Below are 288,358 nucleotides of genomic sequence, written 5' to 3'. Positions count from 1 at the left end.
AGTCTGTATCTCCTTATTTCTAAAATAATGAGTATTGAAGTTCAAGTAATATTTTAGTTTTAATAATATAGTTATTATCAAGTATTGTACCTTTCATTTCTAGGAGTTCATTTTTGCATTGATTGTTTTGTGATGTAACCAATATTGAAAGCATGGTTTGGAGTTTGTTTGCAGAAGTTTGTTCTTTTGTTAATGATTGAATGTGGGTAAAAGTAATATACTTTTAGAGGACATATAAAGTATTGTTTTCTCTTGTAGATATAGCTGATATTTGATGTATTCAATGACATGAGAGTGCTATATATATGTTGTGCATGCACTGTACACAATATTACTGAATATGCAAAAGGCATGTCAGTGTATATTCCAACACACTTACATCAACATGTGTTTCTTAGTGAAATTACCACTATAGAAACATGTTAATCATGATAGTGAATAACTTCTTCCACATTGGAGAATTAAATGGGCATGCCTCCATACCCACATTTTGAATTTGCTTTCAGTTTAATCTTTTTAAAAGGTGAAATGGAATTATTTCAAAGATTGCTGGTTATATCAGAGAGCTGCAAACTTGTCTCTGATCTTTAATGATTGTGCTTAGAACAACAGGGTCTCACAAATAAAATGTTGCATACTTTCACTGTACAGTTCATAGTAGCTTCTCCATTTCTGTACAATATGCTTGACTGTCAAGTACAGAAATGGTGAAGCTAAATCAATGCATGTTTTAAAAAGTGAATTGCAATTTCTTCTGACCATTTATACCATACTGTTATTTTTCTGATATCAGTTTTAAACCTGACAGAAGAATTGGCTGTTGATGCTGTTATTTGAAAATTATGGGATGAGACCAGGAGACATTCTTTGAGTTGAATTGTGAATATAAATTAATTGAAGGGGCACCTATGAGATTTCTGTTTTCCAGTTATGTCCTTTAAGATACTGTTATGGCAATGTACCTTGATATAATGTATTATAAGAGTATCCATGAACAGAATTTGCAATGTAGATTTAATTGGAGAAAAAATAAGATGTGGTCCTTAATTACAAGAACAAAATTGTACTACTACTATGCACTGTACTCGATTTGTCGTGAGCACACAGCTTTTTATCATTGTTTTTGAGTGATTTTAATGGATTTTGTTAGTTTTTTAGCTCACAAAAGTGGGACAAACTTACAATTAATTCAAAATAAATTATTCTGATGCATCATACAATGTATATTGAATGTCCGATCATGTTTTGTAATAATCACCTTTCTTTATTTGTAGTTAAAACAGAGCCAATGAGCAGCAGCGAAATTGCCACATCTGCAGCAGACGGGTCTTTAGACAATTTCTCAGGATCAGGTGAGTGAGGATACTGAGCTCTCTGGTATAGCTGGTATATGCATAGCTACAGCACGAATTTCCTAAGATCCTAAAGATATCTGCACGTTATCCTGATAAGCATAGCCTCAGGCAGTAACCCTGTTGCTAAATCACTAATATGTAAAGAAATGTTCAGTCCATATTAGAGATTTGTCTGTGAAATGTTCATATAACTGAAGGTTACAGCTTGTATTTGATGTATTTGTGAATAAAGTAAAATTATACGGAATTGGGATCTAAGTGAAAGTAGCATGTAAGTACGCTATGTTCACCTGATTAGTTGTTTGTGGTGCAAAAATTGAGTTCAAATGTGCATTTCTGTAATGGTCTCATAATATTATGAGCCTTCTAAGAAAAGACCCAGAGAGTCTATAAACTGCGGGTTCTTCAAATGAAAACAGATTTCCCGAAAATACCAATGACCAAGACCGATTCCTTTCTCCTAAGGAAAGTAAAGCAGTAAAATACAAATGATCTTATTTAAATGTTGAATTTTAATCATTGCTTCTTGGTTGCTATTTTGCTTAATGTAATTTTGTTGTTGCCAAGCATTGGAGGATTTATTGCATCTCCAGGCAGGGCCATCTCGGCCATATTGTAAGCCTTAAAATGTGCAAAACCCTTTCTCAAGAAATCACTGTGGTCTTCGCACTTCATGTTTTGTGATATTAGATCTTTAACTGAAAAGAGGGAAATTGAGACTTCCTGAGAAAAAACACAAAATATTGAAGAGATTCCACAGAACATCTCTGGGAAATGTACAATGACATACAAAAGCTTCCAGCTGTCATATTTTATTGTTCTTTGCAGCTCAACATACAAATGCTGTTTTGTTTGTTTGTCTGTTTGTTTTTACCAAGCAAACAAACATCCTGAATATGTACTAGATGACAAATAATAAATAAGGTAGATTTTAAACAATTACAAAACCTCTCTAATACTCCATGAAACCATATCTTTAATGTTGCATTTCTCTATTTTTTCATTAAATTGGGGAAACTTAATTGGGAATTGGAAGCAGATCAATCAGTACTATTACATTAGCTTCTTCAGTGTTTAGTAGAATGAGCAATTTTTAAACTACTTTTATACTATAAAGGGGACTTTCTTCTGTGGAAAGCTGGATATTGAGGTGCAACAATAGGGTTTCCATTTTAACATTAAGTGTTGGGGTCAACAGTGCACCATGTTCTTTCAAAGGAACAAAATCCTTTTTAAGAACACAGTTAGGAGCAGATGAACTAGTATAAGTTCACATTACTTCATTGATTCAGTCTTTTCAAGTTGGAATGAATAAATCAACTCCTGTATTATGAGAGTGATGTAAATTTTCACATTACAACCTTTTCCTTATAAAAAATAATCCATAGATGATGTCCCACAGGATACCTATAACAATTATAAGGTGATGTTTTTACATTTCCTTTATTATTTCCAAAGAAAGACCTTTTGTTTTGTGGCTTTCATCAGCACTTAGGTCATCAACCCCTAGGTCACTATTTGTATTAACACTCTAGCAAGACGTGAGGAATGCCTGTTAGCTACCTATTTGTTTCTAGTTATCTTCTGATGTATTATTATTATTATTATTATTATTATTATTATTATTATTATTATTATTATCATGAGTATTATTATTCCATTGCATTTCTAAACACAATATCGATTTCATTAAGTGTCTGCAATGTTTTTACTTTCTTGTCACGATGCCCTTTTGTTCTGCTTTTAAAAATGTTCAATAAATTAAAACCGCTGCAGGCTTAGAAGCAAAATGCACTCACTTATAAAATGTAATGCATTTTGCAATTGCTTAAGATGTCATAATAACCATATTTCTTACTAACATGTAATAAAATAGATTCAGTTTAAGTTGTGCAATCACCGCTAATCAGATTATGTTTTCTGTTTAGGCTCTCGCATGAAATGGTTGGCTTTACAGCAGATTAATCGCAATAATCGTTTGCAACTAAGCAGTTATAGTAGTGATATCTCATTAAGAAGAACTGTGTTTATGGCATAGAGATGAGATTGAGTGGTTTGTTTGTTGGCCAGTAACAGTAATTTTCTAAGTCTCTTACTGTAGTTTATACGTTATGTTTGGAAGACTAAAACCACACCAGCTCAACTCAGTTCATAAGACTCTTGAGTGAAAACAGGCTCTTCACAATAGTTTTATTTTCCAGGCCAAGCTATCTAAGAAACCAAAAGTTTCACACTGATGTTAAAAATGATCAAACAATTCCAGCATTTTGTTAGCCACAGTAATAGAAAAAGACACATAAAATATTGCAGAAGACCAGACTTATAAGTGTATTTAATTTAATTTAACTTCAGATTCCTAAAATCTATAAATCTATGTAAACTTAAGCTAACCTGTCTACTTAGTTCTAAGCAGTTTGTAGCCGGATCCCTGTCTGTGTGAGTTTCAAATTAGAGTGGATTTCCAGTGTGTTATTACTGATAGGAATCACAGAAATTATATTTTGTGTTTTATGTTATATAAATAATTATCTGAAGCTGATACCTTTAATTACTGTTGTCACTTTCTTTTGTTTATCTGTAATATCTGAAGCAGATTAAATTTAATCATTTTTGCTGTATTTTCATAGTATGTTTGCTTTTATGAAGGGTTTCCATGGCAGTTTTAAAAATTACAGAATGGTATGTTTGATAGTTACAAAGTCAGCAGAAAAATGAAAGTATTACCTGATTATTTTACTTCATTATTACTCTTCATTTTTTAACCTAAAGTAAGGTTACAGAAATAAATAGAGAAATGCAACATAATTACTGTTTCCTTGGAATCCAGAAGTTCTGTTGGCAAAAAATAATATTTACCTTATTTTTTAATGTTTAAATATGTGCTTGCTTTTTTTTCTTTTTAACTCTCTTCAGCTATTGGAACCAGTGGCTTCAGCCCAAGACAAACTCACCAGTTCTCTCCACAGATTTATCCTTCCAAGTAAGGCTTCTTTTATTTTTCTTTGAAAAAATAAGCATCATCCAACTTAATTTAGAGCTCTAATTAGATCCTTCTGTTATATCTGGATTTTCAACTGGCTTTGTTTGTATGGATGTCTGAGACTTGCCTATTCCGAAATCTGTTGTAATTATTATCTTGCAAAAATTTCCTTTGTGATTTATTATTCTTTTGCAGTGTATATTAGATCTTTGATTGCTTTTTTTTTTTAATTCAGCTCTGTGTTTATAATCAAGTAGCAGTATTACAATATATTTGTCAGTTAGCAAACTGAGTTACATAGTTTTGATCTAATAGATGGTATTTATTTTCCTCTCTCTTTTTGACAAATAGCAGACCATATCCACATATTCTTCCTACCCCTTCATCACAAACTATGGCTGCATATGGGCAGACGCAATACACCACAGGAATGCAACAAGCCGCAGCTTATGCTACCTATCCTCAGCCAGGGCAACCCTATGGAATTCCAGCTTATGGTAATTATAAAAGAAGGAATATAATCATATACATGTACCATTTATTTATATATATAAATATGTGTGTGTGTGTGTGTGTGTGTGTGTGTGTGTGGCACTGGGTTAAATGCATAGCTCTGATAGTGAAACAATTTAGAACTATTAGATAAAGTACTTAGAGAACTGACAGGTCCTACTGATATCACCTTTACAGCCTTTTAGGACAGACAGGTGCAAATTCCTGTACAGCTCTGTAAAGTAATGTATGTCCAGTATCAGGAAGATACTTCATTATTTGATATATAGAGCTATATTTGAATATTAGCTTAGGTAAAACATGTGCTTCAAACATTGAAATGTGTTAGGAGTTTTCCTTTACCACTAACAGCAATGCTTTAGAAAAACAGACTGGTAGCAGCAGTAGCAATAATAGTAGTGACGATCTTAGAAAAGTATTAGCCATGCCATATACAATATGAATATGAAACTACATGTACAATGTGAATTATTTGTTTTGGGGGTTTATAATTTGTTATCATTTATATTTGAACTTGGTCTGCAAAAAAAATGTGTATGGAAAAACTTACAGCCTGCTTAAATATGCACCAAAAAATCTTAGTATATGCCCAAAACCCGAACACACTGATCTTATTGCATAGTCACAATGTTAATACTTGACTTTCCTTTTTGACATTCTTCATGGTTGGACATAAGTAAACATAACTTAACAGTGTAATTGTGTAAATTACTCATTGCCAATCATGTGTATATCACAGTGACGTATATTTTGAAATACTTTGTGCAAATGTTTTTTTTTTGGAGTATAACACAAAAGATGCAGATTAGTAGAATTGATTCAATACCTGAATAACTGTAGAATATCTGCCATTATTTTTGTTTCACACCAGCACTGATGCATTGATTGATTATATTCTGTGCTCCTCTTTTTAACCACTAAGAGTGGCTCAGGGAAGAAGGCCTGCATCTTCTATTTCATAACCCGACATCTCTGAGGAATTATATTGTTCCTAAAAATCAGGAAAACAAATAGCCCCAGTGAATAGTAAACTGTCTTTATTTGTTTCAGCACTTCTTCACAGCTGAGCCTTTGGGGTTTTCAGAATAGCCACACATTGTACTATAATTACCTGCCTTATTAACATATAACATGAAAAATAAATCTGACATTTTGTTTTTCTGGAAAGGAAAAGACTGTAAACATCATACAGATCTGGTATCACTAACTGATTTAGGTACATTATGGGCAGGCATCAAGACAGAAGGTGGACTGACCCAAACACAGTCTCCTGGACAGACAGGATTTCTAAGCTATGGATCCAGCTTCACGACACCCCAAACAGGACAAGCTCCCTACAGCTACCAGATGCAAGGTCAGTATCACTTCTCTCTGTTGCAAGTGGTGAAACAGAAAATTGTTCATAGAAATACAATTAATGCCTGCGCAAACCCACTCTGCGAAATCGTCAACCAGATGTTGACAGTGACCAGCAGTTATTAAAGAAATAATTAATAAAAGAAAGCAGACCAAAGTTGATTTAGCTTTCTATCGAGGATAATCATTGAGAATTTCTGTATAAGGTTCTATATCCGTATCCTATTTCCCATCTTATCTAAAATGTCTTAATTATAATTAATTGTATATATGTTTGTTTGTTTTTTGTGGAGCAGTTCAGATACAGTGTTCAGTATATGTGATATGTGGTTGTGTTTTTTCTTCGGAAGCTGTAGTTTGTGTTTTTGTGTCTGTACTGTTTTGGCTACAAATGGGTGACCACCAAAACAAAAAGATACTGCTGAAAATGTTAAGAGCTAATTAGCTAATTAATGTGTGATGAAGAATATTTGCATTGAACTTCATTGCCCCTGTGCCTTACTTTATGCTAGCTTCTACAATATATTTTAGTTTCCCCCAGTGTGATACTAATGTGAAAGTGAGGAATCCCCAGGCTATGGTGGTTTAAGTAATGGTGACAGTAATATGTGTGCATTCGTCTCCAGTGTGTGGGTTTTTTGGTATCATTATCCTTGGAGACAGTTGCCACTTCTAATACTGTTGTTTGAATTCCTCACATCACAATTAACACATTAAAATCAGCTTAAAACCAGATGACCATCAGTGAATTAACCAGACCAGATAATGTGCCCATTATGTAGCTTTTACAGTGTATTGATTTGGTCTTCTTAAGAGCGCCAAAGAGACATGGCACAAGGCTGAGGTGCAGGGGCACAGCAGGCCTCACACCATCTGATACTGTTTCCAGTTTGAAGCAGAGCAATTATTGCCAATCTGTTCCCAGCTGCCAAAATGAAATACAATTAGATTAATGTTTTTACACTTTACTTACATGTGTGATGATACGGGGCTCTGGTGGGGGACTAAACTAATGATATAGAAATGTACTTAAGAGCCAGACAAAGCTGTTTCTGTAAAAGTAGCTTTCTTTACTTTTTTCCCAGCAGAATATGTTTTTCTGTATAAATGGAACTTCACGTATCCAAGTGTTAGGAATTTATAGAAAACGTGACCGATTTTCTGGTCTAACTGGAATATTGTTCCTAATATTTTTCTACTGTCTTTGTCAAATAGAATGGCATTTTATTTTTAACAATGATATAAAAAACATAATTTTTAACCTATCAAGTTCTTCATACAACAATCTGATCTCCATATATTGGGGGATTTCAAATAGATAAACCCAACAAAATCAGTTACTGAATGTTTTTAGTTTACTACTTTCAATCAAAAATGTTAGTCAAAAAACAAAACTCATTAACACAATCCAAATATAATCTATTAAAGGTGTATTTCATTATACACCTTCCAAGAGGAATTTTATATAATTGCTTGTATGTTAGAATTTTGGTTTTGGTTATAAAATAATTCAAATACAAACCAGGAATTTCACTTTTTTATAATGTATTTTTAGTTTTTTTGTTTTTGTTTCTTTCTTTTAGTGGGGGCGGACTAAATAATTTAATTATAGAGCAATACAAATATAGTTTAGTTCACCCAAAGAAAATAATTGGGTTTGCCCAAGCTTTGCACTGACAGAATCCCAAATCCGACTTTTAAAAAGCCCATCTGGACTTCATAGGGTATTCCCTAGTGAGTTTTGCTAACTTCTGTCACAAATATTGTGCACTGATGATAGACATAGCCCATGGCAAGGAGACTGATCAAGCAAAGCAAATGGACTCCCAATTGGAAAGCCATAAGGCAGGCTAGTGTCTTGCTTTGAGTGTACAACCTGGAAAAAAAAGAAAGAATCTGCCCCTGGGAACTGCAAACTCTTCACAGTGGGGGTTCATTCTCCAAATGCTGGCAGAGGTTGTTTTTTTTTATTTTATATGGGTCCTTGTTCACTGCTGAGTGGACCTTTGCCCTGCAAGTTATAGCTTTTATCACTTTTTGAACTGCATATTAGGCTAATTTGTTGTACAAAGAGGGTTTATACTTGTACTTGGCATGCTGCAGCTTTAATGCTCTGGAGTAAAGATTCACCACTTTGGAACTAGACCCTTACAAAGACAGGCACGTTTCCTCCATCGGTAACTGCTGAATAAAAGAGAATAATTTTAATAAATAAGAAACCACTTTAATCTCTTGGCATCTCGTTTAATCAAACGGCTTAGCTAGAGCCACCATCCCCTGGCAAGCCCACACAGCAGCTCATAATAAACCTGTTTCACGTTTGTTACGGTCTGGAAGACCTCCCCTGGTGGAAGTGATGACCAAAGGATGAAAGGCCTTTGCTCTTTTTGCTTCCCTGAACAAAGCTGTAATTACGCTTTCCTTTAAGCACGGTAAATTAATCTCCTGTGTATTTTCACAAAAGGCAGTGATAACTGAAGAAGGACTTTCAAATTATCAAGCAGGTTACATTTCTCTTGAGCAGTTGTTTTTGGCAGCCATGCAAAAGCTATACATGCAGTAGGAGTAGGGTAGAGCGATTTATGGGGTTTAGAAAAGTATAAATCATTGTTGTGTAAAAGTAAAGTATGAGTTTTAAAGTGTTCCTGTCCATGGGAAATTGAAACTTTGTTCATGTGATCTTCATAACATGCAGAATAAGGGATATTACATTTTTTTATTAAGCAACTTTGGGTCATTTTTGAATTGATGATTTCCTCAGGTTGATTTGCAAATGTGTGTATTGTGATAGAGATCTCCAGCTGCTGGCAATCCTGCAACTAAAATACTTGAACAGTTGACATGGATGTAAAACACTTTCAATGTGTATTATTCGTCAGAAAACAAATATGGAAAAGAATCAAATGGCTTTTAGACGTCTTTCAAGAGAAACCGATAAAAACATTTAAAAAGCTTTTTAGTGGTGGTTGACTAAAGCCTGTCAGAAAGCTTTTGCCAAGTTTTAACATATAGCTTCTCAGATGTTAATTAATGTCAGTATACAGGTGGATTTTAAGGATTTATTAAAAAGGCAGAAGTAATTTAAACTCACAGGGACTTTACTACCCTCAAGGCACTTCCCTCGTAGACATTATAATTCATGTCATGTATATTATTAAGTCATTAGATGGTATCTCGGGTTTGATTGATTTAATTACCTGAAGGTGCTTCTTCAAGCCGACCAGTTCAGTGAAGGGTAGACAGACATGCATCGGGCAGTATGTTAGGGGGAGAGTCTTCCCTCGTGTTCCCCTGTGCCCTGCATACAACAGCTGTACTGTTCCTCACATTGTCCTTTGCCTCAGAGCTCGGGGCCGGCCCCTCACCCACCTCCCTCCATTGAGAAGAACTGGGCTATGAAAGCCACGATCAGATCATTGATAGGAAAGATCTAAGGTTCAGGAAGGAAAGAAAAGATAAGAGCTGTGTGTCAGTTTCTTTCCTTTTCGCCAAGTTGCAGTATAAAGGCAATTGTTGTTTTAATCAGAGCCAAGAAACCATTGTAATAGCAATGTTTCTAATCATAAATGTAATTTAATTTAATCTTGACAATTGTGGACTTTCATTTTGCATGTGCTAATATCCATGTGAGAGTATTTATGTATTTATTTGTTTATTTTTGTCTGTATGTTTATTTTCATTTGAGAAAGATTTAAAGTTTCATTTGAAAATATAGCGAAGTATAGCAGTCAGAAGAATTGTTACAAACAGAAAATAAAAAGCAATAACAGTATATTGCTACTGATGCATGTTTTTGGTATACAAAACTTTATTTCTGTGATGTCTGTTTTTCTTAGTGTTGTGGAAGTTGTCTGTTGTGTATTATATTCACACAATGTATATAATTTCTGCCCAAACAGGAGGCAGTTTTACAACAACGTCAGGACTGTATGCAGGAAGCAGTTCTCTCACAAATTCGACTGGATTTAATAGCTCACAACAGGTACCTTTGTGTCTCCTTTACGTATTTCTTTATTTCAATCCAGGCATGACTTCATAAACAACATTTTAATGAAATCATTGTTTTTTAATATATATTTTTGTAATTTCATAATTTTGTAAGTATTCTTAAAATTGATGGATACATTTTGTATTACAACTGGATATGTAATCATTTTCAAAAACTGTTTAAAAAAATGTCAACATGCATTATCTAAATCGTGTCGGACATCTGCCTCCGTGCATCCAAAAAAAAGGAAAAGACAGAGTCCAGATGCAAAATGTAACAGACATATGTTTGCATTTATGTTTTGGAATCCGTACTGTAAAGTAGCAACATTTTAACAGGGTAATCTCATGTTACTTTTCTCATATGTTGTAGGACTATCCTTCTTACCCAGCTTTCGGCCAAGGTCAATATACACAGTATTACAACACCCCACCGTACACTTCCCCATATATGACAAGTAATAACACCAGCCCTACGACCCCATCTACCACGGCAACATACCAGCTGCAGGAGCCCCCGTCTCTCATTACAAGCCAAGCAGTTACAGACCCCACTACAGGTAAGGGTTTGAGCTCTTTAACTTTGACTTTCTCTGGATTGTGAAACTCAGTGTGTGCATAAAAATATTTTAAGAACATTGTAACATTATGTTAATATTGGTCTTCCGAGAAGTTTTGTGCTGTGTGCTGTGGGCACAGGAAAGTTTGGTTTGTGGATTTCAGCAGTGGGTCTGGTGAATTGCTATATTTGACTCTTCAGAGACATATTTCTGGAGCTGTTTATCCATAAAGATCTTATGGCTACCCCCATGTAATTTTGAATAGTTTGCTAACATTGTAACAATAATGTCATATTGCACAATTTAGTTTATTACAATTTGTGGATGTCAAGACAGGAAAATTGTTATTTTCTTCCGTGTCTTATGCTGTTTAGTTAAGGTTATTTGATTTTGTGTTTTAATTGCTTTTAAAAGTAGTTAATCTTATGACAGTGCAGGTCAGTCAAGCTAAGCTGAGGTATCTAAGTGCAGTGAAGTCAGTGGTGGTGAGAGATTTATGATGGATTTAAGACATATTTGGGACTGATGTAACATGCAAAGCAATCTGTGATTATTTTATATTATTATTTGATATAGGGTGGATTTGTGTGCTAAATTGTAAGAATAACTTTATATAGCTATTGTTTGTGTGTTTGTTTGTTTGTTGTCTCTTCTTTCAGTAGGTTCAATTATTTTTCACTAGTATTATGATTGTTTTCTTAATATCATTTTAACCACTCAACAGAATCTTGAAATATCAAAATGAACAGCTTTGATATAAAGATAATGCAAAATAAATAAAACACCAAGGGCAAGATGGCGCAGTTCTCCGGAAACTTGGCCTTATGTACAATGCAGAGTTATAATGCTTATTAAAAAATACTCTCCTTGTCTAATACTTTTATTTCTGTAGCCATTATTATGTAAATTCATGATCATGAATTATATAAACAACAACAGCAAACAAACAACTGCGTTGCAAGGAGTACTTAACTTGTACTTTCTTTTATAAGTATGGGACAAATAAAGCAATAATTCCACACTGCAATTTGCTGCAAAATATAAATATGTATAAATGTAACTATTAATATAGACAAAGTTTTGATAAATCTCTGTGGAACTTAATACAACCCGACAACACAGACATGTCCTCAGAGACATCGGCATCGGCAAGCCATTTACTCGTATTGGGATCTAGGAATAAATAACAGAGCTCAAGTGCCAACAACAGGATGGGCACAGCTGCTACTGATAAAGTCACAGGTCCTGCAGATGCCAAGCCCGCAACAGAGGTCACTGGTGCTCAACAGGCCGGGGATGCCCCAGCCAACTCCATCCCACGAGTTGCAGGGAATAGTCTTGGATTCAGATCAGCACCCTCGTCTAGACTGTAACACTCATCCAGCACACTGAGACTGAAAGAGACATTCAGGAGCCTCTTAAAACAAGCACATTTTAACATGCTGCTAGCAGGGATTTAAAACCACTGCTCCAAACGTAGTTTCAACAGCTACCATTTTTTAATGATTTTATATTTAGCTTTTCATCACCTTAGTATAGACTGCAAGGGTCAGAAAACCATTCACTTTGTACTTTAGATAATCTACTATCCAGTATACTGGAAATGTTCACTTTATTCACATTATCACATTTCTTTCAGTCAAAGCGAAGTTAAAGATCAAATACTATAAGAATTTCAAATTCAATAAAAGCATATGAACTGGTACATATTCAGATTATAGTTGCATTGTTCTCGTTGATAAACTAAACAAACCCACCAATCTGTTGATAATAGACAATAAAATCTTTCATGATGTCATCCATTTTTTTCGTGATTTCACGTAACCGACTGGAAACCAGACAACCGTAAGAAACACGGAAAAGAACAACTCATACAACCGTTCCTAGAAGTGCTGTAGGTGGCAGCACTAGTAGCAAGCATTAGAAAAAACGATACGCACCTTGTACAAGGCATGTCATATGATGGGAGCAATAATGTTGGAGTCAACTTAACACTGCTTTACAACCAACAAACAAGCACATTAGAATATAATGGAACTAATATATAATAATATATAATGGCAATATACACAACAGAACTTATTAAAGTGTGGATGATGTATAATAATATACACATTTTTATTAAATAAATTGAAGAGTAAGACTCAGTTCCAACAACTTGGTGTGATTGTAGAGAGTAAACCCAGTAGGCTTGACTGTGTATTTCCTTTCAGTATGTGGCTTTGACAATGATCCCACCTAACATAATACATAGCTTAGGTGTTAGTTTCAGGTTGTGATGATTTCGTTTTCATATTAAAAGCGTAATTTTGCAAGAGACAGTTATACACTCCTTAGCATAGGAAAGTTAAATTATTGCATATTTTGTATCATTGTCTTTTTGTTTTTTATTTTTAGAATCTGTGTCATAATGATCGGAATCAAAGCAACAATAACGATAGTACCTACCCACCTTTTAATGTTACATGCAATTTTTGTGGATATCTAAGTTGAGAACGTTGCGTTTTGTGATATAGATATTTCCATTTTGCAGAGGATTTGACATGAACAAAAGGCATTATGCTAGTTAATTTATTCAACATCAATCAGAGCTATAGTAAAGGGGAGTGTTTGTTACAGTATGTCCCAATCATACAGTAAGCCTTACATTTTGTTTTACTTAAGATGGCATCAGGAATGTACTGGGTTTCGCCTCAGCTTGCTATTAATTCTATTAAGGAATAGTGATTATGCTTTATCATGGCAAAATCAAAACTAAGAACCACATGTTATACATCCTGGTCAAAACAAAGTTCATAGCCAAATGCAGAACAAACAAACAAACAAGGCCTGTCTGGTATCACATCATCATTATATGACTGTGACGAGAAACAATGACACATTACACAACATACACATTGTTGTGCAAGGTAGAACCAGTATTGAATCAGGGTAGACTGGAGCTACTGATGCAGGGGGTTGCAGCTTTGATCATGTGTAGATTTCACCATGCTGAGAGCTTCAATGAGTCAGAACTCATCATGACCAATGTCATATTAAAATGAAGTCCTGCAGGTTGATTTTGCAGTGTGACTATTTGGTGATTTATTTAGAAAGCCGTATATATCTAAGAACACATTCAAGAACATTTTAGATGAGCTCAGGATCATTTTAGGTTAAACCTCAACGATGGGATGCCAGTTTTCTTCAATAATGCATCCAGATTTTGAGCTAGATTACTCGAACAGGCTTGGCAGGGGCTGGCAACATGCTAATGAAAACAGCAACAGAAAACAGCAATCTGTGTCCTGGAATTCACATACAAGGAAATGCCAGCTTCAGTGATATCCATTATAATACCTTCATTGCTATCCATCTGTTATCCTGGTGCAACCACTGGAATCCAGTACGCACATACCATCAGCGCTCACAGCAAATAAGTGCTTTAAATTGCATTCATGACCATCTTCCGTTGGTCTGACTAAATTAATCCACAAGGTGACAATTTACCCTATCTGAATTCCCTACTGTCTTGGTTAGCAAGAAGACATATGGCATTGAGCACTTGGTAAACACAGCACAGTCACTGAATCAAAATCAGGGTGGTTGAGTTTGTTTGGGTGACACCTGCACTTTGATCTAAATCCTAATTCTGGGATCCTAGGATCTGAACCTGGGTTATTTGGTCTTTAGCACACATGCTACTTGTACCACTACACCAAAAAAACAATAAATGCCACACTATGAGAATCACTTTGTCAAGCATGTTGATCCCTAGGAAACAGAAACTTGGATAGATAGACTGATAGACTGATATGCACTTCTCAATGCTAACTTAAATAAAAAACTCCATATAAAAGGTGTCAAAGTTTTCTTGTAACAATGATTGTAAAGACACAGAAGAGAGGATCTTTCACGCACTGAATTGGACACTTCCTATGCCTACCATACTTATATGTGCCAAAAAACCTCAGGTGTTTTCATAAAAGCATTCCAATATACCACATAAAACACCCGTAAACCTGCAGCATGCATTACTTTACCTTTTCATCAAAGTTGTTCTGATATTACAAGCCCATTGAAATTGAGCAGTTTCATTAGGTGTCAAAGGATAATGTCTTTCAATACTCAGCTTTTTGCAACTTCTTTTTTTTGTGTGTCACTCCAGAGTCCAGACAGAAGACAAAAGCCTGATTCATTAAGTTTATTTTCTAAAACATTTCTTGTCTTTATATTTTATCTTCAATGGCAAACACTTGGGCCTATATATTTACTAAAGTATTCCCTTGTATTCCAACTATATCTAATGTCTGAAAAAGCCATAAAATAGTTTCATTTTTTAATAATATTATCCTTCTCTGAGCTGCATTATTTTACATACATTTGAAGACACATTATTAGTTATTCTCATAATGACTGTTGAAAATGTGTTGAATGGTTTATGATGTACATCTTAGTGTCACTGATATTATGCTACTCATTGCTATATATTATATTCTGACAAGCGCAATATTTTATGCTGGGAGGCAAGCATTAACTGCTGCTTATTTCCTTTGAAGGATGAGCTTGAATAAGTCTTTTGCATGTCAACTTGTTCACTTTATCAAATAATGCTTCCGGGATTGCATTACTAATTTAAATGTAATAAAATGTATTATTGCAAATCCTTAATGAGTGAACATGTAATGTTTTGGGGGGGTTTCTGTGAGGGTTTCTGTGTACCATAGTGATATATTATATTAAAATACATGTTATGCTTTATTATAGTACAATTATTATATATAGTGCAGTAACCTTATTATACTAATAATATTAGTATTAGTAATATAGTAATATAATAATAATAATAATGGCTAATTCCATATATATATATATATATATATATATATATATATATGCCAGACATACTTATATAAACATGTAAATATGGTTACTTAACTGCTTAATATATTAAGTAAGTAACCATTATTTACATGTTTCTTCAGTATAACTATTTTGTTTTATGTATGTAAGTGTATTTTCTCTATACTTGGTCTTGTACACATGGTCTTTTTTCCAATCATTTTAAAATGCTTTTTCTCTTATTTTGAGAAATGCAAGCAATTTTTGTGACTACCTGTACTTCTTGTAAAACTTGAAGATGTTTCTTTAACATATCTTACTGAAAACAACATATGTAATGTGAAAACCACTTCACACCAGACAGTTTTGGCAAAATATTTGCAAAACCATGACATCATTTTTAGCCTATCCCACTTAGTCACTAGGTTAGATCTTATCAAGGGGGGTAGCTTTCAACATTGAGCAGTATAATTGGCAAAAGCACAGACAGAATTTAATGTCAAGGGTAATATATTATTATTTGATCACAGGACCTGAAAGTCATTATTTATTTTTCTCTGTAATTACAGTCAGTTTTTGGCAACTGAAGTGTTGTTGAAGCTCTCTTCAATGTTTAGAATGATATATATAATATATATAGAAAGAGAGAGAGAGAGAGAGAGAGAGAGAGAGAGAGAGAGAGAGAGAGAGAGAGAGAGAGAGAGAGAGATGTGTACACTTATAGCAACAACATTTCAGTTTTTAATATAGTTTTAATTTATTCAGAAATCAGACATCCCTCATAAAATGAATTTAAAATGAAAAATACAGTTTAACATTTTTAAAGTGGATTAGTTTCTTCTTCGAAAATTCCCAGATTGTGTTTTTTCCAGGTAAAATAGCGTGATGTACTAAGACACTGTTGTAATTATGCTGAGCCATAATTCAGTTTTATTTTGTGAAGGTGATGTTAAAGGCATTTCTAAAATAGGACCATTAATAACCAATAATTAGTTCTGACATTTTTCCAACATTTAATTCCAATTGGTTAATTTCATATACAGAACAAATCAGAATTACAGTTTAGTACTTTTGGAAGTGATTTAGCAATAGGTCCACATGGGAAAATTAGAACTAACCTTAAAAGCACTTAAGCAGCATTAGGGATAGACTTTTTATTTTATTTTATTTTATTTTCATTTTATTCCTATTCAATTCATTTTTTCCCCTCTTGAATAAAAACCCTTATCATTACCAGGGACCAGATTTAAAATACAGCACTAAATACATATTCAATTTTGCTGTTATTTATTAATAATATGTGTATGATAATAGCAATGTCATAATTGTCTTATAACACAAAACATGATATACTTTTTCATGGTGTCCAATATGATTTGCAAAGCTCGTTAAATGGATTAGTAATAAAGATTGGTAATAAAGATAAGGCAAACTAAATGTGTTGTACAAACAATATCCATAAACTACAGTCTGTGGATCACTGTCATGGAGGTCTGTGAATGCAAATAATATGTTAGAGGAGTATCAAATACAGAAGTGTTTGTAGAAGCGAGGGCACAGAGCTGGCCAAAAAGGAAAGAGATCCTGCCACAATATTCAGAGGGGAAGGTGAAAGTATTTTTTGTTTTTGCTGTTCTGTTTTTCAGGGGACTACAGTACAATCCACAGTCCATCAACTCCCATTAAAGATTCAGATTCGGATCGATTGCGCCGAGCTTCAGATGGAAAATCACGTGGCCGGGGCAGAAGGAACAATAACCCATCACCGCCTCCAGACTCTGACCTTGAGGTAGGATTGATGGCTCAGGCCTTTCTGTCACTTGCTGTGGCACTTTCAGAATTTGCTGCACTTGGGTGTGAAGTCAAACTTTTGTCATACTCCACATTGGAGCGACACTTTGTAAATGCTTGACTTAAGAATGACACACATATACATGGGCATGCTCACCCACACACATGATTAGTTATGCATACATCTGTATGTGTATGTACATAGATATATAGATAGATATTTGTATTTTAAATACAGTGTATGAGCTCGTTATGGTGACGTAATCCCACTATGAACATAGAACAGTGTAAAAATCCCCCATGTCAGGGGACCGGCCTCTTGGCGTAGCTGGTTTGTCACTCTGCTTGTGAGACTATGCAGAGCGGGATGCTAGCAGGTGTGCCTGAGAGATAACAGTTCGAATCCAAGCAAGGGCTCTGGCCACACACGCTACATGTACAGAATATATTTATTTATGTGGGGTAATTTGGGAGCCTTGTGTAAATAGAAATAACTTTCACTCAATTATTTTGTGAAACAATATTACTGGTACTAGAAAAAATAACAGTTATGAGCAGTCAGGTATTTTGCTAGCATAGCTATGATGTCCTCTATGTATACAAAATGCATGTATGTCAGAAAAACAAGTTGTGTAAAACAGTAAAATTGTGAACATTTCAAATATTTAATTTATTCAAAAGAACGTTCTTGATGTAGCTTCCTGTTGAGTTAATAAGTTGCTGTGACTCGTAATTCTACTGTAACCCACAGTGCAGTCTAGTTAATATATCTAGTTAATTGGTCAGTTTCTATTGATTATTTAATGCAGAGGACAGAAATGGATTGTGCGGAGCTATGGCTTTGACTGAAAGTCCTCTGGTGGGTAACGAAAGCAAATGGAGCTGCAGCCCATGCCACTTAAATACAACCTCTCCTGGTTTATTGACGAGGGTATCGCGTTCCAGGGTACAGAGTGCATTATTGATTTTCTTCTTTCTTTCACAGCGCGTTTTCATATGGGATTTGGATGAAACAATCATCGTTTTCCATTCCTTGCTTACTGGGTCTTATGCTAACAGATATGGCAGGGTAAGTGATATCAGACCATAGGAGCAAAATGTATGAGTAAACAAGAATATTAATACGGGACTCATGATTTTATAAGACAAATGTGAAGTGTAGAAACCCTGGATAGTATTTAAGTATAAGTAAGTGTCAGCTAAACAGAACACAGATAATTATCTTTTTTTTTTAATGTGTCCAATGAGGCTTCTCAAGTATTTGAATTCAATTGCAGCTGTTTGAAATATGTGGATAGTTGTGGCAGGGGGTACAAACAGTTGCCTGTGAATTGTATAGGAATATCTCATGACAAATTTGAAGTGGGCTGTTCTGACAAAATATAAAACATTCTGTAGTATGGGACTATATTCCTATCCTGCAGTAACTTTACAGCTTTTCTTAAATCAAGCCATGTTAGAAAATTCATATTTGACTGAGAAAATTATGCCAGAGCACTTAGTAAAATCTTTGGAAAGACTATATCTATAAAAGATAGATATGATGGAATGGACACACACAGATAGTTATACTCCAATCACTTGGATCACTGTTAGGATCGATTCTACACATATTTGAATTATGTGTGAGTGAATTATGTCTACAGCATAAGGGTTGTGAGGGATAAGGACATCTGCTAATAAGTAATTAAGAATAATATAATAATTCTGATTGTTTATATTTATATAAATATATGAGAGAGAAAGAGAGAGAGATGTTTATATTTGAGTTTTGCTTATATGTATTTAACATTATGTGAGTATTTAACAGCAGAGAAGGAGGGGGTTGGTTTTCGTCTTTTTGCTGATTATTCTGTTGCCATTTCGATTCTTAGCCTCTAATGGGTTTTCAGTATGGCCTTAAGGTTTCTCTTTGTTCTTTAATGAAAAATGTGTGATGGGAGCGAAGTCATTCATCGACTTTGTTTTGTTTTAGGGGAGAAAAGTGGTGTGCTCCTTTGGCCCTCTGGTGTTTATTTACTCTGTCTTAGCCATGCTTGCTGAATAAATAAAGGTGCAGAGAGTTGCAGTGCAGACGCTTCATCTTTCCAAGTTTTTCACTCAACCAAAACAGATTGGGAAGTTTCTGTCAATCACTGGCCTCTACAGCTATCCTGTTAATACATTATAAAATGCAGGATGGATGTGTGTGTGTGTGTGTGTGTATATGTGTGTATATATATATATATATATATATATATATATATATATATATATATAAAAATCTAATAGAAACATTGTGATATGAACTGAATATATATAAATGTGTGTAACTAATTATAATGAATATATTATTGACAGTATGCTATTGATTCTTATACAATTTTTAATTTCTGATATATATGTATTGAAAAATACAGTGTAAACCTGCTAAAATTGTGATTTTAATATACACTTCATCAACGGTCTGAATAAATATGGAAGCTACTGTGTCTAAATATGTGTATCAGTCCATGTAAATTGATACAAACATTCACACATGTGTCTAATAACATTATTTCAAAGACAAAAAGTTGCAAACGACTATATTTGTTAGCTGTGAGCATGAACTATAAATAGAGCTCCATTTGAGAGCACTGCTGTGGTTATCAGTTATCTTAACTGGCATCAGGGCAGCTTGGTCCCATAAAGCTGATGGTTGAGGCCAGCTGTGTGGCGATTGGGCTGGAGAAGATGGGGAAAAAGTTGGCGTCCCATAGATGGCACTGATGGCTGGAGGCAGGTGCAGACGCAAATATGACAGCGGCAGTCTCTGGCCTTCTGGCCTGTTTGTAATTTCAGCTTACTGGCTGAATTGTTGTTTATATTTGATTGGGGTTTAGCTCCAGATTCACACAATCCACATTAATGCAAGCAATCTTGTTTGCTTTGTTTTAGATTTTGATGTAAAGCTCTGAGTTATATCATATATTGAAAATAAATAGAAAGACCCTGAGCTACAGAGCTAAAAGCCAAAGAAAAGGAAGCTGTTTGTCTTTATATCCTTTGTGTCGTGCAAAATGTTAATGTTTTATTAGCTTAAATCTAGCATATGGGAAATGTTAACATATAGAATTGAATGTAGTCAGTCTTTTGACTTGATACTGGGAAGACAGCAATTATCTCTGTTTCTCTTGGAGCTTGCAGGTGTTTTTTCCTCCTTTGGTTCAATTTTGCATGTGTAATTGTTCCTTGGGTTAATTACAACAGACTCCATTGTCCTGCACGATTAGCAATCAGTGAAAAGGTGGGAAATTTCATCGTTGTCTTCAAAAGCCTTACCTCCCTCAAAGCTTCTTACCAGTCAGATTGAAGAAGCCACAAATCCTTTCAGATATCCCTGCATTGTTAGGGCTTTCTCCTCGGTGTGCTGTTACAGTTCAGACTGATTAGTTTTGGGGGAAATTCAACACACAAGCAAATTGCAGAGTGTGAATTAAAGAAAAATAAATAAATAAATAATATATATAATTGTAATGTCTGAATGTGCAATGCCGGTTTTCAGGTCATTATTATTGGAAAATATTCTTACATTTCTGAAAACTGAAGAATATAAATGCATAAAACTAAAACATGGGTGTCTTAAAAATATAAACATATAATAAAGTAAATCTCATCCCATGAATGCACATATACATAATTTTTTACATTCATTTTTATTGAACTGTGAAGAGCATTTGTTATGATATCCAAATATATGTTTGGCCATGTCTATTCTGAAGTACTTGATATTAATCTGAGACTATTTAGTATTCATCTATTTAATTTTAACCACATAAAAAAAGACCATTGGTGTATACTATAATACATTTTTATATATTATTCTCAACTTTTTTGGCGTGCCTGAGTTATTTTCTCTCTCAGAAACTATTCTCTTTGTTTTGCATAATTCATTCGCAGCATTTATAATATGAGAGTTGACATTGACTGCAGTTCTGCTCAGCTTAAAAGATAAGACAATTGTGTTCAGCTAACTCACCAGCTATGCTTCACAAAGCGTAACTGAGTTCAAAAGGAAGAAGGTAAAGGTAGAATCAAAAGCGCACACACACAGTCACACACACACACACACACATAGACATATATAGACATGTTACACATATTGCAATTCAGTGCCTTTGAGTTCAGTGCCTTCCCAAAGCAGACTTAGATTGAAAAAAATAATTGGCAGTGGTTCATTAACTATTTAAAACAGTGGTGCACAGTGCTCCTGGTATTAGATTTCAGTCAAGCAATACATTTCATACTTACAGCCAATGTATTTTGTTTTTCTAATAAGCTTTTAATGGGGAAATATATGATGACAATATTAAAAGCAGTACAATTTCAATCTGTGTACTTTATAATCACTGAATTGCTAACTTGTTTTATTGGATTTTGTGCTCATGCATTTTGTTATGGTCCCCCAGAACACAAATGACACATTCGACCCTGTAGCAAAAATGTAATAATAATTTTTAAATGCAGTAGATTTGAGTACAAAAAGTAAATTGATACACGTTATATTCAGAAGCAAAAGTAGGGTTTGAGCAACTGTAATAAATCAGCATGGTTGAGAATCATTATTTTACTTGATATTTAATTAAAACATTGATATAATTGTTTCATTGAACTTTCATCCCCTATAACAAAGTCAGAAGGAAATAACGTGGATGGAAAGGAATGTAGTCCTCTAGAGATGTGCATGACCTTGTATATAATGTGTGAAAAGTAGAAAAACATTTGAGACCTGTTTGTGCAGGTAACATTTAGATTTTCTTCTGTATTAAAAACTAACATATTGTTTTTATGACATAATCTAATTGTAAACTGCAAAATTCTATGCCTCGAGTTTGAATAATTCCGAAGTCCTGTGAGTGTCCAACTAAATTATTTTGTAGGAATACGGCAATGTTATGGAATTAGCTGTATGCATTTCATTTTTGAAATCTTGAAAGGCAGTAGAATATGAATGTTGAAGAAAAAAGGAGATTGTAGTGGTTGTTTCAGATTGCCCACTTTTGTTATGTTTTTTTGTTTTAAGTCTATGAGTTGAAATTGGTGCAGTCAAATTACTCGCTGTTTCCATAGAAGTCATTTATTGTTCGTAAATTTGAAGAATCCAGGAGAAAACAACAGGAGTTAAACCACCACTGTGTATTGCTCAGAGCTCGTTCTCCAATAAAAGATTAAGGATTATATATTCTATGACGAATTGTGTTGATTTGAAAAGGATACCTGACAAGGTTACAGAAAAACTTTGAGCTTCTGCCCCTAAAACAATTTGAAAATGGTTCAATTCAATGTTGGTATTGTTTTAAACCTCCATTACTATACACTTAAGTTAGCCATTTTAATGGGCAATATTTTATGGTATGACAATGCACCAATTACACAGAGGTTTTCTACTCAATTGAGCGTTAACTCCTTAATGTGCTTCATTTAAAGAAGATTATGAAGAATGTGAGTCCACTTGAATGACATTTTAATCTTTTGGATCTTGTTATAAATGACTGTTTACATTCTAAAGCACACCAAAAAGGCTATTAATATAAATTACTAACTGAAAAACAAAATGGAATTTCCCACAGGAGCAAATGGATATATATATTGAAATTGAGATTCACTTATTTTTCTTCATGTGTCTTTGGGTTTTATTTCCTTAACTGATGTTCTTTGTTTTTACTTAAGGATCCTCCAACTTCTGTGTCACTAGGACTTCGGATGGAAGAAATGATCTTCAACTTGGCAGATACGCATCTTTTCTTCAATGATTTAGAAGTAAGTGTTTGTTTGTTTAGTTTATTTATATGTGCAGTGCAGGATTGTTTGGGTTTCCTTTTCTTTGTTTTATTACACAGCCATCTGATCCACTATGAGGTGCGAGTAATAAAACATACAATTTATTTGTACCGTATGCACAAATTTCTCCTGTACCATAATTACTTTAGCAGTATGTTTGCTTAGCTATAATATTTAAGACCCAGCTTGAGATGTAGATAAGTCACAATAGAGTGTATACATTACATTACTAGCAAGAACAGACCATTAAATATTTAGCTTCAGCATCAACAACCATTTAATAGCAGGGTGCCTATTTCTCAGTTACGTCCCACTGTGGTAAAGTATTACCTTGGAGCCCATGGGACATCATGAATTTTACATGTGCTGTCAGTCTCTGAGCTTAGTGACTAGAGCCAGCGTCTTTCCCCCAGTGGCAGGTACAATTTGTCAGGTTCTAGTGTTTCTGCACTGGCACTCTCTGTCTGTGTGTCATGCTGTGCGTTCTCGGTGTCACTGTGCGTAAGAGGCAGTGTTTCTCAGTCACGGTATGAAATTATGCCCTGGCCTTGTGGTTCACGTAAGATGGTGTAAAATCTGTTCAGTGGCAACAAGAGGTTTTGTATCTTTGAGTGTCTGCCTATTTCTGGCAAGGTTTAGCCTCAAAACCTTTTGGTCACCTACCCACATACTCACATTCTACACAACCATCACTCTCCTGCTATAGCTGGTATCAGAGCAAAACAGTGGGTTCACTGAAAATACAAAATTACAGCCAAGCCGATTTTACCTGACATCCCAGTTTTGCTGCCTTCAGAACAGAAGATGTGTGTTGTGTGATACTGAAGTGTGAATAGTCATGCCAAGACATATTAGTCACAATGATGTTCTGCTTTCTAAAATGAAAGAAAAGTGTGCTACTTCAGACAGCAGAATGACTCTGAAAGATTCAAATACCAGTTGTGCTGATCAAAGTTAATTTGCAACAATTGCCTGTTAAATATTTCCTGATGTTTCCCTATTCTGAATGGAGTAAAATGCACCTTATTTAACAGATGAGCCGCCAATCATTTGAAAAATGCCAGTTTGTGACAAAGCTTAAATGTGGTTTGTTCAACATCTGTCCTGTATTTTGATTTCTTTTCATCTGTGTTGAAACTACTCACAGATGAATTGGCAGCTCACACTGCTAAAAGATTATTTAAATGTGCCTTGCATATTTTTCTTTTGCTTTATCTCAATAACAGAATTAGCCTATTACATTTGGTTCACTCTGTTTAAAGCCAAGTATTTCCAAGTATTAAAATAGCATTAAAACACAACAAAACATTAAAGTATGCTCACAGTATGACATTGTCTATGTACATCATCACTTAAGTCCTGTGAAAACAGTTCTATTTCTATTTTCATGTTTTTCTATGACATTATATTTATCGTATTTAATCATAAGTTACATATACAACATGAAATGTGTTTTGAATTGATTTGATTAAACATCAGAAAATGCATTGAAAGTTGTACTACTGAAAATGCAAGCTGTGGAATTTGTGATGATTAAAGTCAAGCATTGTTATTGGTTCAGTATTTTAAAAATAAACCTACCCTCTTTTAAGCTTGCATCATTTCTTTTGAAATGGGTTACTTCTGATGAGATGTGCCATTCCTTCTAAAGGAATTCCCAATGGGAAATCCAAATTACATAGTGTATGCATTTTCTTCCCTTGGATGGAATAACATTATCTCATAAGACTGGTATGATATGGCACTCCATACTATAAAGTATACTGTAGAGGGGGGAAAAGTAGCACATTGTCGTTCTTTTATTAAACTTATGAGAACAACTTAAGGAAAACTTTCATTATCTCAGTGTATTGATTTATATCTTCAAATGTAGAAGTTATTTTACAGATGTTTTATTTATTCAGTATTTATATATGTATATATAATTTCTTTCCTTTTTCTTTATGTGCTTACTTTAAGTAGATAAATAGTTACCCAGTTTTGTATTCCTAAGTAAATCTGTGTTTTGTTTTTAGCTTGTTTTCTTACATTTACTTGCCCAAGCAGTTAGGTTTTACAATCTGAGCAGAAGTATATCTAAATGCTGTCATTCCTTACTCTCTGAGTCCCAACAGTGTTTTCCCTCAGGGTGATTTATAGGCCTCATGTTATCACAACTAAATACAGTACAAATATGAAGGGATACCCCCATGGGTTTTAAAGTTAAGCATGCATAAATTTAGATCCAATGTAGTTTAAGTCATTAAAGCAGACCCCCTGGCTTTACAGTTATACAAAGCGTTCATTTTAGTTCTTGTTAGGCTCTGAATAGATTTGCTTTGCATCACAGCTGTTTAGTTGTATTTGTGTGAGCTTCCTTTATATGAGCACATACTCAAACATAATGGGAAGGAGACAATGTAATTTGCTGAATAGTGATTATGCATGATGATTAAAAATAAACGTGAAATTGATTGGTACCATGCTTAATACATGGTTTATGAAAAATAAATAATAAGAATAAGAAGAAAAATGTAAACGAAACATAATTATTTAAAATGTTTATGATTCACAATAATAATACAAAATCATAGATATTATTTTACTACTTCATTGTCAGTAGCATTCAAATAATCATCACACCCCCCTTGATGGTCAGTTCTATCCCTGTGGTGGTGATACTGTTATCCACCTGCATGTTTCTGCCTCCAGGTCTGCTCATGGCACCGTGGCAGCAGTTGCTGGCATCGCCCAGTCTGTATTCTCCTGTGCATTGCAGTTGTGCTAAATGCTTTTTAGAGACAAAAGCATTCATATTATTCCCTAAAAACATGCTTGAACTACAAGCATTACAAATAAATGTATTTAGGTTTTTCCGTTTCCCCAACGAGTAGGGAGCAATAGACTCTACAGATGTGCCTTTAAAACATCCCACTTTTTCTGAGCAGATTTATAGAAATAGAAAACACCCCCAGTCTATGAATTCCCAGGTGATTTGTGATTTTAACTTAATCATCACAAGTGTCACACTGTCATTTCAGCCTTTAACTCTTCAACTGCTGCTGTTTATTTCTTAAAATGTCCCAAAGCTCATGCATTGCTTCTCACATAAAGATGTCTTTAAATGTATCGAATTCAGTTTTTTTAAGCTGTCCTCATGAATGTATTTGTTCTTAGTTTCTTTTAATTGCAATTCAGTGCAAAAAAAAGACACTAATTGCTGTACATTTGCGCTGCAACTGGCTTTTCTTAAAACATCACTATGTGATAGTTGTATTGTAAGCATAAGCATGTAAGATGTCATGTTTTCTTTGGCATGATCCATAACTCTTGCATTGATACATTTTCATACATTGATGAAGTTTCCTAAACCATGTCTAAAATACATGAATTAATTTAAACATTGCATTGCACAAGGGATAGGCATCAATTTTATACTTATAATATACTGTAATAATACAAATTTCACACTACAAATAAAGTGCTGTTTTATTTAGTTTAATTGAACAAAATCTTGATTTGTTGAGATATTTTAAGATCCGAAGGAGTACTCTACACTGATCAATCCACTAACTCCATAACTTCAGTTGACATAAAACAGATATTAAGTTGAAAATGTTTCTTGGCACCACTTTGACCCAGTTTTCTGGTGTTTTCATTGGTTTATACATTAAAGTATCCTTTCAAAAAGTCTCAACATAAAATAACAGATGGATTTTAAAATAGTTTGGTTGGAGCAGTGTCAGTTATTTCACTTTTTTGGGACACTTGTAGTGTCATCTTTAACTGAGTCTTGCCTTTTGAAGAATTTGTCCATCAGTGACACCCAACCTTTTGTGTCAGGCTGTTTGGTTTTTTAGCAAAGATATAAATTTGAAGTACCTGAATGCATCAAAAGTATAGGATGAAAGCATTCCTGACCCTTCCATCATGCCTGGGCTCTGGCAGCAGCTTAGCAATAAAAGCAGTGACTTGTATGTGGGAATGTGGCTCCTCTCAGCAAGGCAGCGATCCTGCACAGTGGGGAAGAGATTCTTCATCTGGGGGAACCAGGGGCAGCTCAGCAGGGCCCAGCAGATCTTAAGAGAGAAGTGCTTGAAGTCTGGAGGACAAAGGGCGGTGGCAATGACAAAATAGGGCTTCCTGGGGAGATAACACAAAGAGATGGGAAAGGTTTAAATTAGTGTTGCAATATTTCAAAACACACATACCTGAAGGCAACCTTGTGGCACTTTTTGTTATCATGTTGAGTCTCCTGTTTAGTTAAGTGCTATTGTGGACATGTACAGTGCTTATTGAATGCAAATATTAAATATTAAACTTACACAGGGAACTGTTCTTTTTGACAAAACCATTGATAAAATGTCAGTGCATTTTTGGATTACCTTATACATTTAGATAGTAAGGAATGGACAAACATTAAAAATGAATTTTCATAACCAAGAACTTAATGTTCATTGCAAATCAGTGATCTTGTTTTTTTTTTTTCCTAGTCATCTCTTTTTAAGTGCACTCCATTTCCACTAACAACAAATTACTTATTAGTTCCTTTCCTCTGAAATGGTTCTCCTGTCAGCTGTGTGTGCCAGTGCCTTCACAGCATGACAAAATAGTCAAATGGGCAAAAGATCCTTGGGAGGGTTAATAGCCTCAGTGTACTGAAGTATACAATATGAAAAGTGCCTATTTAAGCTGTAAGTCATGTAACTGTACCTGTGATTTCTTCTCAATCCATGCTGCTTGTGATGACTTTCAGCTGGAGTGGATATATGATTTAAATAACTCTCATGCCTGAGGGGATATGAAGAAACTCACTTCTCCTTGGCTGTTGAATTTGACTCTTCACAGAGGAATAGTGATGTGTGTCAGCATTAATGATAAGATTGCAAGAGTTTAGGACCGTGCCCTTTACACTTACGTTGTTGGTTTGATATATGTTTTCCTAGCTTGTCTATGGGTACCGATAGAAACATTAAGTCCTCAGTAACTGGTTATATATAGCATATGATGTATTTGTCTCGTAATAAATACTTGAATGCAACCTTGCTGCCAGTCTTCTTCAGTATGATTAATACAGTCTGTCTAGACCAATCTAATACCATTTCTGCCATTCTGATTCTTGGTACAGGTGTCACTCTGGATTTCAAATGTAGGCTATGTATTTATTTATTTATGTTTAATCAGTCTTCAATATTGAATTTGCATATGAAGTTTAATACAACAAATTAAGGCAAAGACAGTAAGTAAATGCATGCAGCCAGGCACTTATTTCCTTACCTAACCAAGGAATCTAAGCCTTAGTTAATAAAATTGAATTTAAGTGTAATATGTAAATACTTTTTTCAGTAAGGTAATGCTTTCCCACTCCTCAGTTTCTTAGTCTTTCTACAGTGTGTGTCTGTGTGTCTGTATTTGTATATTTCTGGAGCTCTTTGTTTGTGGACTGTTTTAATTCCTGTGCTGTTCAAGCACAAATTGTAGATTGGAATGAAGTGGGTTTCAAGAACTCCCTTTGTTCTCTATATCCTGTGCCCGACCCTCAGGTAATCTGCACCCTTTTCTTCAGTGCAAGGTAATTGTGGTGGGAAAGCAGAGAAAATGTGAGGGTCACGAACCACAGGCCAGACAGGGATGACAGCTTCTGCCAATTGAGTGCCAGCATTGAGAACCTGCGAACCATAGATTCGGCTTTTTCACATGGAATTAGCTTGTATGCTGTGAGGAATGCTGTGATGATGGCTGTAATCGTTCATTGCAGCATTGTTAGCTTCAGGCTCACCTGGTAGGGGAGCAAGTTCTGCAGCGCAAATAGACAGGCTGATTAGGCAAAGAGAGGGAGAAGAAAAATTGTACCTCCTGGAAAAAGGGGGGAAAAAAAAGCGAGGGAGTGAAATGTAATACCGATGTTTCCAGATACAGCAGCATTATGGTCAGAGGAAGGTTTATAGTTTTAAATAATCATTTTCTTTTTGACGTTATGCAGCTCTCGGCCGAGCAGTCAGGGTAACCTTTTCCTCTGCCTAACAGGAAGAATCAGGCAGTCTGTGCTGATTGCTTAATGACAGATATATGGTGAACAAAGGAAGCACTGATAACTTCCTATAAAGTGAATAGGTTTCAACGAGCCTCAATGGACAGGGGAAATGTAAAATAGAAATGAAAACAGGCTGACTTGAAAGTGTTTATTTTTCAGTTTCTCGTTCTGTTTTTTTTCTTTCCTGACCCGTGCAGTTATCGATTTTATTCTGCTGCAATTGTCTTTTCCTCTGCTGACATTTCTGAAGATGGTAACAATGAAACAAAGAGCTATAAAAATAATGACGGATCGAGCAGTGAGATAAAAAAGTATTTTGCATTAAAAATAAGTAGGTATGGATTCCTTTAAGAGCCCAGAGTGAAGTAGTCACATCTGGTGTAAATTACTGGTGATTTTCAGGTTTGTAAGCTGTCATGATTACATACACTGAGGACTACTGCTTGTTTGAGGGAAAAAACCCTGAACTGAATATAGCTGTGTTTGTATCTGCTTGATTGGGAGAGAGTAATAAATGTGTAACTAAGCTTCTTATGCTGTCTGTTTCTGTGGGCACCGGGGGATTTATGTGTGGCTGTCTATCATCCTTCAGCAAACCTCTCAGAAATAGGCCTCCTTGTTAATGATAAAAAATGTCTGTCTATATCTAATCACATGCAATTTTTCATTAATATATGTTGCTCATGAAGAACTTTTAATGTTGTATTTATTAATGCTTAAATGTTGTTTCTCATAGGAGTACGACTACATTTAGCATATGACAGTAAACTTAGTCATTTTCATTAGAGGGACTTTATAACTGCAAGTGAGGTAGTGAAGTGGTTTATTTGAATGCCAGCTGTGCTCAGTAATTGTTAGAGGTTGCACATTCTTTTTCATAGTTTAACCTTCATCTTGGAGGTCCAACATCCCGCAGATCTCAAATGTGGTGTTATTTGTATACTGTTGTAACACTGAATAAAAAGATACTTTGAAAGGCATGTAAACACAGTGCACTAAAGCTCAGTACTGAATAATGTAGTCATGATATGAGGAAATGTTATCAGCTGTAGATGATATTCCAAGATCAGATAAAGCCCCTGATTCAAACCAGTAAAGTATTAAAAGTAGTTTTACTTATCAGAAAAGATGTACCATGTCATCATACAATTTATTTTTATTGGACCAAAACTTAAAGGACTTTTCACTACTGACCTTAAATTCTGAAATGTACTTGTTTTAAAATGCTTATGTACTACAGCTCTCTGGGTTACTAGCATTTTTGTGGTTTTATTAATATTTGCTGTCTTTTGGAAAGATGCGTTTTTGTATTTTAATGACTCATATGTGATTATATGTAAAAGTACTCAGTGTTCGTTATTTATTGAGTAACAATAAAACTAAGACAATGAACATACACAACGTGCCAAATTGTAGCCCTCAGGCCTAGCACTCAGGCTGAAGAAATACCAGTTAAACAAACCCACAGAACAGTACATGTTGACAATAAGAACAATAAGCTTTAAGCCACTATTCTTAAAATCAGGTGACAAAGAGTGAGGGAAGACAGAGTGCTTTTTATGAGATAAGCAGGTGTGGAAAAGCAGCAAACAATTATCTGTGGGCCAAGACTTTCCTTCAAATGCCTCTCATTGAAGCTAAGAATCTGACATTAAACAAATAGGGCATGCCACAGGTTTTAAGACATGTGATTGTATTAGATTCATTACCAGTCAATTAGTAGATAATTGGGCCATTCCAAAGATTTACAGCTGAATGGATTTGGTGGGGGTGGGGGGAGGAGATCTGTCTCAATCTATGTTAACTGTGTAATTTTAGGTTTTGGCGCGTCTCTGCATACAAACACACCCTCATCGATTCATAGGATTAGGCTTCTTTGTGGAAGATCAGCAGAAAATTCCTCTCCTTAGCCCCAATCTTTTTATTTTCCTCAGAGTGAAAAGTGTAGAACCAAGGGGAGGGGGAGTGAAACCGTTAATGTGATCCCAATTTGACAACCAAATGCAGGACCATCCAGCAATCACTGGCCATGACAAATTGGCGGTCCATTCAAATTAATGTTCATGGCTTTGTCACAGTACAGATTACGCAAAGAACCTGAGGAGTTCCTGAAGCATGTCTTCAATTGGCAGCCTATCTTTTAAAATGTGATGTTCAGAGCCCTCCTTGTGAGGCCACATTGACTTTCTTTTTCCCCTTATCTGAAGTTGTTGACCTCTGGAGAGGAGGAGAAGGTTACGAGGTCAAAGTCTTTTCCTCTTTGGATCTTGCGGCTTGCTGGGAGAGGCTTGGCTAGAGAATGGCTGCATTAGAGCAGGGGTTGGGGGTCAAGATTTTAATTCTGTTAAGGAACAGCTGGTTTGAGTTTCTCCTCACTTCTCTCTCCCCTCCCTTCCCCACAAATCCAGGGAGATGAAAAATTTGTTCAGAGGGGAACCAGTAAAATAAAAAAGGTTTATGGTCTAAAGCCCTTACTCTTACCCTGATGTAGCATTAGACAGGAATGCAATAACGTCAGCATTTGGCCAGGTTCAGATGAAGTTAAAACAAGGAAGTCATTTTTGTGTTTTGGTATCTTAACAGTTTGTTTGAAACTTAATTGAAGACTAAATCTTACGAAGGGGAAAATGTCACTTGTGAATATCATATACATATATATATATATATATATAGATATATATAGATATATAGATATATATATATAGATATATATAGATATATAGATATATATATATAAAAATTATATATGTTTTTAACAAGGAGACTTATTTAAATTGTATTGTCCTTTTTAGCACCCTAGCTGTTGAAAACAAAATACATATATACACAAAAAACTTAAAATGTAAGTATTCCATTAGCATTAATAGAACAACATATAGCGGGCAGAAGTGACTTGTCTTGGTTATGCCCCACTTAGTACAAGTCAGTAAGTAAGTATAATGCTAGCAGCATTTATGTATGGTTGGTTTTGAAAAAAAGAGAGATTTCCATCTCTCTCCAAGCAAACATTGTTGATTTGGATGTTCTAGCAAGGCTTTCTAACATTTTGTACTTCTGAGGAGGGAAAAAAATGTGCCTCCTATAAATGGTAAACTAATAACAGATTTTCAGTCTGCTCTCTCCAGAAAGCTGGCCTCAGGCTGTGTTGGTGTGTGGCTCAGCAGCAATCAGAGGTCATAATTTCATTGGCGGTTAGCATCAGGTTCAATTTTTCTAGTACGTTACATTTAACAGAAAGTCTGGTTTGTGTTACTGTGTGCACTGACTGAATCAGCTCAGAGCAGCAGGATGTTTCAGGGACTTTTTAAGAAGAGGGGACCGTGTACAGAACATAGATACTATGGTCGTTTAAGTTGTTTCTTCTTGTGCATATATTAAATTATATTAATTGAAAATCTCATATACCTTGAATTAAATGCATTTAAGGTTGCTGGTAATAACCAATTCTATGTACAGCCTAGGCTGGCATGTCAAGAGAGACACCTAGTGGTAGGAAATCAATAGTAAGGATCAGTTCTCTACCATTTCAGTGGGTTGGGGGTTGGGGGGTTGGGTGTTCATATTGCTTTTTTGCTGTATATAAACTCACAAAATTAATTGAGGAATGCACCAAAGCATTTGTTGCATTTAGAAAGGAAAAAGAACAGCTTTTGTCTTCTTTATTATGAAGTATTTATTCAAGCTTCCCGAACAGACATGTAATAAGATCAAGGTAACTGTTTGATTTTTATTTCTGTCTTCAGGAATGTGATCAGGTACATATCGATGATGTCTCTTCAGATGACAACGGCCAGGACTTAAGGTACATTTCTTCTCCTTCTTTCTCTCCTTGAGTGCTAATTATTTTGGAAGGGAGGAGAAGAACACTTTGGCAAAGTGGTAAAATATGAATCTCTTCTCTTCGTTGACAGCACATACAACTTCGCCACAGACGGCTTCCATGCAGCAGCAACCAGTGCAAATCTGTGTCTGGCTACCGGTGTGCGAGGAGGAGTGGACTGGATGCGAAAACTCGCCTTCCGTTACAGACGAGTAAAAGAAATTTACACCACTTACAAAAATAATGTTGGAGGTAATTCCCAATACATTGTAAAGTTGTATTGCTGAAAGGGGAAGGGTATCTCATAGAACTGCATGCATTAAAAACAAATCTATTTTAAGTTCTAGTAGGTAAGTTCAGTTTTTTAAATGTTGAAATTTTTGGAGGACGTTCCAAATCATACAATGTTTTCATGCGTTTCAGGTCTTCTTGGTCCGGCCAAGAGGGAAGCCTGGTTGCAATTGCGTGCAGAAATTGAAGCCTTGACAGACTCCTGGTTAACACTGGCACTCAAAGCACTCACATTAATTCACTCGAGGTAAAAATAAGCTTCACAGTGAAAGGAAAAAAATATATATATGTGTATACATTTTTTACTTCATTCTTTAAAACTTTGTATTACAAAATGTGTTGTCGTTGTTCTGTGTCAGTAGAAGCAGGCTTTTCAAAACTGTTTTTAAACTGTGTTCATATTATAAATTGTATAGTTTATTCAATAAAAGTTTATAGTTATAGTTAGTTTCAGTTTACAGCATGTCTTGATTCTCTTTTCTTTTAATACATGTTAAACCTCATGCAATATATGCAGCTTATATGATAATTGAAGGAAGGCTAGACTATTTACTGATTTTTGTAATTTGTCCTCCCTTGCAGGTCAAACTGTGTGAATATTTTAGTTACGACAACGCAGCTCATACCTGCCCTTGCGAAAGTCTTGCTCTATGGACTAGGCATAGTATTTCCAATTGAAAATATTTATAGTGCAACAAAAATTGGTAAGTATCTCCTACTCTCTTTCTATGTATGTATGTATGTATGTATGTATATCTATATATATTCATACACACAAAACAGTAGAATCATATATATGTGAAATGCCTGTGTGTTTATGTCTGTGGGGTGAAAATAACATTCCACGAGTGTAGTGCATTAATTTTAAGCCGTTGCACTTTGCCGTAATCAGTTTAATATGAAGTATAAACAGCAGTGTGTAATCTGCAGAACGCAGACTGAACAAAATTTTGTGTGATTTTGTTGTACTGGAAAGAGCGGACATACGAGAGGTTTGATGTTTACTTCTAAGGAAGAGGTCTAATCAGACTGGGATTATTTTCTTGGACTCAAGCCTGAACAGGGCCTCCCTTCTTAGCCGTGCATATGAAACCACTTCGGCAAATTTATGTCATTCCACATGCACATTTTTGTAGTGTTTTACATGCAAAATAATCACAAATCTTTACATTTTCATTATATTGTGATCTACTACATCTGCACCCTTTCGCCTTTTATTAATATCAATCATTAACAAATAAGGTTTATGATTATGGTCTTAACACAGAATCCTCTTCTCTTCAGGGAAGGAAAGTTGTTTCGAAAGAATAATCCAGAGGTTTGGGAGAAAAGTCGTCTATGTTGTTGTAGGAGATGGAGTGGAAGAGGAGCAGGGCTCTAAAAAGGTAACCCATTTTCAGCAGACTTTAAATTGGACTAAAAATAAAACTCTTGATCTGTTTAATAAAACTAATTATTATTATTATTATTATTATTATTATTATTAGATCCTAGAAGGGAATTAATTCTTATTGTGCTGAGAACCACCTGGATTGAATCAGTGCCATTCTCAAGGACAGACAAAGCCATTCCAAGTGGACAGCAAGTTATAATTATATAGAATTTCTGTCCAGAGCATTATGGTACAGAAATGTAATGCTAGACAAGCCCTTTCAGGTATGTTTGAGAGGAGCTTACTCATAAATAGAACATGCATTTAAGAGGCTTATATCTTTGTTGTTGAAATTAGGATATTTACGCAAATGACAAGAGTGTTATAGCAAGAACAAGGTCATGTGACAGACCCAGGCCTTTGATGTACACCAACACGAGGTTTGATTGCAGCGTAGACGGGTCACAATCTGAAGGCATTTGTTTGTCTTTTGTTGTTTGAATCGGGAGCTTTATGTTACCTGCTGCTTGGTGACAAGAATTGTGTATTCAGCTTTTTCTAAGAAGCTTTGATGTAAAGCAAATTCCCTCACAATAACCACATCCTTGAAAATGTTAATTAGCTAGCAGGTAGAGACCTGACCTATTTACCTGACAGGTAGGTTTATTATCGGTGCTGAGTTGAAGTGAAAGGTAATGAGGAGTGAAAGAGTATTTAAATTACGAGGTGTGAAGTAAAAAAAAAAAGAAAAAGCTGTTTTTTGACGCGTCCAAACTGCCATTTCTCAATAGACATAGTATACAGGTTGGACTTGCCCATACAGGCCTTTTTGTTGCATAAGTAAATTACGTGGACAATGGAAGTTTGCTAATGAAAAGAAAAGAAAGTCAGTTTTCTTGGCTGGATTGTCTTTCTTTGTGCCTTCAACTAATGAACTTGCCAATAATGAAAGTGACAGGACGCTCCGTGTGATTGACAGTTGTGCTTAAGAATGAAGGCTATAAAAATGGCATCTATTTTGAAGCCAAGTCTTTGTACAGATCTCTGAGCTTGACTGATGAAAGCAAAAGTGATTAATTAATGTCTGTGCAGCGCAAGTTAAAGTGACATGTAATGTGACAAGGTAATGACTTTCTGTTTTACCCTGAGGGAAGCCATAAACTGAAGGGTTTGGTTTGCAGTCTACCTGCAATAGTGGACGCCATATTAGAAGTGACATTGTGTGCAGCATTAGACAGCCATAATGTAAGAGTACATGGAAAAGTGGTCTAAATGAAGCATACCTTCGCCCCCGAGTTATTTATTTTATGAATGTGAAATGAGATAACGTCTTTAGCTTTTAAACTTTAAAGGCAATTTACAAAACAAAAGGAAAAGAGCATTTTTAGGGTCAGTGAAAGCTTTTCTCAGCGGAATGCACGCTTTCTGAAACCATTTACCTTTGATAAGGCTAGTTAATGGTCCGAGCAAAAGGGCTGAAGTCTCTCCTTGAGAAGCTCTTTTCAACATCAACTTAGAGTCAGATTTCTCTCACAAATTCATTTAAAATTCATTTGCATCTGTACTTGTAGCTGTGTTGGCTATAATTACTGTAAATACTTGAGCGCGGGATGTCAAATTGAAATTGAAAGGCTACATATTTAAAACAAACCATGATATAATAATTGGACAACTGCTATTGTTTTTATGACCTGGAAATTGTACTTCCCTAGTATTTTTTTATTTTTTTATTTGAAACAAACACATACAGAAGTCAGACTTTTAAACTTCCATTCTGTCTAGACTTAGTAACCTTTTTAGATGCTTTTCAAGAACAAATTAAATTACAGTTGTATTTTCTTTGTTCTTTTACAGCTCTGTATGTTCGCTTTCCGTACAACCCAGTGGGTTTATCAAGACCAGAATGAATGTAGGGGCTTCACCCTTCTGCAATACTTCCCTGTCCAAGCTTACGTTTAGTTTTCAGTGTGAACAATATCGCCGGGCCAAATAGTTTATACTCGTGATTGTTTTTCCAGATTAGAAGTGTTTGCTTACTTTGGTTGTTTGCTTTGTTCGCAGCACAACATGCCCTTCTGGAGGATCTCTAGTCACTCTGACCTTATGGCCCTCCATCACGCCTTGGAACTGGAATACTTGTAGCACTGCCCTGGCCGTCTGGACCCTCAGACTCGGAGCCTCATCCCAAGCTTACCCACAGACCTCACAAAACCCCTGTGTCTCGCGTCTTCATCCGACACGAAGCCGAGCAACACGCCCCCCCGTGTTGACATACAGCCACAATTTGTCTTAACCTTTCACCTTTTTCTAAATTGAGGAGAATTAATTTATGGCAGTGCAGCTGCTGGCCCCGGTACTGTGAATTGGCTGCTCTCAAAAGCCATCAAAATGTTTTACAGCCCTGTCTGTACTCCACCTCTGCAAGGGTTCACACCTGTGAAGAAATCAGAGCTACCGACATAACTTTGTGAGACTTAAATCGCACAGCGCCTTGGCAATCTCTGGCTACCGCTCTCCCACAGAGGAGTGGGACAAAGACAGTGGACTACATTTGCTGGTGGAGAAGATCGTTTGATCGTTATTGCCATGGGTGTCCTGTGCTTTCTTATTTATGAACTGAGGATTTGTGATTCGCAAATTCCTACGAAGGTACTTCTATACAGACTTGTGCCTTTTGACAAAACAAAGCACATTTAATTCCATCGTATCACGAAGTAGTTTTTAAAAAAGGGTTTCTAGTAATTTAAGAAAAAAAAAACTTTATTTACATTGCTGAGACAATCGTGTACAGAAGAGATCTTTTTGCGTGTGTGTAAATTTGTAATCACTGGACTATTCCTTTACAATTTGTTTAGGTACATGCTATTGCAAGGTAGCAATGCCTTCTAACTGAAGTATAAAAGGCATTGTATGCACATAAGTTTGTGCTGTGCCTTAATGTGTTGATGTGTTCAAGTTTTTGTTCATTATAAATATGTAGATAATGGGAATTTGTGATAACTTGTTTTGTCAAGACCAAAAGCATGGATGTCAAGTGTCAATAATTATTATTATTATTATTATTTTTCAAACTCTTTTCTTTTCTTTACTTGAGATTCTCTGTGTTTCTGTACAGTGACAACCTTGAATTTTCATAACAAATACACACAATTGAACAAATGTATATTCTTAAAATACTCACTATTAGAGCCTGACCTTTAATGCAGGGTGTCTTATTTAGTGTACATTTCTTCTGGCAAAACTGTGGACAAAAATAGTACTTAGACCCCAAAATAAATATTTAAACATAAAGTAGTGTTGTTCAAAATATTCAGAAAGATCGTTTTGATCAAAGTGTTGTGAAATCAGTCAGGGAGAGGTAATCTTTCTGACATCTTTGTTTCTTTACTGGCTTTGCAGCCGATATTTTAAATACTTGAAAAAAAGTAAAGTAAAACCTCACCCACTTAACACAAAAAGATTGTTGTGGGCATAGCATATATTTTTATGACATTTTTCAGTTATGAATAGTTATATATAAAAAATACAGAAAGAAAGAAACCTTATACATTACAACTTTTTTTCCTTTAAAATGTCTTGAACCAAAAGTCAAAATTCATGTGATTTGTATTTTTTAATATATCCCTGTCTGATTTGATTATTGTTTTGTTTTGTTGTAGTTGTTTTTGTTCTGTTTTGATTTTTGGTTGATTTAGCTTTATGTTTTGTTAAATTTTTATTTGGGGTTTATTAAAATATGTTAATATCATTAACATAATTATTGACTGATATTTCATAGGTCTTGGACCTTGAGAAGGCCACTATTTGTAAACAATAAGGCGGAAAACTTATGTGTGCTATCAACTGTGAATTTCTTGCCCTGGAAGTTACCCAGCCTGTTTTGTATTCCTTCCTCTCCTCCATATGATCACTGTAGAATAAGCTCTTTTCGGTTTTTAAATGCCTTTTACTGACTTTTTTGCACCAGCTTTTCACCACATTTGCAAATGTGCTTATTTTACTTAAAAAGCATCTTCCCCCTTATAACGGGGTCAACATATTGCTGCTAGATCGAAGTAGACATGTCAGTGTTTTATAGAAGCAAACAGCAAGCTTTTTTTATGTTACAACCGTAATGCAGACTGGAAATTACACATTACATAGGCCTCGCTGTAAAAAAAAACAAAAACAAGTTGGTTGCGTCTGCAGAAAATGTGTACAGATTTTTTTTGGCATTAATTTTTTGTGTTTAAATTAATAAAAAATGATTTGTGAACTGTTCAAGTAGTTTTCGTTTTTTAACACTATGTATGTGTGTTAATAAAAATCTTGGTATTTATAAAATTCAACACAATGTGTTTAGGTACAGGAAAAAAAAACACATTCAATCTTAAAAGGTTTGATACCAGAATTGATTTAATGAGTCTTTCACTTGATAAAGAAATGTTAAGTGAATTGCAGTTAACAAATGCTTATCTCTGTGAGTTAGGGAGAGAGCGAGAGACAGAGACGGATGGGAGCTTGTTTTTACAAGGGCAGCCATATTACTCCTGATCTGTTGAGCAACGTGTCCTGTGGTACTGACAGGGTAGAATTAAACATTTTCACATAAATTATCACATAATAATATGATAACCACAGCAAACGTAAAATTCCCTCAACATCTATCCATGAATTGGAATAAGGCAGGCATTAAATTCAAATTTCAACCTATCCACCAATCATGAAATTCGAAAACCAGTACAAGATGGCAGCTTTCCACTGGGAAGACTTAAGTTTCTGGCAAACAGAAAGCCCCCATCAATTAAAGTGACTGGAATTTGCTGTTGACTGCTGGGTGGAAGGTTTCATTTATTTCATTTATAACTAACTTCTCAAATGTATTGATTTTTTTTTCTGCAAATCAAAATTAACAACATTAAACAATTATTTAAAGGGCAAGTTGTGAGAAATATTTATTTGAACGTGCTGACGAGATTCGGTGTGTTCGTGTGTATTTTTCACAACCTCTCCCCAATCTCCAGTAGTGCCCATAGAGCGACACCAGGTAATGTAAATAACGAAATTATATTGTAAACTGAATTATAAGATTAGAAATAAAAAATAATCTTTCATAAACAAATATTTCGACTGTACTCTCAATGGAAATGTTGAAAATCACCAACTGCAGAGTAAAGCACAGAACAAATCCAATTTCCTCTTTTCTCAAACAATTACTTATACAGCAATTCAGTGCAAATCATTTGAGATTTATGGGCTTTGCCCGTGTACAGTTTGGATTCCTCTTTTCAAAGAGATGACTAGAGTTCCTCCTGAACTTTAAATCACTGCTGCGGCTAAAGGAAACGCATTGTTTGAGAACTGTGATGGGAAAGATATAAGATTACCAGTCACAAGGCCAACGTAGCATGTATTCTTTGTACATTTATTAGGAGAAAATGCAAGAATGTTCACTTTTAATCCCTTAAATAAATATATAAGAACGCAAACTGCTGAAAGAGAAACAAACTAGTGATTTGTAGCTGCAGTTTATACAGGGTTTCTACTCCTAGCTGTTGTCTAACCTATCAATACATTTGGTTTACTCGGAAAAACAATACATCTTCCTTCTTTTCTTGCTCCATTTCCTTTTTTGTCATTGGGAGAAATATGTTTGTGTTCATTGTCCTTTCCCTGTTTCCTTGCTTGTTTTTGGTGCATGATTGAATGACCTGCCTGAAGGATTTGTGACAGAGTCAACGTAAAATGTCCGCAATTTAGGAGAGCTTTCGTCTCCTGAGTGGAGCATAATGGAGGAGAGGAAATCCGGAGCATTGCTAACTAGCTTTACTGTCAAAACCAATAAGTGAAAAAATTGTCTTTTCATGCTATCGTTTGTTCAATTAAGAGACACAATTGTGTTATCAGTCTTAAAGCTAATTTAGTTCAGGAAACAAACAGAATTAAAAAGATATATTGTGATAAGACTGGCATAATAAACAAAAGAAGGATATCTTGGCTAATGGTCTGTCTTTCAAACTCCTGAGGGAAGAGCTTCTTAACAGACATCAACTGAGTGAGAACTAGAAAGAATGAAACTAGTATTTTTGTATTTAACACAATATATAGTCACAGGCGTAGGTATGAAGAAAAACAATTACCCGAGCATTGTTTTAGACACATATATATGAACTGCAAAAGGAACAAAGTTAGGATTTTTTATTTTCCGCATGAATTTCAGCTGTTCAGTCAATCCTTCTATTAACCGTATCATCTGACAAAGAATAATGCCTTTTGAAAGGGAACATCTGTGTCTCTGCAACCAATGCATAGAAAAACAGACTGACGTAAAGCCAAGACTAAAAACTTGCATACTTGTGTTGTTTTCTATAAACAGTAGTTTGTCAGGTAATGAATGAATTGAGAAAAATTCAAAATAAGCAAAGTATGAGTCGAGAGTTGAGCCTTAAAGATAGTCCATTATTTTGCTCTGGAGCCTCTACCCCTGAGAGCCCTGTGAAAGAGTGTGACGTGTGCACCTATGTCATAGGGAACCAAAATGTAATCTCCAAGGATAAATGTCAACTAAGTTTCTGAATTATTTTTCCAAGGTGATGTCACAATCAAATATAAATAATAATAATCTTCATCATCATATTATAGTTGCAGATCATTCTTGAGTGACTTTATCTGAAATGTCATTAATACGTTATCTAATAACACAGAATCTTGGTTTAGAAAAAACTAATAAACATGGTATTTATGATGGAGACAGAATGCATTTCAAGATGATTGAATAATAATAATGGACAGGTGACCACTGAAGTTTAAGACAAGCTTGTCACTGCTCCATAATGTTTAATAAAAAAAATAATGCTTTGGTTCAGTTTTTGTTACATTTAACATAATTCAGATACATTTCAAAGATTATAAGAATAACAATGGATTGTGTTCGTAGTCCTTTGAGGAAGGGATTTTTGTGATCTAGCAAGTGCATGTGAGGAGGAAAAAATTACTTTGGCAGCTTTGCCAAAACAATTGTTTTTGGCTCAGATTATCCTTATGTAAAGTTATATGTGTAGCTTTTCTGTCTTTAAACTTCTGTTGTTGAATCTATCATAAATGCTGAATAAGCCTCTTCCTCTCGTTTACTTAATCTGTGTGAGCGTTACATTGTAAACACTATAGGTAAATAACTGTGGACACGCCAGTGAAACTCATTCCACATTTTTCACGATGGAAAAGATGTTTCGAGCCACTCAACTTAGATGATGTTAGAATGAAATTCCCATACCATAATCCTGGTCTTGGAAAGCACAGCTGATATTGGACTTGCAAAACAGTTCTCATTAATTAAATAGTGGAATTGGAATTAAAATTGTAATTGAAATATTGTAATACTAGATTGTTATGAATAGTCATAATCTCAAATTTGATTTTATATTTCACTTTCTATAATAAAATAGATTATAATATAATAATCAAATACACATACATTTAGTAACAGCAAATAAACTGGAAGAGTACCTTGATAAATACTCACTTATAGAAGGACAAGAACAGAAAAAGACACAAGAAAAAACAGCAACACAAAACTTTTTTTTTTTTCTGCACAAGGTCAGGGCTGCAGACATTACTCCATTTAGTCTTTGAACTTTTGAAACGTTGGTAAAGTACACGTCTGTATGTGCATTATAAGATCATTGTTTTATAACATTCCATGAATAACAGAGGAAAATGCTTTTGCTGGCAGACAGAGAGGTTACTCTGCATTATCATTCAGACACCATCTGAAAACATCATTGATTTAAATATTAAAGAGCCTGGGTTTAAATAAAATTCCATGCATGCTTAATTCTCCTATGCGGTTAGAGAAAGCCTTTATTCTTTATCCAGTCTTATGTTACATGCTGGACTGTCTTTGCTTTGACCACCTCATAAAATAGGGCTCATAAATATTTTTCATGTGTTATTTAAACTAACTCAACTCCCTGTGGCAATGGGGTTTGATGTTTTTGAAATATCCTCTGAGGCTTTCTGAAGCATTTTCAGAGCTGAAGTGTTATTATAAATGCTTGGGCCAGCTGTAAAGAGTACACGCTATTAGTGAAGTGTTTTATTTTTATGGCCTGTTAGAATTATTGCATGTGTCTCAATTACTAGAATGCAGTGTCCACTTCTGTCCGCTTCGGCCAGGAGACCTGTCTGCTAAATGCCAGTTCACTTTTATGTACGATAATAAGTTAAATTCTGTACATAAAGAATGCCACAAGTACAGACAGTAGTTGTGTAACATGACAATACACCTTTATATATTATTCCCAGTTAGCAACATATATCGAACAACATAAAACAGCTACAAATAACCCCTTTCAGCTATAAGTACAATTCAATATTCTGGCATGGCAAAACTTGTTTTTTACTTATATATATAATTATTATTATATCATATTCAGGTCTATTTATTGTGAAATTGTGAAGTGAGAAATGCTGATATATAAATTAATCGGAAATCAAGTTTACAGGTGAAATTTCCAAATGATGGGTGAGTCTAAAGTTTTGATTTGGTCTGGGCTGAAGTGTACTGACAATTTTATTTACGAGAAGAGCGCATCAAAACCATTCCTGTTGTGTCTTAATCCCACTGACCTTAATGTCTTTCATGCAATGTATATTTCATGTATATTAAGTTCAGGTTATTTTCCATATCTAACATTTTTTATATTTTTCTAACAAGATGAGTCATTTGAATTTCATCCAAACAGTGTCTGAAATATTTGCAGAAGTTAAAAGTACCTGTTACAGTATATGTAGCATAATAATTTTAATCCATTCAAAATTTTATTAAAATCTTAAATTATACAAACATTATTATTATTATTATTATTATTATTATTATTATTATTATTATTATTATTATTATTATTATTACAGGAGTGATTTCTTACACTGAGAATTAGATTGTTTTTACAATCTACAAGGTTTTATGATAGTGACCTGACTCTTCACAGTGTTGCCACATTTCTTCCCATTATAGCCCAAAAAAATGAATTCACATTAAAATCCTGTTACAGTTTGCTGCCCGACTGACACATCCTCATCTAGACAGCACCCATAAAACTGGAACACAATGATAAACAACTTTTGAGTGATTTATTGCAATACTCAGACAGCAATTTCATGCAGATTTACACTGAGAGTCAGTAACTTTAGTGCATCACTATTGAAAAATATTATATTACACACATATCAAACAAAAGAACTTGATCTGGTTGAGTTACTTTACAACCAACTGGGCTATTAATAGTCATATGTTGCCTCAGACAGTGGCAGGGCCGGATGTGTTTTGCACAGAAGAATAGAGTCGAATTAATTTTATGTGAAACTGGAAAATAGAAAATAGTTTTGGAAGCTATCCCTGTTTTTTTGATGAAGCTATTGAGAAATCTCTGTGAGAAAGTCAGTTTCTTTTATTGTTTATTTCCATAGTAGTAGTAGTCGTAAGTAAGTACACAAATCAGCAAATAATTAGTTAGTCATACTTTCCCTTCTCACCTTTAAAATGGCAAAAACATAAGAACAATGCATTCCCAGTATTGGTTAAATAAGAAATCAGGTGGCTGTAAGTAAATACAAAGCATCAGTCATACTGCCCCCGACTGCTGTTTCTCTTAAGAAGTGGTATCCCATCCACTTTGAGTGTTTATATACCCCTCCATCCATATCAACTATTGTCTGCTGTGGAAGAAACTGCTGTGAGGAGTCAGGAAATAATTGACCATTTCCACCTAATGTGCTTCTGTACCGTAATGTGCTTTTTGTTGTTGTTGTATATAATGATGGAGGGGAAAGTCATTACTGTCCATACTTTGCCGAGATATTTCTCAGGCAGTGAGTAAAGTGTGAGGACCTGTGTTGGAGTACAGCAGTTGGAACCATTATAACAATATCAACAGGTCAAGCCCAAGACGCTGGGAGAAAAGCATAACTCCACAAGCCCAAGACTGAACCACAGCACAGCAGCTGCAAAGCCTCTTATTTATCACCTGTAGGAGGTCAGTCGAAACAATGTGCCCGGACAATATAACAATATTAATCTTTTAACACCTGGCTCATTACAATATCAAGCCAACTGGGCCTTTCATTAGACTATAACTTATTTGCACAATAGTTTAACAGGCTGTACATTTTTCATGTCTTTGGATGTCCTCCTGCATTTGTAGGATATGTTGCATTCTCAGGAACATTTTGTAGGCCCACCAAGCAGAGAGCAGCAGTAACTTTAAATACGTTAGACGGTTGGCTCTGGCCTCATTTGGCAGGCAAAAGCCTATGACTCTTGCTTCCCCTGGTTTGTGATGTGAACTTCTCCCTCTCTGGGGACTTAATTTGGCTCCTAACGCTTGCACAAGACCTCCCAGTCTGGTGTTAATTGGTTCTACTTTCTCCTGTTATGGCTCTGATTTGATCCAAGCCCCTTTTCTGCTGGCATTAGTGTGAACCTCTCTGAGAGTTTAATAAACTTTACGTCGTCCGGTTAATAAAACAGCATTGTGTCCAGTCTTGGCTTGTTTTTACATGATTATCCTTGTTTTTCTTTCTATTCACCATGTCATAATCATGTTATTCGTGATGGTATTGCTTTGTGCTTGACGTCTGTGTTCCAAATTGCATTCCCACTACTAGCCATTGCACTCTGGGTAGATTCAAACATCACGCTTGAAAAACAAAGCAAACAATGAAAAAGCATTGTTTATATATAACCACCACCTCTAGTAAACCAAACATTCAACATCATTAAAAAGGTAATGAAATAGATAAGCTATCAGGTCTTTTTTATGGATTCCTATTCTTTGACCTGTTATATGATGGTAAATATTTGCTACATCCCAAGTTGGTCCCCTGCCTGTGACACTCGCGCAAGTGGCTTGTATAACTGAGAAGGCATGACATAAGTTGCGGAGCCACAATGGCAGCCATCGCACATGGACACCCAGACCAACCGGACTCTTCATGGCACGATAGGCCGAACAGCAGCACGTTCCTCGGTTATAACCGGGCACAACATCGCCATGAATGGTTTGTCCCTAAACGGCACCTGTTCAACACCTGATTGTGTCATGTGACAGCAAAGTAGTCACAGTCCTATCAGAAATCTGAACAGGCTTGTTATGCACAACAACGTTTGCCAGTACTTCATGTTATTTATTGCTATTGATATTATTATTATAGGTAAGCCACTCATGAAAGTTATTAATAATTAAACATCTTGGGGGGTTGTAATGACATTGGAAATCCAGAACACAAATACCAAACAAAATTATTTATATATCATTTTTAAATTAAACTTGCTTGTAAGATATGCAAGGGTATTTCCATTGTGTTATAGATAGATAAGGTAGACCTTGTTGAAAAGAAGCTATTTTGTTATGCAAATAATATATATACTAGGTGATTACATTCTGTGAGGGGATTACAAAGGGTTTAACTGGCGGATGAAGGAAGGAAAGTGGTAACTGACATTTCTGGTCTGGGAATATGGCAATCAGCAGCATGGACATTGGCCAAGTCCTCTCATAGGCCCGAAAATGCTAAAAGCTTCGGAGCGTGTAAACAAACTCTGTGTTCTGAGGAGAGGAGTCTTCGGGGACAGATCTGTTAACCATCAGTGGCTATGTTTCATCTCACCGCGCATTTCAGGCAAGTTAAAGGGAGCTTTGTGTCCCTGCCTGCAGACAGGAGCTGGGAATTTGTGGCACAGGAAATCAGGGCTTTCCCGTCCAGCCCTGCCACAGACAGTATATACAGTACACTATTCTCACACACCTTCCCCCAGGCAGCCACTTAGGCACACAAACTCCCAGAATGGCGAGATGAAAAAGTCATTCTTGAGTCAGAAAAAAGGGACTGGACTTTGCAGTCCAGCCTACAGTACTGTCATCTCAAAATGAGGGGGGAAATGTGAGGCTTGGGTCTAGCTTTAAATTTATGTTTTTTCAATTATTGTTTTCATGAAAAGGGGAATTTAAAAAGTGACCTGTAAATGAGAACACTCTCTCTACATGCGGTATGAACAATGAAATGGTTGAATTGATTAATTTGAAAAAATACATGTTTAAATAAGTAAGTACATAATAAAATACATACATATATACATAAAGAAGCCTTGAAAATGTTGTCTGTGATCAACTTGCTTCCAAGTAACTGAACTTTTTCAGTTGCACAGGTATGTAGGAGATGCGCAGGCTGTTTTCACCTTTGTTCAGCAGTTCATTCTCTTCCAGTGAAGTCATCCAGCTACTACCAGTAGACTTTAATTGTGTTTGTCTGGAGCAGCTTAAAGAAGCATCTGCACTTGTACTATATATGGCAAGGTTGGATTTTCTGAAACTCCTTTTTTTTGTGTGCATTTTTTATACTATAATAGTCCAGAAGTGCTGACATGTAGGCAATGGCAGAGTAGTTAATTAAGATTGCCAGCAAAGCTGCAGGGCATGTGGATTGCACTCCCAGTCTGCATCGCTCTACCACAGTTTTACCTTGACTTCTTTCCTCAGATGTGAGTGTATGCCGAGGCTGTGTGTGGTTGACTGGTAATCACAGCTTGTGCAGAAGTGAGATATCTAGACACAAGTTTTAACAATATTAAAAAACAATAAAAACATGGTAGAGTAGAATTTTAAATAATTATATTTATACATATGTATGTTTTTTAGTATTAAAAACAAATTGTAAATTGACACGAAAAAAACCTACTCTCACTACTAAAGATTACATTTTATCAGAGAAGTGTAAAAATTAAGATGAAACTACTATATTGTTAGAGGTGTTATGCAAACTATATTTTGTACACTAAAACAGATTACAGCTCTTAATAATATTTATAAACACAGCAGGAACAGTAGGTGTGCACATGCGCAGGAAAGGGGTGTCTGCTGGGGCTTAACGCACTGATGAAGATCGCAGTATGTACGATTTTTATCAATAACCCTGAGCCTGACGTGATTGGTTGAAACGGCAGGGAAAGGGGCGGGCACAATAATAGCTTATTGTGATTTGTTGAGGGAAGACAATACGTAGCCTATCCAGTGTAACAACAGCCAATCAGCGCCGTGCTTGCTGCAAGCGCACAAACACAGTAGTGCGCTGCAAAATGGAGCCAAAGTCGGCCTTTTTTTCTAACAGTTGTACAAAAAAGATAAAAACTGCTATTAACTGTGAGGAGAGCATCAACAACATCGATAACAACAACCATAACATGGCAGAAACAAGTGCTGAGCCTTAGCAGAGAACAGTGCTGGCAGAGTTGTAGGTAAGACGTTTTTTTCATTGTATCTGACCATGGTTAGTGTGTGTGGTTGGTGTATGCGTATTATATACATGAACAAACACAATAAAAAAGCAACTCATAATTGAAAATGGCAATGACGTCATGCTTTTCCAGTCGGTCGGCAGCGCCCCCCCCTCAAATCACTCACATGGCTGTGCTGAGATTAACAACAAAACAAAAGCCATTCAAACACGTCACACACACCATCCCCTGCAGTCACACATGAAGAAAGCAGTGTTAGAAATGTACGTCTATAGAAGTTGCTCAGTGCAGTGGAAACGCAGCATACACGACAAGACTCCTATTCTAGCTGCCTAAGAATAGTTTTTTTCTTTCTTTTTCTGGGAAACGATTTTTTTTTCTATTTCCAAGGATGAAACCTAACATAATGGCTTCTCTAACGTGGCAGTGTGCCGAGGTACAGTGCTGTGCAATGAACCATAAACCGCTGCAGTATGTTTAGAGGTCATTTTGTGCAGCTGACAGTGCTAACTAGCTGCAAGAGCTTGGCCTGTCAAAACTGTCACTTTAGCATACAAAGTTCAAATCAACAAAGCAGGACAACATGCCTAACTTAGGATCCGACAACCACAGCTTAAATGACTACTTTTGTAGCTATACTTGTTTGGCAGTAATGGTTTAACTCCCTGCTGCCCTTCATGTTCTTCGTTGTCTTAAAATGCTCTTTTATCAACGTAAATTAACTACATTAGGTTATTATGTTATTTTGCATTAGGCCTTGCTTCCTGATAAACAGTCATAAATGGTACAATATAAGATATGTTTAAGAGCTCACAATTCACAATGTGTGATGACTGACCAGGCCACAGCAGAAATGTGGTACCCTCACCGACTTTCCAGCTGCGTATTTTGTGGGGTGTGTGAATTGGGGCAACATCTTAAAAAAATATATGATTAAGTCCTTCTTGATGCAGATGTCCTTTATGCAGGCATCCTGTCTTTATTGGTACAGGCAAGCATAACCCCTCTGGGTACATTTCTTTCACAGACCACCAGCTGTGATTGTCCGGTGGCCTACATCAATACAGTACCTCACACCAAGACAGACAGACCACCATATTTTGTAGCAGCTTGCAAAATATTCAATGAATAGCCGGACAATAACTGTGCAGGGTGTAGTAGCATCTGTGTGGCACATTACACTGCGAAGCCTGACTTTACAAAGGGAGGAAACACTCAAGCAAATCCCAAAGAGTCTGTTCTGTTGGCTTTGGACATCCAGGATATATTTTGACTCCTCTTAAATTGGATGATCTGAGACCAGAATATCCAGTGAGATTTCCTTCTGGCTTCTACCAGTGCCCCCTTAACTTGCAACCAATTTTATAGTCTCATTCACTTCCTGTTCCTGCTGCAAGTCACTTGGACCCGTACCTTTTATTACAGCTAGCATTATATAACTCGTGCTTCTAATTTGACTGGAATGGCCTATTCGTATCTTAGCAGGAATCTATTTTATTTGTTGTCAATCTCTCTAGTGTCTTGTAAATGCAGCAGGGGACTCAGTAATGTCATTATAATGAATAATGTTAGAAATACACTTTAATCCTCTATGATTGACATTATTCATTTTGAACAAGTCCCTGGTTCTTAAGAGATCTGTTTAGAAAAATATCTGTTTAGCCCTTACAGAGGGGTCTCCCCTTAGGGTATGTGTGAGATAAATTTGCTTTACATTGACATTAAGCCTTCCAGTTTATCTTATCGTTAAGCAGAGATTATTAGATTTAAATATTATTTAAAACTTGCACATGCATCAGTTTTTAGCAAACAACACAATCAGTTGATGAGAAATATTTGTAAAGTCAGATCATTTGTGTTATTAATTAAAAGGAATAACAGTGTTAACACTGATAACAAATGAATGCCTCATTGTTCATAGTGTCTGTCTCACTTTATACTTTATTAATAAATCCATGTAACTCAATAGGATCAAACCTGCGATAAGATCTTAATTCAGCCCAAGTTCCTACAGGTTCTAACTGCATTGTACATATATTTGACAAGTGATGTTCAGGAAGTATCTAATGCAATGTAGATTAACCGATATATTGCTTCCCCCAAAATGCCCCCCCCCATTTCATTTTTTTAAATATTTCCTTTTCTAAACCTTAAGCCCCCTTCTCCTAGCCAAATATGTATATCCATCCATCCATACATCTTCGAAACCGCTTCTCCTGGTGAGGGTCGCAGGGAAGCTGGAGCCAATCCCGGCAGGCATAGGGCGCAAGGCCCAAATAAGTATAGATATGTACTTTACTTTTAGCAGCTATTTAAGCTTTTTAATATTATGAAGAAACTATTAATCTTTTGTTATATATGCAACTATAAAATACATATACTAAAAGACCTGAGTTAATTAATATTCTTCTGGCCAGCATGAATGACTGAATATATTGTGTCATGTTACCATGACAATACTGGGTCAGTCTTATCCCTGATCATTTTTGACCAGTTATCTGAAAATCCTTTTTTTTTTTTCTTTGACAGATGTTCCTTTTGAAATTGTCCTCCGTGTCTCTTAAATGTCAGAAAGATTAGGGGGTGGGGTGTTTCTCTTTTTAATTTTAATTGAGCTAGCCACAAAAAAAACATTTATTTTATGATAACCTTACTGAGATTTGCATATGAATTCCAAAGGCCAAACAGTAATCCTTTAAGATACGCGATAGTTGTGTTGCTTAAAAACATTGCGTACTTGAGAATTCGTGCAAGTCAGAGAGCATTATGACATAGTAAACAATGGAAATGTGATTGTATGCGTTACTTATTTTATACACCTTTATTACACTGAAGGTCACTTCAAATGAAAACAGAGCAAATCATAGCTGCCTGCTTATATGATTGGTGAGCATGTTTACATGATCGAGCACTCAGGGTCCAGCACATTCCAGGTTATCATATAGATGTCTTGAATGTCAAGGTACCCATAGCCAAATATCAGCAAGCTTTATTATCACCAACCTTGGAGTGTTTCACTGAGTGTCATTAGAAACTTTAAGACAATAAATGAGAATGTTTTAGTCCTCATATTGTTTATCATCATAACCATCCCACCATGCTGCAAACATATTGGGATGTATGTGGAGCAGATGTACCCTGGACCCTGGGTCATTATCAGTTATCAGCATTGTCAAGCCATTTGAGACACCCAGTATACCTAATGTATACATGAGCATTGAGGTTGAATAGAAAGAACAACCAGGTTAGGAAAGATAAGGTAGGTAGCTCATTTGCATATCAGTGCCTAAAACAAAACCTTTCTTTCATATCTAAAGATCTTAGAAAAAGATTAAGATTACTAAAAACTTAGATTTTAGTTTACTGCTTAACACTACAATGCAACAATATGAGAAGTTATGTGTGGAGGTGTAATTTAAGAGATGATACTTTTTTTTATCTTGTATCTATCTCATTCCAATATCAAGAATGTATCTTTTATACAATATGCATCACAATTTTATATTAAAGAATAAATATATTTGACTTTTATTCCAGTTTTTGTTTAAAACGAGATGCCATTTTACAGTTTTTCATTTACACAAGGATATGATCCTGAAGTTTTCCACAGACAGTAGCAGCAGCTGTTGCGGAAAATAATTTGATTTGACATTTTATCCGGTAAAAGAGATGTTTTCTTTTTTTCCTCTCTCTTTTTGTGAAACCATATTTGTGAAAGGCAAAAGCATCAATTATGCTTTCTCCTAGGCTTGTGGTGCTGAAAGACTTTACATGACATTAACACGTTTCAGAGAACATAATGATTTGAAAAGGGATTTTTCTAGACAAAGACATGGTTTATTCGTAGTTTTAGCTTCATTTCCTGTCTCGTCCTTCTCCTCCCCCCACACAACTCCTACACATGCACGTTTGCTGGCTCCCTGACAGGTAAGAGGATTTCAATTAGTTTACCTCTGAATGTGCTTGGAAACCTGATTAATGAAGGCAATTAGTCACTGTCATGTCATCCCATTCTTTTTTGTAAATCATAAGCCAACTTGTCGATGTTGGTGAACATAAATTACATCAGCTCAGCTTTTCAATAACATTTGTTATGAGTTTTTGCCTGCTTCATTGAGAAAATGAAATATATTATTCAAAACAAATTAAACATAACTGTTAACTTCTCTTAATTCCAGCGATTGTTCAGTAAGAAAATGAATGTGGTTGTCCTTTCAAAACTGAAAATGTCGCTTTTATAGTTTTATTCAAATAGTTTTACACCAATTAACATTTAAAAAATAGAAAAAACAACTGTGGATCTATATTTGATTTTAAAATTCACTGGGTTGTATTTTATATATTGCCAGTGCATAAAGGACACTACAAAAGACAATATTCTGTGCTGAATTGTAGGTGCAACTGGGGCTGCTTTTACCCAGAACACACAAACTTCTCCAATATATCATGATAACAAATTATATGGTTAGAGTAAGAGACTATAAAAGCTTAAATGGAAAATATAGTTATTTTTATGTCACAAAGTGAATTCCTTGATGAACTGAAGAGATAAAAGCAAAAGCAAGTTTTCAATTTCATTCGCTTCTGAAGAGCAAGGCCCTGCAGGTTTTGGGAGAATCTAAAATTAAGACAATCAATAATTATAATGTATGATGACCTTAGGGAAACATAAGACTAGTTCTGCTTTTATGAGGATGAAGTGCTCTTGTAGTGAAAAGTTCAAATATTTTTTTTATTTTTATTTTTTAATTTTTTTTTTTGCTTGCCCCAGGGAAGCCACTTGAATGACAGCTAAATATTTAGGAATGAGTCCCACCTGCTCCAAAACCACCACATAGACTTTTGCATTAGTTTCCAGTATATGTAATGGTGTTGGTGTTTTTTGGAAATTGTTTTATGTAATCTTGCCATTCATTTTCTTTCACAGAAAACTGTTTGGTAATTGAAGCTATGGCAAAGATTATGGTGAAAGTTATTCTCCTGAAACTAAAACAAAGATTTAGAAGCTGCCAATGGGCTTCATTTTTACATCTCTCCAAAAGTACAGGTGCATGCATATATTTCTTCAGATTTCTGAGATAATACTGTATAAACCCATCTTCCTTTAAATTGAACAGGATTAGATTGTGCAACCTCTGGTCCTCTAGTCTTTAATTTTTTTTTAAGAAAATGTAAGTAATACAATGCTTCTAAGTAAAAAGACATAATTTTGTAGATGAATTGATGTCTGTGAAAAAAATAATTTGGTGCAGTCAATGATTTAATTTGTGTCATCTACACTAAATATAAGGATGGCCAAAAAGGAGCACGTAATAATGTAACGTAACGTAATAAGTCTCTATAAGGGGACACAGACAGCGACATATCCTTTGAAATGTGCCATACAGACAGCAGTTTATATTTCACTGCATCTTCAGACTGTTATCAGAGGAACTCAAGTGTCCGTTAGAGCAAAGACACAACACTCGCTAATATAGAGTTTTCTTTCCCAATTAATACATATGAAAAGTCGAAGAAACACCTTCATCTTATCCAGGTAATTGTGCACCTACTGCTCGTGTCTTCCAGAGGCTTATTAATAACATATCATGTATATATTTCCATGTTATCCTATTTCTTAATTTCCTGAATTGGCTCGAAGTAGGAAACACTACAGACAGCAGTGAGATACTGACGTCACGTTCACACTCCCTGAGTGTCAGCTATGGGATACCAGTTTGACAACGTCATTTCTTTAACAAACAGGCTCATTAAATAGGATAATTAAAAGAGTGCTTGGCAGCTAGTGTACATTACTGCATCCACAAAAGATAGCCATCTTCTCATTGGGTCCCCCTGTTTTGTAATGATGCACAGCCGAACCAGGGAACATTCTCGCCCTCCCCGTATCATTTTCAGTTGCTTGAACCTGTAAAAAGTCTGGTTATTTACTTCCTGAGACTCGCGTAATGGAAGCTCACTTGTCAAGCTGTCATGTTTTAAGACAGCGTTACCTGGGGCTGCTGGGCCCGCTTCTGCTCTCTAAGAGCAGGCCGTTCACACAAACCTCTCATATTCAAGTCAGGGCTTGTAATCGGTACCCTGACACAACCCACCTTTCATGTCTCTGAGAAGTGCTCAAGGGCAGTCCGACGTGGAAAAAGCATAAGAAAAAGTTTTTTTCTTTCTGTTGTCTAAGGATTTTTTGTCACCGTGCCAATATCTAAGTGTTCGAAGCTTTGTCGACCTGTAACACTTTGATTTTTTTTCTTTCACAGGCTTCAAAAGAGTGCACCAACAATGGACTTGTGACTTCAGGGTATACAAAGGTAGCCAAGACTCTATTAGTTAGCTCATCTTCTTTATGTTTGCTGGCACTAGTTTAAATATTTTTCAGGGTGGAGGTGGATGTTTCGGAAGGAAACAGACTTGTTAGTGGTTTCTCGTGCTGCATGTTTAATGCCTAGGGATATTTTATGGTTTGCACAGGTTTACTGCAACTGTGTCAGGTAAAACAGAGGGCAGCTCCTCATTAGATCTATAAAGGTTTTCAAGAGTTATCTTAAAAGAGGATCTGAGGTGTTAGCTAATTAAAGAAGAGTGCCTTTTCAAAATGTTTTGATTTCCTCTTAAAAGCACAGATGGAAGATTAAAAAAATTAATCTAAGACTGTTCTTGTTTAGGAAAAATCGTTAGAGTTTCTAATGCTTTCTTGTGGGCCAATTAATGTTAGCCCATCAGAGATGTTTTAATTGACATGTTTTTAATGAAAGTCTTTTAATGCTCCTTAATCTTTGATTTAAGTTTGTTCTTTATTTAACATGTGGATAGAATGGAGAATGTTAAGTCTCTCATGATTGAACCACATGAAGTGTGTGTTTTTACCTCTCTGATAATCTTTTGCACTGATTAAAAAAAAGGTACTTACCGATTCACAATCACTCATCACCACTTTTATTTTCTCAGAGATGTGAGGCTTCAGGGTAGTAAATCAAACACTGAAAAAAAATTGACTGTCTTTTCTAATATAATTTAATTAGAGTAATGCACAGACGTTTAAACATTTTATTGGAGCACTATATATACTCTTTTGTAGTATAGTACCCAAAGGTGAATACTAAAGTTACAAAAATCCTTTCAAAAATCTTTACAATTTTCCTAAAACAATAATAACCCTTCTCCTTGCCTGGCTTGACTGACACCCCATGTATATTAGAAGTGATGTTTGGCTTGTCCTTAAGCTTATAATGCTATTAATGACCTTGTCCCCATATATTATTGCCATCATTTGTCAGCTGCATTGAAAATTCCTAAGGTTAGGCGGAGGAAAGAGCTTTTGGTTACCATGCCCCAAAAGCCCTGGAATGCTTTAGTACAATAAGTCAGATATGCCAAATCTGTCCTATTTTAAAATCTCATTTGAAATCATATCTCCTTGAAAAGGCTAAATTACTTTATACTTCAGGTAACGTCAGCATGTTCACTTCTTACATAAGCACTCTTGAATAGTGGTGACCCAGAAAGTACCTATGCCTTTTTTATCACCTCTGGGTATAGGAACTTGGTGTTGGAATTCAGTATTTTTTTCAGATTGTATCATTGATGCCATCAAAATGAAAACAGTTGCTTTTACAGGGAAAGAATTTTTGCAATATAGCACCCTTTTAAAGCTTGTCTGCATTGCATTTGAAAGCTAAACCACTTGATGCTATACAGAACTGATAGTGTGCTTTTCCTGTACTGTATGCCAATGCACTTGAGTCTGGATGCTTTAGCGTTGGAGGAATCTAGGAGGACAGTAAACAGCCTTTTTCATGTCAGATTAGAACCCACTGATCTTTATCATAGGACAAATAAAACTTCTGTTTTCAAACAGATAAAAGATTTGAGAGAACACAGCATTTCAGCCGTACATCTCAATCTCATAAATAACTAGTAAAAATTAACACATATTTGAAGTGGAGGAGGGGGCATGTACCACCATTAAATAATGCCTATGGGCAAATTATTGATGCTCTCTCAACACGTGCCCCCATAAACGTCTGCCTGTGGCTACATTAATATTTCAGAGCTGTCTGAGTATAACTTCAAGAGCTATCCACCTCCAAGTATTTGCTCTACTGTGGGAGCCAGTTCCTCCTGGAATTCAGATTTTTGGGAGATAATTTCACAGTCAAAGTTAAAGGTGTTGTATCTTTTAATACTTTACTCGTTGCTCAAATCTTTGTCTATACATTTTCAGCTTTAATTTCAGTAATTATAGTATAAGATAAAGGACAGCAAATAAAAAATAACATTTGTTTTTATATTAATTTTACACATGTTAAAGTGTGAGAGAGAGTGTGTGAGAGAGCAAGTGAGAGACCAGAAGATAATAATAACTGGTAATGAACTCTGTCATGTGAGCTTGGACTCTGATTCGATTACGGACTTGGGCTTGGCTGCCGTTTAGTCTTGTGTTTGTGTTTGTTTAGTAATATATTTAGAGAGGGAACTGTTCTATGTGTTTAGGTAGGCTAAACAAGGAGGGGTTTGTCTTGGTTTTGAGCACCTCCTCACTATGTAAATAAAATCACCTGCTTGGCCCATACTCCTCTGCCTGTGTGTCACTGTTTCTGAAGACCCCGAAGACAAACCCCAGCGCCATGTCCAGCCCCACACTGTGTCACAATAGTAATATCAGCAAAAAAGTATGCTCTTGTATGAAACCACATGAAAATAAAACAACAGTTGTGCAATGTGCAATAATCTCTGGTACAACTAGTATCAGGTTCATCTGTAGTGTAAGACTGAGAAAGTGATTTAGGCCAAGTCCAGATGAGAACAATGAACTACCTTGCAAATATAAATTACACATTTCTACACATTCATGGTTCGTTTTATTGTTAGTGGCCACTTTCTAGTAATTAGAAACCGAAGCGTGATAGGGTACAAGTTTGTCATTTGTGATTGACAGGGAAGTTCAAGTTTTATTAGGTCTATGCCTAAGTCTAAACAATATTTATTGTAAGTAACTTAAGAATAAAATTGTATAGTAAAACATAAACTGATATTACATTTTTAATGTTCCATTATAGACATGTTATAAAAGACACTTTAAAGTGTTATTGTGAGAACTCTATGAATTTGTGCTAATCAAAAGCTTTGTCGTCAGTGACAGGACCTCAGCTGCTGAGTCTCTTATCTTTTGCTGAGTGTATACACTGTGATTATAGAGACAAGTCAGACAAGAAAGCCCTGGCAAACTGAGCATAAGCCCAGATTTACATTATACTTTATACATTTTTCTCTCCCTTTCCTGCTGAAGTTTGCCCCAGAGTGAATTCAGTTCAAATGGATAACTTATGGTCAAAGCATTTAGTTTTCTATGTGTGCATTATTATTTAATTAATTCCTAATTAATTTATGTACGTTTATGTACCAAAGCAATTATGTTAGCAATAATAACATAACATCACATAAATAAACACACACAAACATATAGACCTATATACACCGATCAGCCATAACATTATGACCACTGACAGGTGAAGTGAATAACACTGATAATCTCGTTATCATGGCACCTGTCAGTGGGTGGGATATATTAGGCAGCAAGTGAACATTTTGTCCTCAAAGTTGATGTGTTAGAAGCAGGAAAAATGGGCAAGCGTAAGGATCTGAGCGACTTTGACAAGGGCCAAATTGTGATGGCTAGATGACTGGGTCAGAGCATCTCCAAAACTGTAGCTCTTGTGGGGTGTTCCCAGTCTGCAGTGGTCAGTACCTATCAAAAGTGGTCCAAGAAAGGAAAAGTGGTGAACCGGCAACAGGGTCATGGGCGGCCAAGGGTCATTGATGCACGTGGGGTCCAATCCAACAGACGAGCTAGTGTAGCTCAAATTGCTGAAAAAGGTAATGCTGCTTCTGTAGAAAGGTTTCAGAACACACAGTGCATCACAGTTTGTTGCGTATGGGGCTGTGTAGCCACAGACCAGTCAGGGTGCCCATGCTGACCCCTGTCCACTGCCGACAGCGCCTACAATGAACACGTGAGCATCAGAACTGGACCACGGAGCAATGGAAGAAGGTGGCCTGGTCTGAGGAATCATGAGTTCAAGGTGTTGACTTGGCCTCCAAATTCCAGTCGTCCCATTCTCCTCTGACCTCTAGCATCAACAAGGCATTTTCGCCCACAGGACTGCCGCATACTGGATGTTTTTCCCTTTTCACACCATTCTTTGTAAACCCTAGAAATGGTTGTGCGTGAAAATCCCAGTAACTGAGCAGATTGTGAAATACTCAGACCGGCCCGTCTGGCACCAACAACCATGCCACGCTCAAAATTGCTTAAATCACCTTTCTTTCCCATTCAGACATTCAGTTTGGAGTTCAGGAGATTGTCTTGACCAGGACCACACCCCTAAATGCATTGAAGCAACTGCCATGTGATTGGTTGGTTAGATAATTGCATTAATGAGAAATTGAACAGGTGTTCCTAATAATCCTTTAGGTGAGTGTATTTTTACAACCCAATAGGATTTACAAGCAATAATGGGATAAAGACAAAATGCTGTTTGTTCATGATATACTGGTAAATAAACATGTCAGATGTACTACATTTTATATACAATTACAAAAGACAATTAATTTACTGTAACATGTAAATTAAAATACATTCTTGACATTCCTAAGGGATGCAGAAGGTAGACTGATACCTTCAGTTCACTTAACTGCTCATAAAAAAATGTAATCCACAAAAGCTATGTCTGTCACTTTAAGCTTTCTCTGATTTACAATTTAAATAGTTATCACATTTGGCTTTAAAATGACTGCTGGTTTATCTTTAAACAGACTTTCTGATATTAAATTAAACTCAACAATATATGTAGCATAGCCCTTTAAATTAAATCGCCTCAAGCTTTATGAATGTTTTGACACAGTCTGTCAAGTGATACTTTGATGTTTGTTTTCTGTCATCTTTAAGGTTGCCTGCACTAACACTCTAACCTCCTTGATGTCTGTCCTAAAACATCCTTTGTATTTTGGGAGATTTCACAGCCTGGCTTGCATTAATGTGAAAACCCTACAAAGGGTTTCTAGGCTTTTATGCTTTTTAATCTAAAACAATGTTTAAACCCAAATAGTTACATCCATTTTGCGAGTGTCTTATAGTCATCCAAAGTACAGGTACAATATGAAGTGCTTGAGGTTTGGAAGCCATGAGTCTAGATGCACTGTGCAGCCAAATTGGTCCCAACTTTCCAGAGAGACATTGGAATCGAATGCTAGCAAAACACAGAACAGATGGTTTGTGTTTTTGATCAACACAAAGTGGGTAAAAATATGCATCCTGCCAAGACTTTAATCACTGACCATCAAAAATACTGCATATTCAAGAATCTCAGATTCATTCAAAGCAGGAATATATTTGAAAAAATATGAAAATATTTTTGACATGTTTGAAATGAAGCATGAAGTGCAAGTTCACTGCTCAACCTTTTAAATTGTTCTCCCATTTTTGGACTTTGCATGCCAAAGATTAAAAGAAATATATGAAAATGATGACATTAATATTTTCAGTATTAAATATAAAAATGTGACCAAAAGTAATACTGTGGGTCTTCATACTATATTAATATGTACAATGTAACAAAGAAATAACCATAACAATGGTTAGCAATATATGCTTCTAATGCCCTAATTATGCAGTATGTGAGTTATTGAAGACTCACTTCAAGCTCATAATAAACCCTGAGCTCCGAAGGCAAGGTTCTCGAAGCTGTACTACAGATACACAAACTCATCTAACACTTGGCAGGAGTGACAGCTGAAAGCCCCTCATCTGTAGGAGCCCCAGCCTCCACTCTCTTAGGACTCACCCTTAGTCATACACAATACACAAGTTTGTAGTAGTTTCCCTTTGTTACTATTTGCCAATTGGCTATGCTATGCTACTGGTAAACTAAGCAGAATGTTTTCGTTTTTTTTCTCAATCAGAGATTACCTCCTTGAAAATAAGAGCCCCATTTGGGATCTGAGCATGTTAAATTTTAAACAAATTCTAAAATAAAAGAAGAGCCTAATGACTTTTCGTGTGAGCATCCGGTAGCAGACTGTCTTATACTCAACAGATGGAAACGATGGCATTTGTGAATATGGCCTCAGACTAAATTGAAATCGAAATGTTCAGTCACTACCATATGGAAGCTTTTACTTTCACCGTTTTTATTTTTTTTCCAAATCCCATAGGATGTACTGGTAGCTGAGCTGACAAAAAACAACTCTGACCCAGGAAGAGTAGCTTATCTTTGTATGATCTCCATGTTTGGGAGTCCTTCTCAATATTCATTTAGTTGGTAAAATCTATGCCTCTAAAAATCTTTGCAGGTATTCTTTCTAGCATATTTGTTACGCCAGAGGCCAGGGATAAGGGATCCAGGAGCGGGGCTGGAGACAGAGTTGGAGAACAGGTGAAAGGTCTGGGGCTGGCTAACACTGTTATCAAGCATATCTGAGAGGCGAGGTAAGAAAACAAGCAAGAGGTCAGGCGATTGGGCAAACATTACTAGAGGGGAATATCCAAAAGGATAGGTCGAGGTAGAGAAAGCTGTGGTCATAAACTGGGGATCTAAACTTGGAAACAAAGGCTTGGAGATGCTGCAATGAAGGCAAGGCAAAACTACGCAGAGAATGTAACTAACTGAGGTGTATAAATACTAAAGGGAGGGCAGAGGTAACTGGAGACGTGTGAGATAACTGATAGAAATCTACTGAGTAATAATTCAATAATTAGGGGAAAGACAAGATTTAGAAGGATAGGAGATAGAACCTGGTGTGTCAGCGACCTCTGGTGGAGAATAGAAGAACAGTCACAGTGCTGGCCTGACTGAACCCCCCTCCCTACGGGCTGCACCTGCAGATTGAGACCCCCGATGGCGGGGTCTCCCACGGGGTCGTGGAGCAGGAGCTGTGGGATGCTCTCGATGGAATTCTCATAAGGGGGTTGGATCTAGAGGCAGGCACCCGACAGTGTTCTTCAGGGCCGTATCCCTCCCAATCCATTAGGTATTGTAACAACGAGAGCAAAGGAGAGCTCGAACGGTGTATGAAGGACCGTCTTCCACATCTAGAGGAGGAGGCAGTGGAAGAAGGGACGGAGAGGGTACAGCCAGTTTCAGGAGAGAGACATGAAAAGTAGGCAAAATCCGGTATTGTGTGGGCAACTGAAGACAGTAGACTGGGTTAACCTGGCGAATCACTTTGAAGGTGCTGATGTAACGAGGGCTCAATTTTTTGCAAGGGAACTGCAGACAAATGTCCCTCGTAGACAGCCAAACATACTGCCCGGGCTGGAACTGAGGTGCGGGTCACATGTGCCGGTCAGCCTGTATTTCTGGTGGCGAACTGCTCTTTGCAGGCAAACATGGGCTGCCTGCTAGATCTCGTCACTCTGGCGAAACCAGTGATCCGCATCCGGGATGTCAGAAATCTCTCCAGACCACGGAAACAGAGGTGGTTGAAATCCAAGTACACACTGAAAAGGTGTAATCCCTGTGGATGAGTTAATTAAAGAGTTCCACGCATATTCCGCCCATGGGAGAAAACAGCTCCATTCAGACTGGGAATAGCTGCAATAGGACCGTAAAATCCTTCCTGTTTCTTGATTGAGCCTCTCTGTCTAGCCATTGGACTGAGGATGATATCCAGAAGAGAGGCTGACATTGACATTGAAAAGCTTGTAATAAGCCTACCATACGCGGGATGTGAATTGAGGTCCCCTGTCAGATATGATATCCTCAGGCAGTCCAAAAATCCGGAAGAAGTGAGATAAGAGGGCTTCTGCTGTGTCTAAGGCAGTCGGCAGGCATTTGAATGGTATAAGACGGCAGGCTTTGAGAAAGCGGCCTATCACCACGAGAATAGTAGTATTGGCCTCGGAATTAGGAAGATCGGTAAGGAAATCGATGGCGATATGAGACCAAGGTCAATTAGGAATAAGAAGGGGTTCAAGGAGACCAGCTGGCACTTGACGAGACAGTTTAGATTTGGGCTCATACAGTGCAGGCGCAGCCTAAGGTGGAGACATTGGAGAGAAGACCACCAGAATTGATTCTGAACAAAGGAGAGTGTATGTCTGACTCTGGGGTGTCCAGATGCAGGAGAAGAATGTATCCATAGAAGGAGTGAAGGGAGTGTGGAGGTGGGTACATACACTTTGGTAGCGGGACATTTGGGAGGTGCAGGTTCCTGGGCAGTTGCCTGCTGAATTTGCTCCATGATTTCCCACCTGATGGGAGGCACAATGCAAGTGGGGGATATAATGGATTCCAATGGAGGTGGACTGGTGCTTGAGTCGTAAAGCCAAGATAATGCGTCAGCTTTAGTATTTTTAGATCCAGGATGGTAAGTGATGGTGAATGTAAAACGGGTGAAGAAGAGAGACCAACGACCCTGTTGCGGGTTAAGTCTTTTGGCTGATCTTATGTATTCAAGGTTGCGGTGGTCTGTGAGGACTAGAAATGGGTGTTTATCTCCCTCTAGCCAGTGTCTCCATTCTTCAAAAGCCATTTTAATAGCCAAGAGTTCTTGGTTTTCAATATCATAATTGCTTTCTGCGGTGGAGAGCCAGTCTGCAACAGCCCTCACCTATGCTTGATCCATATGGACCCCGTTGGCATCTATAATATAGCCTAAGAATCTGATGCGCTACTGATGGAATTCACACTTTTCTCCTTTGACAAAAAGCCCATTCTGCAAAAGACAACGAAGGACCTGACGGACATGCTCTACGTGTTCAGAGAAGGTGGAGGAGAAAATTAGAATATCATTGATGTAGACCAGGACACACCGATTCAGAAAGTGACCGAGTACTTCATTCACAAATGTCTGAAATACAGATAGAGTGTTCACCAGTCCAAAGGGCATAACTAAATATTCATAATGTCCATGCTCGTAATAAAGGCTGTCTTCCACTCGTCCCCTTCTCTGATACGGATGAGATTATATACACTGCGCAAATCAAGTTTCGTAAAGAATCTGGCTCCTCTGAATTGTTCCCGTGCTGCAGGGACCAAGGGCAGTGAGTACCGGTATTTCACTGTGATTTTGTTAAGACCCCGGTCATTACATGGTCTCAATCCTCCATCCTTTTTTTTGACAAAGAAAAAGCTGGCAGCAGCCATGGATGGTCTGATAATGCCTAATGCCAATGCTTCAGTGATGTAATCCTCCATAGCCTATGTCTCTGGTAGAGAGAGAGGATAAATACGGCCCCGGGGAGGAGATGTGCCAGTAAGGAGATCGATTGCACAATCCCAGGGTCGGTGAGGAGGTAGTTTGGAAGCTTGGTTTTTGTTAAATACAGGCGCCAGGTCCCTATCCTCTGGAGTGATTTCAGGAGGCATGGATAGGAGAGGACTTTCGACATGCGTGGCTCTACATGGCATAGAAAGGCACTGAGAGAAACAGCGAGGACTCCCAAGACAGAATTTCTCCTTTCCAGGAGATAGATGGGTCACAAAAAGCAAGCCAAGGAAGTCCCAGAATTATGTCCTCCCCTGGGGAGTCAATGACAAAAAACTATTTGTTCGTTGTGGAGGAGTCCAATCTGAAGATGAATAGGGGCTGTCTTTCGAGAAACAAGACCAGAACCTATGGGTTGGTTATTAACCGCCCGACTTTGGAGAGGAGGTGTGCAGGGGGAGAGAGGAACTTTAAGCCATGTTACTGCGGCTTCACTGATGAAGTTCCCTGCTGAGCCAGAGTCTATCAAAACAGGAATGAAAACAGCTTTAGGGCCCCACTGCAGTTTGGCTTGAAACCAACATGACAATGAGACAATGAGAAAAGTGGACAGAATCCTGTATTCGCTTGGACTTGCTGCGAACTCCCAGGACGAATAGGACAAGCCTCACAGTAATGCCCAGAGTGGCCGCAGTAAAGGCAGAGGCGCTGTTGCATCCTTCTCTGGCGCTCCTCTTCTGACAGCCGTGTGCGTCTGAGCTGCATAGGTTCAGGTTCCGTCACAGAATGAGTGGTCGGAACTAATCTCCCAGGGCTGTGCAAAAAGTCTGTGTGGGGGCGTCTTTTTCAGGCTCTCATCAGGTTGTCAAGCCGGACTGCTAGTTGAATAAGGGACTCCAGACTTCATCGTGGCATGCCAGCTCCGACTGGAGGTCAGCGTGGAGACCCAAATGGAAGACAGATGTCAGGGCTCGATCATCCCATTCACTGCTTGCTGCCAATGTGCGAAACCTAAGAGCGTAGTTCCGGAGAAGAACCCTGGCGTAGGGCGAAGAGTTGTTCTCCGGCATCCTTTCCCTGGGTGGGGTGATAGAAAACATCTTTAAAATGATCCAGAAAGGATGACAGGGAACGAGTGGCCACTCCTTGCTGAGACCACACTGCCGCAGCCCATTGTAAGGCTTTCCCAGTGAGTAGGCTAACCACAGAAGTGATTTTTGGTGCATCATTGGGGAAAGAAGCAGGCTGGTGTGCAAAATAAAGTGAACACCAGAGCAGGAATCTTTCACATTGCTCGGGGGAGCCGTCGTATTTGTCCTGGATGGTTAAACAGACAGGAGAGGTGACTGCTACAGGGATTGCCGCAGGAGGAGGTGATGATGCCGATGGAGCAGCGGGTGGAGGAAGCCATTGCAGTATCCTGTCAAGGGTGGCTTCGACTTGGGTCAGCTTGGTGGCATGATCCTCGAGCACAGCGTCTTCTGCCCGCTGGATCCATGACTTTTATGGCGAAGTTTTCTGTTACGGCGGAGGCCAGGCATAAGGGATCCAGGAGAAGGGCTGGAAACAGAGTTGGGGAACAGGCGAAAGTGCTGGCCTAACAATATTACAAGTATATACAGTGAGGGAAAAAAGTATTTGATCCCCTGCTGATTTTGTACGTTTGCCCACTGACAAAGAAATGATCAGTCTATAATTTTAATGGTAGGTGTATTTTAGCAGTGAGAGACAGAATAACAACCAAAAAATCCAGAAAAATGCATTTCAAAAAAGTTATACATTGATTTGCATGTTAATGAGGGAAATAAGTATTTGACCCCTTCGACTTAGTACTTGGTGGCAAAACCCTTGTTGGCAATCACAGAGGTCAGACGTTTCTTGTAGTTGGCCACCAGGTTTGCACACATCTCAGGAGGGATTTTGTCCCACTCCTCTTTGCAGATCCTCTCCAAGTCATTAAGGTTTCGAGGCTGACGTTTGGCAACTCGAACCTTCAGCTCCCTCCACAGATTTTCTATGGGATTAAGGTCTGGAGACTGGCTAGGCCACTCCAGGACCTTAATGTGCTTCTTCTTGAGCCACTCCTTTGTTGTCTTGGCTGTGTGTTTTGGGTCATTGTCATGCTGGAATACCCATCCACGACCCATTTTCAATGCCCTGGCTGAGGGGTGGAGGTTCTCACCCAAGATTTGATGGTACATGGCCCCGTCCATCGTCCCTTTGATGCGGTGCAGTTGTCCTGTCCCCTTAGCAGAAAAACACCCCCAAAGCATAATGTTTCCACCTCCATGTTTGACGGTGGGGATGGTGTTCTTGGGGTCATTCCTCCTCCTCCAAACACGGCGAGATGAGTTGATGCCAAAGAGCTCGATTTTGGTCTCATCTGACCACAACACTTTCACCCAGTTCTCCTCTGAATCATTCAGATGTTCATTGGCAAACTTCAGACGGGCCTGTACATGTGCTTTCTTGAGCAGGGGGCCCTTGCGGGCGCTGCAGGATTTCAGTCCTTCACGGCGTAGTGTGTTACCAATTGTTTTCTTGGTGACTATGGTCCCAGCTGCCTTGAGATCATTAACAAGATCCTCCCGTGTAGTTCTGGGCTGATTCCTCACCGCTCTCATGATCATTGAAACTCCACGAGGTGAGATCTTGCATGGAGCCCCAGACCGAGGGAGACTGACAGTTATTTTGTGTTTCTTCCATTTGCGAATAATCGCACCAACTGTTGTCACCTTCTCACCAAGCTGCTTGGCGATGGTCTTGTAGCCCATTCCAGCCTTGTGTAGGTCTACAATCTTGTCCCTGACATCCTTGGACAGCTCTTTGGTCTTGGCCATGGTGAAGAGTTTGGAATCTGATTGATTGATTGCTTCTGTGGACAGGTGTCTTGTATACAGGTAACGAGTTGAGATTAGGAGCTCTCCCTTTAAGAGAGTGCTCCTAATCTCAGCTTGTTACCTGTATAAAAGACACCTGGGAGCCAGAAATCTTGCTGATTGATAGGGGATCAAATACTTATTTCCCTCATTAACATGCAAATCAATTTATAACTTTTTTGAAATGCGTTTTTCTGGATTTTTTTGTTGTTATTCTGTCTCTCACTGCTAAAATACACCTACCGTTAAAATTATAGACTGGTCATTTCTTTGTCAGTGGGCAAACGTACAAAATCAGCAGGGGATCAAATACTTTTTTCCCCCACTGTAAGTTCAATGACAAAAAAACACAAACACAAAACAGATTATCACGTAAATAAAGGCACACTCAGGTTCATAGTTGTCCACTGATAACAAGTTAGAGTAGGCTGAGAGTGGTAAAACACAAAGAAAACAACAGCTTTTTTTGCATTATATTACCAAACAAATAGGCCAAAATGAACAAAGAAAATCTATGTTAATTTTGATATGCTTTAGATCTAATAATTCCCCTTTCTTTTTATTAGTGGTATGAATGGCACCATAAAGGGAGCAAAATGGTTCTCACTACTTATTTTTACCCTGTGTTATAAGTATTGGAAATGCAGGCTACATTTCAACATCAGAACCTTAGAGGCCAGAAAAAAAAGCCAAAGAGTTTCATCATCACTGGAAGTCACTGTGAGACAGCCAAATAAGTTATATCCACGTTAACCCTCAGATTGGCTATTTCTTCCATTATCTTCATATAATTTTATCAAATCCTAATCATATATGGAGAATGCTGCAAATCCTATTGTGGCAGAATGAAAATGTTTAACCTTTTTAACATGGTCACAGGTGACACCCTAACTCAGCCATATGGTGTCATTACTCAGATCCTACAGATTTGATATAGACTAAATTTATTATGTTTTGCCCTGCCACTGGTGCCTAAAAGGCTTTTCGACTGTATTTTTCTAGTGCTTGTCACAGATGCTGATGTATTTTCCTTCTCCGTCGCCAGGTTTTATGATGGAAACTGATACAACTTCATGATAGAGTCTCTGGATAAATTATTCACGCTTTGAATGCTTTCTGCACACAGCTTCTTGGAAGTCATCCATGCTATTGTTATTATTATTTTAATTTTTACATTTAATTTTGAAGTTGTTCGTAGTAGTGATGGCAAATATATATATTTGATAATACAAATAATATTTAACATAACAGCATAGCAAAATAAAATCTCTCTCTCTCTCTCTCTCTCTCTCTCTCTCTCTCTCTCTCTCTCTCTCTCTATATATATATATATATATATATATATATATATATATATATATATATGCTTCCTTGTTTAATAGCCAGATAGACCCAGTTCTGAAGCAGAGTAATGAAACTAATCCTTCAAACGACAATGTGCCATCTGGGCCACATTCTCATCAACTCTGCTATTCCTTTGTGTCTAGCAGTATGAAAAACTGCAGCCCATTAGATACACAATGATTTATAGTCTGATTTCTGAAATATCTCTACATTTGTTGTTGTAGAGAATTCAGACTCTATTCTAATGTCAATCCCATCTGTGAGGAACAGTTCTTAATTGAAAAGAATTTTGGAGCCGATGGCAGAGAGTTGGACGAATTCATCAGTTTCCCCAGGAGAAGGGAGAAATGAAAAGAAAATAACTTCTCTCCCATTTAATACCTGTGGAAGCAATAATACAAAATATTTAAAAAACAGGACATGGTGATATTACAGTCTTTGCTACACTGAGTGGGTGAATAACTTTAGCATTGCATAGTACATCTGCTAAGAGGTTTTCTGAAAAAGCCAGCCAATTGGATTATATGTTATTGCCATTTTGCTTTCAGTGACATTTTGAAGAAGCCGTTCATATAGTTTCTCTTTGTCAAGTTTGGTTAAGTATAAAAGTTATCTTTTTTTATTTTAAGTACCACCCACATTACATTCTCATTCAGGAATGAGATTCATACATTTTTCTTTGAACCAAAAACAGACAGACATATTGGTCATCAGATTATTGATGAGCCTACCAGTCCAATTGCTGAAATAATAATAATACAAAAACAACTGTAATGTGGTTATAGCATAAGTACATGAAAATCTCTTTTGGTGAGATTAATTTGCTTTGATTTAACAGAAGTCATTTTTATCCATTTTCTCATTCTAAAACTAATCGTGTTCATGTAGGAGCATCTCCCAATAAATATATACATAAATAAATAAACAATAATTCAGGTATCTAGCTTGCTAAAATTGGCCCTATAATTCACAAGATGACTTTAGTTTGAGAGCTTGTTTGGTTCCCATTGTTGGTCTCTTCACCAGCTTGGCTTGGAAGCACTACATTTCCCCAGGCTGTTGAGAGGAAATGGTGTAGAGTTTATGTAGTTCACAATCACCCCAGAGAGGCTCTGCGAAGACCAACTCGCTGTGGTTTGAGAAATGAGACAGCAAGAAATGATTAGGTTCACTGGGTGAAAAGAAGATCTGGCTAGACTTTGGAACTCAAGGACTCTCATTTATCATCATTGACCCTCATATGTGTTGGTTTCCATTAATAATATAGCACTTCAATCTGTCATTTCTTCAAAACACCAGTTGCATTTTATTGAAGTCCATCTTGCTCTATTAATCTGGCAGTTCTTCTGTGGGTTGGCCACCTCACTGATTTTCAGGGACTTTAATCCTTTCCTCAGTCTCTTTCATATTAAAAAGGAACCTTTCACTGGAAACCATGAAGTCTAAAAATAATACATTTCATTAGTCAAAACCATTGCAGTTGTTTAAAATAATGAAATATGTATGTTCCTGAAATGTATATGAAACATTATTGTACATTCCTTTCAAATCATGGTTTTGCAGCACAATGATCTTCATGTGGATGTAAATGAAAGTAATTTCTTATTATTTTTCTGTGAATTTAAAGTACAAATTGTAATCATTTAATAGTTTAATCAACTTTTCAAGAGGCATATTTGACTGTTCCTCTGGGTAGAACTTCTTCAACTTCTCCAGGGCGTTGTGCTTGTGGACTGTTTCCTAAAACACACATTTTCTAATGGACTGAGGACTGGAGATTGTGACTGCCAATCAATATCATACATGCTCTACTCCATTAACCATTTGGTCATATACTTGAATGTGTGCTATGGATTTGAATGGGCTGGAAAGTCTATAAGCGTGAACTTCTGACCAGAGGAGGGGAGGGACGCTTTTGCTTAAATACTCTGGTATATTTTGAAATCCATCTGTCTCTTAATTCTTACAAGGGCACTAGAACTGGAGGATGAAAAACAGCACCAAAGCAAAACAGATGTGCCTTCATGCATAGTGTGGATGATGTTTTTCTCAACATAAGCTTTATTTTATTTGTTTTGGCGGTGAATATACTGCTGGTCTGCATGCATAAAAAAGAAGCTTGAATTTACCAAGAAGAATGTAAAGTATTGTCGATTGGTGCCATGTTTTTTTCTTCAAATTGTAACTTTTTGGACATAACTTTTTGGACTTTTTGGACTAGTTGGATATCTGACTCACAAAAAGATCACCTTCAGTCATATCTTGATCCCATGTCATTGCCAATAAGCACAAATGACCACCATTACACGTGACAGCAATGGAATTATGTTGTATTGGCTGACATCCACCTTGTCATTTTACATGGCACAGAATGGACAGCTTTCAGCTCCAACTGCCATCACCTAATCTTCAGCAGCTACAAGTGCTTCTTGTCCAGCAGCAGAAAGAGCACCACATGCATTCATTTAGACTGTCACTCAATCAATCTGGCAGTGGTGAATAGACTGTGTTGCTGCTAAGAGGCATTACCCATTTTAGTAGCTTTAGAAAATGTATTTCAATTTGAGACGATTCCCGTTAAAAAAAGGTCATTTTGATCAACAGTTGTTGTGTCATTAACATTCTAAATGGGTTTGAGTTTACAAAATATAGCAGTCAATCTGAATGCATTACTATAGCTTCACCAGTCCCAAAGTCATACATTGCGTTATTACAGCTGGTCAGTAAAGTTCACTCCATGAAGATGTTGTATTTTTATACAGCCCTCACACAACCACAATCATGTAATATTGATATTTTGGCTACAAATTAAAAAATATACATTTAAACGGTTAAACTCTTGGAATCAAACCTATAGTAAAGCTTGTGCTGTTAGCTTACAAATTACTTGAGACTGATTGCCCATTAAATACAATGGTATGGTAATGGATTTCAGCTGAAGTAATAGAGTTTTGAATGTTACAGTATTCCAGAATTATATGGAAACTGTGTGGTCTATGCCTTCCTGCCAAATGCAATTCTTTGCACTTTTTGTGAGAAAATAAAAAGAAAATGGTGCTGTTTGATAATCGCCTACATTTTCCAAACCAGATTGCCCAATCAAGTGGGCCTCCCACCTAATCTCTTCATGTCTCCACCTAATGTAAATGCCTTGTCACCATAGCCAAACAATGGGATGACAACAGTGTCACCATATTTGATAATTTTGTCACTCTCACACTGTGTAGCATATTATACATTTACCCTTTGTTGTTATGATATATGTGAAACATATGTCTGGGTACTGACAAGAGATAGTATTATGTGAATAGAAACAGTTCAACGACAACGACAACCAAGGCAAGTGATGAAACTGCCAGATTAAGAACATTTACAATTAACATAACAAGATTAGAGTCAACAGGTTGCAATTTACAGTTATAGCATAATTCTGTTTGTCAAGCCTATGCAATTTAGTAGTAAAATATTTTATAATTGTCAACTATTTCTTAAACTTTATAATACTTTTCAAATATTATTTAGATGTATGTGTATATTATTTGAATATACACTATAGTCTACATTTTCAAGTGGAATAAAGTGAAAATATTTTTCATAACAGAGCATACTTTTGTAACCCCAAAGTAAAATGTGGAATTAAATTGAACTTGCAATACAGTAGTGTGGCTGTCAGCTAATTATACAACTAAAGCGACCTAGGGGCCCAAACCAAGTAAACTTCCAGGTTCTTAAGTAAACATTCCTGTCATTTTTACATATTTTCCAACCATTGCAATCAGCGTTTCCTTTTCTATGCTTAGAGCATAAAAACACTTAGTAATCAGTTATCTGAATGTTATTCACAGACACTTGCCATTAAAATATACATATGTATACTGTCCATGGTTGTAGTCTATATATATATACAAAAGTTATAAACCTCAGGTGACCTTTAAAGTGGAATGATAAGTGTGTTGAATATTCTATATTTGTCTGTGTTTGCAATGATAGACAGGTTTATAAGAGAATAATCCACTGGGGATCAAGATACAAAAATAAATGTGCTAGATGTAAATTACTGGGAGTTAAATCCTATGAGTAACTATCCACACTAAGCTCACAGGTATAACGTGCCTTGGGCACAGCTGGCAGTGGTATGTGCTAGCAATGCACAATTCTGCAGAGGAAAATGCTGACAGGCTACCTTAAGAATCCTGCAGCATTTATGCTGATAAGGTAACTATGTTTTCTTAGTGAAATCATCCATCATTTGTGTGCAAGATGTTTTTCAAATGTCATTAGATTTTAACTATGTTCTAATTTGTTGATTTAGATTTGAAAAATGACTGTACAAGGGAATTCCATATTATTTTTCCACTGTATTTAATATATGCATATGTTTTAAAAACATGTGCTGTATTAATTATTAGCCAATAGTAATATCTACATAGACCTTGAAAAATATATGGAAATTAGTTTAATGCAATAGTAATTCTGATAAAGGGCAAATTACCTTTTGAAACAGTATTCTTAAGAAATAAAATAATTTATTTGGGTATTCCAGCTCAATACTTTGTGTTTTGAAATACAGATCTTGTTAAGTGATTACCTGGTATATCACTTTTTATTTACTCTAAGTGTTGGTTAAATGACTTGTGAAACATTGGATTATTTTTTACAGGCCACAGTGAATTATGGAGTATTTATATGTTTGCTTTTATAATCCCCATGTGTTGTTTCTGTTATTGTGGAATAATCAGTAGTATTTAGAAAGAAACTAAGAAAATTGCTCAGTCTTGCTCAGATTATTTTCATGATTGGAAGCTGTTCTTAATTATTTTTAGTTCTACCAAAAAAATATGCTTTGCTTTTCTGTTTCAGTTAGCCTAGACCTACTGAATCTGTATTACTCCTTTAATTGCAGTGTTACTCGCTCAGAGTATGATCTGTTTTCACTGTGATGCACTGTTATGCAGGATGCACACATCCCAGATTGTCTAGTTTCTGATAATGTTACCAATGTCATTTTTTTATTAATTCAATGCTTTTTCAATCTTTTCTTCAGATTAATTTGTATTTATGTGTTAGACTTCCAAAGCAAAATAATCCCCATGATGTGTATTGTATTATTCAATAATATGTAGACCAGGGAGTATTAAGGATGGTTAATGTCAGCACCAAAATAGATAGACACAAATACAACTCATGAAAGGGTCTTTATGAATTAAGTAAAAATAGCAAATTAATTTAAACAAAGTGTGGGTAAGGGAATAAGAGAAGAAAAGCAAATAGAATCAAAATACTAATGACTATGAGACATAGCTCCTTAATTATGTCCTAAGCTGTGTCAGAACCCTGAGAGGAGAATAAGTACAGCTATGATGCAGCTTACAACAGATACAAATTAAAAAGTAAATAAAATAAAAGTTAAAACAAGTACAGAAGAACAAAATAAAGAAGAAGAAAAATAATGGGTTTCCATCCCATAAGGTTCACAAACCACATTCATACAATGGAAAAGAAGTTCAATTATGTTGGGCCCAAAGTTGCATGATAGCATCAGTCCAGTGTAATATGGCTCATTGGCCTACCTTTGGCAGTTGTGCAGTCAATGGTAATACTGCTTTTTACCAACACCATGATTAATCGTAGGGGGTAATTGACGTTTCTAAGGTTACTTTAAGTAAAAATATACTTATGAATAAAAAACATCTAAAATATATTCCGATATGCTTACAACTATAATTCCTCAACAAATAAGATACCTGATCTGAGAAGCAATACTGTGTGTGTGTGTGTGTGTGTGTGTATATATATATATAATATTACAAACACCAAGAAAAAGACATCATAATAAAAGTTAAACTGAAGATTATAAAAACACAATTAAAATATTTAAACAATGTGACCAATATAGAAACACGATTTATTCATTTCACAAGACGAAGGAAAATAGAATCAATATTGTTGCATAGTTATACAAGTTTTGGTGGAATATTGATTTATATTTATATTTTTCTGTATTTAACAGGGACTAATTTACTGTCTTTTTCTGTTTATCTAGCCCATGTTAAATCTAATCCCAGAATAAACAAAGTTTATAACATTAGGTTATATAAATTGTTCATTGAATAGTGCAGTTTGTGACAGTGTAGCTTTCATATGAGAGGGAGGAGAGCATGGGGGAGGTATTTCTCTGAGGTATGAGCTGTCCTGTAGCCGAGAGTCAAATGACATCTTGTAACACTACTGATAAGAGTACTCCAGAATCGATTAAACAGTGTTTAAATGATAACCCCTGAAATACTACCCAAACAATTATATGACAAAAAGCCATGAAAGTGTCTGAATATTAATTACCTGCAGCTCATATGCTGTCCAGTGTGCTCACTGTTAAACCTGTCTACAAACAGCCACTCAAGGTAATACATTCACCCACACTCAAGGTTTTAATGCAAACATGGGAATAGCAGTCATTAAACTCAGTGTAATCTGTGTATTAATTAATTATTAAATCAGTGCTTGAGAAGATATGCATTTGTAACAAAGTGTTTATAAATGCAACTATAAGATTGAAACAGTCATATCACATACACATCATCATATTTAACTACACTATTGAGCAATGCAAGGAAAATACAAGTTATGTGTTTCACTGACATGCAACAGTTCTGTGTGTTCTACACTGTTATGTTTTAGATTTTTTTAAATTGCTACCTATAGCAATTACATGCAGCGCTTCACATACGTCATTTACTTGGTCTGTATGAAATTTACAGGAGGAGCAACTTGAAACATGAATTGATACCCTGCCTAAAAATAGTCAATTACATATCAGTCTTATGTGAAAATTGCTTCATAGAGCTGTATATGCCTTTTTAAAAACCTTTTAGTAATAATGCATTTAATGTTAAAAATGAAAACATCATCAATAAGATTTAAAGAAAGATTAGATGCAGTAATATATATATATATAAGCACTCATTTAGTTATAAATCAAAACTAAACTTACATAAGAGACATCACTCCTGCTATGAGAACTATGCCATAACGGAGCATTAAACATTATATATATATATATATATATATATATATATATATATATATATATATATGAAATATAAGAAGGATGAAAGAATCATGATGGTCCCCTAAGATTGTGGCTTCAGACCAGACGGTTTTGAAGCCCTGGACCTGGCCAGCTTAAGTTTCGCTCTCCCGGAAGTGGACTGTTTCCCCTTGTGAGAAGGTTTTCCTGAAAAATAAAGAAATCATTAGAAGGATGACAGCTATTCAACCTATTGAAACCCATGGGGGGCCAGAGTTAGAAAACTGCCACTGACGATTAGGAGCAAGTGTTTTAGCTTACAATCTCATGCGTTAAAAATGAAATGCATGAAAAAGGTTTGGTCAGCAGAGCCCAATATTTCAAGCAGAAATTATATATTTTTAAATTGCTTTAATAAATTAAATAATCATTTAGACTGACTATTTTGTAACACGTTCTTGTTCATCACTGGTTATTATTGGCAAACTATTCAGTATAGTTTGCAAAACAAATTTACTTCAATGGTGTTGATATAAATTGATTAACATTTCCTAGACCTTTACTACTGAAATTAGAAAGCTTGGTGCTTCATGAAGTTGTTCCCAAAACATGGAATATGTTTATGTATGAGCTCAGAGAGTTGCTTTCAGTATTGTGTAGAGAACAGCATTGTATTAAATAGAAGAAAACTCCATAACATCTATTGCTAACATATTACTTCCTGTAGTTGTCATACGTGACATTAAGCTGTAAATCCTACCGTGTGCAAGAATTTTTAGCTTCAGACTTGATAAGAAAATTGATTTTAAAGAAGCCATTCACTTCACCCATCTCTATGAGTTCTTTGTGCTTTTGAGTGTTTAATCTATCTCAAAGTAGTGTGTAGTAGATAATTTCCACATAAAATACTTTTGTTATTTAAAAAGAAAGAAGATTTGTGGTAAACTGGTAAATCAACAAAGTCATGTTTTATGTGCACTACAATGAAAAATAAATACTTACATCAGATACATCATTCATTGTTCTGTGTAATGTACTCACTGGTAACCAATAATCAAATGTGTTATGTGAGATGATGAAGTGAAACTAAAAATGTAGGATAGATCTAGTAGAGCTGTCAGGAAATTCATTCTGTGGATTAAACTGGATTTGTCTGGGCTTCATACATCATGAGGTGCAGTCTACAACCGACAGACAAACTTAGGAAGTCAGTGGTTACTGCTTTTCTCCACCCAAGTCTGTGTTTTGGAAGATTTGTGATCAACAGGGACAGGGAGTTGATACAGATGTCATCCCCCAGTCCAGGTGCTGAACTTCCATTGCCACCTGATTAAGAGACACAGGAATCCACACCTGCAGATGCTTACATATGGAGATCAATGCTGCAGCACAAATTACCCATCAAGCCTGTGGTCCATGCGTTGTTAATGGAGACTGATAAAAGACATGCTACATCTTTGAAAAGAAGAATGAAAATGCTCCGGGCTGGTCAGAAAAACTGTCAGTATTCGAAGTAAGCCATAATAGATTATTTGTACTGAGATCCTCAATGAAATGCATCCACTGGGAATATTGTCTAGAACTCAAACTGAAACAAAGAAAAGTAGTATTGTAAAAAAATTGATGTTGATCTGTTTACATAACACTCACCAGACCTCTGTATTAAGAGCCACCAGAGTCAGCATATTATTTATAGAGTTCCACACTCCCTGGTTTAATAATAGAGTCCCCATAAAACCCTATTAGCAATGCATTAAAATATACAGTACTGTGCAAATGTTTTAGGCATGTGTGAAAAAATGCTGTAAATTAAGAATGCTTTCAAAAATAGACATGTTAATAGATTATATTTATCAATTAACTAAATGCAAAGTGAGTGAACAGAAGAAAAATCTACATCAAATCCATATTTGGTGTGACCACCCTTTGCCCTCAAAACCGCATCAATTCTTCTAGATACACTTGCACAAAGTCAGGGATTTTGTAGGCATATAGTCAGGTGTATGATTAAACAATAATACCAAACAGGTGCTAATGATCACAAATTCAATATGTAGGTTGAAACACAATCATTCACTGAAACAGAAACAGCTGTGTAGGAGGAATAAAACTGGCTGAGGAACAACTCAATTAACAAGGTGAGGTTGCTGAAGACAGTTTACTGTCAAAAGTCATACACCATGGCAAGACAGCACAGCAACAAGACACAAGCTAGTTATACTGAATCAGCAAGGTCTCTCCCAGGCAGACATTTCAAGGCAGACAGGGGTTTCCAGATGTGCTGTCCAAGCTCTTTTGAAGAAGCACAAAGAAACAGGCAACGTTGAGGACCGTAGACGCAGTGGTCAGCCAAGGAAACTTACTGCAGCAGATGAAAGACACATCATGCTTACTTCACTTCACAATCGGAAGATGTCCAGTTGTGCCATCAGCTCAGAATTGGCAGAAAACAGTGGGACCCTGGTACACCCATCTACTGTCCGGAGAAGTCTGGTCAGAAGTGGCTTCATGGAAGACTTGAGGTCAAAAAGCCATACTGCCGATGTGGCAGTTTGTTCGCCGAAGGGCTGTAGAGCGGTACACCAATGGGTGTCTACAGGCAACCGTGAAGCATGGTGGAGGTTCCTTGCAAGTTTGAGGCTGCATTTCTGCAAATGGAGTTGGGGATTTGGTCAGAATGAATCGTCTCCTCAATGCTGAGAAGTACAGGCAGATTCTTATCCATCATGCAATACCATCAGGGTGGCATCTGATTGGCCCCAAATATATCCTCTAGCATGACAACGACCCAAAACATACAGCAGAAGTCATTAAGAACTACCTTCAGTGTAAAGAAGAACAAGGAGTCCTGGAAGTGATGGTTTGGCCCCCACAGAGCCCTGATCTCAACATAATTGAGTCTGGGATTACAGAAGAACTGTGGTTAGTTCTCCAAGATGTTTGGGCCAACCTACCTGCCGAGTTCCTTCAAAAACTGTGTGCAAGTGTACCTAGAAGAATTGATGCTGTTTTGAAAGCAAAGGGTGGTCACACCAAATATTGATCTGATGTAGATTTTTCTTCTGTTCACTCACTTTGCATTTAGTTAATTGATAAATATAATCTATTGACATGTCTATTTTTGACAGCATTTTTTTCACACCTGCCTAAAACTTTTGTGCAGTACTGTATAGGAATGTGTATGTGTGTGTGTGTGTGTGCACTTTAAAGTGTTCCTACCTTGGTCAAACCAGGCTTTCCAGGAAACATAAGTACAAGTGGTAGGTGGGTGAATACAACAGTGGCTACTGAGTATTTGCTCCTCACAATATACTGTCTGATAATTGATAACCTCTACAACTTTATGACTACAAATAGAAACATGGGTGTCTATCCATTATCATTGAAGCCAAAACATCGTTGGTAATATGATTCTTATACCTTTGCATTTCATTTTTAAGTTATTCCAGTAATTAATATAATGTGGATAATACTGCATTACACATGCACACACACTTGTAATTTGGAAGCTTACGCAATCAGTGCCTTTCATTTCTCTCTTATTAATTATGAATTTTCGTAAATGCCATTTCGTTTCTAATTCCAAGTGACGAACACTATTTTCCACTGTGCGCGGATGCCTGAGTTGTCAGATATTCCTTACAGAGCACAAGTGTTTCTGATTATCGCAACAAAGGGTCTTCAACATGCATTTTAAGTAGTGACTGTAAAATCCATTTGAGCACTAAGCCAATAACGAGCAGGAATCCTGAAGTAAAACAGGTATGCTGACAGTCACTGAACCCTGCTGCCATTTTTTAAGGTTTTGACTTTGCTAGACATAAGTACACATCTGTGCCAAATCTAGGTTATTAAGAGTCACAGGGATAATCTGTGTTGTTTGATTTTTTTCGTTGTTGTTTTTAAATCAGTTTTCCAGCTGTTGTGGGTTGTGTCTTTGCACCTGTGTGTGGGTCTGTGTATATTTCTAGATGTGCATTGCATGTTGTGTGTTGACATGTATGAGCTCAGGAGTATGTTTTGCATATCCTTATGGAGGACTTCTCTAAAGTACTTTAAACCAGAGAACAAACAGCCTTCTTCACAGTGTACTGTTTGATTGTATTTACTTAAAGTTTAGTGTGGTAACAATACTCTAATCATTTATTATAGTTCCCTTGTATAATTTGCATGGTGACTGGAATATTTTAAAATGCAGTCTGCTTGGGAGATCTGTTCATAATTATGAAGCATTCAGACGCAAAACACGAAATATGAAAATTTCTGTTTGGATAGTCACGCTATGCTGCGACTGTTGGAATAATGTGCAGTACCTTTGCAGTGCTCCTTTTCTGACTCTTTTCACCCTTACAGATTCTTAATTAGAAATGCCCTGGGAATCCTCTAAAACAATTAACTTTATGGTCACATTTTTTTTTATAAAAGCATGGCAACAGATGTTGAGAAATGTGACACCTAGGAAAGGCATAAAGTAATTTATAGTGTAAAATAGTGTAGAATTTAATATATTCACAAAATTAAAGTGTCTTGGAATGACCTACAACAAGCTAGTCAGAGATGAAGATAGAAGGGGTATCTTTTATAATTCAACACCATTTATTACTGGGCAAGTAACTGAGAAAATGTATAACTTTTATAAATCCAGCATTTTGCCTGAATGCTGCAGATCAAAACATATAGACAGAACCCCCTTTAATCCTGTTTTTCAATATTAGTATTAAAAACTACTGAACAAATAGAAAAGCCATTAAAGAAACAAATGGGACAATTTGATATGATACATATTTCTAAAGGAGAAAGAAAAACAAAATACAGACAGCTACAGTATTCCAGGTTGTTCTGGAAGTGTAATGTTTATTTACATTTTACATTCACATAAAAAGAGGACAAGATTTAATCAATGGAAGTATCATATGTTGGAATATCAAATTAATTGTAATTGTAAATCAGCAAATAATTAAAACTAAATTAGCAAATTTTATTAAGTTATATAGCCTAGTTAATATTACATTAAAACTATATTTTTAACATTAAAATCTCAGACTTTCACAGAACATTGTACTATAGAAAGTGCAGTTTATTTGTACAACCTCAGCTTGGTTTTATCCTGTAATTATTGTTTCTAATGCTGTCAGTTATTCTTTATAAGATATAATAGTACACATTATTTAAAAAATACAATTAGAAGAAACGTCACATGGTTGGTCTTGGCATATGGCCGTATAGTTGAAGTGTGTATCCCACAAGATCTTTTGCAATGATGTCAGAAGTTTTGAAACTTAATCAAATTAAATTATCATCATGTTTTGAATAATATGCCCTTTGGTTTTAAAATAATATATACCTTGTTTTTACTGAAGTGCTCCATCAGATCTGTTCATCTGTTCAAAGTCTGAAATCAAACTAAATTCCTCATGCTTTATTTTCTCCTGATTTTTCTACTATTATATCTGCAGCTGCCTATTTGGTAGCTTTTCCCTCTACTCCACCTGCACTCAGATTCACGCTCTGGACAGCTTGCCCAAGGTGTCCATGATCTTAAAAGACAAAGAGAAAAAGATGCCAACATAGAAAAAAATCGAATTAAGTTGTATATTACCCGAGACTTTCTAAATCTATTAAATATACGAGCGAGAGAAAGAAAGAAAACGTGTTTTCCAGATGCTGCAAAATACAACATCTGTCATGATTAACAGGTTATGAATATGTAAACTGAAAACCAGTAAGACCCCATTTGCCATTTTAGATTTCACAGTACCATAATGAAAAGAAAACCCATGAACTATAATCAAATTGAGATAACCTTTTTGAGCTAGTTACATCACTGGAAAATATGATATAAAACAGAGTAAACCAGCTATTTGTAGATTCCTACAGTGTTTCTTAAACTGACGTTTCAGTGTGATGTTTATTTTTATTATTATGATTATGTTGTTCTTAAAGTGGCTAAACATCTCTTTACGTCTACACCTGTATTTCAGTATCGTGAGCTCCTGGCACAACGGCCCTTTTTGCCTCAGTGAATCCTAATAGAATATACTTTTTTGCCTCAGTACATTAGATGAAGGTAACAGATATACAGTATACAGTAAACCCTTCAAGTAGAAACAAATTTTAAAATAAGTATCGTCCTAAATTACTATTAGATACATAAATGAATGCTTATAGACATACCAACTGATGAAAAGAAAGTATTTTTTTGTTATTATCTCAAGTATCATTATTGTACTATAATGGCAAAATACCTGAGTCTCTGGACTGAAAGATCGTGGACCGATACATGTTTTAGTATAAACACATTAAATTGTTTTCATTTGACAAGATATATCCAGGACACCTGTCTGGATGGTTGCTTTATTGTGCTTTCTAGAGAGTGAAACAGATGTGGTGCTATTTACATTAGAATCAAATTTGATTCAAATATCTCTGAATAAATGTGAGTGCGTTTAAAAACAGACATGCTATTCAAAATAAATAACCCTGTCATGTTTTGCTTTTATTGCTTGTTTGTTTTATTCTAGACAACAGCAGTAATTTGGACATGAGCATTAATTCAGTGTGACTGACTAACATGAAGGAAATGTGATGTTAAAACCATTGTTAAATGCAAAGAATAATATAAAGGTCTACTTGTTCTATATTTTTAACCCGTAATCTAATGTTTTATTTTAAAATAGGTACCATTCTGTTTACCTTGTATTCACCAAAATGTTTTTGGCACCTTCCAAGTAAAATATTTCCATTTCAGTCATTGTAACTGAATTTCTAAAAATAATATCTCATTCCTATTTTACAAAATGTGTTGGCAATACATACTCGCTGCAAATATTTTCCTATAATTTACAATTAGTAGAAATAATTTTGTGTGATTATAAAGAAGCATTCTATCTCTACAGAAAATGTTCAGGATATTGCAAGCTCCTTAAAATGTAAATTTCATCATGTTTTATAATGAATCTTGATCATTCAAGACTGTTGGATATTTGTCTCCATCAATTCAGAGTTTATCATCTCATGATTGTGGACAGTGCTCTGAGGAGAAACTGTACTGTGCCAATGTTTTCAGTTACATAATTACAGTAATGTTAAACAAAACCTGATAGGCAATGAAAACTGCAGGTCCAGGCCCAGACTGTGTGGCCTGCAGACATCTTACTAAATGTAAACTGTACTGAGATCTATTTTCCGATAAAACTTTAGCAACGTATAAGTTGATTATATAGAAAAGATCATTCACCTTTGGGCACTTTCTTTTTAAGATAAGCTTGTGTGTTGCTTATTTGAGGTTTCTGAATTGAAGACCAGATGTGCCCTGTTTCTGCAATACTGCATGTAATGTGTCAATGGGAAATAACATTTTGATGTCTAAATATTCATCACAGTTAGTACACACTGGCTGGTTCACATTATGTTAGTGAAGATGAGCTGTTTAGTATCATTATTATTAATAATAGGTAATAATGAATAAACATAATAATGGAGGACACCTGTATCCAAGGGTTACAATGAGAAAATATGCATTATAAATACAGGATGGAAAATATATAAAATTAATTAAATGTTAAAGGTTAGGAGGATTACATTGTCCAGTACATCGGTTTGCATGATTGAGGAAACAATACATTAAGGTGAGTAATGAGGAGGTGAGCACAGTGAGATGTCTGAAATAACCTGGTAAAACGGACTATTTCAAGCATAGATAAGTGTCATTAACCTTCATAAACAAGAGAACCGTCTTCATTGCAGTTACAGTGCTGCTAAATAAATACTCTCATGCAAAACAATGAAAAGACAAAGCTTTATGCATAGGGGCTGTAAGTGATGAAAATAGTTCTTTATTTGCACACCTGCACATTCAACTGAAATATGTAGTTTCTTAATAATATTGGGCGGGGGGGGGGGGGGGTTGTCATGGAAATGCAACAAGTGAATATGCCATAAGTAGGAGAGGACAAAAACACTTAGTGAACCTTGTGATATTATATACGATAGAGACACAAACCTTGGGAGACATTTCAGTGGGCAGATTCACTGGGGTTTTATTATGCATGTAGGGTCTTATTAAAAAAAAGGACCCCACTGTACATAGGCTTCTGGGAATTTGGGGATCAGAGAGAAGAGTGCCCCTTACTGGTTCACCAAACCATTCAAAAGACCGCAATCTGACCTTCTGCAAAGGTCTCCCATTCAAATACTTACCAAGTCCAGTCCTACTTAGCTTCTGATGTCTACCAAGAGGTGGCCTGGCAGTATGGCTTCACTGTAGCAGTATACCTGTATAAGCACTGCCAAGGTGCGGTATGTTGGATTCAGCCAAAGGTCTTTGCTCAGCACATTATCAGTGAATTCTGTCTCAGATCTGAAGCCTGTGAGCCTGAAAAATATACACAAGATTCATGTCGGTTCTCCTGTTGAAATATGTCAGCTGCTTCCCTTTTAGGATAGCAGTTTAAGGGTTTCTATATTTCTCCTTAAGCTAGGGTGTTTCAATTGTGAGTCAGGATGCAGACTGATGAGATTTCACAAATGATAGGGGGATTTGAGGGGAAATAGTTGCAAATTGAAATAAAGGATTTCTTTGACTTATCTTTAAATAAGATTACATTTAATTGCGCTGTAGCAATGGCAGCATCATTACACAAAGAATGTTTATTATATACAAATCATGTATATTTCATGTTCCAAAGCATTTTGGGGCATTCAGTTTCAATGTGCAAACTTTCTTCTATATGTACATTTATTTTTTTTATTTTTTATTTTTTCTGGACACATTTGCCACACGTAAGTCTCATACTCAGAGCAGTAGGGTTTGGGTCTGTAGCATGTATAACAAAGCCTCCTAACACTGGCCTGAAACCCCAGGATTCATGAAACACTATAAAGATGCTATTGACCTCAAGGTTAACTTATGTCAGGTAAGCTTCAGAGATAATGGACAAAGAGCATTTATTTTACAGGAGGAATGACAAGGCATATCCTTGCAGTTCAACTCCTCATGCATTGACAGATTTTCTAATTCACTGCAGATTCTCATAAAACTGGGTGGCCAGCGTTAAAGGAATCCAACAGAGAGGCCATTGATACTGGGTGGGATAGAGGTAAACCCAAATTAACCTGGATTAATTTAAAGTAGTAAAGGGTCTTTACATCAGAATAAAATGAAGATCAATAAATTAAATGTTAGGTCAAGATGTCAAGTAGCTGCGATGAAAGACCAACATGTGGGAAGTTTGCGTTTGCAGAAGGAAAGATTCTTAATTACATTATTCTCATTAAGAAGTACTGCCATGTGTTTTTTCTTAATACGCACAGACAACTTTTATAAACATTTATGTCTAACAAAAAATCCTGAGTATTTATCTGATTGGTGTTTAGGTTATCAAATTTAAGAGGATATTTTTTAAAGAATAGCTTCTAAGTTTAAAGCCAATATGTTCTTTATTATTGAGAGTTACTTCCGTCCCACACCTTTTACGTTCTGTTGTAATCTGTATTAACAAATACATGGGTGTAAAGCATATGTTAAAATCTTTATATAATATATGATTAAAGCATACCATGCATACTGAAAAAGTATATCAAATAATGAAAGGCCAGAATCTGTTTATGAATAGAGATACTTAATTTGTATGTAAATAATTAAAAAATAATGGGCTCTATACTTCAGCAGTACTAAATTACATTCAGTCTTATAGGGATGATATAGACTTAATGTACAGGCCCATAGACTTCGCTGTAGGTTGCTGCCACTGACTTGTTCTGTATTTAGTTGGACAAAAAACAGGCACTACCAGTACAAAGCTATTTCCATTCTGGACTGAGTTTGCTTTCTTCTTGAAAATTAGTATACTCTATACTGCCTGCTGTTTTAAGGTCTCAGGGCTTCACTTGAAAGATACGTTGCTGACACAGGGGCAGGCATTTTGAATCTTCCTCTTGCCTCGCAGACTGTACGTTTCATGCTCTGGGAGATGGTTCATTTGGAAGTGAACAAAATAAAATAATGCATTTCTTGGGAGACTAATTTTACAAATATGCAAACAAAATACTTCCACAGATTACCATCATTGTTTATATAGGCCACTTTTAATCTTAGCCACAGGGGAAATACCTGTACAGTGTCAAAGTCATATATTGTGTTACACACTGAGCATAGCTACTATGTACAAAATAAAATATGATCTACTAGCTCCAGAGGGAGCCGTGCTTTGTTCCAGATGGGCTGGCATTGGAACAGATTAGCTTGTTCCCTGCCAGGCCAGAGGCCTGGCAAAAGCACATTAACATCCTTCCTTCTTTTTTTGGACATACTTTTATAATTGCCTGTCTTCAGGTACAAGGTGCTCACAGGAAGTCATCAATCTTTCATGAAACTAGTCTACCATTTCTTAATTCAGGACAATAAAAGCTCAGAGAGGCACGTATACTCATGCCATTGTATGCTCTGGGAGAAGGGGAAGTTTTAATGGAGGATAAATTTGATCAAATGATAGCAGAAGATAATAAACCAGTTGTGTTAAAGAGAATAAAGTAACAATGGGGGTAGAGGGAGAAACAGTTGCCTTTTTCCTCCCCCCTTGCTCTCTCTCTCTCTCTCTCTCTCTCTCTCTCTCTCTCTCTCTCTCTCTCTCTCTCTCTCTCTCTCTCTCTCCTTCACCACACAGGGGGAAGACCAGATGATATCCTAGACAATTATTAAATATTCCAGCTGCTGGAGACGTCCTGGTCCAGGTTGTCTGTGTGCTGCAGATAGGATCCCTCCAACAGCTGCACAGAGGAGCACATTCAGTCCAGCTGGAGGGCTCCGGAGACAGATGCCCCGAAACAAAAAACCTCAAATACCTGCCACCTGTTGCTCCCAAATGTACACAAGAAAAAAGACCTTTTGATTCTATTAATGACCCCCAAAAATAAAGCACCAGTAAAAAAGAAAAAGAAAATTGAATAAAATTGACAGGTAATGCTCAATATGGTTAATTGTTAATGAATTAATTAATTGTTAAGGTGTCTAGAAATTAAATCAGCAAGAGAAAAATATATATATTTAGTATGCTGAGAGCTGTCTATCTGGTCTAGTTTAATTCTTCTTTGTGTATCCAGGAACTAGACTATTTCCAGTGTAAACTGGTCCCGGAAGCTGAGGAACACAAGGGCCTTTATTGTCTCTGGTCTGCCTGAAAGTTCATCTAGATATTCTGCAAGTGTGCTCGTGCTGAAAAGTCAATCAGATTTTTCCCCTTAGCTTGAATTTCAGCATTTTCTCATGGACAAATTAGATTTTAGCTTATGATTACCCACCCCAGAAAAAGGTAGTGCTTTGAATTGAGAAATTGTGTGGTTAACAGTTTAATTCTTAAAGTTCATTTCTACAAATGCCATTTTCAGTTAATGTATTGTATTGTGTTACATTTTTATATAAAACCATTTGAATTAAAAAATGGCCAAACAGACATTGTAAAATATATTCATATGGAAGTGTCATTAACTAAGTAGCTTGGGAACATTAATAGAAAAGTTAAATAAAGGGGTTTTACAAATAGATTATAAAAAAAGAAATGTGAATGTTTCCTTTCCTTTTGGCAAGTAGGGGGTGATAAAAAATATCTGCTCTAATGATATTATTAACTGTCACACATTTTTCATTTCAGACTTTTTCCTTTGCTGTGGTAGCAAAGATGCTTCTGGAGAGAATCACGTGTGGAAAGGTGAAATGTGGCCAACACGAGTCAATGTAATCCATTCCAGACATATGTGTAACACTAGAAAAGCAGGTGCAAACAATTGAACCAGCTGTCAGTAAGCTGCAGTGATCTCTTTTGATATCTTAATTGTTAGTCAATCCAAGTGCAACTTTGGCAACATCACTGTCAGAGCAGACTGCTCCCCACACATCTGTCAGCCTTTTCCTTTTGTTTTCAGAGGGCGCTGATAAGTGCGAGTCCACCGTATCCCGGCATCTTGAACTAAATTAGGCCCGATTACTGCAGTTTCCGTTTCCCCACAGCCTGGTCAGGTAGCTGACAAATGCTCATAATTGCTGGAGTTTAACTACTGTGTGCCATCTACTGCACCAGCTGAGCCCCAGCTCGCTCTCATTAACATAACCAAGACGAACACTTTACCATGTGTCACACTGAGAACACATCTGTTTGACGACTGATCAAAGAAATGGAACGATAAAATACACACAGCCTTCACATTGTCCTTAAACTTACAAGGCTTTTACAACTTTGCATTCTCAACTGGGAAATGTCTCACTGTAGTACTTTTGAAATGAACTGTAATTCATGTCATGTTATTTTTTTTTTTTGTATAATATCAAGGTACAATATAAGTATCTCCATATGTATGTGTTTTGAAAATTATATTTCTTGTTCACCATGGCAATACACAGCTGCTAAATGTAAATATATTTACTTTATTGTGTGATTTCAGATTTCACATGATATATATATATATATATATATATATATATATATATATATATATATATATATAACATATATATATATATAGATATATAAGGGGTTACATGGTATTAAATGAAACTTGAGGCCAGACTCTTGGGCTCGCTTAAAACCATTACAGCTATAATCTAACTTGTTCACTTTGTACAGGCAAATCCATGAGCAAGCAAAACTACTGCTTTGGTAATAGCAGATATCTGGTATCTGTCTTCAGACCTTCCCAATCAAGATGTTACGTTGCTTTTGTCTGCTGTCTGATATCTTGGACATGACACAGTTTTCTGCATTTCCATCTCAGCCTCCTCACAAGTATTACATCTCTACAGTTTATACTGATCCCGTCCGTAGAACTGTTCTGGACTGATCTTTACTTTGAGGACTGTTCAGATTGATATATGGACTTTCTTTGTCAAACCACTGCCTGCAGAAGGTTAAATCTATACACATTCAACTTTTATTTAAATTAGTAGTAAAAATCATTTGGGTGTTTGCAAAGTTTGAATTCCATTAAGTGTCTCTTAATTTGTGTTTTTTGTTATATTGCCTGCTTGTACCCCTTTTGGTAAACCTCACCACCCAGAGTGTCCTCTCTTGGGATCTGAGAGCATTTGATTATAGGTTGTTTGTTTTTTATTACTTGTTGCTGGGCTGGACTAGCACTATGGCCCCAAACTGTGAATGTGACACATTTCCATGGACGAACTCACCTATCATCACAAGTTTGTTGGTGATCAGTCACAACAATGGACTTTTTCCTAATGATCTGCCAGATAAATCGGCATTCCAGTGAGTAAGTGATTGATACTGCTTTTGTTTCTTAGCCTCATCCTAATGAACACAGGTGAGGGGGTGGAAGAGAGATAAAGAAAAGCAGACCACAGGTTGGGCTTTTGCTAGCTTTCTGCTGGGAGGCCTAAGTTGATCATGACAAAGGAAGGCCACTATTTGACTTCCTGAAATACGGCAAGTATTTAATTGTAGAGAGTGGGTGGACTTGCTCTGCAACCACTGTTTCTCTAATTGCTCTATGTGAAATGGTACAGAGTCATCCTGAAAGATGCAGCTGTCAGTGTCTTCAAACTGATCCACAGTTGTTGTCGACAGTTTGCTTTGTAAGAAGTTGATGTAATTATATTTACAAATTGCAGATGACTCACACAGGAGTATGAAATGCACCCCCCACATCGTTTGACAAGCAGAAAATTACACAGACATAAGGTGGTCAGGGTGAAATTCTTCACCATTGGAGCCATGGAGGTTCAATTCAGACTCAAGTGAATCACAGACATCTTCTATTCTGCTGTTTTGATACGGTCCATTTGATGGGGTAAGTAGTTTTACAGTAAAAACTGTGCCGCCAATTGTGTAGACAACAGCCATCTTGTAACTGTCACAGCACTGGCTGTTACTCCTGCATATTCCTCCCATACAGTTTTCCATTCTGTAGATTGAGCGATTTTTCTAATGAATTTCTTAAAAACTAGAATGCATTTCACAACCACTTACATCCGTTTCCTTTCTTCCAGACTGCAGTCCTTGTTTCAACAATTTTCAAAACAATAGGCCGCAGATGATTGACCTAATTTAAACAGATGATCATGCTGACTAGTGACAATGTGAGTGCTTAAAATTGTTGTCCTACTACTGATTCTCATTGTTAATTGTTTTACTACACAAAGTTGGTGATGGAACCAAAGTTGTAATTTTCATCACAGACTACTCTTTACCAAAATTGCATTACATAAAATGTTGTTGAAATATACTATTATTCTGCAGGTGTTTCCCAAATTAATCAGATTAAAGTGCACTGAGATGCTTAATTGTTGAATATCCTTATGTTTGAAGAAATCCTTTTCTGGGCTGGTAAATATGAAAAGAGAATTTGCCACTGCTCTCTAATTATACTCATAGGAAACAATTTAATAAGTTAATAACAACGTACCTGAGATAGACTGGGCTGGGTTAAGCCTGGGTTTTCTGGTAGCAATTACAATACTGTTATTGCCACTCTAGTTTTCCTGTAATTTCTAGGCCATCTTGCTTCCAAATTACAAAAATGAGAGTGAAGTTCAATATTGTTATACTTAATCTTGTCTTGTTAAAAATCAAAGGCATGTCTGCATTATAAAAGGCCAAGACATTCTGAACAAAAAGCAAAAACAAAAAAAAACATGTGGAAAAAGACGAAGTTGATTAGGTCACTTTTCTTTGTGACATTGGTGCTTATCATCATTAATTACATGATGACTGAAGCGAAGACAGATCAGCATCTATATTATTTAAGTTATTGGTTGAAGGAACTAGGCCTGGAATCCAAACAAGTCTATGTTTCCTAAATGTATGGAAGTCTTTCATTTTGTTCTCATCCTTCCCTTAAAAACACAAACCTCTCCTGCTCTTCTGTGCTTTTTCTGGACACATATTTGTATTCTGGAGCCATCAACACAGACGTTAATGTTTTTTTTCACAGTATAGTTAGAGGGTGAGTCATGAAACAGACTGAGATTTTGAATAGCTGTCAGTTACCTGCACACATCTGATCTGCCTATAGGCTGCCGGAGCAGATGGCTATCACTTTTCAGTTGTGAAAATGTAGCTTGTATAAACATAGTCTAAGTCATGGTGTCTTTAATATCCCTTTATATATTTAGGCAGCAGTGAATCTAAAAGACTTCAATGTGGGCTGCTCTTTTTTTGCCTGTCATGGTCTAGCACTCCTGTGAAAATCATTAAAAAAGTGTATTAAGCCATCGCTTCCTGGTGCAGCAGCAGGTGAATATTTTTGTCTGAACAAATTTGGTTATGCATTTTTATGGCTACCTAGCAACAGAAAACAGGAAAATCTTAGAGCATGATTATTGTGGATGCTGGGAAGATATGTACGTCAGTCTCATACAGGACATGGTACAGACAGGTATTTTTTTTTCTCTTTTTTCCCTGTACTAAATGGGTTCGACTGTATAAACCAAATAAACCTTTGACAAAGCCCCCTTGTTATAAGGAGTACGGTGCATGGCTTTTGGTCCGAATGGCATTACACAGTAGTTATCTATACTTACAAACACTTTAGCATTTGTCTCTATGTTAATACCATGGTTCGTCTGTGTTTGTTATGTAAAATCTTTTGAATTAATATTAGCAATAAATAGAAAACATATAATTTAACAATTTTAGTATTTAAGCATTTTTCTCCATACCTATTTATACAGCTCTAAAACCTCAAATATTTATCTGGGTAATTGTGGTAGAGATTAAAGTTTTACTGTGAACCTGTAGTAGAAATACAGATTGCTGTGATGTCACCAAAAGTTGTGAATTTTAATACGAGAAAGAAAATTCTTAATTCTAAAGAAGTATGGAAATATATATGTTAAAACATTTTCTTGTAAATTGTGGTTTCGTGTGTTGTCTTTTTACAATCTTGAAAGCCATGACAGTTGTATTTAGGTTTAAAAATGTCTTGACTGAAATCCGATCTTACTTTTCTTACCAGGGTTTTTTTGCTGTTGTTCTTGTGGAATTTGATGTGATGTGATCTGTGCTGTTCGGCCTCAGCCTCTCTGATTACTAACAACAGCCAGGAATTCTGTGGCACTGGAGGCCTGGCAGTTACACAGGGAAGTTGTACTTGCAAGACTCCCAAACCCCAAGGCGGATTTTCTTTAACTTAAAAACACAACATGGTATGAGATCGAAAAATACAACACGACAATCATATCCCTACAAGGCAGATTTCATTAAGTCTATAATGTCAATGTAATGAGTCAAAAAGAGAAATGAATCATTCTATAGACCGCTCGAGTTGTTAAGATAAAACAAATCTTTGCAGACTTGGATGACATTAAGAAAAATAAAAAAAAACAGTAAGATATGAATTGCAAGTGTGGGTTGACTGGAAATGTATTGTACTGTACCAAACAGTAGAATCAAATGTAGGGCAAATGTTCAGTTAATTATACATTTTGAAGACTCGATGCTATACATTTTTGTTTCTTGCATTGATTCGTTTGTTTAAAATATCTTAATATAGTTTGCTAATGAACTGTTTTATTAAATAAATATACCTTACAGTTAATTAACTTAACAGTCAAATTACAAAGACAATAATACAAGTATATTAGTATGTTCTTATAAAGTAAACTATAGTATATCTTGAATGTATAATAACGAAAAAGGACGATCAGATCTCTGGCATTAGTTCTTAATCCCAATTTAATTTCCTTGAAACCATCACGTGAATTAAAGGACATTATTCTAAAGTATTAGCCATCCTTGCCTCCAACTTTTATAATTTTCAAGGTAGAAATTAATGGATTAGTCTTTTTTTCCATTTTACCCCAAAATAAATATTGCTTGGGAATTGAAGACGCATTTATGCATGTCAGGTTAAATAAGAACAAGAACTGTCATTGACTTCACAAATAAAATACATTCATAACATTTCAAAACCACTTGAAAATGTCCTTAGTTTGTAATAGCTCAGTGAAACATTAGTGCTTCATTATGTGTATTAGTTGCTGTTTAAGAAAATATTTAATTGATAAATGAACAGATTTTATTTCTGCAAATAAAGCCAGCTAATAAATGACCACCTTCTCTTTCCTTAGTGTTTAAGAAAAATATATTAATGTCTGTATTTACTTGGATATCTACTGCATTTAAGTTCATTTGGGAAATAATTTCAATTGAATTAGAGTTTATAATCAACATTTAACTTAAAGAAAGGAGAAATTAATAATGTTAAATCAAATCTTGCTCATTCCATCCAACACTAAAGCATGTCACCTGATCCTGTATCTCAAGATAAAAGTCTTTGCAATTAAAAAATGGCATATACTGCTTTTAATCTGACAACGTGGGATACACTAGTCAGCAATATGAGACTCAATGGGTGAAAATTGCATTTTTAAAACCAATGTTTCTTTTCACAGATTTTACAAGCTTGAGGCAATCAGCAATTTATTCTTATTTTAAAACCACTGAAAAACAGGTCAGTAATTCAATTGTATATATATAATACAGAATATAGATGTAAAAATACAAGCGAACATATAATATTGGAAACAAACAAACAAAAAATAAGAATAAATGGGAAAACATAATACTGTAACATTATTAATCTGTTGATTCTTCATTCATCCCTTAATAAAAACATAAAATTAAAACATGAATCCAATAAATGTTCAATCTCAAGAAATATTGAGATGGAATATACCAATACATAAACACATAATGTAATATATATATATATAAAAATTACACAAACACACATTATATATATATATATATAACTATAAACTAGAATCAAGCAGAATACGATGTGATATGCTGGAGGTGCGTTTCTTGCTAAAATCAAGTAAATAAAGTGCAGTAGGCTTTGTCTTAATGGTGAAAAAGAATGTACTGCACAGAAACCCTGACTGGTAATTAGCAACGAGTGCTTATTACAGTAATGAAACTGTATCAAGTTGCACTTCTTTGTGCGTATAACAAAGGGGCACTGGTTCAGTTTCACACTAGCCCCATTTCATGCAGGTGCAGCGCCATCTTCTGGCAACGTTGGGAAACTGAATAATTGGTTCCTTGAAATAGTTTATATATATATATATATATATATATATATACAAAACAACACAAATGTTGAAGATTCACAATCATATTCATCATTGAGTGATTGAAAGCTTTTATTTAAATTCTTCATCAGTGGCTTTTTTTGTTTTTGAGACAAAATCTCCAGAACAAGATTTGGTTGTGTCGTTTTCAATGTTGCCAATTTATTAATATATGGTTCACTGGTGTTACTGTGGATTTACCTCATCATCATATATTGTTTGTACCTCAGCACAGAGGGTGTACTAGTGGTACAGGGGTCTGTAAATCTAGTGTGCAGCAGCTTTTGGTGGTGCTACTAATAATAAACAGTCGTGAGAGTTATATTATTAAAACAGTGGCCCTGCGGCCTTTATTAGTGATAGGGAGGACGTGGTGTTCAATCAACCATAAAGGGGACTCAGGGGCTCCCTTACTAATACATGGACTTCAGGAGCTCTATGGATGAATAATATGAATAATAAATCATACAGGGGCTCAATTTAGATTACTGTACCACAGCCTTATTTAATAGTACATGGCCCTTTGAGAATTCAGTGAGTCTCTAGAGGTATGATTAGTAGCAATTGCTCTTGAGAGCTATAAAAACATTACTGGGGCCCCAGGAGTTTGGTTAATAATGCATGGGGTGACGAGTCTCATTTGTTAATGCTCAGGAAAATCTGTAGACAACCCGACAGCCCACTGTGTAAATGAATAAAACACGTCGCTAAGCGATAGACAACGGTGACTTGTCTTTATGGGATATCATCTGACCGGTTTTAGAGGTGTCAAACTTAACTGCAAACAACGAGAGTACATAACAATCTGTCTCTACCAAACTGCAGAAGTTTCATCTTTGTAAATATAACATGTTGAAATAGCTGTTAGAAACACATACATTTAACCTCCTATAGATTTACTTTAGAACGCATGGTCCCAAGCTTTCATTAACAATTGGATATGACTAGTATAATCCTGAATTCATAACTTTCTCAGCTTTCCATGGCTAATGTTTTAATGCACTGAGCCACTAGGGTCACTGCCTTTCAAGCTCACATTGCTTTTGCTATAGTATCCAACAGCATAAGTCCTATAATGGCATGTCAAATTATAGAATGAAACCCTCTGGCATTTGTAACATTTAGCAAACCCATTTAATTGCTCCTCTAACCATCTTTCTCATGAGTGCTATTTTCTTTGGATGTACAAGCTTAGTGGTCAAAACCTAATTGCTCCATATGGGACAAAAACACATTATTATTTAGATTGCCTGGTCTACTGCTCATGCTAATAAGGGATCTTTTGGAGTCAAAATGATGATGTCATGCCTGTGTTTTATCTTATCATGGTCCAATGAAAGCGCATTCCCTTCAATGTTCCTGTAATGATTTTAATTCTATGCCAGTTCTAGTTTCTTTTTTAGTATTGGAGTTTCTTCTGTGGAGTATTGCAGTAGAGCATATCAGTTAAATATTTTTTTACAGAACCACCCCCCTCTGTGACCTACCAATGACCTTTTTCTTTTTTATAGTCTTTTATGTATTTTTTTAATCGGTAAAACGTTTTTCTGGGCTTATATTTTATGGTTTCTGTTTTGTGACACTTCAGAATACCTTTATGACAACCCTGTTGTAAGGATTAATGTGTATTGCTTTGACCCAGGCTTCCCATTTGAAAGTTTGATAATAAGTGCTTTGTCTCTATTTACAAAATATCCAGCCACTGTTGGGCATGCATCAGACTGTAAATAGATTTTGCTGGTTATTGTTTGTATTTTCCCATCATGGAAATAGCTATTACTGTTTGGCACATCTTTGCCCGTTATTACCCAGCAGTGTTTTCCAGTGCTTATGAAAAGGCTCAAGGAGCAAGTGGTGGTTTCTATTGCTGTTTTTATTTAGACTTTCTCTACAGAATACTGCACTGTCCTGGGGGCATTCCACCAAGATGAAATGGTTAGATTACCATCTCTAGTCACACTGCAAACCAGAAATTCAACAGCCAAGTTTAAGAATCAGTCTAAGGTTATGCACAGGGACCCCCCGCTAACCTTTAACCCTTCCCGTAACACAAAGCTTACTGCACTTCAAGGACAACACTCAGAGACTCATTGCAACTTCTAGGAATCCCAAGTCCAGACTCAGACATGTTGTTACCAAATTGTAGGAATTAAGCTCTTTTCACACTGGCACTCTGACCAAGATTGCAAACCTAATTGTAGGCAACCCACACAGAAATTCCTGCAATTGGGAATCCACATATCTGGATCAATAATGAGATGACCCAGGTCAGTAGCAACCATCCTCTAAAGGTCCAGTGAGACAAAATACATACTAGTACTTGCAAACAAGCTTTGTTATGACCTTGAGGTCATGCAGTTTTGTGTCAAAAGATTTTTTTATTTATTTATTTATTTATTTAGTACGGCCTTCTTCATTGACACTCAGAGATTGTTGATACTAAATTCAGAAGACCCCAAACAAAAACAGCTTGGGTGACTTCTACCCTTATTACTTTATTTGTGTGTACCGATTATCCAGCTGAAGTGCAGCAGTTTTTGTCTTCTCTTCATGTAAAACAATCATTCAAGAGACACCACTGATTATTCAAGGAGTCAGACCAGGGTGTAGGACAAATCCAGCCCCTTATGACGTCAAGGACGTCTGGTTCTCATTCCATCTGAGCATGCTATTATTTAATTGAAATACTGTAAGTATTTGCTTAATGGGACCAAATGACTTTTTTCCCAGGTGTTATACAATCAACATATTAATTTATTTAAAAAACAGTAAAAGAACATATTTAACCAGTTTAAATCCTCAGGGATTATTTTCCCACATGTGAGCAAAGAGTTATGAAGATCAATGCGTTCCTTCTAATCTCACTGTATATCTCTGTCCTCTCTGAACTCTGTATCCCTAATCAGCGGATGTTGCCGAGTCATTGAACCCAGCAGAGTGGCAGAAAGGGATTTATTTTCTTCTTAGGATCCTCTTTCAGATCAGCTTAAGACTCTACGATTCTCTGTAAAAGGCTGTGAAGGAAAATAGAGCATTTGTTAATATTTAAGAGATGGAAATCAAAGTAAAAAGCAACAGAATTCACAGGGAACGATAACAGTTTATTTTTAGTTTATTTTAGACCTATTTCGATCTAACGTCATTGAAATTGTCAGGATGCAGATTGTTGATTCAGATACCTTGCATTCTGTCAGAATGATAATTTTGTATTTCAGCAAACACAGCAAGTTCTAGCAGTTTATTGTGAGTGAGTGCAAATGAGTGAGTGAATGCATAATATTTCATCTAGTTTCTATTGAAAACACAAGGTGGGGAGCATTTTAAGTGCAGTGACATGCAGGTCCTAAAAATTAAATGCTAGTTACCTGGAATAGAAAAAAAATAAGCATCGTCTTCAGCCTCCTCTGAATATCTTTGAATTCTCTAACACCAGGCATCTCCAGCTGAGAGGCAGAGGTTTGTTTTACGGCTCGATTAAAGCACTCCCCAAGTTAATAGCAGTAACCATTGCCTTTTTCATGCTTGCTGTGGTGCTGAACAAGAGATAAAATCACACATCTCATTTCTCAAACTGTTCCTCACCCTGTATGAAAATGCATTTTATGTACTCTTTCCTCCAATGCAGATGGGTAAAATATTACATCAAAGGGGCTTTAATGTTTCACAGTGCCTCTCAAGTTTCTCCCCGGTATCAAGTTCAAAACTAGTGCATGGTCCATTTTTACAGTAGATTTAATGGATCACAGTCCATAATCAGATTAGCACTGGCTTAATGTATAACAAATTTCACCAGACCAGCATCAAAGACTAGGTTTATATTATAATTGTGCATGGCATCTTTTTCATAATTCAATAATTTACAAGTATTGAGGAGAGAGAAATGTTCGTAACAACAGGAGCTTATAAACGTCATATGTAAAGAAGATCAAGCAGAGACAGATGAGGCAAATGTTTTCAACGGATTCATATGTTTTATCTCCTCTCCTAACCATTTAACACATTCCTTCCATGGAATTTTATACAGAGCATAAATGATTTCTGTACAGGGTTAACTTTAATTGAAGCAGGAGTAGAAATCTCCCAAAATGCTGTAATAAATTAAGACTTGTATTCTAGCACATGCAGTTGAATATATTAAGGAATGTCTGCTGATATTGAAACTTCTAAATGTAATATAATTTTGCACAGAACTCTAAAAGTTAATTAATCATTTTCATTTTTATACCACTGTTCCAATTTCAAGACAGAAGACTTTCAGAGTGTCAATAAATATAGAGTATGATCGCAGTTCCTAAACATCATTTTCTTCCGCAATCAAAGACGTAATACACTGTTCCTCTGGAACGAATTACGTGAACCATTTAATTAGATAGTTATTTCAACTGTTTTGTGTTTATAAGGACTTTTCATGGTTTACTGCCAGGAAGTTCCCTAGAAGAATAATTTGAGTGCTCCCAGCCCTAAAACTAACCGTAACTGATCACACAGGGTCATGTATTTAATTCTAGCAAATAGGAAAGATCCAAACAGGATGGTCATTTAAAAAAATAATGAACAGTCAAGAAATATTAGTGTTAAATAGGGCTTTAACATAAATAGAAGGTGATGGAAGAAACTCAAAGACATTTTGCATTGTGATTGCTTAAAGAATACAATAGTATAGATTTTAAAAAGTAAACCAAGTAAAAATATCTTTGATTTTGCTCCAACGGTTGACGGGGAGATTTTTTGAAGATTATATATATATATATATATATATATATATATATTCTTAGAGGGGAAAAACAGATATACACTTAATTTAATGGGAAATTAGTTATGAATACAGCCTACATATTTAATATAATCACATGGGAATAACTAAACCTTATTTTATAGGTTATCGTCTAATAAATACATTAAATGTCTTCAGACAAATTCTCTCCCTCTCTCTCTCACTTTCTTTTTCAGATTAATCTCAATACCATGGTATATTTGTTTTGTACATTTTGTTTTAGAAAAAGTATGATTTCCCTTGCTGGCTACTTTGGAAACTGGCTTCAAATGAAGACCGAGCCTCAGTCTTGTGCAACTATGTTAATCAAACCGAGCTTCCTCTTCTGGGAGGCAGGATGTGTTGTTCAATTGCCAACCATTGCTTATTCATAATTTATAATCTTCTATTGTAGCTGATTGCCCAGTTGTGTAGACTTTATGCATGAAATCGTGCCATATCCCTGAGACTAGCCTAACATAAATAAACAAAACTTGTACTACAATCCATCATCCCCTTCGCTGCACAAGCACAACCAAGAAATACAGAGCTTCTGTTTTCTATCCTTAAAAATGGAATGGGTGAGATATCCTTGAAACAGTAAAATATGTCACACTCACTCAGGTCAGTGTGCAGTGATTGGTTCTGAAGAAACACAAAACCACAGCCTATAATTCTGATTATACAAGTCAGGTTTTTATTTCACAGATTCTTTTTTTTTCATGCTCTTGCTGTTTTTAATCTTTCAGCCTCTGCGAACATATTGTGGTTTATTCCGTGCCACAGGAACCATTGACCTTCCATGGAGAGGAGGTGTCCATCTCCAAAAACAGCTCTGAAAGGCAGGCTCTGTTGGAATGAATGTATTATATTTTAATTTTAATTTCCTTCAGGGTACTTACATTTTTTAATAATTTTTTGTCATGCTTTTGTTTCTTTGTTTTTAAACAAATTGTTTGTGAAAGGCATGGCACAGTGAATTTCAAATAGATAGCATCACAATACTATTTTTAATTTGTTTTTTCAGGATACATAAGCGTCTCCTAATCAGCTAAGCTTTTTTTGTTTTTGTTTGTTTTTTGGACACTCCCAGTTACAGGTATTCCTGATAAATCTGACACACAGAAACCCTCTCACCATCTCCACCCCTAGTGTAATTCCCCACCCAGCCAACCCAACCCCCTGGGCAGTCTTTTGTTTCTTCAGCAAGCGATGATTACTTGTCATTTTAAAATGAAAGGCAGAGTTTAGGGAATCGAGTTTCGTTTTTATTCAGTAGTACATAGAGTGACGTCTAACACATTTTTAATGAAAGCTATCAGGAGAGGTATTTTTTCTGCATGCTGTGTTTGGGCCTACACTCGCACAATAGCCCTGACAATAGTTGTGCATGGCGTTTGAACAGTTAAAGTCTGTGATGATAGAGAAAATTAGCCCCTACGGGAGTACAACTGACTTTTTAGAAATGCATTAAGCATTCAACAAGGATTATTTCTTACGTATGCTGTCTTTTTCACCTTTGTGTTTCTTTATTTTAAGATTAGTGTTGTTCTTCTTGCTTTCTCTCATCAGCACTTAGTGGTTATGTTTTTCTACTAAATATAAGTCCAATTTAAATCAAATCTCCCATCTAACCCAATAACATTCCTCTGCTACACTGATGTAATTAAATGGTACATTCTGACAAATAGCATTTAACATAACCATTTGCTGGAAGTGAAATTTGAAGAGCATTCAAAACATTAGAAGAATCTGATTGTAATCTGTTTCTAATATGCTTTTATAAGACACCTTTATGGATTTGAATCTTATGTCTTTGATGCACTGCCCTCTGAGCTGTATATGTTAGTCCAAATCAATATCTATGTGGATGGTAGCCATCACTCCGACTCTATACCCTCAGTATTCTGTATATAAAAATGTGTTTAGCTGCAACAACACGTGTCTTAATGCATACAATACACACCTATGACTCACCGTCTCGGATCATTTCTGTACAAAAATAGATGACTCCACAAAAACCTCAGGGTTTTTTTTGTACATATATATATATATATATATATATATATATCATATTTCTGGATTAGGTCCAGATCATTTCACTGAACAATTAAAATTAGTCATTTGTTCATTTATTTAAATATGAAATGTTTGATGGTTTTCAAAATATAGCCTAGGTCACAGGTCACTTTAATTGTTATACACTCACCTAAAGGATTATTAGGAACACCATACTAATACTGTGTTTGACCCCCTTTCGCCTTCAGAACTGCCTTAATTCTACGTGGCATTGATTCAACAAGGTGCTGAAAGCATTCTTTAGAAATGTTGGCCCATATTGATAGGATAGCATCTTGCAGTTGATGGAGATTTGTGGGATGCACATCCAGGGCACGAAGCTCCCGTTCCACCACATCCCAAAGATGCTCTATTGGGTTGAGATCTGGTGACTGTGGGGGCCAGTTTAGTACAGTGAACTCATTGTCATGTTCAAGAAACCAATTTGAAATGATTCGACCTTTGTGACATGGTGCATTATCCTGCTGGAAGTAGCCATCAGAGGATGGGTACATGGTGGTCATAAAGGGATGGACATGGTCAGAAACAATGCTCAGGTAGGCCGTGGCATTTAAACGATGCCCAATTGGCACTAAGGGGCCTAAAGTGTGCCAAGAAAAAATCCCCCACACCATTACACCACCACCACCAGCCTGCACAGTGGTAACAAGGCATGATGGATCCATGTTCTCATTCTGTTTACGCCAAATTCTGACTCTACCATCTGAATGTCTCAACAGAAATCGAGACTCATCAGACCAGGCAACATTTTTCCAGTCTTCAACTGTCCAATTTTGCTGAGCTTGTGCAAATTGTAGCCTCTTTTTCCTATTTGTAGTGGAGATGAGTGGTACCCGGTGGGGTCTTCTGCTGTTGTAGCCCATCCGCCTCAAGGTTGTACGTGTTGTGGCTTCACAAATGCTTTGCTGCATACCTCGGTTGTAACGAGTGGTTATTTCAGTCAAAGTTTCTCTTCTATCAGCTTGAATCAGTCGGCCCATTCTCCTCTGACCTCTAGCATCAACAAGGCATTTTCGCCCACAGGACTGCCGCATACTGGATGTTTTTCCCTTTTCACACCATTCTTTGTAAACCCTAGAAATGGTTGTGCGTGAAAATCCCAGTAACTGAGCAGATTGTGAAATACTCAGACCGGCCCGTCTGGCACCAACAACCATGCCACGCTCAAAATTGCTTAAATCACCTTTCTTTCCCATTCAGACATTCAGTTTGGAGTTCAGGAGATTGTCTTGACCAGGACCACACCCCTAAATGCATTGAAGCAACTGCCATGTGATTGGTTGGTTAGATAATTGCATTAATGAGAAATTGAACAGGTGTTCCTAATAATCCTTTAGGTGAGTGTATATTAACATTAATAGATATGGGAGTAAGACGTTTTTTTCAGTTGCTTGCTATTAAGCGAAGCTACCAAAACCAGAAGTCAACTACACAGAACAGTAACCCATAAACTTAATTCATGAATGTATATTTGAAGTCTGTTTGCATGGATAAATTAAAGCTGGCAATCCATGTGGTGGGTTTGTATTGGTTTTGGAGCATCCTTAAGTCATGTACATATATAAGTAAATTAATTTAAAAATTACTTATTGGGGGGAAGAATGGCACAACAAAACATGTTTTAAAAAGAAAGATAACCATAAAGCATGGAGAAAGAGTTCATCTGCTTCTCATTAATTTGACTTTTCATCCAATGAAGTTTAAAATATAGATCTGAAAAGTATGGAAGTAATTTTAGACATCAATGTGAAGACAACTGAATTAAAAACATGTGTACCTATCTTAAATTTAGAGCTCAAAGAAATAACCCACCTTCATGTTAAGGGTTTAAGTGAGAAGCTCCTATGGTGGATAGGCATCATCTCTCGATTGTTTTGAAGTAATAGGGGTTTTGGCAGTTGAATAAATTGTGCTGTGTTAATGCTTTGGCATTACTGCCATTGGACAATCTCCTTTGCAGTATAGATATGACATTATTTGGCACCATGAGTGTCCTAGCCCAGAAAGAGGAGGAGCATGACTCTTTAAGAAATTAAAGAGATGTATACATACAATAAATTGAAACCATTTACCATGATTGATGATTAACTTACATTTTGTCATTGGGGAGTCACTTCTGTTAATTTAGAATGCCACATTATAACTTATACCTTACTTTATATTTTTATTTTTAATGTAAAATGTATTTTATGAACATGTGCTTTGGCTTCAGTGTATATTTTAAAAGATGCAAATCATGGGCTTTTAAAACAAATAGAATAACATTTCATCCCTCGTTGCATGAGAGCTTAATGTCCCGGTGTGGAATGTACAGGAAACACAGCACTGCTCTATGATCAGGACCAAATGGATTACATTTAATTATGCTTTTCTCATTGCCCAATCTGTCATTGACAGGGCTAATTTGTTGGCGTGTGTTCTGTGATTAAAGAACTTCAGTGCCCTTCATACCACACTGAGTCCACAAAACCTCCCCATTTTGGGAATTCTCTTACAATGAGGCAAAGCCCCATGTCAGTGCATTGCCTACAAGACATTTACAGATTGCTTGTGCTGCTAATGTATCTTTGCTTGTACTGCTGGAGTCAAGACAAAGTAATTAAAGACATGCAGCATCTTAGACGTTCATTAATCACAGTTTATATGGACTTTGAAGCAGTAATGAAAAACAGACATTCCAAAGCTGATTTTCCAGATTATTGTGTCTGTACAAATTGTGGTGAGCTTACATGTGTATGCCCCATTTCTGACTGGCTTTGACTACAGACACACACACCTATATATATATATATATATATATATATATATATATATATATATATATATATATATAAAACAATTTATCATGATATTAATTGTAACTTCTAATTAGACATAAATGATTAGTAACAACTCAGTTAAACCTGTTTAAATATTTCTCTTCAAATGTATGTATTGTTTTGTTCCATAATGTTATTTTATTGGGATTTTTCTGCATTGTACTGTATTTATTTTATTCATCTACCTCTCCAACTTTTAAGGCTTTATACACTGAGGGAAAAAAGTATGTGATCCCCTGCTGATTTTGTACGTTTGCCCACTGACAAAGAAATGATCAGTCTATAATTTTAATGGTAGGTGTATTTTAACAGTGAGAGACAGAATAACAACAACAAAATCCAGAAAAACACATTTCAAAAAAGTTATCAATTGATTTGCATGTTAATGAGGGAAATAAGTATTTGATCCCCTATCATTCAGCAAGATTTCTGGCTCCCAGGTGTCTTTTATACAGATAACAAGCTGACATTAGGAGCACTCTCTTAAAGGGACTGCTCCTAATCTCAGATCGTTACCTGTATAAAAGACACCTGTCCACAAAAGCAATCAATCAATCAGATTCCAAACTCTCCACCATGGCCAAGACCAAAGAGCTGTCCAAGGATGTCAGGGACAAGATTGTAGACCTACACAAGGCTGGAATGGGCTACAAGACCATCGCCAAGCAGCTTGGTGAGAAGGTGACAACAGCTGGTGCGATTATTCGCAAATGGAAGAAACACAAAATAACTGTCAGTCTCCCTCGGTCTGGGGCTCCATGCAAGATCTCACCTCTTGGAGTTTCAATGATCATGAGAACGGTGAGGAATCAGCCCAGAACTACACAGGAGGATCCTGTTAATGATCTCAAGGCAGCTGGGACCAAAGTCACCAAGAAAACAATTGGTAACACACTACGCCGTGAAGGACTGAAATCCTGCAGCGCCCGCAAGGTCCCCCTGCTCAAGAAAGCACATGTACAGGCCCGTCTGAAGTTTGCCAATGAACATCTGAATGATTCAGAGGAGAACTGGGTGAAAGTGTTGTGGTCAGATGAGACCAAAATCGAGCTCTTTGGCATCAACTCATCTCGCCGTGTTTGGAGGAGGAGGAATGACCCCAAGAACACCATCCCCACCGTCAAACATGGAGGTGGAAACATTATGCTTTTTCTGCTAAGGGGACAGGACAACTGCGCCGCATCAAAGGGACGATGGACGGGGCCATGTACCGTCAAATCTTGGGTGAGAACCTCCTTCCCTCAGCCAGGGCATTGAAAATGGGTCGTGGATGGGTATTCCAGCATGACAATGACCCAAAACACACAGCCGAGGCAACAAAGGAGTGGCTCAAGAAGAAGCACATTAAGGTCCTAGAGTGGCCTAGCCAGTCTCCAGACCTTAATCCCATAGAAAATCTGTGGAGGGAGCTGAAGGTTCGAGTTGCCAAACGTCAGCCTCGAAACCTTAATGACTTTGAGAGGATCTGCAAAGAGGAGTGGGACAAAATCCCTCCTGAGATGTGTGCAAACCTGGTGGCCAACTACAAGAAACGTCTGACCTCTGTGATTGCCAACAAGGGTTTTGCCACCAAGTACTAAGTCGAAGGGGTCAAATACTTATTTCCCTCATTAACATGCAAATCAATTTATAACTTTTTTGAAATGCGTTTTTCTGGATTTTTTTGTTGTTATTCTGTCTCTCACTGTTAAAATACACCTACCATTAAAATTATAGACTGATCATTTCTTTGTCAGTGGGCAAACGTACAAAATCAGCAGGTGATCAAATACTTTTTTTCCCTCGCTGGACAATGTGCTCTGAGGAAATCTGAAATAACCCCAAGTTGGCATGAGTAGCTGAGTGAATAGAAAATGGGAATTTCAAGTACATCTGAAGCACAGGAAGGGGGGGAGAAACTGAAATTGTTCTAAACTATAAACGTGATACTGGCATTTTAAGCATTATAAGCTGACTGAAATCTTGGAAATGTATGCTGGTGGAAGAATCCATCATCTCCCAATGAAATCTTTATTTTTTTTATTTCTAATAAAGATCTAAAGCATGCATCCTCCCTACAGGTGGCTGACCCACCGCAGAGTTTTGATTTTAGACTTGTCTTGGCTTGTCATGGCAGAGATACTTCTGGTCCAGCTATTTAACCAACTTTTCCATCCCAAGACAACCACATGAGCCACAAAGCTGCTTGATCAGAGCAACTCTGCGAGCAGGAAGGTGGCAGGAATATGGAAACAACTTGCAATATTAACAGGCTGTGGAAAGTAAACAAGAGATCCTTCTTTTAAAAAATAAAATAAATTTATTGAAAGAAATATGCCTGGGTCATTGAGAAGTATAAAAGCAAAACTGGAAACCCAACACTAGATTGTAACAACCTTCTAGTGGTTTACCACTGACCACTTTCTTCATTAAAACTTGTAGTTTTATAGAGTGCTCCTGACAGAAGACAACTGTTCGATGAAAGTTAAGTGCTCTTTTAAATAAACAAGTAAAGGAGCACTGGACTCAAAGTGAAAATCTCTGTGTTTATTTGAAATCCAACTACTGTTTCATGAATCTGTGGTCCATCAGCATGCTTTGCAGGTGAGCTCACCAGCATCCCCAGATGTCAGCCTTGATATAAATATCCCAGAGGAAACGCTGTGTTGAATTCTCCTTTTTGGCTTCCACAATATTTTGACGGTAGTCAAAACAAAATTAAATTAGTTTGTTATCTTAAAATTAACTTAGAAATTACTCTGAAACATCCAGTGTTTCTTCCCTCATCTATGTATTTATTTTTTAATTGGAAGACCTGCTAGGTCAAATGTGGTATGTATCTAATGTGCACTTTTGATTACATTTTTTTAAATGTCTTTGGAAGATAGTTTTCTAAACCACTACCAGCAGGACTGGAGACAGTGGTGTATTTTACATTTTTTACTTCTTGCCACAATAATTACTACAATAACTACATTACCAAATTCTTCCTTTACAATTTCTTCTTTCAATAGCTGGATCTATAGCCATTTAAAAGTTGAATGGCTACCAATGGAACAATGTATAAATATTAATGTCAGTTTCCATGTGTGTTATTATATCCCATGTTCAGTTTGCAAAATATTTTGTTGCAGTTTAAAATGCAGAGGGTTTTATGAATATGAAAATGCACCTGGTTTAAAGCTGAGAGACGTTAGCAGAATATGTAGCGTCACATCCACACTGACCTCAGTGTCTCATTATGTGCAAATTCTAAAGTCCAGAGCAGACACTGACTCCAGACAATGGAAACCAGAGCAGGACTCATGCTAGGTGTTCAACTGATGTCCTCTGATGGTGATGGATTTAATTATAGGACAGTTATGAAAGTTGCATGTGTATAAATCCTTAAAATGTTTGACCTGGAAAATAACATTTTGCAAAATGAATGCAGGATGTGCAGACACATATTGACATTGAAATATTAAGGATTCATATTTCAACTTTATTACAGTAGGAATGCTTTGACTTACATAAATCCCCATTAACACTGCTTATTCCTGATTTATTCCTCTGAATAATGTGTTATTTCCTATAACAATCAAGATGTAATGACCCTGGACTTACAGCATGCAGCAGCAATATGATCATGTTCAGGAAACTCTAAATTTAACTTGTTATTTAAATCCAAAGAAAAAGAAATAAACATTCTGTAAAGGTTATGTAAATTAAAATGCTTATTTTAAGACAAAATGCAGACAGTTTGATGAAATAAGTAAATTGTCATTTCAATTGTAATATATATAATATTGTAATAAGAATAAAAATGGGCTCTTCATTTCATTTTATTCAAAGCTATTTATTATGCTGCCCCAAGTCCTCTGCTCACAGATTACCCCTAAACTAAGTTTGCTCTGTTTGTTTTATAAAGGGAAATGTTAGGTCATGGAACAAGCAAGAAACACCTATGTTAATCATGTGTGTGCTGTAAGCAGGGGCAGACCATAAATTAAACTCACCAGGTTTATATATCAAGCCATTCGTAAAATCAGACTCTTTGTTTCTTTTTCTACTTGGTCCTATTTAAGCATGACATTGATGATTTATGAATATGCCAATTTTAAAAAATGAACTAATTTTGAAATAGTATAGTCTGTTTAAGTTACCCTGTCCTCTATTTATCAAAAAGGTGTGGAGCTGCGGGGCTGTCACTATTCACCGCAGATACAGTGGAAGGAGGGGAGTGTCCTTGACTGGTCATTTTGTTTCTGCATCTAGTGCTGAACAGGTAAATGTACTTAGAAAGCATTTTTATAAGTAACAAAAAATCATACATGTTAAAACAAAAAATAATTTAAAGAATCTTATTGTGATGCTAAATTGCTGAAAACGGAACAATCCCCATTCTGTGCCATTTTGAAGAATGTTACGAGGAACAAAACTAAGGAAAAGCATATAATCTGCATATCAACCTGATTGAGACTTGTTTGATGTTGTATATTAAATTACAGTGACACGTCTTTCCAAATATAAATCCTCGTTTTATGCTTCTAAGAACAGTTAATTGTTTAAAACCTTTTAATACATTTAACTGAGAGTTAAATCCTCTCTAAAATCACCTACATATCAATATGTTTCTCATGGTGCGCCAGACCTGCTTGAATTTAAAGCAGTAGTTCATAGGTGTATTTCTCTATAAGAAGTGTCTTCTAAAATGTGGCTTTATTAATTTATTATTTTCTTTTATTTGTCCATTTGAGCTTTGAAAAATATAGCCAGTGATATAAATGTCTACCTACTTTAACAGATATATGTCTTTGCATCTATAAAACATTAAAGCAAAGGAGAAATGAAAAACAGGAAATGTCAGTCCAAGCAGAAATGTCAAAATACAATGTTCAATATAAAATGAAATCCTCAAATGTACACATAAGTAAATATATTCTTTAATTGTCCAAATAAATAAATGAATAATCCAGTTCATACATTTAAATATATATACATCATGGTGTACAACTAGATAAATACAAATGCATTTATTTATTTGTTCATTTTAAAGTTTTAATAAATTAAAGTATTCATTGAACCAAATCTGTATAAGCCATTGTTTTAGCCTGATTTCAGAGCCGCTCTGTTGTACCTAATAAATATCAGAACAACTGTAGGCTGTAACACTGGCGCCATCTAGTGAACCCTCCTGTCACTGCACTGATGCAAAGTATGTTACCAATAAACATACAATTTATGGTCACTAAAAGTGTATGAATCCTGGTATTATACCTGTTAATTCTACACTTGGCTTTTTCAGCTGTTTTTTGTACCACATAAAAGCATATGATAGTGCTATGGAAAGACATTTGTTTGTCTAGTAATGGTCCTAAAAACTATTACTTTTAATAACAAGGAAAATAATGAATGAACTGCACTGTTTGTACTTTTAAAACAATGTCGACGTTATTGATGTATGAATTTATGAATTCGGGGTGTTTTCGGTCTGTCAAGCCCATCAATTTCATCAGCTTCTCTGGCACCATAATTCTGAGGGTGTAAGAACTTGTAGTACAGGATGAGGAAGATAACTCCCAGAGATAAAGTTGATCCTATTGTGATGCTAATCGGCAAGACATAGGCAGGTGATGGATTTAAAAAGAAGACTAACACAAGAATGACAGATGTTTGTAATACTTGGAACACATAATAAATGATCACTGATGTTTTTGTGTTTTGGTCCTTGATGTTGAAATATGTGAAAATAAGAATTAGTCCAATAACAAACCGGTAAAGTACTTCTAAGTGCTTAGATGTACAGAAATCTGTTTTTTGCACGAAAGCCCAAACTGTGCCAAGCAGCCAGACAGCAGCCAATGCAAAAGCATAATAGTAATTTAAAAGAGTCAGTAGGGTAATGCTCAGCAGACGTGAGGTAACTGTGAGGAGTTTATAGAGCAAGTACACAGTGCTTGGTAAGCCGGCAGCCATTTCTTTTTTGTGATGTAAGGATCTCCGTAAGCACCGCTGGTAGTCAACAGTTGCCCAGGCAATACTGAGTAAAGATGTCAGGACGGTGGCATCTGGAAAGTCAATGATGAACAGTTAGGATCAACAATATAGTGCACATTGTTATATTTATCATGTAAAACATTACCATTTTTGTCACCTATCTGTCCACCCATCTCTCTGTATATCTATCTCATATATATTTATATATATCTATCTCATATATATATATAAGATGGGAAGATGAAATCAGGAGCTTTGCTAGTGCAACCTGGAATAGAGATGCAGTAGATCCAATTAGATGGAAACATCTTGTTGAGACCTTCATATTGCAATTTTCTTCCCTATATAATGTACCTTTATATAAACTAATACAGAGCTAATCCTCCCTTTTCCATCAAGACCACTGAAATTATTCTCGTAAACTTTTGAACGATCTAGTTATTATTCCTCAATGACCGATGTTCCATACTTCTTTCAAGAGATCCTGATTTGCCAGTTCTCAATTTTAGTTTGTTGGCCGTCCTGTGATGTTGAGATCTTGGCTTTGAGGAGACTATTCCATGTGATGAAGGATACCAGCTCCCTCTTTCTTTTGTTTATAAGTTTCATTAAGATCATTATCTTGCCGTAAGATCAAGTTTGTGATTTTAAGTTATACTCCACTAGGAAAAGCATGTTGGATTTCTGCAGTTACTATGTGTGGTGGAGCAGGCTAATCCCTCGGTTAAAGATGCTTGAAAAAACCCTCCCAAACAAAGGCTTACCTAGGGTGGGGTGGTGGAGCGGCCATCTTGGGGAAGGCAGTGGAGGTTTACAGAGACCACCTTAGGAAGGGACTTTAGAGACCTAGGTCGCCTTATTACTGACATGGGGGGGGGGGGGGGTGGTTAAGGTCTTGGTGTGGAATGTAGTTTCCTTAGTTCATAGGTTAGGGTTGTTCCTTCAAACTATTTTATTATAAGTTGTTAAGTTTATGTAAAATTATTTTGGCAATGTATGGGGTTGTGTAATTTCTCTTTTTTCTTGCTACCATGATTGTCTAATGGTTTGGTCCAGGGGGCGGGGCTAAGTGAACTATAGTAGAAAAGCGGGACCAAGGAGTCAGTGGGTAGGATGGTGCTACAGTGGGTAGGATGGTGCTACAGTGGGTAGGATGGTGCTACAGTGGGTAGGATGGTGCTACAGTGGGTAGGATGGTGCTACAGTGGGTAGGATGGTGCATATACACTCACCTAAAGGATTATTAGGAACACCTGTTCAATTTCTCATTAATGCAATTATCTAACCAACCAATCACATGGCAGTTGCTTCAATGCATTTAGGGGTGTGGTCCTGGTCAAGACAACCTCCTGAACTCCAAACTGAATGTCTGAATGGGAAAGAAAGGTGATTTAAGCAATTTTGAGCGTGGCATGGTTGTTGGTGCCAGACGGGCCGGTCTGAGTATTTCACAATCTGCTCAGTTACTGGGATTTTCACGCACAACCATTTCTAGGGTTTACAAAGAATGGTGTGAAAAGGGAAAAACATCCAGTATGCGGCAGTCCTGTGGGCGAAAATGCCTTGTTGATGCTAGAGGTCAGAGGAGAATGGGCCGACTGATTCAAGCTGATAGAAGAGCAACTTTGACTGAAATAACCACTCGTTACAACCGAGGTATGCAGCAAAGCATTTGTGAAGCCACAACACGTACAACCTTGAGGTGGATTGGCTACAACAGCAGAAGACCCCACCGGGCACCACTCATCTCCACTACAAATAGGAAAAAGAGGCTACAATTTGCACAAGCTCAGCAAAATTGGACAGTTGAAGACTGGAAAAATGTTGCCTGGTCTGATGAGTCTCGATTTCTGTTGAGACATTCAGATGGTAGAGTCAGAATTTGGCGTAAACAGAATGAGAACATGGATCCATCATGCCTTGTTACCACTGTGCAGGCTGGTGGTGGTGGTGTAATGGTGTGGGGGATGTCTTCTTGGCACACTTTAGGCCCCTTAGTGCCAATTGGGCATCGTTTAAATGCCACGGCCTACCTGAGCATTGTTTCTGACCATGTCCATCCCTTTATGACCACCATGTACCCATCCTCTGATGACTACTTCCAGCAGGATAATGCACCATGTCACAAAGGTCGAATCATTTCAAATTGGTTTCTTGAACATGACAATGAGTTCACTGTACTAAACTGGCCCCCACAGTCACCAGATCTCAACCCAATAGAGCATCTTTGGGATGTGGTGGAACGGGAGCTTCGTGCCCTGGATGTGCATCCCACAAATCTCCATCAACTGCAAGATGCTATCCTATCAATATGGGCCAACATTTCTAAAGAATGCTTTCAGCACCTTGTTGAATCAATGCCACGTAGAATTAAGGCAGTTCTGAAGGCGAAAGGGGGTCAAACACAGTATTAGTATGGTGTTCCTAATAATCCTTTAGGTGAGTGTATAGTTAACAGCGAACCTGGGACTAGGAAGCTGTGGGGCATTAGTTATCCTGTTGGTGGGGGTTTTGTTTCTTTTGTTTTTGTTTCTTTTTTGGACTGAGTTTTGTTAGAAACTGTTATTCCTTATGGACGTTTTTTCGTAACCAGTGACTATGAATAAACTAAGTTTTTCTGGACACCACCTTTTTTTGCTTGTCTGCACACCTGTTCCTTTTTTTTTTAACATCTGGCCCTTGGTCCACAACACTATACCATCTATTATTAGCACTTTTCAGTTGAGTATATACACCGCCAAACCTGTAGTGAACCTCCTCCATGCTTCATTGTTGGCTCTTTATAAACTGCAGTTGTTTGTCATCTCACATCCTGTCTCTGATTAGATCAGATAACTAAAACTTTAAGTTGTCTGGCCAAAGCAGTTTTGACTATTTCTTCCATAGTCCAGTTTTATTTTTCTTGTGCATGTTTTTCCAATTTTAGTCTCATAACAGATTGAACACAGGTTCTATTGCAACACATCCTATGAGTCCTGATTTCACATGTGACCTTTGTACTATTGATGGATGGACAACACCCGAGCCTTTTGCCTGTTGCTTCCTCAATACAACACTTGTGTTATGTCTACTCCTTAAGTACATTATCCTTGAGCACTGCTCATCCCTTTGGGTTTTTCAAGTCCTGGGTTTGTCAATTACAGGCAAGGTTTCTTATGCTTTTGATGTCACTCCTTGAATATCAAGTTATGCAAGCTATTTCAGTTATTGTTTTTCCTTCTTAGTAACAGTCAAAGTTGTTTACTGGTAGACAACAGTCTTTGTGTGCGTTGTTGATTAATGCAACCTCCATATATTGTAACACCCGAACTTTTGAACAACAATGTATATCTTTGTGTGGGTGTGTGTGTGAGTGAGTGAGTGTGTGTGTCTGTGTACTACTACCAAATCGTTCATATTTAATTTTAATTTAAAAAGTCTTGTTTTTTATTCTCCATATAATCTTGCATATATTGTGTTTTCATTTCTTTCTTTTCTTATTCATTTTAAAACTGATTGTTTCGTAACCCAAATACACACAGCTCTTGACTTACACTGAATGGAAACTCCTTTGCCGTTCTTCAAGATGATGTAAGTTTGAAGTATGAGCTGGGGGGCACTCTCCAAGAAAGTCTCAAACAATCTGAGCATGCTCACATCTGTTGCATGAGCAAACACTTCATGGACGATTCCTCTGTCCTGGTCTCTGTTGTGGTGCCTGGGCTGAATTGCTCTCAGGCCCTTGCGAAGAACCAGTCCATACCTTTAAAAAGGAATTTACAGTGGATACAAATTACAACTTGCTTCAATTACCAGTTGCTATGTTAGGTATCACAATACATTATTAATGACATTATTTAATTTTAATTAGAGATATACATGCATTTCAACTTGAAGTTTTGTAAGTAAAAATATGCAATCTGGTATTTTTGAAAAGCTTGAAGAATTCTCATGCACTTTTATATTTAATTTTAATTTATTTTTTAGCTCAGATTGATTGTATAATGAGGGGAGGCAGGGAAATAAACCTAATATACCATTATATGTAAAAGTCTTGTTTTGAAGTAGGGAATGTGGGGTTTGGGGGAGCCTGTTGAATCTCTGACCACTTCCCTTGAAATATCTGCTGTATCTGTGCAGTAAGCTTTCATTGGGAGAAAAATATGTAATTTGCTTTTCTGTGAAGCACTATTCTGAACAAAACTTTCAGTGACAGTTAACAAACTAAAGACACACCTTTATGTGTTTCACAGATCACACAGTAATAATGACCTTTACCCGACCACTATAGTGGCAGGCTGTCTAACACACACTGATAGCTCGTAGTTATATTGCACTTCTGGAATTATAATTACTGTACTGAGAACTGCTAGCTGTCATGTGGATTCTGAAAGTTACCTCAAACCTGTCATAGGCGTTTTTTCTCAGCAACTCTCCAATTAGACCATTGGAATGTTATTATTATTAAGTATCATTAATAATAATAACACATCATTTACATTTAAGTGTGAAATAACACATCAGCTATGTTGAAATAATACATATTGACTATTTAAAAGTTATGATTATTATTAATAATAATATAAATCCAGATGTTAGTGTCCTGAGGTACATTTTCTGACTAACATTGTTTGTTTACTACATTCAATGGAATTAAAAAAAAACTATTTGCAGTGTTTGATTTGTCTACAAGTGAAGGAAGGAGGAATCTTCTGTCAAACAAAAGGCTGCCCATTCAAATTGTAATTTGTTTGGATGAGAGTTCTGATTTTGTCTGCTCTACAGTAAGTTAAAAACATCAATAGCACCGAATAATATTCAACCTCTGCACTTCTGTAATACTTAAATTGTACTTTGTATTGGTTACACTACTGCGCTTATGTAATGCTTGTGTTGACTCTAAGTTGACCTGGATAAGGGCATCTGCCAATAAATAAAAACATAAATAAATAAATAAAACAAGCATCCCAAAGACTGCTCCATCATAACCTTACAAATAGTCTTCTTTCAAAAACCTCTCACAAGAGATCCTCTCTCTCCATGCTCATCTAATTGTACTCCCTGTGTCATTTGGATTTTGCCTGGTGTATACAAATATACACCTGGTTTGACATAACATAAAGTCATTTTAAAGTGACCAGAACAATCAGACATACCTTGTAAATATCCCCATCTGTAGTAGGTGTAGCACAACGACTCCATGCCTTGAGATCCCATGCTCTTCACCTTGATCTTGATCATCTTTAAACCATGAGTAGCTAAAGATCTGAACAGTTAGTGTTGCACTGAACACACATAAAAGAGTCAACACAAACCAGTAATAATCTCCCTCCATAAAATACACAAAAGAGACCCAGACATCCGTCCCAATGTCTACTGCGTAAGTGAGAACGCCTAAAATAGTGAAGATAAACCTGCATTTTGAGAACATCATTTTTCAGGCTTTATTCTTGAGTTCACACTGTGTCTGCCTTCATGTGTGTTCTTGCTGCATTCCTCTCACAGGCTGCCAGGGTTGGGTTGCTCCCTGTTTTCTTCAGGTAGAGAACAAGACAACATAAGCAGGTGCCAGTCCTAACCCATGGGTTTGGTCATCTTGTCCATTTCATCATGTGTCCAATTCACACCGCTGTGTTAGTCTTCCATTCGAGGAAGGAATCTGAAATTAAACAAAAAAGATAAAACTTAGGTAAAACATTAATCATATGACATCATACAATAAACATTATTATGAAAAAAATCCTATACAGAGTGGTATACCCAGTAATTTATGGTACTGATATTTTGTTCTATTTGACTGATAGAAAACAATGACACTGATACTGAGGTACTCAAGTTACCTTGTCTCAACATTATTTTATAAATAATTAAGAAGCTGCTGTGTTTAAATCACCAAATATGAATTGCTTGTACATTTTTATTTCATGGTCACATACATGATAAAAAAAAAGAAAAGAAAATCTAACATATGGTAAAAATTAATAGCATATGAATCCTTTCCAAAATGATTATTTTAATATGAATATATTTTTTTAACTACAACCTAAGTTTATTTAAAAGAGTAGACAAATGTAAGCTTCAATGTAATCTTAATTATTAATATAAGTCTAAACAAAAACGTTATATTGGTCTGGTTTGCTCTGAAACTAGCTATGGTTGCTGCAGATATTATGCCACAAAGATTACCCTCATGATCGCATTTGCCCTTTCTAGCAGCTAAGCATATGTCCTCAGTCCAGGACATCCGTATACTGCAGCAGAATTGAGATCTGTGTTTGTATAACTCCTTGACAGGCAGCTCTTATGCTATTTTGACAACTGTATAACACTAAACATTATATTCACAATGTTTTAAATGTTTAGATAGGTTAATAGAATTTCACTCACCTTTTGCCCAGTCCTACCCTACAGTGCATGCTTCTGTTACATCACAAACCTAGTTTAAAGTCCATATTTCAACATGCTTTAGCTTTAACTTGTTCAAATATTACTCTTATCAGTCTTCTGTGCTTTACATAAACACATAAAGAATAAAACAAAGTAAAAACATAAGCTGAAAAACATGTGCTGGTTCAATATTATTTAGTTGATGTTTTTGAATGATTGTCTACAGCACAATGGTCAGATTTGTCATAAATGAATGAACTCCTTACACAAACAGTTATTAGTTAATACGTTTCCCCCAATACAACATTGTTTGATTTGAAAGCAGTACAATGTTCAAACAGTAATATAGTATTCAGCATCATAAGAAAATCCAGTCTTACCTTAAACCTCTGGACGTTTCCTGTGTTTCAACCCTATTTTAAGTTTCTTTCATTTTCACATCAAACAAGCTCCACCCAACACCATTGCAGCAAGTATCACACTTGAAGCTGTGCTGTGCTTGAAGCAGTCTGTCACTGCTGTCTTTTGGTTGTTCCGGTTTCTTAGTTTTGTTAGGTGTTTATGTTTTATCATTTGTTGCAAGGACCACATTACCCTTGATCAGCATGACAGCATGCTTCCAAATACTGTTGATCAGAATGCAGATGCACATTTTCCTAACAGTTATTTAAATATGTTTATAAAACCGCATGAGCCAGGTCACTGTGCTGTTGGGATATCTGTGAAACTCAGTTAATGTCTAGCATAACAAGTACACTGTAAGCCATTGTGTATGGAGCCCTGTGTACACATGACCCTTTCTTGGAAACATATTAACTAATAACTGTCCTCTGTGTATAATGTATTGATTCCAGTATAAATATATGCACCATGCAAATAATAGGTATTTCACTTTCACTTTAATACTTGGGTGCAGCAAACATATGGAATGGAGGTGTTTACATTGTAAACATATTTTGGATTCCAAATGACACTTTTACCTCCTTGCACATAAGAGTCACAGTCACCCCATTTCATAAGACACTTTTTATGTATTTGTTTAAAACTTTGTCAACATCAGAGCACTAATTACAAATAGAGCAGGTAATTTAACATTTTTAATGAGTGGGGCAGTGGTGGTAGGGCAGGTGGGGGCGCTGACTCCTCACTTCTCTGAGCAGGCAGAGGGAGGTGTTGATGATTTTGCTCATATTAATGGTATAGATATAAGCCTATGTGTTTACAGAGAAGCAAACCATACAATAACATTAGACAGCTTTTAGATAATTAAAACTTTGAACATATAGCATGTGTCTGGTGTCACTCACTCTGGGACTGTGTCTGCTTGTTGACTAAACCATTCAATACACGAAACGGGGATGTGTGTGTTACGTTTATGATTGATAACAATGAACAGTATTTTCAATATGATTTTATTTGAATCACGTAGCAATTTGTAGATGCATTTAAACTGAAGATCGTGGATAATTGTTTAAAGCATGTTATTTATTTTCAACTGGTGTCCCGGTCAAAGAGCGTGATGACTGGACACATACAGCTGAGAGACGAAGACTGAACTGCGCGTCCGCGACTGCGTGTCACTGGGAAATGGCGGGAAGCAAAATCAATAGGTTCCCTTTTCACAAAGGAGTCAGTGGAGTGATCAGGATAAGGTGGATCCTTTCCCAGCCTCGGTGAGGAGCGACACAGGGAGTGTTGCTCAGGATAAGAGCCGGGCCGTGTTTTCCGGATGAAAGTAAAGCAGTTGTGTTTTGTGGTGATGCTGCTTGTATTTCAGGTAGCACAGAAGTGGTTATTCTGTTAGGAGCTGTACACCTGTTTTGCATGTGGAGTGCAATGTCTTTGGTGGTGATGCTTTGTTTTAAACCTGCTGACCAGATTCTTGTCTGTTTTCACTGTCACTGGTGTAGCCTCTTCTTCCAAAACTAAACCGTTTTGTCAGATTGGCAGTATGTATGATAGTACCAAAGAAGTGTCAAAGTCTTCATTGGCAACACAAATGATGTTAATGTTAAATTATGGGGGGGTAAGTTGGTCAGGGGAAAATTCAGCTCCAAACCCCTAAAAGCCCATTTCTATTAACTCTAAAATACTGAAACAAAGGGAAAAAAATGATATATTAAATCCATGAAAGTCAAATAAATTATAAGAAGAAGAAAGCTGGGCAGCTAATGGTGGCATCCCATTGGCTTTTGATGACACGGTGGAGTACCTGGTGAAGCATGGCATGTATGTTCAGTGCAAGATCCTATAAGCATGTTCACAATGTGTATTTGTGTTGTTTTAGACTAGAATAGATTTGTTTAAAAAGTTGTTAAACGGGCACTGATTGTTTTACTGCATAATAAATCTGTGCCAAGAGGCAGCTCTTTGGCAGTTCATGCATCAGGATAATGGGGCCTGTGTGTCCTCCCCAGGCCTGCTGGAGGAAGCTGCTGAAGGCCAGGTTTGACTGTGGGAAGACAGTGGACCTGGAGACAAAGGGGGACCTCGACGTCGTGGCTTATGTGCAGAATCTGCTCCTCAGGGATCTCCCCAAGGCACTGATTCCAGACCACTCGGGCCTTGTCAACGCCTTCAAAGGTATTGACAGTCCTGTGTCTTATCAATCTCTATATAAACCATGGCAAATTTCACATTTGGGCTGTGATTGTATTTCTGTATAAAATGCCTTTTTAAATATCTCCAGCCATTGTGAGGTAAAAGAAGTTAAATTGTGTTCTTCACTTTGTTTAATTTCTAGGAAGTACAGACGAGGCGGAGCTGAGCAGCTACCTCCAGGCTGAGCTGGACAGTCTGCCAGCAGAGCACCTGCGTCTGCTCACACGCCTCGTCTACTTCCTGGCCCGAGCGGCATCTTGTAGCAAGACCAGCAAGATGACGGAGCAGAACTTGGGGACAGTCTTCAGACCCTGCATGTTCCAGTGAGCTTCTTTTGTTATCATGTATGATGCGTAAGAGGCATCTTTCTCTCTGCAGTGGTTCCACAGCAGCATCAGTTGATACATTTCTCTCCCCCCTCGTCTGCATAAGTCACTGGATAAAACTGTCTGGGAAATCAGTGTCTCAGCCTTGGTTCTGGGGAGACCCTTTGTCTTCTGGTTTTCCTGACACCTAAGATCTCAATCACTGAGGCTAATCAAACCCTTGAACTAGTTGCTCTATAAGACCTTCATTAAACCTGTTTTCAGCTCTGAGGGTCATTGAAATGACCAGATGTGTGGAATTTAACCTTTTGAGCCATAAATACACTTCTTATGGGAGTGTTTGATACTGTTTAATTGTGCGCCTTTGCATCATTACTTGATAATCTGTTAAATGTTTTTTAGTCAGGTTAATGAGAGCAACTGTTTTAGTTTAATAAGGTTAACAGGATGAAGAAAACTGGCAACAACACTTACTGTAGTATTTTTGAATCAAAGGACAGAGTTCATTAAGAAAATAGTTAAAGACACAGGTTTCTCCTAGGACCTGGGTTGTGAACTGTTGTGATAAATAAGTATTTTATGTTTTGATCAAGAGATTACATAATTTAAAGACCATATCCTCCTTAGAATCACTTTAAAAACAAAAAAAAATGTGGTTTAATTGCACCCATAACGTGTTGATATACCAGATTTGTCTTTACTTCAGAGCCTTGGTTAAACTGCTGTTAAAACAAATCATGACAATAGCAAAATTATCCACTTGTCATTTAGTTTTTATAGCAGCACTTCTCACGCTCAAGAAAAAAATGCTGATTAGGCAATGAAGACTTTTTTAAATCCGTGAATCTAAACCCAGTTGTGAGCAGTGAAAGGTTATGCAGAGTATATCAGCTTCAATCTCCTTAGCATCGGTTTGAAGCCACTTCTAAAAGGAAGATGTGTGAAGAGCAGCTGCTTATTGGCTCAGCAGGCGTGCATGATCCCCATGTTGCTCTCAGTGTGTTCGGAAGACACCACATTAAGGCAGCACTTTAAAACACCACCACAACACTTTCAATGCACCTTCTTTTCACAGCATTCGTCTGGGTCTGACATTGTAGGAGGACCAGTTGATCTGCAATGACGTTGTTAAACATCCCTAACCGAACACTTCAGTTCTTCAGCGACTCCCCCCCACCTGCCACACAACCAGCAGCAGCTGCACCAGAGGCAAGACACACTGAGCAGCAGTTCGCCTGTTGCACCATCAGACCTAGATCTGGATCAGATGTGACAGTTAGGATATCTGGCCAGTTCACTGGATTCAACCAGTTTGTGTTTCTTTGACCGATGGAGCAAATGCTTTCTGCTGAAAAAGGACTCACTTTCCCCACAACAAGCTGAGACCCCGGGACAGCCATCACAGACACCAGGTTAAAATAAAACAGACAATTTATTAATTCCTACATAAAAACGGCCGTTCATATAAAAATACAAGACAACCCAGCACAGCATCATAGTTTTCCACTTCAATCCAGCAATACATAAATTGGGAGGGGAAACTCCATGGTCTTCTTTGAAGCCACCCCGGTCTCATCTTGACCTCCATCCAATTAAGAGCCACAGTTCCAATACACACTCGCTCCAGCTCACGTCCGAGATCTTCGCCGCTCGGCTGGAGGGGAAGAGAACAAGCAAGCAGCGCTGCCTCTGTGCAGTCCTGTCCGGCAGGACTTGGCTGACTCCGGGGGGTGCTTGGCTCCACCACACCCGTTCCCGGGCTCCCGGCAGGCAGGGGCATGGTACCCGTTATGCCCCAGTCTTCCACCTACCATTCCCCGGGTGTGGAGCCGAGCCTCTTGCTCCCCGTCCCATTCACCTCCCGTCCGTCCCATCACTGCTTCCCCTGCTCGCTGCACTGCGAGCCGGCCACTCTATCCCCCACATCAGGCCAGTGGCTGTAGTGCGTCCCTCAGGCTCTGTGCGGTCTCTCCTCGGTTGTGCACTCTCTTCTGGTGTGCCTTCACTCCTTCTTTATATCCCTCTCATCAATCCCTTAATTTAAATCAGGCGCATCCTGTCTAACAACTGCCCATTAGTATTTTCCAGCTGGGAGAACAAAGCAAATTAATCAGTGCATAAAACAATTAAGAGGCAATTAAGCAATAAAAAAAATGATTTACTAATTAACAAATAATTAACTAAAACCCATTTCACCATCTGTGACACTCACACAGCAGTAAAGAGACATGATCTTACAGGGAATACATAACGCCCAGGATTTGTATGGCGTGAAACAGGGTTTAAGCCAGTTCAGCTCCTAAATGAAGAAAGATTAAGTGTTTTCTCTTATTTTTATACATTTTTATTCATGAATTGTATTAATTTCTCACTGTGTAATATGTAACATTCTTAAGAAAGAGTTGCTCAAAACAATTTCAGTGATACATGAAACAAATGTATCAACACAACTGAGCAAAAATAAATACACAAACATGTAGCCTGTAGAATGTTTTTTTTTCCACATTTGAGTTTTGGTAGTAATTCAGATCCTTTCTGAAACGTTCACATATGTCTTTTTATGTCTTTTTCATCACACATGTATTTATTTCTGTACTTAGACAAGGCTGCTCTTATTTAGTGCAATCATGAATACAAAATGATAAGATGACAGAACGTTGTATGTGTAGTGTACTGTGCCACTGTTATTCCTGCTGTGAGTAAGAGGTTTTGCTCTGGTTCTGACAGGACAGTGACCCCATGCCCACCCCTCACTCCAGCCTGCCTGGCAGCGTGGCTCAGCCTTAGTGCAGCTCCCTGACAGCCACCCCCGACCTTAGCACAGCACCCTGTCTAAGGTACAGCCCTGCTTTTGCTTCATCTGTTGGCATTCTGCTCGCCTGTAGAAGTCATGTATGTTGCGGCCATTGAGGACACTGAGAGCATGAGTTTTTTCCATGATATCAGTTTTCTGGATGTAGCTGGATAGCTAATGTTAGATGCTATGTTAGTAATGTCAGCAAGTCATCTAGTATTTAGTTGCTTCACTTGCGATTGTATGTGGCGTTGTGTACGAAAATCAACCGTTTTAAAGAGCGAGAAAGGATTGACATGATATTCAATAAGATTACATACAGATTACGCCCTATAGTGAGATATATGGAAGCTTTCTAGTGCCAAAATTAAAAGCAATGCATATGTTAAAATCGAAAAATGATTGCCATAATGTAAAGCAATACACACATTGTTAATCAATGCGATCTTATTTTTGCATTTTAACCCTGCTGAATTGCTTTATAGCATACCACAATGAAATGTAATAATAATGCTTTATATTTCTTAAAGCATGGTAGTGACTGAATTAAATGCAATACACACATTGCATTGCATTGCGTCTGTTTTGATTTACACGATGGCTCTGTGTGAAGGGTGACAAAATGAAATGCAATGTTGGGGCGGATCAGATTAACATACAGGGTGGGATTATAGGCGTGGTTCACCCCAGAGTTGAGCTGATTGGTTTATCACAGCCCAACGAAACCAACCAACGGTCTTCATCTATTAACGTGCAATCAAACTATGCCCTGTTTCCACTGGTGTACGCGTCCGGACGTGTCCGGCCCCGGACTCTTAAATGGGTGATTCCACTGGCTTAAGTGTCTGGACGCGTACCCCAGTGGAATCGGGGCATAGTTTGATTGCACGTTGATTAACTATCTGGTGCCAGATGTGGCTGTAATCGTCACCCCACTAAGGAAATATTTCGCTTTCAGAAGCGGAGATGTGTGCTTGACGTGTGTGGGATCACGAAGAAATTACAGTTTAATTAAGCAACGTGGAGTGAAATCCACGTACAGAAACAATAACTGCTTACAGTTAATGTCCAATTGTATTAAAAACTTGACGAGTTAAAAATAATCGGATCGGTAGCAGTCGATTTTATTAATATTTTATGAACAACTGGACGGTGTTTCAGGCTGTCGTTTTGTGAATGGTGTGCAGGTTTTTGTACAACAGCTCTGCAGACACAATAAGTATGAAGGCGAACACGATTTAGTTAACGTGTCCATTTACAACTTAAATGAATGAATTCATAAATACAGCAGATCGAGGTTTCCCTCTAAAACATTAAGGACTGGTTTAATACGTCCATAAGTCCATAAACGCCATGACTGAAATGTGCACACTTGTTAAATTATAACATTTATTATAATATTTGCAGTTACAAATCTGTAGTAAGAGTAATAAATTAAGGGAGTCACGTTGTGCCGTTTAAAATACATATCTACTAGCACAAATGATGATTATGATGATAATAATACAAAATAGCAAATATGTATTGTTATTGTTGCACATGGAAAAGTTTTCTTACGGTAACGTAATGCGTGTCTGAATATAATGTTGTCTATACACTTTTAGCTCTTCCTAATATCTCTTAACAGAAACGTGTATTTATTACACTGTTTACAATCATGTAAAGCAGAAAGAATAAAATAAGGCCACAAAAGTCATTTAAACATCAGGCTGTATCGCTCGTAGTGTTGTTCTCTGTCTTTGTTTTTAAAACGAAACACAAACCAAACCCACAATCGCTCTGCTCCTCCCACAACAGGGGATGGGCTTCACAACAGCCTGGTTTTACAAAAATGCTTTGGGATGCATCAGGCACGGCATGGCATGGCACGGCACAGACGTTTAAGCCAGTGGAAACGAGGCATTAGAGACAAGTCTGAATCAGTAGCAGATTTACTGTGAGAAGCAGCAGAACCAGCAAAGTCCGGCCCCTCCCAGGCTAGTTTGTTTCAAGTGATGTAATTATATTTCACGGAAGTAATGTGAAACTTCAAAAAACTCCATATATTGTGGTATACATATACACAACAATGTAATGTGTCATGATTATTTTTCATTAAGTTTAGTTAATTTAACTTTGCTGGAGCATGTCAAGACTCAAATTTCACACAAGACATTTGCAAAGCCGCCATCATAAAAGTATCCCACAATATCTCCGATTACAACCATGAACCGAGTCTCTACTGCAGCGCTTCCCAAAGTATGGCCCAGGGGCCAAATCCGGCCCTCGGGGATGTTTGGTGCAGCCCCCCAAAGCCAACCTTCAACCACCCCTTCTATATTGTTACAGTTTCTGAACATTTTCTGTTACAAATTGCACATTTAATTTGGGGGAAAATAATGAAACAACAATTAAAGTTTATAAGAATATATGAATTGGGAAATATTACGTTTTCATGAGTGGTTCATTTTCTACTGAGGCCCCCCCATCCCATCCCAACCTCCAGAAATTGGCCATCCATCATCAGAGAATTTGGGAACCCCTGCTCTACTGTGTTCACTGGTTCAGTTGATTTGAGACCGCTGGGTCCAGTGAAAAACACACAACCTGACGATCTGGTCACAGCATGAAAACACACCCAGATCAGAGTATATATACACTTTATACACTCACCTAAAGGATTATTAGGAACACCTGTTCAATTTCTCATTAATGCAATTATCTAACCAACCAATCACATGGCAGTTGCTTCAATGCATTTAGGGGTGTGGTCCTGGTCAAGACAATCTCCTGAACTCCAAACTGAATGTCTGAATGGGAAAGAAAGGTGATTTAAGCAATTTTGAGCGTGGCATGGTTGTTGGTGCCAGACGGGCCGGTCTGAGTATTTCACAATCTGCTCAGTTACTGGGATTTTCACGCACAACCATTTCTAGGGATTACAAAGAATGGTGTGAAAAGGGAAAAACATCCAGTATGCGGCAGTCCTGTGGGCGAAAATGCCTTGTTGATGCTAGAGGTCAGAGGAGAATGGGCCGACTGATTCAAGCTGATAGAAGAGCAACTTTGACTGAAATAACCACTCGTTACAACCGAGGTATGCAGCAAAGCATTTGTGAAGCCACAACACGTACAACATTGAGGCGGAGGGGCTACAACAGCAGAAGACCCCACCGGGTACCACTCATCTCCACTACAAATAGGAAAAAGAGGCTACAATTTGCACAAGCTCACCAAAATTGGACAGTTGAAGACTGGAAAAATGTTGCCTGGTCTGATGAGTCTCGATTTCTGTTGAGACATTCAGATGGTAGAGTCAGAATTTGGCGTAAACAGAATGAGAACATGGATCCATCATGCCTTGTTACCACTGTGCAGGCTGGTGGTGGTGGTGTAATGGTGTGGGGGATGTTTTCTTGGCACACTTTAGGCCCCTTAGTGCCAATTGGGCATTGTTTAAATGCCACGGCCTACCTGAGCATTGTTTCTGACCATGTCCATCCCTTTATGACCACCATGTACCCATCCTCTGATGGCTACTTCCAGCAGGATAATGCACCATGTCACAAAGGTCGAATCATTTCAAATTGGTTTCTTGAACATGACAATGAGTTCACTGTACTAAACTGACCCCCACAGTCACCAGATCTCAACCCAATAGAGCATCTTTGGGATGTGGTGGAACGGGAGCTTCGTGCCCTGGATGTGCATCCCACAAATCTCCATCAACTGCAAGATGCTATCCTATCAATATGGGCCAATATTTCTAAAGAATGCTTTCAGCACCTTGTTGAATCAATGCCACGTAGAATTAAGGCAGTTCTGAAGGCGAAAGGGGGTCAAACACAGTATTAGTATGGTGTTCCTAATAATCCTTTAGGTGAGTGTATATATATACACTAGGGCTGCAACAACTAATCGATAAAATCGATAATAATCGATTATGAAAATCATTGTCAACGAATGTCATTATCGATTAGTTGGTCTGCTCACGTCAGCGTTTACTGATGACGTCACTTTCATGAAAACTTTAACTACTGATATATGGACAAGTGTTGCCACTGAAGCTTACCATGGCATTACATGCCATTACTTGGGAAATGACTGGAAGATGACGTCTGTCTGCCTTACCACCATGCCACTCGAAGACAGACATACCTCAACCAACATTGCAGAGTTTGAAATCCCTTCTGAGAAAATTAGTGCCATCGTACATGACCATGGTGCTAACATTGTGGCAGCTGCAAAATTACTGGAGGAGAAACATGGGTGGACCAGTATACGCTGTACTGGCCACACCTTGCAGTTGGTGATTAATGCTGCATTAAAGAACACAGGCATTGAAAGAGCTGTTGGAGCTGCAAGATATCTTGTGGAGCATTTCAAAAAAGTGAGCAAGCCTACAGCAAGCTGAAAGACAAACACAAACAAATGGGCACACCTGAGCACAAGCTTGTTCAGGATGTAAGTACAAGATGGAACAGTACATTCTATATGATTAACAGACTGATTGAACAGAGGTGGCCTGTAACTGCAACTCTATCTGACCCATCCATCACTCACAGAGGGAAATGCTGTCTTGAATTGAAACCAGACCAGTGGAGTCTGCTTGAAGAGCTTTCCACTGCTCTTAAGCCTTTTGAATGTGCCACTGTTTTTATGAGCGGGCAGGAATATGTAACAGTCTCTTTATTGCCTCCACTTGTGAAAGGGCTGTTGAAGTCCACTGAAGTCCTTCCAAGCCACAGCAGTTGAGCAGCTTCAAAACACATGGAAGGAAACACTCTTTGACCAGGTAGATAATCCTGTGATTCTCTCCTCTGCTCTGGACCCAAGGTTCAGAAGACTGAAATTTCTGTGCAAACTAAAATGCAAACTGAAGCACTTGCAGCAAGAAGGGAGATGGTACAGCAGCAGCAAATGACCACCTCAGCCATAAGAACAGCAGCTGAACCTTCAACATCTTTGCTTGACTCACTCCTTGAGTCTGGAGGCAGCAGTGAGGAAGAGAGCAGAGAGGAGAAAGCTGTAAGTCCTGGCTTACTTTGTTGAGAGGCCCCTAGCCAAGGAAGAAAATCCTTTGGATTGGTGGAGAGATAATAAAGATAATTATCCCACCTTGGCAAAATTAGCGAAATCCTACTTGTGTATCCCAAACACCTCAACACCATCTGAGCGTCTGTTCTGTGCTGCAGGCAACATAGTTTGCAAAAAGAGAGCCAGCCTCAGTCTGGAGCATGTGGACATGCTGACATTTTTGCATTCCAATTCAAAGTTTTGGAAGAGTGAATAAGAATCATGTTCGTAGGAATAACACTGAACAGTGACAGTTTTCCTCTTCTTCTGCATTCTACCTCTGTATCAAACAGTAACATTTGTTGTTTATTATTTATAATTTGGAAAATTCAACAAATTCTGCTGCTTAATATCTTATTACAAAGATGTTTGTGTCCTAATTTCATAATGTGAAGTTTATATGAGTACAACTCAATATTTTGTTTTGTTTTGCTTATTTATATTTTGGATATTTAAATAAGTTTTACTGTTTAAAAACTTCAAACTTTTTTTTAAATGTGAGGATTATATTTTTAAAACTCAATTTGTGGCTTTGTTTTGAATTATATTTTGGATATGTAAAGTTTTGCTGCTTAAAACTGTGGACAAACGTTTGTGTTTTATTTAAGGTTTAAAATGTCAAAATTAAAGATTATATTAGTAAAACTCAATATGTGGCTTTTGCACTTTTTAAAGTACACTTTTACACATAAATACCCTGATTTATGGTTTTATTTAGTTATAATAAACAAAAAATCGAATTGAGAAACTGTTTAGCTTTTTATCCGATTAATCGAAAAAATAATTGTCTGATTAATCGATTATCAAAATAATCGTTAGTTACTGCCCTAATATACATATACAATTTATATATATATATATATATATATATATATATATATATATATATCATTAATACAAGCTATTTTTAAACATGAACAAGTGCTGCTGGTAAAAATTAAGAGACCACTGCAAAATTATCTCTGGTTTTACTATTTATAGGTATAGGTAAAATTAGCATTTTTGTTTTATTCTATAACATACTGAATACATTTCTCCAAAATTCAAAATACAAATAGTCATTTAGAGCATTTATTTGCAGAAAATGTGTTATTCATTTTTAAACAGCATTTTTTTAAATACTAAGGGTTTAATTTAGGAAGAGTTCAGAAATTGGTGGAATACCCCTGATTTTCAATCACAGCTTTCATGTGTCTTGGCATGCTCTCCACCAGTCTTTCACATTGATGTTGGGTGACTTTATGTCACTCCTGGTGCACAAATTCAAGCAGCTTGGCTTTGTTTGATGGCTTGTAACCATCCATCTTCCTGCTGATCACATTCCAGAGGTTTTCAATGGGGTTCATGTCTGGAGATTGGGCTAGTCTTGATCTGGTGGTCCTCCATCCACTCCTTGATTGACCTGGCTGTGTGGCATGGAGCATTGTCCTGCTGGAAAAAACAATCCTCAGAGTTGGGGAACATTGTCAGAGCACAAGGAAGCAAGTTTTCTTCCAGGACAACCTTGTACGTGGCTTGATTCATGCATCCTTCACAAAGACAAATCTGCCCAATTCCAGCCTTGCTGAAGCACCCCCAGATCATCACCGATCCTCCACCAAATGTCTCAGTGTGTGCGAGACACTGTGGCTTGTAGGCTGTGGCTTACTCCAGTCCTCTACGGTCCAATCCTTATGGTCTTTTGCAAACCTCAGCCTGGCTCTTCTTTGCTTCTCACTGATGAAGGGCTTTTTTCCTAGCTTTGCATGACTTCAGCCCTGCCCCTAGGAGACTGTTTCAAATCGCCCTCGCCATGCACTTCACCCCAGCTGCCGTTTGCCATTCTTTTTGTAGGTCACTTGATGTCATCCTACGGTTGTTGAGTGACATTCAAATGAATTGGCGGTCATCCCGGTCAGTGGAGAGTCGTTTTCGCCCTCTGCCGGTCTGTAGCTTTGTTGTCCCCAATGTCTGCTGCTTGACCTTATTCTTATGAACTGCCGTCTTTGAAATTTTAAGGATGGAAGCAACCCGACGCTCACTGTATCCCTCTGTAAGCCAGAATTGAACCCTTCTTTTCCTCACTCAAAACTTTCCTTTTAAACTCTTTTGGCATGGTCAATAGTTATTTTTTGATTCCAGTTACTTTTGAGGTACTACTAGCACTGTTCTTGCCATCCAGCTGGTCCTATTGCAAGAGGATAGTGATGACCACAGCAGTGGTTTTTATACTTTTCCTCATTAAATAAGATTTGGTTCAGGTGATCACCTAATCAGTAGCTCATTCAGTAGAATGAGGTGTGCCTGTGTTGGACTTCAACAGACACTGGGATGGAATGGCTGCCATACATGTAGAGATGCTAATATAAGAATAAATTGCAGTGGTCTCTTAGTTTTTTCCAGAGCTGTGTGTATATATATGTATAAAAAATTAAGAAAAAATTTAGACCACTCCAAGTTCAGAATTCAATGTTAAGTGGTCTCTTAATTTTTTTCAGAAGTTTGGGGTCACTTAGAAATGTCCTTGTTTTCGAAAGAAAAGCACATTTTTTGTCCATTAAAATAACATCAAATTGATCAGAAATACACTGTAGACATTGTTAATGTTGTAAATGACTATTTTAGCTGGAAATGGCTGATTTGTAATGGAATATCTACATAGGCGTACAGAGGTCCATTATCAGCAAACATCAGTCCTGTGTTCCAATGGCACGTTGTGTTTGCTAATCCAAGTTTATCATTTTAAAAGGCTAACTGATCATTAGAAAACCATTTTGCAATTATGTTAGCACAGATGAAATCTGTTGTGCTGATTAAAGAAGCAATAATACTGGCCTTCTTTAGACTAGTTGAATATCTGGGGCATCAACAATTGTGGGTTTGATTACAGGCTCTAAATGGCCAGAAACAAATAACTTTCTTCTGAAACTCGTCATCTATTCTTGTGCTGAGAAATGAAGGCTATTTCATGTGAGAAATTGCCAAGAAACTGAAGATCTCAATGCTGTGTACTACTCCCTTCACAGAACAGGAGGAGGTGATGGTCTGGGGCACTTTTGCTGGATCCAGAGTTGGCGACTTACACAGAGTGGCACCCTGAACCAAAACGGCTACCACAGCATTTTGCAGTGCAATGCAATACCCTCTGGTATACCCAAAACATACCTCCAGGCCATGTCAGAACTACCTAAGAGGAAAAGAACAAGACGGTAGGCTTCAAATCATGGAATGGCCAGCACAGTCTCCAGACTTAAACCCCATCGAGCTGGTTTGGGATGAACTGGACAGAAGGGTGAAAGCAAAGCAACCGACAAACAAGTGCAACACATTTGTGGGAACCTCTGCAACAGTGTTGGTAAGAAATTTCAAAGTAGAAACTACAGAGTTGTGATATATTATAAGATGCATACAGTGGGGGAAAAAAGTATTTGATCCCCTGCTGATTTTGTATGTTTTCCCACTGACAAAGAAATGATCAGTCTATAATTTTAATGGTAGGTGTATTTTAACAGTGAGAGACAGAATAACAACAAAAAAATCCAGAAAAACACATTTCAAAAAAGTTATAAATTGATTTGCATGTTAATGAGGGAAATAAGTATTTGATCCCCTATCAATCAGCAAGATTTCTGGCTCCCAGGTGTCTTTTATACAAGTAACGAGCTGAGATTAGGGGCACTCTCTTAAAGGGAGTGCTCCTAATCTCAGCTCGTTACCTGTATACAAGACACCTGTCCACAGAAGCAATCAATCAATCAGATTCCAAACTCTCCACCATGGCCAAGACCAAAGAGCTGTCCAAGGATGTCAGGGACAAGATTGTAGACCTACACAAGGCTGGAATGGGCTACAAGACCATCGCCAAGCAGCTTGGTGAGAAGGTGACAACAGTTGGTGCGATTATTCGCAAATGGAAGAAACACAAAATAACGGTCAGTCTCCCTCGGTCTGGGGCTCCATGCAAGATCTCACCTCGTGGAGTTTCAATGATCATGAGAACGGTGAGGAATCAGCCCAGAACTACACGGGAGGATCTTGTTAATGATGTCAAGACAGCTGGGGCCATAGTCACCAAGAAAACAATTGGTAACACACTACGCCGTGAAGGACTGAAATCCTGCAGCGCCCACAAGGTCCCCCTGCTCAAGAAAGCACATGTACAGGCCCGTCTGAAGTTTGCCAATGAACATCTGAATGATTCAGAGGAGAACTGGGTGAAAGTGTTGTGGTCAGATGAGACCAAAATCAAGCTCTTTGGCATCAACTCAACTCGCCGTGTTTGGAGGAGGAGGAATGACCCCAAGAACACCATCCCCACCGACAAACATGGAGGTGGAAACATTATGCTTTGGGGGTGTTTTTCTGCTAAGGGGACAGGACAACTGCACCGCATCAAAGGGACGATGGACGGGGCAATGTACCGTCAAATCTTGGGTGAGAACCTCCTTCCCTCAGCCAGGGCATTGAAAATGGGTCGTGGATGGGTATTCCAGCATGACAATGACCCAAAACACACAGCCGAGGCAACAAAGGAGTGGCTCAACAAGAAGCACATTAAGGTTCTGGAGTGGCCTAGCCAGTCTCCAGACCTTCATCCCATAGAAAATCTGTGGAGGGAGCTGAAGGTTCGAGTTGCCAAACGTCAGCCTCGAAACCTTAATGACTTGGAGAGGATCTGCAAAGAAGAGTGGGACAAAATCCCTCCTGAGATGTGTGCAAACCTGGTGGTCAACCACAAGAAACGTCTGACCTCTGTGATTGCCAACAAGGGTTTTGCCACCAAGTACTAAGTCGAAGGGGTCAAATACTTATTTCCCTCATTAACATGCAAATCAATTTATAACTTTTTTGAAATGTGTTTTTCTGGATTTTTTTGTTGTTATTCTGTCTCTCACTGTTAAAATACACCTACCATTAAAATTATAGACTGATCATTTCTTTGTCAGTGGGCAAACGTACAAAATCAGCAGGGGATCAAATACTTTTTTCCCTCACTGTATATCTACACACTCAGTCAGTTTCGTACAGATTTGGATGAGAATGCATGCAGAATTATGCAATCATTATAAATAACTTGTATCTGCGAGTGCAGTGTCCCTGAAATCATGTTCGATCAATACAAGAAAAGGATATATTTTCTTGCAGAATAAATGGATGTCGAGTGCATTTATAAATAACCTCCTGTTGGCAGAAAAATGACAGTTGTTAAATTTCAAAGGGTAACTGTGTAAGGAGTGGAAAGAGCAATTTTGTCCGTCTCATTTGTGATTCAAGTTACAAGAGAGACTTCAGTCAGCAAGAAAGATGGACTTGTGTGAATTTAATATGGTTTTCAGTGGCCATGAGTCTTGTCATATTGATTCGAATCTAATTACAATGAAATTTAAAAAAATACATTTGATGTGTGCTTATTTATTGTCTGTTATAGGTCGTGTTTGTGTTGCGCAGATTTCCTTGGTTCTGCACAGAGCTGCACAATTCCACTGATCCCATTGGTGGAGCAGCATAGAACTACGGAAGTCTACACTACACGAACGCAATCACAGATCTCAAGCACTGTAATTTAGTTAACAAATTCACTGTTCACTGCTTCAGTCTACAGCAGCAAAACATCTTATTTTAAAAACATTATATTTTTTTCATACACATATCTGTGGATAAGGCATTAATTAAAAACAAAATTATAATGACTTGTGTAATTGTGGAAATGTCTTCTTGCCTGGCCTCCTGGTCTGTTCCACCTGCTGTCCTGTCATGCTAATGATGTGATGAAACCCTCAGTGTGTATTGTGTGTGCTGGCCATGCTGTGAACTAGCCTTACAGGGTATGTTGGGCCAGCGGGTATGTTCTGTATGTGTATCATGAATAACCATTAACCTCACCTCTGGTAAAAATAAAAAATAAAAAATGTAACACTGACCAATGAGAGCTGGACCCACAGACTCCGGCCTGCCAGGTGACTGGCCTGTCCTTCACATCTGCAGCCCCCACCTCCTGAGTGTCTCTCCATTAGCTCTCTGCCTGGAGGGGGTGGGGGGCACACCATCAGGGCCCTGGACCCCAGAGCTGAGTCTCTGTCCTACAGAGAGTTTGGGTTCCTCTTTGCTCTGTGCCTGACGGTGACGGCCTCGAGGCTGGCTCAAGGACAGTTTTCCAGGTCTCATCCTTGGCCTTGGCCTCAGCGGTGTGGCCTTGCTCCAAGGACTTCAAGGACTTAGTGTTTAAAATTGCTCACATTCTTTAACCTCATACTGAAAACTGATTGTGAATTTTACTTTTGTAAATGAATCCATGTTCTAAAAGTGTTATTGTCCATCCATCTTTGAAACCACTTATCCTGGTGAGGGTTGCAGGGAAGCCAGAGCCAGTCCTGGCAGGCATAGGATGCAGGGCAGGAATACAACCAGGACAGGACACCAGTCCATCACTGGGCAACACACAGGGCAATTTAGAGAGACAAATCAACCTAACCAGCATGTCTTTGGACAGTGGGAGGAAACCAGAGTGTATGAAAACCCACACAGACATGGGGAGAACATACAAACTCCACACAGACAGCCCCCAAGCCAGGACATGAACACAGGACTCCAGAGTTGTGAGGCAGCAGCACTAACCACCACACCACCATATTGCCCAAAATGTTATTGTGTGGAGTTAAATTAGATGTCATTTATCAGTTTTGTTGCAACACGTGCAAACTCTACTAGTAATGAGTATTAAGACACCATACAGTACGATTCAATTTCCTGATAATAATAATAAATGTTATATTGCAATGCAAGTATTGTTCATCTAATAATACAAAGCCAATGTTATATTATTTGTTTAAATAGGTGTGTCAAATATTAGAATATTGGACAAATAATTGATCACATTCAATATTGATGAATTTGGATATAGTCCAATTATTAAAGGCAATTATTTATTTTTTAAGGAGAGAAATAGGAATGAAATGCCAAATACTACTCTTATTGATTATTATAACTAATGTTTTTTTTTACAATTATCTAAAGTATTGTTAGGAATTTACCAAATATTTTGCATTGATTAGCTATTTTCAGTTTGTATTTTGCTACAACATATGCAAGCATTCTAACTATTGCTTAAATGCGAGCGTTCAGAGCAAGAATGGGAGACGAGCTTTTCTCAGAGTGCAACTGTAAAATGCAGGTTCATCTTGTGAGCAGTTTGGATCCGAATGAATGACTATCTGGTCAACATTTAATTTGCTGAGATTTCTACTCTGATGTAGTAAAGTGTTTACATTTACTGTACTTTACATTTTGGAAAATAGCTCTTTTACAGTTGTACAAATGTGATTAAAACTGTCTGCATCTAACCCAATTGATAAACTGCATGACTGTGGCCTTTACCTTTAACACTTTCTTATCATTGACCTTGACCAGCTTGCCCTAAGAAGCTCCCTGCCTTGAATCCAACACTGTGTTGACCTTTATGGCCAATGTAGCCTGCATGAAACTGTCTTTGTTTTGTCTGAAATATGTGATGACTTGTGGTTAAGGGTGCTATACACAATAGACATGATGGATTGATTGATCCCCACCGTCAATTCGATACAAATGTTAATGTCAATATTATTATTATTATTTTACAACTAAGACTGCTGCTACTACTGCAACTGTAACCTCTGCCATAGTTGAGCCCCTGTTCATCACAAGATCGCCCACTGTGGCTCTGATTTAATTGGACACTCTAATGCGCCCGTCTTGTCGAACACGCCCTTGAGCACCATGGCGGCCCTGAGCATGAGCACCAGCTTCCTCCAGCGGCATTTCTACGCCATTTCCTGAGAGCTTTATGTAGTGATGAACTAGCTAATGATCAATTAAGCTGCTCTGCATTCTCATTCTCCAGGTCGGAGAAAGAGGTACAGCTTATTTAAAATTTTGGTGTGTGTATGTGTGTAGTGTATGTGTGAGTGTGTTATTGTGGGAGAGTGTGTGTGTAAATGTGTAGTGTGTGCTGTGTGTAATTGTGTGTGTGAGTTTGTGCATTTGTTCATGTATAAGGTTTACAAAAACATCAGATCATATTTTGCGTTTGAAAATATTCCTTATTGTTGTTTGAAGCTATTCATGTTTTTATACCCAGGAATGTGCTCTGCTGTCTTTATAATGCGTCTTTAGATCTCCTTCTGTATCCTATTACAGACCACCCAACTCAGATATTCAGAAAGATGTACAGTGTAATCAGGACTGCATGCAACAAGGATGTGGCTGTTACAATGCAAACTGAACACAGGCAACTGGATCACCTTAAGGTCTTAAAATTACTCTTCCCAAAACCTGCAAACCTGCAAACCCTCACCTGTTGTAGGCCCAGAGCCCGGGGCAGATGAAAAGCTGCAGTCAATCAGCAATGCCAATCAGACCAAATTCTTAGATAGACAGATAGATAGATAGATAATACTTTGATCTGGCTTGGAAGTGTACAGGGAAAATTTACTTAGATTATTTTCTTCATATTCTTTAATAGTTTCATGTTAAATCATGTTGCTCTACGTGTTTTGAAAGGATTTTATGATCAAATATTGGAGCTGTGCTTTTCTGTTTGTGCAATAGTGTTTATACATCCGTGCATATCAGTTTATATGTCTCCTTATTTGCAAAAAATCTCAGAAAAACGTTAATATAAACCTGATTATAAATATGAAGTGTGTATACTTTGAAAATGTGTTGAAATGGCGTGATGCATTCATTTGTATATTTTTAACAGCAGGTAGGGGGCGCTGTTGTGTCTCGACTTGAGCGAGTTCCTCCTGCAACGCGAGTCCTGCTGCGCTGTCTGTGGTGAAAGAGCAACCCGTGAGACATCAAGTTAAACACGTCGCACTTAAGCTCAGGAAGGACGAGGAAATCTCTGCAAAGTTGCCTTTGTTGGAAGAAAACAGGGAGAAATGGCGGCCATTATCCCTCGTATTGAACAGTTGTCTTCCCGTGTGATACGAATCCTCGGTTGCAACCCCGGGCCTATGACTCTGCAGGGAACTAATACATACTTAGTGGGAACGGGAAAAAGGTAACACATTTGAATTAAAGTCTCTGTCATGGCATGTAAGCATTAACTCTGTAATTAAATGAAATTGTGTGTTTATTAACTTTAATCGGGTTGTGTAAATGGTATTTCGTATTTCTGTCCCTACTCTTTTGCAGCAATGCATTGTGGGGTTTGTAGTTCTAACCCAGACCATATAGGCTATGTAATGTCACTTGAAGGTAAATCTAAGAGCCTAAACACGAAAGTTACATTCACATTTATTTTTTAACTGCTTCTATATATAATACTGTTTACCTGAACAAATATATGTCCCTTGAGCAGGTACTTCACTTAAATTGCTGCCGTAAAATGCCCAGCTGTATAAATGGGTACAAATGTAAGTCGCCCTGGATAAGAGCGTCAGCTAAATGACAATAATAATAATAATAATAATACGTCACAATCAATTCGTCTTAGACTGATATCGTGCTGTAACAATACATATCAACTTGCATCTCTGCCTTGTAATACATTAACAGATGTTTACCAGTTGTAGTTCAAAGTACAGTCTAAACTTAAATCCAAAGGTGATATTTGCACACATAAGAATCATTTTCACACACATTTGTATTCAATTATAGCTTAATAAAAAGCACAACCTATTATTGATGTAGAAGAATGTAAATTTGATCTGATCCAGTTTCTTCCTCTTTCAGACGAGTGCTGATAGACACTGGAGAGCCCTCAGTTCCTGAGTACATCACTTGCTTAAAACAAGCTCTGACCCAGTTCAATGCCACCATACAAGAGATAATAGTCACACACTGGCACAGTGACCATACCGGGGGCATTGCTGATATCTGCAGAGACATCATGAGGGGTAAGCATGAACATCTCAGGAATTAATTAATTCACCTCCTATCCCCAGCCAATGCATACTGTTGTTTAGAAGGAGTATAAAATAGGTTATTCAAATGTCTTTTGTCCTTTCACATCATTTTTGCTCTTTCGTGAATGACTAGGCTATTTTTTACACTACAGGTTCAGAGTTGCACGTCGGCAAACTTCCTCGTAATCCTCATGTGGAAGAAAATATCGAGGGAGGGAAGAAATATGGGTACCTGAGGGACGGTGATGTGGTCGAAACTGAAGGGGCCACACTTCGGTAAATCAGCCACGTAAACAAAACAAAAACAGATAATAGCTAAAGCATTATATTGAATTTACTGCATGTAGAAAATTACTTCTGAAAGTCATTAAAAAGTTCAGTAGTCTTTTGTAATCAGTTGGTATAAAATAAAAAATCCCACTGTCCTCAAAATCAGGTGATTTGTGTTCACAGGGTTCTGTTCACCCCTGGGCACACAGATGACCACATGGCTCTGGTACTAGAAGAAGAAAATGCCGTCTTTTCAGGAGACTGCATTCTGGGCGAAGGGACTGCAGTGTTCGAAGATCTCTACGATTATATGAAATCACTAGAGATCCTGTTAAACACCAGAGCAGATTTAATATACCCAGGTTTGCTTTTTCTTCCTTTGTATGTTGAGCTGCTTATAGGAATAGTACTGCAAGACACAGAAATAAGTGACAAGGGTTACACTTAAAGCCACTTGATATCTAACACAGTTGGTTCTGACACTAATATCTAACGAAGAAAGATTACTGCTCCCAGTGAAAGTGTGAAAGGCCTTGTAAAACTGCTGTTATTTCAGCCAATGATGTCAAGTTCTCACATAGTGTCTTAGCAAGTTCGCACATCTCTGACAGGGAGTCTTCAGTAAATATAATTTGTTTTTATTGTTCTGGAATTTATTTTCCGTTAATATTTTTCCCCTGCTTCCTCCACCCCAGGCCATGGACCAGTCGTGGAGAACGCTGGGGTCAAAATCAGGGAATACATCGTTCATAGGAACTTGCGGGAGCAACAGATTCTGGACGTCTTGCAAGAGAATTCTGGAAAGTCCTTTCAGTCAATGGAGCTTGTAAAAATAGTTTATAAGGTAATCTATTCCTCATTTATATTCAAATAATCAGTTTTAAAGCATTTCCCCCTAGATTATGTAATATGGAAAGTATATTCGAATGGTTTATTTTTAAAAAGGACTTAATACACCACTCCTCTTTAAAAATCCTATAAAATAACATTTCCAAAGCTGAAATACTACAGTTTCTTACATTGTCATAATATTCCTAACATGTCACCCCTCATATATACAGATGGGGTGCTTTTAATTTCAGTGTTTAATATTCACTCATAAAGGTTTCATCAAATATAATGATAATACTATTGTAGCCAAATTGGTTTGCACACTGAGAGACAGTTGTGACTTTCTATACTGAGCCAGTGTCGGGCTGTCTTTCTTGCGGCTGATATTTAAAGAAAACCATGTTTTGCCGATGTTAAGGATGTCGAAAGGGTTTGTTATTTAGGGTTTGTTTGATAGGTATTGCGCCTAAATGAATCTGTCATATCCAGTTCATGACATATCTCATCAGGAAACTCCAGAATATCTTCATCCAGCAGCAGAGGTGAACCTGTTGCATCACTTAAAGAAACTGGAAAAAGAAGGGAAAATAAGTAAGTGTCTCAAATTTGTCCTAGCTCAGAGTCCCGTGTACTTTACTCCCTCCTGTCTAATACTTTTGTTTTGTTTTTTATCACCAGGAAAAGAACCATCACCCCCGGGCAAATGGAAGAGCAGTCTGTGATCAATTTCACTCGTTATCACTAGTCCTCAACTTGCTGTAAATACTTTGTCTTGGTATAATTGCTGTACCATTGTAAATGCTTCTATTACATTGAAATGTTCCAATTTTGTAATTATTTTTCTCAGCTTCGGTTACTCGACCTATGGGCCAGAGTGAAGGCCACTTCAAAGTAGAATTATCCGTGTGGGAAGTATTTTATTTTAATTACATTTACATTTTCTTCCACTGTAAAGTTACCTAATTTTGCAGATGTGGAAGGCTATGCTGATGTAATATAATCACGTGAAGCAGGTAACTGAGTTGAATGAAGTTTCTCATTGAAAACTATTAATCAGCCTCACCTTAGGTGATTGCTGCAGTAATTTCATGTAGCTTCCATGTCAAACCATGATTTCACTGTGCCTTACTCAACTTAGTGTGTTGTTTTGCGTAGTGAACTTTTATACTGGGAGTGGCAGCTGGATATCCTTTTTCTCCTGTGTTTGAGGTGTTTTAGTGGTACTTGTCATGACACTAAGAGCGCCACTTAACTGGCATTTCTTATAAATCCCATTTGGTGGTGAATTGTATTGATTTTCTTTCCTTTTTTGTAATTGAGCTCTGCTTCAGGGGTCTCATTTGTGTATTAATGGATGCTTAAAAAGCCTCTTCCTGTTATGCTGAAAGTTTGTTAGGCAGAGTTTTTGAATAAAGACTGTCCATGCATCATTATATAATGTGCATAAAACAGCACAATTCCTGATTATGGCAGGAAAAGTCCAGAATGTGCGACAAGTTATTTCTTAGTCAATGCGCTTCAAGTTGCCCTGCGAAGGATCAGTGTAATTATGCCCGACACCATGTTCTGGTTCTCAAAAAAGCTAATTTGTAACTGATTAGCCGGTCCTCCTAAAATTAAATGCTGAATAATTTAGATTTGTACACTGTGACATTTGTATTGTATTACTTTTATGTAATTGAAAGTTAATTCAAATACAATTTAAGTATATAATAACATATTTACAAAAGAAATGTATTTCTTGTAGTTTTTTTTTTTTCAGTACATTTTACATTTGATTAAGATATTATTCTTATGCGTCTAAAGTTCGTCAAACGCTTAGTGGCAACATAACTTGGCTTATCCAGAAGTAGGAACTAGATAAGATATATCCTTGTACATACGGTCATGCTTACAGCAGACTGCATTCTCGCCAGAGGTTTATTTGTTGAAAAAAGCATGGAGGGGCCAGGGATTGGTCTTCATTCTCGAAACAGAAAGCTCACAGTTTTGTTGTGTGTTTTAAGACTTATGAATTGAACCAAAGTGTTTTTTCATTTCACGAAAAGAAGGAAACAATGGTGGTGGGCATTACGATTATTATAGAACACAGGACAGAAAAATAAAAAATAAAAACGTTTCAGCTTACATATTCTGCATGGAACTCAAAAGCTTTTATGAAACAAAGTTGTAAGCAATATAAATGTGGAAGATGGTTTAAGGTAGATAAAACAACATGGATCACACAGAGGCAATTATAGGATCACAATGTTTGTAATAAAGTATCAAGTGTGAGGAAAAATAGGCAGGATTGCTTTTCTCAAGTGGGTTTTAACTGTGTTCCTAATTACTTATATTAGCATGGTACTGTTAATCAGTAATTAGGTTTCTTAAAATGCAAAAGTCACTTCTGTGCTCGATCTAAAACACAGAGGCTGCAGTAAAGTCTGACATCTTAGTATGTCCCCTATATCCCCTGACATTAAGCATGTTGTCAAAGAGTGGATTGTATTTCATTTATGTTTAACCTTATTTTTTACCATTTGAGATGCTGCTTATGCTAGGGAACATGCTGGGGCGGTGCTCTCTATGAATTTCCCTACAGCTTTAGGAGCTGCTGCAACATTGTAAAATTTGCAGTGGTGAATAAAACCACGCACCCTGTTGTTAAAGTCAGCCCAGTGGAGTGACAGTGTTGATAAAGTCAGTGCAGTGTTCAGCACAGCGTTAATATCAGCGCAGTGTTGAAGTCATCACAGCGGAGTGTGTTGGACAGGATGGTTCTGGAGAGTGATTGTTGATTTTTACCTGCTGAAGTGTGTTCAAAAGAAAATCCTAAATCCATAGTATGATATAAGAATTGACTTGCATACTGCGTAATTTATTAAGCATAATATGGGGTTGAATGGTATTAAATGCACATGAAAAGTCCAGAAACGGAGCTCTTATATATGTACCAGGTATATTTAACAGTGTAACAGTCATGTAAAGTGTAGAGCATCTTCAACACGACAGTTTCCCTGAGAAGCAAATTGACTGAACAATTGTCATGAAAAAGTTTGTTTTACTAGAATAATATCACATGCTCAAAACATTGCATTGATGATTTGATGACAACATGCTCTGAGAAGCAGAAACCCAAACTTGTATGAATAACTTAATATGGTTCGATTGTTGAAGAGAGAAAATACTTTACTTACACTTTAAGTCAATTACAGCTCAAAAACAATTCTGTATGGAGGTCAAGTATGTCATTTTGCTTCAGCTTCCATTCATTTTATATCGCAATAGGTTGTTGTTTTTTAAACAATCAAAGCTTATACATATGGTTTTAGTCTTTTTACAGGTGATGGGGAAATTGTGTAATGCTGAAAATAAGTAATACTAATGATAATGAATCCATACCAGTCAGAGCAATTTCCACATTTAGCTGTAAATGCTTCAAAGTGAAATAATTCCCTTGAGTTTCACTGCAGCTGGTTTTTGTCTGAAGTGTTTAATTCTATCAACGTAGCTAGAATAATTGGGTAAAGGTCTCTATATGTGAAGGAAAAAAAAATCAGGCAACTGAATCGTAAAACTGGATTTTATAATTTTGGTACAGGTTAACTATAATTACACAATGTGAAGCTTTTGTTGTGGAGTAGTCTGCAGTCACTCCCGTGTCTGTCTTGGCTAGGCCTCCTTAATACAATGTGTTACAGTAGTTGCAACATTGTATCACTAGGTGGCAGTATTCTCCAAATCATTAACAAGAATGTTATATGATTTTATATCTGAAAGACATTCTCAAACATACATAAGGAACACACGCATTCCTTACACGCATTGACAACATTGAGTGTGTAGCAGTAAAAACAGTTATTGTAAATAAAATAAAATGTTTCTCTTTATAGGAGTTTTCTTGTGTAAAACTAGAGTGTAGACTAGGCAAGCTATTGTATTAATGACATCACTGAATATTTCTGCTCAAAATGTATGTAGTCCATATGTATGTAGTGCATTGCCTTAAACTAAATTAAGGTTGAATTCTGGACTAGAATGGCAAATGCAGCATTTCAGTAAAACCCGAATGCTTTGAATTGCAGCATATTGTAGTTATGTAACAAAAGTGTTGTTTTTAACACATTACAGAATGTGATGAAGGAAAACACTTTTTGGAGTAGTTTCTTTTACACGGTTTGTGTTGGTTACACAGTTTCTTTGTTTCTCTGAGTATTTCAACACTTTTCCTTTCCCCTCATATTCCAACACATTTCCTTTGTGAATATTGACATACAATTATTTGTTTTACCTTAATCACACTCAGTATGTGTTAAATAATGTTCCACTTTATCTGGCAGTGAAATGCAATGCCTTTTGGAGTAGCTTGGAGTAACTCAGCTCCCAGTGCAGTAAATATGTTGGAAATTGAAATTATTACTGAAAACAATTACATTGAATAGGGATGGGTAGGCCAGATTAGGATAGTCTTTTATTACATTTAGCCAGGAAACAAAAGTAGTCAGGGACTCAGTTCAACATCCTATTAAAAAGATTATTATTTAAGTGATTGAAGTTATACTCTTTTAATTCTATCCTATAATATTACAAAGCTTCCGTTGGATCTAAATTTGTTATGATAGCAGGGATATTTTTGTCAGGTGTGTGCACCATTGCTTTTGGGTTACTTTAAGGGCATAATAATACTATGTATATATTTGTAAAGATAGATTGCGAAGTAATAATAAGATATACTTTTTTTATTATATTATTATTATCGTAACATTGTGGATTTATTCTCCCTAGATAAAACAAAGACCAAAAACATTTGCTTGGCAAGTATCCTGCTTTGATTTATTAGAAAACACACTTTCATTTCAGGTTGTGTGGATTTGTAAGGAAAAGGAGGATGTGCTGAAATGGTAGTTCTTATCAGAAAGTGTGTCTGTAAAGATGAGGTGATTATATGTTCAATCATGTATATACAATAGTAGACCACAAATTACAGTGACAGGGAATGAACAATTTTGCCCCTCACTTACAATTCCTCTATATACTTTTTTCTAGTATTTTGGACTTTAAAAGTATCTACTCCTTGAAATTCATAAAGCAGTTGCTGACAAGACAGCATTGGCAAATTATTAATAAAAAGTAGATTTTTGTATTTTTACTTTTGGGTAATTAAATGTATTCTCATAAAATTGACATATATTATTTCACTGTGATATTTAATGCTTTTACATTATTAAAATTGTTATTTGTGTTGTTGTTTCCCCCTAGGTTCATTCACAGATTTCCAGATGGCATTGGCTTTATCAGCACGTGTTTGGTAATCAGGTCAATTGATGCTGTTGGTAGTGGAGCCTCATTGACTCCTGCTTTTACTATTTTAACTCATACCTTTCTACACAATAGTGGTATACATTTGGTAAGATCTCTTCCATATATATGAAATGAGTAAAGATATTACAAGATTATGTTGACTACAATATGTAATTCAATATTTGACCAACATTCACATTCCCAAGGACATTTTCTATTGACAGAACATACTATGTCATAAATATGTGTTCTGCTGTAGGGTTTACTCTTATTGTGTTGAGTGTATATCATGGGTGTATTTGTTAAGAGTCCCATGCAATCAATTTCAAGATGACAGCTTGCTGGGGGGGAGGGTTCCTAAGCTACTGTCTGCCTGACATCACCTGCAGGTATTAGAGGAAGATCTTTCTCCCAACCGTTGATGCAATGCAGTCTCTGTTAGTTGGTGCTTCTCTAGCAGCTGTGAGAAATGTCAGCAACCTCAAGGATACACACCCTGCAAGAGTATAAGCCATCATTTTGACATTTCACTGGGCTTACATCTTAGAAATGTTACAACTTGTCAGTATTTCAGCACTGAAAAAGAACAGGCATGTTGAACAGCTGAAGCTACACAGGGTGGTAGCCTATGGAAGATGCTATTTGCTCTTTAACTTTCACTCTTTGTAGCACTAAATCCCTCACTGACAGGAGTTAAGTTATTGGTATAGGGGGAGTGCTGTTTCAGTATGTCATCCAGCCCCTGTTAGATCTGTACCATTCTGAGTCTAAACATTTCATCTTTGAATCCTGTACTATCAAGACTTTGGGAAACTTAAAATGCTAAGCCTTTTTGACATAATCTAATCCCACAGGAAGTCCTACAGCAGCCTATAAAGTGCAATTGTGAATAGGATAACTGTAAAATCTTTTCTTATTTATACTTGTTTAAGTACTTTTAACTCCAGGATGTTTAAAATCGTATTTGTTTTCCAGGGAAACCAGGAGATATTCACAGGTCTGGGTTTAGTTCTGAGGTCACTACTTGGTGGATTTCTGATCCACACTGGAGGTTATGAGCTTCCCTGTATTGTGATTGAGGCTTTCATGTTGCTTGTACTGCTGCTCAATTTAGACTGGCTACCATGCCAAGGTGGGTGTTGGGTATTTTCTTTATTTCTTGATATAATGTAGGTATTTATGTAAATATATGTCCGAGTCATTGTCTGTAATCATTGCATTGGTTAGTGGACTACATTTGTCCTCTGGGTTTAGTGTTTTATTTTGTTTTATGGTTTTTAATCTTATCCTAAATGTGACATGTTAAATGTGAACTGCCCTAATTATAGTCTCACCTTTCAACTTAAACATAATAAAACAATAAAAAAGATAGGGAAGTTATGACATTTTCTTTTTCTACTCAGTTAACTGAATCCCATGTAGATTTGTGTGGGGCTGCCATTAAATATTTGTGTTGGCTAGGGCTGAGGTTCAGGCTGTTAGGTTATTTCATTTTTTCATTTAATTTTTATCCCTCTATGAAGGATGATTTTGAAGGTAGGTTCCTCTTTATGGAATGCAATGAAGATGAAGCATACCTACTTAACACAATTTTCTGTTTAATTCTGTCAGTAACGTACTTTAGCTAAACAAATATGTTAATGCTTAGTTATGATGTATTTATATATGACTTTTTAATTGTTATGTGCCACAGCCTTTGGTGCCTGGAAGCACAATAAAGTGCCACAGCACACTGACACATTTTACTCGTTCCTGTCTGATCCACACAGAGCATGGAGAGATTTGTAACTTGCTATTCTGTTGGATAGTCAGCAAATGACACAGTCCGATTTCAACCACTGAATAACAGGCCAATCCTGTATTTTAGAAGGAGGTTATTTACCATATAAGCCTATCAAGAGACACACTATGTTTAAGACATTAAATACTAGAATATGAATATGATTTCTACAGGGCATGATACAATATACCCTGCAATGCACCCTAAGCATTTCCCACTCTAAATCCTGTGCCCTCTGAATAAGATTCTTATTTGAATTTTTGTTTTATGATGGTTTCTCGGTTTTCCTTTGCAGGCTTAGACGTTCATAAAGGGTCCTTGTGTGAGCTTCTTTGCATTCCTGAAATGCTGTTACTGTCTTTGCTTGTTAGTGTAACTGGATCAGTACTTGGATTTGAAGAGCCAACACTGGGACCATTCCTAGAAGAGGAAGTAAGTTTCCCTTTCAGGTCCTTTTCATCTTTCAATCAATCAATCAATCAAACCTTTATTTGTGCAGGGTAGCCCAACTGAGACCAAAACCTCATTTGCTGTGGGGCCCTGCTACAAAGTCAGGAAAGAAAGAAAACGTAGGCTAGTAAATGGAAGTACAACACATAATAGACACGTACATAAACGATAAAAACATATAGTCAAGCATAACAAGAACAAGTAATCCTAAAATCTCTCAGACGAGCCGATCCTGTAGAACTGTGGATTTCTTAAAATCATTCCAAACCTGAAGAGCATTTAAACAGAAGGCTTTTTTTGCTAAAATCAGAAAAATAAAATGGTATTTCTAAAATAAGTAATCCAGTGCATGAGTGCTTTACTGATGTGTCTGACTGTTAAGAGCAATGAGATATAAGGAAGTGATTTCTGCAAAATGGCATTGTAAATTAACAATAAACTGGAGCTTTCTTCCAACCAACTTTTAATTGAGTTTCATAAGCATCTATCTGTAACCTTTGTTGATTCACTGCTATCTATCTATCTGTCTGTCTGAATATATAGTGTATTCAAGCACAAGTATTGTACAGTGTCTCTCCTATTTTGTCTGCAATAAATACCTTACCCTTAACCTTACTCTACACTTTAAATTGGGTCAAAAATTCACATCCTGACAAATGAAGTGGTATCAAAGCCACAGTGCCCAAATAATGAAATACCATATCTGATTAATTTTCATCTTGCCCCATAATTATTATCCTCTTCTGAATCAGTGTGGGTCCCACTTGTAACAGGGAGCGCTATCGCAGCTTCGCTGTAAGGTCAGGCTGATTTATTGCGTCTCCTGGCTTTACTCATTGTTCTGCGTTCGGCAGATGAGGAACTCCTGGAGAATTATTCTGGCAATAGGAAACAAGAGTACTTGGCCTATTTGGAGACACTGGGATTGACAGCAAAAGGCTGTGTTAATTCAGTGTTATTGCCTTTTCCTGAAACCTAACCTCTAGTGAACATTTGCAGGCCCCTGAAATGTAACCCCCTAGAGAAATTAGTGTTAAATAAGTATTTATTAATGTACCTGCCAGTATATCAGTAGATTAGGAAGTCACAACAAGATTAATGTGTTACTAAATCAAGAGAGAATCTAGGACAGGGGGTTTGTGCTGTTTTGTTGTACAAACTGTAGCTGTTAAACTTTCATGCTGATAGCAGAAAAGTGGGTGTAGGGTTTATGGCACCTGGTAGAGATACAAATCTGGTGTTGGCAATTAGACACAGTGCTTTTTGGTGCAATATTTATTTATAGGGTCAGATTAAAGAAAGACAACTTGAATTTTCTACCAAATACATTTTTACATGACCAAAATATACTACCTACAAAATGTACACTAGTCGAGCATTTCATACGGAATATATGCAATTCCAGAAAAGAATACCCTGAAAAATAAAACCAGCCTGATAATTATGTATTAACCAAAACTATAAGAATATATAGTGACCTAAAACAACCTTATTAACTACATTGTTACAAGCTTTACATTAATTTAAAACATTGACTGATATGAATTGAGAACAATGGCTAGTCCTTAAGTACTGGTAATACTATAATGTAAATAATGGCATTGCATTATCAGAGTTTATTTGCACTGCCTTGCTGATAACTGTCTCGGTCTCTATGATTGCTGCAGACTGTTTAGTCAGTATCTGTACTGAGGCAGTGCAAGTGTGGCAGATTAATTTAGAAAGCATAGATATCTTTATGGTATATTCTCTTAAAATCGGTCTCATACGGAAATGAAGCCTACTTGCTTGTTGTGTAATCGTATACTTGTTATAAAGCAGAATGTGTTACACATAATTAAATTCTGTTATACAATTGTTTTTTATTTGACTTTCTTAGAATGTGTATTACAAAACTTTTAGAATCAATACAAAGCTTTATGTTTTAATTTCACAGTGCATATGCATAACAGGAATATAATATACATTTATTTGTAAAGATGTTACACTCAAATAAAAACATTGTCCTGTTCATAAATCCTTTGGATCCTGGAAGTCCATATATATATTCCATTATCTGATCAAATAGGTGATTTCATACTTTGATTTTGTTTCTATCATTAATATCACAGTTTTTAAGTGATATAATACAAGATAATGACCATCCATGCAACACCCTTAACACAAACATCCCACTGCATTGAACAAAAACAGATGCAACAATCAATTAATCATGGAAAATGCAGTACAAGGAACAGTTGAAGTAGGCTTTCTTGTTGTGTGTTATAGGTCATGAAATAAATAATTGTATTCGTAATTTGTGTATTAATGTCTTCACTGAACTTTCTATTTAATAAACAGAAATGGTCAGGTAATGTGGTTACCATGCCTACTGGAAACTGAATGAATAGCATAAAAACATTATAATTCACTTGAATCTCACTAAATGTTCTATGTTGTGTTTGAATTCAGAGTAATTGGATTGCAAAATGTCACACAACTAAACATGAGTATCAGCTGCTATTTCCCCTGCCCCAGCCACGTAATTTGTCTTTGTTTCAGTATGAGTTCAATTCTCTACAAATTGGACTGGTGTTGATGACTTTTGCACGTCCATACTGAGTGTCTTCTCCGGTTCTTGGATATTTCAGTGACAACAAGCCAGTGAGATGGGAACCCATTAAAAACAGTCCTGTGTCCGTGTACATTCAATTTTACCACAACCTGCAGATGTTTACCATTTAAAATGACTATGATAAGGATTTGACTAGAAACATACAGTTTAGTGAATGCAAGTATTTAAGGAAAGCTAAAGGAATGCACACTGACTCTGCACACTGCTTTATATAGTCCTGGAAATGTATAGGTAGTACCCTTTCTAAAGCAAGTTGGGGAATGTTCCCTAGATGTAATATAAGTAGCACTAATAAAAGCCTTGTATGTAGGTCTTTGGTTCCAAAATAAATATCCATCAGTCTTGTGTATTTATCGGGATACCAGTTGTTTCAGTAAAGAAGAATTTTATCTCCCTCCAGGAAGCGCTGGTGCTTTCTCCTCATAAATGTTGCTTTAGGAACATTTATTTAAAGAGCCAGTGTGCCAAGTCTGGAAGCAATGGTTCAGTTTGCAAACAGAGGTTTATGACACAGAGTTACACAGTGTGTGTTCTGATCTCCTCAAGGTGCATCCACAGTGGAAGTGAAGGACACAAGCAGATTTTGTAGAAGACAGTTTTCTTGCTCCAGTGATGATGCCTTGCAAATGCTTTGTTGTTTTTCATGGAAAGGCCAGCCGAGGTATCTAATTATTACAACCTCATCACAGAAGCAAGACTTGACATTAGTCATTATACTAATCTGAGAGTTTTAGAACTTCCAAACCAAATGCTGCCGTCTTGAACTCTATCCAACTGAAAACATTTGCATAATAGGATCTGCAGGGTGTATATTAATGACAAAGTGGAGGCTACATTTTATTTTACACAGGTTTGTAACAACTCAGTATGAATTATGATGCATTATTCCTGTACCTGCCTCAGGAGAAGTTCATTCGAATGTGATGTGAAGTTCATGTAAAATGTTCTCTGCAATGAATTTCTAGCCAATGTATGTGAAGAAATACGTTATCACCTGTCCAAATGCAATACAGTGTTCCGAGTGAATGTCATTCTAAAAATAAGGAACTTAAAAGATTGTGGGGAGATATGGCTTAAACAAAGAGTTCTGTGTCTGTAGATAAGCCTTCATTTCTATGGCCATTACTGCAGCTCCGAGTAGAACAGATTTTAACAATTACATTGTGTCTGTAGACAATGGTTTCACAATGCTGTTGTGGAAATAACTAGACATTCGTAGCCTTTTTTAGAAGTGTTATTATTTAAGAACAGGCTGATCTAAAGAAGGTCACATCCACAAACAAACACTAGAATCTCTCTGTATTATCCTGTTTCTAAACAGTACACCCACCATTCAGGGTAACTGGATCTCATTTTCATTCATATAACTTTGGCAATCAAAGGTCAACTTTGCCTGATTTGTATGCTTATATCTTTTCTGGTCCCCAACATGATCTGTGTGGCTTTGTTGTCTTTTTAACAAATATTGCCTATTTCCTTTAACTAATAGAAAGTCATTATCTTAGTGTAAACTCATAATAGATAATTGCATGCATTTAGATTTTTCAGTGATTCTTCATACCATGATGATGGTGATGGTCCCATAGTCATATGTTGAACAAAACTCAATGCATACCTTTGCTAAATCAACCCCATGCTCGTCGGGGATTTTGAATGATTTGGAAGCACACGTACACGTTTGTCTCGTTGTCAGTTGCACCTCCGTACGGCTAGGTGGCGCTGCCTCACAATGTCACGGACAAGGTGGCGCAGAGTTGCGGACAGTTTCCTCTTGCGGCCGCTCCTGAGCCAGTCGGTGGTGGAGGAGGAGGAGGAGGGAGGTAGTGGAGGGCAGAGTCGGGCAGCAGATAACAGGACTGCAGACGTGTTCCTCTCCTTTCACCGGGGTCCCGCTTGGCAGAGATCCGCAAGTCCGAAAACCCCACATTTCCAACATGGGCATCCGAAAGAAAAGCAACAAGAACCCGCCTGTGTTGAGCCACGAGTTCATCATCCAGAACCATGCCGACATTGTGTCCTGTGTCGCTATGGTCTTCCTTCTCGGACTGATGTTTGAGGTAGGAAAGGCTTTGCGGTCCGATTGTGCCTTTTGCCTTCATTTACATCCCCGGTAGTAGGCTAGTGTAGTAGTGTTATTATGATCCCTAAATGTGATTGAGAAAGTATGGGAAGCGCAATTGTGAGCCAGGGATAGGAGCAGGAGAAGGACACAGTCGGCTGCTCTACTTCCTTTTGAAAAATGAATAAAAGTTTGCAGAGGCCTTTGTATTCATCTTCTTCGTCACTATGCATTACCTCTCTAATTGAGCCACCTGTGCAGCTTGCAGACCTAAATCTAAGGTGTTTTTTGAAAGCAATGTGTGGTGCAGCCTAGCAGCTGTTTTTTCCTGTGTGCATTGAAACTTCGCTGTTTTTAACGAGCTGATCGTGTTAATAATGAAACCACCGCGAAATAAATGAAACTGGAACCGGGTACAACCTTCGCCGTTGCCACTATTGCGGATGCGCTGTGTGGATCGGGGTGTTTCTGGGTTTCCTCTCGGCGGATCCGCCGGACTGTTTCTCAGCGACAGTGTTACGTGGCATTCACTCCGCCGAGAGGAAAGCTGTCAGGCACAGGTCTTGCTTTCCAAAATGAGCATCGGCTGCAGCTGAAGCAGCGCTAGTATAAGCTTGTGATCCTGGGTTGAATAAGAGTCTGAGTCAAGGTACATGTATTAGCAGGGTAATTAAAGTGTGTGTGTGTGGAGGGGAGTGGGGTAAATATCAAGATCACACACTGCGCGCAATTGTATATAGATAGATGCATTTGTGAGACAGTAAGTAGAGGATCTTGGGAGTTGAAGTCCTTCCCCACGCAGCGCTAACGCACTACAGCTCCCAGGCGCGGCTTCCGAACGCTGCTGACCTCGGGCGTTCGAGAATGAGATGACGTGTACAGTTCTGATTTACGCCACGGTCTGGAGTGCACCATCCTCACGATTTGATCATTCTTTCCAGTATCTGAACTTTCCCCAAATCGACGACTGCAAAGTTTTGATTGTATTACCCTCTAGTTATGCTGGTTTTTGACTTGATGTAGTGCCACCTCTACAAATAGAAACCAGCATGCCACCAATGCTACTTCCTTTACCCAGTAGTGTGAAGCGCTTGCAGGCAGCTATTGTAACGCTGTGGTGTATGCTATTGTATCCTCTTCCACTTTTTTTTTATATATATCATAGCAGCCTGCTGATTAATATGTTTTTAGACAATGTTTTAGCTTGATTAGCTATACTTAAAAATGAATGTTATGGATCTGCTGTATACTTTGTTAGCTACTATTGAATCCCTACATTATAAATGTATACAGACCGTTTTTTTTCTCTTCTTTGCTTTAGGTTACTTCTAAGGTGGCTGTCTTGTTCATTACTGTCCAATATAACGTCACCATCTCAAACAATGGTAAGTTTATTTCACAACCAAGTGCTAAGTGTACATCAAATGAACTGTCTGCTTTAAACAGACCAATTTCATAATCTTACAACTTATTTCACAATTCCAAGATACTATGCAACCTTTAGTTTTTAAGCCTTTAACTGTTGCATGAATTCTGTCTGCTGTGTTCTGTTATACTGCTGTCCTGACAGGTACCCATGTTTTACCAGGTCATTCATGTGAATTTGCTCTTCCTTGCTTTAACGCATTGTGATCAATGATTAACCTAGATCTGTTGGAAGCTACAGTGCCTAGAATTGATATTTCAGGAATTAGTCCTTGGCAAAATGTACTCTTCTCCCCAGTGCTGCTTTCTGTTTTAATATATCTGTAGGTAGAGAAACCTCCCAAGACCATTTTTGCTATTCCTGTTTTTTATTCTATATACATACATACATACATACAGGCCCAGAAAAAAAAAATGAGACCACTGCAAAATTATCAGTTTCTCTGGTTTTACTATTTATAGGTATGTGTTTGGGTAAAATTAACATTTGTTTTATTCTATAAACTACTGACAACATTTCTCCCAAATAAAAATATGAATGGAATGGAATGGCTGCCATACATGTAGAGATGCTGATTTAAGAAAAATGTGCAGTGGTCTCTTAATTGTTTCCAGAGTTGTATATATCAATATATAGCACCTTTTATTCAAAAATCACCTGCGTCTGTTTTTTTTTTTTTTAGTAACATAACATTTAAATTTTAAAATATAGAATCCTGTGCTTTGGAACATGTCCACACAGGATAGTCCCCCTTTTGGGGCAGAATTGTGTAAAAACCTAGTCTTGAACAGCCTTTTTTGTCATGAGACAGGTGTAATTGGCATAGATGCTGTAGAAGCAGGTCAAGTAGGAAAAAAATCACTGAAGGGCTGAGATGTAGTGTAAGCATACTAGGCACATTTTATGTAGCATATATATTGTGGTGCAGAGGAAATGTGTATTTTTAGAAAATCAGATTTGTGTTCTTTAAAGGAGAGGATTTCCCTGTTTTTGTCTTCCATTCTCATCAAAGGAAGCTTTAACAAACTGGCTTTCCGACTTCATCGCTCAGAGATAGTTTTACTCTGCTTACAGTATCTAAGCACTATATTTAGTCAGCCTGGTTACTAACTAATATACATCACAGACCAAGTTAGGGATAGACTTCACTTTATACAGTCACACAACTTTCTTTGTCTGTTTTAAAACAATTTCTTATGTACCAGTTCTGCTGGTGGAATTCACAGAAAGTTGTTTGTTTATTCTTCCTGTGTATTATCAGGATTACGAGGATCAAAATTGATTTGCAGATCAAACTAAAAGAGTCATTGAGGTTCAGAGGGTTTCTGTCGTATGTCCTGCAATAAAAAAAAAAAAATCGGTAAAATTACACTTAAAATTAAACTTTTTTCACATACTTAAACTGTCTGAAAACACTATCTTTTGTCTGTTACTTTTTAAATGGACTAAATCAACATTTTGAGCTGTGATTGACTTGACTTGCCGTTTCACTTTCTATTGTTATTTCTCAGCGTTTCTCGGATTGGGTTATGTGCCCCAACCTGTTCAGTGTAAAAATGGCACTGTTGAAAACTCGGCAAAGGTTAAATGTACAGTATGGTGGTGCTTATTCATGTAGCATTTATGTAAATCTTGAATAGCAAACCACTTCCTGTGTTGTAAGGGACTTTTTAGTTCTTGGTTTCTCTTATGATTGCGACATGGAGTAGATATTTTGGGAATCCTAAGTTGATGTGAAAGGGAGTAGGGCCTACATTTTGAGATGCCCTTCAGAGTGTTTGAGTTTGTGATCTTTGTCTGGACTCTAGGCATTTAGCCGTAACGTAGTTATGTAGTGTACTGTAAAGCCTTATTAACTAGAGATTTTGTGACCTCTGAAAATATTTAGCCTTTATTCCTTCGTGAATCTGCACTTTAGTTTGCTTGTAAGAGTTCATTTGTTTTTGCCTGAGCGCTGATCTTGCCTGTGTTCAGTGCTCCACTAAGTAGTCCTTAAAACTATTAATTAAAATGTTGTTCTATTCTTTATGCTTCATTGAAGTACTTTTTAGAAAACTTGTAAAATTGTCAAAAGGTATTTAAGATGTGGAGGACTAAAACATTGTAAAATGGCCCATTTCTCTTGTTTCTCTTGTAGAAGGTCCAGAGGAAACCACTTTGAATTATTTTCAACACGGTTTGAAAGACTTGGCTACAGTCTTCTTCTACATGCTGGTTTCTATTATCATGCACGCCATCATCCAGGAATATGTGCTGGATGTAAGTAACTGCACTTATCGATATCAGTGATCACTGGTTCAATGTCCCTTGCTAGTGGTGATATACAGGGAGCCTCTTACTATTGCTAATGGTTTATTTTAAGTACATTGCATACATTTATTGTTGGACAGCCTTCTCCTTCAGATTGACATGGAGTGAGTTATGATTAACCGTTCTTATACACTTTTTAAGATAATATAAAGTATACTGTAGTAGTAATTGAAATTGTAGGCATGTCCAGTAAGGGTACAGTGTTACAGAATTGAAATATTTATTCAGGAACTTGATCACTGTAAGCATTAGCTGTATTGGTTGTAACTTCAAATGTACATCCGACAATATAAACAAATAGTGCAGAGTTAGCATAATGCCTTTTAAATTCGATAGTGCATTTATTTGAGTATCATAATGAAATTGAAACCAGTTTAGGTATGAAAGAGATTGTATTTAAAAACATAAATATCTGTATTTTCAAATGGATTTAAAATTGTTTGAATGTGTGGTCCCTAAATACATTATTTGTGATTGTGTAGAAAATCAACAGGAAGATGCATTTTTCCAAAACCAAACACAGCAAGTTTAATGAATCTGGACAGCTCAGTGCCTTCTACCTGTTCTCCTGTGGATGGGGAATAAGCATCCTCTCTTCAGTAAGTACTTTAATATGTGATGTGGAACTCCTCCTCTATTTTGTTTTAATCAGAATTCTTCCCCAAACGTCTTAAATGTGCTATACGTTACGTTGGGAGAAAGTAGCATTCGTGTATGAGGTCATGCATTCTTTCCCATTCCCACTGATCACATCACACTTGGAATACTTAGTCAGCCCTTGGTAATAAACTCCAGGATATTAAGGGTCATAGTTATTTTTCTTCTGATTCCATCATTTGTGCAATTAATGCGAAATGACCCCTCTCTTATTCACTGTAATGTGTAGTGTAATATTGGTATTACCGTTATAATAATGTTAAGCCATGTGAGTCTCCTTCAATAAAGGCATTGTTTAAATAGTGTAATCGTTTTTAATATTTCTGTTGTGAACTAATAATTATTTTGTCTACTGTAGCTCCCTAAATGTAATTTTGAGTAGTTTAGTGAACCTCACAACAATCCTTGTTCTCCAAACTTCTGTATTTGAGCATGCATCAGAAAGGTAGTTTTCAGTCCCTGTATTACAGTTTTTGATGGACTTTGGTTAGAGATAGGCTCGTAGCCTTGGAAGAAAAAAAAAAACCTATATAAACTTTTAGTTTTTGATCAAATTCATCAGGGCATAGTCATTGGCAGTCGGGATTGAAATCTAAAATCCATTACTCCTAGTAGATAAATACTTACATAACATTTGGACACATTCAAAATGCTTTTACTTTTGTAGATTAGTGCCTTATTTTTTTCCTGGTTGAGTTTTGCACGACCATATGGTTGCGATGCCAAGTCATTCATTTTCCAGCCAAAGAATAGAGAGAAACTGGCTTTTTTTTGTGCAAGCAAAGAGCTACTGAATGACTTGTTAGACTCCTGGTGGCTTAAAGACTGTTCTTGGTCTATTGGGCTTCTTTTCTCTTGTTAGTAGGAAGTTGTTTTTAGCTGCCAATCAAAACTGACTCATGGGTTCTGTCTCTGCCTCTGCCTATCTTGAAACAGTCTGACAGGTATTTAGCAAGCAATGAAGTCTAAGCATATACAAGTCTTCTTTCAAGAAGTCTTGAGGATATGCCGTTTGCTTTTATTTTGTTTAGGAAAATCTCTTATCAAATCCTATTGGCTTGTGGGAAGGGTACCCTCACACCTTAATGCCGTAAGTACTTTCTTTATACCATAAACACATTGTTTTGCACTATATTGCTTTTAATATATATATATCTGTAGATGTAGATATCAATCTATATGTAGATAATCTTTTATATACACACAGTATATATTTGTCTTCATGTAACTACTGTGTACATCAATGTAGCTTGTTCAATATGATCCACAGATGTTTGCTATTCATCTGAAGGTGCAAAAATGCAGTTGGAAGCACAGACCTAACATCTGTAGAACCAGATTTGTCTTTAAACAGTTTACTGGAGAATAATGTCAGTATATATTATATAATGTAGCACTTTCTTGTCTTCAGATTCCAGATGAAATTCTACTACATCTGTCAGCTGGGATACTGGTTACATGCTTTCCCAGAGCTCTACTTTCAGAAAACCAAAAAAGTGAGTGTGCTCTTGCCTAAGCGTGGGCCTTTGTGTTGTGAAGATGCTTGGATTTTAACACTGCTCCTTTTTGTGTGCTGACTGGGACATTTTAATGCCGGGAGCATTTCTTCTAAGAATTATGACTGGAGTTTATTCTCAGCGCAGCAATTGGTTGGTTTATGTAAGTTCTCAAGTATTTAACCTTTGTTTAAAACGTGTTCATGCAAGGAATCTATACTTAAAAATAAATACTTCACCCTTTTAACTTATCAAAGTTGGTTGTATTATGCAATGACAGTGCTTTAACAAACAAAGTGATTCCAGGACAGGAAGTTGCTTAACTTAATAACTTAACTATTAAACTTATTTAAATTGACAAGTTCTGAAAATTTACTGGGGTATTTTGTTTTGCCAATAACAGGAAGATATTCCACGCCAGGTTGTTTACATTAGCCTGTATCTGGTCCACATTGCAGGGGCCTATCTATTAAAGTAAGTATACATGATCAATATAAAATCTACTAAAGAAGGGCTGGGACAAAGCAGATGGAATAACGGCCTTTCTCTTGTTCAGCCTGAATCGTCTGGGTCTGGTCCTGCTGGTCTTGCATTACTTTGTGGAGCTCCTTTTCCATGTGTCCCGCCTGGTGTACTTCAGCAATGAGAACCGACAGACCGGGTAAGCATCTGTTACTACACACTGCTGGGAGAATGTGTGTGGAGGGACTGAAATATGTAGTTTTCAGTACTGTTTCCGACACAAAAAGTTGAAGAAGTTCCAAAATGCCATGAAACTCTGTTAAAAATTAAATATGACACTTATTTTCACCATTATTTTATCACATTTATTTTAATGGTTCTGTTGCCTGCTCTGATGATGGTCAAGCACAGTAATTGTCTGCAGAACAGCATAAACGTGCTACCAAAGTGTAATATTCAGATTGTGTGTGGTGGTCGGTTTCAGTCGGATCCAGTTATGCTTTGCAGGGGAGGGGGGGAGAAGGTCCAGAACGGATTGTAACCCCATGTTTAACCCCTTGTGTGCTGTGATGGGGATGCCTAAAGATTCTCTGTGTTGCAGGTTCACGCTGTGGGCTGTCCTTTTCGTCCTCGGTCGGCTGCTCACGCTGTCTCTGTCTGTTCTCACCATGGGCTTTGGTCTTGCTGGTGCTGAAGAACAAGGCCTGGATTTTGCTTCTGGAAACTTCAATGTTCTGTTCATTAGGTAGTTTTTTTTAGGTTACAATAATTTAATTCTATTTTGTGGGGAGGGTTTTTAATTCTCATGAGGACATATAGATAAAATATTGTTCCCGTAGCAAATGTTACTGAAATGTATGTTTTTTAAAAAGGCATAACAAATCAAAATGCAGCCATTAGTAGCCGATTTCTCTTCCAAAGTTTAAATGTAGGACAATTTCTCTACTACAGTGCTCAGTAGTGGGTTTCTTTTTTCCCCCATTACAAGAACTGTAGGTTGATTCAAACCTTCCTGAACAGAGGAGAGTGCATCATATCTGCTGCTCTCCGATGTGTGATTTCTTAATTAAAATGGAAAGTGTCTGTCTCTCCCTGCTGCAGGATTACTGTGCTGGCTGCCATCTGTGTGACGCAGGCATTCATGATGTGGAAATTCATCAACTTCCAGCTGCGAAGGTGGAGAGAGCAGGCTCACGCTCAGACTCAGACAGTGAAGAAGAAAGCGGCTCCGGCGAAAAGCAAGTCATCCAAGAAAGACAAAGGTCAGTGACCAAGCCAGCCCCGACGCACAGCTCTCCCGCTGAACTGAGCTGCTCGCTGCAGTGGGGGATGAGTCTCTGCTGTGTGCGGTTGCTAGTAAAATGTCTTTGTAAAGTTGAGCACTGGTTACAAATCCCAGTTATTTGTTAGTTGGTGGTAATCATTTGTATTGAAGCACCACTTGAAATTGCATTAATAAGAACTTGAACCCTTGAATTCTGTATTTGCTTTGAATATTTGAGAAAATGACACTTTTTTTTTTTTTTTTAGACTACCATTTTTGCATGCTTTATAATTTTGCATGAGATTTATAAGATTGTGGTTGCAATGATTTAAGTGACACAATGCCTGCTATTATACCCATGCTTTTCTTTTAAAGCCATCTAAGATCAGAATTAGGCCTCTTGCACAATATACAGACAGTCTGAAGGGGGTAGGGTGTCTGCAGACATGCGTTAGGTTTTTAACAGCTGAATATAGCCCAGGAACGTTCCTTGGTAATGAGGCCAGACACGGCCATTTAAAACTGAGTAATCCCTGCATAAGGAGATGTAACAAACCTATCAAGGGCCTTTTCTCCTATCGCCTTTACTTTAAGACTGTGTATTTGTCTGGTGGTTTTATTTTCTATAGCTTGTATGTGTTTGTGATTCATTGTTTTCTTTTAATTCAGCTAATGGAGTGAATGGAGCATTAGCTTCAAATGGAGCAGACTCTCCAAGAGCCAGGAAAGAGAAATCCTCGTAACCGGATAAGCAGAACCACTATGTTTGAGCCTCATCTCCCACAGCGTTCTTTCCATTCCAGAATTTTATCTACTTTTTTTTTTTTCCTTCCTTAGTATGTTTTTGTCTTGACTTCATGTTTTCAACTGTTTATTTCAAGAACGCAAAGTATTTCAGCTTGGCTTATACTTGTTCAAATCCACTGTACAATGGTGACCTAAAATAACTGCGTAAATGCTGAAATTGTATAGATCTCAAAGTGCCTACTAGACACATGCTGTAAATTTTTGGTGTGATCGATATGCTAAACACTTTGGCTTTCAGGAATCATGTAGTGGAAGCTCCGTGTTTTTAAAATCGGTTTTGGACAATTCTGACATGTTTGCTTTTACTCCGACTTATTTAAAATGGACCCTTGCTTGTATGATTAGCACGGTCTACTGTCCTTCTCATTGTAGTATATGTTGGGGGGGGTAGATTTACTTAGTGAAGCATTCTGAAATTAACCTTTCAATATTCAGGACATTAAAGGGAATTCGGTATAATGCATTTTTGGGTTACATACAATGGCAAATATGAGAGTGTGAATGTGTTTATACCCGATACATACAATGAATAAGTAAGCCTTAACTGTAAAATAAAATGTATTGAAACTCCTTCTCCCCATATCGAGTAGTTAAGTGTCATTTGGTTTAAAAAATACTCCTTTCCATAAAACTACAAAAATAAAAGGTATGGCTGGGGAATATTGAGACTGACACCTGAAACAGCTTCACTTCGAAGTCAGATTTGATCAGGTTTATCCCATAAGAGATTTCAAAAAGGGGATTATTTTTTCTATCATGTACTCTTTCTGTAGCCACATTGTTTTCTGCTGCTTTAATTGAATAATTTGTGGGCAGCTGATACAATCTTCAATTTAGCACAACCTAAAATCTGTTCAATGTGATCTCAAGACTAACGGTTATTTCATACTCTTTTTCAACCCAATAAATACACACTTTCATTTAAAATCATTGTAATGGTACAGGCTAAATAGGAAACCTGGTGTAGGAATATCTACTGCATTGTTGGGCTTAAACCATATAATTAAATGCTTACTTATCCAATACGTTGTGGGCAATTTTCTGTCTTAGAAAGGAGTTAAATGGGTTTCTGATGATTTAAGGCCAGTGAGACAGTATTTATTTTTTATATTTGGGATATTTATGAAGTCACAAAGTATACACAATTAGTATAAATGGTATTTTATAGACATGGCAGATGTAATCTCAGTGAAGCTGATGTTTCCTGTCTGTGACTTGGGCTTAGCATCCAGTTTAAACCATAAATATTGATATGCCAATATAAGCCAAATAATGCCAATACAAAGCGGTTTAATTATTATTTTCTACATGTATATACATTTACTGGAGGGGGAAAAAAAACAATGCTTTACATATTACTCAAACAGATACCTGCACAACATATTTTTAGATGAAGAGATTTTATATTTATACAACTTTGAAGACTACCATTTATTTCTATATCTGTATGTTGGTAAATGGATGTATGTGATGAAATATCAAGGCCTTTAGATTGAATCGTGTTTTTGGTTTCTCCTGCTCATTTATTTCTCAGTTGCCAAATGTGTATGCCTGTATAACAGTAGTGATTTATAAAAAGTTGATAATTAAAACGTACCAGGTTTCTGTTTTGTAATCTGAGGATTCATTAACTGAAGAGTTCCACATTGCAATTAGGCCTGGTTTGAAAACCATGGACAATGAAAATAAAGCTGGAAGCAATTTCTTTTTTTCTTATTGCAATTTCTGAAAAGGAAGGGAACTAATGTAAAAATACAGAAACCTACATAATGCAACTGTAAATTGAAAATTTTATTAAATCCCTCTTGTACACATTGTGTCTTCTCCTTCTTTATATAACAAATTCATACAAAACAAATTGATTAAATCTAGATTCAAGACCGCTTAATGTATGTTTTTAAAAATTGGTTTTAAATCGGTTACACACTACAGTGGTGTAGTGAAGTAAAGTTAGTTGATTACATGGGCCAAAGAGGAAACTGACACTGTTGTCCCATAAGCCTAGTGTTGTGTACTGTGGTGTACCATGGTGAAGTGTAGTATAAATGGTTTACATGTGATAGTGTAGTGCACCATGTTAAAAAGATGGTCAAATGTAATGTAGCATGATAAAATAATGAAGTGTAGTTCTGTGTACCATGGTAAAAACACTGAACTGTACTGTGATAAAAACAGGCAAGTGTGGTGGTGTACTTTGAATCCAGTTCTTCTGCTTAAGATTCCATATTTACCAGTACACTTTGTATTCACATTAAACTGCAACAAGTGAAAGTTAATGACCACAAATGGTTTTATTTTGTATATAACAACCGTCAATATCCTCCACTTCATGCCCTGCTACATTGCTGGCCCTTTGCAACGGATTACACAGAGTTGTGACTGGAAAGCAACAGTAATATTGACTGAGCCCTGTTCTCGATCGCCTGCTATGATCTTCCTGCTCTGTATTCTGGCAAAGTGGAAATCTATTCTCAAATCAGATGCTGACTGACACACACACACACACACACCAACTGACTGACAAACGGACACAAACCAATTGAAATGGTACATAATGCTCGAATATACTGTAAAAGGCATAAGTCTGTGACACTGTCGCCGTCCACACAAAATTGCCTCCTACAACACGTCTTGACTGTGGTCCTGAAGGACCCCCTACCCTGCTGGGTTTTGTCCCACCTGAGCTCTTAATTACTTAATTGAACCTTAATTGAAGTAACAATCTGCTTAGATTTGACTTTTTAAATTGTGTAATAAAATAGTTGGTTCTTTAATACGTTCTTTATACAATTCTATACTGAACTTAAACCCCCCACTGTTTAAAATAATTAACAGGCTCTGATTTAGGAAATGATTAGTTCAATTAAGGGTTCAATTAAGTAATTGAGAGATAGTCTGCAACAAAAACCAGCAGGGTAGGGGGTCCTTAAGGACCAGGGTTGGGAACCCCTGCTCTACGTCACACCCCGGTCCCAACACAACTTACCTGTCCCCTACAACACACTTGCCCTTTAAGACACTTTTGTGACTGACTAATATACTCACTGACTGACTGTGTTATCTATTAAAGAGTTTTATAATTCTATATGTGACAACATGCTGCGTACTGTTCTTTTCTGAATTATTATTGTTATTATTCAATCATAAGTCCTCCCACAGCTTTTGTGCTAGACAGAGGAAACTTCATAGTGATTTTACATCATGCACTGAAGGCTGTTCTTTTTTATATAAAGTGTATTTTATACACAGTGTATTGTATTGGCAAAAATACAGTTGTGGTTTAGCATGGTAAACACGTGGTTAAAGCAAAGTTTACCTTGACAAAAAGGATGGTTAAAATGATAGTGTATTATGGTATACCATGCAAAAAACATGGTAATGTGTGGTAAAGTATAGTATGGTGTAGCATGGAAAAACATGTAAAAATGTATTAAAATCATGTTAAATGTAAAATCTGCTGTTGATGGGCACTTTTTTCAGAGTCCTTGCGGCGGGGCTGGATCATTATTACTGTTATTGTTATTATAAAGTAAAATACAGAACTAATAACCAAACCATCATTTGATCTCTAATTAGAAACAGTTGTCCTTACTGAGAAGAGAAATATAAAGCGTTAATAGAGTGATTATTTCACATCGTCTTCAAAATGTAATTTCACCTACAAATAAACCAAACTATCCTGAACCAACCCAGTGGGCACAGTTAGTTGGAATAATGTTGCATTGACATCAAATTGTGGTCATATAATTGTTGTATATGACGTTAGAAAAATGTCGTTGTTACAACATCAAAATCTGACGTCATTCCAACTTTCACATACAACCATTATATGACCACAATCTGACGTCAGATGCTGACTTCTGTTTAACATTATATCAATCATATCAATGTTGCAAGTCTGACTTCACTTCACAGAACATCACTCCTGTTTCTGAGGACTGCAACTGACTTCAGCAAGACATTTTCTTCCTCGTTTCATATATGCCATTTTTCAGTTTCAGATGGGGGGACACTGCAAATATAAGGTGGTTGTTGTTGTTGTTTTTTTGTCACTGGAAAATTTAAATTTTTGATTGAATCCCAAATATGGACAGCGATAAACACATTTTAAACAACTACACCAACTGACCTAATCAAGATTCAATATCCTTTCGCAAATTAACTAATATAACACAACACAACCTACAAGACCTGGAGCCAGTTGCATTTAAGCCATCATCTAGACTTAACTCCCAAGCAGGGCTTAAAATCCACTTACTTCAAAACATTTCCCATCATGCTTTAACTAGAATCTAGTTTTGAAGTGAGTGGATTTCAAATCCTGCTTGGGAGTTGAGTATGCAACCGGCTCCTAGTTGGTTATCTCGTTTATAAACGGGATATAAAAATGCATTGAAAAAAACATCATTATTATTATTATATATTTTTTAAACGGACAGTTTTATTATATTCGTCAGCTTGGAAAAAAATGGTCCACCAGACAATGTGAAACTGGAGGTTTTCAACACTACAAATTCAATACGCTCCAACTGTATGTCGGTCAGGATTACAAATAATTGGCCTATATACATGCCGTGAGTGTTGTTACTGTGATGAGCCACATCTTTAACTTTGGACTGAGCATTGTGACCAAAGCAGGATGCTTGTTATTGTGAAAAGATGGGGTAAAAGTAATGCTCAGAAGGTATATGGGGGCTTTTTCTGCCTATTATTTGTGTCTGTCTTGAGTGCAGAGGCTGCGTTGCTGCTGTTATTATTACTGCACTGAGCAGTGCACGGTGCGCTGTGAGCCCCACTCACAACCCGCACTAATTCAAGCTCACAGAGTGTAACACAAACAGGCAGTACAATCTAAAGTCACCCACTTCTGATATTCAACATTATTAAATGTCACCCGTGTGAACTCTACATTGCTTCCTATACCTGTTTACTATTATATTGTGGGTCGTCTTAATCTTTTTTTTTGTTTTTGCGATACCCCCCTAACCACATGTTTTTCATGTTTGATACAAGGTAAATATCACAAATACAGTTCCTGTCACTAATACGAAGTGTGTAGCAGTAACAGTGTGTAACAGTAACAGTGTGTAAAAGTAACAGTGTGTAGTAGTAAGGGTGTGTAGTAGTAACAGTGTGTAACAGTAACAGTGTGTAAAAGTAACAGTGTGCAGTAGTAAGGGTGTGCAGTAGTAAGGGTGTGCAGTAGTAAGAGTGTGCAGTAGTAAGAGTGTGCAGTAGTAACGGTGTGCAGTATAGTAAGGGTGTGCAGTAGTAACGGTGTGCAGTAGTAAGAGTGTGCAGTAGTAAGAGTGTGCAGTAGTAACGGTGTGCAGTAGTAAGAGTGTGCAGTAGTAACGGTGTGCAGTAGTAAGAGTGTGCAGTAGTAACGGTGTGCAGTAGTAAGAGTGTGCAGTAGTAAGAGTGTGCAGTAGTAAGAGTGTGCAGTAGTAACGGTGTGCAGTATAGTAAGGGTGTGCAGTAGTAACGGTGTGCAGTAGTAAGAGTGTGCAGTAGTAAGAGTGTGCAGTAGTAACGGTGTGCAGTAGTAAGAGTGTGCAGTAGTAACGGTGTGCAGTAGTAAGAGTGTGCAGTAGTAACGGTGTGCAGTAGTAAGAGTGTGCAGTAGTAAGGGTGTGCAGTAGTAAGGGTGTGCAGTAGTAACGGTGTGCAGTAGTAACGGTGTGCAGTAGTAAGAGTGTGCAGTAGTAAGAGTGTGCAGTAGTAACGGTGTGCAGTAGTAAGAGTGTGCAGTAGTAACGGTGTGCAGTAGTAAGGGTGTGCAGTAGTAAGAGTGCAGTAGTAAGAGTGCAGTAGTAAGGGTGTTGTACCTGCGCTCACCTGTCCACAGTGCCACCGGCGCAGCGGAGAAGCTGTGGCTACGCGCACCTGACCCGCCGCGCTCTGATTGGCTAATTCTCCTCCAATAACCGCCAGCTCAGCCAATCACAAACTCGCGTAAGCAGCCGCGCGGGGTGCGGACCGCTGTGACGTAGCCCGTCCGTGGTTTATGCGCATTAACAGCGAGACAGCGGCCTCCGGCGCCGTGTGCGTCGATTCATCTGAGCGGAAGCGGCGACAAAGCGTGACCGGTACGGCGTGATCAATACCGACACTGCCGAGACAGATGCGGCCTCGGCGTCAGCACTACGACGTTGCGCGTTGCTTATGTTTTGGTTGCCTGACGTGGCTACTCAAATACAACCAAAAAACGACGTCATTATAACGTTGTGTGCCCAGTGGGGAATAACTTGAATAACAGGGTCTGAGTTGCATAGTATCGCTTTGAGCCGTGTGGTGGTGCTGTAGTTTACTTTTGATTCCTATTATTGCTCAACATGATTATAAATAAATGCCTTCTGCAGGTTTCTTGAGAAATCAGTGAGGTCTGCACGGATTGCTCGTCTGTTCAGACGTGGGGGTCGCACTGACACTCAAGCCCACCAGATACCGGGAAGGCAGATCCATTATTGACTGGTTTATTCTCATGGAAAGCCTACAAATGAACTCTTCGTGGCTGCGTTGATCGAAACCCAAACCCTGCAAATCCCTGCGAAAGGCTGCTGTCTGGCAGTGGCATCCACAGGGTAATGCGAAGATGTTGATTGTTACTTTGTGAAAAAACGAACTACAACAACAACAACAGTTTCTTTGCATGGAAAGACGAGTAACGACCTGACAGTGCTGGCGGTGGACTGTAGGAATTGAATTGACTTGGACTTATTTGTAAAAAGATCTCTGTTGCTTGGACCGCAGCACAGGAAAAAGTGGTAAGGTAAGTCTGTTATTGAATTTGGACATTACAGGGAGTATTTATTCACAGACAACTGCTGTGTCTGTATTGCTGTGGTGTCCATCAAAGCACCAGCCTGGCCTGCGCTTGCGGGACGCCGTGTCCTCTTCAGAGCCAGACGTGTAACATGCACGCAGGCATTTTGCTCGGCATTGACAGCAAAGGCGCAGATTGTGTTGTGTGTACTTGACTGCAGTCACCTGTGAGCGGGGCTAAAGGCTATGCAATCGTGTTCATATCATATTGGTTCATTGATTCTGTGGTCAAACTTGTTTTCTCGGAGATCAATACATGTGTGTCATCTAGAGAGGCGTCACAAATCCAGCCCTGAAATCTCGTATCAGCTGCAGGATCAACTCCAAACGCATACAGACAGTGACCTACATAACACAACCTGAGCCATTTGTGGAGTCCCTGGTATAATCATCACTGAGCCTTTACCCCAAACACCTCAACCCGATTCATGTTCATGTTTTTTTTTAGGGAAACTCTATACTGTCCAATTGTTTTCACGCACTTCTGTGATTTAAAACACTATGGGTAATACAATACACAATACAATGCAATGGGCACCAATTTTAAACCAATTACATGTATGCATCTCAAGGGAATATCACATGCACTTCCACTGAGTTCTGACGTTGAACACATGTACAAGCCTTAACCCCCAAACCTAGTTTGTTGTAACCCTATCCCTAACCCTGACCCTGACCTTGTTATACATGTCATTATCAGCAAAACTCAGATGAAGTGCAGAAGGTATTGACGTGTCATTTGTGTGCAATTCATACATCAACTCATTAACAATTGCTGCCCATTATTGTAAGGTGTGACCCAAAATAGGATGGGGGAATAATGCACAAGTATAGTTAGGTGTTTGGTAGTCTTACAACTGGAAACTATGGGCATCTACTGATAAAGTCCTTGTTATTGCCACAAAGTTTTTCACTTCTTTATGCTAGTTTCTCTTTCCTTTAAGATGGATGAATATTCTTGAAGAGCTTTGGTTTTGATGTCACATTTTACACACATAAATACAATGCCTCGGAGAACTAGTGTACTAGATTAATAGGAAGTACATTTACCTTGTGAGGTGTAGATGTATGTACTATTATTATTATTATTATTATTACAGTATTAATATTTAGCAGACACCTTTCTCCAACATGACTTTTAACTATCACTAGCAAACAATGTTTTACATATACACAATATTATAAGGGTAAGAACATAACTATTAAAATCATCTACACATTATGGTGCATACAAGTATAAGAGAAGATTCGAATGATCTAAATGTGTATTTTTTTAAGCTTATGTGATTATTTCAATGATGTAATCATTTCAATTTATTTCCAAGCAAGTTAAGGTGTGCTAGGGTATGCAACTGATTTGGGCAGTTGGACCTTGTGGCTTTCACTTACCATTTGCTTTTAATGTATTGCTTGTGTAATGTTTTTGCAGCTTTTTAGACAAACAAGGGTGCCTCTCACCTTACTTTTTCACACTGAAGTGGTCTGTCGTATGCCCATTCCAAAAATGGGCAAAAAGCCTGTACCACTGTAAAAATTTAAATAAAAACACATTTTTGTACCTAGAGAACACCAGTTTAGCGTCTTTTTATTTCATGATTGCAACATCCACATGCTTACGTATGTGTTTGTTATTGGAAAAGGAGAGCCATTTTTTGTTTTATGTTTTAGTTTCACTATCAAGGGAAGTTGATAATATGAGTGTTTTGTCTCCCCACAATTCAAGGTCCAGATTCTTTTCAGAGTGTTTAAAAAATGATTGAGATAAACCTTATTCCGTTTTTGTTTGTTTGTTTTTCTTCTCAGTGGTATTGTATAATGTCTATATACATGGACTTCGATAAAAAAAAATTGAAGTAATCAGCATTCAAAATCAGTGTTTTAGGCAACAATTAAAATATATTTGTTTGCTGGCTTTTAAATATGATTTAAGCATATAGTTTTGTGCATTTGATTTGGCTTTTTATTGGATATATTTGAATAACATTGATTTCTATTGAGTGGCAGACAGATGTTTACACACACCATGCATTAACAACTGGAGTCTTTCAACTTTTTCTACGCTGAATCAGTTTTCAGCAAACTTGATTAATAGAAATGGTTAAATTACACATTTATTCGAACTGAATGAATCACTGAACAATATTGTTTAATAACTGTGTTTAAGTGTATATCAAAAACTAAATATATATATATATTGTACTCTATTAAATAGCTAATAAGCCACTGTGCTTCTTTACTGAACATATCAATGAAATAATCATTAAATTAACCTTAAAACATGAAAACTAGTATTACTTTATCAGATGCATGTAAGGCAGGATTGACAGGTATAACTTATCTTTATATTGTTGGTTGTCTCAAAAGAAAAACAAATGTGACTGCAAAAAATATTTAATTTCTATTACCTGCAATAATATTCTGTGCAAATTACTATGACATCAAAATGGTCTGTTTCATTAGAGCTGAGTTAACAGGGCATGTTATTATCAAGAAGTGAAACTCAAATTCTTACAAAACTTTTGACAGCTTATTATTATTGCTGTTTTGATAACTTATTCCTTCTAATGATGCTTTTATCCAAGGTCACTTCAAAAGAAAGCTAATAATTATGAGGAATAAATACATAAATCATAGATATGTAATAGGTTTGGAACAATAGTTTAAATAGTGCTGGTAACATTGCAGAGCTGTAATAAATGTAGAGCAGGTGAAATTACAGATTATTGGATGCATTTGCACCAAAATAAGATAAAGTAGTGCAGAGCAGAAGCAATGAGTGGGTTAGAGGTAATTGTGCAATGTAGGACGTAAAGGTGGTGAAAGTCCTGAGTATAGACCCACCGAAGAGAAGTATAGAGGCTTTGTCTCTTCAGATCACATATTGATAATACATTGCTTTATTGCAGTAAAAGTATAACTTAAATGAGAACGAATAGTTACAGAGGATCACTTTGGTGTACCCTAGTATATTGATCCATATACACAGAAAAATGCTTTGTTCCTTCAGGAGAACATCTCCAGCTTTAAGAACCTCCACAATTAGAGTTCAGTAATGTTATAGAATCAGTGCGGCAGTCGTAAATACTGCAAGTCCGCTGTCCTACATTTAGCCAGGAAACTTGAAGCTCCTCAATTTAATTTGACAAGGTTAAATGTTCAGTGTTGGTTAACTCTATACTAGGTATGGAAATGTTACATTGAATAATCATATGACAGAAGTACAATATGTATAATAGACCCCATAATAGCAGGAGGTACAACAGTAGTAAACCATTTCACATAATGCACGTATTTGATTTCCATATTTGGAGACATTTCTAATGAGACGTTTTTTTTTTTTTTCCCATTTTATTTTCCATTATTGAGCAATTAAAATACACTGCCATAATAAAAGGAGACCGACCACCCGAACTGTAATGTCTCCACAGTAACTGTCCGAGTCAGGGGCTGTATGATGGTGCAAGGTCAAGCTACTAAATACTGATGTGTCTGCATCTTTTTTATTTTGTGTTTGGTTTAGTAAAGTACTATCTGTATAAGTTCGCTAATGTTCATATGACATGACACTGTAGAAATCAAGACCCACTTTTTGCTCCAATAGCATTTTTTGGCATAAACACAACTTTTATATATATTATTATTGTCTTCCTCCTTTCTTTCACTTTACTAGGTGATTGCTTGCTGTAGTCATGGTGACGAATGAGTCCTATATATAGCAGCTACTTTAGCCACTTTCTATTTGTCTGTTTATTGCTGTGTTTTAAGCATGGATTGATAATATCTTGAGAAAAGAGGGTATTCTAAACTCTCCTTCAAAAAGTAGACATATGTTAATATATCACTCCAGTGCATGTCACATGTATGTTTTGTTCCATACAAATTCTTGAAATAGGTAGCATTCTGCAAGTAACCATTTTATAGCTGTTGTGCCGACTCTACACATCTAAGGTGAACTGATGTCCTTTCGAACCTCTTCATCTTAGCACACCTCCACAGTTCTCCTTGCTATGAATGTCTGATTTGCTCTGCTGAAATGTGTGCATCCAATACGTTACAGACCAGGCCAGAAATATTCCCCAGCTCAGGATGTTGAACGTCCTATTTCATACACTTCCCTGCCCTGAATCCAGCCTCTCCCTCCCCAGAATCACTAGTGAGAAAAAGCTTTGCTAAGAGATTGCTATTCTAACATTGCTGTGATGAAGATGATTATTCAACATCTGTGGTGCCAGCACTGGCCCAGTTGATATCCTCCTGGGTTTGGCCAAACATGATGTGGACTTCACCCTCTTTAGATGTCTGATTCACCCATCTGATTCAAATTATGGAACCGATGCCTCTAGGTCCCTACCAAAAAGAAAAAAAAGATGTTCTTGTTTTTTTTTACACTTTGTTGCTTTTTCTTTTCTTTTTTTAACAAACGACAGAATGCAAATCATGCCCGTATATATTATGTGGGAAGAAATTGCATGCTGTAGATGTTGTTATTGTTGTTGTTGAAAAACAATATATGCTATAGGTTAAAGTAAATATAAATATATTAAAAACCTTTCCCCAAAAAAATCGTTTTTATTTTCCTAGCCTATACATTCTCTCCTTTTACTTGCCATTGTTTTTATTTGTATAAACAAATAAATGCTAAAATACACTTATGATTTCCAGAGGTCATACTTTACGAGACTTATTTAAAAAAAATATATATATATATATATATATATATCTACATTATAAATGATATAAATCATTGACACTTTTTATCCTGGTAAAAAAAAATGCCCTGTCAATTATTTGGATGCAATTATGATTGCCCTGCTATTTCAATGTCATACAAATCTCTGCAGTTTGCAAAAGTTCATATTTTTTGTCTTGGCTTTATGTTGAACGAACTCTATTTGAAACGCGCAGCAGGGGCAGGGGTTTAGAGGTGCATCGTCGCCCGCTGGCATGTTTTTCCAGCCCGGGATGCCTGTTTCATGAGCTCTCCTTGCCTTGCCATGCTTGCTGTATCATCACTTTGCCTGTTTGCTCGCTGTAGTGAGTGAGTAGATAGCGGTGCCCGTAGTGAGTGAGAGTGTGGGGGAGGATAGCTGGCGAGATAAACAAGCAGCCAGTCATCAGGCAGCAGCAGCCAGGAACATGGCGGCGGCAGAGCAGGCTACAGCGCCGTCTCACACACCCGAAGGTCAGAGCCGGACATAACACAGGGGCTTCAGGAGGATTTCGGCTACGGTAAGTTCTTTATGGGAGCCGCCACATTGATAGAGGTGGAGTTTTTACATGTTTTTTGTTACTGTGCAATTTGGACTCAAATCTTCCGAGGGATCCGAGCTCTGTTGTGTGGCGGCGGCGGCGTCACTGTTAGTTTTTTCCTCCTGTGTCACTTTGGTTTCGGAGTGTGCAGCGCTAACCGGTGCCAGTGTCTGAGAGAAACAGAAGCACAGTTTGTTGTGGGTGTTACATTGTTGTGTTCTCCACAGTATTGTGCTTTCTAGTGCTGTTGTAGACTTGGTGGTGCGGCTCTTTGAGAGAAGGTTACGGGGGATGCAGACAGAAGTTGAATTGGTTGCGTTGTGACCGAGCGCGATGGTGGTGATTAGACGAGCGCTGCTGCTGCAGGGGTTTCTTTTCTCCTGCGCCGCCGAACAGGGGCAGCAGACTCGGTTAATCAAGTCCCAGCTAAGATAGTCCCCCACTTCTGAAAAGGGACGAGAGTTGATCAACAATAGTGTAGGAAGAAAAGAGTCCCAGTCTGCGATTGGTTGTGGATTGAAACGCAGCGTTTTGAGATACAGGTGGGACTGTCCGGCTTTATTTGTGTTTTTATGTATCGTCCACCAAGCTGCTGCAGCTGGAAAATGGCACTCGGGGGGGATTGAAACTTGTGTTGTGCTACTCGTCAGGCTTTAAAGGTGACGCGGAGCTGTTTTTTAAAAGCAGCCCTGACATGACAGGAAGAGGCTGCTGCTGACGGACGGATCGGCCGGCCAGTGGCGGCGGAGTGGCTCCTCTGTGACGTCACGCGTGACGTCGTTCAGTTCCTAATCATGGGTTTCGGTTTTGGCTGCCCGGGCTCCGGCGCGTTAGTGTGCCGTTTTGATTTTAACCCTGTGCGCTGCTCTGTTTGCACCGGGTTTTGTTACAATGTCGGTGCATGTTTCATTGTGTCACGGAGAGCAGACGCACGTCGGCACACATGCTTGGAGCAGACAAGGCAGGCGACGGGGTTTATTAGAGAGAAGCTGCGTTCATATTTTCCAAGCCCCCCCTCTTTATCTACAGCTTATAAACTATATTTGACAGATTTATCTGTGGAAGTTGGACATGTTGATTCCTCCCCCAAATAAAGTTGAGTGTTCTTGTAGTTTTATTACCATCTGATTTTCGGAGAGCACAATCCAGTCCATAGATTGGGTACTTGAAGTGGATTTTATATCTGTGTGTAATGTTTTATGCGTTAAATAAAAGGAGGATATAAACGGCTTAGCGCAGGACTGGTTCAGAGGAGCTACACAAACCCAAGGATAACTATGTATAAATAAACCTATTGAAGTCATTAGGGAAATATTTTCGGTTTTGATGACATAAGCAATTAATTTATTAGATTATCTCAGAACTGGACAATTATTGTCCTTGGTGGCTGCAGGGTGTTCAGATTTAGTTTTTACCACAGCCATTACATAATTAACATGTTAAAAACAAATTGCTTTATAAAATAGGCCTAACCTGCAGGATTGTGACAGTGCAGAACCAGGGCAGGCCATTTTCTAAAAATGTTTTATCATATTATGTTTCGTTTCTTGGTAAAATTACAATGTTTTTAAAACCTTTACAAATAACACTTCGACTTATATATTTTTTGCATTGCACCATGGGCTTTTGTATTTCCTTGAATGTAAAATGGGATTATTTTATCATTTCCAAAAATGGTTGACCATTGCAGAAGCGAATGAAATGGACAATGATTTTTCTTAAATTTATAAGGAAACATTCTGTTAATGCTCTTCAGATCAAAGAACCTATATTAATAAATTATGATCTGCAGTGGGTTAAATCAAGATAAATTTGATCTGACAGTAGTGGAAAATCAGGTAATTTAAAATATCTGCATGAAGGTATATAAGGCCTATACAGTCTTAAGTTTTGCATAAAGAGAAGCCTGGATACTATTATGTGGAAATACATAGGAAGCTTTGTTGTGCTTGCAAAATAATCCAAATGTTATGCTAAAGCAGTTATGATAAATGATTCTAATGATACAGCATGACAGGATTGTGTTTACTGTATGTTAGATTCATTAATATGAAAAAAAATACCACTTAAAGTCACCTCTTGGCCATTCTTAACATAGGCCAGGAAAAAATCAAATTTCCCCACCAATTTGCAGATGACTAACTCAGAGTACTAGATGGTGGTATTTTGTTTTCCAGATGTTTGTTGCTTCTACCCTTTATTGCACCATGAAGTAGGCCTACTGGTTTTGTAATTTGAAGGTTGATCAAAATTTTGATTGAACTGGAGTCTTAATGGCAAGATTAAGACATGAAAGATATTGTAGAGAAATACAAGTATTAGCCCTTTGTTTGTAATTCTTGGGTTATTTTGTAGACTAACAAAACTGCATGCTGTAAATCTTTTTTCATTACTGTATTACACTCCCCTGCAGCCTGAAGGTATTTACAGATCACTACAAAAGAAGCTTTAGACTATTTTTTAAAGACAGAAAAGGTAACATCTGTAATTATTTTGTAAAATTTACAGTGATTTGAAATTATCTGTTTTTTTGGCAGTCAGACAACTTGATAGTATCTTCCAAGTAAACTGCTGAATTTATGCACCACATTTAATAGTTTGCATAATCTAAAGCATATTTAGTGCTGTGTCCTAACTTCCAGAAATAACTGATTGCGTAAGACAAGGACATTGACGACTCCATTAGACAATGAAATGCCTGCCTACATCATATATATTTTTAGTGGGGGGTTGATCTGTGATTTAAAAAAAAAAAGTTGAATCTAAACTTGACCCCTCCCAACAACCCACAAACAAACATGGCATTTAAACAACTTCTTTTGACATGTTGACTTATGTCATTTCAAGCACATGATATAAGTTGTTTTCAATTTGGGGAAAGAAAGAAAATGGCAAAATTAAATTTGAACGGTCCTCTGAAAATAGTAAATGTTTTTTCTGGGTTTATTGCAGATATTTCCAATTCAAACACTGAATCTCTTGTAGATGTTTTGCATTAAAGCTGGTTGTGCAAATAAACTACACATTTCTTTAAACACAAAAGTAATCCTGGTTATGACGTAAGAGGCTTTTAGTGGACTGTTTAAAGTTTTTATTTATTTACAAATTCACTAGTAGTGGTTTTAAGATACTGAAGTATGTAAATAAATAAACTATTTACTTAGCTTCTGATGAACATTCTGCCTCAGGTAAAATAATTGTTAATGGGTGTGTCTAAAAAGTTACTGTGCTTATGTTAATCTCAGTCTGTCTTTAAAAATGGCTGCTGTTACACATTTATGCAACTTATTGTAATGATTGTATTACAACAAAGAAAGTACTAAAACATACTCATTTTGTAGTGACAAATAATTTAGAGAAACCCTAAATCTGTTCAAATTGGCAGAGTGATATATTTAACATCAGTTTTACACAAATCTACTCTAAAGCTTGTATGTAGTGTAATTTATTTGCAGTTATGGTTAACCAATGAGAACTGTGGTTTAAGCAGATGGCCTGTTATGTTCAAAGATGTTTGGATGATAGAAGGAAATCACTTGCTTGAGAAACTGAATAAAATAAAGGAAGTTAGCTGAGGTTGATAACCTTTTAAAAATCTCAACATTTGAAAACAAAGTTTAAGGAAAATAAGAATGATATAGAAAAAAATCTTTAACACTGCCCTCAAGTGAAGTACACATGTAGATGTATTATCACAAGATAATTGCATTGCACAGAAAAATTTACAATATCTATTATGGAAACAACATTGTGGTCTTTGAATTGAAATTCAACCACATATTTTTAACAAGGAAAACAGCATTTGTTGTGTTTATGAAAAGCTGTTTGTGTTGACAGGCAGTCCTCACACAGAATCTTTATATTAAATGGAATGGTCTTTTATTTGTGTAGAAATAACTTTTGACTTTATCTAGACTTAAAGTAAATGGAGGATTTGTAGCATGCCCATATTGCCATTTTTAAGTACAAGTACAATTTAAACCCATCAATAGTTACAAATATACAGAGAACTCTGTCTTACACAGATTTATTCTACGCTGATGAAGAAGGAGATATAACTGTGGTGCTCAGACCTGTACCTGACCTTTGGATATGCTGAGGTATTCGTGTTTGATTTGATTGCTCAATCCATTGCTAAAGGAGTGTGGCCTTACGGCAGAGAAGAGAGCAAGATGTTGGAAATACTACAATCACAGGGAGTAGGATCCAGCTCTCTCTAAACTAGAGAAAATCAATACTTTCTCCTGTTTAATTGAGATTGATGATTCCATATAAACAAATGCTAGCTGGAGCTTGTGAATGGTGTAGAGGTCAACAACAGTTCAGATGAGGCCCTACGTCATCATGAAACATATTAGTCCATTTATATCTTAGCACTTGTAAAGGTTGAATCTCACTACAGCTCTCTTACAGGTAGGGATCAGAGCATCATGTTAGTCTTGTTTCAGATCACCCAGACCTCTCTGTTTTTGAAAGAGAATTCTGATGCTTTTTGGAAGGAAGAACATTCAGTAAGCATGGTGTATTTATCACTTAATTTTTAACACATAATTTATGATACCAAAAAATAAAAAAATGTACAGAAAAGGCAAGTAAATTACACATTAGTATTAGGTCTGTCTGCCTTACATCTTTGTGGCAAAAGAACCCTCAAACTTGGATTTAAAACACTGAGCTGCAGATGTTCCAACTTAAGCATTTGGGAACCTTTCACTTATGTTTTAAATCTCAAATGTGGAAATATCAGAAGACATTATAAAAGCACACATTTTTTATCTTAATTATTTGCAGACAGACTGTAAATGCACTGGCTGCTTTAAAGCTTGCCAGATGAGTGAGTTTTAGGAAAATAAATAACAATAAACGGTTAGGTATAGGATTGTGGAAACCAATAGCTGAGGAAAGATACTCAACATTTTGGTGGGCATCATATTTCAGACCAAGAAAATACATTCAACAATGGTGAAATCAGCAAACAAAATTGTCTTTCTGAATAGGTTTACCCTTATGAAAAGGATTGGATAGTACAAATTAACAATTTTCCATAAACAATATATTTCTTGTCCATGTTTCTCTTAAAATTATTGGTTAGATAAGAGATCCAATTATTTTTCCTCCTTTTGGAGTGTCTAATTACAGAACTCGCCTCTCAGCTATGAGTTCTACACTAATTCAAGAGGGAGAAGAAGAGTCATTTGTCCACTGATATGCTTCCTGCAGAAGCCATCTGCAGTCTTTTGTATTGTAAGCCCAGAATGTCTTCATGTCGAGTCTGTCTGTTGCACCAATCGGAGGATTTGATGCCGGTGGAAGTGCAACATTGAACACCTTGAACTTGCAGGTGCTATAGCAGTCACATGAGTCAAACCAAATTTGCCAGTCAGTTTCTATCACCCCCCCGGTGGCACTTAGCCAATTGTATATGGCAACATGACATGAGATCTCCTGACATTGCACTGTTTCATAGTGAGGGTTTTAACCAAACTTCTTAATATATTATCTGATACATACAAAAAGTTCAGAAAATGGTTTGTGATCTTTCCCCGTACAAGTAAAGCAGTAGTTATATTTTTCTAAGTCTTGTTTTCATTAATGAATTCATCAATTACATACACAAATTGTCAGAAATGCTTTTAATACTAATACTCACTATATCCTTTGAAATCTAGTTCAGAACCCCTCATGATAAACATTTGGAGGGCACATAAGAAAAACTATATAGTCCCCAAGAGTGTAACATTAGTGTGCCATTTATATATAGCTTCAATACATCTAAATACATCTCAGTGGTCTTTCTTTTCACTTTATCTGACTGCATTTATACATTTGAATAAGTGCCACTTGGTTATTGGTCCCATATGTATCAGTGCATTTAACTGTGAGTCCTTTATGTTGTTGAAATATTCAAAATACTATGCTTCACACTAGCAAGCAAATCTCTAAACGTGAGTCTTTTGCTTACACTTGATTTGAGTGTCTGTTTGTGAAAGAATAAGTGGCTCTTGCTCATGCATCTTAATGCAGGTGGTGTACAGTACAATGTTTTGGGAATAGACTCTGGCTTAAGTTACAAATTGGCATGCAGAAAGAGAAATCTCAGTTCCTCAGTTCACTTGTTTTTCAAAGGATACCAGTGTTAAACATCTGTTTATAACAAAAGGCCACATTTTACTCATAAAACAATTACATAAACAAATCAAACCTTTATATGGAGATTGAAGTATTTGTACAAATATGTGGTTTCAACTTGCTGTTACTCTATTGTGTTGAAGACGTACAGTAATTGTTTTACACTCTAGTTGTAACAAGCTCCTCAGCATTGCAGGGTGTTTATTTATCTACACTTGAGAATACTGCTCACAGCTGAGTCAAACTTTGTGCACAGTGTTTCTTTTGTTTAGGAGATGGTTCCCATGAAAACTTGCATTTCAGTGGTAAAATGCATTGTTCTGGTGCTTTGATACTCTACCTGGAGGTTTACATAATGGAAATGATGGCAAACAGATGTAAATTAAAATAAATGGTGGCATTTTCCTGGTATGGTCCTGAGTGACTGGTGGCTTCTTGTTTGCATAACGGATTTCTGCAGGCATTTCACAATGACGGGATTGTTCATTATACCTTGTGTGATGGAGGCTACTAAAAGCCCACACGGCCGCCGTTGTAGCTTCCTAGGTTCCACAGAAACTATGGATGCTCTGTCAGGGTTTAAACATGGCATTCACTGAGATTTTGAAGACACACTTTCCCCAAACAAGCCCACCCAATATTGTACTGTAATTATTTGCTACACATGGCTACTGGTCCAGCTTACTTTTATATATATATATATATATATATATATATATATATATATAAATGATCTTCCTGTATGTATGTATATATCTAAATTTTGTATTTGTTTCTTTTATCCCCCACCTTCAGGCAACTCTTGTATAATTACACAGATAATTGCTGGGTTATTAACAGAGTGCTTTTCAGAAACTGATTGGAGGAGGTTTCAAAAGCCTCATTGCTAGGTAGGAACCTATTACTCATCCTTCATATAAGGATGAGCAGTGATTCTAATACATTAATACATGTTTATTAGAGTTGTCATCAGACTCCGCTTTTATACTGGGTGTATGTACAAAAAATTAAAAAATGTTTTGTGTTGTGTTTACTGCTTGGTTGGACTGATATCTTCATTTGCTGCTGCTTTTGTTTTCCCGAGTACTGTAATTTCCGGGAGCTGTGACCAACAATAAAAGTCCAGTGTCCTGCCTATTTTGTCTTGCTGTGAGGCAGGTTTCTATGGCTTAGCTAGGTTCAGAGATGATCTAAATATGGTAAATCCTCCGGAGGTTTCCATAGTCACATGACTGGAATACATCCCCCTGTCCTGTGTGAGATAAAATGGTAAGTTTACATACAGTGCAAACTGGAGAATCATGGTTCTATCCGATTCTGTTCTGTTTATTTATCGTTTTAGTTCCTCCCTTATATTTAGCATTAATAACCCACATACACTTACTTAAAGTTAGCTTTTCCTTAAATTAATGGTTTCTCTTATCAACCATTCATCAATTTAGACTGTACTTGTTAGTGATTCTATATAAAAACTGCTCAATTCTTTGTAGGGTGATGGTACAGTATTGTGGCACAAGGATATTAATTATATAATACATTTTGTAGTTTATAATTTAAAGTAGAAAACCTGTTTTAAATTTTCAACTTCAAAATCAATAGAATGTTTATGATCTGTTGAGTGTGTGTGCTTGTGATATTATTTACTAGGCTGTGTAATTTGGCTCCTAACATGTCAGGTGTTGTGGACATTGTAAATGGGAAGACAATTCCTCGTAATGTTTGTCAATTTTGTTGTGCTGTTAGAATTAATATTTTGAATGTTCTATTCAAAAGGACATTGCCCATGAACCAAGTAGCCATTGTTAATGAATTGGTTGTATGACATTTCTTTGGACAAGGTGCCTGGGAACATACTTCCCCCCCCCCCCCCACCTTATAAGCAGAAGTACAGGCCAAAAGAAAATATTTGAATAAGTTTCACATCATAACATTAGCATGTGTGGCCACTTAAACACTGAGAGGAGCTTAGAAGAGTCTTAAAAAGCAATCACACCCACAATCTGCAGCACTTCGGGGAAAATTTAATTACGCTATCTACAGTACATTTACTGGTTTGGTATTACAGTAAGCCCTTCAATCGTGGGGTATGAGATAAAGCAAACGGACTGACTGGGATTGTGTTGTTATGGAAACAGCAGTTTGACAGACCAGTTGTTCTGGTGACGGATGGGATGAGGTATAATGACCACTCATCCTCAATGAAGAGGAACTAGCAGCACATTTCTGTTTTAATACAGTCTCCTTACTCTGAGAACATCTACAAGGAGCTGTTGGTTTAGAGCATTGTTCTTTGAAAGCTTTAGGCCAGGACCCAGATTTACCCTGGTCTCAAATGAAGACTGTTTAAATAAATACAGCCATAACGACTGTGGTTTACATTGTACAGTAGCCCATAAGGATTCTGGTATAATATACAGATATATATGTTGTTTATACTTAATCAACCTGGCCATTTAGAGCCAGTGAGGAGATCTGTGTGCGTGCGGTGAGATGTGGTGTTATCCCATTCACCATATATTACCGAAGAAGCTGCATTTGACAGCAGTTTAAATATAGCCTACTTGTTTAAGAAAGAAAATCAAAGAAATGGAAAAAGGAAATAATCACTATTCCAACGTACTACTGTTGTCAATTCGGAGAAATTAAAATTTAAAAATAGGCGTGTTGACTAAACTGTTTATATGAACAAGGTTGGTTTTCTGTTAGATATTGAAGGTTTTGATGTATTTGAGTTATGGAAATAAGTGTGTTTTAGTAAACCTAATTTGCTTCTAAAAGGAATGGTGGTATGTTTCTCTTAAGGTCTGTAGTGTCTGCATGGAAAAAGAAAAGTTGCATTATAGTTTTGAAGCTCTCATTGCACAAGGCCTTACACAGTTGGAGCTGGGCATGTCGTCTAGGAAGTGTGTGTGGTGCCTTGTAGCTTTATTTGTAGGTGTGCGCACCTTAGAAGTCAGTGGGTGTAGCTGTGTTCCAGTTTAACATTATTTGGGTGGACAGTCTAATTGTGGAAAATAAAACCTTTAATTGGTAAACAAAATACATTTTTAACAAACTAAATTTGGCTATGCATAAGGTCCATCAGATTCCCAGTGTTAGATAAGCCTGGGAGGATTTTATTTGGGTTAAGGGGATATTAATGTGGACAGAGTTTATTTGCTTTTTATCGGCATTGGGCCTAAGTCTTCTGTGTGCTCTCGGTTTTCTTACATCACACTTTACTTTTCGGATGCTTTACAACAGTGGTTTTCAATCCTGGTCCTGGAGTCCCCCTGCGTCTTCTGGAGCTCTTTTCCGTACTTGAGTCCTTTACCTGAAAATGTCTCCCACGGTTTAACAGCTGATGGTAATTAAAAAGCTCAAATTAAGCAATTATACCTTCATTGAGATTTTAATTAAGTAATTTAGAGTTCAGCTAGAACAGAAACCTGCAGACAAAGGTGTATGCCAGGACTGAAACCTGCTGCTGGGAATTATACTCTGCTTCATCAGCTGTGGTCATTCTCTATATTTTATCTTATTAGTTCTTTCACTAAAGTTGGTACAAAACTGTAATTTGTACATTGAAACTATAATATGTGTGTGAAAGCCGCTATTTTAATCAAAAGCAGACATTTTTGTATACCCCTGTAGCTTTTGTCAGTTTCCGGCAGCAGAAGGCAAAGGATTTGAGGTTTGTATTATCTAGAAACCACCGTAAGATATAGGGAAACCTAGATTAGTTTTGCTGAAGGTCTCCATTGGCTCTTTTGGTTGGGCAATCTTTTCTGACCTGGTTTAGATCTAGCCTTGTGGTTTGTGATATCAACAGATACCCTTCGGTGAAATACTGTTTTGTTCCTTACCGGTGGATTTCTGTTGTTCTATTACAAAGAGGGTTAGCACAGGGTTGCAGCAAGACTCGTGCATGTATCACACTGTAGGGCTACTCTTTGTACAGACTGTACTTTCTTCACAATTGAGGTTGTACTGCGTTTAGAACCCAAACAAAACTTTTAACAGATTATGCAGGCTTGCATGTTATACATTGGATTTTCTAATTTTTATTTTTATTATTATTGTTTGCTTAAGTAATTTGGTTAGGAGATGTCAAAATAGCAGCACTTTCTTTAAGACAGTCTAGGCAGACACAGGTCTGGCAGTGCAGGTGGACGGGAGGCTGCGTAGCCATGGCTATCGGATACAGGTGGCTGTGTGAGGCATCGAACTGCAGGGCTCTGTGACTGCACTAGTTGAATAGCTGATAGTGTACCTAATGTTGCTGCCTCTCGCAGCATGAGCTGGGATCCTAACATGTGCTTGGCTGCTGGCCGAATGTGTGATCCTTGGCAAGGAGTGCTGGCTCTGGTTCAGGAAAGAGTATGAAGTGGGGGGAAAAATACAGCGAGCGCCAGTAAAGGGGGAGAGAGAGCTGGGATCTCAGAGGTGAGGTTACTATTAAGCCGCCTCAGGTTTAGTTTGAGGTTGCTTGACTGAGCGGAAGTATTTCTCTTTCTAATATTCTTTTAAAGGAACTTGGTTGGTAATGTGTGGATTTCTCTCTCTATGCATTACTACAGAGGAACTGAAGTTTTATAAAACAGCTTTTCCAGGCCTCATGCCTGCTGTCAGTTAAAGGCATGCTAAGAATCAGTAAAACTTGACTGTTCATACCTGAAATGTGTGTAGTATTGTACTTCTAGATATTTAGTAGGCCTATGTTGTAGATTACACTTTCTTTAGACTTTGCAAATTAAATCGTCATCTTGAGCTCAGTTACTGCTTAAATATGGACATCAGTTCATAGTAATAGTCATAACAATGCATTATGAAAGGCATGTACCCATAAAAAAAAAAAAAAAAAAATTGTGCATATTTGAGATTTTGTTTTTCTACACCTAAAATTGGTTCTACAAACCACAGTGATATTAAAGGAAGTAATGAAGGGTATGGAAGTGTAATGTAATGGGGGGTAGTACAAATTCCAATGAACAATTATATATTTAATTATTTGTATTAATTATTTCCAAGGAAAGTGATTTGAAAGAAAGAAAGAGAAAACCTGGTGCATTTGTGATCTGCTTTGTTGGCATTAGAGTTAGGAAAACTTAAAGGGCTACTTTCACTTAGCCTTGAAATAGATAGTCAGGCAGGGAGAGATTAGGCTAATTCCAGAAATACATAAAATAATTGAAAGTAAGAAAATGTAATACAGTAAGTTGAAAATCTTTTTCTACCCTCTGGAATAGCAATTGAGGGCTTTTCTAACAGTTCCTGAGCTAAAGTTGTGTGTGTGTATATTATAAACTTTGCACAATAGAAAAGAAGTTATATTTAAATAGTTCAGTCTTCAAACAGACCCTGCCTCTGCTAGAACTAGAGTTTTAATTCTCAGGTGCAACATGGAAACGTGATGTCTGTTTTCACTTCTAAGCTCAGTTGCATGTTGACATTATATCAAGAAATTAATGACAAAACAATTTATTGCAATGTGGTAAGTTAAAAAAGTCCTTGTTAAGCATTTGTTTTGGTATTATTATTGCAACCACACATTATTCTCAAATGCAGATATCAGCATGGCAAAGTTCTCTGGGAAAACCTGGTAGTGTGACACTAAATGAAGTCCAGTGTCTCAGTAATGAGAGGCCCAATACAGTGAACTTGGGGTGAGCTACAGTTCAGTAGAAATTGTTATGGTGTGAAACCAACCAAAACAAAATGGCAAAAGTTTGTTTCTTTTCAAGTGAACTCTATATCTCATCTTTATAAACAAACTAGGTGTAAAAATGGCCTTTGCTGCATTCATATTTTACTCGCCCATATTGACTTTTCTGATGAATGTCAGTGAATTATGAATGTCGCTTGCAATAATGTAAAATAATATAAAGAGCATACAAACTCATTGACTCGGTCTTGTATTTCAAATGGTGACATTTTAACATGAGTTTTGTTTTTATGTATTCTTTCCAAAATAGATTTTTGCTAAATATTCAATAAATTAATCTAATGGGTAGAATGTGCCAGAGGGGGACATATCTTCAAATAAAACTGTGGGATACAATAGCACTTAAAGTTGAATGATGAAGCTGAAGTTCAGATCTTGCTCATCATGTTTATTTTTATTTGTATTGGATTCCACAAAATGCGTCGCATAAATCTGAAGATTAACTTGTTAGCAGAAGGCTTAACCAAAGTTATTAATCCACAACTGTTTATATTATATTATCCTTGATATTAAATTAAGTTTCCTTGTGGAATGTAATCATTTTAACCCCTGGCACTTACTTTAGCAATTACAGTAAAAACCTGTGGTGATAAGTGTCTCCAGAAGATTAATGATTGATGATTTGAATACTTATCTGGATACTGGACAACATTTTATTATTTTGTGCAGCATTAGTATGGAATACCATTTGCTTGTATGATATTTCATATTGATCTTTGAGATGCTTTGTGGTTTTTGCTTATAGCTCAGGGATCTAAAACATGCAGGCATAGTTACTTAAACTCCTATATAAACTTAGTTTTCATCTATGAAGTTAAAAAGCTCTGTATAGAAGAAACTGTTTTATATCCCTGAAGACAAAAATCTTATTCCATATACATCTAAATGGGGCCACATTGCATTTCTGTGGTTGCTTCTGCTGTCTCTAGTTGATTGGAGTTGTCTTCAGTTGAAGCTCTTCTTCATTTTAACTGCTTTAAATCAGAACAGCTTGTCAAGATAAGTGGGATTTGCTTTCATTTACCATCACTCATTCAAATCTGTTGTCACAAACTGGTGATTTTGCATAGCACTGTTGTGAAGAAATTGATCTTTTTGTTATAACACTCGCCCAGTTAGTGTTTGTTTTAAATTCTGGTTTAGTGTGTAGCTTACAGCTGCAATTGTTTTCCTGTCTGGTTAAATATACAGCACAGTTATCAGCTAATACTGCTCCAAAACTGATTTTCTCTCTACAAGGGGTAGTAGATGTGCCCCCCACCCTTTTTGAAAGCTTTCTTAATTTAGAGGAACATGACTAGACTCCCTGCTGATCATTCCTGTGAATTTAAATTAGTCCATTGATCAATTTATTTTCCATCAGATTAATTTATATTAAAGCAGCACTGATTTCAGCTTTTGATCATTTACTTCAGGTTGTAATGATTATTTTAGGTTATCTACCCAATTATAAGTAATAGAGAATCACATTATACCTTACTCTCTTGTCTGTGTACTGTTTTTATTTTTAATCATTAGTTGTAAAATCTGTAATTTGATGCAAAATTAGTTACATTTATTATTTTACACACAAAAAACACGTTAACATAGGGCAAATCCCGAAAACCACCTGAAAAAGGTAATTTCTCTGCATTTTGTTCAGTTGGGAGTTTCCCCGTGAAGATTAGCGCTGACATGGTGTGCTGATTGGCTCGTGGAGAGTCTCACGAGACTAATTTTCTTCCTGTGTGGCTGCCACCTGTATCAAATGCTTTAAGGTCTCCCATATCTGCATGCTGATCCTGCTTTTCCTCATCCGCTGATTAACTTTGCCATGTATAGGGGCTGGAGGATCTGAAAGAGTCTTTCGGCAGCAGTTACCGGTTTAGTCCCTTTTTATCTGCTTACTCTGGAGAGGTGTGTGGTTTTGGCACATGAAACTATGGGTAGTCAAAACAAATCCATGACTTTCTCATCTGGCAAGAGAATAAAAAAACAAAATACACACAGGTTTAGAGTTAAAAGACATGGCAGGGCTGTTGCCTCTCTTCTGATTTTTATGAATTAATACAATTTAAACACAGTTTGGCACTTTGATCACAGCTGGTATTAAATTGGATCAGAGCACCCTAGGATATTTATGAGGTTTCTGTGTACTATACCCTTGTTGGTACATTGAAGAAAGAGATTAAAAAAAAAAAAAAAAAAATCAGATTTTTTTTTTATTTCAAAGTTTTTGGTCAGTTTTTAAGTTTCTTGTCTCATGTTGGAAGATTTCAGACCGGATCATTACTTTTCAGAGATATTATTACTTGCAGGTTTTCTGAGGTGAAGCTGTGTGTGTGAGCTTGTATCTGCTATTTGCCCATTAGCCAATTCTCCTGTGCTTACTATGCTATCGTTTTGGAATATGATTGACAATTCGGCACACCGTAAGATCATCCAGCAGTTTGGCATAGCGAGGAAAACAGATCTCTCTACTTGACTGCAAGGGTTTTTTACTTCATTGTGGTCATAGTGAATGTTAGAAAACATTCATCACAGTGAAAACTGAAGTTACGGTGCAATGCAGAACAGTTTTGTGACTCATTGGATACATACATCTAAAGGGAGGTAAATGAAGGTGTTCTATCTAGGCTAATTGTCACATTCTGTTGTTTCTGTGGGTTACATTAATTGCTCCAATTGTGATGTTTTCCCTTTGCTGTTTCTGTACTGGGACTTTTTTTTTCCAGAGCTATAAGACCAGTGTTATGCTTGATACGACCTGCTGTAGGAGCAACACAATGAGTACAAAGATCTAAAAAGACAACTTTTATCACAAAGGTTACAGCGAACTTGTTTTTAAAAGGACCGAAGTTGTCATTTAACCTCATGTAGGCCTATATCTTCTGAAATGCAAGGTGACTTTTATGCTAGCATAATAAACACTATACAAATGTAATGACATTTAGAGCACGGTGTCTGGAGCTATGAGCAAAACTAAAAATACTAAATAAATGTAATTCACATGATTTTAGATGTTGCTACATGTGTAATTTGCCTGTGAGTGATTTTTCCTGCCTCAAGTTTAAAAGAGATATGAACCAGCACATCAGACTGTGCAGAGACAGGGTGACAGAAACTGCCAGGCTTTCTGAAATATGAAATGCTAGATGCTGGTATGTAAAATGATAGGTGCTAGTTCCTTTAACATGCAGCTACTATAGGGGATTCCTTGGAGAATTTTTAGATCCAAGATTCAAACAGTTCCCCGTTGTCAATATTTGCATTTTGGCCATGTTGTATTCAAATGGTGTTTACTTGGATTTTTCTACACATTTCTATAAATTTATTCTTCGTGCACTTGAATTAGATGCAGCTTGTTTTTGTCTCTTTTGGTATTTATGAAGCTCTTGTCAGATTCACGAAAATTGAGAAAAGCAGTTTTGCTCTCAATCAAATCATGCATACAATTCAGAAACCTGCAGCATAACACAGAAGAATAGATCTGAATAGTTTGTGTTTTGTTGGCAAAACTGACAGAGATTCGTAAAGTTTGCCATTGTCTACTGAAACAGAAGAATGTTGTACAGATTGGCTTCACATAGGTAGTATTTTATTCCTGTTTATTTAGACATCAATGTAAAATAAGTATAGTACAGGCTGAAGTGAAATTGCCTTTTGAGCCAGGCACAAAGAAGGCTCAGTTACCTCCATTGTCAGGACATTTCTTTGCCAAAATGAAAAAGTCCCATTTGGGAGAAAAGTAATCAGATGTGGAAATGCAGCTGACCACAGTTCAGTTCCAAACTGAAACCAAATGCCAATTTCTGTGGTTTCCAAAGCTAAGCGAAAAGAATGAACAGCCTACAGCTAGATGCATACTTAGGGGCCTTGTCAGGAGAAAATCTGGTGTTGTGTTGTGTAGTCTTTCACATGCTGCAAAGAAAAACGCATCAGTTGTCAATTGGAGAAAAAACGAATGGGATACAAATTGCTGTAGTGGTTCCCAAACAGTACGTACCTTGGTTAAAAAAAAAACACGCACACAAGGGATTGAAGGTGAAGCCCCAGGTTGCCTTGCTATTACATAGTATTCCCTGCTCCCTGTACAGTGCTGGCATTGAAGCTCGTCTCAGTGTTCAGATGGTCAGCAGGGCTTTGCATTGCTGGATAACATTTGGATTGGAGAAAATCCAGTGATTCTCAATCTTGCAAGAATACTTCTTATGTGAACTGAAAATCTGAACATTAAGGCACAATAGAGGTGAGGTAAGGAACTGGGCTTGGGCAGTTCAAATGTATGGGATACTTTTCTCTTCTTGTACATCCATCTTCAGGATTGACTTAATCAACCTCACTGTAAGGAATTGTTTGTGGTAACCTTAATTAAATGCATGCAGTAAATGGGTACAATGGAGTTCTAACATAGCGGTGGCCTGGAGCCAAATCCAAAGTTGCATAACTATTGCAAATGTGGTGTGCTGGTTTGTGGCTGTATACCAAGATTATTGTGACAAAGGTACTAATAATGTTCACCTTATGTTTATAAATGCTTGTGCGTTATCTTATGTAGCCTATGTATACACACCATACAGATCATATTTGTATAGTGCTTGGGGATAATCCTGCCACATGCACACTTTGACCAGTAGCTCTTGTAAAGTTGCCATTGGCCTCTTGGTGCCTATCTGATCAGTCTCCTCATTCCTCTGCTATCCAGTTCGGAGGGACGGCCTGATCTATGCAGGGTTGCCTGCCGTATATCTTGCACTTCTTAATAATTGTCTTTACCTGATCCGCGGGATATTCCATTTTAATTCCAGCCTAAAAGATGACAACATTTTGGAAAGGGTTGTAAACTTTCTATAGGCATTGTATGTAAATGCACTTTTTCACAAAATGTAAGCTACCGCTCAAATACGACCTCCTTCTTACCTTTGCAGTACTACTGGCCTGAACATTCACAGTCCTTTTCACCCCATAGTGGTGTTTCCAGATGTTGCCAAATGTATTGGATTACTTACTGCACTTTTTGTTCATAGCAGCATTCAGTTATTTTGGACAGGAAAATAAAACGATAGGATTGTTTGCCTTTTTCTTTAAATATGCTCTCTGAACAGATCAGCTTACTCTTTCAGGTTATGTACAGGTTTTAGCATGTAATGTTCCAATTATAAAAAAAAAAAAAAAAAAAACTCGCCAGAATTGATAGCATTAAAACAATCACTCTCACATTCACCAGTCTGTGACATTGGTGGTGTATTTTGTGCTCCTGTTCCCAGTGTTGTGGTGAAAATACACTGACACAGCTTGTTTATGCTGCTTCATCACTCAACTTATTTTCATTGTATGAGAGCATCTGCATACAGTGAACCCCCACTTCTGCAGAAGCCTGCTTACTGCCAGATTTGCCACCGGCTGGTTGCTTCTTCAAGGTAACGCAATGCAACGTTTTTGGTGGCTGACCTAATCTTCACACTAAACCAGGATATGGTGGCTGTGACTCTTGGGTTTAGGACCAGCAGACCTTACTATCCTCCTGTGATTTTGATGTTCCTTATCTCTACTTTCTCACCCTAAGGGATACATTTGCCAGTAGATTTCAGTGAAATTCTTTTATAAGTAGCACCAAATGTTGTTTTTATTTTTTATTGTGTTTTTGATAATGGTTAATGGTTAATAAAGTCTATCTATTCAAAAAGACAACCCTAGTCATCAATCAACTCCTGTCAACACCACACCAATATAATATATTTTGTACTTTTACAGGTACATTAAAGGTACATGTACTGTTTTTCATTCAGGCTTCTGGTTTATTTCACCTATAATTCAATTGCTTTTTAATAGTACATTTTTTCCCCCATGTTTTAAAACTCCTAAATTGTTGCTTTTCGTATGAATGCATATGATCTACATTACAGTTGACATTTATATTTAAGAGTGGTATCCTTTACAAATCCAGATCATTGGAGTGATTTCTGTTTTGAGCTCCATAAAACAACATGTTTTAGCATTTTGGTTATCCTTATCTATTTCCAATCTAGACCGCAAAAGGTCACTACAACCTTCTGATGCAAACAAAATAACTTGTCTAATGCCTCTTTTGTATAGGCATGTTTTGTGAAGACCAGAATGTAGTTTAATTCTCCTAGATGACAATGTAGATAAGTTGGAATCACAACTCCCAATCAAAATGTGAAATCTCATCTTGGGTGCAACTGACTGCAACTTTATTTCAAGCAAAAAATGGTGCAAATAATCTGTTCGGTTTCTTCCAGTCTAGTATAAAATACTGATATATGTGTGTAACCACATACTGTAATACCCCAACCACCCCAGTGAAGAGCCTCTTTCTGAATATCATGAATTATTTATGGACTAGAATCAGGCTTTGCTGTGGTCATGTGTGTCTGTGAAGTATAGGCAGTACTGGTTTGTGTACAGCCTGGATTGTGATTTCATTAAACTGAAGTAAACATGATTACAGAAACCGAAGTAGCAGCAGTGGTGATGAAAAAAATACAATTAAAACGAAACAAAAAATCTTAACGTGCACATAGAGAGGAAATTCCATTGTATTTGGCTTCTGTGTCCAAGCTGTCATGTTACGTTTATTTTTTTGTTACAGTCAGCACTCCTGAGCTCTAATCTGAGCCCATGAGCTGTGATTAGTCCCCCAGCCCCCAGTGACAAGCTCATTGAAAGGAGCGGCACCTGCTCAGATTGTTAAAGACGTATAAATACCGAAAGCTCAGGATTAATTTAACTCCCAGCACTAACGTTATACATTCCTGCCCACCTCTGAGTTTATTAGTTATTGAATGAATTTGACTGAATGCATGAGGGCAGTTGGAATAGAATCCTACTCCTATAGTTCTAGTGCACTATATCTGTGTATCTGTTGCATTATTCTGCAACTCTGGCAGTCAAAATTAGGTGCACACCTACACAATCTTACTCAAATACGAGTGAAAAAATTGATTCATATGAAAATGTCAAACGGAAAGGTTGTTGAGTGGGTGAACAAACCTTACACCCATATGGCGGGTTTCCCAGGGTATCGAGTGAGCTGGAAGAACAGCATTCTATTGCGGCTCTACAGATCTTCACTTCTTGCTGTATGTCCTTTTCTGACAAAACAAACCTTGGCATATGCAAAGCAGCTCCAAGAGGAAAGAATGGAAGAGGAAGTGTAGGGGCTAAAATATAGCACCGGGGTGCCAATGTTTATTAAGCTGAATAGCAACCATAATCAAAAATTCACAAAACTAATACATTCTTTAATATGAATTCAACATTAAAAGGACCCCAAATAATAAAGTCCCCTTAACGCTCATTGCCAGTGCATAGGGAAAGTGACAAAATGGCAATACTCTCTAATGACTGTCTGTATGGTCTCATAGTAGGAAAATCTAGAAACGTCTCATTGAAAAAAGTATTTGAGTGAAGTTTTACATTTATTTCCAACCTGAAAGATAAGAAGAAATGTGTCGTTTGGCAGCTGTTGACTTGAAGCCTAACTGTTGAACCAGGTGTGTTTTCTTTCTTCAGCTTCAGATCTATTTTTAGGTCCTAGCTGATGAATATTTTCCACTCTATATTCCTGAATATCGCTGTTCATTTTGGTTCTTTTATTTGATGAAAGCCTCTCCAAAAAGCCTCATATACAGTAAAAGCTGCTACTCAAGTAACTTTCATGAAGAAAATACTGTAATTTGAAAAGAACAAAAAACAAAAAGACAAATGGACCTTGAGAAATGACAACAAAAGAAGAAATAAATTAAAAACTGGTGTATAAGTCACAGTTCGGAGGGGGCGGGGGATACTTACCATTAATTATTTTTTCTTCAAAATCATATGACTGGGCAGGACAAGACTGCTTTGAGAGTAGGGTGAAAGTTGCTGCTGGAGAACAGAAATTTGATTGGCTGAAACCGAGTGAAAATTGTGTAAACTTTTGACCCTGTATCAGCGACTCTGGCGAATGGAACTGTGTAAAGCACCTACAGATGGCAGGACTGTGAGCTCCCCTCCCCCTTCGCTGCTGCTGTGATCATGTTACACCATGCGGACATGGGAAGGCAGCGCGCCGCCACCTCAATACAGCACCACACTCCTGAACGGGGTCCCACTTCTTCACATTGTAGGGCTGCTTTTGAGGCCAAGTTGCTTTGTTTTGGGTAAAAGGCCAGCATTTACAACTGCAGTAAACATCGCTGGTAAAAGAAAGTTGTTCTAAAAGCAGAATTTTAGCTTCCATGCTTGGTTTTTGTGTGTTTTCTCCTTACAGTAGTCTTTCTATTATTTTAAATGTATGTTTTAGTTTTAAGTGTTAGCTTTGTTTTCAAGCCATACACTCTGCAATAACTACAACATAATCCTTTTACTATGCAAGAGCAAAAATGTAGTGGTTAATAAATAGCTATAGTTGAAAGGATTGTTTGCACTTTCGGTTTCTCTACTATTAGCGGATACAGGATAAATGATGGCAAATTAAAGGATTTCATTTTAAATTGCTTTATCCTTCAAGACGACATCGGTGGTTTTAAGTGCGATCGCAGGCGTTTACCAGTGAGGGCACTTGTGTTTCAGAGTTCCGAGAGGAGCAACTAGACTAATCTGTGGGATTTTTCTAATTACTTACAGAACGTAATTAAAAAGGTGTACCATATGTTATCATCTGATATGTTTGAGAAATATCCCAGGAGGGAGATCAGACCCTGCAGACCTAAATTGCCTTACAAAATAAAGGTTGCAAGAAACATTTATTTTCAATTCTTAAAAAAAATCCATGGTCACATTTTTCTCTAGCTCAGTCAGGTTTTCTTTTCAATGGTTCTTCGTGTTGTTGGCTTGGGTTTGTATGAGTATTGTTTAGTTGGGTGAAGAACTGGATTTACTGTCACTTTCTGTTTCGTTCTTTTCTTTCATTTAGTTTCAGTGTCGCGGTTAGTTTTCCAGTGAACTAAGCTCCTAAACAAATGTTGGGAGGCATGATCTGAGGTTTTCTTGACGGCTTAACGTCTGGCCTCATGAACTTCTTACTATAGAATAAGCCTTCAAAATATTAGTTTGCCTCTGCCCAAAAATATGCATTAGACCTGTGTCTATTGCTTAGTGCCATGTTTGTTGTGTATTTGTAGGAAGCTTATTATTTCACCTTTCCTCAAATGCACCCATTACTTTAGAGTGCTCTGTAAATTTCACAAGTTTACAAACTATTTTGGGGTCTAAATCATTTATTTAATTCAGGATGAGCAACTGGCCAAAAACCGATCCCTGCGGTACTCCACTAATTATATCACCCCAGCTTGAGATTTCTCTCCTTATCAGTAATCTTTCTGTGCATATACAGTTTTCATTCCACATCTTTTCTTGGATCCCTACAGTTTTCAGTTTTAGAATTAATCTCTTCTGAGAGCCTTGTGGAATTCTAAATATGTCATTTATTGGCTTTATTGCTATGCATTGCTGCTTTAACTTTTTCACACAGATCTTAAAATATAAGCAAGAGTTGCCTTTTGTAAATTCTTGCTGGCTATCATCTAGGATATGATTACATTTAGATTATCTAATGAATTTGCCATACATTTACATGTAACAGAACTTGGGTTACTTTGCCCGGGGTCAGTTCCCTTCCCATTTGTGTCGAGAGGTGTGACATTTTCGGTGTGTACAACCCTGGTTCTTAAGTATCTATTGAACGATCCTCATTCATAGACTATGAATAACATCCTTCATTTCTTTGTTTATGATTGGAAAGTAAAACCTGGGCTGCTGTGTCCTGGCCATTTGTTTTAAGAGTCCAGGCTACTTGTAATGAATTATAAATATATGGCAACTTTTATTTTTCTTTCCTTGTCCTTCCTTTTCTTTTTGTAGATTACGACTTTTTTTTGAATGTGCATTACCACCTAAAGCAAATAGTTTCCTTTTTACTTGGTAGGTACTTTCATACTTGTAATGAAAGAAGACAACATTAATGACTAATTCTGCTAATCGGTTGTGTTAAATCTAATTTCAGAGAACTATTGTAAATCCAGTCACGTGTGAAGTAGTCATAGCAAATCAGCAAATAGAAGGACACACACCTAGATATGAACAACATATCCAGATGTAAGTAATGCAGTTCAGCTTTTTTTTTTTTTTTTTTTTTTATGTGTTCACCCTTATATGAAAGGGCAGTTGTTCTTGATGCGACTTGATTGCTTGATCATTATTTCAACCAGTTTTATATACAATTAATGGTTTCTTTTAAAAATCTTAAGGTTGTAGAATGAAATCAAAATCCATTAAATTCATAACAAGAAGAAAGTTCAAACACTACTCTATTGCGTCATATGTGTGAATCTACCGTTTGCTGTATTTGATCATATTGTGTGTGCTTTTATTTTAAATGACTAAGATGTTCAAGCAGTGTCCCACACATTTGTCTAAGCATATGAAGCTTTTATTGCACTTTGTAAAGGGATATTTTTATCCCTATTCATTTTTGAAAGTTTTGTGCAAGCTTCAAGAAGTTATATTTGAAGTATTTATAGTATAATTTTTTTTTTAATCATTTGATTGCATTAACATTATATTTAAGCATACACAATAAGATATAGGCTAACATTGACACAACATAATGTCAAGTCCAAACCACCTCCCCACCACCACTTTCAAGATCATATTACCCTTCCCTATTTACTAATTTCACCCATCACTCAGTCTTGAGCCAAAACCTTCAATAAGAACCCACTGCTGCTGCGAAAGAGAATGGAGAGGAGCACAATGAGATATTTTTTCCACCCCAGTCAAACCTGCTAAACATTTTCTCTTTTCGTTTCTTGAGAAATCTGAGGCAGACCCATCATTCAACAGTAATACTGGTTTGGTACAAGAGATAACCCTACCAAGAATGACAGAGTTTCCGAGACCTTCTGCCAAAAGCAGGGTACACAAAGGGGAACTTTAATCTCAACGCATCTATATGGAGTTAAATATGTAGAAACTTCAGATTAATTATCTGATGCTTTGGATTTTTGAAAGCCATATTTATACTATCCAACATATTATCCGAACATATTTCGTCTGCAATATTTTAGTCTTTTTTGTCCACAGAGATATGACTGTTGAGTGTGATGAAACTTTGCCTTTTCACTTACAATTCCATTCAAAAGTTGGAGGTCCTTGTTTTCCATGAAACCATACGTGAAATGAGTTTGAATAGGAGATCCGGTGACTGTGCTGCCACTCCATTATAGACAGAATACCAGCAGACTGCTTCTTCCCTAAATAGTTCTTGCATAGTTTGGAGCTGTGCTTTGGGTCATTGTCCTGTTGTAGAAGGAAATTGGCTCCAGTCAAGCGCTGTCCACAGGTTATGGCATGGCGTTGCAAAATGGAGTGATAGCCTTCCTTCTTCAAGATCCCTTTTACCCTGTACAAATCTCCTGCGTTACCACCACCAAAGCACCCTCAGACCATCACATTGCCTCCACCATGCATGACAGATGGCTTCAAGCACTCCTCCAGCATCTTTTCATTTGGTCTGCGTCTCACGAATGTCCTTCTTTGTGATCTGAACACCTTAAACTTAGATTAATCTGTCCATAACACTTTTTTCCAGTCTTCCTCTGTCCAGTGTCTGTGTTCTGTTGCCTGTCTTAATCTTTTCTTTTTATTGGCCAGTCTGAGACATGGCTTTCTTTGCAACTCTGCCTAGAAGGCCAGCATCCCAGAGTCGCCTCTGCACTTTAGATGTTGAGACTGGTGTTTTGTCAGTAATATTTAATTAATATTAGATATTATTATATATTGTATTATCCTCTAAATGCTGAAGACCTGTGAGGCATCTGTTTCTCAAACTAGACACTCTAATGTATTTGTCCTCTTGCTCAGTTGTGCACCGGGGCCTCCCACTCCTCTTTCTATTCTGGTTAGAGCCAGTTTGCACTGTTCAGTGAAGGGAGTAGTGCACAGCATTGTACGAGATCTTCAGTTTCTTGGCAATTTCTCGCATGAAATAGCCTTCATTTCTCAGAACAAGAATAGACTGACAAGTTTCAGAAGAAAGTTCTTTGTTTCTGACCATTTTGAGCCTGTAATCAAACCCACAATTGCTGATGCTCCAGATACTCAACTAGTCTAAAGAAGTTTTATTGCTTCTTTAATCAGCACAACAGTTTTCAGTTGTGCTAACATAATAGCAAAATTGGTTTTCTAATGATCAGTTAGTTTAAAATGATAAACTTGGATTAGCAAACACAACGTGCCATTGAAACACAGGACTGATGGTTGCTGATAATGAGCCTCTGTACACATATGTAGATATTCCATTACAAATCAGCCGTTTCCAGCTACAATAGTCATTTACAACATTAACAATGTCTACACTGTATTTCTAATCAAATTGATGTTATGATGTTTTGAAGTTAAAACAAGGTCATTTCGAAGTGACCCCAAACTTTTGAACGGTATTCTATATACAACATTTTATGTAATAGGTGAGTAGGTCGCTCTGTCCCCCAAGGAACCCCATAGTTTCAAATTTGGTAAAGCTGTGCCTCCTTTCCCTCTCTTAGTGCTAGTTTCCTTTTGTAGATTAATGTATATCTAATGTTTAATCCAGTTTCATCAATGCACCATTTATTTACTAGGTTAATAAAAGAGTTTGAAATTATTCGCAAAATTAGTTAATACACCTCTTTATTTCCAAGTGGAATGTACACAGTGTTTGGCATTCTTTCATTGAAAATGCAGTGGAGTAAATTACTATTCATTGCTTTTTTGTTGTAGTTGATGAATTTAAAACAATTGCAAATTATCTGCACAAGATAAACAGCACTTTATAGTGCAGTGATATTATATTAGCTATTAGGTTTTATATTTGGGAGCGGGGCCTGCAATCAAAAAAAGTGCTCTTTATGTGGAGTCACAAATGGGTATATAAAATTGGCAGATTATTATTATTTTTTTTTAATGACGCCCAGAGTATAAACCTCATCTGGTTGTATTTCAGAGTAGGTGTGTTAAGGGTTTACAGTTTAATTTTCCTTCACTGCCTAGACAGAGGGTAGGATGTCTGTAATTAACATAGCTACTTTTCTAATGTGGTTGACGTCCTACCTGTGTCATGTGCTATAACTAGTTAAGGTTTGCTTCCCTCTCCTTAGCATGCTTTTACTAGCATAACTAGCAGTGCTGTCTTTGTCACTACATGGCCTATTACATCCAAATGAACCATACCTGCTAGTTTTACTGGTTCTTGCACAGGGGATGGATGCAAAATATGCAGTAGGCTATATAATTGTGATATATTCACATTTCATTTGAAAGTCTTAGATTTTCACAGTTTACATTTTGTGGTGGTATGAGAATAAGAACATTCAAGGAAATAGGAAATGCCTTTTTTTTTTTTTCCTGTTTTGTACCATGACACATGTAAATGTTGAAAATTAAAAATGAAATGATTTCCACATCCAAATAGATCAAATCTTAAATATGTATTAGTTTAGATTCTTCTATTTCCAAGTGACATTTTTCGTAGTTTTGAGAAGACTCCTTGAACTGGATACTTTTCCAATGTCATACCATTTTCACTGTGAATGACTTACTGTCAGTGTTTCTTTATATAGAGTTACGGTAACAACTTGGATGTGTACTGTTGCGTTGTGTATAATGGAAACCAAAAGTTAAAAGTACTATTCTAGATAGCCTTACATATAAGTAGCAGCAAACTGAGACCTGATTTTTACTCTGAGCAGAATAGTGAGTCTTAAGACACAAAGTATTTATGATTATTTTGTTTATAATGTAATTGAACAAATCATTACAGTGGGGTTTCCTTCTGGGCTGCAGTACATACTAGTCCATATTCATTATAACATACATTTCCCTCTCACCACAAAATACTTTTAAATCCTCTGCAAACCTCCTTCAAGTTTGTTGTTTTGATGTCCATTAGAAAGATGGTTTCAGAAACTACTATAAAATAAGGTAGACTATGTTACAGTAGAACATTACCGCAGTTCTTGTTGTATAGAACTGTGAGACTGGGATTGGCTTAAATCAGGATGATACCATCTAATAGTTGTTTTTATTCATATTTACCATGTAGACCTAGATTTCACTAGAGCGTTTGTGCAGCACAATTTTCATGAAATGCCATATGCAGATTTGAGGAGTTTGGATAACCCCAACAGATGTATTCAGTAGGTAAATAGTTAGTTTCAGCTTAGACTCATTTCACTAATAGAACAACGCCCTCCACCAGGTAGATTGAGCCAAGGAGCAACTGCAAAGGCGGTGTTTGGCGTGGAGGAGGGATGCAAAGTGATGAATGCTGGGAATGTTATGTTTGGGAAGGCAGAAGTGAAGTGAGATATTCAAGATTTTGATTAAGTACTGCACAGATTAATATGAAAACAAAAAATAATAAACGAAATTATTTAATGAAAAAGGGAATATCAGAAGGTTTCTCGGATTCTCAGAATACTCTGTAATCCACTGAGTTATGAATACAGATTGTCTAACAACAGGTGTCTTTCTTTAACAGAGAGAAGCGGATGATGACTAAAGATTACCAATTATTCTACTGCTGCAGAAATGCCCTAGGGGTGTTTTTGGGATAAAGCCAAGGTGAGCGTATAAGAATTTTCTGAACCAGGTTGATACCCTCTCTGTCGGCAGCAGTGACAATAGACTGCATGCCTTTTGCACAATAATTGCTGAGCCTTCACCTTCCTCCAACACATCAGCCGTTGAGAACACATATTGAGATAAGGCTTTTTTCTGATGTCCGGTGTCAGCTTTCTAAGACCAAACTGCCTGTAGGACCATTATCTTGAGGGTTAAATCTTGACAGCATTGAGTATGTATTCATGACAGATGGTTGGTCAGATACTCACCTAATTGTAAAGCAGGTAGTGCAATTGCAATTTTGTTTATTTATATTTGTATGTATTAGTATGTTTTAATATTACTTTATTATGACCTACATTCAAGCTATTTATGTTTTGCCAAATCATGCTAAGTAGAACAAATGGTGTATCGGATTTAAAATGGTGATACCCGTCCGTGTTAAAAGTCTCCATCATTTAATCAGATTATGTGAATTTCCCCCTGCAGAACAATCCACTTCTTGTGATTTTACCATTAGTATACCTAATTAGGAGTAAATCCTCTCTCGCATGTAAGACCTTCCCAGAGATAACCCTTTCGTTCATATCTCAGGATGTTATTTATTTATAGGCCTGTATAACACAAGAAGACATTGTGTTAGACAACTCCTTTGATTTGTAGCTAATAATCAAAATGGAAGCTAATTCATGACTTAAGATCATATCATCTGAATGTCTTTTAATTAATAGAAGTGTTTGTGATGTGGTTTATGTGGGAGGTTTGACATCACTTTCCGCTATACATGACCCGAGAAAGTTGAAAGGGGAATATTTCTTGATTATGACATGGGAAAGATCTTCAAGTATACGTCTTAATCTGCCACTGAGCAGCCCACAGGAACGGGCCAGACTTTTTTTTCTTTTCACATTAGCATAATCAGTTTAAAAAAACGTGAGCTTTGCACCAGCCCAGGTTAAACAAAATGTAAATGCATGAAAGCTTTAGGTTTCATTGAAAGTGAAATTAAAGAATGAGACTGTACAAGAACGAAGCCTGAAAACAAAAGCCACAGTACTTACGTGTAGTGCACTATCTAGTCTGTTGCTATGAAGCTTTGCCATTGTCGTTTCTCTGTCATGTGATGAAAGAGCAGTCTATTATCTCGGTAAAAAGGAAACCACTTTTCTGAGTAAAGCAACAGAAGCTAGAGGAATTTTCGAGTGCTCTGCTGTGCTGGATTTTCCTGGGGGTTGGGGGTGGGGATGAGTGGGGGAGGGGGAGGGGGAGGGGGGGGTTCTATCTCATCAGCAGCTCGAAAAAGGATTTGCATTGGTAGTTTGTCAGCTGTCATTAGGAGCAGATGACAGAGGAGATAAGCTGCTGTTTGCGCACATCCTTGCCTGGCATGTGCTTCAGTTTACATCATGACAGTTCTGTCTTGGACTCAGTGGGAATCTCTTGGTCAAGATTTATTATATTGGTGCTTTATAATGGAGTATTTTGGAAGCCTCAGTGGTTGTGCCTACTCTTATGTTCCAGTAAAATAGGTAAGTCTCCCCGAAAGAAACTGGCTTGTTACCATTGTTGGTGGTCTTACACAGTCTAGATTTGTTTTTCTTTGTCTGGGATTTCAAAATCCCTTAGTCGTTGTCTTATTGTTATAGATCATACACCATTATGCGTAATATTATGAAACATTAAATATGCAGAATCTAAAACTAAAGTGAATCAAGTTAAGGTTTTTCTTGCATCCACTGTTCTAGAGAGCTGTCCCCCCTCCCTTCATCTGTGAACAGTCTGCAGTGGAGTTGACCTGTACTGTGAGGGGGTCCCTGTGGGGCAGGGCCTAATAAAACCCAGGGCTCTGGAGGAGGAGTGTCATATGTATATCTCCCATGCTGTCAGCACCTTTTGTGGGCACATTGACTGCCTTATTTATGTGGTTTTCTACAAGTTTTCTCGTTAGTTAGTATTATGACAGCTAGTGGATATCATTTTTAAAACACATTTATTTAAGAATATATATTAAATGACCTTTCTATGGGACTCTAAGAATTAATGCACCAAATTAATTAAAACTCATTTAGTAAGAAAATATATGGATAGGAAAATATTAAGCTCAGTAGGTAATCTCCAAACTGTAAGCTTCAATGTCCTAGCCTACAAAAGGAAATAACTATTTTTCAAATTTACTTGCCGTTTATAAGTTGATATATATTTTTTTTTTTCTTTGAATGATCTGGGGAATAAAATATAGCCTATACAAAAATATTCACATGCTTTATTTTAATGATACTGTGTGCCTATCTCTGATCTTCAAGTTTGCCTTTGGACTTTTTAAATTATTTATGTGTGTCTGTCTATTTCTATTTATATAGTAGTACTGTGCATATGTAGAGAGTGGGAGACACAAACAAGCCTTCCAATCAATTGTTTTTACGGTCATGTTAACAAATCTGTGGGTCCAGTTAGTCAGAGAGGCAATAACTGATTGTGTGGTTTGCAGAATTGACGCTTCTGTCCACAGTGACTTGCTTGTGTGCCCATTTACACAGTTGGGTTTTTATAGGAGCAATCTCGGTAAAGGACCTGTCTAAAGGGTACCGCAAAAGTCTTTCACAATCCACAATTTGAACCCATGACCCTCTACTATACCACACTGTAACTGCTACTCCACACTACTGCCTAAACAAAGGGTGTGAGAAGTTGTCATTTTCCAATTTTAAACAGTCCAAAGCCTGCCTTGACTGAGAAACTAAGTCCATAATGCATGTTGGGAAACAAATTAATTGAGAAGTATACTTCTCAAGTGGGAGAGGGATCTGTTTATTATGTTTGAGCTCTGTGTCTGGTGTCCACACAGGTCCTCCCTACTCTTAGAAGCTACTGACCAAATTCTAGTTTCCTCCATCTTCCACTAATGCAAGGATTTCCTGTAGGGAGTTATAATGTACAACAAATGGTCGTATTTATTAATTGCTAAATGACAAACAAGTTTCCTTCAGTCATTCCTGAAAGAAAGAAAATAATTGTATAGGACTACATTTTTTAAATGTATGTATTACTTTATAGGAAGCTTCTGCAACAGTATCAAGACAGCATTTATTCAGAAAACTATATAGTATTTATAGCACAATTGCTAATTTACAATTTGATTAATATTTGGAGGATTCCTAGTACAAAAGGCTAGGACTGGTCTTTATACTTGCCTTTCTGAACAACAGGTGGAACAAAGATCCTATCCATTCAGACATTTTGTTTTTATTTACATATGTGTTTTTACATGAACATTGATATAGATGCTGATATAGTTTTTTTTAAGAGGCACTTGACATGTTTTTACGAAAGTGAAACACTGCAGCACCACTCGGACAGATCCTGTTCTTTGCTCAGCTTCTTTTTTTCTCTTCTGTGCAGAATGTAGTGGCTGCTGAACTGCTGCCAGCTCAATTAAAGCGAAGTCAACTCGAGATCAAAAGTACTGTAAACACAGCTTGTTCAGAAGTGCTTGAGCTTTGCATCTTCACAGCTAATATAATGTCATACTATGGGAATGGTCTGACACTGCTCAGTTGCTCTGAATTGAAATGCTTAAGTTGTGTTTTCATGACTGAAGTCGAGCAAAACAACATTGTTTATTTATCACATAAAAACCAGAGATCAATTTTCTCCTAGAACTAGGTGAATAAATGTCATTGATTTATTGATGTGATCGTTAATAAGGTACTTTAATAAAGGACTGTTGGGGTAACCCGTTCATTGAACCTGTGCAAACACCTGAAAGATACCATTCCTGTTAATTATCTGAGCTTGGTATCGTCTGGATCCTTGTTCTCTTGTCATGTTCATGTTCTTCTATGCAAGTTTATTTTTTGGAAAGTATAGAATGATTTGCTGGTGCAGATTTATATTTTGTAACTCCTACAGTTTGCTATAGAGGTTAAAGTTGCATCACAGAATCTACTTTCTTTCCTTATTGACAATAGTGTTGGCATTGACTTGTACTTCTGTGCTGTAGCTCAGATAGCATGTGGCATAGCAGGGAGTAGGGATATGCCCTCTGAAGTTTTGCAGCTGTTTTTCACAAAATGCAGCTCATGGTGAAAGATACTTCAACACATTCTGCTCATAAAGTCTAGTTTTTTCAGTCTTAAACATTGGAAAAAATGAAGTGTTCAGAAAGAAGAAATCTGGAGATAGTTTGAAGCTCCCACCAAAATGCCTTCCCTTTGGCAGCTGTTGTCAGTATCATGAAACCACACAAAAGGCTTATCAAAGATGCAGGCATTCTGTTTCTGGGTGATTGCCATTGTGGTTGTTCTTTGTTTTGGACAATCCCTGGCTGTGCATGACACACATTGTGCCCCCTTAAAAGCCCCTTTCAGTATTTAACAGGAAAATCAGATCCTACAGCATACTGGAGTAAAGACTGTTCAATGTACCACAGGCCAGGAGGAGCCCCAGACTAGTAACTGGTAATATATGATCCTGCATGTTATTTATTGCCCAATATTTTAGTAGGTTTCTCCAATGCTTTTGTCATTCAAATCACTACTTCCTGAAATATAATGTATTTTTCAGATTTATACACTGTTTATCAACAAGCATTGTAATACAGTGACATATGGTGCACAGAGAATGTGTTTTAGAAATAACATTTTATTAAAATGTACCTTTTATTGTAATTTGTAAAATACATCAGTTAGAATTAGTCTATGTATTTTTTGAGCTTGTGCAAAAGTATTAATGTAAAGACATGTCTCTCCATCCTTGTGCTGGCTCACATCAGAGAAAAGTCTTTAAAGGGTGCTCATGCAGAATCTCGCATACCAGAAAACACACATAATTTATCATAATTATAAGATTTTATTCCCCCCTCTGGTTAAATTAAACATATGGTTATCAAATAAGTCTAGATTTATTATTTAATCAGCCTAAGTTATATTGACCCATCTTAAGTGTATTTCTACAGTAAATAATTGCATTGTTTCTCTGTGGTATTCTATTCAGATAACCCAATCCCCCTCGCTCACAAAAGAAAACCTTGGTTTGCAAATAGTTTTTCTAGAAGAAGATATCATTTTCAGTCTGGTAGACATTTCATTTTTTTTAAATAACTTAATGTTAATTATGAAATACATTGACAGATTGATTTAAAAAACAAACAAACAAAACACTTCCTATTTAAATAGTGGGGAAACTAATATATAAAGTTGCTGGTACATGCTTACTCACATGAAGTTATGTGAATCCCACTGTCAGTCAGACTTCAGGGGCTTCAGCCTGGTTTCCAAGGTCAGAGAGATCAGAAGATCTAGAAACAGTTTTGAAGAATATAAGACACTAAAAAACATTGACAACTCTAAATGCATTGTCCAATTAAATATTTAGCTTGCGATGGTATTCAGCTGTTCAATAGAAGGACTTGTGGATTTAATTTCAGATGCCATTCTTCTTGTGCAGAAACACCCCCCCCTTTGCTCATCGCAGTGGCACATCTTGTGCTTACTGCTCCATACCAGCCATTTGCAGCTTAATGTGTTTATTATACAGCTCTCCTAGTGGCATCTTGAAGTGTCTGTCAGTTTAAAAGATTCATGAATGTGATCAGCTTTCGGTAAATGGATGCTGGCTTTTTGTTGCCGTCTGATGCTTGCACTTTAAGGCCATTACGTTCTAGTAATTGTAAAAAGAGCTCATGAACAAGAGTCTTCAGCTGGAGCATTTCCGTGCCATCTGGGACAGCTGATCAAGGCCAGGCCTATGACTGTGGAGTCGCTCTTACACGTTTGCCGGGGAGGTGCCTTTGCTGTGGTTCAATCCCAATCATAAATGCCTGAATGTACTAAGCAGCTGACCACAAGAAGGGTTACGTTTCTATTTCTCCCTTTTCCCTCCGCATCTCTATATTTTCCATGTGTGCTTGGTTTTGTTACACACTCATTCTTTTGTGAATTGAACAGTTGTAAAGTTTTAAATTGTTTTGGAACACATTATGGAATCTTTCTGCAGCTGTTCTGGAAGGACCCTGTTGTAATTTGAACTCCATTTTAAAAACAATATTGTTTTCACTGCAATTTCAATTACTCTGAAATTATAAACACTGTGAAAGTGAATAGACATTTATATTGCTGTATGGTTTTATTTGCTCTACCTTGCCATAATATAATAAAATCCTGTCTTCTGTCATGGTCACTATTGGTACCTTATTGTGCAAACCACACGTTTGTGTTTGGTCCCTTCTATACTTTTTGGTATCTATTTGTGAATCTGTTTTTCTTCAAAAACTTTTACAAAAATAAATAAACGTAATGTTGTGAAAGTCCTTAGACAAGTGTCACCAGAATCAATACATTTCAACGTCCTGTGTGACTCCAGAGTGAACGTTTGAACCCTTGCGTATTGAAAACTAGAATGTTTTCAAGATTGCACAATGGACCTGGAGTTTGCAGTTCTAAACAGTTGTGACCTTGCTAAGCCAGCTTGAACTGCCTGGGTTAGGCTCATCGGTTAGAGCCAGAGCAAGTGGACTCTTCTGAAATTAGGACAATAGTGCTTGTTTACTATAAATATTGAATACATTGTGCTTACACTTGAAGCCCTATAAAGTCATATAAAGCCAGAATCATGCCAGAGCATGGTTATTGTCAAGTTTCCAGTCACTGGTGCAGTCCAAGGCGCAAGGACTGTTTTTCTGTGTGTGCCATAAGCAAAACCTGATTGTTGTGATAACTTTGTAGCACTTTGTGTGGGAGACGAACAGACGGTCATGTAGTCTCCAAAAGCCTTTCCACCCTTTTTCACATGGGGTGAATTTCCAGGGGGTCAAGGCAGGACAGTGCTTAGTGCCAGCAATATCGTTAAGCGTGGTATTTTTCAGGGTATTCATTTGGGATTTCCCTTTGAACTGCAGTGTGGTTAATGTCAGTGGTAATGCCAAAGCAGTATGCCGGCATCCTGATTCCATAAACATAGGGTGTGCCTGTATCGGTTATGCCTGCGGAATTAAAGACATGACACGCATTCTCATCGCACTCTGCCTTTACTGCCCCAATGATTGGGGGTAAACCAAATCATGATTTTCTTGAAAGGGGTGTGGAAATGTGTTCCTTTTGAAAACCCAAATTACAGTAAAAAAAAAAAAAAAAAAAAAATGTAATCGGACTTTCTGGGTTCAAACCGTATGCTAATGTCTTAGTGACTTCACTTTTAAGAAGGCATCTTATTTTGTTTCCAAGTGTCTATTTTAAGTCTCAGAATTATCGCTGAATAGAATTCTGGAGTTTGTATTCTGCTTCCAGGCATTAGACAAGCTTTGTGTATCAGGAGTAGTTGGGAGTAGCAATTGCCTCTCGAGTTCCCCTGTGGGGACTCCATTTTCCAGGTTCTGGAGTCCACTCTGCATTTCGATAGATCCAGACTCAGCGGCTCCTTCCATTCCAGAGGAAATGTCCTTTTGTTTCACCTTCACTGTAATCCCACACGTACACAAGGAGGCTCTTTACAAGGAGCTAGCTAGGAACGCTTTGGCCTACAGATTTAAATATGGGACTTTTCTCAAGGCTGGCAGAACTAATACACGATGTGTAACTTGGTAAATATTTGTTCAGATGAGATTTTACTGCTGCACCTGGGAAGAGGTATTTTTCCTGCTCCTGCTGCTGTCCTCTTTGTCTCATTTTAATGGAGTTTAAAGTGAGAACACCAGAACTTCCTAAAGTGAGGCAGACAGCTTAGATTCTGAAGGTGAAATGCAGTAATTACTTGTAAAACACATTTGCTTACACATGCAATGGTTAACTGCCAGCATGACAAAAGTGAGGTGTCAGTGTGCTGTGGAAGTGTGGGCTTTGTGTCAGAGAATGACAGTGCATGAAAATGAAAGTAAACAACTGTAGTGTTGTCTCCCTGCCAGTAGCTGTGCACTCAGAACCGTACAGCTTTAACAACTACAGAGCAGATCATTTTCGTTCGACGTTTCCAGAATAGCATTCAAAACAATGTGTGAGGAAATTCTGAATTCGTACTGTGATGATGATTGTTGACTATGGGCACTTTACTGACCACTAACCCTGTGCTGTTACTGTACTTAACTGAGAAGTTTTAGAAAGAGCTTCTGAAAACGGTAGTGTATGTAAAGCAGTGGTGAGCAAGGTTGAAGAGAAAAGGCTTTAATCTACTCCTTTTAGTCACATGTAATGATACAAATCTGGTAATAAAAGTAGCAGTAGTAGTACACACGTAGCCCACACACAGGCATTAAGCTGATTTCTTGTTTCTTTTTTTTCTGTCTTTTCTTTTTTTAGCAGATGGGTGAGAAGGGATGTACAGGAGGATGTTAACTCACAATGAAAGCAGAAACCACTGTTTTGTTTTTGGTAGAAAGGGTTGGGAAAACAGGTCTGTCTTTCACAAACTAGAACCTACATATGAACACTATAAACATTGAAGTTTCTCTTGAAATGAAATAATTTTTCTCCTGTGTCAAAGGGGATATTATATCCCAAAAGGTTTCTGAGAATAGTGCAGAGCTGCGTTATTTTTTGAAGACTGTTTCCTAATAATTCTGGAGTATCTCTTTTTGAGGTGTTCTTGTTCGTATATTTTAATCCACCCAGTGAGGAAATGCTATTGTTCTTAGTTTTTTTTTTGTTTTTTTTTAATGAAGATGCATTCAACATAGACATTGTTTTTGAATGGAAATTCACTGTTACTTTAACAGGATTATGTTCTTCAGACTCCATAGCCTTATGTAATTATTAAATGCAACATGCATTTTTTAAATCCACCATTTACATATTTTAGTCTCCGGTTATACTCTTTAGTTTACGTTGTCTGTTTGTTTATTTTAAGCTTCAGGTGTGCATATATTTAGCCATTGTTGCAGTTTCATTCAGTACATTTACATGACCCATTTATTTGGAATTCAGAATGTTCTGTTTCATCCGTCGGAAATTCCCAATATTCACATTTACATGGCATTTACATTCATGCTATTAAGTAGGCTAAGTGTGCAGAGTGTGCTGCAGTAAAAGGGTTTGGAGTTCACCTGTAATATATGAATTGGTGTTCTTGTAGCCTCATTTTTTTTGGGGGGGGGGGTGGTTCAGATATGTAAATTTAATATTTTTAGATGGTTTATATGGGTCTTAATTCAGTGTGATTCCAATTGACATATCTGTCTTTATGGCTAGTGAGTAGACGCATTGAGGATCACTCTGGCTCTCTTTTTACAGATGCATATTTGTTGGTTGTGTCTCATATTGGGAATATGCCTTTCACATGGCTCAGAAATCCTTTAGTATATGAATACTATAGGAATATACCTCGCTCAATATTCAGAATATTCTGAATCGCAATACCTCTGATCCATATTCCAAAATATGCTGTTTATCTGACTGAATATAGATTGAGTATTCTGTTTTCCAAGTACTAGTGGAATATTAGTGGCCGTGTAAAGACAGTGACTGACTCACTGTATATGATACCATCTGGTACATTCAACCCATGTTTGTAGTTTATATTGTGGCCATGAAGGCACCATATGCAACACCCAGATGTTATTTTCCTTACTGCTGGTATCACTCTCCTGCAATCAGTTTTCAGTGAGTTGGAACCCATCTTTTAGCACTCACTAGCAGACAAGTCCTCCAGGGGTGGAATGGTGGTGTTTATAAGTGCAGAATAGGAGTTATATTAATCATTTACAATTATTAGATTTGTGTTTTTCATTTTTCATTTTTCTGTTTTTGTTTTGTTTTGTTTTTTACTTTTTTCCTACAGAAGAAAAATAAATAAGGGAAAATGTATGACTAAACCTGCTTATGAAGACAGAATGGCTTCACTAATCAGTTTGAAGTGAACGTTCAGTTGTTTAAATGTTCCAATCAATCTGCTCCCTAATTCACTTATTGCTGAGTTGACCTGTGAACTGTTTTCTTATTTCCTCAAGAATTATTTTGAAATGGGTCTACTTTGCTAGACATTAGACTTTGATAATTATATTAGCATTGAATTATAAATGAAGGCCAGGCCTATATTAAGCATTTATAGGAAGCTACAGATTGCTGTTAACTTAGTAAGAGCATAGCCTGTCTTTCCAATAAGGAAAACAATGTCAGTTGTCACTTATTTTTTAAAAGAAGATTTCACATACGCTCCGAGGGGTTTTTCTAGAACATCATAACATTGCTTAAAATTACTCAATATTATTTTTTAAGAAGAAAAAATTAAATCATCCCAAACATGGCAATAGTAGCATATGTATATGGAGCCAGAAAAAAATAAAAACTTTTTTTATAACGGAAGCAAAAATCTCCCATTCCAAACGAAGATCGACCAAATCATTGATTTTTCCAGGCCAGTACAGATACAGTCCTCATTTTAAAATCCAGACAGCTGTTGTAGAACATAGGAGCCTCTTCATACTGCAAAAGGTGCTTCAGCCAAATACTAAAATAAACATTTCTGCTCTGTTGCTATTTTATATGATCGTACCGAGAAAATGTTGTATTTATAGTGACCAGATAATGATTGACATGTATAATATACAGTATGATGTGCAAACAATTCCTGTTTTTTATTTTATTATTTTCCTTTCCATCTGTTTTTGGTAACTGTGCAGGATAATTGAAATGTCCTATTCATTTGTCACTTTCAACACCTGAATCGAATGTTTCTGGAATTTGTTGGGGGGTTGAATATTTTTACGGCGATTACAGCAGCGTTCATGGATGAAGTCCGAGACTGAGAAGCATGCAAGCTTTTCTCCCCCAGCCTGCTCCTGCGTCTCTTCAGCAGCCCTGAGGAAACAGTGGGTGGGCTCCCCCTCCGTTATTCAGCCTTCACCACTACGCATCATCCTCTCCATGTCAATAATTAGGACACCATAGCAACGCATTAGCTACTTTTGCTGAAGTCGCATCGTCAGTCATGGGCTGTCTTCAGAAGAAATTTATTGAAATTGAGTTTTGTATAGGTTATAGGCCATTTGTATGACAAAGCATTCATCTTGGTACATACATCTATTAGTGTTGTTCTGTACATAGTAAACCTAGCTTGTGATATTTTGTTTTGTTTCCTTTAATTTTGCATTTAATGTCTTTTGTCAGGTGTCCCCTATATTAACTTAATGGTTGAATATGAAGTGATGACACTTGCAGCTTACAACTTAATTGTTTAATATATTTGCTCCCTTTAGCTGCTTATGTTGTTAATATTTTGTGAGGTCAGTCAGTAGTTTTTCTGTAACCTCTATCATAGTTTCCAACTTTTTTGTCTTGTTAAAGCATATCTGATGGCAGATTAGCCTATCTTAATATTACACTAGGTATACTTTGAGTGCTTTGGTTTCAGAAGCAGCATTGATTTCCCCTATAAACTACCAAATAACTCGCACAACTCAAACACTTGCTTTGTTTTTTTAGTGGGAATGATCTCAACTTCCCCATTAACTTGAGTTCTGAGAGAATTCAAACCAGGTCTAACAAGGTGTAACTGGGGTCCTTTCTTATCGTAACATTTTGTGTTAAGCAGTAAGTGGAGTCTAAGTAATTAAAAGGCTATAGAATCTGTCTTGGTCTAAACATTAGTTTTGTGCCGGTACTACAGTTACCCTGAACTGTAAGATTATATTATATACATAGACTCTATTCTATTAGGACACACGTCATCTCAGAGGTGTTTAATCTTCCATTATTGATGAGTTGGAGAATCATTGTTTTCAGTATTGGTGAGAAACAGCATGTAAACTTAAGCCTTCCTGGCATTTAAGCTGTATCAAAGAAACCTGCTAAATTAACTTGTATTTGAAACTTTATGGAGTCAGAGTGAAAGATTATGCAGTTATAAAAAGTTTTTTTTGTTCTTTTTTATGAAAGTAATGTGTAGAAGATTGTGTCCTGTATTCATTTTGTCATACTTGCTTTTCTGTTGAGCCTTCTGTGCATTACATTATTTTCGAGTCAAGGAAAGACAAGATTTCAGATGTCTCAAACAACATATTACCAAGATGATGCATGTTTAGATGAAGCATATCAAGATTGCGTAATGCTTTATTGCTGACTAGTAAACCCTACGGATTTAATCTAGACGCACTTCCCTTTGGTTAGTTTTGAAAAGTTATCAGAAGACAGCATGCTGTGTGAGACTGCAATCCCAAACAACATGTAGCAAATAACTAAACAAAGGACTGAGAGAAATGAAAAAACAGGTATACTATCTTCCTTCAGTTTTCATATTAGTGTTACATGTTTTAATGTTACTGCAGAAACGTCTTTTACGTAAAAAAAAAAAAAAAATCAATACTATTGAAAGCTAACTGAATGATGGGTTTGGACTGAGCTTTTCCTATGCTGTCACTACATGAGTTTGATCACACACAATGTACACCATGAGACATGGACATTTAATTTTTTTTTGTGTGTAGCCAGCAAGAGTGAAGAGATTTAAGTGTGGCATCTCTTAATTATTTCAAGCACCCTTTATAACAAGTGTTTGAGTCAATGTTCAGGCTATGTCCGTTTCAGCAGCACTTCTCACATATGTCATTTGAGATACAGATGTTATATTTTCAGTGCAGTTACAATTCCTCAAATAAGAAGGTGATTATAACCCCGACCTGACCTAATTGTTGTGTTGAGGGCATTGGGCTTTATGCCTCCTGAAGAGGGTGAGCTGTTTGTCACACGAGGCGTCATGGGCACATTTAGACGGAGGACAACACTGATATTCAGGAGTTTTAAAGACTGAAGGAATTAATAAATACCACTGATTTGAAATAATTGCAGCGTTTGATGTCGAAATCTGCATGTTGCAGGTGTGCAAGACTTGGGTACCTTTGTGGTTGTTCCCCTTTTTTGGAGGGGGGGGCAGCAGAGTAAAATTTCTAATTGTCATTTGCTTGTGCTCAATAGGATTTTAGGCATGCTGTGCAGTCCAGGTCTAAAATTAGAGCACGTCTGTTGTGTTCAGTAAAACACTGACTGCAACTGTGTTAGAATCAATTCACGCAGTCATCCTTCTGAACCAGTGGAGATTAAATCTTAATTTGCGAGGTGGTGTATATCAAAAGACCTGAATGCAGACCAATTTATCACCAAAGTACTTCACCTGCTACTGAACCTCCTCCCCCCTCTTTGTGTGTATGCCTATTGATTGTGATAGCTGTTTGTAGATTGTTTTCTGACACTCTAATCCAGTACTGTCTTCCACTGGTGTAGTCTATTCAAGCAGATGACTTTTCAGCTCCTCCCACCCTACTTCACACTGTAATCATACCAGACATCTAAAAAATCCAGCCATAGAAATCCTGCTCAGTAAACAGTAGTGCAGTGGTAGGAGCACCGTCTAGGAGGGATCACTCCCTGGATGAAGCTTGTACATCTGCTCCAGCTCTATAGTATTGGGAAGCCACATGATGCAATTACATGAAAGAATGATGTAAATAGTTATTATAGATGATTATTGTGTGGTTTCTTACTGCCTACGTTCCACATGATTGTTGCTGTTGATTCATGCATTTCTCTGTGAAGTACCCATTCTTTCTTCCTTTGTCTTTTTAAGGCAGTGTCAAAGTAAATATAGATGTCACAGGGTGGGTAACCGACTTGGGAAAGGCTTTTCAAATAATGCCCTCTCAAGGCAAGAAAAAGGAGAGAGTGGGGATAGAAAATCATTGAAACCAGGTTAACTCACTGAAACAATTGTAACGTAAATTGTATTATGTTAAGTTTAATCGGGCATCTTGCCTAGAACGATTAGATTACATCTTAAATAAATCGGTTGCATTCCATCTCCACTCTGTACTGTGGAAGTTTGGTGTACTGTACATTCAGGAAAGATTGGATGATTAGATTTTAAAAAATCTGGAAACGATTCCCTGACTGCAGAAAAATGTGTCAAAGTATTCAAGACGTTCACACCATTGTGACCCAAAATCCTTTGTGAAAGACTGTAGAAGTAATACTCCTTCATTTCAAAGTAGTTAAACCAGCCACAGATACTTGGAATTTGAAGAATGAATGCCAGAAGAGGTTTTATTTTTCTGCTCTTTTTATGAATTAAAAAGCGTATAGTGGTCAATGACATGATGTGTATTTTTTGTGTCCGAAGCCATTATTTTCCTAAACATGTTTTAAATAAATACATGTAATATATACAATTCTATGATATCTACTTTATATGGAACCAATTTCATTTTATTTAAATGTAAAACATTTTTTGAGTTTTGGTGTTCCAGAGCTCCAAAATGTCAGGTGGTGCAACCATCCGAACATGTATGCAGAGAACAAATTTGTATTAACAAGTTTTACTCAATAAAACACTAAATTTTACTCAGTAAAATATTATACAATTATGCCAAACTATTTGATTGTTAATTTGCTTATAAATTATTTACAGTTTTGAAACAGTGATATTTTAAATGTATTCGATTAAAAAAAAAAAAAAAAAACTTGTCAGAAAAATGCATTTCTCCAAATGTCAAATGGCGCACCCATTAAAAAAACAGGCATTTTTATGTAATATCACTTTAAGAAAACTATGATCAGGATATGGCATCACAAAAGAATACCCCAAATGACCCCTATGCTGCAAGATTAGCAATTTTCTCACAAATATTTGGTGATTTGACATTTTTGAGCAATGCTGAGGTTGGGTCAAGTTACCATGTCAGGTGGTATGACCCCTAGAAAACTACAAAACAATAATGGTTTTGTAGCAATTTTATGGTTTATTTTAAAAATATATGTATACACTTTACTTTAAGGCCAAAAGATAATATAGGTGTCCAAGTTAATGCTTGTTAGATTTTAATTGAGTTTGAAAAGTCAGGTAGCGCAACCAATTAGTCAAATGGTGCAACCAGAATTACAGTTGCACCAATGGAAAAAAGTCATGTTAATGCATGTTTTTGAATATATTAAATACATTTGAATGATCATAATAATCGTTCTGTATGATGTTAAGTTATTTAAGTGCATCTATTTTTATTAATTTTTATTTCAAAAGAAACACCTGAGCTAAATAAAAACCCAGCATCTCATTGTGAGCCTCCAGTCCACAGTGACAGAGTCATACATGAAAGAATGTTTGATATAGTTAATGCATGTAATACACTGAATTTATGGTCAGGCTTATAAATTCATACATTTCATATAGAATATGTATTTGTAAAATATTTTCAAAGATGTTTTCACTATTTTATGTGTGTTCAGAAAAAATGCCTTTTTTATTTCATGAAAACAGTGATTTTGATTTTGTTTTTGCATTTTGTGTTACAAATTTTCTTTAAACTTTTCCACATAGTTTAGGTTATTTCAATTGCACATTATTCCTTCATATGTTGTTTTCACCCAACGTCTACAAATTTCAGTTTGAGTGGTATTTAAACATAAAATTTTGATCTCAATGTTTCTTACAGTTTAATGGAGGAAAAGGTAAAATTTAAAAAAAAAAACATGTGTTTTTGTGAAAAAAAACTTGGTAGTACTGTAATAGTTTGTCTGATCATGATCAACTATGCAGAAAATTATAGTACAGTTTGTCTATTTTAATTTGATAGGTGTCACATACCTGTATTCCTTATAATGTCCATATTAAAATGTAATATAAAAAATAAAACTTAGTCTAAGAAGTTTAAAACAAGCGAAAATGGCGGTGAGTTCAAAGCCAAAACAAAACCAGAATAAAATGCATGAACTTCTTGTTATTTTGTGATAATCAGTTGTTATTGAGTATATCAGGTGGCACAACCAGTCATGGTCAGGTGGTGCAACCAGCAAATTTGTATTTTAAAACATCAATTTTCATTGCAACTGCAAAGTTAAGTCATAGCTTAACACCTTATATAACGTAAACAAATTTATACAGTTTTTAAAAAGTTTTTCTTTCTCTGTATGGGAAATTTGGATGCTTAAAAACATAAATAAGTGTCAGTTTCTAAGAAATGTACTAAAAGCCCCATAAATAATTTAATGGGAAATTTAGTATGTCTTATGTATTTGATACCGTACAATGATTCATATGTACTTGTATCCAGTTGTGGGAAATACATTAAAAGTATATTTTTAAAAATTAATATACGGTTGCACCACCTGACATTTCTTGGGTGGTAAAATCAGAAATCTTATAAATAAATTAATTAAATAAATGCCATCTTTAAAGCTATAAAACAAACAAGAATACACAAAATACATCCTTGTGCACATAAAAATGTTTTACATCAATTTTTTTCTGTGCATTTTTTTTTTTCATTTTGAAAACCTTATTTGTCATTGACCCATAAACGTCTTGTTTTTAATTTAATTGTTTTTTTCTTGAGTAGCGCATTCCCTTTCTTCTCCATATAATTCTGACTATTCTCTGAGTGCTCTTCTCCTTCCTTTTATGGTATAGTCGCTACACCCTATACAGACTGGATCTTGATATGTTTATTCAAAGCAATCTGTAGCTTGATTCCCACTATGAAGACATTAATATATAATATAGCTATAGGACTTTATTTTTAACCATCTGATTTTGGTTGAGAGTTTTTTAGTTAGAAAACAGTGCAGGCAATTTTTCAGCTGCTAACCCGTCTTTTGTAGACAGTTGAACAGGAAGAGCTGCTCAAAATTGGCTCTTGTGGCATAAATGTTATTGGGTAGGGTAAGAGTATGCATATACTTGTATAATTTGTTATTGATACAGCTTACATTTAGTTTACTACAGAGAGATCTTACCCTTCTTACTAAAAAGAAAAAAAAGCAAAGCCCTGATTTGTACTTTTCTGGAATGTCAGAGTTTTGCACAGAGGTGTAATGATAATCCTCAGTATTTAATGAGACATTTTATTGCAATTGTGGTACAAGTTAAATTAGACTTTAAACTGAAAGTACAGTATTTCTTTCAAACCAAATATTTATTCTTTTAGCAAAAAATCAATATCTGACTTGATGGATGAAGCCCCTCACCCCCATTATATAAATACATTATGTTGAAATGACCCGATCTTTAAAACCATTTTCCTCCCCCCTCTGCCGCTTTGATTTCTCTGCTCTGCCATTCTAGTGTAAGTAGGCCACTCCAATCCAGCAGGGATCCCTACTGATGATTCATTCAGATTTGCAGTCTGCTTTCCTTAAACAGCACTGTGGCAAAATGAGGCTGCTTGAAGTTACATAACCAGTAGATGTGCTATATACTGTTGCAGCTTGTCTAGGAGAAGAGACTTGAATACAGCAGTATCTGCATGGCTAATTCAGACATCACCGCTGAAACATCCTGGCCATTTATAATTGCATTAGCAAAAACTATTGCTTCTCATTGAAACGACATCAAATCTACATGTATGTCTGTGTTACGTGACCTTCCTCAGCATATTTTATGGTCTCCTCCAAGGAAACTTACGTTGGTGTTTTGAAATGTCAGATAGTCTGTATAAATGCATCCTTTTTCCCCCTTTTCACAAGGACTGGTTGTAATCTTTGAACGACTGTATTAGTAATGTAAAGCAAATACTTGTATTCAGATGCTGGGTACTGTTGATCACTGTTGTGTTCCAGTGGCATTAGTCATTCAGGTGCTTTTCTAGTTACACAAGTTCTACAGTGTTGTATTAATACCTCCGAGTTACAAGACCTTATGTCATAGGATCTCTTGGATATGAGTACTAGTACTGTCTTTACTTACGCGGCTGGTGGAGACAGTAAATCCTGTGTGCATTAGCTAGGGATCACAGTTTTAATCTGTAAAATGGAAATATGAAAGACTTCATTCTGTGCTTTCTAGAAAATAAACTTTAGTATAGCTCTGTTTATTTGTGAGCCATAATGTTTGACCTTGGATTCCTTGGCTTTTTAAGATGTTTCCAGGGTTGAGAATCAGCAGTTCTGTGTTACATGGGGTATAAGTTTGTAAATGCATTAAAAACTTGTTTAAAAAAAAAAAAAAAAAAAAGTGAGATTGTGTTGATCCTTTCTGAGAGTCCATTATTGTTAGTACTTACAGATGTCTCTTTACCTTGGTGTAAATTTTAAAAGGCCTTTTCGTTTGCATTAATTGATTATTGTTAATTTAATGCACCAGAAGGTCAACCCAACAACACACATGGAGCATTAATATTTCCTTCTTTGTGTAATGGGTCTGCCTGGACTTGGCATTGTAGGGAAATCAGTGCTGTGTCGGTGCATTTCTGTTTCTGAGAGCCCAGATTGAAAATGATGGAAGAAAACTATGTGAAATAAATATTAAATAATGACAATAAACACATTGATGTACCCTTTCCTGCTCTTGCCTGGAAACTGCCCTATCTGTGACTGGTATATTCTTTCACTTTCCAGGTCTAATAGGAAAGAAATGTCCTAAATTTTCCTACTCTCAGACAATCAGACAACAGTTGAAACAATGTCTACTGTTTTCAATACTTTATTTCTGTTTGGTATTAGTTTTCCTTGAGTTATCCCAACAATGTACATAATTAGGTAGTATGGGACGTTATCTGCAGCTTACAGTATTTCCATTTCATTTTCAAAGGGGAACCCCAGCCATTGTGGGAAATGACTGAAATGTGTGCTCTGCTCTTTTGCTTAATTTTGCATGCCATTGGATAATCTGAGAGTAGACTTTACTTCCTTGTAATCGTAGGAACTATGGTGGGACACAACACACCATGTGCTCTTTACTTGTTTAGTGATTTACTTATTAATTGTAGCTAGTTTATTATTACTAGTTGTTTTTAGATACAAACTGAGAAAAGAGAAATCTCAAGGCAATTTCCTGTCCTGTCCTCCCTGCAGTTGCTGATATGCGTTGAAGATGAGTGGCGTGGTTGACAATACCTCTGACCCTGCTAGGGCAGAGTCCAGGAAGAGGAAGGAATGTCCATCTGATCTCTTGGGACCCAGGTAAGCACTTTATATGAATTTTAAATGTCTGACTGTAATGTTTTTGCTTTCATTTTTGAATCATTGGCATCAGTCTCTATTTGTATTAATCATACTTCAGTTAACTTCAGGATACATATTCGGCCAAGCTCACTTCTGCAGAATTGATTGATCACTGAGAATGTAGAAATATGGAAAAAAATATACCAGGGGAGATTTAATTAAATTTTTTAAACAGTATTTTGCTTTTATAATTGTTTAATCCATTGTAATATCTAACTACTAGATAAAGCCACTGCTTTCTTAACTTGACTGTGTTGCTCCTTCCTTTATTTAGTCAAATGCTCCTAAACAAGCTTGCATATAAGCAGGAAAACTGTTTTCTTCCCCCCCATCCAAAAATATAAATGTGTAGTTCCATCTTTTGGGTGAGGCAATATGAATTTGTTTACAATATTAAAGAAGATTAATCTATAGAATAAAAATCACTGCATGTAATTTGCATAGTCTTACATTTTCACTTAATGAATGCAATAGTTGCTTATTTTGCATGTATCCATGAAATAAGCTTAAATGGATAAATGTCAGTAGCAAAGGCAGAGAGAAGGAGTAAATGAGTAATAAGATGGTGTGTGTTGGGGGGGCAGTTTCCGTGTTTATCTTATGTTTTCAGTCTCGGAAGAAACTGTAGCACTTGCTGAAACTCAAATAGACGGTTTACTTTGTAACTACCGTACAAAAGGATTATTTTACCTGAAGAAATTGAAACTGAGACCAGGTGGTACGTTACTTACGAATAAACTAGTTGTTTGAATGTTATTAGTAGGGAGAAAAGAATGCTTTTGAATCTAAATGATTTTGTTTTGTACCTCATTGGTCTTGACATTTTATTGCTAGTGGGCAAACGGCAAAACACTGTGAGCACCACCAACACACATCAAAACCTTGATTGGGAATATTCTGTAAAAGTTCATCTGTTCCATTTCGATTGTTGTGACATGATTATACTGCAATTTGAATAATTGGTACTGCCATCAGAGTCTCACCCTGCCAACTTAATTGGGTGTTGCGATTATATGCAGTTATTATTATATATATTGTTATATGTGCTGGTAATTTTCATGGCAAGGGTTAAACTATGCCACACTGTGCCTGAAAAGGCTGTGTTTAAGATTTCTCCATCACATTCAGGCTTCTCTTTGGCTTTCCTGCTTCAGAGATCTGTTGTGCACCGATACAGAATTGTTTTTTTAGGTGTTGATCACTCTTTTCCCTTCTGGACCTGAGCATTTCCTGTATAAGTTAAGTTGTGTCCTGCAGCAGTGCCAGTTAGGGTTAAACCAAAAAACACATCCTGTCAATACAGTAACAGGTTTGTTTTCGAGCTCACTGAGCACCTCGCCAGCCTCTGCTCTCTTTTGTGTTAAAGGCTAACCTCCATCAAGTCTCTTTTCTGCTAAACTGTGATTTGCTGTTATTGACATAAACCTGCAGTCAAGTACAAAACATTGTAGAAAAAACAAATCTCCCTATTTTGATGTATATTTTAAAAAGGAAAATGACTCAAGACTGTAATAATAATAATAATAAAGAAAATGCTTGTAAACATTCTAACCACAGAGAGACATTTAGAAGATGTGTGTTGCCTGTGTGAGGGCCCTACTATTTTACTGAAAAAGACCTGCCTCAGGATTCAGAAGGCATGGAGACTTTCGGCCAAGAGGTTTTGACCCATTTTGGAATTGGGGCAGGACCGTCACCAGCGCTAGGATAGATGCTTGGTCCTCAGAGATTATTGTCAAGCTTTTGCTGCTGCATTCATTAGAGACTACAAGTGTGAATTAATAACATATTGATTTAACAGCCCCTAAGGTATTTATTGGGCGCTCGATCATAAATGTATTTATTTATTCATTCATTCATTCAATGTGCAAAATTAACACTGTAATGATCTTTATCTGTCCAACCTACAATACCCCCTTTTTTGTTTCCCCCTATTCTGATGCATATAGGATCTCTAGAATGAAGTTTGAGAATAAAACAAATTGAGTTGAACAAACTACATTGAGATGTTGCTGTATATCAGACAGTGAAAACCTCCCTAGTCTGTTTTTTTTTAAACATTTTTCCTGAAATTATATTTTATGCCTAAATCCTTGATAATATCAGTACATGTTCTGCTACTGTAGAACAAGAATGGCTGTAGCTTTAAAAATGTTCTGCTTGAATAGATACAATTAAATAATACATCCAATTTTGTAACACTTTGTCCAGTATTTCAGTTAGTTTGTTTTGAATGGTATTGAAAATACAATCGTTGTTTTTGTTTGGCTTTGAAAAGTAGTGATTCAGTGTGTTTTCTTAGAAATTTTAAATCTATAATTAAAACCACATATTATAATTGTTTTATATAACTTTTGTAGTAAATGGATTTCTTTTTTCTCTCCGCAGCCCTAAACGAAGCACTGAAAAACGCAACCGCGAGCATGAAAATAAATACATCGAAGAACTTGCCGAGTTGATCTTTGCGAACTTCAATGATATCGACAACTTCAATGTTAAGCCTGACAAATGTGCAATCTTAAAAGAAACTGTGAAACAGATACGTCAAATAAAAGAACAAGGTAAGACTGACCAAACCATTCAATTTTTACCAAGATGAGTCTGTTGATATTTGGGTTGTTTGAGTGATTTATCTGTGTGTTACTTATTTTATAGCTTTGTTTCCTGAAGTCTGCATTTGGAGTTATCTATTTTATAGTGACTTACTTTATGATAGCCCTGGGTTGTTTGCAATGCACATATGCTTACCTCTGATTTGAAAATGATAAAAATAGGACACAATTTGCTCCAAACCTTTTGCCATCTCTAGACCAATACAGTGCTGATACTGTAAGGACAGTGTAATGGGAGTAGAAACTGACTGAGAGGCATGGAAGTCATGTGTCATAGCAGACATGTACATGTTGAAGCAAACCTCTGAACCTACATTGTTTTTATTGAAACCACACACATGGACAAACAAGCCGGGCAACAATCTAGTTTGAAAAGTTGCCTTACAGCTCCATTAAAATGTTATGTAGCACATACATACTGTGGTTTTCCAACACGTCTCTCCTATTGGTTTGGAAATTCTGTGGAAACTGCATTGTTCTTTGTTAACCTGAACCTTCCTATCAATGCTGGAATAATTAATTCACTCTGAACTTACAAATTCATTTTGTCTTTCTATAACACCCATCTCCATTGCTCCTTTTATTGATTTTCTGGAGTTTCTAAGATTCAACTCTTCCTGTCCTAACGGGTAGAAAACCAGATGTCCCTTTACCTTTGCTTTTTGATGAAGTGAAATTGAAACTGGCAGTGCTTTGAAGATTCACTCTAGACTTCCAACTAGTCAGTCAGTTTTTTAATTTTTTTCCTCTGTTTCTGTTTCTGCCACTTTGTTTACATAGCTACAGGTTTTTCCATATCTGTTGATTGTGGGTTTAAACTTAATTATTTGAAATGCCACATTATGCAGTTTATATGAATAGAAGTTAAGACTCATAATCCTTGTATTTGATCTCCTTCCCTAAAACTATAGCTTACTGACTGTACAGTCCCCCATACTCTTCTAGGCTGGGCATCAGTGTCCTTTTGTGTCTGGTAGTTCAGATTCTGAAAGCTGTCTGCAGATTCCTGCCCAAAAAGGACATTTACCCTTAATTTAAATGGCTAATATATGTATAACTGAGGTTAAAAAGAAAAAACTAAAACAGCAGGTTATTTTCTTTCTGAAAATGGAAAAACAAAAATCAGTTTGGATTACAGGTGTCCCTACAATTTTGTCTGGCAGCATATGATTTTGCCTGATATTTAAAGGTTTGTTTGCAGAGGAGAACAGATGAGTCAGGGTTGATGATGCAGGTTGTTTATGATTCACTGGAGAGGGTTTATGTAATGGTGAGCAATATGATGCAAAATATAAGGAGCACTGGCTGACTGTCTGCCACTGACTGATGGTACAATTACACCCCCTACAGTAAATACACTGAGCTTTATTGAAGAGAAGCAAGCAGATAGTTTGTTAGCCGTTGTAATTAATATGATCTTATTGGGCAGTGTTTGAAATGGTAATATGCTTGTTTGTACTTTGTTCACAAAGCCCTGTAGTGTCATCTTAATACAGTTAATTATTTTGTGAATGCAGCAGTACAGCACGCACGCACGCCACAGTGTTTCTTGCAGAACGCTAACATCAACAATGCCAATATGTCCACACACTGCTACCCCTAAGGAAAAGCTCAAAGGAAGATTCACCTTATTAAACTTACACGATTTAGCTTGTAAACATTGTAACCTTTCCAGTTCTATTATTATCATCATTATCTTTTGTGCTTAAATCTATTGGTTACAAATGTAATGAATTCACACGATAAGCATACAGCTGCCTTATCAGCAGTATAGTCAATGTACAAAGTGTTGATCAGTTTTTGATGCACTGCACCGATTTTGAAGTTCTGATGCAGGGGAGTTTTTTTTTTTTTTTTTTTTTAACTAAGATCATTGTGGTGTATGGGCAAATATATTTGTTAAATACACATACTGTGTTTGTGCACTTGTTTATTCATTGGTTGTAATTTAAGAAATCAAAACCAGGTGTGTAAAGACTATCCATGTAATTTATTGGTTTCAGGAATATTTATTTCTTGATTTTTTTAAGGGGGTTTCATTTTTAAACATTCTACCTCTACACTGAATAGCTTGTATAAGTATATAAACTATATGGAGCTATGTGCTAATTTTACACATCCTTAATACAAGAACATTTTTACTGAAAACATGCTAGACGACCTTCATAATTTAGTTCTCTTCTCTACCAGTTCTAGATTATAGGGCGCTCATTCAGTAATCAAACCTTTGTGCCTAAATTATTTATCATAAACAAATAATGTATCTTGAGAGTTCTAATTTTATTCTACTTTACCATTAGTCAAATGAACATTTGTTTTACTGCTTACGTAGTTTGAATGAAAATGTTCTGGACTATAGTTTTAAAATATTAAACTTAAAAAAAAAAAAAAAAAAAATTGTGCCATTCAGATAAACATTTTATACTTTACTAATGTTTCCTAGTTAAATATGGATTATATTAATTCTGTAATATTAGATTGAGGCTTTAATGCAAATGTATGAAATGAAATTTAGAAAAACATAATGACTTTTGTATTATTAATTATTAATGTAAGATTCTGAGATGAATATGAATGAATGATTTTATCTGGTGCATTTTGTCATATGTCTTATGTAACGAAAAAATTTCAAAAGGAGGAACTTTAAGTATTTTCTTTTCTTGCGACCTAATATGTTGTAAAATGCGAAAATTAAACCTGCATGAGCAGAACAGATGCTTCACACTCTGCTCCAATATGTTGTACCTAAAGCTCAGTGCAGTAATATAAAGTAGATTTAATTACAGTAAAATACATTCCAAATCCCCCCCCCAAAAAAAGTAAACATATTTGAACCAGTAAAAAACATAAACAAGATTAATAATGTTTTCATTCCAAACAGAGTTACAGTAAATTAAACCGAAATATGCGTTTGGCTTAATTAGCATCTAAATATAGGTTGTTGGCTACCACAGAAGTAGTGAAAGGTAAACAGCCATCCAAAAGTTCCTTGTGCTGATCTGTAGAAGGAAGCGGCGCACAAGAATGCAGCTGTAACACACGAGACCTGTGAGCTGGATTTCTTGCACAGTACTAGAACATAAGAAAATTTACAATCGAGAGGAGGCCATTTGACCCATCGTGCTTGTTTAATGTCCATTAATAACTGAGTGATCCAAGGATCCTATCCAGTTTATTTTTAAATGTTCCCAAATTTTTAGCTTCAGCCACATCGCTGGGGAGTTTGTTCAGATTGTGACGACTCTCTGTGTGAAGAAGTGTCTCCTGTTTTCTGTCTTGAATGCCTTGAAGGCCAATTTCCATTTGTGTTCCTGGTGATCTGGAAAAGCTCCTCTGGTTTGATGTGGTCGACGCCTTTCATGATTTTGAAGACTTGGATCAAGTCCCCACGTAGTTTTCTCTATTCCAGGGTGAAAAGGTTCAGTTCCCTCAGTCTCTCAGTAGGATATTCCCTTCATACCTGGAATAAGTCTGGGTGCTCTCCTCTGAACTGCCTCTAGAGCAGCGATATCTTTCTTGAAGTGTGGAGCCCAGAACTGTCCACAGTATCCAGATGAGCTCTAACTAGTGCATTGAACAGTCTGAACATCACTGGCCTTGCTCTCAATTCTACACTTTTGACAATATACCCTAACATCCTGTTTGCCTTTTGTATTGCTTACCCAGATTGTTTGGATGGAGAAAGTGAGGAGTCCACATAGACTCCTAGGTCTTTCTCATGTGTTACTTCATCTGGTTCTATTCCTCCCATAGTGTAATTATAGTGGATATTTTTGTTACCTGCATTTATTACCTTGCACTTGTCCTAATTGAATTTCATCTGCCAGGTGTCGGCCCACAACTGAATATTATCTAAGTCCCTTTGAATAGCCTGTGCTGCCGAGATTGTATCTGCTGAGCCACCTATTTTGGCATCATCTGCAAATTTGACATGTTTGCTAACTATCCCAGAGTCCAGATCATTAATATAGATTAGAAAAAGCAAAGGCCCTAGTACTGATCCCTGTGGAACTCCACTAACAACCTCACTCAGTTAGAAGCAACTCCTCTAATCGACACCCTCTGTTTCCTATACATCAACCAGTTCATAATCCATCTACTTACATTACCCTGAATGCCTACAGCTTCCAATTTGAGGATCAGTCTTTGGTGTGGAACCTTATCAAAAGCTTTTTGAAAATCTAAGTATATCATATCATATGATCTACAGCTGCAGTTGCATGTTCAAAAAATTCTAATAAATTAGTAAGACATGATCTGTCTCGTCTAAACCCATGTTGAGTATCTCCAAGAATATGGTTTTCATTAAGATGCTCCTCTATTTTCTGTCTAATCATTTTTTTCCAACATTTTACAGGTGATGCAGGTGAGACTGACTGGTCTGTAATTTCCTGGCTCAGTTTTGTCCCCTTTCTTGTGGATTGGTGTGACATTTGCTGTCTTCCAGTCAGTTGGCACATCCCCTGTTCTAAGTGTCATTTGGAATATCTTAGTTACATGCCTATAAATAATATCCCTAATTTCTTTAAGTATTGTTGGAAATATACCATCTGTCCCAGGTGATCTTGTTTTTAATTCTGCTAGTCCCTTTAGTACCTGCTCCTCATTTATCCTGATCTCTCTTAGGGTTTGACTGGACTGGTTGTTAACCTGTGGCATGTCATCTGTTTTTTATTTTGTAAAAACCTCTGTGAAATACTAATTTAGAACATTTGCCACATCTTATTCGTTTTCCAAGATCCTTCCATTTTTGCCCTTTATCTGTTTCACTTCATTAACCTCTTGCTTTTTTTAGTTTTAGCTCCAAGAGCTTTCCCTCTTTGTTTTCCAGATCCCTTTCTTAAGACTCATCCTTGCTATATGCAGTCCTGATTACATTGTACAATGCAACATCTTCCTGAATATCTGAATTGGGTGGTCTGTAACACACTTCTACCACTAATCCTCCTTCTAATAAATAGCCCTGCTTAGGCAGAGAAGGAGACTGCATACAGACAACACAGTGCAAAGTTGTGGGGCTGTGCTCAATCTAAACACCCTGTGAGGGATCACACACTTTACCATGCCCAGCTGGGTATTATATATTAATGTTGAAAACATCAGCACATTTGGAGAGCATAGGATGGGCCTGGTCTTTACCTCTCCCAGATTGTTACCTAATGAATGGGTGTCTGCTGTACACCTCCCAAATCCATATGGCAGCTTTGTTACTTTTAATGGAGTACAGCTATAGAATTCACTTTCTTTACTTTATCTTCCAGGACTCGCAGTGCACCTTGGGATCATGCCCAATAAATATATATATTCTGTTCCTTCATCTATTTAAAATAATCACTAAAGATTGAAACCTAAATGTGCAGAACGATAATAATTGTGTACTGCTTAACTCACCAGACACGGAGATATTGATATATTTAAAAAAAAAAAAATTAATAAGATAATTTGTACAGCTTGAGTACACAGATAACTTTTTTCCATTAGTGACAGTCTTTGCTAGTCCAGTGCCCAATAGGAATGTCATAAAGTTCTGAGAAAGCAGAACTGAACTATGAAAGCTGTATTCTGAATTGGCAAGAACAGACACCAGTTTCGCAGCTCAGCACAAAGAGTCAACTTAATTTGCACATTTAGCATTTAATTTAATTAACCACGCAACTTTGGTCACGTGGCAGTATAGCATTTTCTCATGTGTTAATAGCTTTGAAAAGGAGTGTATGCTAATGAGACCAAAGAAAGACACTGGGTGTTGTAGTCCTTAGAGGCAGGCCTTTAGGATAAGCTGAAGTTGCATTGCTGACAGAAACTCATAATGGAGGCTTCATCTATTAAACCCTGCAGTGTTGATGGTCAGGGGCTCACCTCCCTTCTGCCCACTTCCCTTCTGTAAGCAGCGAAGTTTAACCACATTCAAACAGCTCTTCTAAGACTGTAGCCACTGCCTATAATTTTCACCATGCAATTACTGTGTGGCCAGTTGCACAGATTTTAGTATGATTCACAATTTGGTCAATCTACTTAGTGAAGGTCCTTTTTTGTTTTGTCAGCAACCTTTTTTCCAAAACAATGGAGATAATTTTGAATATGGTACAAAAAATTGAATTACACTATCATGCTAAGTTAACATTATTTTTAAAAGTTATTATTGTGGAATAAGTCTTTATTTGACATAGGAAGGCTTTTGTCTGTTTTTAGGAGACTCATCTGAGCAGGAATATGTATTTCCTTCTAGTAATTTTGATCTGTATCTGTGCATTCAGTAGCTGTTACTTGCACAGCAGCTGTGCTGCTTCAAATGAAGTCATTTGCTTTGTCCTCTCACATTGCTGGTTGCTAAGTTCTTAGGTGCGTACCATAGCAACATGCTTTAACAATGCGCAATGCATGAGAAGGCTTAATATGATCAGTTAAACAAGGGCCTTTAGAAACAACAGTGATTCACAGTATTTTATTTTGCCCTTAAATCTGGTTATAAATGATCAAAGGCTTGTTTCTAAAAAAAAAAAAAAAAAAAGTTTGGCCAAACATGCCCACCAGAAAAATAATTAACATTTTTAATTCCAAAGTATCTAATCTTAGTGCCACCATTTTAATTGATTCCTTAGCTAGGAACCTTGTTGCACAATTCATTTTTATGCACATTGTGAAAACCTAATATAGAAGAACTCGTGCATTCCGTTACAGCTGTTCCAAGCATCTCACCGTTTACTGTTCTTCGGCATATGCAGACTGAGATTCACAATCTAAAAATAATCTAACAAAGATTTAAAGATCATCATTTAAAATACTTAACTGTGGAGTTCATTCAAATGTTTGTTTCATTTTAGTCTCCCCATTTATTATTAACCTGATTTTTCTTCACTTTTACTAATAATTGAATGGAATATAATGTTTGGGGACTTAAGTATGTTTTAAATTAGATAATTAATTGGGTCCGTTGGAGATGTATTAAAGGGATGCAGTCCATCAGAGTCGTAAGCCTTAAATGGAGGTCTTGTATATCCAGAAGCAGAAACGGGGCCTACTCATTGGTTTGTATATGGTGTTAATGAACAATTCTGTCTTTTAATAGAAAAAGCTGCAGCAGCCAATGAAGAGGAAGTACAAAAGGCTGATGTGTCATCAACAGGCCAAAGTATGATTGACAAAGATGCCCTTGGACCAATGATGCTTGAGGTGAGTGTGCTTCACAGCAGCAGCCCAGCATGTGACAGTGCCAACTCTCTCCCACTAGGGGGGCCGTGTCTGCCCCACTTCTGCAGGCGCTCTAACCAGTGGCCAGTAATGACACTGTCGGGAGAGAAACCCTCTGAGTGTAATGTGAAGGCGAGGGCAATGATCACAGGTTCACAGCTAGGAGAAAGGGGAATACTTGCTTTCCAGGGGTGATGTTAAAAGGCTATTTATCTCTAACCTTCGCAAAAATGCATTTAATGCTATTTAAAGTGTTATGATCTCTCTCTCACATACACACAGTATAAAAAAACGTACAACAATGTGTATAACCTTGCTGGAATTGCTTGAAAATGACTGAGAATACCGTTTCTGATCTCTAGTAAATCTTACCACTTTACAGGCAATTAGCAGATGCAAAATGCCTCTGAGCTTGAAATGTAGCACTTTGCTTTTCATGAATATACATTAAGATGTTTTTATATATATATATATATATATATATATATATATATATATATATATATATATATATATATATATATATATAAAATACACTAATTCTTATGAAGTTGTTTGACAGTATGTCTTCAGAATAACAATCCCTCAAAAATGCTACAAAGCAACACAACCTGGAGAACTTTTCAAACCTTTTCGTTTACTCTTTTCTCCCGTTCAGTATTTAATCTGTCTTGTCAGTGTGTATTTATAGCTTCTGAGGTCCAACGTCATTATATTGACATGCAGCGTATTCTAAATATAATCTTTGCTGCGTGTTGTCTTTTTCTCTTTTTATTTTTTTAATGTGAGGCACAGGAACAATGCCAGACCCTGCATCCAAAGACAATTGAGGATCTAATGAAAAAGAGCCAATACCAAAGGCCAGCCAAATGAAACGCCTTGATCTGTTTTTTACTCCTAGCACTCGTAAATCTTCTGTTGAGTTATCTGGTGTGAATGCAGAGTGGACAGACACATAACAAACATGGTGTTCTTGTCAAAAAGGGCTTTGCTATTTTTACAGTGCACACTGCAATCAGTGAAAGGGCTATTGTTTTCTAAAATCAGAGTTCACACACAGTAGAATGGTTAAAGCAGCTTTGTTTGATCTTTCCACATTGCATGGATCACTTTCACCCTGAACACACTGGCTTTTTACATAATATTAGCAATTGTGTGAGGGAATATACTTTTCTGCAGTGTTTTTTTAAACGTATACATAAATAATATTCAGAATTATATTGGACACATTATTTCCATCCATATTTTGCATGTTGGAATACATGTCTTGAATATTAAAAAAACAATAAGGTGCTTATCTCATCTCATGTACCTGTTTTGATGTTCATTTGTGTACATATTTTTACTACTGAGCATACTTAGCATTGTTGTTTAGTATTACTGATGTATTGCAGTGTATCTTTCCAATTGTTTAAACAGGGTTTCAACCATACCTGTAAAAAGAGTTGGAAAGGTGCTTCAGATCTGCCAAAAGAATAGGCCTAAATTAGGAGATCAGAGTCATTAGTTTAACTCAAAGTGCCAACAAGATATTTTAATTAGATTTAATTGTCAGATTAGAAACAAGCCCAATGACTGCTTCACGCTAATTTCTTTGTACGCAGTCGAGTTGAATCACTTTGGCACAAACCCTGTGTCTTAGAACATATGTAGCCATTTATTGTGTTTGAATTACCCGCAGGGAATGGGGCCATTTGATGAGGTAATTGACACTATCGTGTATGTAATGGTTGATTTGGGGCCATATTCATTCAATTAAGACTTGCAAATATTGGGCTTGTTGTGCGCGATCAAGGGGAGGGCTCGTGGCTACGGTCTGTCACACTTAGGCAAGCAGGACTTTGAAGTGGCCCGGGTTGGGCACACTCCTGGATTCGCTTATCTGCATTGGGAATGAAGGGGAGCAGCTGTCTGACTTTGCTTTGCTGTCACTGTCATACCAGAGTGCAGCAGCATGTGCTTTAATAACATCTAACAGTCTGGGATGAGTCATTAATTTGGTTTATTTTATTTATTTATTTATTTATTTATTCCTAACTAATTAGATCATGGCAGATAATGGGACAAGAAGGGATAGGAGGAGGAGGAGGTACATGTAGGGAAACTAGTGGGGACCTGAGATTTGTGGAAAGTCATGTATTAATACTTTCAAAAGTGATCGGCGCACTGCAGTTTGCTCTAGAGTAATATACCGATTCAAAACAGCCCTTACCGCTTTATTTTAGTTATTTTTAGATACAATTTTGAAGGCCAAATCAGTATTCTGTCATCTTTTTGTCCCACATGTATTTATTTCGGAATGCTTTTATGATAAAGGCATCCGTATTTAGTTTTGTTATTTTTAAATTGTACATTTATTTGCTTTACTTATATTCTTCCTTAATTTCAATCCCTCTGTCAAATCTGATCTGTTTACTGCTTTGCAAGTTCCTATTTATTTTTTTTGGAAAAGGGGGCCCAGCTTGAGCTCCTGAAAGGTTGAGTATGAATGTAAGCTTGAGGAAGAAACCAAGGAATACTGCCTAATGGAGATCCGGCAACAGATGGGAAATTAGAAACTAGATCTATGAAGTTGAACAATTAAAAATGAATGTTGTACAAAATAATCAGTTACGTATTTTGTAGTTATTTATTTGATCCGTCTTTCCTCTCACACAGGCCTTAGATGGGTTCTTCTTTGTTGTGAACATGGAGGGGAACATTGTGTTTGTGTCCGAGAATGTGACGCAGTATCTGCGATACAACCAGGAGGAGCTGATGAACACCAGTGTGTACAGTATCCTGCATGTGGGCGATCACGCCGAGTTCATCAAGAACCTGTTGCCTAAGTCTCTTAGTAAGTCTCTCTGCATGCCTGCATTGTGTTCCTTCATTCGATCTATCCGTTCAGCATAAAGCAACATACTGTACTAATCAGCCCCACTGGTTTTCATTAAGAATATGCTTTCACACGCTTATTTTATTTTCTAATGAGGTATATGGATTTCTTCTCGTCATCTAGTTTTACCAAGTTTAAATATAATACCCTTTATTTTATCTGAAAACTATCTTGGCATAATTATCCAATAAGTGTCTTAGTTATATAACAAAATCAATAAGAAATGCAGGGTTTGGACTATTGATTTAAATTTGATCCTCGTATAATTATATATATACACACACACGGCTAAATGTTTCTGGAAATCCTCCAGAGCACAAGGGGCTTGCATATTGGTTCACATACACAATGAACTTTGTTATGTATATGCAGTACTCTGCAATAGTTTAGGGCATGTGTGAAAAAAATGCTGTAAAGTAAGAATGCTTTCAAAAATAGACATGTTAATAGATTATATTTATCAATTAACAAAATGCAAATTGAGTGAACAGAAGAAAAATCGAAATCAAATCCATATTTGGTGTGACCTCTGAAGGTGTGCTGTGGTATTTGGCACCAAGACGTTAGCAGCAGATCCTTTAAGTCCTGTAAGTTGTGAGGTGGGGCCTCCATGGATCGGACTTGTTTGTCCAGCACATCCCACAGATGCTCGATTGGATTGAGGTCTGGGGAATTTGGAGGCCAAGTCAACACCTTGAACTCGTGATTCATCAGACCAGGCCACCTTCTTCCATTGCTCCGTGGTCCAGTTCTGATGCTCACGTGCCCATTGTAGGCGCTTTCGGCAGTGGACAGTGGTCAGCATGGGCACCCTGACTGGTCTGCGGCTACGCAGCCCCATACGCAACAAACTGCGATGCACTGTGTGTTCTGACACCTTTCTATCAGAACCAGCATTCACTTTTTCAGCAATTTGAGCTAGAGTAGCTCGTCTGTTGGATCGGACCACACGGGCCAGCCTTCGCTCCCCACGTGCATCAATGAGCCTTGGCCGCCCATGACCCTGTCGCCGGTTCACTGCTTTTCCTTCCTTGGACCACTTTTGATAGGTACTGACCACTGCAGACCGGGAACACCCCACAAGAGCTGCAGTTTTGGAGATGCTCTGACCCAGTCGTGTAGCCATCACAATTTGGCCCTTGTCAAAGTCGCTCAGATCCTTACGCTTGCCCATTTTTCCTGCTTCTAATACATCAACTTTGAGGACAAAATGTTCACTTGCTCCCTAAGATATCCCACCCACTGACAGGGCCATGATAACGAGATTATCAGTGTTATTCACATCACCTGTCAGTGGACTTAATGTTATGGCTGATCGGTGTATATATTATGTGTGTGTGTGTGTGTATCAAAGCAAGTGGATCAATATATACATTTAAATATGACTTACAACATATTAAATATTAAACCCCTAATTACAACTTTAGTTGTTACTGTACATAACTGAGCTCATTGTGTATGTGAACCAATATGCAAGCCCTTTGTGCTCTGGAGGATTGCCCATTGCACATTGTCGGTGCCCATGTGTGGTGTGTACATGTTGCTGACTCTGTATCACTGTCTGTGCCCGGTCTCTGCAGTGAACGGGGCGTCCTGGTCAAGTGAGACCCCTCGTCGGAACAGCCACACCTTCAACTGCCGCATGCTGGTGAACCCACATTGCGAGCACGAGGACGAGACCCACGACAGCCAGGAAGCACAACAGAAGTATGAAACTATGCAGTGTTTTGCTGTGTCTGAACCAAAGTCCATCAAAGAAGAAGGCGAAGGTGAGAGCTTTTTACTATACATAGATGTATAGGATCAGTATATATTATTTTGTCTGTAATGCATGTGCTGTGAGAACTTCAGAATTGTAGCATTTATGAGTCAGTTAGCCCAACTGAAAGGGGATCAAACCTGGCAAGATGTTAAATGGATTTGGTGAACTCTGCCCAGCAGCTGGTTGACTTATTTTGGTTTTGTTTCAAGTCAGGAACCCACTCCAGTGTGCCTCATGGTTTCTCTATATTTGGTAGTGTTCCTTTACTTAAGTTACATACTACCATAGAGTTCCATAATACTCATGGACTAGATTGTCCCTGCTCCTGACAGCTCACCATGGTCTGATAGATTATATCATACTGTATACAAACAAAAATGCCATAAGAGTGTCACTACTAATATAGTAGTAATAAAAAGATGACTGATTTTATGCTTATGACAATTAAACTTAATGGAATTATGATTTTCAATCGTGTCATTTAACCACAGTGTTGGATGAGAGTATGAAAAATATTTTACAGTACAACTTTTGAGGGACAACATGGCCACCTAAATATTTTCAGTGTTTTTCTTCAATCTATGTTCTCATCAGTTACATGGTTGTGTTATAAATGTATTATAATTGTATTAACCACCTTTCCATATGCATTGGAGACATTTTTCTGAGAATTAAACAATATGTTGTAATTTTTTTCTTGGCCCTGAAACAAAAGTGATTTTATGGCCAAAAGTATGTAGATATATTTTTGTAATAAGAGCATTGGAATTTGGTAGAAGTTTCAATATTGCCAAATTGAGTTGCAGTTTACAAGTTCTTAGTTTTAGGTTTTTTTCACCCTTTTCTCCACTTGAATGTCACAGAGAGTTCAGTTGTCTTATTTCTATTATATAAGGTTTATGTTGCCAGTGGATTGAGTTAGGTTTGAGACGGGATGAAGGAAGTATGAGGTAATGAACAGAGTTATAGGATGGTGTCTCGGCTTGTTGAAATGATTCGCCCTGGGGTTGTACTTGGTGTCAGTGAATTTGGCTTGGATTTGAACAAAGTATTTCTGTGTTGGTCTTCATCCATACTATAACCACATCAAAACTCTTGTCTCTTGGTTTTACATAAAGGCAGAGGAAATAGTTTAATTATAAAGCCTACATCCTTTATTCTGGAAGCAGTAGATGAAAAGGGCAGAAGCCAATTCCAGTTAATTTTGTTGCCAGGTGCTCTTCCAGATTTCCCTCCTGGCTTTGTAGTCATCCAGGCCCAGTGCCAGATATCAATATATAGAAATCATGCAAGGTGCTAACACGAACACAGACAGAAAATATTAAAACACCAGCCAGAGGTTTACCTCTCAACATTAATGCAGCTGCTTAAAAGAAGCTGAGTAAGCCTGCCGAGGCAAAGAAAAATCAAATGTTTACATCTCTGTTAACAAAATGACTGTTTGTGTAGGCTGTGTAATGAAGTATAGGGACTGAAGCAGTTGGCAAGCAGACTTTGGGGTCACTCAGCCCTCTGCCGAGCTGCCTGTGTAAATTGGCTGTCAAGTATAAAGGATTATTTCTTTTAATCTGGGGCTCCAAAATCAATCATCTGCTGAAAACAGCACAACAGGGAGAGGTCCTACTCATATCAGGAGTGGCATAATGAGAGAAAATACAAAGGTCACATTCCATCATTTCACCAGTGTATCTTTGTCATTATCTTATTATTTAAAAAAAAGTCAGCACCCAATTTGTGCCAATTTAAATTAACCCTACATCTTGAATCCTTCTTTACGTGTATGTTTTATCTGAAGAGTAGGTAGCATGTAGTCCTTCAGTACATTTTGACAAAATGTTGCCTTGCAGATTTCCAGTCCTGTTTGATCTGCGTTGCCAGGAGAGTCCCCATGAAAGAAAGGCCCGCCCCCCCTACGCACGAGAGCTTTACTACGAGGCAGGATCTACAAGGTGAAGTCCTTACTAGGGTCAATGCAGCTGGCCTTCGAAAAGAGTGATAACATTTTGAAATTTGGGCTTTTGATATACTGAATATTCACTAACCTTTTTTTTTTTTTTAATGTTTTTTTACAGTTTTGCTAAACAAAATACATATTTTCAGTAAATTCTCTATTAAACACAGTCCACTATTAAGTCTAATGTGGGCAAAGATTTCTGATCAGTGCTAATTGAGCCTAATGATTTGACAGCTTTGACTTTTTTTTTACTGAAATCAGTGTTGTATCCTGCTCTTGTGTAGATTTATTCATTCCATGCTTTTATTGTATGTAGTTTTTATACTAACAAATAGTTACTAGTAATTGTACCAGTTGTAACTTACTACAACTTGTACAAAAGAATCAGCAGGTTGAATAAATGAAACCATCCACTCTCCTTATTCAGTAATTCTCCTTTTTTTTTTTTATTAACACAACAAATTAACACCTGGGACTGTGCCAAGTTTGTACCCATTTGGAGCTCCAAAAGGGTTGATATATGCATTCCTTAAGCTCATCACCTCATAAACTCTTTTTAACTGATTCTCATGCCTTCATTAAACAGTGACACTTTACACTGGACAGGATCGGGTGGTTGTCCTCAGATTACATGCCATGTTGTATATTTGTATATGAATCTTAAAGCTATTATAACACATTTGTGTATATTTTAACACGAGAACAGTTTCAAGTCGCATCAAATGTATTCAGTGCCTTTTTATGTATTTGACAATAGGCAAGATAACGTCGCTGGATACAAGCCTGTTGCGTGCCTCAATGAAACCAGGCTGGGAGGACTTGGTGAGAAGATGCATTCAGAAGTTTCATTTACAGAACGATGGGGAAATGTCCTTTGCCAAAAGACATCAACAAGAAGGTGAGCCACCTGGATTGATAGAGAGGGAAAAGGCAGACCGGTTATTTCACCTGCAGATTCTGTTATCTCTTTATCTATCTATCTATGTATCTACATATATAAAAATGTATGTGTTGTTCAGATGTCTTAAGGATTCCTCTTAAAATATCAGTGTTTGCTGTAGTTTTTTATTACATGTATAAATATCAGTAGCATTTAACATATTTAATATGTAAATATTTATATGCAAATATCTTTAAATTACTTTTCTTGATTCTTTGAAATTTATGTTGTGTGTTACAATATTTTCTGAACTCTGTGTTTCTCTCTCTTTCCCTGTAACCTGAATGTCTTCTAGTCCTGAGGCAGGGCCATGCTTTCAGCCCCATTTATCGTTTCTCTCTTTCTGATGGAACGATTGTCTCTGCCCACACGAAGAGCAAACTCGTACGATCGCCAGCGACAAATGAGCCTCAGCTTTACATGTCACTACATATTCTCCAGAGGTGCGTTCTCTTACTCCAGCCCGATCAGACTGCTGTGCTACACTGTAGTGCGAGTGTGTGTGTGTGCAGGCACCTGTGCAAATGAATAAAGTAATAAATGTGCAGTTATATATACAGAGCCCTGACATACTGTTGCAGAGATATGCATGATGCACAACTCTGTTGTGTCTGGTAACCCAGGCTTATGGTGCTTTAAAATGTTTCATTTGTAACACTTATGTAATATTCCTTAGTATTTTAAAGAAGGTCTAGACATGGTGTATCTAACATCACTTTATACAATTAATCCTTTAATCCCTACACTGCTTTTCCATCTTTCAGGGAGCAGACGGTTTGCGGAATGAATCAGGACATGACTGGACAAGGTCTGGGCAAGCAAATTAATTCGGTCAACCCAATGACCCCACCAAACCAGGGAGGCATGTCCACAGGAATGCCAGGTCAGGACACAACTGTAAGCAGCAATACAAACTTCAGTGCCATGGGCGGCCTGAAGGATCAGGCTGGAATGGGACAGATGTCGGGTAACAGGTTCGGATGCCCGGTTGTAATGAACCATAACCCTGGCATGCAGCCGGCCACTCCTCAGGGTAGTAACTATGCACTCAAAATGAATAGCCCCTCGCAGAGCAGTCCTGGCATGACCTCTGGGCAGAACTCAATGCTGTCCCCCAGGCACCGTGTCAGCCCAGGCATGGCAGGGAGCCCTCGTGTACACCCCTCCCAGTTCTCCCCTGCAGGAAGTTTGCACTCTCCCGCTGGGATGTGCAGCAGCACAGGAAATAGCCATAATTACACCAGCAACTCCCTCAGTGCGCTTCAGGCCCTCAGCGAAGGCCATGGTGTCACTCTTGGGCAGTCCTTAGCCTCGCCCGACAGAAAGATGGGGAATGCTCAGAGCTCCCCTGGCAACGTCAACCCTCACCCGCTGACCAAGATGGGCAGCTCAGAGTCTTTCGGGCTGTTTGGGGACCAGCCCCCGTCAGAGACCACCCAGCCCGAGGGGGGCAGTCACCTTGCCGAGCAGAAGGACAATAATGAGAACAGCTTGAGCCAGTTCAGTGGGGGAGAGAGGACTGATGCGCAGAGCCGGCTTCATGACGGCAAGGGTCACACCAAGCTCCTGCAGCTGCTAACCACCAAGTCTGAGCAAATGGATCCTTCTTCACCACTAGCTGCTGCTGCTGGAGACCCCAATAATAAGGACTCCATGACTGGCGGTGTTGGAGGAGGCAGTCAGTCAGCAGCCACAGGGCAAGGGACCTCACTGAAGGAGAAGCATAAGATTTTGCACAGACTCCTTCAAAACAGCAGCTCTCCTGTGGACTTGGCCAAACTTACAGCGGAGGCCACAGGGAAAGACCTCAGCCAGGAGGGCAACAGCGGCAACACGGTCCCTGGCTCTGAACTCAACATTAAACAGGAGCCGGTAAGCCCGAGGAAGAAGGATAATGCGCTTCTCCGCTATTTGTTGGATAAGGATGATACTGTTTTACAGGAGAAAAGCATTAAGTTGGAGCCAGGGGAGGGCAAGATGGACTCTTGCAATAGCACTAAGATGGCAAACGTCAAGACTGAGAAGCAGGATACAGGCTACGAGAGATCAGAGCAGGTGAGCATGATTTAACGACAACAGACATTGAATCACATTTTTACATAAGTTGCATTTATTGTACTTCCTCTGAACCCAGTGATGAGCTGATTCAGGAGGCTTGTAGGAGGTTTGTCTGCCTTTGGACGAACAAGAGAATCTCTAAATAGCAGGGTCTGCATTTATTTATGTACTATTGCTTCTATAAACAGTCAGATCATGGCAGTGCCTTGTACTCCATGTACAAAACTCGTTTGATCTCTTGCTTTGATACAGTCACTCCTCTGTGTGGAATTTCATACACCGTTGAGGACACCTTGTGATGTTATGCTTTCCTTAGCAGTATTTAAAGGCATTGTTTGGTTGCTTTAATACCAGAAAGGTATTTGACATGAAGCGTGATCATACAGAGAACTAAGTGTACTATATTCCTGAATGTGTGTGTGTTTTCATGTTGAGCCTTTTTGTAATTGCGTTATTTTGTAATATATTTTGTTATATATAAATTATTTTCATTTTAGTATGTGATGCATAAAAGGTTCCTCTTGTCTTCCTAGGAAGTTTAGCTTAGGATTTGTTCTATTTGTCAGCTGTCAGTTTGCCACAGGTAAATATTGTACAGGTTCTCTGTCCGCTCATTTCACTTTCTACAGCTGTGGCAGGAATTACCTGTCTGGTAATTAAATTCAGGACAAGTCTCAACATGGTTAGAGTTGTTCTGATAAGTGAATTCTGCAGTGAGTGTAATGAAACCGGTTTTTAATTATGTCACCAGCTCGTTCTCTAAAGCTGCCCTCCATCTTCCTCCACTCAGGACAGCCTAGATTATGCTTCATAGAAATACAATATTTCCAGTTGTTTAATTTTTAATACCGAAACCGTACTCTCTCTGTCCAGATGATGTGTAGTGGAGGGTAGGAACATCTCCTGGCTACAGTTAAGGCTCCTAGAGTTGTCCCATGTCATTGAGAGTTCCATAACTTTTCATACAGGAAACAAATGTGCTGATATCCAGCAGGTATTTGAAAATGACTGTGACATTTGAAAAAACCTGGCGGTATTTCACTGTACTTGATCTTAACTACATAGTTGGATTACTTTCCAGGTTTGGCAGTTCTTTTGAATCAAGCCTGGCAGAATGAATGAGCTTTTGAAACCCTAGACATTTGGTGGAACAATAGAAGAATGAAGTGCAGCATTATTTAATATAGACAGCAGTTATTAACTGGAAGCATTTTATATATTTTTATTGACAGTCACTGCATTAACCCTGTGCAAAGGAGTGCACACTGCTGATGTTTGTATTTATATAGTTTTAGCTTTTTACTACTTGCTGTTTACTGTGACTTTTGTGGCCCATTTTTCACACCACTAATATTTGATTTTATAGCCTTGCAAAGAAAAAGTTAGTTAAAGCATTTATTAACTTTTTGCATGTCTGGTTGGGTTTAAAAGAGAAAGAAATAGTAGATTATTAAAAAGTAATAGATGTACTCAGTGGGATGATAAATCCTCAGTAGTCATATAGAAATCATGAGCCATATGCTGACACACATCCACCCAGCAGGAATTGATATTCATGGAAGACTGTGGCTGGTGATTGCCAAGAAACCTGCTGGGCCCACACATTTCAGAGCCTGCAAACACCCCCTTGGCCTTATTTACATTGATATAACCTGCTTTACACAGAGATTTCGTAATTTAGATAAATTCATAATACCTTAAAAGATTTAATGAATGGGTTTTGCTTACATTTTCCATATTCATGGCTTAACTAAAATCTTATCAATAAATAAATCTAAGGGGAAACAAAAACCAAATAAACCATTATACAACTTCATTTAAACAATAAAGCTTGTAAAATATTAGACTTCTTTCACTTTTACATTGAGACTTTGCTTGATTTATGTAAATCAATATGGCGCCTTTTACATAATATATTACAGATATAATTAGAGAGCAACATTCAGACCTTTTGCTTCTTCCGTGACTTTGGAGTGCCTGCACTAGGCCCTAGGTATTTTTATAGACTGCAGGGTGTGATACACAGAAAATGTATGCATCTTAGCAGCCATTACCAATGTTTTAAGTAATACAATTTTTGCAATATATTATACTGCTGCCTTTCAGTAGGGTTTATTAGAGGGCATTCCTGTTCAGCCCATTACAGCAGCTCGTGCTTCTGTACTTTGCACACATTGACTGAAGAATTTGTCTTTCTGTTAATGCCTACCCTTTTAGAAATGTACTTTAAACTGTTAGATGTGATGCCAGAGCTACATGGCACCCTGCTTGGCTTTTTGTGGATTGTTGCCATATTATCTCTGGTTTTGTGTTGTCTCATGTCTTCAGTATCTGTTCTACAAGGCTTGCACAGCTGTGAGTATGTCCTCTTGTAGTCCTCAGGGATCTGCAAAATACAGTGCAGAACAGTTTGAAGTCATTGGGTTGGTTAAGATCAGTCACCCTTTGGAATTTGGAACATTTTAGTTTTATTTGTATATCGGAAGAAACAACAACAAATACGTTCTGAAGGGATATTTGATACTTTGCTTAGTTAAATGTGCATGTCTCTTTACTTCCTTCAGAAGGCTTGTTTTGTTTGTTTGTTTGGTTGTATATTTGTTTTTGTAATAGACCAGAAAGTACTACAAGTTACATTACTATATATTACACTACTATAGTTTGGGAATTTAATGTTTTTTGTTCAACCCTCAGTATTGAGTGCTTCATAATCAATGCACATAGGCAGTACCATAACAAATAAGTTTTAATTAAAACTAATTGAAAAGAAGTAATACAGCCAAAAAGAACTGAGTAGAAAAAAATAAAAGGAGAGTTTTAACTGAGGAACAGTAGACCAAGAGAGAATTAGAGAGAGAGAGAGAGAAAGTGTGCCTGAAACTATGGCCGACCAATGAAAATCACACACAGTAGGCCTACTTGAGTCACCAACAACCCAGAAAGCCCTGTTCTGGTTTTACTGTGTTTATTTTCAATTGGATAGCTTTCTCTGTGCACCTGACCTAAAATTGAGGAGAATTAGTAAATCATCAACAGCAGGTCTCACAGTGAGGATAAAACCCACAGAGCATCTGTGAAGTCAGTTAAAGGTTTTAAAGTTAGCTAGAAAGCATATTTTAAATACCATAACCGAGGTATCAGCCTGTTTATCTGTATCATTTATAATTTACAATTTACACATACATCAGTCTCCACACCGACACTGCACAATTGTCATATCAAATCTTTGCAAGCTACACGGTCCATATCAATAGCAGTTTAATTCTGAAAATCACGTATATAATTACCTCCCCCCCGGAGTTTTCCCCCAAAATCTAAAATGAACTGTCCTAATTGAGTTATTATTGGTACTTTACAAAGGCTATAAAATTAGAACCCTGATTGGGGGTGCTAGCTAACCTGTGGGTGATTCCCTAGCTGTCCTTGGGCCACTACAAAACAATGTCAGTCAACTTTGCTGTTTAATAGATCTCGTATGGTTTGAGTGGTATAAAAGAGGTAGTTTATGTAATGGTTCAGTCAAAATCACTATTTTATTGATGGATATTGAATTGAATGGTGGGCTTATGTGCTTCTAAAGTGTAGCAGCAGTAGGCTTTTAAGTATGGAATAGATTTGATAGCCTCTTTCTCTGTGTGAAAGCTGCCCTAGTTTTCCTAGACTCCATTTTAGAGAAAGTAGTGCATTTCTACTTGTAACACTGCAGTACATTTAGGCCAACTACATACTGTATCCGAACTCTTCCACCTTCAGAATAAATATGAGGTGTTAATGGGTCTGACTCTCAATATGTATAGTACAATATACATTTACATGTGTACTTTTAATACTTATGCAATATGTATTTTTGTTGTCTTATTAGTTTGATGTTTACTACTTGTAAGAGCTTTATTGTTACTGTGCTGTGGCTGGACATTTTAGTTTCTGTGACTTCACCATTGCAATTTAATGCATATGTGGTCAGAGGCCACAGTGTTTTGGGATGTTTCAGACATTTCAGTGAGCTGTTGCACATTCCAGACTATTCTTGCAGGGTGTTCCTGAAGCATTGATTTATTCTAGATGGTCTTGCATAGTTGCACAGTTACACCATTATAAGAGTTTAATGTATGTTTTACTCCCTTGTTTTCTCAAATTTGAAATTGGGTGCGATATTAAGACACTGTCTACAGAAAAGTCTTGAATGAAACTCAGAAGACAGGAGATCCTATTCACCAGTGCAATAAATGTATTCTACAAAGTCTCTCTACAATAGTATTCAAATTGGTTTTAGTTTACAGAGAATGCAACCTCTCGCTGCTGCTTGTTTTTTTTTATTTTTCCATGATTTTTTTGTCTACAGTCCAGTGAGTTGGATGATATTCTGGATGACCTGCAGAATAGCCAACCCCAGCTTTTCTCGGACACGCGGCCTGTGTCCCTACCTGCTGCTGTGGACAAGCAAGCCATTATCAACGACATTCTTCAGATCACAGGGGAGAACAGCTCTGCCCCATCCATGGGGCAGCAGAAACCGTTTTCTGGCATGCCTCAAGGCAGTAAGTCTTTGTTCTTTTTGTTCTTTTAATTTAATTTCTTCTATTTGGAAGTTAGTCAAATCAGATCACTGCTATGACCCTCATACTATTACACAAGATACAGGAATCATCCAAAACCTGCATAAACAGGGTATCTGCTTTCTCCCACAATGTTAAGCCCACTGTGTAAATGGCACCAGAGGCATCACTGCTCTGACTTGCAACTCGGCAAGCTCCCAGGCAAGATGAGCAAACCATTAGGGTCAATTTTTAAATTGCCTAAAACCTATGGCATCTGGGCCAAATGTGCACTGCCACTTGGGTAATCCCAGTCACAGTGATTTAGTGATTTAGTCCAGATTCACACCAGACATCACTGCACTGTAGGACCCAAGCCGTACTTTCTTCTTTTCAATGATCCACCCTGTTGTTGTTTTTCCAGATTGCAGTTAGTCTTACTCTAGAAGGACGTAGTCAAGACGTTAGTCTTCTACATAATGGACTAACAGATTTAGATGGTGAATGAGTCAGCAGTGATATTTAGGCAAATATTTAATCTGTACAGCTTCAGCTGTTTAACTCCGGGCTTTGTTTGTTAACAAATGACAGACTATCGGTAATTCCCCAACTCACACACACGCGCCACCTTACACTGCAGCTGTCAGGAAAGCCACACTCAACACGTAAGCTGGCTCTGCATCTGTCACAACAGCAGGAAAGGGGGCGTCTTTCCAATGCTGGTGTTACAGGGGAGTTAACAGAGTCCTTCACATTTTCTCTTTAGTTTCGGTTTCAACCTTATTACCTGCTTAACATAACAGTCTAAAGGCTCTATGTTTAATGAAAGAGTCAGTTGAAGCTTTATAAATGCATTACACTGATCATGAATACACATGCAGGTTGATTGCCAGTAAACTTTATGTTCTGGCTACCAGACTGTCCATCCTAAAATAGCTTTTCTGTGTCTGGAAAATATCCAGTCCTAGAGAAGCTCAGTTTTATTTGTATTTGTTTTATGTGCACTTTGCTGAAGGTTAGCACTTTGACATGAGTGTAGACGCATATAGGTCAATTGTAGTGCCGTATTTGAATTGGTAATTTATTCTTTCGTCTAAGAAAAATACCAAAACTCTTAAAGGAGTAGTTACCATGTGCATACTGAGAGAATATAACAGTATCACAAACTGATGTTACCTGGATGAGAGTTCACTCTACTACTATGCATAAGAAGAATGCACACATCTAGACATTGTCTTCAGTGAATTGCCACTGATCAGGTGGGCCTAACAGAGATGATGTGCTTTAATTATATTTTAAACAAATGTTGGTAAATAAATGTTGCCTTTTTAAAGCTTGTCTTCACCAAATCTTTTTACCTTCATGGCTGATTCTTTGCTAAAAAACAAAACAAAAATGAAAACAAATTAATCAGCAGTGAGAGTAACTTCAGTGAGGCAGTCTTTTGAGTTCAGTGGATGATACAGAGGAAAAACAAACATGGCAACCCAATTTCTAAATTTAATTACTGGTTAATTTTTGTATCCCTCTATTGGGATTTAAGCAGTGAATTTCTAATGTAAATGTAAAATCAATCTTCCCATTGTATCTGTGCTAATTCAGCATTTTTAGTTTTTTTGCCTAAGTTTAACAAGAACTTTACTTTAATAAGAAGTTACTTTATTTTAAGAAACAGGCATTATAAAATATAGTGGCTACATGTCCCCAACACTGACAATAAAGCAATCAATTTCCTTTAAGTGGAGTGTAGCCAGAAAATATTAGAGCTTGTTTCATCATTTTTAGATATCCATGATTTAATTAAGAAATTGACATGGTTTAACAATGCAAATTACAACTTCAAAGGCGGGTGGAGAGGACAAAACTCAATGACAACATTTGGGCAACTCTTAATTATTATGTGCATGGTACCCGGCCTAGATTCAATTGTTACTGTTGTAATAAGACACATACTCCTATGAATGGCATTGACCCCCCCACACCCCTGAATGCAGTGTTTCATGGAATAAACACAACTAAGATTAGGTGGATGTTGGATTGGTTGTTGGGACACTGGTTAGCTGTGTTTACATGCTGTTAAGTCATGACAGTAGAGGCAGTGTCAGGAGTTCGGCGTGAGACTGTTCACTCTCCATTCCTTACCGAGAGTGATGTTTTGCTTGACAGTCTCTTGTGTTTTCTCTCCCAGCTTTCAACAGCCCCAGGCCAGGCCAGCCAGGCAGAGGACCCCCTGCCCGCAGCATCTCTCTGGACATGAACATGTCAGGACAGCCGGGTTCAGGGCCCTTTCAGCCCATGAGAAACAACAGCCCCTATTCAGTCCAGCACCACAACATGATGTCTAACCAGGCAAACTTAGTCAACCCAGGTTGGTATCATTTAATGTCCATAAGTGCATAGGTCGAGGCTTACCTTAGAAAATGTACATTTATAGTAAGGTATTATTTCACGGCTCAGGAGTTAATAAAAAAAATAACACACATACAGAATATATATATATTTTTTATAGTTCTATTAATCATTAATTTATACTGTTGAAAGTAAAGTATTTTTGACAATTTACTTTGTTTTGGCTCAGCATTTTATTTTCTTTAATCCATAAATTTATTATTTAGAGGGAACTTCAAATCCATATTTTTTCATAAATGTAGTTCAAAAGTAATTCACATTCACAAAGCTTTTAATTTTGAAGAGAGAATTCTATGGTGTATGGTGAGAGCGCCGGTTGTTTTGCGTGCTGGTGCTCCAGTGGAAGAATAAAGGTTTTCCCCTGGTCAAGGTGCGTCTGAAAGGAGCCACTAGCGGAAAGTTCCTCTGTGTAATTTCCCTTTGTTGCCGTGAGCACTGAGTATCCTTCTGACTTTCTTGGCACTTCAGGCACATAAACAAAACATTTCAGTCCCATAATATCCTACACATGCATGTATAATGGATATATGCAAGAACAGAAATTAACTATATTTTTATATTATGATCTCTTCAAGATAAAAGTGTGAATAACTTCTCTAGACCGTGCTCATAGCATTTGGAAATTAAAAACATTGACGTACCACTTAGCAGAAGTGATTCATTTCCTGAGGAAGGAAGCAAAGGATTACCCACACGCCGCCCTCCTCCCCACTTCATTTATGGTCACGCGTAGTTCGAAACAGAGCTCCTCCTGTCAACAGGTTGACAGCAGACAACACGCACTGCTCCACCACTATGGTAGAGGCTGCCATGCCCATGCGTGCACTCACTGAGGAGGACTGATTCACTCGGCCACGGCACCAGTCTACACACGGCTCTGCTTGTTGTGAAATGTGCCAGCCTGGATACCACGGCGCACACCTGTGAATCCTCTCTTCAACCTGCACCTACACTTCCACAAACCTGTTCCAGAGGATGGTCGGGCAGCCCCGGGCCAGTGCTAAATTTGTCAGTGTCTTGTGCAGGTATGCTGAGTGGTAACCCTCCGAGAGGCAGCATGCAGCCAGGGGACTGGGGTTCCCAGGGCCCAGCAGTCAGCAGTGCCAGCTCCGCAGTGGCTGGCACCATCAACAGACCGCTGCAGCAAGGAGGAGCGGGTCCGGGGAGCATGGTCAGGAGCAGCACCCCAGGAGTCCCCATGAGGCCCAACAGCCAGCCAGGCCCAAGGCAGATGCTGTCCTCCCAGATAATGGGTAAGTGTCAGGCTGGACCTGTCAGTCTTGTCTTCACAGTCTGTGAAGAAGGAGCTACAGCACAGCAACACGCATAACCTTTCAAAGAGGATTTCTGTGAAACTGTACGGGGTTGTCATGGAGATTGAAGCATGCCAAGGACAGAGCTTTTCTAACAGGTTATTTAAGAGAGACTGCATTCTTGGAAAAATATCCTTTAAATAGTTTATGTAAATATAATTGAATTGGAAGGATAATTATCTGATTTTTTTGTATGTGGACTTAACTAGGACTGACAATGAAAACGATTCAGAGTTAGTCTGAAATAGATTTTGTGTAACCTTGTTTTATTTACAGATTTTATTTTAATGTGAAACACACTCCTGAAAGTGGTGTACAGTGTAATTATTACTTATTTCTTAGCAGATTGCCTTATCCAGGGTGACTTACAGTGTACACACTGAGCTTTGCAAAAGTGCAGTCGTACAGTCAATACAAAATGCAATTTAACGGTTACAGAAGTTCAGTAGAACAATCATCGGAGTTCATGAGTTCAGTGAGGTAACAAGTGCAGACATAATACAGTTGAGTCCTAGGTATGTGCTAAGGAGTTGGGGCATGGAAGATGATGCAGTAAAACTATAGACATTCCAACAATGTATAAGTAAGCAGTAGCATAAGGAAGCATAGTTCCATAAAGTGCCGGGAATTCTTATTCCTCTGTTGTTATTTAAACACTTCAGTGGATTTAATTAAATGCTCCTTTTCACCAGTCATTCCTTATTAAATCTTAATGTAAACAGATATTTAGACATTGTAACAAGAATAGGACTGTGTATTATTATGGTTATTGTTGTGTTGAACCTATAAATCTAAAGCTGCAGTTTATTTTTAGAAATGTATAGTGTTCTTCCAATCCTCATGATGATGTTCCCTAATATAAAATACTAAGTGCTGGGTATTGTGTGGCGGCTGTCTCCGGCACTGGGCTCTTTAACAGGCTTTAGGAAGTGGCACCCTGATGAGCAGGGATATGGTACAAGGAAGTGCGGATGTGTTATGTACAGTGCTAACACTAGTCTCTCCTACTCTCCTCAATGTAGCGCAACCTGACCTGGATATGGTCATGCCGGGTACCCAGTTTTCCCAGCAGCAGGCCCCGCCCAATCAGACGGCACCCTGGCCAGACAGCATGCTGCCCATTGAGCATGGGCCCTTCAGTGGCCAGAACAGGTACTGTAGTGCTGGCCTTAGTGTGGCCTGACAGCAGTGCTTGCACGGGGCACTGATTAACTGTCCATGCTGTTTCTTGGTTCTTGGTTCATCGTTCATTCTACTTATCTATACATCACCTGTTTAAATAAATGAAAAGGATGGTGTTTGTGTGTATAGTGAGAGTGCACCTTAAGTTGGACATTGATTAGCAGTGATAGTGTAATGATTGATTCCTGATTATTCTGCATGTTATATTTGTTCTTATTATCTTTAATAGAAGTAGTAAGAATAATTAATGCAATTCCAATTTTAATAATGTATTTATTTCAATAACATCTGTATTAAATTCTTAGACCGTTCCAGTGCACTTTATATGAAACCAAATGCTGGAATTATGATACAAATGAAATGCCTAGAAGTGATGTAAATGACTTACTGATATTATACATGTATTTTCTGGACATCTTATGTGTTCATATTGTTTAATTGTTTACTTAATTTACTGTAAAAGACAACCAGTTAGAAAAGTTTATTCAGAGTAATTCTGTAATCCAAATAAGTCTGTTTTAGGGGCAGTTGTTTTATTTGAATAATTAAACAGTATTTAGAACTGTTATTTCAAATGTTCTGCTGAGTTTGAGTGCCCTTTGTGTCCCTCTTTTAGTGACTGCTTTTGTTCAGTGGGAAACGTACATTTATTTTCATTTGGAAAACAGTGTAAATCATTAGTCTCATCTCACGCAACAAAACAAGCACCTTAAATGGTCACAGTCACTGTGCTGGCAGTCTCACAGCAGTTTAGCCTGTGTGTTTAGGCTTTTCTGACAAGTCATTAAATACTTTTTTATTCCATTTCTTTCGGAGTCATATGATTACTGCACTCATCATGTTTGTAGTCTATTTCTATGCAGGACAATGGGATTTCAAAGAGAACTTTTGAGCCTTAATGTTTGCCAATAAGATTATTATTATTATTATATGATTATTTTAATTTATGATTATTACATTTTTATGTGAACTATTTTCAGGTGTACGGTGTTCCTACAGTAGACAAAGATGGACTAAACCACAATTTCAGTGCTCTGTTTGAACTCTTCTCAGAATTGTGACATTTGGGAGGAGGTGAATTTAGCAAAGCTGCTTGGTTGAGAAACCCTCCTCCAGTCTCAGCCCTGATATGTTTGTTTACCCCAGACAAGCTTACAGTGCCCCGCATGATGACGTGCTGTGTCCGCCCCCTGCCTCTGATAGCTCAGCGGACGAGGGGGCCCTGCTCAGCCAGCTCTACTCTGTGCTCAAAGACTTTGATGGCTTGGAGGAGATCGACCGGGCCTTAGGGATACCTGCATTGGTCAGCCAGGTAATCTTTAAACCTGCGCTTGTATATTCACGTGAATCCCGCACCAAAGAGGTATGTCCCTACATCATTGCTTTCAAAAGTTCAAATGCTAGATATGAGTCCTGTGTTTTCTGCATACTTTCAGACCCTTTTCCCCTTAAGGTTAAATGTACTGCCAGGCTTCTCAATAATTTAATAATATATTGGTGGGATGATTGTATGTTTACCATCTATAACTTTATAAAGTTAGCATGTTGTGTTAACCCAAAATCTGTCTTTAACTATCATTCCTGTCCAGTAAATCATAAATTGTTCTAGATTATATTAAGGCTGAAGACATAGATGTCTGCGAAGCAGGGGGGTGCCCAGATACTCTGGCTGATGTTCCTAAGTGGGAAAGGGTCTTCTTGTGCACTGTGTATGATTTATGTGTGGTCAGGTTTAAGGGGCAATATAAGATCTAATCGAAAATACAAACGATAACAGATTCAGTTCAGTAAACGCCTGTTATGTTGGTATCATTTACATTCACACACAGTCATATTTTAGAGAGATCTGTCTTTAGGTGCCCTTAGTAAGCAGCTGTAGTAGCAAATGTGAATTCTGTCACCCAAACAACAGTTTACTGAATTATAGCTAAATCTATCGTTTATTCCATTGACTCTGGGTTTGCCCTTTACCAAAAGCAATTTGTTCTAGTTACACTGCTGAACTGTTAACCCCTACTTTAATAATAATAAAGTTCCATTTAAAGGAAGCTATGGTCAATTTATCTTGTTGTTTTTTCAATAAATGGTCCCCTGCAGTGTTTGCTGCATGGTGTGGGTTGGTTTATTTATCTTTAATTCATTTGTTTGGAGTACTGTAGTATATAACATGCTTTGGCAACCACTTGCTTTATGTAAACATGCATTGTGTTTATGATTTAGAAATGCTTTATAATGCTGGTATGGTATGGCCCTAATCTGTAATGGTTGTGTTTGTTGGTGTCTCAGCAGGGCCAGGCGATGGACCCTGAGCAGTTCCCCAATCAGGACCCCAACATGATGCTGGATCAGAAACCTCCCATCTACAGCCAGCAGTATGTGGCTCCATCTCCCATGGGGCAAGGGAACTACCCACCCATGCAAGACGCCGGCTTTCATGCTATGGCTACGCAGATGGGCCAGAGGCCAGGGTACCCTATGTTACGCCTCCCAACCAGACCTGGGCTTCGTCCTGCTGGAGTGCCCACCCAGCCCAATGCTCTGAGGCTCCAGCTCCAACACAGACTACAAGCACAGCAGGTACGTTCCTCTGGCGTTTCTACTGTGAAACCACACTGCCCTATGGCCAGTCGAAATTGTGTCCTTTGTAAATTGTATGCCATCAGCTTCTAAGCATTTCTTTAATTTGCTTTGAATAGGAACTCGTCAAAATCTGTATGTGTAAGGCATGTCATATCTCTAATGGAACCTGATTTAATGACATGAAAAAGCCCCCTTTTCCTCCAGTTCACTAAGGTTAAATTACATATTTTCCTCACTGGAATCCATAGAAGTAACAGAGGTCAAGGTAGCTTTGACTGCCACCTGGTGGAGACTGGTTTTCACTTGCTTTAAGAAAAATAAGTGTTAGTACTGATTTAAATGTATTAGTATTGCATTTGTGTCTAGCATTGTATTATGAAGTGTGTCTTCAAAATTGCTTTGTAAATGTGATTTCCTCAGAACCGTCAGCCACTGATGAACCAGATGAGCAGTGTGTCCAATTTGAACCTACCTCCACGCCCTAATGTACCACCCCAGGTCAGTCCAACCGGGTGTCAAACTCTGTGCCACGAGAGGTCCTTCTCTCTGCAGATCTTCTTCACTCAAGAATGTTTATTGTATTGATAGTCATAGACAACAATTGATTTATTTAATCGGTAATGACCATAAGACTGAAAAGATGGGGCCATCCTAGTTTTGTATAAAGAAATTGCCATCAAAGTATATTGCAAAATATATGTTTGGGGTGGAGGTTAGGGTTAGTCTTCATGGATTAGTTTCTTTCCCACCCTCATTAGTTGCCAGCCTCTGTCTAGTGTTGGCTGCCACAGTGGATGAGTGTGTGTGTGTGTGTGTGTTGTGAGCATGTTGTCTCGGGCTGTCCCCTCTCAGGGAACCATCAATGCTCAGATGCTGGCTCAGAGGCAGAGAGAGATTCTCAGCAACCATCTGCGCCAGCGGCAGCTCGATCAGCAGCGGCAGCAGCAACAAGTGCGCCTGAGGACCATGATGATGCGCCAACAGGGCCTCAATATCCCTCCCGGCATGACGGCGGGGACGGCAGCCTCTGGGGGCCTGCCGGAGACCATTAACAACCCACGGATCCCTCAGGCAAACCCACAGCAATTCCCCTACCCGCCAAACTACGGTACTGGACTCACACCCCCACCACCCTCCACCAGCCCCTTCTCCCCAGTGTCCCCCAGCCTTCCTGGGTCACAGCTCCTCTCTCACAGCTCCTTGCATGGCTCCCAGATGAGTCTGGCTAACCAGGGAATGATGGGAAACATGGCAGGACAGTTTGGGGCTGTAATGAGTCCCCAAATGCAACACAATGCCTTCCAGTTTCCCAGCTCAGGTACTGCCTTTTTTTGGAGTGCTTTTTATTACTATGCTGAATGCCAGTACAGTGCAGGCTTAACAGGGCTGCTACTTTATATGCAATAAAATGTTGAAGAATCAGATTTGTGGCAGATCTTAATGGCTGTATACTTTTAAATTATTACTATGGCCTGGCTTTTTAGGGTACTGTTTGTGGACTCAGCCTTAGGATGGGAATGTCTACTAGTTTCACATATGTCCACAAGAGGGCAGTAGATAATTGTTTTAGAGCAGAGGCTGTTTTTTGTTGTTGTAAAACCATAATTTTCTGTCCTGGTAGATGGTATTTGCTCTGCAATAATCATTACAGCAGGAAATAATCCTATTTTGATGCACAGATGCAAATGATATTGACATTCCCTATGATCTGTATGGAAAACGCCATATGTATCATAAGGACACATTTGAATCTTAACAATCTGATAAACCTGTGTACATGGGTGTAACTTGTCATTCCTGTCTTTGGTGTCACTAGACTAATTGGCTGTTGCTTTTACTATGGGTGCGGAGCTGTTGATTTTAAATGAAACCCTGTAGGAACCGAATGACCCAGTTGTTACCCACTCCCTAGCCCCACCCCCCAACAATGACACTAACCCGCATGTGTTTTGTCTTTAATGTGTGCAATTAACAAGAGATGTCTGTACAATAAGACTGACCCGTGCTACAATAGGATCCTAAACAAGCTCACAGACCCACATTACAACATACAGCACCCATCAAACCGGCAGGCAGTTTCTTAAGTGATATTTCACCTCACAGTCTAGTGATGTTCACTGGAATTAGGTACATCCTGTACTTAATCAAGACGTATATAAAAGTGGGTCAAATTAATGTTGTAGAATACATAGGCAACCAGTATATTATTAAATTAATTTGCATACAATATGATAAGATCATTTTCCACACATTTGCATTCTGCAGGGCAGTGTTAAATTATTTATCAATGTAAATGTGTCATTTCCTAGTCTATTGAAACTCGCTCTTACTGAAAATACAGATACCATCAAGTGCTGTATAATTATGAAAGTAGCAAATGCGCTAGAAGTCACAATGATGATATTCATCTTCAATACAAATTATTGTTGCTCATTAAGACACTTACAATTTGTACTTTGTCAACACGTGTTGGAAAGCCAGTGCCCCGGCTTTCCAACACGTGTTGACAAAGTACAAATTGCAGCCACAGCTCATAAATGACGCCCACTATCGCAGGCTGAGCCTCGTCCTCATGCGCAGCCCAGCCCTAGACAGTATGGAACCGCTTGATCTGTACCCCCGGGTCTGAGTCCTGCATTGTAGTGTGCTGACCACTCTGTGTTGGCCCTCAGGGATGAGTCAGCAGCCGGACGCGGGGTTTGGAGGAGCTGCCACCCCTCAGAGTCCTCTGATGTCGCCCAGGATGGGTCACGCCCAGAGCCCCATGATGCAGCAGCAGCCTCAGGCCAACACAAGCTTCCAGCCGTCAACAGAGATGAACGGCTGGCCCCAGGGAAACATGAGTGGGAATAGGTAATGTTTCTGGGACTCAACATCCTACAGTAATGCCCTATATAGTAGAAATGTATTTATTTGAAAGTTTTTCCTCATCCCTCCAGCAATACAGATTTGAAAGATGATATACAAGGAAAGTCATACATCCAAGCTAAAAATGCACATTGGTCAAGGTCTTGTGGAGTGTCCTGTATTCTGGATGTGGATGTATTCTGCAGTTCAGTTCAGTTCAGTTGGGTGTAAAAGGAGTATAAAGGTCAAGTATGTATTCCCATATGTCTAATGACAATATTATTTTTCTTCTTTTTAATAGCATGTTCACACAACAGTCATCACCTCAGTTTGGGCAACAGTCAAACGCCAGCATGTACAATAACAATATGAACATCAATGTATCCATGGCATCAAACTCCAGCAGCATGAACAATATGAACCAGATGTCAGGGCAGATAAGCATGACCTCGATGGCCTCAGTGCCTACATCGGGGTTGTCCTCCATGGGTCCGGAGCAGGTAAGAGAGAGCTGCATCTGTTTACTGGTTTTTGTGTATTTATGTGGCATCTATACTGTGGGATAATAACATAAGTATCACTAATATGATTAAATAAAAAAGCGATCTTATTTCTAGTAGTACATTTTTGTAACTTTACCATTCTAATTATGCAAAGTAGCTTGCGTAGAAAATGACATTTTGAAGTTCAAAATTCATATCCTGTTCTGTGCCGGCTAGCTGAGAAGATATTCAGAAAGATTACTTAACCTCAGTCACTGAGACCATATTCATCTGCTGTGCACTTTAAAAAGAAAACACAACTACCAAAATATAAATTGTTCTAAAACCAGGAATGTAGTGTTGATTACTGTCGGTTTTGTGTGTTTTGATGTGAATCTTACTCCAACAATTCACCTTCTCACTCCACAGGTAAATGATTCTGGCATGAGAGGAAACGCCCTCTTTTCTAACCAGCTGCCTGGGATAGACTTAATTAAGCAGGAGGCAGATGGGACTCGAGTAAGTAATGATGCAGCTGTGTCCAACTCTAATCTTTCTCCGGAGTATCACTCAAAAGAAACAGTCAACGTCACCTAGATGCAAAGATGTTTCATAGAGTGTTTTTGTAGTTGCTAATGCAGACTGCTTGTTTATTTATTGTACAGCATTATTTGCAAGAAAGAGAGATGCATTGTAGAATACATTTTTGGTCCTGATTTATGTAATGCATTTAATTACTTAACCCATTACAAGTTGAAGGCCTTCTTACTATTTGCTTATACTTAATTGAGCTGTTTGCAGGACAGCCAGGTTGTGAATAATTTAACATAATTACCTTATGTAATTTTGAAACCAAGAGTTATGTTGCTACACTGACTTAACACAACCCCTAAAGATGGTGGAGTAATTAGTACTGTGCACTTAGTGCAAGACAGATTTGTTTTCATGGAGGCAATATTTTAAAAGACAAGTCCTTGTCGAGTTCAGGGCATGACATCAAATGCTATAAAACAGACATAAACAAAGGTTAAATTTGCTGGTGGATTTCAACTACTTATTATATATTGATTTATTTTTTCCCACCTCTTTTATGACTCACTCTGCAAACAGTTTGGGTCCTATCAAAAGCCAATTGAAAAGGAGCTCTTAAAATGCCATCTTTATCTCTCCGGGGGTTAATAACACACATTACTGCTGTTTTAAATACTATTCGAATTATGTTGGTTTGCCAGCTGCAGGACAGGACTACAATTCCAGGAAGAAAAGTAAATAGATTAGGTATTTGCTGGTTGAAATTGTATAACCTTACAGTATAGAAGTGCTCGTAGTTTGATGATGCAGTGTAATCTGTCTGCATTGCCATCTAATGGAAAGTGGTAGTATTAAATTACTGTCTAATCCGACAGCCTAATGTTAAATAATTACTTGCATATTTATAACTTTGCAACTTTAATGTACCTTACAGATACAATCTGTTGTACTGGTTGGAGTCTTTTAGCAAAGCTTCAGGTTTTCCAACTTTGATCTTTTTCTCTCTGGTATAATAAGAGCTTGAGATCTAAATAAGTTTGCTGTTAAAGCTTTTAAGCCTCATAAAATTGTATGAATATTTAACAACAGTACAACATTATGTGATTTTGAACTCCGCCAGTGGAGTTTTCTTGTACGCCAACAAGCCTTGGAAATTATGTCACTTGATTTATATTCAAGGAGTGCTATTGTAACTATTTGAAGTGAATAATTTAGTGCCCAGCCATTAGTGCAGCTACAGTGAATTTATATGAACTTACCCGAGGTAGTTAAGAAATCCCAAGACGTTCTATTTTTGAGACATTTGGTTCACTTCAGTGTGGTGTAATTGGGTTTTAAACATTGTTTTAGAGAATTATCATCATTGTGTGTTCACTTCAGAACACCTCTCGGTGTAATGGGAGGTGAGGGACAGGTAGAATAGCCTGAAGTCTTCAGTCTTCCTTTCTTTGTGTAGGTCTGGGTCATCATATATGCTTTTATAGTAAAGGGTTTGTTCCCATACATTTATATTATGTCATAGGAATAATAGGCACACAACCTTTTGATATTGAAAGGAGCAGCTTTTACATATGGATGACAGCTCGACACCAAGCACAAAAGTGAGCAGATTCAGAATTTGTAGTGACTGGTAACTTGAAAGAGAGCAATTTCACTGTCTTGAAATGCACGTTTAATTTGAGAAGGTTTAGTGAGAGGTATTTCCCTGACTAACAAATTCTTCAAATTAAAAAAAGGTAACGTACATCAGATACACAATACGAATAGTTATTTAGTTTCCTTTGCAAATAGAGTTATTTGCATTCTTTTCAAATGTGTAGGTGGTCAAATAAAATGCCACTCCTATGTATAAAATTGAATGTTTTTCTTTGTTTGGCTTTAAATGAAGTTTGCTGTGACAAATTCCACTGCAGTTTACCATGTTAACAATGCACACGTGTGAAAATAATGATTTTAATGTCTTTGCAGAAGTTTTGATGACCCTCGTCGCTGGTGGACCCTCAGAACATTACCTGACAAAGCATTGCAAAAACGCAGCATTGATTTGGGATGCTGAAATTCACGCCAACCCACAAAACCACCCACCCGACCATCCGCCGAAAGCCAGCTCTGCCACAGCTGCCCTGCTTGGGCTCAGCGTCCAAACCTCAAGGTGTTCTCCTCTGAGGAAGAAGGGGGAGGGAGGGTGGGGAGTACACGCATACTGACCCCTTGCAACTCCTCCTTAATGGGCAACTTGTATCTTGCTCCGAGTCTCAAGTAAATGTACTGAAAGTCAGTCAGTCTGTTCATCGCATTCACCGTAGTGTGACTTAGGTCTCCCCTGAATGACTAACTGATAGCGGCGTCAGAATCCTTGTCAGATGAATGTATTCCTTTATGGGGACGATGACCGCACTCTTGGTCTTTTACGAAGTACGCTGTTTGCTTTTCTCTCTCTCTCTCTCTCTCTCTCTCTCTCTCTCTCTCTCTCTCTCTCTCTCTCTCTCTCTCTTCTCCTTTTACTTTTTATTCTGTTATCTTTTGGGTGTGAAGACTCCTCAACTACATTTGAATTCTGGAATTTCAGCCATTTTGCTTTTCTTTTTTCTCTCCTGTTTGTTTTTATTTTATTGTGTGCAAATAAGAAAGATATTAAATAAAGTTTAATGGTTTATAAATTAATCATATGAATTAATAACAGATATGAATGGTTTGAAGAGCATATACAATTTTGTAAAATTGTTATTACAGTTTGTATTCTAAAGCTAGACTAATCTAGTCTAAAAGAGAGGTTGATAGTGTATAAAATGAAGTTTTAATGTTCTGTATTGATTTTTTTTTTTTCTTGTTTTAACAGTGTAGACCAGTACGATTATAATTACAATAAAATAGACTTTTTGAACTGGCAATAGTGTCTTAAAAAGGCACTTTATTATATTTTGACCCCTAAATGGTTCCATCTGAAATACAGTTCTGTTATGTTGGATGTATGGATTTGTTGGTCCAGTATTTTTAAAACAACTATTAAAACTTATCATCTCTTGTGATTATAAAGTTAGAGTATTGATAGTTTGTATATACATTAAAATGTTTTTTTTTGTTTTGCTTTTGTTTTTTTGTTTTTTTTCCTCCAGTCTGGTCTTAATAACTGCTTCTAAAATAAGAATGGAGTGTCACATGTTCATGTACAAAGGTGAGATGAGCAGCACTCACATGGTGACTTCAGATGGTACTGGTGAGAGTCAAATGAATCAAGAAGACATTTTGTCTTGGAGTAGCAAATGGGGGAGGAGTTAGTGTATAAAATATTGCTTGCTTTGAGCCTTTAGCGTAGATGTCATGGAAGGAAGGAAAACCAAGAGACAGCCATAACTCGATATTAAAGTGTGCTTTCTTTGTCATTTGGAGTGGAGTGCTAGTTCAGAGCTGCTAGGTACAAACTTTACTGTTCTGGTGTATGTAACCAAGCAATAACTATTACTTGAGAATCTTTTGTTTTACAATTTTGTACAGATTTCTGGAGGCAGTTTTGTCCCGTGATTGATTCTGAAAAATAAGGTACTTCAGTATTAAACCTAGCCACCTTTTTTATTGCTGTTGTGTATTAAAAAAGTAAAAATCATGATGCTATTAAATCATTATCTACAGCATTTATTTAGAGAGAAAAGTAGGTGTTAGTTGCCAACTTGGATATTTAATTCTGTTTTTTCATTCAGGAAGTATAATACCTGAACTCCATCTAGCTAGCAAATCGTGACTCGCTACCACTTTTTTCATGTAAGAAGCCCAGGGCTGTTCCGAGATACCTCAGAGGCAGTTTCCGTATGTAAACGATCATAGGTAGGATAAATCTACAATTTTATATCCTGTCTAATTTGATTCGCCCTGTAGATTTCATAATATATTTAAATGCTTATGACATGTTATAGGCATTTTCAAGTCAGTTAAAATTGGCAAGCTGTTGTAGTGTATTTCACCATGCATTGTTGTTTAAATACCTGATTGAACATGCCATGCATTAGTGAAAATCAAATTCCTTTGCCTTTTTCAATAATTCATCATGAAAGAAATTAAACCTTGCCTTAAGGCTACCCCCTGTCACACACGAGAGAATAATGAAGGACTCTATGAAATAGTTTTGTGTGATTGTTGGTTTTTCTTTTTTAGTTAATACAGTTGGCACACAACTTTTCAAAATGGAAAACCTACATCAGAAGTAACAAGAAATGAAAAAAAAAAAAGATTTGGGGGCAGAAGTACTAAAGGATTGGGCCTGGGTTAAGTTGTAAACATCTTACAAATTTAAAAGCACTGGATGACATATGAAAGCAGAGCAATGATATCCAAGTCTTTTTTGGTTTTGTTTAGTGGAGGTAATCTGTCTCCATGGTTAAACCTCCTGCACCTCTTATCTTGAACATACGAGTCACGACAGATATTTAAATTAGTATATTGTGGCTCTCTTCATTAGCATTTTGTCTGGATTCATTTAAAAAAAATGTCAGTTAATAAATTATTGCAAGTGAATCACATATTCCTGTATGTTTGGATTGCGACTGGCTTTTCTTAGTACATCTGCCCCTTGGTATTTATCTTTCAAATAATCCTATGATGTCATAATACAGTTTAAATGAAGTAACTTTTGAAAGAGCACTGTTGAGATATTTTTTCCATGTGATCATGAACACCCATGACTCCTTTCTAATAAATGATTTTTCATGGTTTGCTACAAATGCCACATGATTGTCTAAGAATGTACAACTTTTGTATAGGCTTTAGCTGCTCCTTTCTAAAGCTGTAAATTGTACTTCGTCTTCTTTAATGCTATGGAAATGCAAATGGCGGTAATGATGTATGGCTTGAAAATCACTTCCACCATTCTCGCTGAGATCTTGCCCCTGGTTTGGCTGGGCTCCTCTTGCTTTCCCTGGAAGACCTGAAAAGAATTAGACCTATCCTTTATATCCTAGTTTCTCACAGCATGCAGTGAATTTTGAAAGCAGTTGGTATATACATAGATTCCTGCTGAGTGTTATACATAATCTTGGCAAAACCCGTTTTATTAAGGTTGGGTTGTAGTACGATTTACAGATTTACCATCTTTTATTAAATGTAGTGTGTTTGAAACAACAAAAAGAAAAGCAAGCGGGGGGGAAGGTGTTAGAATAGCCAGTTTTAGCGAAAGAACCAAGTGTACTGCTCCCTTTGCAAAATCCAAAGATTACGTTGTCAATTTTAAAAACATAAGCCATGAAGTGTTGGTGTGGGTGAACAACCTTTTTATAGTATTTGTATCTGGGCAATTGTGACTAGGAGCAAAGAAACTATTTGCATAAAAATATCATACAGGCTTTGATTAAATTTAAAAAAACTTTCTCTCTCTACCTTTGTTTTAATTTTTTAATTTTAAACTTTCTTTTGTATAGTCTGCCAATTTCTTAGAACTGGTAAAAAGCTAAATGCAAGAACCTCGAAATGCTAAAACCTAGCATAATGCCTTAGATCTGGTTTTATGTCTTGTATATTACTACAACGTTGTCTGTTGTATTATATTTGTATAGTGAATTGTGTACAATACTGAATGAGTGCATCATCACTCAATATGTCTTTGTTGCTGAATAAAGACTACAGCACTGGCATATTCAGCTCGTTATTACTGTTAATTTTCCATGTGTTATTTGTGATCAGTTGTGGGTTATATTATTTGTACAATTGTTTCTCATTTACTGTCTGTGAATTATGTATGAAAAAAGATGATGCAAGAGTAAATCTAAGCAATATGTAAAATATATGGATTTTCTGGAGAAAGCTTACAGTGTTGCAGGCTCAGAGATGTATTTTTTCATTTGCGTTCACACTAAACATCACCTTGTTCACCTGCATTGATGTTTGTAACCTTAGTGTGAGCATTTTATGCAAAGTTAGATCTACTAAGAGAACTTTAAACACATTTATGCAAGTTGTTGACTAATATTGCTTTGCTGATGCTATTTGCTATTTGATGTTAAATAATGCCATTGTAAATAAAGAATTCTGTTATTGCAACATTTAATAAAAGCTACTGACTGTATGTTTTGCCAGTGTCAGGGGAGCTCGCTCTTCCCCTTAGTGTGTGCAAGAATTAAATGTCTGACAAGCCACCACTGCAATGTAAAACATATTTGTGGTTTGAAGGAAGGGTTTTTTTTACACCCTTTTTTCTATCCATCCCCTTAGATGCCAGTTATGCACAGTGAGGAGAGGGAAACTATGAACAACACCGCACTCGGAGTAATCAGTGAGATGTCATTTAAACATAAGACTTCGTGTCTGAGATTCTACATCCTACATGTTTATGCACCGCTCCCTTCCAGGTGAGTCCCAGAGCCTCTTACAAGGCAGCTCAGAGCAGCAGACATGCGGAGGAGCAGAGCTCAGACCCAGCGCTCCAGGACTGACACGGGGGATTATAGTTTGTTTAGTTGCTTGTCTTAAGACCCATGAGGATTCTATTAATTGTCCAAAACTTGCAACTCCAGAGAACTATTTTCTCAACAATGTTTTAGTGTTTAGAGGCAAATCAAATGTATAAAATCAGGCTTTGTTGTTAATAAATATGGTTGATCAGAATATTCCAGTTGCTTTTTTGGAGATTGAAGCAAACCTGCATGAATGCCTACCTTCTTGTGGCCCCGAGGTGCTGGGGTCTGAAACCTGGGTTATTTAGGACTACAGGGCCTTCTGGATTTAATTCCACTTGACTTCTTAATTAGCTAAATCAACTAATTAGTCACTTAATTGAACAAATTTAACCCTTTCACTGGTCCAAAGCTGGTGATAATTTAAGAAGACCTATAAAACCAGCTGGAACCTATGTGTGAAATGTGAAGTGTAATTCCCAAAGGAAGGGTAAGTGACCAGAAGAGCTAGTAATTATTTAGGTAAAAGAAATCCGAGCTAAATCATTACCATTGTCCATTACAGTAAAGTGAATAATGGCTTTGCAGGAGAAGCAGCTCTCATTATAACATGCTAAAACCAAAACCCCTGCAGCTTGCTATAATACTTCACCACTGAACACTAGAAGAGTGAACTCTGAGACCTGATTAAATACCACATCTGTAAGTCGAAATGTTACATATTTTTGCATCCATGTATAGCTTTACAAGCTTTTCTATTTAACCATTTATTATTATTATTATTATCATCATCATCAATAGTAGTATTTTAACACTATTTTTAACGCAATTTGGGTGTCTGGGGGGTTATTAAATAGCACTGTCATGTATATATATATATATATATATATCCTTCTCCCGTTTGCAACACCTCATCTTTAATCTGAAACGCCGTTGCATGTGACCCCTATCTTGACAGCTGGATAATAACCAATTAAGAAAGCACCCAGTGAAAATGAAAGATGATCAATTGCTGAATTCTCGTAATTTGTGATTTATTAATCTGCTGTATTTAGTTCATTCCGAGTTGTAGTTGAATGTTAAAATGCATTGCAACACAATCCCGACACCCGGTAAAATATGAGCCCCACGAATTACATTGGGTATGAAATCAAGAAATGTATCGGTAGCGAGAAAAAGACAAAAATGTATTCACAGTAGATTAACCAAATACATAACGAGTTTCATGTCGCTTCCCTAGGGAAAAAAAAGAAAACTGGTGATTGTTACTTCGTAGTCTGTATTGTAATTATGAATGGACAAAGTGGGATATTTGTATTTGTTTAATTGCGATTTGTTTTGATGTGTTAGTTTATTTTCATTGTGGATTAATATGGGGTTAATATTAAGTTGTCTCAATACCCGTCCCCTCAATACATCCTGCACGATGTCAGATCCAGAAGATGCAAGTTTTCATTTAACAGATTAATATGAATAGTGTTTTAAAACATGTCTTATTGCAAGCTACTGTAAGAGATAGGTAGGTCTATGAATAGTTCTCTATACTGTACTCATACATTGAGTCCCATGTTAAAACGCACACAACAGCGAAAAGTGGTGGTTTGGGGTAATTTTGCGTGTTTTCTGATTTCTCCTCCGTGTGCGACATCTTGCGGTAAACCTGTAACATTTTCTTCCACCTGTTTTTTGGACATTTTCATTTTGCTCACATTGTTACTCGAAACTGTTTGTATAAATCGTTCTGATACATAATTAATCGATATAATTAATTAAATGAAATCGAATGAATTAATTTCATCCATGTTCTCAATAAATTAATACAGTATTATCCTTAGACCCATTTGTTCTGGCTAATGCAAAGTATATTCCTAAAATAACCACGGAATATATAAAAGTGTTGGCAGCTACATACATCAATCTACACTTGTTTTCATTTAACACACTGAATGAATAAATAAGGTAATATAGCCTATTATATATAATAGATGGTTTGTCAGTGAGTGTTACATCCCACACCCATTTAAAAAGAGTAGTATAAATACAGATGCTGTTTAACTTTGAGTACATCCTATTGTTATTGCTTTAAATTGACCGTGCAGGGTCTCCCAGGAATTTAAAAACTGTACCCTTTCTTGGGTGTCTTTTTATTGAACTATTGTTAGAGTCACACTTTAAAGGGGGGTATTTGGTTTAGTTTTCTGTTATTTTTAATTAAAACACAATACATACCAATTTTAAGCAATACAGAACAACCGCACTTTGTTTGTTTGTTTGTTTGTCTGCCATCATTTACTCAAGCTGTAAAATATCCAGTCCAGAGGCACTTGTGTTTCTTGCGGATTTAATGGCGGCTATAGGAACAAGTGCATCGATATCTTCATAATGCGGGGATCGATAATAAAGCCCTGATCGTTTATTCACGAATCACCGATTGCGGCGATCAATGCGGGGACAGTTTAATTATTTATATAAGTGTTGTCTGAGGAGTATTTAAATGTGTCCCACTTACAATTACTAGAAAACAAAGTATTTCAGCATATCTTACTTTGGTGAAGCAAAAATCATCACTTTAGGCAAATAAATATTTGTTTTGTTGTTTTGCTGCTGCTGAAACCTCACTACCGATTATTTAAGGATAAAACCGGGATAAAAATACCTTACAGATATTTTGATAAGGTAAAATCAGTTTGAAACGGACTGACCTATATACATCCTGAAACATGAACACCTATTTGTATGTCTTAAATAGTCTTACCAAGTTTTTCTTTCTAATTATCCCTACGATTCGTAGTTGCTTCAATTTATTTATTATAAAAATGTTTAAAACGGTCTTTGGTGTCATATTATTTCAACATTTTCTTACAGAATGAAGGGGCAATTACAGAAAGTCTAAGAAGCTTTTCTCCCAATTAATTGATGTTTTATTTCTCTGATACGGGTTAAAGGTGATGCAGCCGACTACACGTCTGTAAAGTATTTGAACACTGAAGAAAAAAAGAAATGGAGACAGACCTCTGTGGACAAGGTGTTAACAGCGGTTCTGGAGATCACCCTTCTTTTACCAAATTTGAAAGACCTGAAAGTATTTAATTCAAAACAATTAAGCAGGTGGTCGATTCAGTAATCTAGAAACAATTGGAGCAATCAAATGAACACCTACAGATTTCAATAATTCCCTTTGTCGAGCTGCTTAATTGATTAATTACTCCCATGTGTTCCCAGTATTTAGAAATCGGTGACTTCTATGATGAAGGGGATTGGGGCTCTCCAGGACCAGGGTTGGGCCCCAGTGAAGTGCATGTGCCTGCTTTAATACGGGTCGCTCTTGTGACAGGGTGTAGGAATAGCTATATCCATCCATGAAACCGCTTATCATGCTAAATATAGGCTAAATCTTAATCTATTAAAAACAAAAAGCTAGATTCACAGTAAGCTGAACGCCAGTATTTTAAGTTGATTGAATCCATAGTTTCCTCGGTCAGTAACCTACTTTTATTGCATGTTCCCATTTTGTTTTTTAACCACTGTACAACATTAAAAAAAAAAAAGTAATGATCTCTTATTAAACATTTTAAATACAAATGAATTCGTTGCAAATATAACTCAACTATGCATTTGTTGAATCAAACCAGACGTCTGATAATGCTCTTATATATAAAACATTGATTTGAGTTTTGGGCGTAGTTTATTCATGCCAGACAGTTTTTCTTTAGAAGAAGTACATTGTAATTGTTTATGTATATCTTTATTTTGAACTAATTTTAATAGTTACATTTATATTAAAGAGAAGATGCATGTTTAAGTTTCTGACAGTCCAACAATTAATCTGTTAAAGACAATAAAAGTGTCTCCACGATATGCAGAAAGTAATTTCCTACACACAATCCAGGATTAGCTGCGAGGTGATGTGAAGTTGTGCAGCTCCGGAGTGTTGTCTGTTGAGTGATGTCCTGTAAATATAAAAGCGTGGGATCAGTGGAAAGCAGGTTAGTAATAATAATGTGTTAAAGTGCCATCCCCAGGGGCGCAGATAGATAATCTGGATGAGCTGATTTCTGACCAATGGCTGTCAGGAGGGGGACAGGCATCTCCTCCGGTCCTGTCTCTGTCCAGTCCACTCTTCACACCAGCTGCCCTCAGTCGTGCATGGGGCAGGATGAGCACTGCAACTCGCTGTCTGTCCTCAACCTGGGAACCCGAGTAGATGCGCTGGGTTAAACAAAGCTATTGAAGAAGCGTGTGTGAAAGTATTCATTCCTATGATGTCTTTGGAGTTAACAGACCTGAACATTTAAAACGAGAAAAGCATCCGATCTAGAACAATAAGGTAAGATGCTATATTTAATCTTCTCTTTCTTTCTTTTTTATTCTTTCTTGCATCTGTCAACGCAACTTCACCTAAGAACTACATTTGGATAACCTGCCTCATGCATTGCTGTAGTTTAATTAGTAAAATGGCAAATCTCAATTCAATTAAAGTTCAATAAAACAGTTAAGTGCATACATTCACTGAAACTAAAGTTGTCATTTACAATATTTGTGTTTGTCGGAAGCCAAATTAACCCAGTGAGGTCCATGTGTTGACTTAATGCTTTGTGAAGGAGCTCTGATGGCTTCATTATTGGTGACCTTTCTGGCTGACCCGCTGTACTTTAATTTAAGTGTCACGACCCTGATTTGTTCCAGTTATTGGCTGTTATTGATCCAGACGATAATATTAAAATTATTACAAATCAACACGGATTAAACCTGTCGACGTATTTTCACACACTTTATAATTCCCAACTAAACGAGTACAGTTTTTAATCTTGTAGAGCTATTTATTCATCGTGCAATTTATGAAACGCCGTAATTGTACTAATAAGCCGGCAAACTTGACAAGATTTTCTCTAGTGTATATATAATAAATCCCATGTATAGGTAAAGATTCAATTTTCGGTTTAGATAATTTTTATAAATGTGATTTTATAAGCATTCCTAAACATAACTCCTTAGATTTATGGGTTTGTGATTTTGTTTGTAGGCATAACACTTTGTGTTTTAAAGTAGTTGACGGGATATTGTTTAGCCTGCTACCGATCCCCTTTTTCAACTTTCATGTAAATGCTTTTTAACACTCACTGAAGTGGATGTGATTTGCAGTCTTGGTGCTCTGCTGCTGGGGGTTTTCTTGCTAAAATGGGAGTATGTCCCCATTGTTTGCACCCTTCACAAATTCAGCGATTTAGCTGCAGGCTGTTATTTTATCCAGGCCCTTAATTGCCTCTTTTCAGGGAGACCCCCTCAGTATAGGAACTTATTGTTCTGGGTCTGTTAAGATCACTGCTAAGTTTAGCATCTGATCCTCCACACCTAGATCGCCGTATAGATTTCGATTTGCAAATGCATTTGGGAAATTAAGTATCTGCATTTGGAAATACCCTTTGCGTGCACTACTTCATCTCACACATAATCAAATATTTCTAGCCGCAAGTTTTGTTTCTTGATTAAAATCGATGTTAGAGAATTATTTATTCGTCCTAAACATGCCAATGCATTTACCCTATAAATTAATTTGCAGCATCAACTAACTACAGAATACAGAATATTTATATCTGTAATACATTATTTACTATAATTTAATAGATTTTTAACTGCCCTGTCTGCCTACATGTCTGGTTATTTATATAACCACCTCATAACCGGCTGGGTATTTAATGTTAAAACGAAATTTATAATTGAGAGAAATGTGAGTGTCTTTCTCCGAAATTTTGATATGCTAGAGAAGCCAAAACTACCGGCTACAAAATATAGACTGTATTTCTTGAATTATGTAACGAGCCCTTACAATTCTGATCTAATTTTGACAATTAGAAAAATTACGAGCATATACAATAAGAGTATGACCTATATAAAACGAAGCTCATCACTAAACATCTAGTTTTGATGTCATTAGCTTTTCAAAAGAGAGCGTATTTCCTCCCTAAATGCATAAAAACATTAATTTAAATAAAACGGCAAATGAATCTTTTATATTATCATTTCAAAATGATTGATATGAATATAATATTCAATAACAATTAACGCTGGAATACACGTGGTATTGGTGATAATTATGTCTGATTTGTTTTTGTCTTTTAGATCAAAGGCTGGAACAGAATTCCTTTCCCAGACTCTGAAATCTTTGATCTCCTACTGGGATGTCGTTGTCATTGTCAAGCAATCCTGCATTGAAGGACAAGAGTTACCATTTAGAAACTCTCACAACCAGTCCGGATAAACTACCACATTATTACCCGGCTGTGCTGCCCGGCTCGCAATATATGGATGTCTTCAGAAGCGCCCAGAGCATCTTCCACCCGCTCAAGTCTCTGGGACGCCTTGTCACGGACACGCAAACAGTGATGCCATTTAACTTCAGTGGACTCCCATCCTTTCTCAACCCTCACCACCAGTCAACCGCCCTGCATGGACAACTCTTCAACGTGTTACCGTCACACAAGCACCCAGCCAGCATCCCCAACCCTCTCTACTCCAGACATGAAGATGCAGGTGCCAGGGTTACTGGTCAACCTGCGCGACCTAGATCAGGGTTCAATAGTCCTCAAAGCGAGACAACTCTTTCAACGTGTTCTCCGGCAAAAGAAAGTGTCTTCAGTGCGCACAGTGGCGGCCCGATGGCGGAGAGAGCCCGCACTTTCAACTTCACCGAGGAGGACCTGTACACGGTGCTATACGGATATTCAAAGGAGAACAGAGACCAGAGCATTGGCCACGCTATATCTGGACTGGTATTCCCTGAACATGCAGGTATGCGTACATTCAATGAACTTGCTTTTGGATAACTCGATCATTGTGTGTATGTGTGAAAAAGGGAGAGTGTTTTTTTTTTTTTAAAACATCACTTTTGTAAAACATTTCACTTATTGGTTTAGCATTGTTTCTAGATGTATTTAAACTTTAGATTCAGACTTATGAATTGCATTATTACAGCTAGATGATACAAGTAGTTCACTAATTGATTTAGAATGCTTACATTCTGAAAAGTATAAAGAATCTGGAATTCTAGATGTATACGCCAATTAGAAGAACATTATAATAACATATATATACTTGTTTTTACAGTTCCTGAATCTCAATTCCAACTACTGGATTGCGATTCCCTTGACCTGCCAGAAGGTACGTTATTTTGCTTGCAATATCATGTAGTCTGCTACTGCTTTAAATTGTACTTCGAGACTTTATGATTTTCTTCTCCGTTGTCTTGCACAGGATTGTCTATTCTGCAAACAAAATACGGATGTTTTCCTCACTACGGCATTTACTGCAAAAGCATCATTCCGAAGGGGTGCAGGTTTGGACCCTTTCAGGGAAAGGTGGTCAACACCAGTGAAATCAAAACCTACGATGACAACACGCTTATGTGGGAAGTAAGCATCAACAGACCTTTAAAACTTCTATACACATCAGATTAGGGAGGGAGAGACATTCAAACTTTCAACCCTATCAAATTCTTAAAAATGCAGTTATTTTCGACAGGATCTTGAGTTGTTTCGTTTGTTTTGTTTTTGTCCATAATAGGATTTTAATACATTGGTGAGTCTTGGTTTCATCTTCAGTATATACCGAATACAGTTTACATTAAAATGGAGAGACGGGTTATACTTTTTTTTTCCCGAACCCAAACCCAATGTAATACATGTTTCAAACATTTAACCGCTTTGTAAAGAATATTATCGAAATTTACCAGGCTTCTGTATATGTCGTTTATGTCACTGTGAGATTTAAATCGCAGGGGAAATGCACATTTTATATATATATATATATATATATGTATATTTGATTCCAGATTTTCGACAATGGCCGGCTGAGCCATTTCGTGGACGGCAGGGGCTCGTCGGGTAATTGGATGTCTCTGGTGAAGTGTGCCCGGTTTCCAGAGGAGCAAAACCTCACCGCTGTCCAGAGCCAGGGCCAGATCTTTTACGAGGCCTGTAAAGAAATTCGGCCCAAACAAGAGCTGTTGGTGTGGTATGGAGATTGTTACTCGCAGTTTCTGGGAATCCCGCTGACCCTGAAAGAGCTTGCAGACGAAAAGGACCTCCAACAGCAGAATGAGGGTACGCACTTATGCCCTCTATCTATACATCATGTAGTATACCCTATGGTTCATTTATCATAGCAAGATAATTCATTTGATTTAAAATAAGCTAAAGTTATTTCATTAACGTTTGGACCAGCGATCTAAAAAAAGCATACCAGGTTTCACATAGCTACATTGCAGTCCCGGTTTCCAATCTGGACCCAATGCAACTTTTAATAAATCTGAATGAACCCATCACTGTTTATAGAAGTACTTTTTTGTCCGCATTTCAGATTCAGCATGGTTTTGTTTGCTTGTGTTGCAGAATCTGGGGACGGATTCAAGTGTGACCGATGTGGGAAAGTGTTTGCGTACAAATACTACCGAGACAAACATCTGAAGTACACGCGTTGTGTGGACCAGGGGGACAGGAAATTCCCGTGTCACCTCTGCAACAGATCATTTGAGAAGCGGGATCGACTCCGCATCCACATTTTACACGTACACGAGAAGCACAGACCCCACAAAGTAAGATCTCCAGCTAGGCCACATTTATTTGTGCTCGGATGCATTTTTATAATCAGAGCTGAGCTTTTCTTTAGGATTCATTTACATTAAGTGAGCGATGATACTCCTGTTAAGACGAACATTAAATTAAAGCAATTTGCAATACAAATCTTAATAGGGTTATAATGTGTAGACCATGTGACTGTTTTCAGCATCGTCCCTCGTCCTGCCCGCGTAAGATACTCCGGGTCGTGGTGCTGAAAGGACAGCTCCCCTTGCAGACGCCACTGGCCACTTATTAGCGCAACACAAGCGACATCAATAGACCGCAGACTTGGCCAGGTGTCGGCTGTAAAGTGTTATTGTTAGTGTGTTGTATTTGTCGTAGTATTAACGATAGCAATGTGTCTGTGTGTCTGCTGCAGTGCTCAGTGTGCGGGAAGAGCTTCTCTCAGTCGTCCAGCCTGAACAAACACATGCGGGTGCACTCCGGGGAGCGGCCGTACAAGTGCGTTTACTGCAACAAGGTGAGCCGCGTCCGCAGCGCCAGCGCAGCACTTCATTGGACACCCTCCTCATTTCATGGCGCATTTACTGGCAGCGTGCTTATTGTGTTTGTGAAAGCAGGCACACTGCGAGGAGACACTTACATGCTAATTAATGCCCAGATGTACACACTTTCCATTGTTTGTGAGTGTGCGATTTCAATTTTATTGCTTTCCAAGTAACAAAAACCGGCCCTTCACCCCACAAAAATTCTCATTTACTAAATTGCTGCTTTGTCAACATGAGCGAAATGAGTGGCTGCCGTGTGATAGCATTATATTACTTATAATACTATATTCACATTTAGACGCATTGCAATTCCGAAATCACATAGACTGTTTATTTGGCAGAGAGTTGTATTTTTATATACAATTATTTTATCTCGAACGCCGCATTAGTTATTAATATAATTTGTGAAAAGTGTTCGCCTTTTTTAGTGTTAGCAAATTTACAATATATAATGTTTGCATCTAACAGCGCTTTTGCTCGGCTTTCCTAGGCTTTCACCGCTTCCAGCATCCTGCGGACTCACATTAGGCAGCACTCGGGCGAGAAACCCTTCAAATGCAAGCACTGTGGAAAGGCTTTCGCATCCCACGCAGCTCATGACAGCCATGTGAGACGAACCCACGCCAAGGATAAACCACATACCTGCGATGTGTGTGGGAATACATTTCAAGAGCTGGAAGAACTGAAATATCACATGAAGAACCACGAAGGTATGCAATCGCTGTGCTCTGTGAAATAACAGCCTCTGAAGTCCTAATGATTCATTAATACTGATGTTCTGGCAATAAAGACATCCTAAAAAAAACAATATAAATATTTAATTTCTATTGTCAAAACATTAGAATGAGTGACGTCTTAGTTTTTGTCACATGTTTTTTAAATTGATGAATGCATATTTTTTTTTAAAGTAATGAAATATGAAAATCCATATAAATACAATGGGTATCAAAGTTACATTAGCAGTTGCTGGTAGGACATAATCCAATCAATGTATTATTGAATAAATGCTTCAATTTCATAACTATCTTGATATAATGCATTATCTATGAATACAGATGGTACTGTAATTTCATTTTGTAATTGGCAGATAGACCACTGTTAGAAACTACCATTGCAGCAGACGTCAAAAACTCCTGCATTCCTACAAATGTGCCCACAGAAGGGGATTTGTACACCAAAACCAAGGACTGTTCCAGTGGGAAAAGGATTCATGGAGAGAGCTACTCATTCATGACAAACACTAGCATCACAGTCCTCAATCCAGAGGGTTATAGGCCCTGGAATTAAAAAGAGAAAAAATAAATTAAGATTAAAGATGCTGCTATCAGTTTTTGTTTTACAGATGAAATTGCTTTCTGCTTTTAATTATTGTAAAAAAAATGTATAATTTTTAATTTTACAATTGTTCTTTGACATTTTAAATTTTTGTGTGATGGCAAGGTCTATGATGAATTTAAGTTTCAAAAGTATTTAATTTTATTTGTTTTATATTCTTCCAGAAATAGTCTATATTGTCTGAGTCATTTACATACGTTGACTTCAAGCTACAATTCTGTTCTTTGCACATGCACAAACACTTTTTAATGGCTACTTTTATAATATGCAAATTTGTTTGCACAAGGACGTTTTAACTGAGATTATATTGCACATTAACAAATAACCCGATAGAATGTGGTTATTTCTTTAAAAATGTTTTACTTCTGTTCTGCATAAAATACTGGCATTCAGAAAAGGCATTTGAACTTTTGAACTTACCTTGCCAATCTTCAATGTGCTTCATGATAGATTTTATAGAATAAAATGATAGATGGCCTCAGGACACTATGCAATTATTTACTACCTCTAAGATATATCCCCTGTACTGACTGTTAGATCATTGTGTCCTTCTGTGTTACTGTAAATGCAAAGCTGTTTGTTAGAAGCTACCAGTTATGTGAAATACTGTTTATATTGAAAGATGTGCACATTCAATTTATAAATAAAGAATCATTGGGCATGGAAATAAAATTAGTATTGCTTCCATTATTCAGAGGGATTCGATTTGCATAGGAATGTTTAAGTTATTTTATTTATGTCTGGAAAGTTTAAGCCTTTTATCTTGTAAATGTGAACAGTTTGTAATTTGTCTGCAGCCATGGAGCTTTATGTAACTATACAATTCCAACTAATAAATGCATCATTAAATGTTGCTACAACCCTGTTTTATCAAGTGCTTTTATTAACATGACAAAGTGAATCATAATTTGAGGAACTGTGAAAATGCATATCCACAAATATAACTTTGGGCCAGTTTGCATAATTAAAAATACACCTGCAATATTCTATATTATGTTACTCAGATGGAGTCCTGGTGTTTATCCATACAGTTTTCTTGAAATTGCTGACTCATATATATAATTTTTGCTTTGGATTGCCTCTCCGAACCACTCCGCTTTATCACAGACTTTGCAGCTCCCTCTTGGTTACTGCTTGCAGACTTTGGAACCCCCTTTAGCCCTGCAGGTTTGGAAAATGAAAGCATCTAGAGTTCATCTATCAGAAAAATACTGATTACTCTCCAAAACCACTTCCTCTTCCCAATAAAGTGGTAATGTAACTTCAGTAATGGGTTTTGTCATGGAGAAAGGCATATGTTCTCTCGTGAATAGTTATTCACACTATTTTCATTTTTATTTTGCAAACCGAAATACATTTTACAATGGAGTTCCATACCCTACATTACAACCAGCCACTTTAAAGAGTAATAACCTGTATGCAACACAACACCAAGCACAAAGTGGAGCAGACTTAAACAAACAGGCAATTGTTAGTGTGGTCTTGTATGTATAGCTGGTCCATTTGTCTATGTTTATGGAGAAAGGTTTACACTTTTATCAAGATCTCAGAAATATGGTAAGCTGAATTATGAGATCTTGAATTTGTGAAGAGAACTGCATTTAAGATATATTAAGATTTCCTTTTTGAAAAAACGCAATGACTTAAAATGTCATCTGAAATGTTTCAGATAAGTCTTAAACTACAATTGTAAAGAGTATATTTAAAATTGGATCTCTGATCAGTTCAAGATGTATAGATTTTTCCAGATATCATTTAATATATAATTTAATCTGCAGATCTCTGAGTTTCATTTGTATCTGGAAATTGTTTAGATATCGGAAAATATATATTTTAAAGTGACAATTTTACATTTTGATTTATTTCAAACCGCTAAGCTTTAATGAAAACAAAACAAACGTACATTAAAATATCAGATTTATTTCGGGGTATCTGAGAATAATCTGTTTATTTAAATATTTACTTTACTAATTACATAATTAGGCCGTACATAATTTTAAAATTATTTTAATATATCTCAATATTATGCCGAGATATTGTGAAATGGTCAAACCGAGCTAAAATGGAGCGGACAAAACCAAGCTTTGTTTGTAAAAACATGCGTATACTTTACGCATGAAGACTGTCTACATCACTGTTTAATGCAAACATATAATAATAATAATAATAATAATAATAATAATAATAATAATAATAATCACTACAACGGCGGAATTTATATATATTATTTTTGGAAAACAGGACAATTATAAATGTTTTAGGTGCTCATTTAATATGACCCCCATGTATCCCGGTGTAGTCCCAGTTTCCACTGTTATAATTAAACAGTTAATTAAACATGAGGTATCTACCTCTGGAGACAGGCGTCTCAGAATGAAAGTGAGGGACATGTTTCTACCTCTACAGTATTATGAAAATTATTCATGCCTAGTTAACCTTTATGATGTTTGAGGAAATAAGTGGTAAAGTGATACAATAAAACAATACAAAACAAACAAAATAAACATTACAATAAAACGTTTTCTGTAGAACTAATGAATACATATAATATGAGAATGTTTTATTATTATTATTATTAGTATTAATACATAATGGCGCTTCTCTTGTCTTTTGGTGGGGGTTGGGGGCGGGGCTGCAATATCAATATCATTGTTTGAATTAATGTAGAAGTCGTATTCGTAAGCACCGTACACAATTTAAATGAATTAAAATTCAGTTATTGCAAGGATAAGAGCTGCGATTCATTTTTTAAATGTCTTTATATAGTATTTTAGCTCGATTTCTTGCCATGAACAGAAACGACAAAATAAATGACAGTTTATTGACAGCTATTTCGTGTTAAAGTTGCTACGGATCTTGCTGAAGCGAGCTGGTCAAAGGATTTTTTTTTAAAGAAAAATACAAACAGTACTGGACTTTCAAATGTTAAAATGGCTATTGAATTATTATTATTATTATTATTATTATTATTAAGTTCCATAATAATTGTTTTGATCAAAGGCCAATAACAATTGGCAGCACAGCTTGCATTGAGCTAAAGGAAAGTGAAATGTGCTACAATTGTGTATCACGAAAACCAGTATTATGCAGTGTGTTACAGCGAAGCCAGTGCAGTTTCAGATTGGTTTGAGAGGAATCTGTGTGCACAGCTCTGTGTGTATGTGTGCACAGAAATGTACTAAGAGGGGAAAAAAGGACACAGTGTTTCAGCTATTTGTTATTATGGGTGCACTGGGACAGTTTTATCCAAATGTCCTCCTTGAAGTGTGGAGTGGAGGCTGGTGCTGCTTGTTTGTGATCTGTTTGCTCAGGCTCTTTGCACATGCTGTTGCCAGGCTGCTGCAGGGACGAACGTAGGGACATCCAAATGAGATGAGAGCCTGGGATCTGCTGTGTTTTCTTTAAACTTTCATCTGGCACGCTCCCTGAAGGATTACTGTAAATGCAAAGAATGGCTTGCATTAAAGCGAAAGGGGTGCTGTTTGCCCATTACAACAGGAATATTCATGAAAAGGCGTACTGTAAAGAACAGGTTGCATTTCCTCTGGGACTGCCTTAGCTGTGGGGGCAATGCTTCCCAGCCTGCTTTTCCTATTCTTTGTGGTCTGCTGATGCATCTTACAAGAAAACAAGTCCAGGCTCAGTGGCAGACCCCTGTGCCAAATAATACAGAGAACAAGTGAAGCAAGGCAGGCAGACTTCTTGCAAAACACAATGACAGGTCAATGCAGTGGACTTACTGTCCGACTGGACTGCAGTAAAAATGTACCTTCTGGACTTCTGCTCACTTCCTTATTTTATATGTAATATAATATATACTGAGTGGAACATTTAAGCTCTCTTGGTTTTCTGCAGCCAATTAAAAGCCTTTGTTAATTTGTGGGAACCCATTAAGCCAGAAGTAGTATAACATCTCAGTGAATTCATTCTGTATTTGTGAAATAACTCTCCCTAACTCAGTAACTATGCTACACATTTTATTTTGTTTAAAGTTTTCCCTGTGCACATCACAATTAGTAGATTTGTCTGAATTCAGGAACATTTTGGTAAAAAAATATATACAGCATTATTTGCATCGATTAGTTCTTATTAGAGCAAAACATAATTTTGAAATCACTGCTTCAGTCAGTAGTTTATAAAACAGTTTTAGACAAATAGTCTACAAGAAACAAACAATAAGAGAAAATCAGGGAGACCTCAGGACTGACAAGGACGGTATTGCTATTTGAAGTGGTGCAAATTTGATGACCTATGTTTATTTGGTTAAAGAAAGCACCCACTTGCTGAGATTTGCTTTCTTGTTTCACATCACTGTAACCTTAAGAATTTGTTTGCCTGAGTCTGAGTCAGTTGGTAACATTGAACGGACAGTGGTGAAGAGATTGAGCATGGATGAGGTTAGGCATTCTTTAAAGTCAGAGCAGGTCAGCAAACGTTGCCACGTACTGAATGGGAAGGGGAGGTGGGAGACAGTGGGGGAGACACAATGAAAGGGGAAAATTAACAAACCAGAGCACCAAATTAATAACAATAGACTGAGGCAATAAGGTGGTCCTGAAGCAAAGAATGGCCAGTGCTGAAAACAAAGGCGGTCCTGGTGACATCTGCTGCCCTTTCATTGTTACATCATGTTACCAAATGTTCAAATGTGTTCTCAAAGGCTCTCTGGACGCTTTTGCAGAGATAGGCTGCATCCAACAGGCTTCGCGAAGAGGCAGAGAAGACAGTGTCTAGATTGTCACCCAGTAATCCGGTGTGCTATAGGTTTTAGGCTTATATAGATTTACACCCCCGTGGCTTAAACAACTACAAAGCAAAGACCTTTAGGAGGAGAAAGTTTCATCCACTGAAACATCACTCGGAACTGGAACAGCATAACGTAATGTGGCGGATGGCACGGGGAGGCAATGAAGAGGTCAGAGATTGTGATGCACTGGACAATTTAATGACGTGTGCCAGTCGAAATGCTAGAAATATGCAATCTTTAACAACACAGGACCTAAATCAACCATCAGTGGCTGACCCACCCTAATATACAGCCCTTTAAGTGCAGTAAAGATCATTGAAAGGAGGAGGGAAATGCCTCTTTACACCCCAGGTCACACTGTACATCTTTAGTTCAAAAAAATAAAGCTGCCAATAAAAAATACGTACTCTAAATGCTGTGCAGTGCTAAAACCGAAATTATACTCGCGACCTGCGTGTGATTAGTTGATTTAGAACCCAGCTCTGTTGCCTGGATCTGGATTTTTATACTAGAGTTTATAGACATTGATTTCCCACTTAAAATCCTAAGCTGTTAAGTCTCTTCCCAAGGTATACTCTAGAGATCTGTTTTTTAATGTAGTTTTTTATTTATGTGTTATTAATGATATCTAATAAAAAGTATACATTTCCCTCAATGTATTACTTAGGCTAACAGTAGTTAACCTCAGGAAGTGTGGTAATAATTTATAGAAGACAGGCACTAAACATATACAAATAAAGAAGGTAAATATTTGTCTGTTCAAAATGCAGTCCTTTTAAAAATAAATTGTACATTAATATGCACTATAACATGTACCATCGCTGTTCTAGATCAGTGGAATTTGGGTTTGTTTTTAATTCTTGAATCTCAGTTTATAATACAGTACACCACACTGACGATTTCTTAGTCTGTTTAAAATAAGGAAAATAAACAACACAAACATATTCATATCCAAGGAGACATACAGAGTTTCACAAACACTAACATTTTGGGCTGGTGTGTTTCACAGACCCAGATTAGCACTAGTCTTGTGGACTCTTCAGTGTTATTTTAGGTATAGAGTAGTTCTAGACTAGTGCTAACCAAACTCTGTGCAACCAGTCAATAATGTTCAACATGTACACAACATACCAACAGTAATAATGCTCTGTAAAAAAATCCCCACTTTATAGTGAATAACATTAAGAGTTAGAGTGGCCTACAGGTGTATTTTAAACTGAGAAGTTGGTAAGACTTTTGCTCTTAAGCAGGAGTGCAACTGATTGTGTAGTATTGTACGTCACTCTAAAAAGACCCAACATAGAACCAGAATACAGGCAATTTAGGATACAGTTTTTCGGCGGAAACCTCCTTGAAGGTGATAAACTGGACTTCACTAGCTGTGGTTTGTGGTGAGCCTTCCTACCTACTAAAACCTGCTCCGTACAGTGGTGTATGTTGAACCAATCACTCATGTTCAGGAGAAGATCTGAACAACTTGAAAAATCTGAAACCTGAAATATGTGAATAGCCAGTTATATCTGACAACCAAAAGCCCTTTGTGAAAGTGGAGGGACATTAACAGTGCTCTGTCATGATACATTAGTGCTGTTTCTGGTGTTTTAAAGCCCATCCCATTGTCTTGATTGTGAAGGCCACTTGTTGATATGAAATGTAAAGTTAAGAGCTGCTGGAAAATATCCTCCAGCTTGAGATACTCCATACCATAACTTCAGTAGACCTAGAAAACGGGTACATTCATGACTAATAATCACACATTGGACCAGAAAGATGAAAACCCATTATCTGTATAACCACAAAAGTTATATAAAGCAATAACAGTCTGGGTAATACCATTCATTTAGCTTATGTTATTATTATTGTTGTTTGGATTGACATACACTGAGTTTAACAGAAGCAATGGCAGAAACGTGGATCTCTGGAAGGAGCCGGCTGAGGGACTGTGTGTGTGTGTCTGTATCCAGCGCTGGCTTCAACAGCACTCCCGACAGGAGCACGGGAGAGTGAGGGCGCTCCCTGGAGAAGCTTCACTTTTCAATGTGTTTGACCCACAGACTCTCTCTAAATGGCTACCTGTCAGTTCCTATTTCAGCCATACCTCAGTACGAGCAGGAGTGCTGACCACTGCCTGATATATTACCTGTATCGATTCTCTAATAGCTGTCAGCATGGAGCAAGAAACTATTCTAAGACTGCCTGTAGGCTCTTAGCTGAGTGGGATCATAAACTCTCCATTAAAGGCCTTCATTCAATACTGCCTTTTTCCATCAGAATAGTGAAATACCCTTGTACTTCTACTTTCTTTAGGCGTATATGTTTTGAAAAGAAAAAGTAATTTATAAAAGATGCATACAAGTTATATAAATGTACATAATAGAATGTCTCAATAAAGTGGTAAAACAATTAAATACATATGTAATGCAATTATCTATGTACTTTAAATAGTTAAGTTGTTAACATTTACTATAACAACATGCACTTTGTTTCTATGTGATATGCAAGTGAACAGATTTGTTTTCTTAATTTGTTATTGAAGTACTTCTTATGTAATGAAACAGCATGTGGATAGGATGAGCAACGTGAGCTTTTGTCTTGTTTATTTGTTTTTGTTTTATTTGTCATCCTGACAGCAGTAGAACTGAAGTAATCCCTTTGACTTGAGCATATATACTTTGAATGCAAAGATCTGGATAAATATAACATCAAACAGCATAAAGCTCCTCCACATTGCTCCCAGGAAAGATGCCAGATGACGTGAGATCGGAGACAGATGGCTGTAGCTCCTCCACTGGCCGGTGCTATTGGATTGTACCCTGGGCTCCACCCCACAGGGGCATCTGACGTCCACCATCTTCACATCTGGCCAAGGTAATTTTTCCAAACTGGGGGGCTGGATTCCACTCCCAACAATAACTTTTTTCTTCTTTATTTCAGTAAATAACCATGTTATTACATATCCTGTTCCCACAATTGTCTATTTCCATGAATGCAAAACCAATGTCAGATGCACCAAAAACCTAATCTTTGTATTGAAGGAAAACACCAGAGAATGTTTTGTTCATGTTGAACATAATGAAAAGTCAAGATATTCTTGACTTTGTGGTACTTAATTCCTTAGTTTTGCAGCCTCATGTTAACACATATGTTTATGACATGAGAAAAATCCTATCTGCACACTTAGGAAGAAGCAAAGTCAACCAAAAAATTGTATTATCATTGACACCACATTTTATATATTCCACTATATCTTAGTGGAATCTGGTATAAAGCGCTAGAAGTGCTCAAGTAAACGTTTAAGCTTACATCAGTTATTGTCAGTGTTAGACTATAGGTAGCTGCAACAGCGGTTGTCTCTGGTGTTTCCACCTATATTGGAGGTTTTGATGTTTTCTAATCACCCTGATATTTTATAGAGTTGAGGAGAAGCTTATCTGAGATGACACCACTACTCAGAAATGGATAATATAGATATTTTGCAATGAGAAAAGAAAGTAAAAACACTGATTGTTATAAACTAGTCCTTTATTTTTATCTTCATCAAGAGAACGCTTAATAATTAGTTTCATTTTGGTTTAGTTTATGTCTGCTGTGTGTCTAGGTGGAGGTAGAGTTCCATATGAGAAATGAAAGAGATCTATATGAAATCGAACGACAAACAAATCTGCTAAGTCATAAGCTGTTTAACAGACCTCTTCAGAGTTTTAACACATCCAATGCAGCTGATATCACATTTTTATAAAGATAATTTAGTTTTCCATTGGCTATGCATGGAATTCAACATACGCTCAAAGGCTACAATAGTCTGGGCCCTTAAGATTGGCCTTTAAAATGAAAAAATATAATTGAAAATAATAAATGATGCTTGAGTTAATGGATTTCCTAAATATCAGTGCTTTACAGAGATGGATGAAGTGGGACAGGCATTGATGAGGATCTACGCTGTATTTCTTGTTAACTTAATTCTTGACAAATCAAATGGACTGATCTTCTGATTGAAACCTGACATTGCTTTCAACAGCGTGCTGAAAGATATGCTGGTTTTAGGCAAACTTCATAGGTATAGAAGCAGTGATTCTCAATATCCATTGCTTGAAATTGTGAAAACTACCTGTGCTTGTCTTTCAACTCGACAATGGTGTGGTCAGTGTATTTATGGGTTTTATGTGCAACACTTTTGTTCTGTCTCCTCCAGCTACTGTAAAAAGAAGCTGCAGGAGTCTAAAGCGCAGCACATTGAATTGAATGAAGAGTTAGAGACAGAATGACCAGCTATCCTCCCCACGGAGAGTGTCTATACAGCAGGCTTTAATTTTGGGAGACAGGCCCTTTCTCTCCCTTGTTGTGATTCCCCGGCGAGGAGAACTCCACTCGGGATGCATGCTCTACATGCATCTCTAGTGTGATTGCGAATGTACATATCAATTGCCCAGATAGTCCCCTTGTGGTGTTAACTCATCAGCTGTGAATGCCCCCTATTTTCATGTGAATGTAGCCATTGCCAAATCATTCTCTGTGACAGCAGCCTAGGAATGAGCCGCGGCAGTGTAGGTTTGCCAGCCCACATACTGCTCGTGTAGAGGGGAGAGAAGGTCACTGGCCTGGAACAATAGAGTATGATCTGGGGTCATTTTGTGCTCTGTTGGGCAAGAATTCATCAAAAGCACTGCAAATAGTCTCCAACACTGTTCTAGAATTGAACACGTGTTTTTAATCGGTGAGTTATATCAAAGCAGCATGTTCAGAAACCATTTATACGTGTGTAAGTGTCTGTTTGGTGAATATATAAATTCTGAATCAAAATTTTAAGTGGGAATTGATATATTTGTATTGACCTTACCCATAACATGTGCAAAATATCATATCCACTGTCCCGTTACCTCAGACAAATCTCTAACAAATAATAATTAAAAATTGGTCAAACCAGGAAAACATTTAAATTTTATTTACAACCAGCTGTTGATTTAAATCTGATGCCTATTGTGTTAGGTATCATTTAAATTGTATTGCTGTGATAGGGTACTAATTTAATCACACTGTAAGTCATGTATGTGTTACATGTCCACTGTACAATGCACATAAACTACAGTATATTTAATTTAAATGAAGTACATTTATAAAACAAAAACATAACCTAAAAGTTCAGGCAAAAAGTAACTGCTTTCATTTTAGAAATACCAGTAATTCCATGAGATTATGGTGCAAAGTTAAATATGTAATTTGGTGACAGCAATATTTCCTGTTGCACAGCTCTGGACAAACGTTAACCATTAACCAGATAATCCCCATCATGTGTACAGTAGTAAGTGACATGCATCCCCATGCTCCAATGACATGACATTCCAGGTTGTGCAAGAGGGCTCTCTATGTTATCCTAGATAATCCCTCCATCTTTACATTTAAACCAACATTTAAACATCCCCCCTACCCCCATAAATATGGATACAAAAGGTCCCAGGTGCTCCTCCCTTCTCCAAACTCTGTCTAAACAAGCCTTTGTTTGTTTAATTTTGTGTTTTTTCCAATTGCTTCTCTAGCCTATGGTCTGAGGGTCAGTATTCCTGGGGACTGCACTGGATTAGCTAATAAGCACTTAGGTCTATCCTCCTCTGATACCATTATGGGCAAGAGCAGAAGGCTAATAATCAATTCCCCGGAGCCCAATCCTCTGATGAGAGCTTGTATGAGCTCAGGTATTACACTGCAGCTCCTGACCACTGGCTCGGGCCACCGTCCGGCTGATGGATGGAGAGGGGCTGGTCAGCAAGGCAGCCATCAATATCCGTCGCTCACGTTTAACAAAGCTTACATGAATGCAGGCGGAAGGCAAGCGAGTTTATCTATTAGTTAGTCCCCTCCCCCTCCTCCTACTTTTGCCACATTCACGCTCCTAATCGGGGCCTCGCCGGTCCTTGTGTGATAGATGCCTAGAAATAGAGGCTATAGCAAATTTACAGGTGATCATGGCAATGGCTATGGTAATGACTTGGGCTGTGGCCCCTGGGGTAAAAGCCACGGTGTGTAGGGGCATCCTTTCCTGGTTTTTAACGCTTCCTAATGAGTGCTGTCCGTTGACTTGACTTTGAGCTCCCTCTCTTGCTGTGAGGGTCACACTGTAACCTTGCTCTATTGTTCAAAGGACCATTGTCAGTGACCCCATTAGCTCTGACGGTGTTTTGACATCTGGAAAAGTGACTTCAGACACCCAAGGCAGTGCTTTAAAGACATTAGTATTTGCACCCTCTGATACTCGACTCATGTTTGCCACACAAGTAGCTAAACTGTTGTATGTAATTGATGCTGCCAATTTTACTTACACAAGGAAAAAATCATGGTAGTTAATATCATTTCCTATTTAATGTTCATTTATTTAACTTGGTTTATTAGTGGAACCTTCATCTTTATTGTATATTTTAAATACTGTCTATTTATTGAGTTAGTAGTTCGTTGGTTACTGTACAGTTTCAGTAAGGATTTGTATTAAGAAGATGGGATATTACTCAGCAGCAGAAGCCTATATTCTTCCAGCACTAGAAAATGAACTCATTCCTTGCTTAGCATCTCATGGATTCTTAATAGGTCTGAAGTCTGAAGTCTGTGGGAGGCATTATCTAGTTGTACTTAAACATTTATGAACTCTTATGACCGTTGTTTTCCTACTGATGTGCCCTAACCCGGTTTATTGTTCCTCTAGCTTAGCTACACCTCTCCCACCCAGCATCTAACCTTTCAACACCCCGTGCCTCCTGTGTCATGTCTCTTTGTGTTGATGTTTTTATTTCTAGTGTGTCCTAAAAGTGTTTGTTTGCTATTGTTACTCTTTTCTCTAGGTAAGTAAAAATACTTTGTTAATGACATACATTAAACAGCTAATCCTTCTCCTTTTCTATCTTCATTTAAAAATGCATAGCCTTTTTCCTTTACTGCTCTAAATGTAAATCAAAACAATTAGTGCAAGGAACTTATAACGTATTGGCATGATTATGTTTGAAATCATTCCTAACGTGTATTTGTCTGTGTGAATCAATTACATAATTCTAGTTATTTACAATTTGTTATATTTTCTGTTTCTACATCCCTTTATTTGTAATAGTTTAAATAACATTTGTGCTTTTTAACATTGATTATTATTTTCTTTTGGATTAAATTATTTCTGAGAAGGAAGGAATTTTTAGGGAAGGCAGCCACTGATAACAAAACACATTCAATAAACTATGAAATACTTTAATACACATTCTACAATCCACTTATTAATCCAGTTAAACAATATAATATACATACAATTATCAGCTTTTATCTGTCTATCTATCCATCTATCTATCTATCAAGATTTGTGTAAATGTTTAATTAGTTAATTATTTGTTTTTAAGTGACCAAGGATACATTTAGGATGATGTCATACTGTCTTAATGTTTAGTGTACAGTGAGTGATACTCCATTTCTGGAGCATGGGTTTGCATGACCCTTTCCAATTTAAAGATGTGAGAAATTAATATGGTTTGAACAGGGACAGTAAGTAAACTAATCCACCAAAGGACATAAATACAAGAGAAGGCATCTCCTCTTATTTTAAAAGGCTTGTAGTGTAAATCATTAATTTTAGGCCAGATTCCTTTATTTTAAAAATGAACAAAGAAAGGATATAAGCACTTCCTTGAAATTGCGAAAATGTTTCTCTTAAATGATTTTCTGTGTTTTGCTTTAGGGATCGGAACAGCCCCCATCCCAACTGCATGCACTATCTGTAAGCACATTTAAAAGGATTGAGAATCTTTACATTTCAATTCTAAACTTAAAATTGATTTGTTAATGTTTTTCACTTAAAAAACTTCCATTAATGTCTAATTTGACAGTTTCTCTCAACATCCTTGACATCTTCAAATACAGGCTATACAGACTTTGCATTGTGCCTGATCCACAATGCAGTCGGTATATTGAATTGCTTTCCTCGTGAAGAGTGTGACCTTGAGTTGTCATTGCGCTTCAGAAAACTCACTCCATGTTAGGAAGCTTCCATTAATGTCCCAGAATTAATGTTAAAGCTTATCCCCACTGGGACTGCCCCAACGAGCCTGTTTTACAGTTCCCCAGACCTTTTCGTATGTTTACATTCATTTGTTAAAAATGCCATATGCTAAATTGGTTTGAGTTACAGTTCGAATTTCGGAAAATTTTCCAAGTGTCAGCTTTGAAATAAAAAAACAAGAAATTGTGTTGGGTGAATAAGCTCTTCACAAAGTGTGTCGTTAGTGTAGTGCACTAATAACAATGGGAACCTTCAGTTATTTCCAAACTAGTACTTTGATTAGGAGGACAGAAATGTTTGTGTGCTGTACTCTGCTTTGGTGTAGATTGTAGTATTTTAAAAATCCAATGAAAAAATGTGTGCATTTTAAAGCTCAACATTGTCAATATTATTTTCAATAATAATAACGTCACAATATATATATATATATATATATATATATATATATATATATATATATATATATATATATATATATATATGTGTGTGTGTGTGTGTGTGTGTGTGTGTAAAATGTGTTATGCTTTGACTTGCACTGTATTATGTAAATTGGAATTTGTAATGTTTTATGCCTTGAACTGCACTGTATTTGAGCACTTTGTATTGTGCTTATATTTTGTAAGTTGCCCTGGATAAGGCGATAATTGGATTATTGGATAATAATAATAATTAATTAAAGCACACACTGCTATTCCTGCATCTTAAAAAAATATTTTATCAGGCTTTATAATATTATTTTTAGACTTTTAAATAGTATGTCCAAAACAACATAAGAAAGAAAGTGCATAGAATTCAATGTAATGTAAACATCAACATTGTTCAACAGTTCCACAAAACAAGATATAACTTATACATAGAATTAAAGGATTTTCCATTAAATATATATATATTTTTTAAATGCGAATAAATATTGCTTATTTTTCTCTATGTTGCTTTTTATTTGTATTTGTGTTGAATTGAGTTTACTAATTAGAAGGTAAGCTTTAGCAAATGTTTGTGTGATGGGTGTGTGAGAAAACTAGTAATTTGCAGTCCCATAGGCTAGACATAAATAACTATAATACTACTAATAATAATACATTTATGTAAATAATACATTATTTCAAATGTAAATAAAACAATTATATGGTCACCATTTGCTTTCTCTGAGTCCAGATGCAGTGTGACAAGAGCAGGGCGAGAAAGTGCTTTCGACGTAAACAGCAGATCAATAGGAGTGAAATGGAGAATGCTCTTCATTCACAGAGTTCACACTAATGGTTGAGAACATCATTTTAAAGCTTGCTTACCATAAGAACTGCTCAGGTCACATTTTGAACTCAGTCAAAACAAACTGATAGGAGGGGAAACTCAGGTCAATATATACGATTCTAATGGAGGTGAGTTGGGTTTCCCTTATGGAATAGTGTTCATTAAAAACAATTCAAATAAAAATACAGTGTATAGGCCAGACAGTGTGTGTTTGTGGTCATGTGATGCTTGCCTATGGAATCATCTGTGCTGAAACCTTTTTGAAAGAAAGTAATAACAAGTTGCCTTAGTTGTTATTGCATTATGCATTTTCCGCTGTAGCCGAAACGGAAGTCCCTTGAATAAAATAATCATGTAAAATAATAGCGCCAGTTCTGGGTGGTGAAATAAACTTTTTATGACTACAAACTGATGGATCTTTCTGAAAAATAGGGTGATGTGGCCGTCGAACCTGCATAAAATGTTATTTTTTAATGATTTTTTTTTGTTACTTTTCAGATTTTCCCCATTGACTTCCAGCAAAGCACCCGCGTGACGTCACGGCATATTTTTTGATCTCTGATTTCTGGTACATAGAATGAACTGCACATGAAAAACTGCACATAATATGTTTCTACTTATAGAATAACCTGAGAAAATATGGATTTTCTGTGGAGTTCCCATTTAAGGTCTTCTTTGCAATCCAGGCATGAGTGAGGAGAAGTCCTCTGCCTCGTTGTTTGATCCCCGTTGATCCTCAGTTACAGAACCTGCCCAGACATTTACATGGAAGGCTAGGCTCTTCCTGTGATATCTGACTGGTCCTACCACAGACCTGTCTGGAGCTGTCAGTATTTCCAGATCAAGTCAACCACAGCCAATTGTTCTAGTTTAGTCAGTGAAACCTCTGGAGCCCAAGTGAAGGTGGACAACCATCGCATACCTTAGCTTAATTTAACGCATCACACTTTACACAGTTAGAGTGATGAATGTCATGGAGCTCTCACTTAATTTGGTTAATTTGATCAGCTGCTTCTTGATTGAAGGAAACAATAATTATTTTGAAGCTCATTCCGTTACAAAGAGGTGCATAAATAAAGTAATATAGAATCTCTCTTTCTCAGATGAACCCTGAATGAGTATAGGATAATTACATGTGTGCATATCTATTGTTTTGTCTGTATGGATCATTCAAACATCAATTTTATTAACTAAGCCACTCAAACATGTCTTATGCACAGTATGCTTTTTATATGATATATGCAAGTTGAAACATATAGTTACACAATTAACATTTCCATCAAAACAAACCCGTTGAGCAAAGGGTGTCATGGCAGTTTAATAATTAGGTCCTGAGAGAAAGGAGATTTACATTTGAATTGGGTTCAGACTTACACATCTTTCCACTTCAGTTGGAGTCCAGAAACATGGTAAAAGTCATCTAAGAGATAGTTTTATAAATATCAGAAGGTTTCTTGTAAATAATTTGGATAAGTAAACTTATTTTCTCATATTCAATAGATAACATTTTGCTAATCACTGTGTTGCCTTGACTGTTCTCTTACACAGAGTTGGCATCACTTTTTTTTTGTCCTTGTAGTGTTCGGCATCAATGCTTTATTGATTGGAATTAGTAAGTTAATAAGGTTTAGGCTAATTAATCAGATGGGTAGGGACTGGAACTGCAATGCAAGGCTTAATCAAGTCATCAAAGCTCTCAAACCATGAAAAAAGTAATTAAAGGAAAAGGCTGCATGCTAGATAGTAACAGGAGTCTACGGGAGCTCTAGACGAAGATAGAGAACTTCCATTTTCTTTTCAGTGTGCTTTTTTAAAATTATAAATCAACCCCAAAGGCCAGAGAACAGCATTAAACTAACTCCTGATGAATTGGACATGGTTTGCTTGATCAGATTGGCCACTATTTTAAAACATTTAATCAACCCTAAATATTAGGTTTGTCTCAATAATAAATGCTTCTCTTAGGCAGCAGGGTGATTTAAACCAATAAAGAAATTAGCTCACCGATGTAATGAGTTAATAATTTAAACAGGCTGCCAATGCAGTGTAAAGAGAATTGCTATGAAATAAATGATCAGGAATACGGTCTTGCTTTCTGCTGGCTTTTATGTTACTATGTTTTGAGAACAACGAGTCAACGTGTCAATGATATGGCAGTCTGTGTTGACATATGCCTATACTGCTGTTGGTCTTAAAACAGTTTAACATGGAATATCCTAGTCATTTCATATTACTCACATTGGTGTTTTTTGATAAAGAACATTTGTTTTAAGGTTGTGGGTATTCATTACTTCTTTCTGTCTGTGAACTTTGGGGAATTTGCTAGGACAGATTACTTATTAGGGCTCATCTGGACATTTCTTTCTCACCTTAACCTCCTACTAAACCTATTCACGTGTATTGCTTTTCATTAACACTGTTTATGTAAGACCAAGAGTTGTTTTTTAAGCCTCTATTGAGGGCATAAGGGTTAATCAATACAACCTACAAGCCTGAACATCATACATCACACAGGTAATAATCAGTGATCACGATGTGGGACATCTTTAGGCAGGTGATACATTAACCTACAGTTAAGAGCTGACATCTCTTGTTAAATGATAAATATATATTGGAAATCACCAATAATTACCCTAATCATCTTTTTCAATATTTCACCGCTGCAACAGAACCATTATTGAGAATTGCAATTCTGGGAGAAAGATGATCTAATTTGGGCAACTGTTCGTGCAGCGTGGATTTACACTTCTGGCAATAACTGTTAGCTCCCCACAGAATTAAACGGCTTCTCTGCCAGTGGAAAAAATATATAAAATAAATGAAAAGTTTAAATATCTTGATCCCAGACAACTTATGTGTAATTTAGTAACTATAGCCAGTTCTTCATATTCTTATATTTTTCTTCTTTTGGTATTGTTCATTTGTATTATTACAAATACTAGCTAGTTGAAGACCAGGCTGTTTTTGCTAATTGATGACCATATAATGTATTTTTCTTTCTGGACTGTAACGGTCATAATGAGCTCCCATGGTAAACTAAATACGAGGACAGCGTTCTCCCGAATCATCCTGGAAATCCTATTAGGTTGCTCTTGTTGCCTGTCTGTGGCCAGTGGTCACCTCGAGTGTGGTTTATTCCTTTAACAGCCTGATTTTCTAAACCAGTAGTCTGAGTAGATGACATGCTCAGGTAATACCCCCGTGGCTTGTTAGGTGAGTGATTGTCTAAAAAAGGTACTTTTACAATCTGAAAAACAGATCTAATGAAGGCTGACTTTTGCCTGATTGCCTCAGTGTGCCGTAATTGCGGCTCTTGTTTTTCTAACGTTTTCCCCCTTGTGAAACAGTGGAGCCTGTGGTTCTTGTTCTTTAAGATGTATGTTTATAAGGCTACACACAGAGGGCTCCTGTAAGCAGGTAGTTAGTGCAACCTCACACTTGTTCTGTCCGCTCTGTCAAAAAGATGTATTGTTAGCATCTGTTAATAAGGCTTATAAGAGGTGGTGATGAGGTGACCTTCCTATTAATTTACTTGCTCTAGAACAAGGTCCTTGTGGTCTCTCAGTGTCCAGAACACTGTCCAGGCTATCTGCTTTCCAACTGGAGCCTGGCCAGATTGGGTTTGAGATCACAGCTGCAGCTGTTTAACATGTAGCATTTCCAGGGATGCAACATCAAAGCAGGGACACAGATCGTACTCTACATTAGGAGAAATGACTGCCTACAGACCTGCTGCACACCAATATAGTTCTCTGCAGTGCTGTTTGTGTGCAGCTTGCTCCATTTTGTGCTAATTGTTACATCAGCTAACTGTCCGAAACAAGGATGAATAAGAGATGAAATCTGTATTTTTATTTTTTCATATCTTGCTACAAGTTTCAAAATCTTTGGCACTTCCTGTCTGAAACTATGGAGCAAATGTATCCTCTGGAGGTAACAGGGCTAACAGGGTCGTCTTTCCCGTGCGTGAACCAAGCTTGTCCTGGCAATATCTCTCTACCGAGGGGAATGTCTCAGAGACTCTATGTGTGCACTAGCAGAACAATTGCACATGCCGCTCATAAATCCGTAGGGCTGTTTCTGTGCACGTGGGCTGATAGTTAGACAGCTTGATCAATAACCCACATGGCATTTATATAAACAAATTGATCATTAATCACGGTCAATTGTATGAGTAAAGTACAATGGGTAACTTCTGGATGTGTTTTACTGTGGCTTGTGAACAAAGATCAGTGGAGATAATTATTGTGCCATTGCCTAGGCTGAGGGAGGGGGCCAAATCCCTGGTGGGCTTTTTTAAGACCAGTCCCTGACCTCATTGGATCAATGTGTAGAGGCAGTGTCATCCTTACAGGAGTATAACGCTCTCCTGTCAAGGGGGAAAAACACATTCACCAGTGGGACAGTTTAGTGGGTTTAGTTTAGGTGAGCCACTGTGCAAACTTAAGAAAACATTGTTGTGGACTGAAGAGTCAAGCACTGATTATGCCTTACTCGTAACTGATTGTAATCCTTGATCTGGCGGAAATTATGTTTCTGTCAGGATGAATTCCTACTCATGGCATAGCACAAACATGCTGTGGAAGTGACTGTACTGTACTGGCCATAGGTGACCAATGTCTTCATCATCAGATAAAGTGGTTAACTGTGGTCCCTATGGTGATATTGGTCCGGCCAGGAGAGGGTCACCTTCAGGTGACCTGGTTCCTAGAGAGTGCTTTTCAGTTCCATGAAATAAGGCTTTGTGAAGCCCAGCTGGGAGACTGGCCAAACCACCGCAAAAGCCTGTAATTAGAACAATCTGCTGCTGTCAAGCTAAACATGTCCTAGGTTTCAATAATAAATGGTTGAGCTCTACGTTCAAGATGTCTACACTGAAAATAAAAATACCATTCTCAATTAAATGGTATGTTTAAGAGAGGCACTACAGACTTTTTATTGGTGCCATCTATAGATGATATGCTTGTGTGTACATGCTCTGTACATGCAATGGTTTTCCTTCCATTGTAATTAACACAAACCTTCTTTTTACAAGTTTGTATATTTTGTCTAGGCTGCATAATAATTTTGTGATTTGGTGTAAGCACATAGTGCATCTTTGAAACCACAAAACTATTTTCGATTTTGAGGCCATTAATGATTAACTCCCAGCAAAAGATCTTAATTTAAGACATCCAATTGGATATATTTGTTAATCAATTAATCAATCAATCAATTAATTAATTGTTTTGCTAACTTTCAGTCTCTGTCATATATAGGTATTGTGAAACTACGGATAAACAACAGCAAACAGTGAGAAATATGTTGTTTAAATAAAACATAAAAGTGAGACAAATATAGATTTATTCTGCTGGTAACATTTTAATAAAATCCAATCAGTGTAAATAAAATAAAAACCTGCCTAAAGGAATTATCATTGTTTTACAAAGCAGTAGGGGTGTATTTAGTTGTACTTTAAAGTAAGCTTTTGCTTCGTACAATGTTAAGCATGCAAGTGTAATTATACAGTTCAAGCAACAAGTGAAACCAATAGGTCTCTGAGGAACAGCCCAAAGGAGTAGTTGCCAGATGCCCTGGTTAATGGATGCTATAGAACTTCCATGCACCTGTCAGTCCTGTACCACTCTAAATCTGTGTACAAATAATACAGTCTGCCAGTGAAGACATGGAGAAACCTTTAGAAATTACTGGCCTATTCTTACATTATTCTTATTCCTTATTATACTTCACCAAATACTATTCCCATAATGGGCTGTTTAAATAAATATATTTAAAATAATTCTAACTTAAAGCTCTCTGAAGTCTGATTGGTTACTTGATTTAAGCAGGCAGGACATATATGTGACTGATTGGATAACTTACCTCTTAAAGGCGGGACTTAGCAGAGTGACAAGCCAGAGAATCTTTGACAGGTTAGAATTATTTTAAAGAAAAAGGTGCAAGAAAGTAATACTGGAGTTTGGAAATGTTGTGGAAACAGTGATCTGTAAAATCTTCTTCATGAAACCGTGAAATATAATAAAATATACCCTTTTGCATTGAATAGATACTGGCATTAACAACCGTACTTATTGCATTTCCATTGCGTTTACATTGATCCTTTGTACAGTCATTTTTCAACATTAAATTTAGTCGTTAACAGGTACAGTGCAGGCTAACACATGATCAGGTATCTTTGTTGGTAGGCTTACAGAAATAAATATTTAGTGTTTCTCCAAAAATAAATAATAATGATATATAGCCTCTATAGACTAATATTAGTCTATGTACCTACCTATCAAACATAATAATAATAATAATAATAATAATAATAATAATAATAATAATAATAATAATACATATATAATACATAACATCTGACTACATCTTCGACTTCCTGAAATTGTTTGTCTTCAATTGTTGTTAATATGGGAGCCAAAATAGCGGGTCACACTATCTTCAGCAGTTCTGGTATTAAACGTTAAATGAATTGACTTCCTGTTTTGTTAAAATGATAGGGCTGGATGGTTATGAGGAATTAATCAGAATAATGGCTGAGAAATGGGAACTTATAAGATGTTTGTGTGACTCAATATGGAATAAGTGGTCTGCTTGCACATGCACACAATTTCAATGCAGTACAAAATCAAATATGCCTCGTAATAATGTAAGTATTGTATTTATTATTACAAAAATAAAACCAACAGTTAGTAATGGTATGTTTAATAAAGCTGTGTCCCATTTGTAGCCAGTTCTCACACTTCAGTCACTGTACCATTTCTTATTATTTCAACAGAAGTGAAAACAATGAAAAAATTTAAATTGCACACCACATAGAGAAAATTATCCAATTAAAATATGAAAGTTTATCCTCACTTTTCAGGTGAGGTTTTGACCTGTGTACCGCATTCTGATAAAAAAAAGCCTACAGCCAACTTCAATAAACATCTGACATACAATGGATAAGTAGGTGTCGGTGAATAAAATAACAATTAATTAATTAATTAATTAATTATCAAAACAATCTATGTTACAAGAGGTGCTGGGAGGGGTGATTGGTGTTGCCTATTAATTGGTGTTATTTATTATGTTTATTTTATTACGGAGTTTGTGGGTTTTTATTTTCACTTGTCATTACTTTTGTATTTGTTATATTACTTGTTAATTTTCACTTCATTTACTTTGCTTTTTTCACTTAATTATTTTCAATTAAAGGCAACATTCTCACCAACTGCAGACACCAATTAAGGACACACCCGTCTGATTGGGTGGTGTCCCCCACTCCTTTAATTTGCACAACTGTTTTCATTAATCTCCTGACCCCTACTGAAGGAAGGCAGGCAGGCAGGCAACAAACTTGTTCATGGCAGGATAAGTACTCTGATGTTGTATGGGACAACTCTCCTTGGTTGTGAATGCGTTTTGGCTGATGATTGCTGTGCACCCTTCCTGGCTCCTGGCTGCCTCTGCGTAACGTGTGGTATCCTGAGGAGAAAAGGAAAGTTAATTTGAGAATAGATACTGGACTGATTTCCTATTTTTCCTACTTACCTGACAGGGCTGGTAGAGATGGTGTTCCCCTGGTGGTCAGCTGGGCCTGAGACGGAAAGCAGTGCACTTGTGGAGAGACACGCTGGGGAAAAGGATAGTGGAGGGACGTGAATGGGGAAAATAACCACTGTAGTGTGTGTGGTTTCACTTACCCGGCCTCAATGACGTGTCCCCTCTGAATGTCCTTTCCTTCTTCCTCTCTCCCTGCCTAGTATAGGTGGCACTGCAGAGCCTGGCCCAGGGGCTGACACGGTAAGAGTGGGGCACCGTACTGCCAAGCCTCCTAGGAACCCACCTGCCATGAACTGGAATGGACATTGGTGACGAAGACTCCTTGCAACAGATTCGCACCTTAATTCTGGGACTTGGATTTTGGGGGGACCAAGACAGGCTTTACTTTTTTAGTTTTATTGGGGATTTTCTTAGGATTAGTTTTAGTATTTTATTTTTGCCTGTCTTTTGAACATTTCCTGTTTGTTTCTTTTTTTTATCAATTGCTAGTGCA

At 37.2% G+C, this 288,358-nt stretch overlaps 6 protein-coding genes and 1 long non-coding RNA gene across 26 annotated transcripts in view; 6 read left to right on the top strand and 1 right to left on the bottom strand.

The window, feature by feature from the left end:
- The window catches only part of eya1 (EYA transcriptional coactivator and phosphatase 1), a 100,140-nt gene extending 61,219 nt beyond the window's left edge, over positions 1 to 38,921 (top strand). For 7 of the 9 annotated variants that reach the window (XM_066721005.1, XM_066720999.1, XM_066721004.1 and 4 more), the window contains 15 exons: positions 1,275 to 1,352; positions 4,269 to 4,335; positions 4,687 to 4,832; positions 6,065 to 6,202; positions 10,104 to 10,186; positions 10,565 to 10,751; positions 17,219 to 17,361; positions 18,349 to 18,432; positions 23,052 to 23,141; positions 32,919 to 32,977; positions 33,087 to 33,247; positions 33,419 to 33,533; positions 33,869 to 33,990; positions 34,571 to 34,671; positions 36,720 to 38,921. In XM_066721005.1, coding sequence (XP_066577102.1) covers positions 1,275 to 1,352; positions 4,269 to 4,335; positions 4,687 to 4,832; positions 6,065 to 6,202; positions 10,104 to 10,186; positions 10,565 to 10,751; positions 17,219 to 17,361; positions 18,349 to 18,432; positions 23,052 to 23,141; positions 32,919 to 32,977; positions 33,087 to 33,247; positions 33,419 to 33,533; positions 33,869 to 33,990; positions 34,571 to 34,671; positions 36,720 to 36,800 — 1,655 coding nt within the window. In that variant the 3' untranslated portion in view covers positions 36,801 to 38,921. The remainder of the gene's footprint in view (positions 1 to 1,274; positions 1,353 to 4,268; positions 4,336 to 4,686; positions 4,833 to 6,064; positions 6,203 to 10,103; positions 10,187 to 10,564; positions 10,752 to 17,218; positions 17,362 to 18,348; positions 18,433 to 23,051; positions 23,142 to 32,918; positions 32,978 to 33,086; positions 33,248 to 33,418; positions 33,534 to 33,868; positions 33,991 to 34,570; positions 34,672 to 36,719) is intronic. The other 2 variants (XM_066721000.1, XM_066721002.1) reach the window with 1 other exon arrangement.
- Positions 38,922 to 87,929: 49,008 nt separating this feature from the next.
- LOC136712596 (uncharacterized) lies at positions 87,930 to 91,342 on the top strand. Its single transcript, XR_010804854.1, has 3 exons — positions 87,930 to 88,176; positions 88,376 to 88,465; positions 90,343 to 91,342. It is a non-coding gene; the product is annotated as an uncharacterized LOC136712596 (long non-coding RNA).
- Positions 91,343 to 107,000: 15,658 nt separating this feature from the next.
- xkr9 (XK, Kell blood group complex subunit-related family, member 9) lies at positions 107,001 to 115,139 on the bottom strand. 3 transcript variants are annotated; one of them, XM_066720996.1, is made up of 4 exons: positions 114,817 to 115,139; positions 113,206 to 113,708; positions 111,604 to 111,812; positions 107,001 to 108,141 (listed from the first exon to the last, which is right to left on the bottom strand). In XM_066720996.1, exons 2-4 carry the CDS (start codon positions 113,481 to 113,483, stop codon positions 107,525 to 107,527), a joined length of 1,104 nt encoding a protein of 367 aa, XP_066577093.1. In that variant the 5' UTR covers positions 113,484 to 113,708; positions 114,817 to 115,139; the 3' UTR covers positions 107,001 to 107,524. The 3 variants fall into 3 exon arrangements, with proteins under 3 accessions (XP_066577093.1, XP_066577091.1, XP_066577092.1); XM_066720994.1 differs by lacking the exon at positions 114,817 to 115,139 and adding an exon at positions 114,437 to 114,507; XM_066720995.1 differs by lacking the exon at positions 114,817 to 115,139 and adding an exon at positions 114,236 to 114,377.
- Positions 115,140 to 133,946: 18,807 nt separating this feature from the next.
- On the top strand, positions 133,947 to 144,302 carry lactb2 (lactamase, beta 2). Of its 2 annotated transcripts, none has more exons than XM_066720992.1 (7): positions 133,947 to 134,231; positions 134,906 to 135,069; positions 135,231 to 135,354; positions 135,532 to 135,710; positions 136,044 to 136,192; positions 136,689 to 136,770; positions 136,858 to 144,302. In XM_066720992.1, exons 1-7 carry the CDS (start codon positions 134,110 to 134,112, stop codon positions 136,899 to 136,901), a joined length of 864 nt encoding a protein of 287 aa, XP_066577089.1. In that variant the 5' UTR covers positions 133,947 to 134,109; the 3' UTR covers positions 136,902 to 144,302. The 2 variants fall into 2 exon arrangements, with proteins under 2 accessions (XP_066577089.1, XP_066577090.1); XM_066720993.1 differs by having other exon boundaries at positions 133,948 to 134,231; positions 136,669 to 136,770.
- A 3,815-nt stretch (positions 144,303 to 148,117) lies between these two features.
- Positions 148,118 to 158,599, top strand: tram1 (translocation associated membrane protein 1). Its single transcript, XM_066720991.1, has 11 exons — positions 148,118 to 148,363; positions 149,687 to 149,750; positions 151,929 to 152,050; positions 152,584 to 152,700; positions 153,790 to 153,848; positions 154,170 to 154,254; positions 154,658 to 154,728; positions 154,811 to 154,915; positions 155,318 to 155,461; positions 155,818 to 155,978; positions 156,650 to 158,599. Exons 1-11 carry the CDS (start codon positions 148,241 to 148,243, stop codon positions 156,721 to 156,723), a joined length of 1,125 nt encoding a protein of 374 aa, XP_066577088.1. The 5' UTR covers positions 148,118 to 148,240; the 3' UTR covers positions 156,724 to 158,599.
- Positions 158,600 to 162,850: 4,251 nt separating this feature from the next.
- ncoa2 (nuclear receptor coactivator 2) lies at positions 162,851 to 255,515 on the top strand. Of its 9 annotated transcripts, none has more exons than XM_066720954.1 (23): positions 162,851 to 163,554; positions 195,199 to 195,281; positions 214,040 to 214,147; positions 216,578 to 216,750; positions 223,871 to 223,974; positions 226,651 to 226,828; positions 228,451 to 228,639; positions 230,480 to 230,581; positions 231,344 to 231,484; positions 231,822 to 231,969; positions 232,291 to 233,581; positions 237,927 to 238,122; positions 240,308 to 240,487; positions 241,554 to 241,781; positions 242,864 to 242,993; positions 244,170 to 244,386; positions 245,310 to 245,600; positions 246,024 to 246,101; positions 246,456 to 246,921; positions 248,276 to 248,456; positions 248,752 to 248,950; positions 249,362 to 249,451; positions 251,432 to 255,515. In XM_066720954.1, the coding sequence occupies exons 3-23, from the start codon at positions 214,059 to 214,061 to the stop codon at positions 251,438 to 251,440; spliced, it is 4,680 nt and encodes a 1,559-aa protein (XP_066577051.1). In that variant the 5' UTR covers positions 162,851 to 163,554; positions 195,199 to 195,281; positions 214,040 to 214,058; the 3' UTR covers positions 251,441 to 255,515. The 9 variants fall into 9 exon arrangements, with proteins under 9 accessions (XP_066577051.1, XP_066577045.1, XP_066577063.1 ...); XM_066720948.1 differs by having other exon boundaries at positions 162,851 to 163,559; XM_066720983.1 differs by lacking the exon at positions 162,851 to 163,554 and adding an exon at positions 168,608 to 168,841 and having other exon boundaries at positions 232,291 to 233,398.
- A 3,861-nt stretch (positions 255,516 to 259,376) lies between these two features.
- Positions 259,377 to 267,126, top strand: prdm14 (PR domain containing 14). The gene is made up of 9 exons (XM_066720936.1): positions 259,377 to 260,170; positions 261,964 to 262,632; positions 262,948 to 263,001; positions 263,095 to 263,252; positions 263,672 to 263,942; positions 264,231 to 264,433; positions 264,838 to 264,939; positions 265,458 to 265,677; positions 266,055 to 267,126. Exons 2-9 carry the CDS (start codon positions 262,023 to 262,025, stop codon positions 266,252 to 266,254), a joined length of 1,818 nt encoding a protein of 605 aa, XP_066577033.1. The 5' UTR covers positions 259,377 to 260,170; positions 261,964 to 262,022; the 3' UTR covers positions 266,255 to 267,126.
- The last annotated feature ends 21,232 nt before the right edge of the window (positions 267,127 to 288,358 follow it).

The sequence above is a fragment of the Amia ocellicauda genome, chromosome 2 (assembly GCF_036373705.1).
Source record: "Amia ocellicauda isolate fAmiCal2 chromosome 2, fAmiCal2.hap1, whole genome shotgun sequence".
Lineage (NCBI taxonomy): Eukaryota > Metazoa > Chordata > Actinopteri > Amiiformes > Amiidae > Amia > Amia ocellicauda.
This window is presented reverse-complemented; position numbering and strand designations above follow the sequence as displayed.

Bases quoted from the DNA above. Each gene is read 5' to 3' on its own strand.
- xkr9 (XM_066720996.1), bottom strand. From the start codon at position 113,483: ATGATGTTCTCAAAATGCAGGTTTATCTTCACTATTTTAGGCGTTCTC. The intron at 111,813-113,205 runs GTATGTCTGATT...TCCTTTTTAAAG, and splicing joins CAGATGGGGATATTTACAAG to GTATGGACTGGTTCTTCGCA. The intron at 108,142-111,603 runs GTAAGTCAAGAG...TTGACTTTCCAG, and splicing joins CAAAGGAGTTTCCATTCAGT to ATGCCACCGTCCTGACATCT.
- lactb2 (XM_066720992.1), top strand. From the start codon at position 134,110: ATGGCGGCCATTATCCCTCGTATTGAACAGTTGTCTTCCCGTGTGATA. The intron at 135,355-135,531 runs GTAAATCAGCCA...TTGTGTTCACAG, and splicing joins ACTGAAGGGGCCACACTTCG to GGTTCTGTTCACCCCTGGGC. The intron at 135,711-136,043 runs GTTTGCTTTTTC...CCTCCACCCCAG, and splicing joins AGCAGATTTAATATACCCAG to GCCATGGACCAGTCGTGGAG.
- tram1 (XM_066720991.1), top strand. From the start codon at position 148,241: ATGGGCATCCGAAAGAAAAGCAACAAGAACCCGCCTGTGTTGAGCCAC. The intron at 152,701-153,789 runs GTAAGTACTTTA...TATTTTGTTTAG, and splicing joins GAATAAGCATCCTCTCTTCA to GAAAATCTCTTATCAAATCC. The intron at 153,849-154,169 runs GTAAGTACTTTC...TCTTGTCTTCAG, and splicing joins TACCCTCACACCTTAATGCC to ATTCCAGATGAAATTCTACT.
- ncoa2 (XM_066720954.1), top strand. From the start codon at position 214,059: ATGAGTGGCGTGGTTGACAATACCTCTGACCCTGCTAGGGCAGAGTCC. The intron at 244,387-245,309 runs GTATGTCCCTAC...TTGGTGTCTCAG, and splicing joins GTGAATCCCGCACCAAAGAG to CAGGGCCAGGCGATGGACCC. The intron at 246,922-248,275 runs GTACTGCCTTTT...GTTGGCCCTCAG, and splicing joins CTTCCAGTTTCCCAGCTCAG to GGATGAGTCAGCAGCCGGAC.
- prdm14 (XM_066720936.1), top strand. From the start codon at position 262,023: ATGTCGTTGTCATTGTCAAGCAATCCTGCATTGAAGGACAAGAGTTAC. The intron at 262,633-262,947 runs GTATGCGTACAT...TTGTTTTTACAG, and splicing joins GGTATTCCCTGAACATGCAG to TTCCTGAATCTCAATTCCAA. The intron at 263,253-263,671 runs GTAAGCATCAAC...ATTTGATTCCAG, and splicing joins ACAACACGCTTATGTGGGAA to ATTTTCGACAATGGCCGGCT.